The sequence below is a fragment of the Manduca sexta genome, chromosome 5 (assembly GCF_014839805.1).
Source record: "Manduca sexta isolate Smith_Timp_Sample1 chromosome 5, JHU_Msex_v1.0, whole genome shotgun sequence".
Taxonomy (NCBI): Eukaryota; Metazoa; Arthropoda; class Insecta; order Lepidoptera; family Sphingidae; genus Manduca; species Manduca sexta.
The window spans coordinates 2,614,329-2,902,686 of record NC_051119.1 but is presented as its reverse complement, the minus strand read 5'-3'; the positions used below and the strand labels follow the sequence as shown (position 1 = coordinate 2,902,686).

At 36.4% G+C, this 288,358-nt stretch overlaps 1 non-coding gene across 1 annotated transcript; it reads right to left on the bottom strand.

Annotated features, from left to right (window-relative positions):
• Nucleotides 1-54,705: 54,705 nt before the first annotated feature.
• Nucleotides 54,706-54,778, bottom strand: Trnar-acg. The gene has a single exon. It is a non-coding gene; the product is annotated as a tRNA-Arg (tRNA).
• Nucleotides 54,779-288,358: the final 233,580 nt, after the last annotated feature.

Genomic DNA, 288,358 nt, shown 5'->3' with positions numbered 1-288,358 from the left:
GACTACTATTATAGAAATAGTTATTTCTTTCATCATAACGTCAATAGTTATTAATCAATTTGTATATAGGGAGATAGTTTGGTGTGAAACGGACTACTGAGCCGAATCTCTGCAGGTTCAATACACAAGGACATACACCTATGACGTTTCTAAAAATTTTATGTGTATTGTTTGTGAATTATCGCTTGCTTTAATGGTGAAGGTAAACTTCGTGAGGAAACCTGTATACTTGATAAGTTGTCTACAGAAATTTTGAAGGTATGTGAAGTCTACCCGCACTAGGCCAGTGTGGTGGCCTAAGGTCTAATCCCTTTGAGTAGAGGAGGCCGGTAGTGGGACAGTATATTATACGGGGCTGATATTATTATTATTAGTATATTTCGCCACGGAACCCTAAAACCCTTGTGCATCGTGTTTGCATCGTTAATGAGCCGTTTTGCTTAAACACAGTTTCGCAATGTGTTACGTAATCATTTATAATACTTTACTTTTATTGAGGGCACTTACAGCTCTCTCGGTCTTATGGGCCATATTGATAAATTAATCTCAACTTTGAGTAGGATCTTAAGTAGACATTTACATGTTTTGCTCGCGGCTTCGCCCGCGTGAAGGAGTTATCCGAATTTTTTCTACTTACTTGATATTTATCGTTATATTATGACCAAATTACACAAAATCATTACAAATTGTCGTCTATGTGTTATTCTGATGTATAAACAATATTACTGTAAAGTTTCATCCAAATCCGTTCAGTAGCTTTTTCGTGAAAGAGGAACATAGATACATCCATTCTCACAAACATTCGCATTTATAATATCAGTAGGATTGTTGTACTAAATAACAAACTTAAGTTGCTATTTAAGAGCTTGTTCTCAGCTGAGGAATTATTAAATAAACAAAAATCAGCTGTTAAAATCAGTCGTATGCTGTGACTTAAGATATCATTTGAGATGTTGATGTCTGTTTATTGGGTAGCGACGATCTTAATATGCTGACTAATTAACAGCGTCTCAGCTGATATCGCACTTAAGAGCGACACTGAGTTGCATATCTTAATACGGCCCTATGATAGCTTAGTCTAGTTGAAGGTCGATTTCTAGCCGAAGCCGAAACCGAAGTTGAAGCCGAAGTTTCGGCCAGACACTATGTTTTGCATTGGTACGACTATCTCTTGTTATTAAAACACTGAGTCCGAGCTGTACGATATTTTTATCTGCCATAATTCAGACATATAATATAATATTATCATTCTTGTAGGCTGTATTACATACTGTCCCACTGCTGAGCACGGGCCTCCTCTATTAGGGATTAGACCTTAGTCCACCACACTGCCTAGTGCGGATTGGTAGACTTCACACACCCTCAAAATTCCTATAGAGAATTTCTCAGGTACGCAGGTTTTCTCATAATGTTATCCTTCACCGTTGAAGCAAGTGATAATTCACAAAAAATAAACATATAATTTTAAAGAAGTCAGAGCTGCGTGCCCTTGGGATTTGAACCTACGGACATTCATCTCGGCAGTCCGTTCCACTTCCAACTAGGCTATCGCCACTCGCCCACTGTACACAAGGTGTTAAAACCGGGCCCTAATAGCCCAAGCGTGTCGCGTTCCGGGATCAGCCTGTGTATATCCGGTATAAGAAGCCGATAGAATTGTGTTGACTGTCGAGGGACAATCGCTTGTCCGTCGACACTATCTACATCCTACTCCAATAATCTCCAACAATGGGGTTTCTTTACAAATAATCACATTAATGTTAGTAATAGCTAAGACCGGTAAGCCTACTGTGTTAGGCAACCTGACCTACATAGATAAAGTGATAGGTTTGTGTGAAATCCATCGAAGTGTGAACTTAACAATACTTTTCATTGCTATTTAAATGTATTGATAGATGAAAACTCGAGTGATAGTTTTGCATCGAGACGGTTCTGTATGATTTTTACTTTGGTGCATTTTTTTTTGTGTAATTGTAAAATGTATTTCGGATGACCTCGTGACCATGAAGGCTAGACTCCGATTACATATAGAAGAAATTATAATTAAAAAACAGATGATTCATAATAAGTAGATGTATTTTTTTTCTTAAGGAAGTTAGAACAGCGTAATTAATTCATTTCTTGGGTGCGGTACTTCAAAAGAAACCCTTACAGGATCAATTTTTGTTCATCTGTCTGTCAAGATTTTTTTTCTCGGGAATGCTTAGAGCTATTAAGTTGAAATTTATATTAAATACTGAGGACTATGGTTTCATAAAGCTGTGAAATAATTAAACTTGTAGGTCAACCCGATCAAAATATATGACCATTTATGTCGCATACTTTCGCATATTGTGCGATTTCACAATTAAATCAAAACCTACAGGATACATCCCGTTGACCTACCATTATGAAAGGCAAGAAGTAATATCTTACAGCTCTTGTAAAGGAAAAAACTTAAACCCGTAAATATGTTCTTTAATAACATAAAAGTTAAAGTGGCAATGGGCAGGGCACATAGCTCGCAGAGCTCATGGCCGTTGCGACAAGAAGGTTCTGGAGTGGAGGCCACGAACTGGCAAGCGCAACGTCGGACATCCACCCGCGAGGTGGAGAGATGACCTCATAAAAGTAGCAGGAGGTCGCTGGATCCGGGCCGCTTCCAATAGGTCGATATGGAAATCTTTGGTGGAGGCTCATGTTAAGCAGTGGACATTCTGCAGCTGATGATGATGATGAATAAAAAAAGACTGCAGTCTACAGCAGTGTTCCGCAAAGTGTATACCACGGCACATTGATGTACCGTGGCCATTAGTTGATGTGCCTCGGAAATATAAGCGTTATCTTATAAACTTATTTTTAGTAAGTAGGCAAGGGAAAAATAAATATTACATACAAAGCTACATAAGTTACGATTTTACGTATTGCGAAGACGAATCATGTCTTACCCCAAAATATATTGTTTGCGGAGAAACTTTGGGTAATAATTCGATGGTACCCAGTAAACTAATGCGACGTTTAACCACTTTAATTGGTGGTGTATCTCCAAAATTTTTTTTTTTGTCCTAGATGTACCTTGAGTGAAAGTTTGCGGAACACTGGTCAACAACCCATATGCGCTATCAACAATTTGAATTCAATATTGATCACGGATCCCTAAATATTGTGCAAGTTACAAGTAATTTAACATCACGTGAATTTATAAAACATTGTTACGGAATCGGAGAAATATGCTGCAACATTACATTTCATTGAATGTCTAATAAGTTTTTGTAGATCAATTTCTGAGAATAGAAAAGAGAATGTCTGAGAAGGTGAAAAATCTAAGTCTCATAGCTGTGCCAATGTGACCTTGCACCTGATGATAAGTGGAGTGGGGTCCAATAGAATGTCGACTGACGAGAGATGATTAACCATCGTCAGTCGACACAATTATGCCGGCCTGTCGGGATATACACAGGCTGATCCCGTAACGCGACACACTTACGTGGGTTTCTCCGGCGGGTTTTAACACCTTGGATACGGTGGTTGTTATCCAGGCAGATATAAAATATAGTGTACCTGACCTAACGGCTGTCGCTTGCTTTAACGGTGAAGCAAAACATCGTGAAGAAACCTGCATAGCTGAGAGGTGCTCCATAAGAAATGAGGTAAGTGAAGCTGTTCGTACTAGGCCAGCATGGAAGGCTAAGGTATAATTCCTCTCAGTAGTAGAGGAAGGCCGTGCAGCAGTGGATAGTATAATACATGGCTTATATTATTAAATCTCATAACCTAGTAAATACAGCTACAATACCTTCCAAATTAGACCACAAAAGTATTTGCAGCTGCTTAGCAAAGAAAATCCAGTTCAAACGTAGTAAACCATACAAATGATATACACCTCTCCGAATTTCAAAACACGTTTTCCAGCTCTAAAATAACTTGGACTCAAGAACTCTAGAAAACTAAATTTACCAGCTTTTAGCGCTACAGACGTCCTCACCTGAGCGTTAATAGATTTATTTGCGAAGAATAATCCCACAAAGCAAGAGATAAAGTGTTTTACAGCCGGCCCCGGTACGGTTAGCAGACAAGTAAAAATGTTATGTGGGAAACTTTTATTGCCAGGGCATGCTTGTTATGACCGTAGGTTTAGATGCTTTTGCTATAATTTGTAAGTTAAAATAAAGTACTTTATCATGTAAGCGAACAAAGTTGCACTTATACGACAAAACAATGTATAAGAATAATAATTATTAAAATCACTTATACAACAATATATATTTTAAATTAGGGATAAAATTTATAAGGAATTCAAGGCAGTAGTCAGCTAGGGCTGGCAGCTAGGGGGAAATAGAAAGATAACGTTTCGCGATCCTTACTGGCGAGGACATGAGCCCTATCCTAGTTAACCTATCATCCTTTAACTAGCTACCTAAGTGATGAGTTTGTGAAGATCATGACGCGGTGGCGTAGTTTTACTGCGTGTGTGGTACGACTACGATATTGGGGTATGTAGGTCGAATCTCAGGTCATGCATTGAGTTTTTCTGGTCAGTAAAGTTTGGAAATGCCCGATATGACGGTGGCTCGCTCCCCATCACATCATGGGACGGACCGCTCATCGCGAAACCTGAGTATCGTGGTTACACCTTTGCCTATCCCTTCGAAGATGATGGCGTGATGATTGTTTTTGCTATTACCTTCATTCGTATCAAAATTTAATTAGCAATGGTATTGTCCATATGAAAATGTAAATCAATTAATTATAATTACGATGTTTAAATTTAATTATTTATATCGAATTTTCAAGCAATTACTACGAAGTTAAACTTCATTAACTCCTAATTTAACTGTTAAATTAAAGAGACGGTTTAAATAGGGGTTGGCGTGACGCTCCGTAATAGAAGGCTTATAAGTTAAGTATAAAGTTTCATAGCGGGATTTTATTAAATTTGATTCCTTTCTAACTGAATTTCGACTACGGCGGCCAATCTCAACGGAAGTCAGCCAAGTACTCAGGAAATATTATAGTGCACCATTGGGTGTGCAATACACAGGTGCACTCTCTGTTCCTTGACTCTCATAGACCAGTGAGACGGCAATCCGACATGAGCGGGGAGAGATCAGGTGCAGGAGCAACTACTTTATATGCTTTCCCAGGCACGGCCCACGGGGTATAAAACCACAATTATCCTTACTCAAAGCCGGGGCTTACTCATTTTTAAAATGGAAAAAACTAGTCACAATTAAGGTCCGACCTTGATTCGAACCCAGGACTTCATCGCGGTAGTCGTACTCTTGTAAATAGCACTACATAGTCATATGACGAAGTAATAAAAATTAGATGCTTTTGTAATCTTACTTCTTACCAATAAAAAATGAGACTGTGCAAAGGTTTGGGTCTTTGTATGTTTGTTGCCAGTAAACGCAAAAAAAACTGAACGGATTTGATGAAATTTGGCGCACGAGTAGACCATGTCCTGGATTAACACTTACCCCTTAGTAATAGACGTTATTTATCTAAGGACGGAGCATTGCTGTGATAACAAGTTTGTTTAAATGATTGGCGTTTAGATAAAAAATCAAATGTCCAATACGTGAACAATATTACGAATATAAAAATATATGAATACACAACTTCTTTGAAGTTTATGTTGCGTGTAGATATTGAATATCTGATGGTTTAGATTTATATCGTTTGAATGCAGTTTTGTTGCTACTCTGTAAGGGTTTATGGCTTTAGTAATGTAAATATTGATAGTCTTATCTTTGTATGGAGGCACATTGTCTGTGGTTTTATGTTGACTGCTATGCAAGCACTGATGATTCTTATGCGAGCATGGCAATGTGATCTTACTGCACCTGATGGTAAGTGACGATCCATTAGAATGTCGACTGACGGGAGATGATTACCCCTCAGTCGAAAACATGCTGGCCTGTTAGAACTGGATATATACATAGGCCACTAGGTTTTAATATCTTGTGTACGGTGGTCGCCATCTCGGCGGATATAAAATATGGATACATTATTCTAAGCGGCGATAGCCTAGTTGGGTGTGGAACGGACTGCCGAGACGAATGTCCGCAGGTTCAAATCCCAAGGGCACACACCTCTGACTTTTCTAAAAAATCATGTGTGTATTCTTTGTGAATTTATCGTTCGCTTTAACGGTGAAGGAAAACATCGTGAGAAAACCTGCACATCTGAGTTCTCTGTAGGAATTTCGAAGGTGTATGAAGTCTACCAATCCGCACTAGGCCAGCGTGGTGGACTAAAGCCTAATCCCTCTCAGTAGTAGAGGAGGCCCGTGCTCAGCAGTGGACAAGTATATAATACAGGGCTGATATTTATTATACATTATTCTACCACTAGCATACCTGCATGGTCCTAGAGCTCGCTGACCATCTTTAAACATTAGATGTCAATAACTCCGAGCGTATATAAAATAGATTCTACCATTAACAGAAGCTTCTAGTATGGCTTGCTATATCTTCTATATAAAAAACTAGCTGAGCCGACAGACGTCCCGTCTTAACTATGAATTTGCAGCGCGCATTCTGTCAATCGCTGACAGTTATTTCAAATAATAATATTTTCGTTAAATTTTCTAATTTTCCGAGCAATTTTTTGAATTTTTTCTTTCATAAGAACCTTCTCCTGACAATAACAAACACAAAAAAAAATAGTGAAATAGGTCTAGCCGTACACACGCGATAGCGTGACCAAGGGAAATAGTGATCCATTTTTTACATATATAGATATAGCTTTTTAGTTAAAATTATTGTGTCTGGTACAAAATTTGACATCTGTAAGACTCTTTAACTTACCAAAATATTCAACATATTTTATACCATTCATTCATTCAAGCACATGATGTCCTCTCCTAACATCGTGACGACATAGAATTTTAAAAAGTCCAGACTTTATTTAATTTCTTTGAGGTCACGTCTACTCCAAAGACTGCAAGAGTCCAGCCCGTAATAGGGTTTCAAAGTATTTATATTCAACGAATTCTTTTCAGGTGAAGAGACGTTTTTTGAATTCTTAATACTTATGATATTTAGTGGCTTTGAAATTAGTGTCTTACGCGAAGTTATAATGTCTTTTTGCTAAAATATTGTGTAATTTTTTTTAATTGGCAGTGCTAAGTAACTCTACTATGTCTTTCTGCTAAAATACTGCCTATTTTTTTTTTTAATATTGTCATGGCAATGTGACCCTACAGCACTTAAAGTTGTTGGAAGATGTTTTCTACTGTTTATGGGCGGTCGTATCGCTGACCATAGGGCGAATGGTAATCTCGTCTCGTCATTCAAAGCAATAAAAAAAACTTGGTATTATGGAGTGCAGTCCAAAGTGTATTCTGAATAGTTTTGTTATGATTAAAGCGAATTGGATTGTCTATAAAATGAATGGTTAATGTTTTTTGCAGTACCTTACCTTAAAAGTACTCAAACCTCTAATGGTCTCATAAAGTCTTTTGATCATTTTAAGCAACAGGATTGATTGACATCAAAAAAAGTTTTGTATATATTGTTTTTTTCTAACTGTACATATTTTTCGAAATCTTTGAATGCCGATCTTAATATCTTATAATACAGGACGGTCTCTGAAGAAAGTTTTCTTGTAGCTACAGCGATTATGGTAGCTACCCTTGCTGCCTCATCTCTTAAACCCTGTAGATACGTTACTGCAAGTAAATTGTTTTATTTATTTGACTAACATACGATTGTTAAAACCAATACAATTTAAAAACGGGAACAATCAATATAACTTATAAGTGCAACAATTTGTTACAGACTAAGTTCTTCATGCTGGTTGTAGAATATATTTTATTAGGTTAATAATACATTAAAATCACTACATAGTATAAAGCAAAGTCGCTTTCTCTGTCCCTATGTGTGCTTAAATCTTTAAAACTACGCAACGGATTTTGATGCGTTTTTTTAATAGATAGAGTGATTCAAGACGAAGGTTTATATGTATAATAATAACATCCATTAAATAGTCAGTATTGCACCCGTGCGAAGCCGGGGCGGGTCGCTAGTAAATTATATAATTAACAACAATAGAATAACTATCACATATTAACAATAAAATATATCAGCCCTGTAATATATACTGTCCCACTGCTGGTCATGGTCCTCCTCTACTATTTAGAGGAATGAAGCTTTAGTCCACCACGCTGGCCTAGTGCGGATTGGTAGACTTCACACGCTGTAAAATTCCTATAGACAACTTCTCATGTATGCAGGTTTCATTACGATGTTTTCCTTCACCGTTAAAGCAAGCAATAATTCATAAAGAATACACACATAATTTCAGAAAAGTAAAGGTGTGTACCCTTGGGATTTGAACCTGGATTCGTCTCGGCAGTCCGTTCCATAACCAACTAGGCTATCACATATAACTAGGCTAACACTATCACATATTAAGACCGACTAAATTATAATATCAGATTTATATAAACAAGAAAACTTATATATTTCAAATTAAAGATAAACTACGCTCATAAAGTTCCAGAGGGTGGTGAAGATTCTAGTTGAAAACCAGCGCCAGGCACACCTTGCCCGGCATTTAGTGCTGAACTGGAACTTATTCGACAGTAACATGGGATGCACGTTGCCTGAACCCACTATGTAATTTTTTTTTGTAGTTTGTTATAAACGTATTGTGCGAAGAAATTTTTCTTTTCATAAAATTCCAAATATACGCAAAGCTTCTAAATTTAATAATTGTTTAGAGAAATGCTCATTTTTTCATAAAATATTGAGCGTTTAAAATATTAAAGGAGTGGCCCAAACAGTACAGAATATTGAAGTCTCACGTAAATGCAAGTGGACAATAATTAAACAGAGTGGACCCGCGGTACAATTGCGCAGAAAAGTGGCATTGCACAAGTCATTTTAGTGTAAACTGCGTCAGGTCCACTGGGGGCGACGTTTTGTGATACTAGTTGTTCTCGAATGGAACTCGAAATATTGCGACTAAGAAACTAAATATATATATAACTCAAAGGTGACTGTCTGACTGACATAGTGACCTATCAACGCACAGCCCAAACCACTGGACGGATCGGACTCAAATTTGGCATGCAGGTAGATGTTATGACGTAGGCATCCGCTAAGAAAGGATTTTGATTAATTCTACCCCTAAGGGGATAAAATAGGGGATGAAAGTTTTTTATGAAACTTTGTCAATTTTAAACCGATCAGGTTAAGACTTTGCATGCATAAAGCTACTATGACTTAGGCATCCCCTAAGAAAGGATTTTGATAAATTCCACCCCTAAGGCGATAAAATAGGGGATGAAAGTTTGTATAAATCTTCTTAGATTTTCGACTGATTGAAGTGAAATTAAAGATTGGAGCTACTATGATGAAGACGTTCGCTTAAATAGGATTTTGATAAATTCAACTGCCATGGGGATAAAATTAGTTTGAACCTATCAGTACCGGGAAAATATGTAGTAAGACTTTTATCATACAGTGGACTTTTATCCCGGAAAATTTCTTCACGCGGGCGAAGCCGCGAGCAAAAGCTAGTATATCTTTAAAACTTACGCGAGACATATTAAATTAGTAGAAAGCAAGCCGGTTTTACTCCATGTCTACGTAGTTGATATTGCCGACCAGTTTTGACGTATTCAGTAAGTCATCCTCACCACGTAAACATGTGAGTAAAACCGGGTTGCTTTCGACTAATTCGACTTAAAATATATCGCTGCTTGCTACTGGGACGATAAGACTGCAGTGCTGAGGTCTCGGGTTCGATCTACAGGTCAAGCGACGTGATATTAGGTTTTTATACTCTGTATCAGTTCGAATTCTAGAATTTGTGCTCGATATGGCGACAGGCTCGCCCCTTCACATCACGGGACGGAATACACACGGCGAAAAGCGGGTGCACCAGTTGCGTCTCAGTCTCCCCCCTTTGGGAATAAAAGGCGTAAGGAGGAGGGGGTGTATAAAATAATATAAGCTCGGTTGAAGGACTTATTTATATATACTTACATGCAATATATGTCTACATATAAAATCACTCGCACATACCAATCAAATTCGAACATTTCCTGACAGCAAAACAACAATAGAATTTGCTTTTGCGTTTTATTCAGTGACTTCGACTCCGACTGTCTCGGTGGCGTAGTTGTATTGCATGTCCGGTACAATAGCGCTCTGAGGTCCTGGGTTCGAATCCCGGGTTCAAATACCTCCTTCCTTTTGTGAGATCGATAAAAATTAATTAAATCGTTTGTGAAATGTTTGTAAGTGTTTTATAAATTTGAAACACTATAATTCTACCTGTACGCCACTATAAATATCATTTAAATTTAAATTTGACTTTAAACCTCACAATGGAGTACAATAAAGACACATATAGTGTGGCCAGGAAAATACAATACCTCGTCATTTTGTGCTATAATATTTATTAAATTTTAAGAAAACAGACAGTGTATAAACGAAAGAGTTTAGTTAAAGAACTAACTTCACACTAATTACATGTTTTCCAAGATGGAATATGGAACTAATTTTTTATACTAAGAACGTAAGACTGCCTCGGTGGCGTAGTTTTACTGCATCCGCAATACATCTGCGCTCTGAGGTCCTCGTTTCGAATCTCGGGTCAGGCAAAGTGATATTTGGGTTTTTCTGCTCAGTATCAAACTCGGCGTTAGTGTCCGATACAATAGGCTCGCTATCACATCATGTGACGGAACACACTTGGCGAAAAGTAGGTGCCCTGGTTGCGTCTCTGCATACCCCTTCAGGGATAAATGCGTGTGTTAGTTTAAGAACGTTTACTTTATAAAAAAATAAATAAAATACTTTATTTATCACGTAGGCGAACAAAGTTGCACTTATGATACGTCAAAACAATGTATAAGAATAATAATTATTATTTCTAAACAAATATTAAAATTACTTATATAACTATGAACATTTTAAATTAGGGATAAAATTTATAATGAAAACATGGTACAAACCGAAGTTATCAGCTCGGACTGGCAAGTAGGGGGAAATAGAAGGGTAACGCGTCGCGATCCTCACCGGCGAGGACATGAGCCCTAACCTAGCTAACCTACCAGCCTTTCACTAGCTACTTATGATGACTACACGAAGATGAAAGGCAGAAAGAATATTAAAATGAAAACGCTGAAGTGGTGCAACCAAGAAGATTTTTATTTTTCTGGTAAAAAGTAACAAATAGTAGGGGCCCACTGCGGCACCACAAAACCACTTTGTATTTCTCGTATGTAAAATACACTTGGAATACAAAAAGAATATTATGAAAGGGAATTAAATGCAGCGGTAATGTCACTGTCGCGTTTAACTTTAGCGGGACGTTTTATATTGTTTTGCATTACTATTTTATGTTTATTTGTACACTAGCTTTTGCTCGCGGCTTCATATATTCAGTATAAAAGATCCGTTATCTATTTTCCCGGGATGTAAACTAACCTATGTCCTTCCCAGTATCTCAAACTATCTCCATACCAAATTTCATCGAAATCTGTTGGGTAGTTTTTTAATTTATCGCGTTCAAACAGTCAGACAGATGGAGCGGGGACCTTGTTTTTAAATATTATATATTTTTTTAAAAGGAACAATGCCGGTATACATGATTGTTGCGTAACTTTAACCGAAGTGCTCGCAACGGAAGCTCTCAAAAGGAATGAATTTTCCCCGTTGTGGTAATATTTTTTATTGATGCTCCCCTCTTATAGGTTACAGCGTGATGTCATATAGCCTATAGCCTCCCTCGATACATGGGCTATCCAACACTTAAAGATTTTTTCAATTCGAACTAGTTTATGAGATTAGCGTGTTCAAATAGCAAACTCTTCAGCTTTATATAGATTGTAATCGATAGTAGACGTATATTCTCGTAATTATGAATTGTTAGCTTAAATGAAATGAAATGATTAATTTCAATCCATAAAATGTTATAAATTATTTAGATTCCGTCAATATTAACACTACCACCAGTTCGGAAAGCAGTTCTCACCAGAGAAGAACGATCAAGAAACTCTGATGTTGCTCTTTGCAAAACCAGTTTTAGGTAAAGACTACAGTACATGATAAAGAGAGAAGAAAATAAAATACAAATGGTTTTTTATTGTTGTTTAGAGCAGTTCATTTATATGCTCGTAAATTAAATTCAACACTTCCTCTCGGCTGCTTCGGTAACGTAGTTTTATTACGTACTTCCTTCAATTACTGCTCCGAGGTGTCGCTTTTGAATCCCGTGTCAGGCAAAGTAATATTAATTTTTTCTGCTCTGTATTAGCCCGAAGCCTAAAATTTGTGCCCGATATGGAGATAGGTTCACCTCTATCATATCATGGGTCATAACAAATATGGCGAAAAGTGAATACTCTATTTGTACCTCTGCTTACTCTTTAGGCGTGCGTGTACATAATTATCGGATGGTACAATAATACGTATCGTGTTTTTTCAAAAACGAGTGAGTTAGAATTCTAGGAAAATTTATTTTCCAAGAATCTAATGATGCCGTTTGAGTTTTATTAAAATCGTCAACGGGATTCCTTTGCAGTATTTCGTTTTTTCGTTTACCTAGTTTCGGTTGAGTCTTCCATGCAAAATTAAAAATATTATCATTCGTTTTTGATTTTAACTTAGCCCGCGTGAAGAAGTCTTTTAGAATAAAATGTTTTATATTTTCACTGGATAAAATGGAGCCTATATTTTAAATTAGACTTCTAGCAATACATCGGTGAAAACTGAATTCAATTCAGAGCAATAGTTATTGCGTGATGCGTGTACAAATATAGTCACAGAAATTCTAAAAACCGTTGATTTGGCTTTCGTTGCTCTAATAAAGACTAATATACTGTAGGTGTTATCTTTTTTTTACTGCTTTGAATGACGAGACGAGCTTGCTATTCACCTGGTGGTAAGCGACACGATCGCCCATAAACAATAGAAACACTGTGCAATACCTTGAATTACAAAGTATTGTTTGATATTCCACTGCGCTCGCCATCCTGAGACTTGAGATGTTAAGTCTTATGTCCAGTAGTTACACTGGCTACAATGTCCTTCAAACCGGGACACAACTACACACTTGGCGGCAGAAAGAGGCATTGCGGTGGTAACCACCCAGGCTGACTCTCACATATGAGAGACCTACCACCAAATAATCTAATTGTATCACTAATAAAACAAAATAAAGGAATAAAGCGATCAAATTCGGCGCGCTTCGTTTCTCCTCCAGTCGACGACAGCCTTTATCGCGCGTCAACCAGTAATGCCTTTCCGTTTCTCATTTCTCAACAGAAAAAACTTAAATAACATGTCGCATTGTAACGTGGGACACATTGTTTGCTGCGGTGTTTTTTTAATATCGCAAACTATTCACGAATATTGTATGCGTACGCTGGGGTATAACGGATTAATATTTTTAATTTACAAGAATAATGAGACGTACATTGCTCGCTTGTATTTTTGCACATCAAAAACTCAACAATAAAAGGAAAAGGCATGGATTTAGGTAAAATAATATAATAATATCAGCCCTGTATAATATACTGTACCACTGCTGAGCACGGGCCTCCTCTACTACTGAGAGGGATTAGGTCTTAGTCCACCACGCTGACCTAGTGAGGATAGGTAGAATTCACGCACCCTCGAAAATTCCAAATAGAGAATTTCTTGGGTATTCAGGTTTCCTCACGATGTTTTCCTTCACCGTTAAAGCAAGCGATAATTCACAAAGAATACATACATAACTTGCTGATACTGAGTAGACAGACTCAAGATTACTGCCAACCCGGGATCGAATCCGAGACTTCAGCATTAGTGTCATATAGTAACACAACTATACCACCGAGGCAATCTATGACTATATTTGTTACAATCATCAGAATTTTTTGCTCGTTTAGTCATTCGGAGATAAAATTTCGGCGAAATATACTTCTAGCTCTGCCCACCCTGCAGGGATAAGAGCGTGAGTCCTCTAGTGATTTGGAGATCAATACTCGGCGAAATATACTTCTAGCTCTGTCTACCTTGCGGGGTAAAAGCGTGAGCATAATGTTTTCAAAACATTTTCAAAAGAAAAGCCATAAGCGGTTTTACCATGCGCTTCGTTTTTCTGGATCATTTGTTCGCGTTATGCGTGAAAACCGCAACGGATGTCAGTTGTTCCTTGAAACTTGAGCTTACTGGGAACGGATTCAGGAAGATTGGGGGCTTGACCCCCTGTTGATTTATCTCGAAAAATATTTATATGCTCAAAATTATTTAAATAGCAAATAATTATAAAAATATTTAAGTTAAATCAAATTTATTTTTGTATATATTTTATTTATTTATTTATTTATTAACACTTTGTACACATGGTATACAGGCGTAATGCCATGGGCATTCTCTCCCAGTCAACCTTGGGGTGGTGTAGAGAGGACGGAGGTAGGTGTATAATAAAAGAAGTGAAAAACAAATAAGAAGAGAAATAGTAAACAAATGTTATTAAAACATACTCGCATATATAAATATATAGATATATATATATACAAAAAAATACATATATATATACATATATAAAAAATAAATAAATATATAAATACACTAATAAGTCAATTAGAGGAATCTGCTACTTCTGCCAGCAACAATCGACGAACTCTCATTTTAAAAGCCAGCCGTGTTGAGGACGACCTGATTTCGAGCGGGAGTGCGTTCCAAAGAAGGATAGATTGGATAGCGAAGGAAGAGTGAACAAAATCAGAACTGTGCGAAGGACACTTCAGGAGAAGATTGGTAGACGAACGCAAATTCCTATCATGCCCATCGCAAAGGTAACTAAAATTGGAAGATAGATAAGTAGGAGGTATAGGAGACCTAAGGAGAGAATAGAGAGTAGTAAGCGCGCGTAACGAGCGGCGCTGGCGGATGGGGAGCCAATTTAACTGCGAACGGAAAGAAGAAATGTGATCGTACTTGCGGAGATTAAAAACGAATCGAATGCAGTTATTAAGAAGGCGGTCGAGTTTATTGAGCAGGTCTGCATTCAGATCAAAATAGCATACATCGCCATAGTCGATTATTGGGAGGATTAAGGTTTGCACAAGCATAGTCTTGGTCTTGGATGGCAAGAGATTCTTCAGACGATAAAGAGAACGAAGTGTGCCGATAACTCTCTGACTAACAGAGGTAACGTGGGACCGCCAGCTCAGGGTGGCATCAATGTGTAGTCCGAGGTCCTTCACACTGGAGCACCAAGGAATGATGGTACCATCAAATTTAATAGCAGGAATATGCGAGAAGTCTAATCTCCCGATCATTCTAGGGCTGCCTATTATTATAGCCTGACATTTCGTAGGATTCACAGAAAGACCGAAACTATCTGACCAACTTTTGATAAATGCCAGGTCCTCGTTCACCCTCATTATAGCAGCAGACACACAATCAACGCCAGCCTGCGAATATAACTGCAAGTCATCAGCATACAGATGATACGAACAATGAAGGTTTTGAGTTAAGAGATTAATGAATATAGAAAATAGCAATGGGGAAAGTATACCGCCTTGAGGGACTCCAGCGTCGATGTTGCACCAATTTGACGAGGAGTCATTTAAACGCACCGACTGCTGGCGTCCCTGAAGATAGGATGAGATCCAATCCAGTGCACCGGGAGAGAACAGAAGATGGGAGAGAATTGCTAGGAGGATATCGTAACTAACGGTATTGAAGGCATTAGAAAAATCAACCAAAGCCAGTACAGTGACTTTGCCGTTCTCCATGCCCGCTCTAATATCGCCAGTCACTTTGAGGAGCGCGGTAACGGTGCTGTGGCCAGGCCTAAAGCCAGATTGAAGTGGGCACAGCAAGTTATTTAAGTGCACAAATCTAGTTAATTGCTTGTGCGCACAAGCCTCTAGCACCTTGGAGAGGAAAGGGAGAATTGATATAGGACGGAAGTGATTCACGAGGGAGGGATTAGGGATTTTGGGAAGAGGAATAACAATTGCTTTCCGCCATAGGGACGGGAAGACACCAGTACTAAGGTATATTTTGTCTCATGTTAAATTATGTTAATAAATTTCTTAATACTGATGATCAGACAATATAATCTAAGTGTGTAATTAAGTACATGAGTTCCGTATATTTTAATATAGATGGAAACTAAGAATGGACTTTTGAAAATTCATCCCCAAAAATGTTTTATAAGTCGTAACCTATAGCTTATTATATTAAGTACTTAGTTATCTATACTTCTATACTATTATATAAAGCTGAAGAGTTTGTTTGTTTGTTTGTTTGTTTGAACGCGCTAATCTCAGGAACTACCGGTCCAAACTGAAAAATTATTTTTGCGTTGGATAGCCCTTTGTTCGTGGAGTGCTATAGGCTATATATCATCACGCTATACCCAATAGGAGCGGAGCAGTAATGGCTAATCTCAGAAACTAGGAGTTTGAACTGAATAATTCTTTTTGTGTTGGATAGCCCTTTGTTCCTGGAGTGCTATAGGTTATATATCGTCACGCTATACCCAATAGGAGCGGAGCAGTAATGGCTAATCTCAGGAATTACCAGTTCAAACTGAAAAAATATTTTTGTGTTGGATAGCCCTTTGTTCGTGGAGTGCTATAGGCTATATATCATCACGCTATACCCAATAGGAGCGGAGCAGTAATGGCTAATCTCAGGAACTACCGGTCCAAACTGAAAAATATTTTTGCGTTGGATAGCCCTTTGTTCGTGGAGTGCTATAGGCTATATATCATCACGCTATATTCAATAGGAGCGGAGCAGTAATGGCTAATCTCAGGAATTACCGATTCGAACTGAATAATTCTTTTTGTCTTGAATAGTCCTTTGTTTGTGGAGTGCTCAAAGTCATATATCATCACACTATGACTAATAGGAGTGGAGCAGTAATGGCTAATCTCAGGAACTACCGTTTTCAACTGAAAAATTCGTTTTGTGTTGGATAGCCCTTTATTTGTGGAGTGCTATAGGCTATATATCATCACGCTATGACCAATAGGAGTGGAGCAGTAATGAAACATGTTGCAAAAACGGGGACAATTTATTAGTTTTGAGAGCTTCCGTTGCGTGCGCTGCGTAAACGGTTAAAGTTATGCAACAACGATGTATGACGGGATTGTTCCTCTTAAAAAGTTCTAAAAAATATATTATAAAACAAAGTCCCCCGCTGCATCTGTCTGCCTGAATGTGTTAAACTCAAGAACTACCTAACGTATTAAGATGAAATTTGGTATGGAGTCAGTTTGAGACACTGGGAAGAACATAGGCTCTCGGGAAACCACTACTTTTATATCGGAAAACTTTAGCCTGAAAAACTTTATAACGCGGGCGGAGCCGCGGGCAAAAGCTAGTTTATTTATATACTTGTTACAATACAATATAGATTATAAAAACCCAGTTTGAAACTTCTGTCGGATATCCGTAAATAATTATCAAAGCAAATAATAAACATTTAACAGACTACTTCGAAGTGTAATTTACTTATATTTTTCAGTAATTTCTAAGTTGTATTAGGCCCTACCAAAATCCTTCAATACCTCCCTATTACATACAAAAGACTGTTGTAAACGTGAAATTTCTATTGCATACGGATATTCTGAATTTATTGCAGGCTCAAATAACTTTTTGTTTGGGAAATATTATATCCATTTTTACATACATGGCATTTTTTGTGTTACTTTGAATGACGAGACGAGACATGAGATGTTAAGTCTTATTATGTCCAGTAGTTACACTGGCTACAATGTCCTACAAACCGGAACCCAACAGTGACTACACACTGCTGCGGCAGAAATAGACATTGCGGTGGTACCTACCCAGGCGGACTCTCACATATGAGAGACTTACCACCAGTAACTACTCAATGCAACTACGCCACCGATACATACACGGCATCACGCCTTTTTGTCTTTTCAAGTGTAGGCAATAATACACGCACTGTCTATGTATGCCAAAAACTATTGTGTTTGCGTTTAAAGTACAGCAAAGCCAACGACTGTCCGTTTTTAAGTACTTTAGTGAAATCGAAAGTATTTTGTGTCGTGTTTAAACAGGATTTAGAGTCGTCGTATATATGGCGTAGTGTAGTATCAATTATAACAATAAATTGCATTACATTATTGTTAATTGATTTTGAATATTATCTCAATGAAGACAATGTCGGTAATAGTTTGACAGTAAAAAATTTTCTGCGCTGCGTTCCGCCATATATAGACCGGCTCTAACACGGCGCCTTAATATCTCGAAACTCCAATTCCATGCATAAATTTTATTAGCTATGAACTAAAAGTATAAAAAACGCAAATTTAATGTTCTTCGCTATAAAACCTGGTTTCGGAGTACAAAAATGACTTGTTAATCCAAAACCTAATAGAATTACTGGCAAACGCACTCAAGCCTTCTAAAAACGCGAACACACTCAGGTACAAACACTGGGACATAAACATGATAAATGCTCGCACATTACCCGACCGGCAGATGTGACCGCGTTGTTCTGGATTTTATGCGAATGATGTTCAAAAATATAGATGTGGCCAAAAAATCGAATGAAAAAAGTGTGCACACACACATACACATTTTTGACTTCGATACATATTACAAAACAAAGTCCCCATTTCTGTCTGTATGTTATCGATTTTCTCCAAATCTACTGAACGGATTTATATGAAATTTGGTATGGATATAGTTTAAGACCATATAAAGGTTATAAACTACTTTGTATCCCGGGAAAATATATAGTGGGACTTTTATCCCAGAAAACTCCTTCATGTAGGCGATGTCACGAACAAAACCTAGTTGACACGTAAAAGAGATAAAGTATTTAAATCAGAACGAGCGAAAAAACAGCAAGTATTTGTTATTTACGCGTGCAAACTACAATGCAAATGTCCCTGACAATTTCGGATCGTCAGTCTGTCTGGTATTGGCAAGTCTATGTTTTTTAAATATCATTGTTTAAACCTGTATTCGGATTCAATTAACCGCCATTTTCATTTACCAATCCTAACCGCTTTTTCGATCTGTTTCAAATAGACCAATCAGAACAAAGTATTTTTGACGTTTACAAATGAGTTGTTTTGATTGGTTCATTTTCGGAATCGGATTGAAGATTGGGATCGTTTAGTTAAAACGGTTGTAAGTCTACTATTTGAACGTATTTATTGGAAATCTTACTTATATTATTAATGAGAAATTATGTTTGTATGTATAGAAGTAAACGCAGAAACAACTGAATGGATTTGGATGAAATTTGGCACTCAGCGTCATCTTAAGTTGCAATGTAATAGAGTAAGTACATGGCAGGGCACGACACAGTGATTCTACTGCACCTGATGGTAATAAAAGTGGGGTCCAATAGTATCTCGACTGACCAGAGATGATTACCCCACTGTCGACACAATTATGCCGGTCTGTTGGGGTGGATATACACAGGCAGATCCCGGGACGCAACACACGTGTGCCATTATGGCGGGTTTTAACATCTTGTATATGGCAGATATAAAATATATCCTACCACCAGCAAATCATCATCATGAATAACTTCCTTTTTACTTGTTTTAGAAATGTTCTTACAAAAGTTCTAAAAAACGAATACAAATTAAAACAACAATAATCTTTTATTCGAAGAAGTTTTTCACCCTTAATTATTTCATTCATTGTAGTCTTTAAACAAACCTTTTATAGGGTAGTATAAGATTATTTTGCCAACTTTTAAGTAATCAAATTATATTACTGTTTTGAAGAAAGAAATGAGTTTACTTTGAAATAGATTATTCGCTGTTTCATATTTAGTTAGTTGGTAAAGCAAAGGATCTCTAAATATACATGCGATTTTTGGAGGTCCAAAAACCCCTGGCTTCTTATTTTCTATATTGTTAAGAATATCTTATTTATATTTATGCTAATTTATTGCGGTGATAGCTTAGTTGCTTGTGGGACGGACTACCAAGACGAATGTCCGCAGGTTCAGAACCCAAGGGCACCTCTCACTTTTCTTAAGTTATGTGTGTATACTTTGTGAATTATCGCTAGCTTTAACGATGAAGGAAAACATCGTGAGGAAACCTGCATACCTAAAAAGCAATTTTGAGGGTGTGTGATGTCCAATCCGCTCTAGGCCAGCGTGGTGGACTAAGGCCTAATCAATCTCAGTAGTTGAGGAGGCCCGTGCTCAGCATTAGGACAGTATAATATATAATAGAGAGTTGATATTATTATCTACTTAAGACTCTTGTTTTATTAATACAACTTTTGAAAAACTCCAAAAAATCCAATTCGCAATAATTTCCTGTCCCTTAATCAGTCCTAATCCGACAACAGCTATGAATATTCAACTCACAAATCAGTGTAAACGATCACCAGCGTGAATACACAATATGCATTATTGACTGATTGTAGAGCTTTGAACGCGCTGCCCAATGCAGTTTCAAATCAAAAGGTATATGAGGAGACACGCTCGAATTACTAATGTACTGATAATAAAGTGGTAACCGATATCTGGCATGTCATTTAGCTTACTCAGGTGAGTATTTTGAAAGGATTTTTAAATTGATTGCCAAAAAATTAAGCTATCACATAACCGATAACCTGGCCTGGCCGGTGACACAGAGAGAGATAGAGAAAGAGAGACAGAGAGTGACAGAGGGATAGACAGAGACCGAAAACACACACACAATGCCTTTATCTCTGAAGATGTAGGCCCAGGTGCAAATAGGGCACCCAAGTTCGCCTGTGTTACGTCTCATGATGTCCAGAGTGCGAACCTATTGCCATATCAAGCATAAATTTCAGATTTTGGGCTGATATTGAGTAGAAAATCTAATATCATTACGCCTGACCTCGGATTTGGATCCGATCACACAGCGGTGTCGTTATGCGCACGCAATAGAATACAACCAAGTGTAATAAAATTATAAACAAATTTAATCAAACATGTCTACATATACGTAAGCTTTTTATCCCCAAAGGGGTAGACAGAGGCGCAACTAGAGCACCCATTTTTCAACGTGCTTGTTGTGACAATTTGATAGTGGCTAAGCATTTGCCATTACTGCCTACCAGTCACAATTTCATACTCCGGGCTGATACTGAGTAGAAAGAGGCAATCACTATTCGGCCCGGGAATCGAACCCGAAACTACACGGCAGTCGTAAAAATAAAACTACGCCATCAAGGCCGTTTATAAAAAATCGAAAAATATTTGCGGGCGATTTCGTTTGTACTATCCACTTCTTCGGATGTACAGATAGCAAGTGAATCCCAAGCTGTTTCCGAGTGACTGGTCAGTGAATATGGAACGCGTCATCTGCTAACCGTACGGGCCGACACTTCGATTAGCTAAGTTAGGCGCATCTCATGCATAACCATGAATGTGTTTTGGCATTTTGGACTTTATTGACGACGTGTGATTGGAATCTTTCATTAAAACCGAAGTTGGTGAGTTAATTTATTTGTTTATTTCAATTTAGTTTTTTGCCAAGGTGCATGCTTGAATAAATATTTACCTGGTATTAAAACATATTGAGAAGAAATAAATACATGAAGTTTGTTAATTGAAGTTCGTTCTGCTGATATTTTATGTTCGCCCGGCCCGCCATACGGCCCACGTAAGTGTTCACGGATCAGCCTGTGTGTATCCAGTTCCATAAAGATCTTCTCAGATATGCTTATGTCATCATGACGTTTATTTTTTATTGCTTTGAATGATGAAACAAGCTTGCCGTTCGCCTGAGGATATAAAGACCTTGAATTAAAAAGTATTATTTGGTATTCCATTGCGCTCGCCGTCCTGAGACATGAGATGTTAAGTCTTATTACGTCCAGTAGTTACACTAGCTACTACAACAAATGTTTTCCTACACTAAATCAAGCGATAATTCAGAAAGAGTTCATACATCATTTTAGAAAAGTCACAGCTGTATGCCTTGGAATTTGAACCTGACATTCGTCTCGGCAGTCCGTTCCACACTTAGGCTATCGCCGCTTAAATCGATATTAGCCGACCCTAATGTTTTTAGAAGGTAAGTAATCGTGTGTCTTTTCACCGATCAATTTGCGTACCATGTAACGTAGCGAAATTGAATCTAAACATCACCTCACCCACGTACACGGACGGAGTTGGAAACAAAAGAGGGCACTGTTTAAATATTAGCTTTTTTTTACTGTTAGGACAAAGTGACCCAAGCAGCTGATGGTAAGTGGAGTGGCGTTCAACAGATTCTCGACTGAGGAGAGATGATTACTCCTCGTCAGTTGACAGAATTTTGCAGGCCTGTTGGAATTGTTGGTTCAATAGGTTGTCGACTGAGGAGAAATGATTACAGACTCGTCGCAATTATGCCGGTTGCATGTACACAAGCTGATCCCGGAACGTGATTCACGTGGGCTACTATGGCGGGTTTTAACACCTTGTGAACGGTGGTCGCTATCAGGGCGGGTATCAAATATGTCGTACCATCATTATTTTTGTTCATTACTAGGTGTTTCTCACGGCTTACATTGTGCGCTTTTGCACATTCGGGTGACCCCCGTGATGGACGGCAGCGCGGAAGGTAGGCCTCATGCTGCCGACAGCATCCTTCGGTGCGCGGGGGCTTCTGAGCCTCCCCCCAGGAGATGGGACGCATAGGGCGGCACCGCGCAGGGACGGCTGTGGATGAAGACTTAGACGCTTCCGTCGAAGGAAGCTCGCAGCCGTTCCGAATGCGCCAAAGAGGGCCACCGCGGAGTTTTAGGAGTTTCTCACGGCTAGGTTCGAGTGAATAAGTGTTTCTGGATAAAGTCCCGCTTTGTAGTTGAGATATCTATCAATACATCGGTGAAAACTACATTCAATTCCATGCAGTAGTTATTGCGTGATGCGTATATAAACGTACGGACAAAAAACAAAAAAATCTAATAACTGTTGCTTTGGTTTCTTATGCTCGAATATTAGATTTTATTCAATATCTATAATGTAAATACAGCGGCTTGCTACTATTTTATTATATTTAAAGATGTGAAAGGATGTGTGGGCTAGAATATTTGTTACCATAATTAAACGCAGAAACTGTTGAACGAATATTGATTAAATTTTGCATAGAAGAATCACGTTCTTTATACAAAAATAGCTTTAAATGCAAAGAAAGTACTAAACGATTTTTGTTTTTACAAGAATTGCGCAGGCGTACTAGCAAGTAACATTTAGTTATAAAAACATAATTCATTACCCAGCAATTTACACAAAATTAACAAACAATAATGCTCTATAATAAGGCCCTCTTAAACGTCTGAGTACGCACCCTCGAAAGGTTTCAAGATAAACAATTTTGTAGTCACGTAGGCGCCGGATTATTAAAATAAAATCATTTTTGATGTAATATCATTAAGGGCTCCTGAGGTACGCAATAAAAATAATAGTTTATAAGAAATAAATACAGATCTCGTCTCTATCTCCGAGGGGGTAGGAGAAGTAATTAGGCAAACCACTTTTCACCAAATGTGTGTTTTTTTTCTTTGAATGACTAGACGAGCTTGCCGTTTGCTTGATGGTAAGCGATACGAACGCCCATAAACAGCAGAAACACTACAGTATTCCAATGCGCTCACCATCCTGAGACATGAGATGTTAAGTTTTATGTCCAGTAGTTACACTGGCTACTATATCCTTCAAGCCGGAACACAACAGTGGCTACACACTGCTGCTCTGCGACAGATATAGACATTGCGGTGGTACCTATCCAGGCGGACTCTCACATATGAGAAACCATCAATGAAACCTTGTCGGACTCCGTAGTCAACACTGGGGGAAAACTACGAATGGAATACTGGAATTCCTAGGCCTAGCGACTGCAGGGCCCTGGAGGAAAGTTGGAAGAGGATATATGTGGAAGGGAAGCGACGGGGGAAGGAAATGAAACTCTTTTAGTACCCCTCCGAGGCTTCCTTGTGCGCTCGGTCTTCGCACCGAATGCACGCCCATGCACGCGGGGACATTTGTCGCGGCCCAAGGCACACAGTTAAGTATACCTCATGGTTGCAATTTCACATTGGGGTCTAAGAGGGACTCGTGATCATTTCCTCTCCATTTCACTCCGCCCATCCTCATACTTCCTACTTCCCCTATTTCTCCTCTTCCTCTCTTCCTCCAGGGCCCCGCGGTCGGTAAGCCGGGGGGGAACTGGTATACCGTTCGCAGGTTACCCTCGGTTTTGACTGCGGGGTCTGTACTTAAAAAAAACCCTTTTAGTATGAGCAGAGGGAAGAAGGTCAGGAAATGATCGCGAGCCCTCATAGACCTCTATATGTAGCTACAACTATGAGTTTTACAGAATCGAATGTGTGCCTAAGGTCGCGTCAAATGTCCAGGATCAGCCCGGAGACTGGAATTTGTGGCTAATGGATACTCCTCTATCACATCATAGGACGGAACATACTCGGCGAAAAATGGGTGCCATGGTTGCACCTCTGCCGACCTTTAAGGATAAAGGCGATGTGATTTGTGGTTATGTTTGTAATAACTCAGTCATATGGCTCCGAGATGAATAAATTGATTTACTAGAAACCTTTCACAGGATCAAACGTACCTGTAATCCTTTATTACTGGATTTTTTTATTGAAATATGTATATCTAGATACTAGATGGAAACACAATCAAGGGATTAGGATTTTAAATAAATAATTCCAATTTGTTACGTGAAATTCAGCTCAAATTATATTTCTTTGAATATCAAGTACAAAGCTCAAGGGCCTTGTATTAGATGCCTTGTCTCTTACGTAAGGATAGAGGCGTGACGTGTTTGTTTTTGAATTTGAAATAGTTGAACTGATTATCGTATCATGCTATTAACAACAAAATTACAAAACTCTACTGAGAAGGTTTACTGTAGGTGTGCTGAGGAAACTTTAAACGTTTCCGCAGCGCACGCAATGAAATCTCTCAAATGAAATAAATTTTCTCCGTTTTTATAATATTGATGCTCTGAAATTAAACTATTTTTCGGATTTTCGCGGTTTCAATTATTTAAGTTTTCTCCCGAAGTTTCGAAGACTTTGCAGTCTTCATGGTCACGTCGGAAAAAACTAAAATAATTAAAACCGCGATAAAATCCGAAAAATGGTTTAATTTCAATGTCTAACATTCGCGTAAGCATAAGAAATCATTATTGAGGCTCTGGTTCAATTGGTTATAGCGTAATGTTATAGCCTTAATAGATTAATGGGCTATCCAACACTAAAAAAATTTTGCAGTTTGATCCAGTAGATCCTGAGATTAGGGTGTTTAAACAAGCAAACTCTTCAACTTTATATAATAGCATACATTATCCTCCAAATACAACTTATAAAAAGTAAATCATAATATTTCAATTAATTTTACAATTTGCCTGTTTTACAATCTCTATAAAAGAAGATTTAATAATCTTTCTCCATTTGGATGTTTTAATAAAATAAATTAGTTTTTCAATACACATATAACTTCAACGTGCAATTTGAAACCTTATATTAGAAGCAATTGTTGTTTAAAAACGATCTTTTTAAATGTTTCACGCGATAAAATTAAATTGCTTTTGAAATAGAATTTGATCAGGTTATTTTAAGCATTAAATTATATTTGAATGCTATAATATATTTTTTTAAAATAAGCTGTAGTTGTGGAATCTAAATGGAAACAGATAGAGGTCCAACTTTAAAGCGTTTCTTTGATTACTATGGTCTCATACAGAACTAACAACTTATATGAAAATCAATAAGATCACCAGAGGTCGAAACTTTTACAACTAGATGAAATTTTCTCAATTAATGAGGTATTATGATTTCAAAGAATTGGCTTGAACATTTGTCGCGGACTTAGGTACAGAGTTAAGTATGTATACTTCATGGTTGCAAACTTACATTCAGGCCAATGAGGGCTCGCGAACACTTCCTAGCCTTCTCCCTTCCTCCGATCCTAAAAGGGTTCCGTCACCGTCCCCAACTCTTCCTGCCTCATATATCCCCTCGCAACTTTCCTCCAGGTCCCAGCAGTCGGTAAGCCGAGGGATTCCAGTATCCCCTTCACAAGTTTCGCCGGTGATGACTGTGGGATCCGATACAAAAGCTAGGCTATCGACGCTAATTGTACTAGTCCCAACAAACAATAACTTCAACTTTACAATAGAAACTATGCTAGTAATAAAGTTTTATTATGATTAGTAGTTTTGACAAAAGATCCACTCCAAGCTTATCAGGCTAATTATTTTCGTTGACGTCACTCGAGCACGCTCAATGTTCTCATAAAACAATGCATTCAGTGATTAATTATCATTTTTTCTGGACCGTATGAACAATACAGTCGGTTCAATGCAAACTTGTTATTTCCTGCACAATGCCGTGCATTCGACTAATGGATGCGAAACCGGACTATATGTGTGGGTCAGGGGGGAGGAAGCTGCGGAAAGCGGAAAAGAACTAGTTGATTGTGTAGTATAACTAAAGGTTTATGTACACGGCAGTGACCCTGCACCTGATGGTAAGTGGCATGGGAGCCAATAGAATGTCGACGACGAGAGATGATTACCTCATCATTCGACACAATTACGTCGGCCTGTTGGATATACACAGGCTGATCCCGGAGCGCGACACTTACGTGGCCACTATGGTGGGTTTTAACACCTTGTGTACGGTGATCGCTATCCGGGTGGATAAGATAGTTGCTGATTGCAGTCGTTTGTTTACCATTTGGGAGCTTGACTTTTTTGATAATCTCTCGTCAATCGATATTCTAGTGGACTCCAATATACTTACCATCAAGTACAGTAGCGTCACTTTCCCGTGTCCGTATAAACATTATAAAACCAGACCTAATTTTATGAAGATTATTTCTTCAATAAAGATTTGTTCAATGTACTAACTTAAAAAAACCTCGATCAAATACTCGCGCCCGCCCCTCCCTTGCGAAGTACTATAACGTATGCTCACCACCTGCACTACGCTTTGAGCAGTAATTGAAGTTCCCTACTGGTTGTTATTCAACTACCCACACTCATTTAGATATGGTGTCCACTCTTGTACGGAATTGGGTAACTGGACCTATTAAATGCCGTGATATTCGAATCACGAAATTAGCCTATAGTATACCGAATCTGATATGTAACTTGACTGATCAAAACAGTTTGGACTGATGAATATGTTTGGCTTGATTCAAGGTTATTTGAACTGAAGCCAGAGTTATGAATCATGGTGCGTATTAACGTATAATGGCATCAAATTAAATTGATTTGATTTATGGCTGATTGATTATGGATTAACGATTGATGAAGCAGAAAGTGTTTAAAAAATTTAAGATTATTTAAATAATAGACTGAACGTAAAACTTCAAATTAATGAAAGATGGTTTATTGCATCAACACGTCTGTCGTGTACTATGCACCAAGCTTTAAGCATATTCTTATAATCTATTACTGTATGTCCATGAACGTAGCTAGAGAGGGAAGTGAGACCGGTCCCACGCTAGAAACGTCGCGTAGAAGCCCTGCCCTTATCCTTATAAGAGGCCCCTGCCTCTTGCCATGTCCTTATTGGGGCTTTTTGATCCCACCAGCTGACTACCCCCATCCGCCTAGAGAATATTCGTTGCTACATACGATGTTTTAAACTATGAATATATGTGTCTTTATTTAGTTCGGTATTTTTATCCATAAATGATCTATCTGCCAACTCGATAGTACCTTATAACCTGGTCACTGCATACAATATTTTAAACTATAAACACAACAAAAAAGCCCTAGAAGAAATGAACCCTGATAATAGCAACTGGATAATTTATTATTAGACTTAGTTTTCTGGCAACAATTGATTTTTGTTTTGATAAGATATTTTGGAATTGACATATGTCTTCTATATTTAACTCTTCCAGCAGCAACCCTCTCATTTTTGGTCCGTTCATACGCCAAATAATTTATTTTTCTATCAGGATTTTAGTTTTTCACGTGTCGTGGCTGCACTCGAATCTGGAATCTGATACCTTCTGCCCTTTATCTCCACACAACTTTGATCATATTTGACTTATTTTTAGTGTGATATCTTTTTATTCGTTGTCGGAAAAGAAACCTTAAAAATACATTATTAAAGACCATTTAAATATTAATTCGAAAGTATACCCAAATCTTTATACATTACCGAACCTCAGATCTCATTTCCCAGGGTCACGTGACCTTTCCCCTATTAACAAAAGATAAAATCGAAACAGCCGTGTATTGAGCACGTACCAAGGGTAATCTGAGACAATCCTGTATTCTATATAGAAACAGGGCTGGCGCGGCTTTGATTATATTGATTTTCATCCAAACATAATTTAATTTAATAATTGATAACATTCAGACGGTTTGAAAATACTTTGGGGAGAGGATATCCAGCAGAACACGTCTTGAAATTAAAAATGTTGGTGGTGAAGGGAATTTAAGGGGAAATAGGAAAAGAAATAATATAATTCGAAGCAAAGAAATAGGAGCTTATTTACGATAAGGACATTCTACATTATAAGGAAAATTTGTGTTAGATAATCTACAATGTCTATAAACAAATACAATATTAGAAATCGTACACTGGTGTTAAAGGAATAGGGGTTAAAAAATATGGTGGTTTGAATTTTAACTAACTCAACCTGTGCCACGTAAATAATACTGTCTACACATTTATGATGTATAGTATATTTTCCTAGTCGAAGATTCATGCTATAGACAACGTCTACAGATCTATGTCGATATTTGGGAACTTCTTACTAACAGCCTTCCTTCCAGAACAGTAAACGTAAAAGCATAATCAAGAGCCATAAGAGTTGCTACAAAATATTCATTACTTTGGTAAAAGTAACAATAACTACTATTAGTATCAATGAAGAAACTGTAAAAATTTGGCTGTAGATTAAGGGACAAAGTCATAATTGATTGACAATCATATTCTGCTCAAGAACAGCTCGAAATCTGGTCAATAGGCACGTACCCTATCACACCATTGGATGACGGACGGACACATGACGTAGGTAGCCTATTTACACCTCTGCTGAAGATATATGTATGAAGGTATAAAACATAATGCCAGCCCTGATTCGATGCATTGATTCGTGCTGATCCCTTGTGTAAGGATATCTTGAACATTGCACTCTTTATATTTGCTCTGAGCTGTAAGATTTAAAGTGTATTCACTGAGCTTGTGAACAAACATATGTGCATATATAAATAGCAGAACTTGGTGTCTGTATGTTGAAAGAAAAGTAATAAAATGGAGTGATTAAATAGCCAATAGTTGGAGAGTTTTAGAATTGTTTTCTGTTTTGTAAGCGCATATAGCCGAAATTACTGAATGGATTTTCATTTAGTTTTTACACGCAGACGAAGTTTAATTTGCAAAATATAGGCTTCGTATCACTATTATCTGATATCGGAAAAGATTTTGTTGTTTTATGGTATTTCCATTTTTTAATTTATTTTTTTCATTGGGGCTTGGAAAAGTAACTTAACTGCACTTGATGTAAAGCGAAGTTATTTTTAAACTTTGTTTTGCTGAGCATTTCGACAACATATAATACAAAGCTGATATTATTATTGTATGTCGTATATTTATGGTATTACAGTTATACAAAAAAACAGCTGGCATTTTGTGTTATAGTACAACAGAAGATTCTGCGCGGTGGCTCAACACACTTGCCCTGAGCTATCGCTCCTAATAAATTTTTATAGCATATTAAAATCTATTGTTTGTTCCTGTTCCTGTTTGAACAGTGAGATTTGCATTGCAGTATTGCGCCGGATAAAGCCAAGCCGATGGCCTTCTAACAAATAGATGCAAATGCTTCCAATACTCATGGATTTGCTGTTTGTTTACCTCTTAGTAGGAAGTATTTTTTGCATGAAACGAGCAAGCCGTTCGTCTGTTAAATTGCGATACCAACTGATTGAACACAAACCGGGAGACGCAGCGTAGGCCCCCGACGAGATGGACCGACCTGGTGAGGGTCGCTGGAGTCCGATGGATGATGGCGGCCCAGACCCGGTCCCTGTGGCGCTCAATGGGGGAGGCCTATGTTCAGCAGTGGACGATTCCCGGCTGAAATGATGATGATGACCAATTGATTCAATATACGGCCTTAGCAGTGGCGTCCTTGTATCTGATGGTAAGTGGATACAGTCCAGATAGTGTCTACTGACGACAGATGTTTACCGCTCGCCAGTTGCCATAATTATGCCGGTTTGTTTAAAACCGGATATATACAGGGTAATCCCGGAACGTGGCTTACGTGTGCTATTAGGGCGGATTTTACACCTCGTGGACGGTGATCGATATCAAAATTTATATTTTTTCCCAATGTTCACATACACACACATGTATTATATCCCCGAACGCGTAGGAAGGCGTGCAACTGGTGCATTTTTCTCTTTGATTCGTGCAAATCTATCGCCATATCGGATACAAAATCCAGATTTCGGACTGATACTGAGCAGACAAACCCAAATATCATTTTGACCGACCTGGGATTCGAACCCAGGACCTCAGAACGCTGTCGTACCGCGCATACAGTACAGCTACCACCAAGGAGAGTTTAGATTTCATATTTGATTTAATTTGTTTTTTAATGTAGATCATAGTTAATTTATAATCCGAGGTATCAAATGCGTAGTGGTTGTTAAAATAGCATGTCGAACCCTTACAAATAAAAATTACAGTTGTAATTAGTGAAACTGATGTTTCGCGTAACCGTTCGGTTCGTTAGTGACCGCAGCGAAATAATTAGTATTGACTGAATAATTGCGGAGATCAAAATTAATTTTACGGATTTACGGTCCAAAATAATCTAGCTTTTCTCGCGGATTTGCCCCTGTGAAAATTTTGTACCTATATAGATTGTTAGATTGTTAAATTTACAGTTAGATTATGTTGTTAGATGTAAGTGTTTTGACCAAGTGCTGTAAACTTTCATTCAATTTATAAATAAATAAATAGATAGATCGCTTAATAAACATTCCTTTATCCCCAAAAGGGTAGGCAGAGGCAATAGTGGACCCACTTTTTATGTGTATTCCCCATATTGTATTGTTGATATTATGGTAGGGAATATCATATTTTTTAATAAATAAAGCCTAAATTACATTCTTATTATTATTTTTACTGATAGTAGGTCTCTCATATGTGAGAGTCCGCCTGGGTAGGTACCACCGCAATGTCTATTTCTGCCGAAAAGCAGCAGTGTGTAGTCACTATTGTGTTCCGGTTTGAAGGACATTGTAGCCAGTATAACTACTTGACATAATAAGACTTAACATTTCATATCTCAGGATGGCGAGCGCAGTGGAATACCAAACAATAATTGTAATTCAAGGTGTTGTGTGGTGTTTCTAATGTTTATGGGCGGTCGTATCGCTTACCAGACGAACGGCAAGCTCGTCTCGTCATTCAAAGCAATAAAAAGAAAAGCCAGCGTGTTGGATAATTCAATACTCTTAGTAGTACAAAGGTATAAGTAATAAAGGGTAAATATGAAATTGATTACAGGGTCCGTAATTAAAATGATTTCTATAATCGTTGACGTTGCGTATGAGAATGAGTGCTAGAAAGACTTCTTGAAAGGATATGTTCCATACATTTTTTCTGTATTTATAACGATTGGAAAGCATTTGGTTACGGTCTCTGATTTATATCCCTTTAATAAATATAGAAATATTATCTTTTACACAACATTAGTAGTGTAATATTTATTTCTAGCCTTTATAAGGATCTAGGATTATTTATACTGACTTTCATGGTTGCCTTCTATCATGCAAGCCATTTTTTAAAAATACAGATCACGAAATAGTATGAAAAACAAAACTTCGAGGCATTTATTAAGTTTGTTTTCAAAAACTGTAATTTTAGGTGCAGATTTTTTTTTGTTAACTGTTTGGGTATTGGGCACTGTAAAGTGACCTTACTGCACCTGATGGTAAATGGACTAGGATACAATAGAATGTCGACTGACGAGAGACGATTAACCCTCGGCGGTCGACACAGTTATGCCGGCCTGTTGGAACCGGATATACACAGGCTGAACCCGGAACGCGTGAGCCACTATGGCGGGTTTTAACATCTTGTGTGTGGTGGTCACTATCCGTGCGGATATAAAGTATATCCTACCACCAGCAAATCTTATATAAAGTACTAAATGTTTTTGTAGTTGACTGTACAATACGCGATAAAGGAAAATATTTCATAGACCTACTACGTAACATTGGCTAACGATGTAAAAGTTACAATAAAGGTCAAATATAATAGTTATGGCACAATCAAACCATTAAATCAATTATCGTGGATTTGATTTACATACCAACCTTGGGGCAAGGTTTCAGTTATTTGAAAAACGTTAATTGTTATACAAGTGAGACGAGGAAGTTGCTCGTCTTGGTGACGGATATGTCTGTCTATAAATAATACCAACATCACCTAGACCTTGGATGCAGATTGGCAGCAGAAATAGACATCACTACATAGTATAAAACAAAGTCGCTTTCTCTGTCCCTATGTGTGCATAAATCTTTAAAACTACGCAACGGATTTTGATGCGGTTTTTTTAATAGATAGAGTGATTCAAGAGGAAGGTTTATATGTATAATAATAACATCCATTAAATAGTGGAGAAGTAGTGTTATTTTGTTATGTTATACCCGTGCGAAGCCAGAGCGGGCCGCTATGTTTTTATATACAACGTTCACAGTTTTTCTGTAGTGTATTTAGTATCAGCATTGCAACCGTGCGAAGCCGGGGCGGGTCGCTAGTTGGATATAAATTATAAAACAACGCGCGTCACAAATTATAAATTTTAATAGATAGCTTCTAAAATACGGTTTGTCCGCCATTATGCCAGGCGCACCGCCTTAGTATTAATTATTAAAATTAATTACACGTGTAATATTTCAATGCGTGACAAATCAGCATTTATTTCCGGTATAATTTACTGTTAAATGGTTTATATTTCTTCTCTAACTTGAACGATGAAATAACGGTTTAAATCTAAAAATGTATGTTTTTTTTTTAAACAAGTTATTGAACGAACTGAGATCAATTTTGGCCAATAAACCAATTGCAAGACTAATTTATCGGTGTAAATACTCTGCCTAGAAAAGGGATAAATGCGTGATGGTATGACAGAATATGATATGAAACACGACCACGAAGGCATATTGTGAAACACATCAATAATGGTGCAGCGTGCGCCTGATGCGAGAACAATTACCCACGCGATCGCGCCCTGACTGATGCAGAATTAATGTAGGATATTAAAAAACCTATCATAACACGATAGCGCTTATTACCACAGCCTAAAGTTTATGTTGCTGTAACAAGAAAATTATTTTTTTGAAATTGGTCTGTAATGCGAATGAATAGCGGCGATAGCCTAGTTGGGTGTGGAACGGACTGCCGAGACGAATGTCCGCAGGTTCAAATCCCAAAGGCACACACCTCTGACTTTTCTAAAAAATCATGTGTGTATTCTTTGTGAATTTATCGTTCGCTTTAACGGTGAAGGAAAACATCGTGAGGAAACCTGCACATCTGAGAAGTTCTCTATAGGAATTTCGAAAGTGTGTGAAGTCTACCAACCCGCACTAGACCAGCGTGGTGGACTAAGGCCTAATTCCTCTCAATAGTAGAGGAGGCCCGTGCTCAGCAGTGGGCAAGTATATAATACAGGGCTGATATTATATATGCGAATGAATATTGTCTTGAGTATTTGTTTGATTTACAAATAATCATTTACTTGCTATAACGGTGGAAGAAACCTGCATACCTGAGAAGAATTTAGAAGGTATGTGAAGTCTGCCTGCACTAGCCCAGAGTGGTTAATCTAATCCCTCTCAGTAGCAGAGTAGGCCCGCGCCCAGCAGTGGGACAGTACATAATACAGAGCTATAATTATCTATATATAAATGAATCCCTATTTTCCTTGGTCACACCATCACGCGTGAACGGCTGGACCGATTTCACTATATTTTTCGTTGTATTTGTTATTGTTAGGAGAAGGTTCTTATGAAAGAAAAAATTAAAAACATTGCGCGGAAAATTATAAAAGTTAAGAAAACTTAACGACAATATTAATTTTACATAACTGTCAGTGGTTTGAAATAACTGTCAGCGATCGACAGAATGCGCGCGTGCATACATAGTTAAGATAGGACAACGTCTGTCGGGTCAGCTAGTTATTATATATTTGTCTCATTGCTTTCGGCGCCAGTATGACGTCATGTTCTTAGTTGATTATTGGAGCTTATTTAACTTCAAAGGTGAAAAACTGCCTCGGTGGCGTTATTGTATGACGTGCGCGGTACGATACCTGAGGTCCAGGATTCGAATCTTAGGTCGGGCAAAGTGAAACCAACATTACCGCTCCACTCAACCAGTTTATGTCTCTGCCAAAAAAGTATTACTACTGGTCATTAAGAGACTTAACATCTTGTCTCAGAGTGACAAGCGCAGTGGAATGCCACGTGGTTTGTTATTCAAAGTTACTGTGGTGTTACTGTTTATGGATGGTCGTATCGCTTACCATCAGGCGAGCAGCATTCTCATCTCCCCATTCAATAGTAAAAACAAAAAAGTTGCGATATTTTTTTATTTTTATTTCTATGTATGATGAGACGAGCTTGCCGTTCGCCTGATGGTAAGCGATACGACCGCCCATAAACAGTAGAAACACCACCCAACACCATGAATTACAAAGTATTGTTTGGTATGCCACTGCGATCGCCATCGTGAGACATGCGATGTTAAATCTTATTATGTCCAGTAGTAACACTAGCTACAATGTCCTTCAAACCAGAACGTAACAGTGACTACACACTGCTGCTTGGCGGCAGTAAAAGACATTGTGGTGGTACCTACCCAGGCGGCCTCTCACATATGAGAGACCTACCACCAAGAACATTTATTAAAAAGGTTATTGTGACATTTCTAGGTGTTCCATTATCATAATTGCTGTAGGCTATTTCGAACGAACTTTGCGCAGGCGCAGCCGCGAGCAGTAACTATGTCATAATTATAAAGTATCAACAATTTATATTTCCTATGCAATTTACAAACAATAAAACAGCGTAATGTTCAGTGAATTGATTTCTCATGACCCGGATTGTGTGGAAACTGTGAGATAAAAAGTTGTTTGTGGGAAAAATATAGATACACGCCTTGATACTTGTGGGGTAGGCAGAACGTAATTAGCATATAGTTTGCGTTATTCGCATTATAAAGCGAGGTTATCATCTATGGCTTAATTACATTTTTATTCTTAAGTTGAGATATTCTCTATTTGCCTTTCTTATAGTATTTTTTTTGTCAAAATAGATAGTTAAATGAGTTTGTCTTTAATTTTACTATCAAAAATTATTATTCTAGAATTAACCGTTTCCAGTTGTTAAGTAATAGACAAAACATATTTCATAAATAATTATAATATCAACCCTATTTTACATACTGGTCCACTGCTGGGGACAGGCTTTCTCTATTCCTTAGAGGGATTAGGCCGTTCTCCACCACGATGGCCTAGTGCGGATTGGTAAATTTTACTCTCAAAATTCGTATAGAGAACTTTTCAGGTAGCAGGTTTCATCATGATGGTTTCCTTAACCGTTAAAGCAAGCAATGCCTGAAAATAATTTAATGGTGGTAGGTCTCTCATATTATGTGAGAGTCCGCCTAGGTAGGTATCACCACAATGGCTATTTCTGTAACCAAGCAGCAGTGTGTAGTAACTGTTGCATTCCGGTTTGAAGAACATTGTAGCTAGTGTAACTACTAGACATAATAAGACTTAACATCACATTGTCTCAGGATAGCGAACGCAATGGAATGCCAAACAATACCTAATTTGTAATTCACGGTGTTGAATGGTGTTTCTACTATTTATGGGCAGTCGAATCGCTTACCATCGCGAACGGCAAGCTCGCTTCATCATCCATAGTAATAAAAAAATAAGTCAAAATTGATCAGACGCTAAAATCTACATCAAATTTCTGCCTCAACTGCCTCCCTACACAGAAATATAGTTCATATGTCTTGTGAGACGCATAGCTTATTTTCCCGTACGCCAAACACGTAGTACGATTAAAAAGAAATGTTTGCACGAAATAGCACGGCATCGGCCCGTGAAATCCAAAGTGCAGTTATTAAGTCAATTCGCTCTTCATAGCGCGCTACGATTGCGGTAGAAGTGGGAGTGACAGAGAGGGTGCAAGGTGTGAGAGAGAGCGTGAAGTGAGATTAATATGCCCTGAATAAAATGTTTTTCTTAATGCTACTTGTTCTGACTTCCTATCTATGTGTATACAAATGAATCTCTATTTCCCTTAGTCATCGCATCACGCGTGAACGGATGGAACAATTTTGCTGATTATTATTTTGTTGTGTTAATTATTGTTAGGAGATTTTTATGAAAGAAAAAACCTTTTAATAATAAATTATAACGCTTTCAAAAACCAGTAAAAACCAAAAAATGATTTAACATTACCTATAAATGTTACCAATTTTGAGTCAAAATGTTTTTCAGCAGGCAAGCAACTTTATCTTAGCATATTATTGGGGTTTATGAGAATAAGAGCCTGTTTCACAAGTTACAAGTAAATATTCGACAGTTATGGTATTAAATAGCTAATGTAGATATTATTCATTTATTGCTGTTTATTTAGGAGCATAAATTACAGTGTGACTTTTGTATATGGTCGGATATACATTTATATTATGAGTAATATTTATTCAGAAGTTGTTGAATATGCCTTTACCATCTAAAATAGGAGTTTTAAATATGCTGATGCTACTAGTTTTTGGTGGTGGGATACATTTTATATTCGCCCGATAGCAACCACTATACCATAGTGGCCTACGTAAGTGTGTCGCGTTCCGGGATCAGACTGTATATATCCGGTTCAACAGGCCGGCATAATTGTATTGACTGTCGAAGAGTAATCATCTCTCATCAGTCGACCTTCTATTACACCCCAATACACTTACCATCAGCAGTCGAGTCACTTTGCCATGTCTGTATGGAAAGAAGGGAAGTTGTTAAAATCATTAACTTTATAAGCAGCCAAATTAATATCCAACCCGCTATCTCCCACATCTTGTCGCCCGCGTCGCCCCGTCCTAGTTCACTTATTCGATTCGTCCTACGAGTTGTGTAATCGATGCACTCTCGATTGCGTTTTGTTCGCTCCTCGTGTTGTTTACTAGCTCTTTCAATCGTAATTAACCTGCGTTGGGAAATAGGTCAGTTTTTTATTCGTTATGATTAGGGTTTAAGTTTAAGTTGTTTATGTTTAGAGTATGTGGTGTAATATTATATTGTTAATGGATATTTACAAGCCTACAAGGTGGACGGACGACCTGGCTAAGGTCGCAGGAAGTCGCTGGATGCAGGCCGCTTCCAACAGGTCGACGTGGAGATCCTTGGGGGAGGCCTATGTTCAGCAGTGGACTTCCTGTGGCTGAGATGATGATGCATATTTAGTTTGAGTATTGTTTGGAGAGATGATTATTCCTCGCCAATTTATTGTTATGCCGGCCTGTTGGTAAGATATAAACTTTGGAGCAGTGGTGAAGCGACCATACAACTATTGTTACCGGCTTCACTTTTAGTTTTATTGACGTTTGTTTTCATTTTTATTTTCTGTTAAATTGCCCAAGATATGTTTACTATGGTATTTATTTTGCCTCGGGTTACCTTTTAAAAAAATCACCATTGCTTTGGACATAATTTGGCACACACAAACACCTTTTATCCCCGAATAGGTAGGCAGAGGCGAAGGTGTTGCTCCCAAATTTTGCCGTGTGTATTCCGTCCCATCATGTGATAACCCCTGGACTGATTTTGATAAAATTTTAGACAAACAAACCGATAGCGCGAGCAACATCTATTAAATTAAAGAAAAGGGTCTCGACTTGAGGTTTTTTGGATATTTATCCCCAATGTTAACAAAGGATCATTATCTTCAAACGCTAAAGATGGGCCTCCCCCAAATATACCTCAGTGTCTGAAGAATAGTTTTCAATCAATATGTGTTACCGAATCAGAAATGAGGAAATCCGTAGAAGAACGATAATCACCGACATAGCCAATCGGATTAGCAAGCTGAAGTGGCAGTAGGCAGGGAACATAGCTCGCAGAACTGATGGCCGATGGAGCAAGAAGGTTCTGGAGTGGAGGCCACGAACTGGCAAGCACAGCGTCGGACGTCCACCCACGAGGTGGACAGATGACCTCATAAAAATTGCAGGAGGTCGTTGAATGCGGGCTGCTGACAATAGGTCGATCTCAAAATCTTTGGGAAAGGCCCATGTAACAAAAGATACATTAAGGAAATTTGATTGGGCCTTGCGTAATGTGATGGTTGATACGCATCTCTGGGTACAATGGATGCATTGCTAAACAAAGGAATGGTAACGTTTTCCTATTAAGTGTATTGTTCTAAAAATATTCACCAATATATTAGAAAAATCTTCCTTCAAAGGTATGTGAAGTTTGCCAATCTATACTAGGACAGCGTGATGAATAGTTAAATACTATTATTAGTAGAAAGGTAAGGCAGTATAAATATAATACTGAAGTTGTACCTATTGAGTTAAGCGAGAAAGAATTAAAGCGAATCTCTGAAGTACACGTTGGCCTAAAGTTATAGTCGCAGAATTTAAAAAAAGCGAATAAATACACACATCACACCCCCATTCTCTAAAGGAGTAGGCAGAGGTTTAACCAAGGCACTCGCTTGGCAACGTGTGTTCCGTCCCAAAAACCAGGACACGCATTTTTCGCAGTTTGTTCCATCCCATGATGTGATGAGAGAACCAGACTCCGGGCTAATATAGGGTAAGAAAGTACAATATCACATTGCTCGACCAGGGATTCGAACCGAGACCTCAAAGCGATGTGGCATCCAAATAAACGCACTACCGAGGTATTTTTTTTTTTACAAATAAAATATTTTAATATGTTAATTCTGCCCTAATGAATAAGACAAGTAACTCTATGATAACTGAGAATGAATGTCGCGTCAAGTAAGTGGTCACGAAACTACAAGTTATAGAATATAATAATAAACTTAATAAATGATTAAATATACATTACTGGAATGCATTTTAATGTCGCGGATTCTATTACCGGCTTTAAGTACAAACAGAATTGAGTTGAAAATCCAATCAAATAGTTTTCGTGTAAACGAAAATAATTTTCAATTTTCCACTGCAGTACGCTGTTTCGCTGTTTTCTGTAGCGTTCAAGAAATGTTATTTAAAACTTTGACGATATCAATATGTTAAAGTCCCCAAAACACTGTACGAAGCAAAACATCTATTTAGGAATCAGATTTAAAAAAAATATATCTAAAGTTCCTAAAATACTATAACCGTCAAAACGCCATCCATTCAAAAATTGATTAAAATTCCTTTAGCAAATAAGCGGGATAAAAAATAGTCTATGTGTTTATTCAGGATATTGTCTGCTTGCGTGCCAAATTACATCCAAATCCGTTCAGTCGTTTTTCTGTTTCTAATTATTAAACACAGACATCTTAACATTATTTTAAACTAGCTAACCCGACAGACGTTGTCCTGTCTTAACTATGTATGCACGCGCGCATTCTGTCGATCGCCGACAGTTATTTCAAACCACTGCCAGTTATGTAAAATTAATATTGTCGTTAAGTTTTCTTAAATTTTCTAATTTTCCGCGCAATTTTTTGACTTTTTTCTTTCATAAGAACCTCTTCCTGACAATAACAAATACAACAAAAAAAGAAAATAGTGAAATCGGTCCAGCCGTTCACGCGTGATGGCGTGACCAAGGGAAATAGGGATTTATTTTTATATATACCTAGTCTTGCCATAAATATTGTAATAAAGAAAAAAGAAAATTGTTAACTGCAAATAACATTTATTACTTTTACAGTGTGTCAGTTTAATACATAAATATAAAACAATTAAAAATATAAAAAGCTTATTCGAAGTGGTCTCCATTGGCTGCAATACAGTCCTTTAAACGATGAGGCCAGTTATCAATAGAAGCACGCACTCTTTCCATGGGAAAATTCTTCACCGCCAATCGTATAGATTGTTTTAGGGACTCAAATTATCATGGCGTTTAGAGCAAGCTGTACTCTCTAAAACTGACCACAAATCATAATCCAGCGGATTAAGATCGGGACTAGACGACGGCCAGTCTTCAGCTCTGATGAAGTCCGAAACGTTCGATTCCAACCAAGACTGCGTGGACCGAGCTTTATGACCCGGCGCCGAGTCTTGCTGGAAGGACCATACTTGGTTATTGAACATGGTGATGTTAAGGGGCTTAACTACCTTCTCAAGAATGGTATCTTGATACACTTGTGCCGATGTTTTGATACCTTTTCACAAAAATATGGCTCAGTCACTCCTTCATAGCTAACACCCCACCAAACCATCACTGAAGTCGGATAATGTCCACGTTGCACTCTGTCGACTAATTGGGAAGCTTCCTTAGAGCTTTGAGCATAAATACGGTCATTTTGTTTGTTAAAATGTTGCTCAATTGTAAAAATTTTCTCATCCGTAAACAAAATTTTTCTGTGACCTCCCTTTGCGTACCGCTTCAGTAGTTGTTTCGATTTTACCACCCTATTCTTCTTTAAATTATCAGTTAAGAAATGGCCAGTGCGTCTCTTATAGGCTGCAAGTCCTAAGTCATCTTTTAAAATACGCGACATGGTTCTAGGTGCTATCTTCATTTCCCGAGATAAAATCTTTTGCTTTCGGACAGGATTTCTTCGAATTCTTTCCCTTACTGCTTTGACCACCTTTTTCGTACGAACACTACGTGGACGGCCAGATCTTTTCTGTCACAAACAGAGGAGGTCTCATTGTACCTATTAATAGCCCGGTACACAAACATTTTACTAATACCAAGTGTATGGAGAGTTTTAAAAATTGCATTTGGCTCCATACCTACTTTGTGTAATGCTATCACAGCGATTCGGTTCTCTTTATCACCCCACACCATTTTAATATCGCAAAATATTTTACAATGTATTGGCGCCAAAATGAGAAAACACAATGAACAATCGTATAAAAATGACAGATTCGAAATTCAAATGTAATATTTTTTTATAATTAAGTGTAACAGTATTTATGGCCAGACTAAGTATAGATCTTCTTATTTATAACTTTAGTCTATCAATCCGCACTAGGCCAGCGTGGTGGACTAAGGCCTAATCCCTCTTAGTAGTAGAGGAGGTCCATGCCCAACAGTGGGATAGTTTTATGTATAATACAGGGCTGATATTATATTATTATATATATAAATAATATAGTAAGATAGGATTTAAAAAAGCGGTTACAGATTCCTAACCTACTTAATACAATAAAATCCCAAAATGCATTACACCAGAAATCCACAATTACCAGCTTAAACTTACCTAGAGAAGTTACACCCAATACTTGTTCCGTTCGTGCGATTTTACACCCTATTACTACAATTAGATGTGTTATTTTCGAATGTGTTTTAAGATCGGATAAGGAACTGCGTGGAGTTTATCCGAAGGCTATAAATTACGGGTGCACAATACGTAGCTTGGAGTTAGGAAAATTTAGACTTGGGTTTAATTTAATTAGTTGTTAATTATTTGATTGCTTAGTGGGGTAGTTGTATTGCGTGTTAACACTACCGCTCTTAGGTCACAGGATCGAATCCCTGGTTTAATGGTATTGTGTTTTTTCAGTATCAGCCTAAAGTTTCAAATTTGTGCCCGATTTATCAAAGCCCCCATCCCATCATGCGACGGAACACATATGACGAAAATTGAGGGCACTGGTAGCACCTCTGCCTACTCCATTGTGGATAAAATAAGTGTGTGTGTGTCCGTGTATGTAGTTATTTTTTATGTTAAAACATCGGTAAAAGTAACATATAAAGGAACTTTGTAGACGTGTTTATTTTAACATGAATAGCCGGCTCGACCGGGGAAGTGCCAATGTCTTACCCTTGACCTTCCCTAATACCTATTAATTTTGGTCAAAGCAAAAAAATCGCCTTTATGATATAGTGATCATTCGTCGCGTGAAAAATTATACAAAGCATCAAGAAAGAAACGTCAAAAAGAAAGAAAGAATAATTTAAAAAGTTTGTGATGTAATCGTATACTATGTAAGATCGCCTCGGTGGCGTAGTTGTAATGCATGCGCGATACGGTAACGCTCTGAAGTACTGGGTTCGAATCCCCGGTCAGGCAAAGTGATATTTGGGTTGTTCTGCTCAGTACCAGCCTGGAGTCTGGAATTTGTGCCCGATATGACAATAGGCTCGCCCCCTATCACATCATGGGACGGAACACTCTTGGCGAAAAGTGGGTGCCCTGATTGCGCCTCTGCATACCCCTTCGGGGATAAATGCGTGATGTGTGTGTATACTATATTTGACGCTTAAGTACAAGTAGTTTTATTTCAATTGATATACTTTTAAGTAAAATAAATTAAAAACCCAATTCTATCAACACCTAACTCGGAATTAAGTCGTTTAAGAACCGAGCCCCTCCCAAATATATCGAAAGTTCTGGAAACTCATTCGCACGCCGATTTATTGTGTTTCGCATCCGGTGGAACTTCCACTTAGCAAATTCAATTTTCATATTGAATTTCAAAGCGCTTGTCCAATGCTGCCGGGACGGGATAAATTTCGGACAGTTTTAGGACTCCGACTTTGTCTTACCCAAAGTTTTTATTCGGCAAAGTGACACCTTCGTGCCTAATGATAAGAGTCTAGAATCTATGTAGAGTATATATATTCATGATAGATTAGCATACGTTAGTCGATGGTACCGGCCTGTTTGAAATTGAATGACTGGTTGATTCCGAAACGTGATTCATGTAGGCTACTGCGACTGGTTTTGGATCTTGCGTATGGCGATCGTCATCCGGATAGATTCAAATATCACTACCAAAGCTGTGAGTACGTCGACAATATCAATAGGTCCAAGATATTTCTTACGCTCAATAGCAGCGCTTTTTGTTTTGTCTCGGTAAACTGGCTTCGCTGCATTTAAAGTTAAGTGAAATGCCGCCCAAAAAAATGACCAGATAGAGTTAAATACGTATAATACAAAATAGTTTTATTTCAATGTTTTACATTTGTGTAAACATAAGAGACTATCGTGTTGTCATGTCGTCTTGAAATCGTTGCGACAATATGTTCGACAATGTCGGCGACAGTGGACAAACGCCGAAGCCTTATAATTATTTTTGCCAACTTTAACTATTGGAGTTAAGGTCCTGTTTTGTTCTTAGTATTTATGATTTTAGTTCACTCTGTTCTTTGTGTACTAGTTCATTCTCTATTAGTCTATATCTTGGTGATAGCAATTGCTTGCGAGAACACACTAGTGATCCCGAAATAATGATCTAAAAACAAACAAAACTGTTTGTTTTACCTTCATCCTTGTTTTTAGTTTCAAGGATTTTTGACATATAAAGATATATAATAATCTAACAATAACCCTCAGGTAAATATGTCATACTTAGATATAGTATATTATATAGAAATTAATGTAAATTGTATATGTACTTCGCATTACCTTAACCGTCAATAAAATAATATAGATATAAATAGCATGATAGGCTAATTATAGAGATAATTAAACAATAACAATCAGTTTGATTACCTCGATGGCATAGTTGTCATGCGTACGCGGCAAGAGTATATAGCACGCTGAGGTCCTGGGTTCGAATTCCGGGTTGGACCTAAAATAATTGTGACTGGGTTTTTCCATCTTGAAAATTACTCAGTCCCAGCTCGGAGTCAGGAAGTTGGCGGTGTAATACCCCCGTGCCTCGGAAAGCACGTAAAGCCGTTGGTCCTGCGCCTGATCTCTCTCCGGTCATGTCGGATTGCTGTTTCACCGGACTATGAGAGTGAAGGAACAGAGAGTGTTTGTGTATTGCGCACACACTGGTACACTATAATATCTCCTACGTACCTGGCTGATCTCTGTTGAGAGTGACCGCCATGGCCGAAATTCGGCTAGGATTGATTCATTTAAAGAATAATAATCATAAAAATAACTTAAACAAAAATATGTAACTACCTACCGTTATTGTACGTACGTATATATTGTGGCATACCTTACTCACCCCTAGCGGTGAAACAAGCTACACATGTGTATATATAACATCACAATTTATACCATATTATAGCGAAATAAATTGATTTTGATTTTGGATTTTAAGACATGGACGCAAGATCTAGATTCAAACTAACAAAATTTGTCCTTATACGTTCGTTTCCTTTGAGCAATAGTTTCGCTCTAAATTTCGACACTCTCTTTAATCTAATTCCCAATTCAAAGTATGTGGTGTTGTATGGAGGTTTAGGTTTACGGAATAAATACTTCAATTCTACGGAAAGGAAAAGGCTAATTTATTATTAAATATCAGAGGCAAGGACTTTCACATTTCATTTATTTACTCAAATATGGGACACTATGGCGGGTTTTAACACCTTGTGTAAGGTGGTCGCTATCTGGGCGAATATAAAATATATCCTACCACCAGCTATGACGAAAAGTGGGCTCATGATACAGATGAGCCTATCGCCATATCGAGCAGAGATTCCAGGCTGATACTGAGAAGAAAAATCCAATATCACTTTACCCTACCCATGAATAGAACTTGAGACCTCAGCACGAGCAAAACACACACCAGTTCTAGTTGTAACTACTGGACAATAAGACTTAACATTTCATGTCTCAGGATGGCGAGCGCAGTGGAATACCAAACAATACTTTGTAATTCAAGGTATTGGATAATGTTTCTACTGTTTAAGGACGGTCGTATTGTTTACCATCAGATAAACGGCAAGCTCGTCTCGTCATACAAAGCAATAAAAAAAATGAAGTTCTAGTTATAGTTGTAAATTTTAAGATATGCGTTATATTGTTAAACTCTACATAGGCGTGAGGATTTCCAACACTTACCTGGCATTTGTTTGACATTTATAAATGACATTTTTTTATTCCCTGTTCAATGATGCGTGGCACATCATTCCTCAGGACATTTTATTTCCTTTATAATAACAATGTGTAACATAATTTTCTTTATTTTTTTTTCTTGTATTTGGCATGATATAAAGGCCGATTGGAACTTGTAAATACAGTATAGGGTCAAAATACCACTAGTACATTAGGTAATATTTTAACCCGTTATGGGTTACCAGTCATGGCGAATCGTTTTAAAAATATATACACGGTTTTACCCTATTTGAACATCGAACCCCAAACCTTTCGGTTCTCTGTTAATCGACCACTAGCCGAAAGAAAATTTTTACACTATACCAAAAGAATTACAATTTATTTCACTCACAAAATCCTTTACCTATTCCCTTAGGAGTTAAATTTACGCAAAAATATCAAAACACGAGTACATAAAACGGACAAAAATTCCGGCCAAATCTGACCGCAATGCGACGAACAAAACGTTGTAAAACGCTTAGGACGGTATGCGGATGGGCCGTATTCGGCCGGAGTTAGTGGGGGCCGACCCCTTCAAGGAGGAATTCGAGGGGACAAGGTTATGATTCGTCATTTGCTATGTGGAATTTATGTCTGGAATTTATCCATAAATACGAGATCGACTTGATTTCCGAAACGGATCAACATAATTTTGGTGAAGAGATATTTCAAAGTTCCGTATAGGCATTCTGTTTATGCCACATTTTTTTCATTACTCATCAACCCCAAATAGATAACTAGTATATAGGTCATGTTAAATTATTTTTTGGTTTTTAGTGGTTTTTGATAGCGGTTAATTGTCAAAAAGGTTTTATTTTTTGCTTTTTTAAGTTAATAAGAAATATATTGCTTTGATGGCTTAGTTGTGTTGCGCACGCGGTACGGCTATCGCGCGGAGGTGTTACACGTCTACCTACCCCTGAGAAGGATAAAAGATGTGATGCTATATATATTATAATATATAACAAGTAGACTCAACTAAAGCTAACATAAAATCGTAGCCAAAAAAGTCAGAGACGCAAAATTTGCAATTTCGTTTACTTGGACGACATGCTTATTGCAGTTTAGTATTTTTAACCTATTTAAAAAAAAATCTATCGCACCAATCAGCAAGCATGTTCTTTCACATTTCATTAATAACGTCAGCATTAATTTGTTGTATCGAATATATATATTCCTTTTATGTTATTTTTTGTCAGTTCGAATAATAGCGTCCCTATTTTTGCTTTGTTTCTAAGAAAATTAAATATATGCACTCAAGCCTTTAATCCGCGAAAGGGTAGGCAGTGGCGCAATTGCTGCACCCACTTTCCACCGTTATGTGAAATTATTTTAAATTAACCCCAATCGTTCTCACTAAATCCAACCCTGACTTATTATCGCTAAATATTTTATGATTCGCGTAGATTTAGAGAGATTGTGACGGACTGGGGTTAACGTTTTTTGTTGAGGAAATGAACACTAGCTTTGTAACGTAGGCCCATGTGGCATTAAATATTCTATTTTGAACTCTTATAGCATGAAATATAGGTTTTATTTGCTTTGGACTAATGAGTTTATTAAAACATTAGACGTGTTTTAATAGATTTGAAATAATAATGAGGTTGAATATCAGAATAATTTGAAAATTTTTACAGGTAATAAAATTTGTTAGCGATGTTCATTATTAACGTAAATTAATTTATTTAAAATCTCGTAATATCTGGATAACAGTATATCATAAAATGCAATAGAAATCTCATTTGAGGAACATCAATTAAGGCTTCTTTTTTATAATCGAATTATGAAACATTTTAATCGCTCAATGGTCAACCTAATCGCTCATTAATAGTAGAAAAACGAAACAAAACTTCAATTTTAAACATTAGCACTGCACTCATTGGGTTATTACATAATAATAAACAATAATAAATTATACTGATTGTCGTTTCTAACCATGGGTTGATATTACAGAGCCTAGACCGGCATCTCCAGAAGCTCTCAAATGGTTACTATTGAGAGGGTTTAGGCCGTAGGTCCACCATGTTGGCATAACGCGAGTTGACAGAGAACATACCTTCGAAATTGTTATGGAGAATTCTCAGGTATAAAGGTTTCCTCACGATGATTTCCTTCACCGTTAAAGTAAACATTATCATCATCATCAGCCTATATCTTTGTCCACTGCTGACCATAGGCTTTCTCCAATATGCGCCATTTTAACCTGTCTTCTGACTGTCGCATCCAGTTCTTGCCAGCGACCTTCTGCAGATCATCACTCTACCTAGCTGGAGGGCGTCCTACACTACGTTTGCCAAGACGAGTTTTAAAGTAAACGATAATTAATAAACAAAACACATAACTTCGAAAATTTAGATAGATATTTTGGGTTTCAAGTCTGCTGACCTTTCCTAGCTATGCATTTACTTCGTGCAGACATTAAGTCGAATATACAGCAATTAGCTAAAATATCAAACCGATTAACAATTCCTGTACTGTACAATGCTGCCCGCAAAAGAATATACTCTCAAATAGTTTCATATAAAACTGCAATGCACAGCCAAATTTCCATTTGTTAACTTGATTATCGTTCCATTTTTGACACATACATAATGCATGATAGCAATAACCGCTGCATTGGCGACGCATTCATTCAAATTACAATAACTTGATAAACGAAACGTAGATTCAATCAAATACAATAGTATACTAGTGTTTTCTCGTGACTGCCTGTGTGAAATTCATTGAAATAACAAACTAAGTATAGTAGAAATAAGGATACAAATAGCTAAGATGTATTTACTCCCATTGGAGATAATTTATCAATAATGCTTTTTAATGACAACTTATACAGAAAACTTATGTAGATTTCATATTACTACGAGGGTTTAGGTCGTGAGTTATCAGTCACTGTTAAAAATTTAATTAAAACAATATGTTGAAGTCTTGCTTATAAGTATGATTGTCAATAATATATTGCTGAAGAAACATCTACGAATTTGTTTTTGGCACCAGTCTGTTGTTCGAACCAGTCAGAATTTGTTGCGGTAACGAATGTTCGCAGGTTCGAACCCCAAATAAACCTCTGACTTTTAGAAGTTTTGTGTGTATTATTTATCAAATATTGGTTGATTTAACCGTAAAGGTAAACTTGAGGAAGAAACTTATATATTAATATATCCGTGAATTCTCAAAACAAGAATTTCGGATGTATGTGAAGTCTACCCGCACTGGGGTAGCGTGGTGGACTAAGGCCTAAACCCTCAGTAGTGAAGTGTTTGTGCCCAATTTTGAGCAGCATAATACAAGGCTGGTATTATTGTTTATTCTGAGACATTAGAAATTATATCTCATGATGCCTCTGCTTACACTGCATGGCAAACATAACATGCTTGTCCACTGGTGATTGGCGACAGAATTAGACATTGAGTTGATATCTACCCAGACAGATTCTCTAACACGAGAACCAAGCTTCCAGTGTATTGTATGTATGCTTGCTTGCTGGTGTAGGATATATTTGGTACTAGATAGCAATCGCTGTATACAGGCTGTTAAAATCCGCCATAGTGACACACGTAAGTGTCGCGTTCCAGGAGTAGCCTGTGTGTATCCAGTTCAAACAGGCTGGCATAAATGCACGCCCATGCTCGGGGACAGTGCATACCTCTTGGTTGGATAATATTTTGAGGCCTATGAGGGATTAGCGAACATATCCTCTCCCACTTCACTCCGCCCATCCTAATATCTTCCTCTTCCTTCTCCTTCACTTCTCCCCTATTTCTCCTCATCCTCTCTTCCTCCAGGACCCTGCAGTCGTTAAGCCGGGGGGAACCAGTACACCGTTCGCAGGTTTCCCTCGGTTTTGACTGCTGTCTGTACTGTAAAAAAAAAACAGGCCGGCATAGTGTCGACTAGCCAGGTGTATTACCCATTGTCAGTCGACGTTCTTTTTGGACCCGACTCCACTTACCATCAGGTGCAGTGGGAGTAGTCAGCTGTGCACGTATAAAAATGTATTTTCATTAAAAATCGAATTATTTCTCGTCACTCGCCTTAATTCGCCAAACCAATACGTCAACTTAATTTATTCATTTAAATCCGTAATATAATTCTGTCCGCGTTAATTCGCTTATATTAACACGAAAGAGACGTCAATCATTCGATTTAAACTCGTTCGTCCGGTAATCGATTGTCGTTGGTGCTTGTTCAGCCGATTATTCGAATGAATATTTTTTAAATTCGATTTCTTGATTTATTAATGTTCATTGATTCGATATGTTTCGGTTATGTTGATATTAAAGATCATTTCGGATATTGTTTTATTCGATTGTGTTTTATGTGATTGTTCAGAAAAAACGTTATATTTTTAATTACTAGATTGTGTTTTATTTTTTAGATTATTCTTTTGTTTTATACGGGCGCGGTAAAGTACCCCCACTGCCCCTGATGGGAAGTAGAGTCTAGATAGAGTTTCTACTAACAAGAGCTGACTATCCCTCGCTAGTCCATTCTATGCGTAATAGCCAATAATGGGAGAAAGAGATCTCTTTATAAATCTCGCTATCCTCTTTCTTACGCCCGTACCGCATGCGATGACGCAACAATTTAGTTATTGCATTTCTTATCTTATTTGATGTAATTTTGTTACTCGATTTTAGCGGATTTTCTTTATTCAAAATTGTTTATGATCTTTTTTTAGTTAGCTGCTTCGGTGGCGTTGTTCTATTACAGTACGACTGCCGTACTGAGGTCTCAGGTTCAATTCCCAAGTCGGGTTTTTCTATTCAGTATCAGTCTGGAGTCTGGAATTTGTGCCCGATATGGCGATAGATTCGTTTCCTTACATTATGGGACGGAATCCAGACGGCGGAAAGTGAGTGAATAAGTTGTGTCCCTGCCTACTTCTTCGAGGACAAAATATGTATGTGTGATTTTAAAAACCTTCACATTTATATTAGTAAGATAACACGAATATCTCTGTTACATGCATATTTGTTGTCAAGAGATATTGCTATTACTGGCTTGCAAGCTTCATACTCTGTATTTTATTTTCTTTGACTGTGAACTCAGTTTATTGCATTCTGAGGTTTCAGAAAATCCTAATATAGCCCGTCTCAGGGACAATGCCTAAAGCGCAGCGCAGATGTCTAACTTGTCTGCTTATTAAAGTTCGTATACAAAGAAAATGATACTTTTGTTTTAAAAATTTGATTTATCACTTCGAATTTCGAAGAATTTTGAAAGGTGTGCGTTGTCTGCCAATTTGTACTAAATCATCGTGCCCAGCAGTGGGACAGTAAAGGACAGCGCTGTCATTAATTATATGTAAATTAAATAGTTAATGAGATGACAATTATGTAACTAAATTTATGAATGTTTGGTACTAAGTTAATATATAAAGAAGTTGAATAATTCTGTCTCATGATGTGATAGGGGGCGAGTCTATTGCTATATCAGGCACAAATTCCAGATCGTGACTGATAGAGTAGAAAAACAGAATATCACTGCCTGACCCGGGGATCGAACCCGTAACCTGTAATTATACCGTAATACAACTACGATACCAAGACAATCTTTGAAGGTGTTTGTTAAAAAACGCAGAAACTGGTTGAAGGATTACCGGCCGTTTTCAATAAACGACAACAAATTTAATTTTCGAATTGACTCCGAGATTGAACCAATCAAAGTAACTCATTTGTAAGCGTCAAAAAAACTTTGTTCTGATTGGTCCATTTTTATGATAGATCGAAAAAACTATTATAGAACTTTGTATTTAGTCGTTTATAGAAGTTTATAGATTATAGAACTTTGTATTCAGTGGGTAACATTTGACACTGCCTCTGCGGCGTAGTTGTAATATAAAACGTGTTATGACTACCATGCTGAGGTCTCACGTTCGATACCCAGATGGGGAGTTATATTAGACTTTTTGGATCGGTCTGAAGTCTGGAATTGTGTTCCTACAATAGTAATAGGCTTGCCCCCTATTTCATACGACCGAAGAAATCTACCGAAACGTATGTTACGCTTCTTCCTACCTCTGATTCAACAACATACTCACGTGTTAATTCTAATTATCGCCAAAGAAGTAGACAAATGTGCAACTAGACATAGCTACTTTTTGCCCTGTGTATTCCATCCTAAATATTAGGTAGCGAGACATCCAGTCAGCCACAAATTTCCAGACTGAATCCGCCTGGGTAGCTACCAGCGCAATGTCTATTACTGCCGCAAAGCATTACTGTGTAGTCACAGTTGTGTTCCAGTTTGAAGAACATCGCCAGTGTAATTACTGGACACAATATGACTTGACATCTCATGTCTCAGGATGGCGAGCGCAGTGAAATACCAAACAATACTTAGTAACTCTAGGTGTTGGATGGTGTTTCTACTGTTTATGAGCGGTCGTATCGCTTACCATCAGACGAAAGGCTAGCTCGCGTCGTCATATAAAAGACTCTGATCTGATATGGAGTAGAAAAACTGAATATCACTAACAAACCGGAATTTAAATTCATAACCAGAACACTTTAGTACTAAAACTGTATTGATTTTCTTTCCTGAAGTCATGTAATTGAAAATTCGTACAAATACATTCAAAACATGAAAACACGTGCATTACGCTGATTAAAGAAGGCTGGTGCTGGTGATCTGTTTTCTAGTCACGTGTTCAGGAACGGGGGCAGCTGCAGTGCCGTGAGTTAAGTGAATTAGAGACCAGGTAGAGGCCGAATTCAACACCGCATTAGGACATTTGGAGTTAAGTAGGTGGAATATTGGTATTTGATTATTTTACTAATATGCTTCGTAAACGGGGAGGTTATCAATTCGACGTGTTTTTTATGTTTGTTACCTCGGTCGAACTCGGTCATTTTTAAAAGAATATACTTCCAGATTGGTTCTATAGAAGTTTTTTCAAAATCGCTTCAGTAGTTTGGTTTTAAAACTAAAATAAATAGAATAATTATGTCGTTCAAGTAAATGAAATTGAGAATTTTGCTCTTTTGTGATATTATGTATATAGATTAATGTAGATACAATAATTATACAAAAATATAAATATTTTATATTAAATTTCCACCAACTTCGCCCTCTTAGAATATTCTAACCAAAGTTTATTATTTAACTAGCTTCCGCCCGCAGTTTCGCCCGCGTGAATTTCAGACTTCAAAAATGGAGGAGGTGCTCAATTTGTCGGGATGTTTTTTTAATGTATGGTGGTATGCAGGTGGTCCGATTGTCCGGTCAGAGTCTGATGATGGGATCCAGGTGAAATCGAAGGAACTTTTACCATTAAGGTTGCACACGCGACTCAAGCTTAAAAAATGGAGTAACTTCTCCCGTTTTCCCAACATTTCCCTTCACTGCTCTGCTCCTATTAATTGTAGCGTGATGAAAAGTATACTATAACCAGCACAGGAGTATGACAAATAATTGTGCCAAGTTTCGTTAAAATATGTCGAGTAGTTTTTGTTTCTATAACGGTTATACAGACAGACAGACAGACGGACAAAAATTTTACTAATTGCATTTTTGGCATCAGTATCGATCCCTAATCATAAATAAAAATAAAAATAAAATACTTTATTTATCACGTAGGCGAACAAAGTTGCACTTATGATACGTCAAAACAAAGAATAAGAATAATTATTATTTCTATACAACTATTAAAATTACTTATATAACTATGGAGATTTTAAATTAGGGATAAAGTTTATACAAAAGACAAGGTACAAACCGAAGTAACCAGCTCGGGCTGGCAAGTAGGGGGAAATAGAAGGGTAACGCGTCGCGATCCTCACCGGCGAGGACATGAGCCCTAACCTAGCTAACCTACCAGCCTTTCACTAGCTACCTAAGTGATGACTACCCGAAGAAGAAAGGCAGAAAGAAACTCCGGGCTTTCTTTTTTGTCATCAATTGTTCAGTACTTCTTTGTATTTTTTTCCAAGTCTTTCTTGTACATAGTCACAATAGTTATATAAGCTAATGCACGCACATCACCGTTAACATGGGATAAGATGAAATCCAATCGACTAAACCTGGAGCGGCATAAAATAAAATTAGCGATAGCAAATAAAAGAGAACATAGATTCATACTTAAATAATGGCGTACAGCGTGCATTCGCCTACATTTACAATCATAGTTTTCAATCATGAAAAAAGAAAAAAAAATAGTAATATTAAACAGGCAAACACAACATGATCGGGTGGTCGTCTTTCAAAAATTACATTTCATTAAGATATGATATGATTATGTCAAATTAGAACTATAGAAATGTCATTATTATAAAAAAGCATGTGAGACATGTAACAAAGACATTTTAGGCAGTTAATTAATTACTAATGTGTGCTAACATGGTGGGTCATTGTGTGCAGGACAAACTTTCCAAACCGTCTTATCATTAAGGTAATCAGATACAGTATAGTATCCTTTACACATTAATTCACGCTTAACATAACACTTGAACTTTTGTTCGGTCAAATTGGTAATTTCGAAGGGAAGTTTATTATAGAACTTAATGCTATTAACTAAGAAAGATTTATTGGTTTTACAGAGCCTATGATTAGGGATCACCCCCTGATAGTTATTTTGGAAATATATTTCATGTACAGAATTGACCTCTCTATAGATTTATTATAAGTATAGATAGATTGTAAATATATGAAATGACGATCACTTTTCAGATAGTCGAATTTAAGAAAATAAAGCTTATATTCTCCAAGTTATAATCTGTTGTTTGGTATAAACTACATGAAAATCCGTTTAGTATTTTCGACGATATGCGCTAACAAACAAACAGAAAAACTGCCGGAAAGTAATGCTAACAATAGCAGATTTGTGTTCTATTACTCTTCTTTAGCAGTGACGAATGGGGAAAATTTTCCATAAGGGAACCCGACAAATATATCATGCATAAATGCGGTCTGTAAATCGTTCTTATGATAATTAGATTCTACATAAAGGTAAGCCAGCAGGAATCGAGTTATATTAATCCTTCGCCACTGTTCTTTAATCACCTCTTTCATTTCTTTACTAGCTGATCCGCCACACGTCCCGTCTTAACTCACTGACTTAACTGAATTTGCAGCGCGCATTCTGTCAATCGCTGAAATTAACTTTTCTTAATTTTTCTAATGTTCCGCTCAACTTCCTTAATTCTTTTCTTTCATAAGATCCTTCTCCTGACAATAATAAACACAACAAAAAAAAAAAAATTGAATTCGTTCCAGCCGATGTGTGATGGCGTGATCAAGGGAAATAGGGATTCATTTTTATATATATAAATTACCTTTTTTTAAATGCAAAGATACAGAACTGTTTTATTATTATATTGATATGTATGCACGTGGAAAAATAAAACACTCGAGCGTCCAGTATTTAAGCCGTTTATTCGCAAACTGAACTCAGCATTATCTTATAATTAGTGGGGCGGTACATTATGAATCTACCCGCATTGTCACAATAATTAAATTATCAATCTACATTAAAAATATCTATAGATATGTATAATTATTTAATAGGAGTAAGTATTCATCTATTTTAGTAATATTTCTTACATATCTTATAGTTCCGCCAGTCGAATTGGGTGTAACCTGTAATGGCTGTGTGTTGATGTAAATAAATAAATAAATAAATAAATAAATAAATAAATAAATAAATAAATATTAAACTCACGGGTATATCTCTGAAGAGGTGCAAATGCATATGTTTAATCTGTTAAATAATAAAAAAAAAATCAAAACGATTTCACCGACCCTGCCAGGATTCGAACCTGGAATCTTCTGATCCGTAGTCAGACGCGTTATCCATTGCGCCACAGGGCCCATACAGTTTCTATCAAAATAACTGGTACCTTATCGATTAGATACTACTATATAAATAAAATTTGAGAGCATTGGAAAGAAAAATACAAGTAAAAAACAATGTTACCACGGTATTATTACGTCTAGGGTTGACCCCACGTTGCTATCTTACTTCTTACTTAAATATTATAAATGCGAAAGTTTGAACATGTTTGTTCGGAAGTAAATGCATTTGGATTTTGAAACTTAAAAGGATTTGGATGAAATTTTACAAACGTTGTCTTGAATAACCATATCAGTGGCGAAGAGCCCATACAATTATGAGTTTTACCGGCTTCCCTTTAAGGTTTGTTTACATTTGTCTTAGTTTTTTATTTATATCAAATTGGCTGCGATTTTATTTAGAGAATTTTGCATCAGGTTACCTTAAGAAAAAATCATTTCGCTACCGCACCATATAGAGACCAGACAAGTAAAAAATTTACAGCTCCAAATAAAATACTAATTGCATTTGTTTGTATTGTGAACTGTACTAATACTGATTGAAAATATCAACACTATAGTTTCTCGTCCGTTCTTTTCTGGTGGAAATTAGTTCTGAACTGGTCGTAGAGTTACCATTGAACAAGTCTAAATAATATTCAACATTTTACGGGTTGGAATAAATGATTTTATTACATATTTATCACTTATTTTCCGGAAAAAATGCACAGATATTCATGGAAAGGTCTCATGCGTGCGAAACGCGAATAACACCTAATCTATACTAATATATAAAGCTGAAGAGTTTGTTTGTTTGTTTCAACGCGATAATCTCAAGAAATTAATAATAATAATAATAAGAGCCTCGACCAACATCTTCGGAAGCTCTCAATTGGCCGTTGGGTCGGAGGCCAGATGCAGAAGGCAGTATTGCTGGACACGGCGCGCATTGTGAGGCGATTCCTCACTTTGAATCCCTAACCGCCGGTGGCCTGGGTCTTGCGCTTCGCCATCGGAGGGTCATACATTTTTTATATTTTTATATGCATGTTTTTTTTTTAAATGTATATGTAAAAATGTAAAAAAAAAATACCTTTAAAATAAAGAGAATTGACCATAATAATTAAATCGATAATCACTAAGCCTTTATTTTCACTAATACGAAAGTATATTACTCCTAAGTGCTATAGGTTTTTATCCCAGAAAAAAATCAAGCGGGCAGAATCGTAGGCAAAATCAGGTAATAAAACCATAACCAATTTTCTTCGTACTCACGTACAAATACAATGTTTTGTAAAATAAGTAAAATTCCCGCCAATCGTTCTCTTGGGAGCAATTGTAGGCACGCTTACAACGTTAAATGAAATCACTGGGTAATTTGAGATTAAATATTTCTTTGCGGAATATTTACTGCGCTCGTATTAGTGGCAAAACAAATTGGTCACGTGATATCATCTCTTGGCTGTATGTTAATAATAATAATAATATCAGCCCTGTATTATATACTGTCCCACTATTGGGCACGGGCCTCTTCTACTACTGAGAGGGATTAGGCCTTAGTCCACCACGCTGGCCTAGTGCGGATTGGTAAACTTCATACACCCTCAAGATTCCTATAGAGAACTGCTCAGGTATGTAGGTTTCCTCACGATATCTTCCTTCACCGTTAAAGTAAGCGATAATTAATAAAATCCCTCTCAGTAGTAGAGGAGGCCTTTGCCCAGCCGTAGGGCAGTATATAATACAGAGCTGATATTATCATTTATGCATTAGCTCAGAAATAGAACGTCAAAAACCCCAGTACTCATAACACCGCTAGACCAAAAACTAGACTATCAGTCCACTGAAACATTGCAGAAGTTTGCGGACAAAAAGCCTTTAATACCCCAACGTATCTGAAGCGATCGCTCATTAAAGTTTCAAGTTCCAAACAGCACTCGCATCGCACAGTTCGCTCGCAAGGAGTTCTGATCCATCTATTTATTATGCAAAACGTATAGGACACTGGAGACTTGAGTTACCTTGTGAACTGATGTAACTAATACGAACAATTATGTGTTGGGGTAAGTTCGCATTGAAGACCGTAGATACAAAATTACCGCTAAGTAATTAGCATCGTGTTGTGCATGATCTGTGTAGAACATTTGGGAATGGAAGGGTCTGACGAAACGAATTTCTGCTAGTTTAAATGACGCACACAAATCAGACTTTTCGAAGCTATGTTCGCTTTAACGGTGAAGTAAAACATCGCAATGAAATCTACATTTGAGAATTCTGCATAAGAATTTCGAAGATATAATTATGCTAACCTGCCATGAGCCAGCGTGGAAGATTCATGCCTAAACCTTCATAGTAAAGGTGGCCGGTACTCAGCAGTGGACATATTATAGGTATTATAATGCTGAGATTGAAGACTGTAGCTTCAAAATTACCAATATTGTGCTCCGTTCTGGGATCAGCCTACATATACCCGAACTGCAAGATACCGGTATAGTTGTGTGGAATGGCGAGGGAAAATTATCTTACTGGCCTGTTTTTTTTATTCCTTTTAATAAACATATAACCTTATGGTAAGCGATACGACTGCCAATGAACAGTAGAAACGCCATTCAACATCTTGAATTGCAAAGTTTCGTTTGGTATTCCACTGCGCTTGCCATCCTGAGACATCATATGTAGGCTTATTATGTCCAGTAGTTACACTGGCTACAATATCCTACAAACCGGACCACAACAGTGTATTCACACTGCTGCTTGGCGGCAGATATAGAAATTGCGATGGTACCTAGGCAGACTACCACATATGAGAGAACTACTTCTACAGTATTTTACCCGGGAATCAAACCAAATACCTTACGGTAGTATCACAACTGCGCCACCGAAGTACTAGACTATCGATATTTTTTAAATAGTAAAATAACATCTGTTTTCGACGTTCCAGAACATTATAAAGTTACTAAGAGCAATTCAAACAACTCATAAAAACGTTTTTATTGAACGTTAAACACTTCTTACGCGCTTCTGAAAGCAACCATTTACTTTAATACGACGCGTGTCTGCCTATCACACGGGATGTCATAATTTTCCAAAGGATTTTTCAATTGTCAGATAAGTTATTTAAAATAAATTGTAATCTGGCTGAATACAAAAGTAACACAATTATTATTCAGTTTTAACGTTACAACTATCATATTATTTTTTTAATTTGTCTTATAATTGAAAAATGCGCCCTTATTTACCAATTGCCATTCCCTTCGTTGGTAGTACAATCAAATTTACTGTTACTTTGTCTAAATTATGATTTTATATTGCGGTAACTCTTATATCTTTCACTTTACCTGTTACTATAGTTCATTATATTTTATTAATATTTCCTATATGATAGGTTTTTATTTAGTTTACAGTTTTATTTATAAACTAGTTTTTGCCCGCGGCTCCGCTCGCGTTATAAAGTTTTTCAGGCTAAAGTTTACCGTTATAAAAGCAGTAGTTTCCCGGGAGCCTATGTTCTTCCCAGGGTCCCAAACTGTCTCCATACCAAATTTCCTCTTAATACGTTGGGTAGTTTCTGATTTTAACACGTTCAGGCAGACAGATGCAGCGGGGGACTTTGTTTTATAATATTTTTTTTAGAACTTTTTAAGAGGAACAATCCCGTCATACATTATTGTTGCATAACTTTAACCGTTTACGCAGCGCACGCAACGGAATCTCTCATAACTAATAAATTGTCCCCGTTTTTGCAACATGTTTCATTACTGCTCCGCTCGTATTTGTCATAGCGTGTTGATATATAGCCTATATCACTACACAAATAAAGGGCTATCCAACACAAAACAATTTTTTTCAGTTCAAACTGGAAGTTCCTGAGATTAGCCATTACTGCTCCGCTCCTATTGGTCATAGCGTGATGATATATAACTTAGAGCACTCCACAAACAAAGGGCTATTCAACACAAAAAGATTTTTTCAGTTCGAATCGGTAGTTCCTGAGATTAGCCATTACTGTTCCGCTCCTATTAGTCATAGCGTGATGATAATATATAACTTAGAGCACTCCACAAACAAAGGGCTATTCAACACAAAAAGATTTTTTCAGTTCGAATCGGTAGTTCCTGAGATTAGCCATTACTGCTCCGCTCCTATTGAGTATAGTGTGATGATATATAGCCTATAGCACTCCACGAACAAAGGGCTATCCAACGCAAAAAGAATTTTTTCAGTTTGGACCGGTAGTTCCTGAGATTAGCCATTACTGCTCCGCTCCTCTTGGGTATAGCGTGATGATATATAGCCTATAGCACTCCACGAATAAAGGGCTATCCAACGCAAAAATAATTTTTCAGTTTGGACCGATAGTTCCTGAGATTAGCGCGTTCAAACAAACAAACAAACAAACAAACTCTTCAGCTTTATATAATAGTATAGATATTGTTCCGATATAAAACGACTAGTAGTCGTCCGGTGATCGAAATTCGACAGTCAAATTTAATATATTTGTAAGACTATGTCCAAATTATTTTTTTTGCACTTTATATGATCTTTAAAAGACGAATCTCACGTAAGAAGATTTTAAAAAGGGGTACAAAGTATCTTTTTCCCGTTGAATACGATTTTACAAATTTTGTCGTCATCATTATTATCATCACTTCAGCCGGGAATCGTCGTCTGCAGGACATAGGCCTCCCCCATTGAGCGCCACAGAGACCGGTTCTGGGCCGCCCTCATCCATCGGACTCCGGCGACCCTTACCAGATCGTCGGTCCATTTTGTCGTGGTTTTTTATATTATAATTTTCGTCCGACGTTGCGAAGCCTTCAATGTCACGGGGAGACTGATTGACGACTTCTTTTATAGATTATCAAACTTTGCTTACACTACGGTGTAACAATCGTCCACTCTGATTGAACAAAGCAACTCGTTAGATGCCCAAATATCAAGCGTAAAGAGAGTAATGCAATAAGAATAAGTGTCGAAGTCTGGAGGTCGTGATCTCTCGTGTCACATCAAGTTTTGAGTGTACAGGTGTCTAATTATATTTGCTTAAGAACCCGCACGTCGATGTATTCTAAGATTTATATTTAGATAAAGGGTTTTAACAATGCATGGCTTCTAAACAAATTATTGCCGTTGATAATCATAGTCGAACGTCATATGGCGAAAGTGTTGAATGCATCTACGCTTACCCCTTCGGTGATAAAAGCGTGATAGTTTTTGGTATAGTGGCAGTGTACTCGATCTGTGGGGTTCAAGTTAAAACAATAAAAAGTCTGATTCGAAAGAAATATCTAATGTGGCTGGAATTTGTGTTCATGCCCGATATTATAGTCGAACATAAATTTGGCTAAATATACCGTCACCAAACTGAGCTTGTGTATTGGCAGACTTCGCATACCTTCGAAATTATAGAATATCTTCACATGTAATTTCCCCCACGATGTTTCCATCATCCTTAGCGAGCGGTAATGAACAAAAACTCGAATTAAAAAAGTCAAGGATATCAACATCTATTTCTGATCACAAATATATCTACACCATCTTAAAGTCTTCAGAATCGCATTATCACTCACTCGCCAGACCGATCTCAATTCTCTTTATAATTTATCACCAAAGCATTAGGTGTGACGAAGGTCCTCTACCCCATTCAATTTGCCGGCATTTCAAATCGCGTAAACTAGAAATGTCTCAGAGAATTAGGTTTAGGTATTAGATTTCTTGTAGAGATTTTGAGCTAAGTCCTATTGAGATTATAATTAAAAAGATTACTATTTTATTTAAAAATTATGGTAAAAAATTAGTTGTAACAAATAACGGCGATGGGGTAAAAAGTAACTAAAATTTTTGACATAATGTAATCACTTAGTTTGTTTAATTCTAAGTCATATTCTTGAATAAATAGCACCAATGAGGTAAAAGGTAAAAATAAATATTAATGATTCAACACTACAGACTTCATGGGGTAAAAAGAAATTGTATTTTTGGCATAATGTAATAAATTAGTTTGTTTAATTATAAGTCATATTCTTGAATAAATAGCGCCAATGGGGTAAAAGGTAAAAAAAATGTAAATGATTAAACACTACAGTCGTCATGGGGTATAAAGCAATTACAATTTTTTACCATAATGTAATCACTTAGATTGTTTACTTCTCAGTCATATTCTTAAGAAAATAGCGAAAACAGGGTAAAAGGTAAAAAAATATTAATGATTAAATACTACAGTCGTCATGGGGTAAAAAGTGACTGTAATTTGTTGGCATGATGTAATCACTTAGTGTCTTTACTTGTAAGTCATGCTTACAATAATTTTAGGGCTAGCAGCATCGAATGTACCACTTTAGACTGACCTCAAGTCAATATATTTATTCATACTCTCATTGAAATCAAATCAGTCGTCATGGGGTAAAAAGCAACTACAATATTTGGTATAATGTAATCACTTAGTGTCTTTACTTGTAAGTCATGCTTAAATTAATTTTAGGGGCGCCGTATGTATGTATGTACCACTTTAGTCTGCACTTAAGTCAATAGATTAATTCGTACTCTCATTGAAATCAAATTTATTCTGTGTGCTTAAGGTGGTAGCTCAAGGTCCATTTTCATACATTTTGTTTCGGCTTTAATCTGGGTAACTAAACAAGTATTGGCAAGTAAAGAATTTAAATTCACGTCTAGTTAGTGATTAGTTCTCGCAGTTGAAAGAAAAACGTAAAATAATTAATAATCATGGATATTTCGGCCTTTAAAATTTAATATGACGAAATTTTAAAGGCAGAAATATCCATGATTATTAATTATTTTTACATTTTTCTTCAACTGCGAGAACTAATCACTAACTAGACGTGAATTTAAATTCTTTACTTGCCAATACTTGTTTAGTTACCCAGATTAAAGCCGAAACAAAATGTATGAAAATGGACCTTGAGCTACCACCTTAAAGTATTTGATTTTTACTTGAGTACGGTCAGTGACCAAAAATCTAATGTGAGTTCGTTCTTTTAGCGACACTAAAACTATAGTAAGGAATTTGTTATTATAAAAGTATCAATTGTAGTGTGGTGCAGTTAGAGGTGGTTAGATTCTTGTGTAAAATTATTCTTTATTGGTTAAATCAAATACTAGGTGTTTCGGCGAAGTCGCAAGCAAAAGTAACTAGAATTATATGAAATTATATTAAGAGACTAGATTGAGCCTATCTATTCCGCCTCAAATGTATATGCATATAAAAGATCAAATATACGAATTACAAATATGAAATATCTGTGTGTTAATATATTTGGGGACGACTAAAATTTCGTGGAATTCCATCTCGTAGAAGCTATGTCGAGTACTGCTCTGCTGGAATGTTAATGTCGCTAATTGCAACACACCAATAGATCAGATCGTATCACAGTAAATTTAGGCGAATGACATCATCTTAGCTGGGATTTGCAAGCGTTAATGACAAATCAGCGTTATAGTTCGGTTAAAAATAGTATATGCAATCAATTTCATCATAAGAAAAATGTATTACAGAATTATACAGCCTTCAAAAAACACTAAAAACCAAAAACTGTTTAACATTACCAATATACTGGTAACCGGATTCGGTGTCTAATAACAATCAAACATTATTTTCGAATAATTGTTCCTGTATTTATCTAGCTTAACTAGCAATTTTAATGACGAATGATTATTTTTTATTAGACGACTCCAAAATTGGTAACCAGTATATAGGTAATGTTATTTTTTGGTTTTTAGTGGTTTATGAAGGCGGTATAATTTTTTGTAAAACACGTTTTTATTTCTTGCTTTTTTGTGTTAATAAAAATCAGTATAAGTTGAGGTCATCACAGTTGACGATATTAAGTATTTTCTTATGTATCTCTAAAGTCAAGGGACTAATAACAATGAAATTTATGGGACCACACGGGAAACACCAGCTATTTAATAAAAAAAGAATCATCAAAATCTATTCACCCGGTTAAAAGTTCTGAGGTAACAATAAAAAAAAATATAGTGGAATTAAGAAAAAAAGCGGCGATAGCCTAGTTGGTTGTGGAACGGACTGCCGAGACGAATGTCCGCAGGTTCAAAACCCAAGGGCACACATCTCTGAAAATTATGTGTGTATTCTTTGTGAATTATCACTTGCTTTAATGGTGAAGGAAAACATCGTGAGGAAACCTGCACACCTGAGAAGATCTCTATATGAATTTCGAAGTCGTGTGAAGTCTACCAATCCTCACTAGGCCAGCGTGGTGGACTAAGGCCTAATCCCTCTCAGTAGTAGAGGAGGCTCGTGCCCAACAGTGGGACAGTATATAATACAGGGCTGATATTATTATTATTATATTATAAGAACCTCCTCCTTTTTGTAAGTCGGTTAGAAATGTAAAGGGGGTAATTTATGTTTTTAATATTGTACTTTTGCGAAGTCATACATTTTGCATGCAGACATCAATATGTTCATATATTATGATGTAACACCGTATATTCGTGAAACACTGCATTCTGTATCAAATAACAGCTCCCATGGGGTAATAATTAAAGCAAACTTGCGAACAACAAAAATATGTTCTAAAATTATTTTCCAACAGCCGTTATTATTCCCGGCGTCTGATTACATGCGTCCCTTGGGGACCTTTATTTTTTCCCGGAAACTATTCTATAACCTAACTTTATTTTTAACATGATTCATCGCTTGCAGGGGTAAATATTGGGGTAATCTACATATTTGCTTTTTAAATGAAAAATAAACACGAATTGAATTTAAAGGTGCTAAAAAAAGAATTTTAATATTTTTATTTTTATATATTGGAGGTGTAAACATTTTTGTTTATAGATATAATATCAACTACTAATAAAGTTACTGTCCCTCTTTTAGGCAGAAGCCTCTACTGCTGTGAGGGTTCAAATTAACCACATTAGCTTAGTGCGCATTAGCAGATTTCGTAATTCAAAATTCTCTTGAAGGCTTCTTAAATGTGTACATTTTGTCCTCGTAATGTTTTCCTTCACGGTTAATGAGCGCTTTTAAATAAATAATTATTATACGCATAACTACGAACAGTCATAGACGTCTTGGGTACGAAACTACAACCTTTATGCTGGTGGTCCGTTCTACTCTTACTAAGTTTAGGCTATAACTAACTGCTTACAGTATATTATATTGCAGTATCTATATAATATAATTAATATATTATGTTTATATCTTCACTCCTTAAGCTAAACATGATTTTATTAGCAAAGAGACTGTCGACAAAAGTGGCTTGGCTTCGCCTCCGTGGCGACCGTGCGCTTGGTCTCCACACCGAATGCACGCCCATACGAGGGGACATTTGTGGCGGCCCTAGACACTCAGTTAAGCGTGTATTGTTTTTTATTGCTCCGAATGACGAGACGAGCTTGCCGTCCGCCTGATGGTAAGCAATGCGACCGTCCATAAATAGTAGAAACCCCATCCAACACCTTGAATTATAAAGTATTGTTTGGTATTCGCACTCGCATCCTGAGACATGAGATCTTAAGTCTCATTATGTCCAGTAGTTACACTGCCTACAATGTCCTTCAAACTGGAACACAACAGTGACTACGCACTGCTGTTTGGCAGCTGAAATAGACATTGCGGTGGTTCCTAACCAAGCGGACTCCCACATATGAGAGACCTACCAGCAGAAGATAATAGAAGTTTTTACTTCATATTTGCCAATTAACATTGAGGTCTATGAGGTCACGCGAACATTGCCTGGCCTTTCTCTCTCCTCCCATCCTAAGAAGGTTCCTTTTCCTTCCGCACCCTTCCCTTTTCCGAGACACCCTCTCCCAACTTTCCTCCAGGGCCCTGCAGTCGCTGCGTCAGAGGATTCCAGTTTTCCCTCGTTGTTGATCAGGTTCGATAAAAAAAGTGGCTTGGCCAATGATTATCTTTACTACCGTCTATTAGTATAAAAACAATCAAATCTGAGCAAACAAGGCACTTTTCGAACGGGAGGAACCGCGGGTCGCGCTAGTTATATTGTTTTTTATATTATAATGCGTGGAAAATTTATATTAAATTGTGTTCGCGGCTTCACCCTCGTAATTTTTTCCCGAAGTAAAAGTCCCGGTGGGACCGTGAATTTTCCGGTAAGTAGTTTATGTGAATATCCGGGATGCGGTTGGTCTAACCAAATTATTTTTTTTTATTTTGGCTTGGTAAGGTGGCTTTACTGCACCTCATGCTTACTGAAGCGCTAAGAAAATGTCGAAATATTTACACGTGACTGAAAAACTAACATTCCAACATCAACAATTATCTTCTTTTTAACCGACTTAAAAATAGGAGGAGGTTATCAATTCGACGTGAATGTTTTTTTTATGTTTGTTACCTCACAACTCGCTCATTTATAAACCGATTTGTAAAAATCTTTTTTTATTCGAAAGAATATACCCGATTGGTCTATATTACTATTACTATTGGTCTCAATGGTTTTTGAAGGCGGTTTAATTTTTTGTTAAAATTATTTTTATATACTAACGCATTATCTCACACATCCACGCTATTCCCCTGTCCTTGTTGTCTGTTCCTTGTGCCTGAAAGGGTAGACAATAGCGCAACGGTAGCATCCATTTTCCGCCATGTATATTCCGTCCGATGATGTGAGAGGACTTGACTATCGCCATGACTCCATACTGATAGGAAAATCCCGATATCACTTTGCCCGACTCGGGATCGAACCCTAGACCTTAGCACTACAGTAATAACCACGCCAACTAGGCAGTCTACGTATTATATAACTAAAAATATATTTCATTGTACACCATAATCTCTGGAGCTGCTCATCTGATTTTGATTTTTTTAGTAATACAAAGCAAAACTATCTCTATGTGATACGTTTTATGGATTTAGTTGCAATGCTAGTTCATAAGAAGGATAATGTCTACCTTTTACCATGATATCTACCGATTTATATTTCCATTTGCACGAAATAAATCCCTCCAAAATTGAAAGTATTTAAATAATTTATTTCGTGAATAAATTACCTCAAGCTTTTGTAATCGAATCCAAGCAAGCGGATGCGGTTACATACTTTATTATTCTTCTACGTATTTATTTTAAAATCTCGCAATTTCAATTTAATTTTATAATATAAAATTGTGGTTTAAAATTATTATTTGCAAAAAACAGAGGTTTTTTTACTATAAAAAGCCTATTTTTACGTGTGGTCTGCAAAGATTAAACCCCTTATTCATAGACGTTATTTATCTAAGGACGCAGCATTGTTATGATAACAAGTCTGTTTCTCAGCTTTATCTGACAGCTTGCTGTTTGTGCAGCTTTGTTTATTTGACAGCCAATTAGATTCAAGTTGTATCTCAATATTAGCCAATCACAATGGCCCAATGTCGCCTAACGCACTGCGAAGGCTGCCATGCCGTCAGCACTGAGAAACAGACTTGTTATCACAGCAATGCTCCGTCCTCAGATAAATAACGTCTATAAATAAGGGGTTTAATCTTATATATTAATCTTAAGTATAGTACAATGTAAACTTACAAAATGTTGACTTTACTTTAGAATATATTGTATAGTAATGATAAGATATGTAACATTTAAGTTGTTTTAAATTTTCCGATAATTAAGCCATATATGTACTAAAGTGCATAAATGCGGTGTGCAAATTGATCTAATGACAATTAGATTCTACATAAAGAAAAGCCGATAGTCATGGAGTTATATAGTCTCTTCACCAGTTTGGCAAATATTCAGTTACCGAAATCCGTTACAAACTAGAAATATGTTCGAGCAAATAAAACGGCATTTCAAAGGGTGCCACTAATTGTTGTTACATCTTTATTCGATAAAGTGCCCCCGCCGGCGCCACTTTCAAGTTTTAACGTTTCTAATTTAAATAATTGAAACTCGGCGTTGTTTTGCGCCGACGCCCCGGGAACTCCTTTCGTCTATTTTCATAATAATCCTTTGGTAAATTAATTTGAGCGTACAGTTGCCACTTGATTATGGTGGGAATATTTTGTATTTTGTAAATTTTTGCTTTGCAAATATTCAATGTTTGAGCTCGTAAAATCTAGTTTTTAGAGAGCAAAGGTAGGTTAGATTAGCTACAAACCTTGCAGAACTGGACGTCCACATCGGGTTTTTGTTTATTCATTTATAAATTGAATAAAAGTTTACAGCACTTGGCCAAAACACTTACATCTAACAATACAATCTAACTCCAAGATTAAGACAACAATAACAATAAAATAATATTCAAACTAATAATTAAAATTATTTCCAATACTTAACTTGCTAAGGAACATTTTAAAGCGATTCTAAAAATAACTTAATACTATTGTAAATATGTCAATGATTACAGCAAGCTGATTTCTGCAAAATTACTTGCGGCGAGCATGCGTATGGAACTATTGAAATATTACCGCTAGCAAATAAATTTGGAAGTTCTTGCGTAAAATATTGCTGCTAGAACTTGCTGGTCCTGACCTAGCTCAAGTATACAACAAAAACAATATTAATGTACTAACAATATTGACAGATCGAATTCTCTGACAAGCAAACCTATATCCAATAAACAATAGCAATCAATCGAGAAATGGAAAACCCAAACAAACTACGAAAATAAACAAACAGAAAAAATACATCTTCCCCCAAGCCGACTGGTCCTCGTGGGGGACAAAGACCATAACCCTCCAACAACACATAGAAATTACAAAGAAACAAATATTTACGTCGCAGCCCTTAACGTGCGCACGCTGAGAAATGAAGAAAATCTTATAGAACTAAAAAATGCGTTAAAACAAATTAAATGGGATATCCTGGGCCTCAGCGAAGTAAGACGAATGGGAGAAAAAATTACCTCTGAACCAGACTTCTTAATGTATCATATAGGAACGACGCCAGGCCTTCATGGCGTTGGTTTTATCGTGAAAAAATATCTTGAAAAATCAATTGAAGGATTTATCGGAATCTCGGAACGCATAGCAATGATGAACCTAAAACTACCGGGGTATAAAGATCCTTGGTCTATTTTACAAATATATTCACCAACAGAAAAATCGGACTTAGACACCATAGAGAAATTCTACCTTGACCTAAATAACACTATCCAAGAACAGGCCCACAAAAACTTGATCATCATGGGTGACTTCAATGGCCAAATTGGAACTAGACGCCCAGGAGAGGAAACAGCATTAGGACCATTCATATACAGAAATAAAACTAGAAGCAGAAATGGAGAAAAGCTTATAAACTTCACGCTAGAAAATAAATTAACCATTTTAAACTCAGTGTACAAGAAAAACAAAAAGAAGATTTGGACATGGATTTCACCAGAGGGGAAAACAAAAAATCAAATAGATTTCATAATTACCAATAGAAACAACTGTTTTACAAATTTTGATGTCATCAACAAGTTTAACTTCAATACCAACCACAGACTAATTAGAGCTGAACTAAAATCAGTACAACCAAAAAAACCTAGACCGAGACAGGAACTAACAACTAGTAAGCTCAGCAAGCAACAAAAGGAGCAACTCGCACTCACCCTAGAAGAGAAATTTAAAGACCTAGGAGATTACACAAAGACCGTGGGAACTCAGGAAAAATACAACTGGATAGAGACTACTATTAAAGTTCAACTACAACACATAAGTAAGATAAAATCTGATCCGAGGAACGTGTTTACCACTGGTACTATAAAATTGCTAGAACAAAGAAACCAGCTAATCAACACAAAAGATATAAACGACAGAAGAAAGCACATAGCGAAAATCAGTAAAGACATTAACGAGAGCATAAGAAAAGACAGCAAAAAAAGAAGAATGGAAATTATTGAAAAACATGTAATCAAAACAGGAGGTGTTAAAAAAGCTAACAAGGAATTAACAAACTCAAAAGATTGGATCGCAAGAATTAAAAACGACAGCGGAGAATACATCCACCACAGAAAAAACATCTTAGGAATTGCCACATCTTATTACAGAAAGATATACGAACGCAACACTGCCCAAGACGAAGACGACTTAGAGGAAACCTCAAATGTCCCTAAAATTCTTCAGAGCGAAGTAATGAACGCTATAGATAGTCAAAAGAGAGACAAGGCACCAGGACCCGATGGTATAAACAATGAAATCCTAAAAGAAAGTAAAGAAGTTATAGCACCGGTCCTTACCGACATATTCAACGAGATACTGATCACTGAAATTATCCCACAGCAATGGACAGAATCAAACATTATTCTTCTATATAAGAAAGGAGACAAATATGAAATCGGGAACTACCGCCCCATTAGCCTAATGTCCAATTTATATAAAGTATTTGCTAAGATCATACTAAATCGGATGGAGAAAATACTAGACGAACACCAACCCATTGAGCAGGCGGGTTTTCGCAAAGACTACTCAGTGCTCGACCACATTCACGTAGTACGCCAAGTCATGGAGAAGTACAAAGAATACCAATGTACCTACTACATAGCATTCATCGACTACAGTAAGGCATTCGATTCTTTATTTCACGCAAAGATATGGGAGTCATTAAAAGAACAAGGAATTGACCACAAGTATATCCGCTTAATAAAAAACGTTTACAGTAAGAGTACAGCAAGAATACAACTGGAAAAGAAAGGCGAACGTTTCAAAATCGGCAAAGGTGTACGACAAGGAGATCCTCTGTCACCAAAATTATTCTCGGCGGTACTTGAGTCAATATTCAGAGGTCTTCATTGGGAAAATCTCGGTATTAACGTAGATGGTCTCTCACTAACTCATTTGAGATTTGCAGATGACATTGTGCTATTTGCAAAAACTCCAGAAGATCTAACAAAAATGATAAACGATTTGGCTACGGAAAGCGAGAAGGCGGGGTTACAACTGAACCCAGAAAAAACTAGGGTGATGACTAACGGAGAGAGAACAGCTATAAACTTAGGGAGTAATCCAATCGAGTATACAGAAGAATATATTTATCTGGGACAAGTAATAACACATGATAACCCAATGCGCAAAGAAGTTGAAAGAAGAATAACCAATGGCTGGAAAAGGTACTGGGCTTTAAAAGAGATTATGAAGGATAAAAACCTGCATATTAATATAAAAAGCAAACTTTTTAACACCTGCATATTACCAGTTCTGATGTACGGCAGTCAAACATGGACCTTGTCACAAAACATGACTAACAAACTTGCAACATGTCAATACGCAATGGAAAGAAGCATGATGAATGTGAAAAAATCAGACCGACTGAGAAACTGTGTAATAAGAAGCAAAACAAAGGTTACAGATATAACATACAAAATTAGAAGATTGAAGTGGCGATGGGCGGGGCACATGATAAGAGGAAGAGATAAATGGAGCAAAAATGTGACGCAATGGTATCCAAGAGAAGGAAAAAGGAAAAGAGGAAGACCACAAAAAAGGTGGGACGATGACATCAGGCAAGTGGCAGGCGTCACTTGGAACAGAGTGGCCCAAGAAAGACGCGAGTGGAAAAGGTTGGAGGAGGCCTTTGCCGACTGGCAAACAGATCTGCAAAAAATAAGAAAACTCCAAATAAAAGACTAGATTAAGGATAGCACTAATATTTAAGTTTTTTTCATGTATTTCTCTTTTATGTAATTGTAGGATCTGAATAAAAGGCTATATTATTATTATTATTATTATTATAACAATATTGACAATATCTCATTCATTTCGAAACAGGCGTCATATCTATACTTAATATAAAACAAACTCTCTTTTCTGTCTGTTTGTATGTTATCGATTTTCTCAAAGTCTACTGAACGGATTTTTGTGAAATTTGGTATGGAGATAGTTTAAGACCCTGGAAAGGTTATAGGCTACTTTCTATCCCGGGAAAATATATGGCGGGACTTTTATCCTTTTATATCACGCGGGCGAAGCGGCGAGCAGAAGCTAGTAAATTGATAAACTAAGTAATCGACTTCACTATCATTAACTCATGTCGAGATATCCGCCCTTGTTAAGACAGTTTTTTCTATTTGAAAAAACTCCTGCAATCTCAAGTCTTAAAGGAAAATGTTTAGTAAAAATCACGCTATTTCATTTTATATCGCTAAGTGTTAAAGCGATTTAACGGAGGAGCGTTAAAGTATATTTTAACGGTAGACGCAGACGGTTGTAAATTATCGTAATACAATTTTGCTGATGGTACAATATTATATAATTCATAATTTTATCTTGTACTTCACAGAATTTTAAAGTATTATGGCAGGGTATGTTTCTCACTATAAGATATACTTTTTTAATTACCACTGCGGTTTTCATCTGAGGTACCCTGAGAACGGGATTTTATGCCCAATATAATTGATTTGCATATTTTTTCAACGGTTCACGACAAATCCTGGGTTCGAATCCCGGGTCGGGAAGTGATATTTGGGTTTCTCTGCTCAGTATCAGCCCGGAGTCTGAAATTAGAGCCCGATATAGCGATAGGCTCGCCTCATATCACATCATGGGACGGAACACACTTGGCAAAAAGTGGGTGCCCTGGTTGCGCTTCTGCATACCCCTTCGGGGATTAATGCGTGATTATGTGTGTGTGTATGTGTAAAATTAAAAACAAAAACAAAAACAACGTCAATAAAACATGAAATACCATTCAACGTAAGACTACGCAAAAAAGTCTCACCGTTATAAATCGGTTCCGACAAAAATCGTACGTCTGCGTTCCTCATAATGACAAAAGCTAATTACATTCCCCGTAAACTGCGCTTGCTTTACGACCTCAAATGTTTTGATACAAATTTAATTAAAACGTTTATTTTTCAGGAAATGCTGAGAAAAGTTTTGAAATCTAAAAATATATTTTTGTTAACGTCGAGTATTTTTATGGTAGAATCTGTAGTAAATTATATATGACGTATGGATCGACTTATGTTCTACGGCCTTTTCCTTTCACGGCAAAGACATTTATACTTGATGGTTTGTCTCGTGCAAAAATCTCGAGTATCAAGAGACATTGTTTATTATTGCTAGCTTTAACGGTGAAGGAAAAACATTGTGAGGAAACCTGCATACCTTAGAAGTTTTGAGCTTCGGTATTTTATATTGTCCCACTGGGCACGGGCCTCATCTACTACTGAGAGGGACCACCACACTGGCGTAATGCGGATTGGTAGACTTCACACACCCTCCAATTCCTATACAGAATTTCTCAGGTACGCAGGTTTCCTCACGATGTTTCCTTCACCATTAAAGCAACCGATAATTCACAAAGAATACACACATAATTTTATAAAAGTCAGAGGTGTGTGTCCTTGAGATTTGAACCTGCAGACATTCGTTTCGGCAGTCCGTTCCACGCCCAACTAGGCTATTGCCACTTTTACTGCGAAATAAAATCCAACGAAATTAATCTAGGAAAATATTAAGAACTTTCATACTAGATTTCCACGGAAATTGTGGTTTGAATTTAATATTTAACCCCTGACCGAGCCGGTAATACGTTTAAAGAGCATTGCTACGGTGGAAACAAATTATTGCTTTCCTTCTCTAGTTGTTAATTTGAATCCTTTTTTTTATTTTTACTCTTAAAATATTCTTTTATGATTTTTTTATTGCTTTGAATGACGAGATGAAATTGCCGTTCGCCTAATGGTAAGCGATACGACCGCCCATAAATAGTAAAAACACCATCCAACACTTTGAATTACAAAGTATTGTTTGGTATTCCCCCGCGCTCGCCATCCTGAGACTTGAGATGTTAAGTCTCATTATGTGCAGTTGTTACACTGGCTGCAATGTCTTTCAAACCGAAACAAAACACTGACTAAAAACTGTTACTTGACGGCAGAAATAGACATTGCGGTGGTACCTACCCAGGCGGACTGTCACATATGAGAGACCTACCAACAGCATGTATAGATTCCAAGATTTACATTTTTGTCACTTTATTATCCAATAAGTATGAGGTGGTTGGAATTTTGTTCGTCATAAATAATTAGCGCCCATACAAAACGGATATGCCCTTTTATCGCACATAGAACTATCTAGATTTTAATGAATAGTTTACAATAGATATGGAAAAACATACTGGTGGTAGGCCTCTCATATGTGAGAGTCCGCCTGGGTAGGTACCACCGCAATGTCTATTTCTGCCGTCAAGCAACATTGTGTAGTCATTGTTTTGTTCCGGTTTGAAGGACATTGTAGCCAGTATAACTACTGGACATAATGAGACTTAACATCTCATGTCTCAGAATGGCGAGCGCAGTGGAATACCAAACAATACTTTGTTATTAAAGTGTTGAATGGTGTTTCTACTGTTTATGGGCGGTCGTATCGCTTACCATCAGGCAAACGGCAAGCTCGTCTCGTCATTCACAGCAATAATAAAAAGAAAAAAACATATGGAAAAACGTTGTTTCCTAGTAAAAGTGTTGGTATAAAAGGAGATGCCAAAACCTGTTGCCTCCCTGCCTACACTATTTAAAACATTATATCATTTTTCATAGAAGAAAAAACCGGAATATAAATCCTATGTATTAATCCAGGTCTATCCGTGTGCCAAATTCCATCCAAATCCGTTCCATTGTTACAAGATATTTTACTTCTAACCGTTGACGTATATTCTATAGACACAAACGTCCATATAAACTATTTTTTCAAAATCTGAAATAAAATGGCAACCAAAACGTCACTGTTATAACTTAATTATTCGCTTGAACAAAAAATAATTTGAATTATTTGACTAATATTTTTTATTCAAATCCAGGTTTACATTTAGACTCGAGTTCTTATATCATGAGCGCCACTCCGTACGCAACCACAAGCTGTCTATATTGACCATACTAAAGCCAGTTTGAATGGATTGCAGTTCAATTCAGTTGAACACAGTAAATGTTCGGAACGCCAAATCTAGTACGTAGTATATATATCGATGCTTCTAACAAACAACTAAACATTTTCACAAACTTTCGCATATCCAATGTTTGAAGATAGATAGATTACAGGATATTAGTAGGAATCCAGGATTATACTCTAAACACTAGGTTTACGTTACGTACCTGGAACAGTTTGTGGCTAACCCGGCTTAGAGCGTTGTTTAAACTTGGGAATTTAAACTACGTTTAGGATGAAAGCTGTGCAGTGAAAGTTATGGCTAACTTAGACTTGTATAAGCGGTAGTAGATCTCTCGTATAAGGGGTCGTCCATTAATCACGTGAAGCTCGAAAGGGGGGGGAGAGGTTCGGAAATAAAATCACGAAATATTTTATTTAATTTTCAAATGAAGGGGGAAGGGGAGGGAGTAATGAGGTATTTATTTTTCTTTGATCACGCGATTTAAATTAAAAACTTCAATATACTTAATAACAGGCTGTGGAATGGTTTGCCAGCACACGTGTTCCTTCCTTCCTATAACCTGGGGTCCTTCAAACGGAGCGCGAAGAAGCAATTATGCAGGCCGGCATGACTGTGCCGACCGTCCTGAGCTGCTTGTATCTTTGCTCGGTCGGCAATTTAGGCTTCACTTCGCTTAACATCAGGTGCAGTGAAGCCACTTTGCCGAGCTTCTATAAAAAAAAAGAAAAAAATACTTTGTACCAAAAATAATTACACGTAAGGAGGGATAGTGTAAAACCTACACAAATATCACCAGGGGAGGAGGGGTTAAAAATTCAATAAACAACATCACGTGATTAACGGACGACCCCTAAGATCGCCCGTCTGAATACTTAGGAACGAACTCTCTGTATCGATGTTCCCTAAATGCTATGACTTGTCTCTTTTAAATGTGGCTTAAAAAGTGCTCACCTCCTGGTAGGTAACGGCTTGGCTGTTCTCTGGTATTGTAAAGTACATGGGCGAAGGATGCTGCTTACCATCAGGCGGATCGCTTCGTCGTTTGCTTACTAAGGCAATACGAAATATTACTGCAGAGTCTATTTCTGCCGTCAAGCAGTTGGCAGGCATTTTGTTGGTAAGATATTTCGCTGGCTCACTATTACGAGGTTCTATAAATAAATAAAATGCTTTATTCATCACGTAAGCGAATATAGTTGCACTTATGATAAGTCAAGGTATATAAGAATATAATTATTACTTAAATAAAGTCGCTTATATAAACTAAAGACAATTTATTGAACATAAAAACTATGTAATTTTTTTTTAACAAATTGAATTATTTCTTCCTTTTTCATTAGTAACAATCTAATAATGCTGATAGATAAATAAAAGAAGAATCATGAATTATTGTCTTCAATATTACATGATTCATTTTGTATCTTTATACTTCTTTTTGCGTATATTTTTGTTAGTTTCATGCAACCATGAACTGCTGTATTTAAATAGATAGATATTGTAACATTTCGGTCACATTTTTGCATTGTAAAACAGTTTTAATACGAGTTTCACATGTGGTTTTCTATCGTACATTACAGGTAAATGTATAAATTAAGTGTTTCTGCGAAACTTCTGGTATTTTTAATTAATTCGCTGAAATTTAAAACGTAAAACATAACGGTAAAACGTTTCGAACTGTTGCAAATTGAACTATTCGTGTGTGTTTCAATTGTTAGTAACGGTGATGGCCTAGTTGGAAGTTGAACGAACTACCGAGACGAATGTCCGCAGGTTCAAAACCCATAAAGCACACACGCTTTTCTAAAGTTTTGTGTGTATTAAATTTAAAAATTATGAAACCAGCATACCAGTACCATTTTTCTGCTCAGTACTATCGGAGTCCCTATCACTAGTAGAGGAGGCCTGTGCCCAACAGTGGGACAGTATTAAGTTACAAAAACAATACAGGGTTGATATTATATTATATTATATATTATCGGATTCTGGAATTATCCTAGATGTATGGTCACCCACTAATATATCATAGAATGGTATACATATGTCGAAGATTGGTATATTAGTTGTCCCTCTGCCTACCCCTACAAGGCTTAAGGCGTGTTGTATGTGGTAAAATATTGTGTTAATATATTGCTACATAAAAACTACAATAATCCTATTCTCAAAGAACAATGTTATTTATTTTTCAATACACATCAACATGAGATCAAAAATGCAAGTGATTTTGTATAAAGCCTTAGGGAATGTAATACAAAATACTTTCACGATTCGAAATATCAATTCGTTTAAAGTTAGCAGAACAATTCAATTATTTTTTTTAAACTCTTTTCTAAATAATATATTATTTTGATTTATTTGATGGGTTGACAAAGGCTACTAAAATATTGAAGTCGAATGCTCACAGCAGTGTTAGAAAATAGATTTTTTTATACGGGACAGTCTTAGGGTGATAAATGCAGTGCATTGTCACGCAGTGCTTTGTTATTTAAAGTTCGGATGTGTTTTTTATAGTTACATAGCGAAGTGAACCTACTGCACCTGATGGTAAGTGAAGTTGGGTCCAGCATAGTGTCGACTGGCAAGAGATGATTACCCCTCAACAGTCGACACAAGTATGCCGGCCTGTTGGAACCGGATATACACAGGCTGATCCCGGAACGCAACACACTTAGGTGGGCCAATATGGCGTGTTGTAACTTGTGTGCACCGGATATAACTATATTATTTATGATTTTACTATCACCGCCTCGTCTTCGCAACGAGAGTCGAAATAATATTCTAATATCAAAGAAGCCACAAGCAAAAAATACCGTTTATTTATTATTATTAATCAAGTAACATAGACTCATTTGGGCTTCGTAAAACAATACTATATTAGTAAGATAATTATGAGGCGATAAATAACAATGCGTCCACTATTGCTCTCCTCATATCGGAGCATGCATCCTGCAGCAATGGTTCAAGTAGGCACAGTCTAGCCTATTTAAAAAACTAGTAATATTTTCAAAATTCCTAATTTTACTTCCGACTGTAACATGTCAACGCGTAGCCGGGTTCTGCAGTTCGTCTGGGCGTAGGGAAATTTCCTTTTGTCACGTTTTTGTTATCGGCTCGCTGGATTGTGAAGGGGAGATGGCGTGGGCTGGATTTTCGGCTAAAAAATTACACTGTATTTCCAAAAAAGAACTATTAAAAAGTTGAAAGCTTTTCAATAGGTTTTCCAAATATAGAGTAAATGTTTAGTCTATCACTAACTATTGGAATGTAACATTTTCAAAGGAGCCGAGGGATGGGGGAACGTCTCTTGGTTGTTATCGTCAATTAAGTGCTACCATAGCGGCGATAGCCTAGTTGGGTGTAGAACGGACTGCCGAGACGAATGTCCGCAGGTTCAAATCCCAAGGGCACACACCTCTGACTTTTCTAAAAAATCATGTGTGTATTTTATGTGAATTTATCGTAAATACCAATCCGCACTAGGTCAGCGTGGTGGACTAAGGCCTAATCCCTCTCAGTAGTAGAGGAGGCCCGTGCTCAGCAGTGGGCAAGTATATAATACAGGGCTGATATTATTATTATTATTAAGTGCTACCACAGTGTCTATTTTTGCTACCAACCAGCATAATATTTCGATTGAATAAAAAATGTAGCCAGTGTATTTACTAGGCATTGTAAGACTAAACATACATCACGCCTTTTTCACTGTAGGGTTGAAGTGCAACAAGATTATATATATTTTTCGCCAAGTATGTTCCGTCCCATGATGTGATAGGGGGCGAGCTTATCGAAACAAAAATCGAATATCACTTTGTCCGATCAGGGATTCGAACCCATGACGTCACAGCGTTGTTTCACCGCGCATGCAAAACAAATACGCTACCGATATGATCATAAAGAATAGAAACACCATCCAACACCTGAATCACAAAGTATTGTTTGGTATTCCACTGCGCTCGCCATACTTAGATATGAGATGTTAAGTCTCATTATATCCAGTAGTTACACTGGCTACAATGTCCTTCACACCGGAACACGACAGTGATTACACACAGCTGCGGCAGAAGTAGACATTGCGGTGGTACCTACCCAGGCGAATTCTACATGAGAGAGCATTTGGCCGAACATTTAGCCTTTTGGCTAAAATCAAAGTATAGTATCAAAGTATATAGAATAATATGATATACAATACAATGTGTGAAAATAATATATCATAGAACCTTGTAATAGTGAGCCAGCGGTATCTACAGCGTCTTTCAAAAATAGTTTTAACACAGAAAATTAAAGGAAGATATTCATTTCTATGATTCACGCTCGCCAGCGCTAAGCGGAAATTCTTAGCTCTGCACGGCACGTATCATAATGGCTCTCATTTCTTGTGGGATATCTTGTTTTAGTTGTTCTGAAGACGGGATTCTCGGGAAACTGTAGAATTAAAATCACCGAATCATTGCGAGGTAGAAATGTGCTATGAAAATGTTTTGATGCATGTTTCCGACTGTATTTCGATGAGAAATATTTAATATATATTTTTTTAATATTTATTTATTAAATATAATCTTACAGGATACACCCAATGCGATTATATTTACATTGTCATATTATAGCCAAGTAAGATACAGATAGTTATGCATAGTTATTTCATATAGTCGATACATTATTAGTTAGAGATTTTATAGTTATCCTTATGAATTCCGCTAGTTTACTGATAGGCATACCTAATATAGAAGGATATTAGGTATGCTAAAGTGTCTTTGCTGCTACAAAGGTTCCTAAAACATTTGATTCATAGTACCGCGTCTACGACATCAGCGCCATCTATTTACATATCTGGTTATAAAAATACCGATTATTTCCTACATGAGTAAGTAACCGGCATAGTCGGCATAGTTCGGGTAGTCATCACTTAGGTAGCTAGTGAAAGGCTGGTAGGTTAGCTAGGTTAGGGCTCATGTCCTCGCCGGTGAGGATCGCGACGCGTTACCCTTCTATTTCCCCCTACTTGCCAGCCCGAGCTGGTTACTTCGGTTTGTACCTTGTCTTTACTATAAATTTTATCCCTAATTTAAAATGTCCCTAGTTATATAAGTAATTTGAATAGTTGTTTAGAAATAATAATTATTATTCTTATGCTTTGTTTTGATGTATCATAAGTGCAACTTTGTTCGCCTACGTGATAAATAAAGTATTTTTTTTTATTATTTTTTATTTATAGAACGTAGCCTGTGTTAATCCAGGACAAAGAATATTTGCATTTAGGAACCAATTTATAAAAATACTAGCTGAACCGACAGACGTTGTCCCGTTTTAACTATGTATGCACGCGCGCATTCTGTCGATCGCTGCTGACAGTTATGTAAAATGAATATTGTCGTTAAGTTTTCTCAAATTTTATAATTTTCCGCGCAATTTCTTGATTTTTTTCTTTCATAAGAACCTTCTCCTGACAATAACAAACACAACAAACAAAAAAATAGTGAGATCGGTCCAGCCGTTCACGCGTGATGGTGTGACCAAGGGAAATAGGGATGCATTTTTATATATATAGATATCGACATTTGAAGGGTAACTAAATGAGCAACATATTTTCGTGTTTTCTCAATCTATAAATGTTTTTAGAAAAAAAAGTCACTTAATTAACCCTTTATTATTAATTAGATTCTGTAAGTAAGCCTCTACTTAATATACAAAATCTAAATACCATCTTCAAATATACCAAATGACCTACTTTTTAAAACATGAAAGACCTAAGTTTACACTCTGTTGAATAACGCATGAATTCAAACTTTAGTGCCATTTTGCATTCAAGTCTGGGAAATCCTAACATGAGACGAAAATTTACAAGCCATTGTTAAGCAGTTGTACTTTAATTGCCATCCAATTTATCCTCAATTATTCGAGCATATTCCGTTTTAAACATTGCAAGTAAAAGAAAACTTTAGTTTTGATAAGTACAGGAAACAAGCTGCAAGTATCACGTACTCACAATAAATTATAATTAATCACATTCACCACCACATGTTATAACATAAGATGTTATGTTTTGTCACTTTTTATTACGTTTTATCCTTTTTAGTCAGTTTTATTTATTTATTTATTTTAGGAAGATTTACAGACAAATTACATCAGTAGAGGTTAAACTCAGTATATGGTCATATGCTAATTACAAATCTTTGCCAGTAATTTACCAAGTAGTACTTAAGGGCTTATAATGTTACATTGAATATATTTTGTCGTTGTTAATTAGCTTTGATTTAATTATCATAATTGTTTATAACAAAGTGAAAAATGTGAAAAAAAAAGTTATATTATTAAGTTAAAGTTTGAGTTTCTACTTATATATCTAAATAATATTAATAACAAATATTATTATTTTTGCCGCTGTACCAATATATTTTGCATGCCGTGGTCTCCTATAATCGAAGAGGCACGTCACATTGCTAATTGTAAAAATGCTACGACATTGTTTTATTATATGCCGTGTATCCTTCGTTGGAGGTCCTTAAATAAATAAATATATGACTTTGATACGTGCATGGTAAAATGACCCCAATGTACCTAATATTAAACTTTCATAAAGGTACTTCAACGCGGACAAAAACGCAAACCAAAGCTAGTTGATATTCGTAATCATTAAAACTAAATCTCAGCTTCCCGAGTAACAGTGATCGGTCCTAAATTTAACGTAAGCGATCGCTTTACCAATTATTTTGGGGGTTATATTCAATCTAACAGATCGGGCTTGTGTTTCAGACTGAACGATTTATTAAAATTTTATCTAACCTATAAATTTTAAGTTGGGAGGCTTTGAATGAGACAAGCGAGTAGACGGTAGAAGGATATTCCGCTCGAATAGTGACCACCGTACACGAAGTATATATGCCCTGCTATACTGCCGTGCTAAGCGGTATCTCCAAAAAAATCTAAATCTTGATTTGTATGTCGTCAGATAGCTTAAAGAAATACCCATCCAATGAACTTACTCAAATAACGGTACCTTAGAACTTGTTAAAAAACAAATAGTTTCTCTATCTCAGTTTTACATACAAAACTATATTTACAAAATTTCGATTATATCGAAAGTAATGAATCCCTCCTAGCCGAATTTCGGTCACGGCGGTCAATCTCAACGGAAATCAGCCAGGTACGCAGGAGATATTATAGTGCACAAGTGTGTGTGCAATATACGAGTGCACTCTCTGTTCCTTCACTCTCATAGTTCGGTGAGACGGCACGACATGACCAGAGAGAGATCAGGCGCAGGACCAACGGCTTTACGTGCTAAATAAGGTCTCCCTGACATACCGCTTTTGCGCTTACCACGGCAGTATAGAGGTCTACATAAGTGCCGCGTTCCGGGAACAGCCTGAGTATATCTTCTCTAGTATATGGACGGTTAAAAGGCTAATTGAGTTAAGGGGCATCTTTTTCTAAGCGGCGATAGCCTAGTTGGGTGTGGAACGGACTGCCAAGACGAATGTCCGCAGGTTCAAATCCCAAGGGCACACACCTATGACTTTTCTAAAATCATGTGTGTATTCTTTGTGAATTTATCGTTCGCTTTAACGATGAAGGAAAACATCGTGAGGAAACCTGCACATCTGAGAAGTTCTCTATAGGAATTTCGAAGGTGTGTAAAGTCTACCAATCCGCACTAGGCTGGGTGGTAGACTAAGGCCTAATCCCTCTCAATAGTAGAGGAGGCCGGTGCTCAGCAGTGGGGAGGTATTTTTTTCTTTAGTAGAGATCACTTCGCACGTTTAATAAAACAACGAAATAACTCAACATTTCTATTTTTCGAAATAATTTGACATTAGGTTACCTACTTAATCTTTCGTAATTTCTACTATAAAAAACTCAATCATTATTATTTCATCACTTCTAAAGTTCATAAATCATTCAATGTTATTAAAGTTTTTTATAACCGATAAAGTCAAAATCAGATCGGATAAAGTCGAGTGAGCATCTGATTTCTTTTAGATAATCCAAACCAATTAGGGATTGGAACAGATGCCTACATTTACGTAATGAATTGAAATAACGTTGTAACACCTGCGCCCTTTTATTAAAGTTATATTTGTCACTTAGGCATGGTTATAAACTTCTTTGGCACCTAAATGTTAGTTGAGATTAGTGTTTTTTAAGCAAAGCAATCGAAACCAAAGAATTTGATTTTATTGTAAAGATTTACAGCCGTTTTTAATAAACGATCCCAATCTCAATCTTCAATCCGATTCCGATAATTAACCAATCATAATAACTCATTTGTAAACATCAAAAATACTTTGTTCTGACTGGTCCATTTTTGTGATAGATCAAAAAAACTGATTGGGATTGTTTATTGAAAATGTTGGTTAGATACAGGCCTAACTCACAAAGTATACTTTTTTGTTTTATTTTTAATATATTTTTTAATTAAATATACCATTAGATAACATATACAGTACATTTTTAATTCAAGGATATTCAGTATAAGAGCATTATTTACCTTTTGAAGGGATCTAAAAACTTATTTTCGTATAATAGATATATCGAAATAAAATGTTATAGTGTGAAATTTATTTTCATCTGAATAGCATGTTATACGGCACATTTATTCCCAGTATGAGATATGCAAAGTCTATTTATATGAATACTTTTCTTATATTTCGACTAGGTCTATTAGACAAAACAGTGTATTTGCAAGAATAGGGGACCGGACAAATTTCCAGAAGGTGTTTTAAATTGATCATTGTGGATATAAATAGCCAAGAAAAATAGTATTTTGCACAAATAAAGCTTAAAAAGTACATAAAACCATGCCTAAATGTTAAATAGCTATAATTCCCGCGCAAACGCTACATTATGTCATTTCGTCTCGTGTGACGTCATACGTGGATAAAGCAACTTGACAAGTCTTGTCATTTGAACAGTGATTCAATAATGCCAGATTAGGGTTATTTACCCTAGATTTAGGGTAAAACTGAATCAGCAGGGTATTTTTTATGGTAATTTTTGGGGTAATTCTACGAGTTAAGGTATTAAAGCTATTGTTTCACGGTATTGTAATAAATATTGAGCTTAGAGAAAGATGTTCCCTACAAAAATTGTAGGCCATGAAACAATTATAATTTTTTATACAATAAAATTTTCGTGTACAGATAGTTGTTCCTAATAAAATGAGATAATTCAATTAATAATTATTGTAGTGGAAGTGAAGAAAGAAGTGGCGTCTGCATAGATAAGGATATAGAAAAAAAAGTACCGAATTATTTATGATTGGTTTAAGGGTAAAATTTTAAATTCCATATAATCCTGGGGTAAAGAGAAATCATGATCTGGCAACACTGCATAGACCGTGTTAATCTCAGGTTACTGTGTAACAACCAGAATTCTATATAAATAAATATTCTATTCCATAACATGTGGCAGCTAAAACATAAATAAATACATCTCATAACCATAACCTCCCTGGGTGTACAAATGATTTAATTAATTGAAATATTCATCGATTTATTTTAAACCGAAACACTATTTTTTATTTACTTATATCAAAGTGATCCTCACAGAACTAAATCGGTGAGTCTGCAGACATTCCGTCGTAGGTTCGTCTTGCTAACTGCAACCACTTTATTCGTATATCTGCTTTTCGTGGTACATCAATAAATAATTTGTTTGGTAAAGATATAGAAGTATTATTACATTCAGGTACGACGCACCAACGATATTTTTTGCGGTCCATTATGATTAACGATTAATCAATCTGTAAACGTTAAGCTGGAAGATAGTAACAACGTCCCGTATAAATTAATATTAATTATTAGAGCAGTTCTGTGTCAAAAAACACCTTTAAAGCATTAAAATAACACAACGCGGTATGACATCCAGATGACGTCTGTTTGTTTACATTTTACCCACGTGTGACGTCATGCGCCGTGATTGGTGTTTCATTTGCCGTAAAGAATAGACTAAAAATATTATAATTATTGTATTTTATTTATTGATTTAAAAATACAAATCACAACTCTTTTACAAAACCAAATATGAGATAATATTTTTAATATTACAAACTTTACTTTAAACTGAATTTCAGATTTTTTGGTAATACCCGTCCGGTCCCCTATTATGTCCGTATTACAATAACTTGAATTTACAATAAAAAGTAAGTCACTTTTAGATACAACACATGTTTAGTTTTCCTAACTTGGCCTTACATTATAGCTATATAATAATTATTGTGATAGTAGTGTTAAGTCTGCTGGAAAATCTAATAAATAAACAAACAAATTAAAGGCTTTTTGAGACGCTTAAGTGCCAACTATTAACACCTTAATTTGCTGATGGTAGGGTATATTTCATATAGTTAAAACCCGACATAATAGCCCACGTAAGTCGCGTCGCGGCATCAGACTGTGTATACCTGGTTCTAACAGGCCGGCATAATTGTATCGACTGCTAGGGGTAATCATGTTTTGTCGACATTCTATTAGACTCCACCTACAATCAGGTGCAGTAGTCACATTGTCGTGCACGCAAAAAAATAATAAAATTACCGTTTCTGCCATAGAATATAAGTCCTATACACCAATAGGCATTGACTAATATGTAAGTTCATACATACATAAATGGTACAGCACAATTACGCATGATTGAGGGCCCAAGGCGTAAACTTGATGGAAACCAAGTTGCGTGTGTAATTGCATTATACGAGTCAAATTAATTGATTTAGTAATCAATTAAATTGTAATTGAAGTTAGGATGGGATTTGATTTAGTAGTTCTGTAAGGATGTTGGTAGCTACTTTTTGCTTGCGGCTTCGCCTGTATTTCAAGTATTAGGGTATTTTTTGGGACAGAGTCTATGTTGATCATTGTTTCTTTTATTAGGAAAAGGAAAAATACCCCACTGCACTTGATGGTAAGTTGAGTCGGTATAATAGAATGTCGACTGGCGAGAGATGATTACCTCTCAACAGTCGACACAATTATGCCGGCCTGTTGGAACTGGATATATACAGGCTGATCTCGGATCGCGACACTTACGTGGGCGACTAAGGCGGGTTTTAACACCTTGTGTACGGTGGTCGATAAATGTATGTAAACTATTATACAAAATTATACACCTCAAATAGGATTATGTTACAATAGCCGCCTAATTACCTACCAATAGTTAGTTAATAGCGGCTTCAATGAAATTCATTAGTTATAAACTGGCGATGCGAGAAAATTATGATCCAATAGTATTATGATAGCTCATAAACAGAGGTAGAGGTAAGGTAAAGATACCTTTCAGAATTTTGAAATATAAAGCACTGGATTGAGCTGGTTTCAGATCAAGAACTATCGACTATTAATAAGCAATTAATTTGAAGCTGGTGTTGTGGTAACTCTTATTGCTTCTAGTTAAGTGATGTTTATGTTGTGGTAACTCTTATTGCTTCTAGTTAAGTGATGTTTATGTTGTGGCAACTCTTATGGTTTTTACTTTTGGGATGTTTTTATTGTGGCAACTTTTCTGGCTTTTACTTTAGAGACGTTAGTGGTGTGGCAACTCTTAAAGCGTTTAATTTAGATGCGTTTGTGTTGTGACAACTTTTATGGCTTTTACTTTAGAGACGTTTGTGTTGTGGCAACATCTATTATTGTTACATTAGCTATTACTTTACAGTTGACATAGAAACTGGCTTAAAGTATACTATTATTTTAAATCTGAGTCACACGATTAAACCAAATCCTTAATTATTTCGAAGTATATGCCAATGGTCTACGAAACTTTATAAAGTTAAGATCTCAACCCCCTCAATATTCTAAACTCGTCTACAACTGATTTCAATAACTCGGTTCGGAATTAGGGTGTGTAATAAAATACGCAGGGGTCTATCAGTTATGATTTATACTTAAAATTATGGTGTGTTCCCTTTATTTTTTTTAAGTAGTAGATTTATACTGTAAATCTACATATTTTATAAAACAAAGTCCCTTTTTCTGTCTGTCTGTATGTTATCCATTTCTCAAAATCTACTGAACAGATTTTTATAAAATTTGGTATGGAGATAGTTTAATACCCTGAGAAGGTTATAGGCTACTTTATATCCCGGGAAAATATATAGTGAGGCTTTTACCCCGAAAAACTCATTTACGCGGGCAAAGCCGCGATCAAAAGCTAGTTTGTTTATAAAATGAACTACTTATTTCGGGGTAACACCACTCTCTTATAGAAAAAATGGCGTGGAATAGCTTATTTACAGGACCAGATACTTTGATCTTTATTTTGTATTCTTAACGAGCTGACCCGACAGACGTTGTCCTGTCTTAACTATGTATGCACGCGCGCATTCTGTCGATCGCTGACAGTTATTTCAAACCACTGACAGTTATGAAAAATTAATATTGTCGTTAAGTTTTCTTAAATTTTCTAATTTTCCGCTCAATTTTTGGAATTTATTCTTACATAAAAGCCTTTTCCTGACAATAACAAACACAACAAAAAAAAAAATGTGAAATTGGTCCAGCCGTTCACGCGTGATGGCGTGACCAAGGGAAATAGGGATTCAATTATATATATATACATATATATATATATATATATATAGATGCCAATGCTTGAACTATGATTCTGGTGTCATAGAGGTTTAAACACGTTGGTTTTATAGAACATCAGTTAAATAACTCGATTTCTACAAATGCTTTAAAAAATCAGTTATTCAATCACAAAATATCCTTTACCATCAAAACTGGAAACCTGGAACACTCCTGAAACAATTCCTGAAAACTCATGAGCTTTTACAAAAAACTGTTTAGATAAAGATACTTAGCCACGTTTCAAAGCTCAACGTTAACCTTTCGAGTCAGACAAACATGGCATTAAAAATTCTGTAGGGATATTGTGCCTTATGGCTTTGAGTTAAGGACGTTTGAGATGCATAGAGGAGGTATTCAGTCGCCTCCTTTATGGCAGGAGAGCTATTCAGCTCTCGCGTTTTTAACCTGCAGCGGCAATTATAGTTAGCGTGCCTCAGGATGGTTATATTTTAGAGTTCCGTTTCTGTGAGGTGAAGCCTCTGAAGATTTGTAGGAGGGCTAAATCTTCTTACGTAGATGGAGAAGTTTGGGAATTTGGATGTTATTTGATACGTATATAGAGTATGTTTTATAATAATATAATAATAATATCAGCCCTGTATTATATACTTGCCCACTGCTGAGCACGGGCCTCCTCTACTTCTGAGAGGGATTAGGCCTTAGTCCACCACGCTGGCCTAGTGCGGGTTGGTAGACTTCACACACTTTCGAAATTCCTATAGAGAACTTCTCGGATGTGCAGGTTTCCTCACGATGTTTTTCCTTCACCGTTAAAGCGAACGATAAATTCACAAAGAATACACACATGATTTTTAGAAAAGTCAGAGGTGTGTGCCCTTGGGATTTGAACCTGCGGACATTCGTCTCGGCAGTCCGTTCCACACCCAACTAGGCTATCGCCGCTTATTAGAGTATGTTTTGGATTAGCATAATTATAATAAATCTTATTTCTTAGTATTTTACTAACATTATAAATGCGAAACTATGTTTGGATGTTTGTTAGAAGTAAACGCAGAAATAGCTAAACGGATTTGGATGAAATTTGGCACATGGATAGGCCAAGTTCTGGATTAACATACAGGCTACATTTATGCCGGTAATTTGCACCTTTGGAAAAAAATATATTTTTAAATTTATTTTTTAAGTAGGTGGCACTGGCATCGTATGGCGGTGCTATAAATCTCTAGGGTTTTAGGGACTTCCGTAGCAGAAAATGAAACCCACGTGGACGAAGTCGCGAGCAACGCCTAGTCTTCTTATCTCGGAATGTTATTAGGAGTTTATTTCGTAAAATGGTAAAATAGTAAATGGGTTGTATTAACAAGCAAAATTTAATCTATATGATATTTGCACAAAGTATCACATTTCGCAACCTTAGAACTAGTGGTCTATTTCAAAATATATAAATTCTTGTTTTGGTGTAAACAGAAAAAGAAACCGAAGACCTAAGATATTTTTGTTTTTGTATATCACATGAAGTTTTATGGAATACTTATATCTACCATTAATGAACTAGTGAACATAGGCTTCCCAAAAATGTTCCTTTCCGAGTTTGAATTCCTATAAATAATATTATTGAGTTAAGTCCTTTCTCTAAGGGTAAGATGTATTCCACGTGTATTGATGGATATCACAATACCTCGTGGAATCCAAATTGTCTCACCGCCTGAGAGCCAGGCTTATAAAATATTCATACGGAATCTAGCGGCCGCGCTACCCGTCCAAAGCCGGGCTTTAAGATTTTTGTTGACAAAATACCTTTTTCAACCCAAGTGAGAAATTCCTTGTAATTGTTCCATTTTGCAGATACCTTTTTACTGAAGGTTGTATAAATAGCACAAAGTATTTCGTTTTAAGTAGAATTATTTTGAGTTAGATTTTAATTTATAGTCTGATAAAATATTTACAAACGCACGTCACGCGTTTACCCTTAAATGTGTAGGTAGAAGTGTACCAAGGCACCCACTTCTCGCCACGTTTGATCCGTCCCATGATGTGATAACAAGCCATGATGTAATGCCAAATAAGGCTCAAATTCCAAACTCCTGGTAGATACTGAGCCGAAACACTCTTTATGACTTGGCTTGACGTGGCATAGAAAATTTAATTGCAATTGTTATTTGCGATCAAAAGTTAAGCTATATTTTATTTATCTTTAATCTAAATATATTTTGATAGAATTTCTCTTAAGCAGAATCACCTTAAAATATATATAGTTGTATTTATTTTAGTAAAGGTTAAATTCTAGCCAAGCTCTCGCATATTGGAGAGTTGGTATTGACAAAATCTTTGCTTCTAGGCATTTAGTGTACATTGAATTTTCATCAAAAAACGATGTAACTTCATAATTTGAAAGAATACCTTGAGACAGTGGCGAAAGATGAAATTTTTGAAAAGGTAGCCCAATGCAAAAAATAAACCAAGTTAACATATCGCGCCCATAAAATTAAACTATTTTTCGGATTTTATCGTGATTTCAATATTTTAGTTTTCTCCCAACGTTTCGAAGACTTTGCAGCCTTCGTTGTCGCAGGGGGTCTGAGGTGTTGGTCATCCGCAAAATCAACTATATATCGCGACCAATTTAATATTAACCAAAAACTAAGACAAACGTAAATAAAGTCATAGATGCGTGAAATAAAAGATAATTCTAACAAAGACATGACAAGATGAGTAAGTATAGCGTAACAAAACGTGACTACAAAGGATTTCCCATTACTTCAAACCCGCGACCTCGAGTCTTGTAACTTCAGCGCCATAACGTCCAAAAGTCACACACGGCGCTGAAATAACTTGTCTAACTCAAAACTTCAGTCGTTTCATTATACCTAATGTGGAGACATTCGACTCAAAGTAAACTGTGTTCTTTGACATATTACCCTAGATATGTTACTTTGTAATTTTAGGGTGACGTCCTAGTAATTGACAGTAGCTATGCTAAGCGTTATTTTATACAATTAATGAATGTTTCGGGTCCGTGTTGTCCACCGTATGAAAGTCGTTTTTTCTTTTGATAACATAAAACGTAGAACTGGCCATGTGTTTACGTTTTTAATGGAACTGAATTATTGACAAAAAAAGGAAAATAGCTGCTATTACATTTTAGTTTTTATAATCAGCCGCAAGGTGGCCCTTAACAATAATTTATTATATCTATGTATATGTTTAAAGAATTTTATATATCGCTGTAACAATCAGACAAGTTATTGCTTGCCTGGCGTAAAGCTAACTCTAAATAATTGCAATACCATCCTCAATTTTTATTTATAAAATGCATAAAATGATACAAGGCTCTCATCCCTGGAGGGGTAAGCAGAGGCGTAACTGGTGCACCCGTTTTCCGCTGCATGTATTCCGTCTCATTATGTGATAGGGAGCCTATCATCATATCTGCTACAAATTCCAGAGTCCAGGCTGTCAGAAAAACCACCACAAGGTACCCCCGCTATGTCTATTTCTGTCGTCAAGCAGCAGTGTGTAGCACTGTTGTATTCCAGTTTGAAGGACATTGTAGCAGTATAACTACTGGACATAATAAGACTTAACATCTCATGTGTCAGGATGGCGAGCGCAGTGGATTACCAAACAAGAATATAACCATAAGGCGAACGGCAAGCTCGTCTCGTCATTCAAAGCAACGAAAAAATAATTCTATAGCACATCGCTTTTTCTACGACATCGCCCGAATAAAAGGGGGAAAATAAGTATATTTGCAGACAAATCGATGTAATACGATGTAAAGAGGCTTATTTTGGGGGCTTTCTATTCGAATCAGAGTGAGAAGCGTACGTTTTCGACATCGTAGTCATCTATTATTCAATATTTTATGTTGGGTTTAAAAGATAATATATTTGTTTGAATGCGTTATGCTAAAATAATGTTTTGTCTAAATATTTCTGTCACGAAACGTTTTTTCTAATTTTATTTTGTATATTATTTATAATTGTAACAAAAAAAAACAAAAATAATTTTATTAAATTAGATTTCATATTTGTTACTAAATCAATTATGAGGCTATCACGATATCTCTTTCTTACGCATGTGGCGTTATGGCTGGTTGCGATCGGTGACGTCATAATTCTGTAAAGCAATTCTTTTTATTATTAAAATTTTATAACTACCTCTTCCTTCAAAATTTAAAATCTTTATAATTTACTAGTTTTGCCCGCGGTTTCGTCCGCATGAAAATCAGTGTGTCAGAAACTTTTTCGTAAATCCCGACCCACGAGAATTTTTACAACCACACGACCTCTTCAATAGTAATCGTTATATTTCAGTCAATTTACATAAAACCGTAATGTGCTATAAACCTTAACCTTCTTTAAGAATTGCACTATCTTTTAGTAAAAAACCGTACAAAAATCCGTTCTGTAGATTCTAAGAAAATCGATTACATACAGACAGACAACTTTTGGGGAGTTTGTTTTATAATATCTATGAATTTGTGGACGTTCAGTGGTTGAAATTCGAGTGCAATTACATTTTTATATTTGAACGTTGTTATGGTTCTTCCGCACTCCTTCTCTATATGAACTTTAATTATGCCAAATCTCACGCTGCGACAATCACGCGGCTGCAGTGCAACTAATTTAAAGGCGTCCTATAGAAGCGGCAATGTGCTATTTTAATTATTCATTTTATGTAGAGAAACATTGGTCTTTTGAAAATCAAAAAATGTTATGGTAACTCTGGACGTTCATGCACGGGGAACCCTATATAAATTTATAGTTAAAATGTCCATAGTTGTATAAGTAATTTTAATTGTTGTTTAGAAATAATAATAATTATTATTATGAATAGGGTACCGGACTCATTTTTGTTCTTTACTATTAACAAATATTTACATAATATGAATTATAACACAAAAGGAATTATTGAAATCCGATAAAAAATCAACAAGTTATAAGTCGTTGAATTTCGGTGGAAGGGGTAATTAACAAGAAACAGAAAAGAGACGAAATACCCACATGTGACGTCATCGGGAATTACGACGCGTGCAAAAGAAAGAGATGAAGCGATATTCACACATCGCGCCCACTTCTGCACGTCACAATATTTTAAATATGAATTACTCGCTCATTTTTAACCAATATTTATGCAGTTTTCGCAGGAGTGCTTCTTTTTCGTATTGTTAACCATTACATATAGAATAATGTACAAAATCAAGCATAGGCCGGTCCCCTATTGTTTTGATGTATCATAAGTGCAACTTTGTTCGCCTACGTGATAAAGAAAGTATTTTATTTTATTTATTTACTAACCGCTCAGTCGTCCCCTAAGAGGGTTGGACGGTAGTAATAATACGATTAAAATAAAAACACTCAGCACGCATTTATCACCGAAGGGGTATGCAGAAGCGCAATCAGGGCACACACTTTTCGCCAAGTGCGTTCCGTCCCATGATGTGATAGAGGGTGAGCCTATCGCCATATCGGGCACAAATTTCAGACTCCAGGCTGATTCTGAGCAAAAAAACCTAAATATCGCTTTACGTTCCACCCGGGATTCGAACCCCGGACCTCAGAGCGCTGCCGTACCACGCATGCAGTACAACTACGCCACCGAGGCAGTCCGAGAATAAGGCACTTTCTCTGCAAAATAAGAACTCTGGATGTATTTAAAATGATTGCATGTTTAAGGTAATAAACAAATAGCGCACTGTCATCTACCCATTCCCTTTTGAGATCTAACAATCACGAAGTCTTAAATCGTGTAGTAAGTAGAATTATAAAATGTAAAACTTCTGGAAGTAAAAGATTATTCGAACGAACCTTTAAAATAAATTAGAAATAATTTTTAAACCAGATATTACTTAATGTTGTGTCACGGGATGCGAGTTAGTGAGCAGTTACTAGCATCGAGTAGGTGAGTTATTTAAATATATTGATAGTTACTTCCCAAAGTGACTGCACTTGCAGGTTCGTATTGTATTGTACTTTTCAATAAAATGTTCGTAGGTGAGTTATTTAAATATTTTGATAGTTACAAGGTGACTGCACTTGCAAGTTCGTACTGTACTTTTCTATAAAATGTTCGGATAGCGACCACCGTACACAAGATGCTAAAAACTCGTCATTATTGTCCCCGTACATAATTGTGTCGACTGTCGAGGGGTAATCATCTCTCGTCAGTCGACATTCTATTGGACCCCACTCCACTTACTATCAGGTGCAGTTGGGACATTTTGCAGTGCCCGTATGTTATAAAAATCTATAATTTTGTTATTCACACTCCGTTTCTATATAAAATGGTTACTACTGTACAATTCTTGATAGTTTTTATAATAACTATACATATTTTATACACGCTATTTCAAAATAAATAAAAGTCATCGTAGTAATAGGCTCAATGCAACTTAAGATAGCAACTTCTACTTTAGTCAATATATCTATTAGATAGATATATGGATTCAAGTAAGTAGAAGTTATTTTATAAGTTTGCATACTCTGATATCTATTTATATCCATATATGTAAATAACTATACCATGTTGAGACACGTGAGGAATATTTAATGGAACGTAAAACAGTTTAAATATTTGTGTCTATTTGTTTGTTCGTTCATAATGGGTGCTCGTAAACGTCGATTATTAGATTCAAAATGTAATTAAAATATGAAACTTTATTTGAGTAGCATTAAGAGTTAATTTTATCTAACCCGACTGATCAAATCAAAAGATATTCAATTATAATTAAATTTAGTTAGAAATCTCACAGAACCAACTTGCACACGAACTCGCCCGGTGAGACTTAGTCATAATTAATAGGGGTGAAGTCGGAATAGCCGAAAAACGGCATAAAACTTGCGTCATTACTTTGATGACGTCATTTATTTTAACTTGGAAATGAGAAGTATCGCCGTTTAAAAAAACCCGCGAAGAAATATTTCATTCAGATATGAATTTCGATGGAAATATTGTTTTCAGGGTCTTGGATATTATGAAAATAAAAATTATCTGTATAAAAAATTAATAAAATTAATACAGCACGGAGCTCCTCTACTACTGAGAAAACCTTAGTCCATCACACTGGCTTAATGCGGGCCAACTTCACATAACTTCGAAATTCATTTTTGGAATATGAGAATTTAGTCATACGAGATCTGAGGTCAAAGGTCACAGTTCCTAATATACGAGTACATGTCACAGTATCTGAGGTTAAATAACGGATATCTGAATTGACAGATATTAATACTGTACATTCATACAATATTTATAAGAGATAATAAATTTAAGACTAATTGCTATTTGTAGCTTAAAAAATACAGAAAATTCGTCCTAATCCGTAAGTAATTCAGTATAGCACCTTTTTCCCACGCCGCTTATATCTTTGTCTTATTGAAACTAAAGAGCTCCCTGGGGCACGGCAAGGATGAAAAATTGCGCCTTCTCACCCGTTAGATGCGTTATCCTATAATGAGGAGATGGTGCCCGGGAGGAAGGCAACGTGTGGAAATATGATATTGGAATATCCATCCCAAAATAGAGTGGTGGTAGAGTTTTTTGAACAGATGATTACACATTTTTTTTTATATATTTAACAAGATCTAAAGTCAAATTGGGTAAAGGAGGGGACGAGGTTCCACTATTTAATACGTAATTCGCCAGGAGAGCTACCGCTGTACACACACGTGGTGTAAAACTTGCTATTATGTCTCATGTAAGTGTGCCACTATTATATAATCCACTCCACGTCTTGAAACATCGCTTCTTTGGGTTATCGGAATAGCCACCCGATTTCTAAAGACTTAAATATTTTCAGTAAAGAATTCACTATCTTTGTAATTTATGTTGGTGAGGTAGGATATTTCATATTTTGTTCATAGAGTATAAAATATACCGGATATATTTTGATGTCGTCTACACGGTGAATTCTTAGTAGATTTCCAGTACTAGGGCAGCGTGGTGAACTGAAGCCTAAACCTTCTTAGTAGTAGAGGCTTATGTCCAACACAGGGACAGTATAAATATGATATAGGGTTAGTATTCATTCATACTTTAGACATCTATGATTTGACCTCAGACTTATGATCTTTAACCTGTAGTCTCCAATTTCAAAATTATAATTGGAATCGGATATCAGGTATGCGATGTCTCACCTCACATTCTACATTTATAATCTGACTTCTGTCATTTAACCTTTGAATTTATATTTCAGAAATTTTATATTGAGCATCGGGCAGACATGCGATGTCATTTACTTTCATAAAAACTCATAATAAATGAATAGAAATGGAATTAAAAGGGAGATCTACTTAATCATTGGCAAACATTTGCTCGGTTAGACAAAGTACTGAGTTAACTAGTCAATCGTTGTTAGATTTTTATACGCACGGCAAAATGACCCTACAGTACCTGATAAGTGTTGTAGGATCTAGATAGTGTAGACTGACGAGAGGTTAGTATCCTCGCCAGTCGATACAATGCCGTATTGTTCCAAACCTGGTATACAGGGTCATTTTGACACAGCGTTACTAAATGAAACCACCTACTTATCTACTTGGAAATAACAGATAACAATAAGTTACTTGAGCCGTAGATGTAAAACGAAAAAGTATAGGTTTTAAACAAAATAAATATTAATAAAAGTAATTTTAATTTTACACGTGTTAGGGCCACTTCTAATACTTTAGGAGAATTTGTTGCAGCGACATTATACTTTCAGTCAGAAATACACTCACACACACGCCATATTTCTATTAAGCAACAAAAAGATAAAAAGATAGCCCTGCCACGTTCCAAAGTCCACATGGATGTGGTATTTTCCAGTAGTTACTATATTTGCCTGAAGTGTCACGGTTTTGTTTTGAGTGTCAAATGTTTTCGCTTTCGGTCCAGTGGAGTGCCATTTACTCGAAAGTTTGAGAGTGTTCAGTATGGAAGCGTGTTTTATCGTATTTCACAGTTCTACTACTATTCAGAAATTGTTTATCTGTGTGAGTCTTTTTAAGGGATATCATAATATCGATACGTAAAAAGCTATTTGTTTTAAGGGACATTTAGGGAGATATCAATTTATATACATATTCTGAATCTAAGATTTTTTGGCTTTGGATGAAATCGGGTTTCGTTTAGATTAAAATATCCCTATAACGTTGATGACAATTTTATGAGTTAATTATAAAGTCAATGTACTAACCGACATAACACTTTTTTTTTTACAAAAATGAAGACGTAGGCTATGGTTCCTTTTCTATGTTTAAGAATGATATGCCGTGTATCCTTGGAGGTCCTTAAATAAATAAAAATAAAATAAAATAAAAGATTTTTAACTTTGCAGCATTTTTTTTTTCTAGATCATATGTTAAATAAAGCTGCCATACTGTCCTACTATACCATCGGTCAGGAATAAATGTGTCTATGTTAGTTCCATGAGGGGTAAATAAAATGTGGACTCGCCAGTGAGACGCTTGTTCCGCTCGATTACACCGATCCGCTCCGAGCTTAGGTATTAATTCCGAACGTCTTGTGTTTTGTTAGGTAGTTGAGTGTTTAAGTAGTGCCATTTTAGTTTACTTCGTCAGTTCGTTTTAACGGTGAAGGAATATGTGAGAAATACTATATTATATCTATGATTTATGTAACATCCGCCCGGATTGCGACCATCGTACACAATGTGTTAAAATCCGTCATAGTACTAGCTCGCATAACTGCGTCGCGTTCAGTTTAGTCTGTATATATATCCTGTTCCAACGGGTCGGCATAATTGTGTTGACTGCCGAGTGTTAATCATCTCTCGTTATTTGACATTATATTGGACCTCCCTCCACTTACCATCAGGTATGGTGGGGTTACTTTACCGTACGCGTATAAAAAAAGAGTTTTATGTAAAGTCTGCTTGCATATGCTAGCGTGATTAAGGCCTAAAGCTGTCAGTAGTACTGTAAGCTATTATTTGGTACATACCACACCTACAATATGTGGTATGACGTACCTTTGGCTACCTTTAAAAAGAGCAAAAACTGATAGTTTATATTTATTTTTGTAAACTTCAGCTTCACTTTTAAAAACGTATCTTTTCCCTAAACAGATTGATAACGAGCTTCTTACCCGTACATCCAAATTAGAATTAAAGTTTAGAAACAAATTCTTGTTTACTGTGAAAAATGCACACTATACGTTACCACAAGCAGTTAGTTGGATTACGTAACCGAGTTCTGTTCAAGAGCACGAGACATTTGTCCGCTAGAGTCTCTAATGCGGTGGCGTGCGCTTTGTGGAGCAGGAAGCATAGCTAACTACCCAACCATAAGTACTTATCCTCAAATTGGATGAAGATAAAATAAACAACGCTCCTTTCGAAGGGGTAGGCAGAGGAGCACCCACTTTTAGCCCAAAATTTTGTTTTATATGACATAGGTTTACAGTAGTAGTAGTTTCAGTTAAAATAAGTTTGCAAAGACGGAATTAGCCCATGACATGAATTAGCACTATTTTTTTTTTGCGTACTGAATGACGAAACGAGCTTGCCGATCACTTGATCGCAATCGATACAACAGCCCATAAACAATAAAACACCATCCAACACCTTGTATTACAAAGTATTGTTTAATATTCCACTGCGCTCGCCATCCTGAGACGTGAGATGTTAAATCTCATTATGTCCAGTAGTTATACTGGCTACAATGTCCTTCACACCGGAACACGACAGTGATTACACACAGCTGCATGGCGGCAGAAATAGACCTTGCGGTGGTACCTAACCAGGCGTACTCTCACATACGAGAGACCTATCACAGTGAAAATACATTTTCTTTTTACATTATCCCTTCTAATATTGCACTCTAAATTCTATGTAGAAACCAATGCAGACCTTCATAAGCTAAATCTAAAAGAAACATAAATTACATTCATTAAATCCGAATGAAACTAGAAAATATAGCTCAAAAACCAAAACGGGCTTTCCACAATACCGCCACAAAGAGTGTGGCGTAAATCATATCGCATAATATGCGGTACGATTCTTCGGAACGCAATTTCATGGCTGGTATAAAATGATATAGGCTATTGTTGCACTGTACTGAGTCGTACAAGCTGGGTATTGTGTTTTGGAGTTGACCGTTTTTCGTATTCTGTGTAATTATGGGAATGTGTGTAGAACTATTGTATTACTGCTAGTGTCATCTGCAAGTTCCTGCGCAATATACCTTTGTAAGAACTTAGTAATATAAATATGGCATTAGATAATAATAATAATAATAATATCAGCCCTGTATTATATACTTGCCCACTGCTGAGCACGGGCCTCCTCTACTACTGAGAGGGATTAGGCCTTAGTCCACCACGCTGGCCTAGTGCGGATTGGTAGACTTCACACACCTTCGAAATTCCTATAGAGAACTTCTCGGATGTGCAGGTTTCCTCACGATGTTTTCCTTCACCGTTAAAGCGAACGATAAATTCACAAAGAATACACACGTGATTTTTTAGAAAAGACAGAGGTGTGTGCCCTTGGGATTTGAACCTGCGGACATTCGTCTTGGCAGACCGTTCCACATCCAACTAGGCTATCGCCGCTTAGATTATGAAAAGATAAATATTATAAAAAAATGAAAACAAATGAAATAAAAAACATTCAACAATACCATAATTTGAATAAACAAAGCATCATCATCAGCCGCCAAGTCTACTCCCGACCATAGGCCTCTCCTAAAGATTTCTAAACGGACCTGTCGAAAACGGCCTGCTTCCAACGTGTTCCTGCGACCATTGTTTTTTACTTATTTTTTTTACCATTATATAGGTATCAGATTTTATTCGTTACATGTGCATTCTTGCCGAATTTAATGACTCTAGGTCATCGGAAAGTTATAGGTTTTGATTCCTTTGCGAAATCACAAAATATAAGATATAAACCGTGATTTTGATGGCGTTATCTTAAGTTTGGTTTTCTCACAGCTAAAAGAGAATATAGACTCGAGTATTTATTATTAATTTTAACTTTATACCTCAACGAGTACTTAAGAAAAAGGGTCTTGACAGACGGGCAGATGGACATCAAAGTGATCCTATAAGGGCTCCTATAGAGCATTGATTCCCAAAGTAGTTCAGGTGGACCCTCAGGGATCCACGGGAGTCTTGACGGGGGTCTACGTTGGCGTGAAAAATAGGGGTTCACAATTCGTAATCAGGGCCAACGAAATTTTATCTGGTTTGATAGTAAAGTACTAAAATATTGACTTGACTTCACCTCAATGCAGATAATATTCATGGTCACGATGATTAGGCACGGTGATCCCAACATAACTGTCCAGACGCTCCCCCCCACCCCGAAGGCTGAAAGGTACTGGTGATACACTTTCTCCGCGAAACCAAAAAAGGTCCACCAGGAACAGCAAAAAGTAAATGGTCAAAGAGAAAAATATCGAAACACCCCCTGCAATGTCTGGTAGGTACTGATAATGCACTTTTTCCGCGAAACTACAAAGGGTCTATAAGGACCAACAAATTATTGCAAATGGTCAAAGAGAAAAATGTCCAGACACTCCCCGCAAACTCTGGAAGGTACTGGTCATAAACTTTCTCCGTGAAACCAAACAAGGTTCACCAGGAACAGCAAAATTTTGTGAGTGGTCAAAGAAAAATAAATTTAGAAACCTCCGCTTTAGAGGTACGATACTTTTAAAACCCATAACTTATAATGTACCCTATAATAGGAACCTATCCCCTCAATAATTCAACAGACAGCTCACCCTAAAAGTACCCCAATGCGATTGCATTCCCGACTGCAATCTTTCAAACAACATATTATAAATCAAAGCCGGAAACATTCCCGGAATCCATTTAATATTTACCGGGAATATTGGCGCCGTGGTATTCAATTTAGGATAAAAATTTGTAAGGAATGGAATTTTTGATATTTCGTTCTTGTTATTTTATGGGAAGGAAGAAGTAAATGAATAAATAGCTATACCATACAGTCACTAATATAATTCCATAAGTTTTTAGTATAATGTTATTTATTTTTTATCTTGAGTTATTCGGGGAGCTTACGGCGTACTTTACAAAATACCTTAGTAATTAAATGATTACAAGCTTCTACACGTAGAAAAGAAATTAAAATACCTAAAACTGGTGGTAGGTCTCTCATATGTGAGAGTCCGCCTGGATAGGTTCCACCGCAATGTCTATTTCTGCCGCCAAGCTGCAGTGTGTAGTCACTTGTGTTCCGGTGTGAAGAACACTGTAGCCAGTGTAATTACTAAATATAATGAGACTTAACATGTCAAGTCTCAGAATGGCGAGCGCAATTGAATACTAAATAATACTTTGTAATTCTAGGTGTTGGATGGTTTTGTCAAACATTCAGTTATTCAGATCCATAGGGAACACCTTAAACTTATAATGCCTCTTTTTTTGAGAAGTTAAAAAATCAGCGGAACTATACTACTGCCGTGATAAGCTCAAAAGCGGTATCTCCAAAAAAAAAATATATTTTTATGAAGTCAGATAGCTTAAAAAAATACCCATACAATGAACTCATCTAAATAACGGTATCTTGTTTAGAACTTGTTCAAAAAGAACCTTATAAAAGTTTCTATATCTCATTTTTACATATAAAACTATATTTACAAAACTGCGATTAGGTATCTCGAAATATGGTTTCCCTGACATAAAGCTTTTACGCTTAGCACGGCCGCATATTTGTTACAGTGTAATTTTATTATTATTTTTTTATTCTCGCACGGCAGTGTCCCCGCTACATCTGGTGGTAAGTGAAGTAGGGTGCAATAGAATGTCGACTGACCAACTTTATTATTTATAAATATTATAAAACAAAGTCCCCCTTTCTGTCTGTATGTGATCGATTTTCTCAAAATCTACTGAACGGATTTTTATGAAATTTGGTAAAAAGATAGTTTAAGACATAGGAATAGTTATAGGTTACTTTCTATCCGGAGATAATATATAGCGAGATTTTTATCATGGAAAACTACGTCACGCGGGTGACGTAGTTTTGTGGTGACGTATATATATATATATATATATATATATATATATATATATATATATATATATATATATATATATATATATATATATATATATATATATATGTTGTGTACTACATCTGGCGTTCCGTACACTCATTGTGGTCGACTCAACTATACTGCAATCTGTACACCTGACTTTACTATGATTTCAACGTTGACAGCGGGTTATGTACGGAGTGACGCTCATAATATAAGAACTCGAGTAAACTTGGATGTGAATCTCTAATATTGACATGACTATCAAATAAGTAAAATTACATGTTCAAGTGAATAAATAGATTATAACAGTGACGTTTTGGTTGCCATTTAGTTCAAATTTTGAACAAATAGTTTATATGGCCGTTCGTATCTATATATACGTCAATGGTTGTTGAACGAACCTGAGGAACGAACTGATAAGATAAAGATATATTTAATCTGCAAATATAGGTAAATAACTATGACCCAACATGAGATTCTTCAGAGCAACCATATTTAACCAAAAGATGGAATGCAAAATTACAATTTCTTTAAGAGTATAATATAAGAATTTCAAAGCATTTATGTCACAAGCATACACTATAAAAATATCATTGTCAAATCCTAAGTGAGTATTATACAGGGACATTTTGACATCGCGTTACTATATGACACCACATACTTATGTACTTGGAAATACCACTTAACACTAAGTTACTTGAGCCGTAGATGTAAAATAAAAAAAGTTTAAGTTTCGAATAAAATAAATATTAATAAAAAGTAATTTTAATATTACGCGCCCTAAAGCCACTACTACGTTCTACGAGAATTCGTTGCAGTGGCAACATCATACTTTCAGTCAGAAATACATCCACGCACACGCTATATTCGTATTAACCTACAAAATAATAAAAAAGATCAGAAAACTAAAATCAGGATTTTTGCGAAAATATTCCTTATTAATATATGATTTTTGGCACAATGGCAGCAAAGGTGAAAAACGCAATGTCAAAATGACCCTGTATAATAAAATTAGGAAAAAATAAATAATTAAAACATGTCAGTAGCTACTGTCGAGACGAATGTCAAACACAACCAGCATAAAATGGTCCACCATTACCACTGCACCGACAAAAACAAACAAAGATATAAACTCTCCCGTTAAGACGATCCGTCGGAAAAATCCATCTCAGGTAAATCAGTTTTCACGAAAACAAACTATCGGGATTCGGTTAGCATTCAGACAAATAGTCCCGCGCCACGCCGCAGGTTCTATTATTGAGACAAATCATTCCCGAGGGAACTGGCGCAGCGAACTGGAATCACATGTATTTATATAAATGTTTGTTTACTGGCAGGTCTCTCATACGAGTCTGCCTGGGTAGGTATCGTAAAGTCTATTTCTACCGCCAAGCAGCAGTGTTAGTCGCTGTTGTGTTCCGGTTGGGATATTGTAGCCACTGTAACTACTGGACAGAATAAGACTTAACATAACATAAGAGAACTTTTCAGGTAGCACGTTTCATCATAATGGTTTCCTCAACCGTTAAAGCAAGCGATGCTTGAAAATAATTAAATGGCGGTAGGTCTCTCACATGTGAAAGTCCGCCTAGGTAGGTACCACCGCAATATTTATTGCTGCCGACAAGCAGCAGTGTGTAGTCACTGTTGCATTCCGGTTTGAAGAACATTTCAGCCAGTGTAACTACTGGACATAATACTTAACATCTCATGTCTCAGGATGGCGAGCGCAGTGAAATACCAAACAACACTTTGTATTTCAAGGTGTTGGATGGTGTTTCTACTGTTTATGGGCGGTCGTGTCGCTTACCATCAGACGAACAGCAAGCTCATCTCGGCATTCAAGGGAATAAAAGAAACAGCTCGACGTGTAGGACAGGCAACCTTTGATGTAATATTTATGGTTTCGTGTCGCTAATTAATAAGGCTCCGTTGAAGCGAAAATCCTTACTGAGAACGAAAGTTCAATTATTGGATTAAATTTATTTTTGGATTTTTTTTGCTAATAGATTTTATTTATGATTTAGTTATAAAAATACATCTAATTGCACCAAATATAAAAAGAACAATTCAAATCCTACTTGATTTTGAGTAGTTCCTTTCTGCGTCTTAGAAATTCAAGGTTAAACAACCGTATTTTGACTATATTAAAGTTATAATAAACCCAATACATATAGAAATATGAAAATCCTATTTGATTTTGAGGAGTTCTTATATACATCTTCGAAATTCAAGGTCCTATACCAATGAAATTAAAGTGGAACTCTTCCGAAGGTCGAATCTAAAACACAGTCATTTAAATCAGACGACGAGGAAAAATTATCGCTGAACAAACATAAATGACGACGAATAAATAAACCTTCCTCCTTTGGACTCCGGTGGCGGATATTTTTTGAAAGAGAATTTTATACAACTTATAGGTTCTAATAATACGGATAAATAAGGTCTGCAAATCGTTCTAATAATAAGGATTTAAGTAAATTAAGAAAGGGACGTCGGCAGGAATCGGGTTATATAGAACCTTTGCTACTTTTGGATACGGTTTAAAAAGTATCGGAGCAAAAATTCCAGATTTAATGACACTGAGAAAAACCCTATTTCAGCCCGACCTGGGTATCGAACCCAAGACCTCGGCACTGAATTCGTACCCTAACATAACTACACCGAGGCAGTCATGAGTTAAGTACAAATAAAGTTACAATGCAACTGAACACTGCAGTTCGAAATTCAAATATTTGTACCAGCCTTAAGAATGATATACTGCCTCAAAGCTGGTAAGTTTGAATTTTTGAATCTACATTCCTGTTTGGGTATGTTAAGAGACTTATATAAATGAAAATACTACTATTTATTGGATTTTATTGCTTTATTATATTTTCTCTGACTTTTCTGAAATGATCTGTATATTATTTCAGAATTATTGCTTGTTTTAACGGTGAAGGAGGACATCGTGAGGAAACTGCATACCTGAGAAGTTAACTGTTATAATTTTGAGGTGTGCCATTCCGTACTCGGCCATCGTGGGGCGGTTAAGGCCTAATCCTTGTCAGTATAAGAGATCTATGCCCAGCAGTGGGACAGTATATAACACAAGGCCGATATTATTATAATGCCAAAAAGTAAAACTGATATTTCGCGAAAGGACAGCACGAAATCCAGTTTCAACCCAAAGTCCAACTAAGAATGTCAGATTTAATTTTCAAAATATTGGACATTTCAGTAAGCCGATGGCAAGAAATTGAAAGCCGTTCTACGGGATGGCAACCGCTCGTGTTTCATAAACCATTATTCATTTGAGGAAAATTCGAGCTGTGGCTATTCGTTCGCAATACTGCTGAGCGTTTATTACTTTAAACGAAAATTAGTGTTGATTCAAATTATTTGTCGAGTACTTCAAATTATTAAATTTTTAACTGCCTCGGTGGCGTAGTTGTAATTGTTCTCGGTAGGAGTATGAGGTTCTGGGTTCGAATCCCGGGTCGCGGCAGAATAATTGTGACTGAGTTTTTCCATTTAAAAAAATACTCAGTCGCAGCTTTGAGTCAGGAAGTTGGCAGTGTCTAGTAGTATTGCATCTACTTTTCACCATGTGTATTCTGTCCCATGATGTGATAGGGAGCGAACTCAACGCCATCCGATTCCTGGTTAATATAAAGCAGAAAAATCCAATATCACTGCTCGACCCGGGATTCGAATCCAAGACTTCTAAATGCGTTGTACCGTGCAGACAATGTAACCGACACAGTTATTCTGATTATAAAATACCGAGTCATTAGAAATTCCACAAAAATTGTCCCACCTGGAAATCGAATCGCAACTCGACCCGCAGTCCCAACAATATTAGACAGGCCAACACACATAAGCATCTTTACTAATCGAAGTTTATTGCTAATCGGAGCTAAATCGTAAACACTTTTAATACTTGGTAAATATTTGGAGTAAACAAAAACAAAACTAATACAAGCAATGAAGTAGATAAAAATTAATTAAATCTGTTTAGGATCAAATTTTCTTGTAAACTGAGAATTATTTATGTAAATATTTGGTCGATTATGCTGTTATTTCGTTACTATTTTTAGTAACGAAATAACAGCATAATATTTAAATTATGTATTTCATAGTATTTGTTTTTACTGAATTCATGTCTTGTAGCTGCGCGGGAGCAGTTTGCTAGCGGTATTTAGTTGCTTCCTTTCCGGCTATGACGGCTAATTTCAACGGAGATCAATCAGGTACGCAGGAGATATTATAGTGCACAAGTGTGTGCGCAGTACGCAAGCACTCTCTGTTCCTTCACTCTCATAGTCCGGTGAGACAGCAATCCGATATGACAGGAGAGAGATCAGGCGCAGGACCAACGGCTTTACGTGCTTTCCGAGGCACGGGGGCATCACACCGCCAACTTCCTGACACCGAGCTGTGACTGAGTAATTTTTATAGTGAAAACCAAATCACTATTAGTTTGGCTCGACCCGGGATTCGAACCCAAGATCTTAGCGCGATAGTCGCACTTATACCTTGTACAATTACAATTACGAAACCAAGGCAGTCAATCATTATAAGGGATCGAGGAGTATTATTAAGAATATTCAGAACTCAATTAACATTCATGTCATGTTAGCCCTGTATTATATACCGGCCCACTGCTGGGCACGGGCCTTCTCTATAACAGATTGGGATTAAGCCTTAATCCACCACCCTGGCCTAGTGCGGATTGGTAGACTTCACACACCTTCAAAATTTCTATAGAGAACTTCTCAGGTATGCAGGTTTACTCACGATGTTTTCCTTCGCCGTTAAAGTAAGCGATATTTCACAAAGAATACACATTCACTTGGCATTTGAAGTTGCGGATGTTCACCTCGGCAGTCCGTTCCACACCCAACTACGCTATCGCCTTTAGAACTCAACTGTCTGTAAATAATTAAACCTACCCGTGCGAAGCCGCGGCAATTCGCTAGTTAAATAAAAAAAGACTAAGAAGTGCCTCAGCTTATTTCATTAAAGATTTTTATTTCCCGCCTTATCTTTCTATTTGATAAATTTCGTCGCGGATTAGCGACTTAACTCGGTCTCGTTGAGATTTAAGGCTCGGTCGTCGATGCCCGAAGCCCGTTTTACCGAGAAATCGCCTTAAGGAGCCTGGCTATGTGCTATTCATGGCACCGAGGTACCTAGAATTAATTAGTACCTTCCTACTAGTACCTTTTTCAAACTGCGTTACATTGCATAAAAAATGCAGTGATATCCTCAGTGGTAACTGTTTGACAGTTTTTTTATTGCTTTGAATGACGAGATGAGCTTGCCCTTTGGATTGTAAGCGATACTACCGCCTATAAACAGTAGAAACACCATCAACACCTTGAATTACAAAGTATTGTTTAGTATTCCATTGTGCTCGCCATCCTGAGACATGAGATGTTAATTCTTATTATGTCCAGTAGTTACAATTTCCTTCAAATCGGAACATAGCAGTGACTACACACTGCTTCTTGGCAGCTAAAATAGACATTGCGGTGGTACTTCCCCAGGCGGACTTTCACATATGAGAGACCTACCACCAGTAAATTCTCTATTATCCACCAGTCTGTAATCTACTCGGCTAAGGATAGTACCCCTTGACACATAAAAAATACAAATCTCTTTCAAGCAATTAAATCACAATGTATTTAATTTGATTTAATCTCGTGCCATCTCTTTATTGCGAATTGGAAAAATGTGTGAAGGATGACCGACGGCGGCGTCTTGAATTTAATTCTCCTAAGTACCTCAAAGATAAGGTCAAATATACTTTAGGGAATAAAAGCATTACACACATTTATTTGAAACTAGATTTCGCTCAAGGCTCCGTTCGCGTGAAAACGTTTTTCCTTCGTAAAAGTCCTGCTTTATATTTTCCCCGGATAAAATAGAGCCTATATTTTAAGTTAGATCTCTAGCAATACTTCTGTGAAACAGCATTAAATTTCATGTTGTAGTTTATGTGTGATGCGTGTATAAATATACAGACAAAACAAAACTTCCTAAAATACTATTGTCTCCCGGAGCTACATATACGACTCTAGCATCATCTATATAAAAATCAGATTAAATATCCTATTATTCCCAAAGAGAGCAGATTACTGGAATAAAAAACCTATGTGATAATCTGGAAGATGGTCTATTCGTTTACCAAATTTCGTCCAAATCGATTCAACTGTTTCTGCATTTACTTCTAACAAATATACTAACGTTTTACGAATCATATTAACATTAGTTGTTAGGGCTTCGCCTTATTCTCTCACGACAATTAGGTGGATATTGTTACATCTAAGTTGGTATTTTCCTATGAAATTCGTACAAATACGAACTCTAATTGGAAGCCATTATAACTAATGCCAATATTAAATTTAGGGCTCTGTTACGTAAGTTTCAAGTAAAGCCATTATGCGTGTTTATGTTTGGATATCAATAATTATAATTAATTCTCCATTTTTACCGTTTTCCCCGTAATATGCACAATGGTACTCTGTTTTCACAAAGCAAACAAGTTGAGAGAAAAGCTAATATTTCATATGATCCCATTATATTTTATTATCGCTCTTTTTACGCTAATTTGTCCCCGTAATATGTATAATGGTACTTTGTTTGCAGAAAGCAAGCGAAGTTGAAAGATAAACTAGTATTTCATATGATGCCGATTTTCGAGTTCCTAGAATTATACAATCTGCTATGTAGGATGTTGGTAAATGGCTTCAAAGAAACCCATCACTATGAATATATTAAACTAATTGGAGGTTATGACTTGAATAAAGGATCATTAGGCTCCGCGCAGACGATTACAACTATCAGACATATGACACAAAATATGTCGTTAATAAAGGTTGACAGTTCATTCACCTAAACTGCAAAATAGGCCGACATAATTTTGTCAATTGGCGTGGTAATCTTACCATCAGGTGTAGTGGGGTCACTTTTCCTTGTATAAAAATAAATCAAGCCACCGTTGTTTAGTCTAGTAAATTTTGTGATATCGTCGAATAATTGATCATTCTAATATCACCATGATCAGCCTTATGGAGCCTAAAGCTGAACATAGGCTTCCCCTAAACATTTGCTGACTAAATTCATGGAAAATTTGCGATTAAATAACAGCAGCTTTTGCTGGTGGTAGGATATATTTTATATCTCGGATAGCGACCACCGTACACAAGGTGTTGAAACCCGCCATAGTGGCCCTCGTTCTGTGTTGCATTGGATCAGCCTGTGTATATCCGGTTCCAACAGGCCGGTGTATCGACTGCCGAGGGGTAATCGTCTCTCGACAGTCGACATTCTATTAAACCCCACTCCTCTGGTCCAGAGCAACGCAGTGGAGCCACTTTTCCGTGCTCCAATAAAAAATCTAAATAATTAGATAAATTCTTTGACTAGAGTAGTTTCTTAGTCTATTCAAGTGCGGATAATAGATTTATTTTCCTCACAGTGAATGCTCTCTCGTCATAATTCTTTTACAATTACCCTTTCTTTGAGTAGTGATGTTGCTATGTCGAGGATGTCGACTTTATTTATAATTGATGGATGTCAAATAATCACTTTTAGATTTAGGCAAAGTGTCGCCATTGTACCTGATAATGAGTCGAATTAGGTCTAGACAGTCTACTGATAAGGTTTAGCCATCAGTCGACACTATGCCGACCTGACCGAAATTGGATGTACACAGACAGATCCTCGAACGCGACACTTACGTGGGCCACTATTGCGGGTTTTACTCCTTGGCTATCTTATGGACATATAGCGGCGATAGCCTAGTTGGGTGTGGAACGGACTGTCAAAACGAATGTCCGAGGGTTCAAATCCAAAGGGCATACACCTCTGACTTTTCTAAAATCATGTGTGTATTCTTTGTGAATTTATCGTATGCTTTAACGGTGAAGGAAAACATCGTGAGGAAACCTGCACATCTAAGAAGTTCTCTATAGGAATTTCGAAGGTGTGTGAAGTCTACCAATCCGCACTAGGCCAGCGTAGTGGACTAAGGCCTAATCCCTCTCAGTAGTAGAGGAGGCCCGTGCTCAACAGTGGGCAAGTATATAATACAGGACTGATATTATTATACTATGCTGGCCTGACTGAAATTGGATGTACACAAGCAGATTCTCGAACGCGACACGTACGTGGCCACTATTGCGGATTTTACTCCTTGGCTATCTTATTGAACAGAAGGCAAGCCAGAATAGTAACTAATAATATTTTTTAAATTAATTCCTCCACCCCAACTCCGCTGCCAGCACTATTGAATCCGCGCACAATATTCACGATTTATTGCATTCTGCCTTCAGCATCAATGACTCGTGGACGATATTGAGTAATCTTTTGTTTATTTATTACAAAGGAATTGCTTTGAGGACCGCTATTATGAGGGTTTCTTTGAGAGCCGTGAGACCTTTGAGCTGTTTAAGCTGATAATGTAAGCTATAAAATTCTTTAGACAATTTACTTATCTAATAACTTACTACGTGCAAAAGTTACACATATGCTCTTTGAATTCATTACATATTACAGTTCAAGATATAAAGAAAGAAGAAGGGTTAATGATTATATATTAGAGTGATTTAACCTTTTGAGACAATATTCTTAGTTAGTTAGTACATCTATAACAGTATAAGTAGCATTTCAACAAAAACTGTTGTAAACTAGTTGATACAATTTTAATAATAACTAAATGTGCGATAAGAAGTTCCGATAGCCTAGTTGGGTGTGAACGGACTGCCGAGAAGAATCTCAGCAGGTTCAAATCCCAAGGGCACACACACCTGACTTTTCTAAAGTTATGTGTGTATTCTTTGTTAATTATCGGTCGCTTTAACGGTAAAGGAAAACATCGTGAGCAAACCTGCATACCTGAGAAATTCTCTATAGGAATTTTGAGGGTGTGTGAAGTCTGCCAATCCGCACTAAACCAGCGTGGTGGACTTCGGCCAAATCCCTCTCAGTAGAGGACGCCCGTGCCCAGCAGTCGGACAGTATGTATGTATAATACAGGGCTGATATTATTAAATAAGCCATATGAAGTCTATTGCTAAACATATGTCACCCCTAAAGATTTATATGTAGGTAACCCTAAAAGCAAAATCAAAGACATTCGATGAGATCGCTTTGGGGCAACCTTTTGGAAGATAAATCGTGGACAATCGGAAGGAGGTGACGGTTTTAAAGCCGTTTCACCTGAAGCCGCGTCGATAAGCCGTGATTTCTACCTGTATTAACTTTAATGGATCTTATGGGATAGTTATCTGGTCCCTTACTGTGTGTTCTATTAACTGTTTAGGATATGTTGGAGCAAGCAAGCAAGGTATCTGGGAATACTCCTTCACGCGGGCGCAACCACGAGCAAAAGCTATATTGCTTAGTATCATTCCAGAATTTGAAATTTGTGTCCGATAAAGCTATAACTTCGCTGTCTATCATATGGAACGGAACCCACCTTCGAAATTCTTAAAAACTTCTCAGTTATGCAGATGTCTTCACGATGTTTTTCATTACATATAAAGCACGCGATAATTCTCAAAAAATACATAAGTTTAGGAAAGACAGAGGTGAGTGCCCTTGGGTTTTGAACCTGTGGACATTCGTCTCGCATCCATTCCCGACTAAGTTACCGCCGCCTTTTTTTCAGTCACATATTAATAATTTTGTGTTTTGCTGTTCTTGTTACAATGTTATTCATATAAACATTTTGTACCTTCACTGTAAACTTAAATTCGATTTTAAATAAATAAAAATGTTGCCCTTTTATCCATCTACATCGTAACAAACACTTGTAAAGCAATAGTCTGTAGACTTCAATACAAACTTTAAATATTAAAAGAAATTCAACCAGCAAATTGAATTTGAATTTATTTGAAACGTACACCTCAGAGGGCGAATTAAGTATTCGCCTCGGGCGAGGTCCGAGCGGTATTGTGGCACTCAAATATGTTCAGCCTATAAAATATTTTCGGTATCTTAAGATTGAAGTGAAATTGTGAACTGAATGGTGAAACGAGCATGCTCGCTTCATAGTAAGCGATAGCGCCTCGTATAACTAATTAAATTATATAGAAATTTATCTAATAGTAGGTTCCAATGATAATATGCGACTAGACAGGCCAAATCCTTTTCAAAGAACACCGATTCCTGCCCAGGACAATTCGCGAGGCTATTGAAATTAAAAAACATCAGAATTTAAATAGAGAAGATGGTTGAAATCTAGGAGCCTCGGATCCAGTTCTACATTTAATTAAATTGGAACCCGAAAGACCGGCTGCTAGACTTCAAGACACTGTGAGCTCATTCTACGTAGATCGGATCGTCAACAGCTGAATAATTTATAAATTTTGTATTATAGTTAAAATGTAGGTATACAATTTCCCCCGTGACCAGAAGGCAGCAAAGTCTTCTAAATGTTTGAATAAAATTATAATATAAAAACTCTAGATGAAATTCGTAAAATAGTTTTACTTCAAGGTCTAGAATTCGCATAAAATCATTATAATAATATAGAAATAAGATTTCTAAATAAATGCTGCTTTAAGAATTAGTGCATGTTCTGATAGATTTTTATTTGTATTAGAATAAGGTTTTTAATTTAGCATACAACTCTTTTCATTTTATAGTTTCGTCATTGGTTAAAAGAGTTATAAAATATGTACACCTCTAACTGTCCCTCTTTTATTGCAACACGGCAAGGATACTCCACCACACCTGACGTAAAATGAAGCCCAAATATTCTGTACAATTCGCATCATTTCGTTCTTTACTCACGAGTAGAAACGCGCTCGCAAATCGTTCATTTATCTAGTATGAGCTGATTGTGAGGCATGCGGTGGTTCCAATTAGACCTCTCCAATCGCTTTGACAAAACGTGTGGCTTCGGTTTATTTGTGAATGTTTGAAATGAAACTACAGTTAGTAAAAGTGGGGGTTGCAAACGATACTCCTCTTACGTTCAGCGTTGACATATAATCATGGCACCGTGCGGATGGTTTCAAGTTGTTGACAAAATATACACTACTACTAAGCTGATGGTTGATTCTAATGATTATCAATTTAATAGAATGGTCTTGGAAAACGGTGTACTACACGAAGACTTTTATTAATAATTTATATAAGATTTTCCTGGATTGAACAACTTAGGAGTAATGTAGCTAGTTATTAGTGAAAGCATTTTCAAAATTGGTTCATTAGTTCCAAAGCTTAGCCTCTACAAACAAACAAACAGACAAAGGGACAAACATTTCCTCTTTATCATATTGGTATAGGTAAGAATTAAGTGACTTTTTTTTGATGTTGGAAGTAAACGCAAAAACTGCTGCATGGGTGTTGGATGAAATTCTCTAGACTTAATATATAATCCAGAAGCATACATTCGTACTTTTCTAACTAGAGGTCATACTTAGGCGGAGTTACGAGCAACATTCATTATAAATAAGGGATTAATATTCTAAAGATATAATAGGGTTTCTGTTCAATATCAGCAAAAAGTGCAAAAGCACTTGGCGTAAAGTGGGTGGTTCTGGTTGCACATCTGCCTACCCCATCATGGATAAAGGCGTAATGTACATGTGTGTATTTTTTTTCATTATTGCTGTAATTGACGAGAAGAGCTTGCCGACCGTGTGATGGTAAGCGATGCGACCGCCCATAAACAGTAGAAACACCAACACCTTGAATTACAAAGTATTGTTTGACTACACACTGCTGCTTGGCGGCAGAAATAGACATTGCGGTAGTACCTACCCAAGCGGACTCTCACATATGAGAGACCTACCACCAGTATTTGTGTTAATATTTCCAAAATGTACACTCAATGACTTTATATCAACGAGAAATGTGGCGCCAACCTTTTTTACTCTAGAATTGAATTAATCTCCGCGAAAGTAGGTGATCTAAAATGGGACGAACTTTGCCCTTTCAAAGGATATTCGAGACAGACATTTAGAGATATAAGCATATTTTTATCTTGTAAATGATTTCCCTGTTCAGTTATAATCTCTTTTGTATTGTGTTATTGACAATGAGAATAATAGATGTAGAAGGTGTTCTTTATTTATATTTTTTCTGTTTATGTTCTAAGTTGGATTTCTGCTCAAACCTTCGCCCAAGTAGAATAAGTCTCACCAAAGTTTTAAAGTAAATTGCAAATATCTTAAAATTGCAATGACTTTTTTAATAATACCTGGTTATATTGAAACAAAATCTATATTCTGCTCCCAATTATGCTCTCTCCACCTGTGAAAATTACATGAATCCGCTCAGTAGTCTTGGATGTATACGCTAACAAATAGAGAAAGAGATATCTCTCTTCCTTCCTCTCTTCCTTAGTCACCCACCTTTTTTCTATTACAGTATTTTCGATTTATACACATTTCGGATTCTGCTTTTTTATTGAATAATTTATATATGAAATTAAAGAATTTATTTGAACCTGTAAATGTAGTACATTGTTTAGATTCCATATTAAATGCTGTTCGGAAAGCAGTTATCTTCAGAGAAGAACGGGCAAGAAACTCTAGTGTTGCTTTTCACAAATAAGTTTAATTTATAAACTACAGTGTATAAAACAGTGAAACATCAGTATAGGGTATAAACGATAGTGCATAATAGACAGAGAAAAAAATACAATTAGTTTATTATTTTTTAGATCAGTTCTATACTCGCGAAATAGGTAATAAAAATATTTTGATATCATAATGATTTCTTATGTTTACGCGAATGTTAGACATTGAAATTAAACTAATTTTCGGATTCTATCGCGGTGCTGGTATTTTATTTTCTATTTGGGAGAAAATAAAATACCAGCACCGCGATAGAATCCGAAAATTAGTTTAATTTCAATATTTTGATATCCCCATACCAGTGCACAACCCTCGAGATAGATAGTAATCTACGGTAGTGAAGTAGTCCAAACAAAAACATCCTTTCATTCAGTACTATAAAAACCATCACTTTCTGCAAAAGACTAAAAGAAATCTATTACAAAATAATTTACTTTAAAGCGGACCCTACGAAACTAATATCTGCAAATCCTCATCATATATCTTAGTCCAATCTATTCTGAACCTTAGTAATAGAGATGTAGAATTCATTTTAACAGTAACGGAGTTTGTACCAGCGAAATGAGTGCTGCAGTGTAGCACTTTTTATAACATCTTGCAGAAAAAGTAAACAGTCTGATGTAATTTTAATCAAAAAATGTTAACGAGTCGTGTACAGTGCTTGGCAGTAAATATTTACTTGCCGATTCTACTTCTCGTTAAGAATCGGAAGTTACCGACAAAAACTCAGATAAATGTAAGTGGCGGACGGATGGCCCGATATCGGGTAAATGATGCTCAAGGCTTGCCTGCTGCCTCGGTCTCATTCCTTGGATGGTGAGAGGTTCTGCCCAAGAGTGGAATCCTGTGAGGGTTGCGGTTGCACTTGCGCACCCTATGACCTTCGATATTAGGGAGAGAGTTAAATGGCGGGGTTTTAGTCAGTAGGATGGTTTATACCGACGAGTCCCCGTGTTAAAAAAAAGATAAGTGTAAAAAAGACAAATGCCTGACATCGTTCTGCTTGTGATATATTTTATATCCGCTCGGATGGCGACCACCGTACACAATGAGTTAAAACCCGCTACAATGGCTCACGTAAATGTCGCGTTCCGGGATCAGTCTGTGTATATCCAGTTATAACAGGCCGGCATAATTGTGTCGACTGCCAGGGGATAATCACCTCTCATCAGTCGACATTCTATTGGAAGCCATTCCACTTACCATCAGGTGTAGTGGGGTCACTTTGTGTGCACGTATAAAAATCAATCCCCTTTGGATGATCTAATCTTGGGGCTTAATTCTATTTGCTACACTTTATTAGGAAGGAGTATACGTATTGTGTCGCGTGGTTTAAACAACAGAAATTGGCATACAGAATATCATTCTACTAATTTCACGAAGATAATGTAACACGACCATATTACGAGTTTCTACTGTCAGACAATAAGGCCCTTTGAGCTAATCGTGGTACAAACCCCACCGAGAATGTTACGTTATGTTGCCTGAAATATAAGTAAATGCAGGAAAACTAAGGCCGCAGTCCCAAAACTCAAAACTTCTTCCGCCAGGCGCTTCTCAATGTTTTTATCCCTATATATTTATAATAAAATACAAAAGAAATACTGTTTTACATGATTATAACGTGGATCAAAGAACAAATTTAAAAGTCTGATAATGAATTTCAAGTAAGAAGACACAGAGAGATTCTTAAAATACACACATACGCACATACACGCACTCACACACACATAGAGAGAGAGAGAGAGAAAGAGAGAAACTATAAAAACATTATATGCTAACAGAGATTATTTTTATTTAAAGTATATTGAAATATGAGAAATTCAATGTCTGCCATACATTTATAAGCTAGTATAAGCATCATAGTTAAACACAATTTCATTATGTAGTTAGCTGAAATTTTGTTTAATAAATATTATATTACTGTCTAGATAGGCTAATGGCATTACCTATATGGATTCTAACATACGAAGTATTATCTTTATCTCACTATTACTTAGTACCTATCTAGTTTATTTACATCGTCTGCAAACTCCATTGAAATTGACTGTAGAAGACCGCACGCTGCGAGGCAAATAGCTTTCCCGAGTTACATTAGCACCGTGTGTCGGTACGAGCGTTGGTAATGACATTTAGATGCTTGTATGTTTTTAAATGAGATAGGATTTTGTGTGGAATGTAGTATTTAGCGTTCCAGATGTTTCATGAGGCTGGATATCAGGTAAAAAACTTGATACTTAAGTGAATACTTTTAGGATTCGGAAGTGTATCTATAGTGGGTTATTTTAACATTATTTAATAACCACGTGCTCGTCTTCGCGTCGGATTGTGCCAAAAATCATTCACGAATGATATTTTTACAAAAAATCCCAGTTTTAATTTTCTGATTTTATAGTTTAAAGCGAATATGGCGTGTGCGTGAGTGTATATCTGACTGAAAGTGTGTTGTGGCTGTGACGAATTCTCTTAGAGTAGTAGTAATAGTGGCATTAGGGCGCGTAAAATTTTAATTAATTTTTATTGATATTTATTTTGTTCGAAACTTACACTTTTTGATTTTACATCTACGGTTCCAGTAAGTTACTGCAGTGTTATTTTCAAGAAGATAAGTACGTGGTTTCATTTAGTATAGCAATGTCAAAATGACCCTGTATAAATTAAAAAAATGTTGCCACATGTATGTAAGAGCATCACTTAAAACCATCTCAACCGGATTGACTGATTGTTTTTTCCCTCTGTTCCTAATTATCTCAACAAGCTTTGTCTCAAAGAATAATTTTGAAAAGTGAACGGGAGAAGTCTGCAATTACGGTGATATTTGTGTATTTTTTGTACACTCTCATCTTTAAATCACCTCATCTCATCTCATCAGCCTACAACTGTCCACTGCTGAACATAGGCCTCCCCTAGAGCGCGCCACGTTGCTCGGTTCTCCGCTCTCCTCATCCAGCATCCACCAGCGATCCTGCGAATGTCGTCAGACCAGCGGGTCGGAGGTCGTCCTACGCTACGCTTGTTGAGACGCGGTCTTCACTAAATTCACCTAACCGAATTCAATGAAAATGAATCATTAGATAATGGACCTGATAGGAAGCGCTATTTTCGAGGCTTCAAAAATGAAAGGCAGTTTACATATTATAATACGGGCTGTGGCGGACGTCAGCCGGGTCTCCCAGATATTGTAATAAAAAAAAAAGCACAAGAAACCTCGTTTAAAAGGAACATATTATACAAAGTCAATAAAATAAAAATGAGACCAGTGATACAATAATTTAAAACGAATAACGATGTAAAAATTATAACTGAAGAAAGTATTGTAAGAGAGCATGTTTCTGTCAAGACTTCTTTACTTAACATCTCATGTCTCAGGATGACGAGCGCAGTGGAATACCAAACAATACTTTGTAATTCACGGTGTCGGATGGTGTTTCTACTGTTTATGGGCGGTCGTATAGCTTACCATCAGGTGAAGAGTAAGCTCGTCTAGTCATTCAAAGAAAAAACAAATAAGAATAGATTCTGTGATATGACCACCGGATTTTTGTCTTTTATTATTTTGATGATAGGAAAACACAAGCCTTTCTTCGTCTTATTACATTTTATTTAGCATCAGGTGCAATCCTTTCTCGCAAAATAATCTTGCCCCAAATCTCATCAGATATTTTGTTTTATGATGCAGGGTCAACAAAATAGGCAACAAAAAGTATATACAGGTAGCAACGGCCCCAGAAGATTTATGTTACTATGACATGACCTTATGAAGGAGTTAAGCACTAGGGAGGGGACAGTATCGATAATTGAAGTTGTAGTTTTTGCCGGCAAAATTATATATTTAATGTGCAGGTTATTTCTGAAATTATTGCTCTGATTTAGAATATTCATTCACATTATAGCATCGATAATTGAAGTTATATTTTTGTCGACAAAATTTTATATTTAATGTTATTTCTGAAATGATTGCCCTGAATCAGAATATTCATTAGCTTTATCTAAAGAAGAGAGTTTAATACGGAAGTACTTGTAAGCGAATAGTTATATATAATAATTTTTGATTGAATGTTGAATTGATAATATGTATTAGGTGTAAACTGTGAGGTGTTAACTGTGTGTAACTTTTTTAGATCATCAGTGTTTTTTTATAATATTGCTAGGTCTTGAGAAATTATGCGAAAGTATCGCTGCAAAATGCTTTAATCTTCTTAAGTTTCTCGTAGAATCATACTACCTCGATACGCATTACATTTTAAACACGAGTTCTTGGTATTGAAACAAGACTTTTATAAACATTCCTTTAAACTATTTTATTTTCATTTATTGCACTTTATACAAAGACCTAATATCAAATTATCTGCCAGTCATTTGTCAACCATAAATAATTTTAAATTTAGAATTATTATTGACATTCTCTCATACCTACCTTATTAACAACAAATTATACTATAAAACATTTAAATTTCGTTTGTTTTTTGCTGTTATATTTATTTATTGCACTTCATACATATCATGTAAAATGCCAGAAGCATTCTCTACCAGTCAACCTGAGGTGGTGCAGAGATAAAACATAGTTGGTGCCCGTCAAAAACACAGTACGTTCAAGATAGTACTTATATATTACTTTTATCGATATTGCAGCATTACCTCTCTAGTGACATATGTTAAATTTGCCCTAAGGTGGCCCTTAAGGGTTTACGAGGCCCCATAATCCGGGCAACATGTAGGTACAATATAAATGATATTGCATTTTTTGGTCCACACATGCTGAGCTTTGTATTTGAGACTGGATTTTGTTCCTGACCAGACAGCGATATAAATACCAAAGAATCATATGTCGCGTCGGTTTCATTAGTACACACACTCAGGGGTAGGCAGAGATGTAAGTGCACCTATTTTTCGATAGGAGGAGAGTCTATCGCCATATCGCTGCTACTGATGGTAGGATATATATTATATCCGCCCGGATAGGAATCGCCGTACACAAGATGTTAAAACAAACAATAGTGGCGCACAAGTATGTTGCCCGTACACAAGACATTAGAACCCGCCATAGTGGCGCACTAATGTGTCGCATTCCGGGATCAGCCTGTGTATATCCGGTTCTAACAGGCCGGCATAATTGTGTCAACTGCTGGGGGATGATCTCTCGTCACTAGTCAATCTATTAGACCTCACTCCACTTACAATCAGGTGCGGTATATAAAAATGTCGGGTGCAAATTCTAGGCTATGGGTTCACTCACAAAAGTCTATTACTTACCCGCCCTGGGTCAAACTTAAGACATCACGACAGTCGTATTGCATACTACGCCACGGCGACAGTGGAGTCAAACTTCTTCATCTAATTTCGACCTTAGTACCATGTCCATTACTCATATAGTTCATTCGATCACATTAATCAAAATGAAACCAGGTATTTGGGATGAAAGCGCAATAATTCGTGGAACAATAAGATATAACCCAAATGTATCGCGTATTATCACAAGATGATTTATTGCCCGAACCGGGAAATAATAAAGGCTGCCCACACAAGGTGGGGTGGCCGTGATGTATTCCGTGAAGGGATTTTACGCTGATTCTGCTATTTAACCTTCGCTAAGTTTTGGAACGACGGTCCTTAATATGTCTTGCGGTGCGTGTGATTCAGAAAATGTAACGTCATGTAATATTATATTTACAGATTCCGGTAATAGTGTTTGTTATCTATTATGCTGAATACATAGCAGCGGATTATAATGTATTAATTTTTTAGTTTATTTAGGTAGAATAACGGCGGCGATAGCCTAGTTAGTTGTGGAACGGACTGCCGAGCCAAATGTCCGTATGTTCAAATCCCAAGGGCACAAACCTCTGATTTTCTAAAAAAATATGTGTGTATTCCTTTGAATTATCGCTTGCTTTAACGGTGAAGGAAAACATCGTGAGGAAACCTGCATACCTGAGAAGTTCTCTATAGGAATTTCGAGGGTGTGTGAAGTCTATCAATCCGCACTAGGCCAGCGTGGTGGATTAAGGCCTAATCCCTCTCAGTAGTAAAGGAGGCCCGTGCCCAATAGTGGGACAGTATTATAATACAGGGCTGGTATTATTATTATTATTTTATAATGAAATATCAAGAAAATATGGAATATTCAGATATAGAAAAGTTATTGAAATTGTATAATTGGCAGGATTCCTCTCTTAGGCCGTCCTAACTTGAAGACCATAGTCAATAAAGGCTTTAATTGTAAAAGTATTTTATGATCATGATCTTTAATAACAATTAGCACTGAATTGAATGTTGGTGGTAACACCCGACACCCCCGATCTCCTCCCTCCCCCCAAGGAAATTCTTTATACGCTAGGTCTTCACACCCAATTCACCCATGCTCGAAGGGACATTTTATGTCCACACATTGAACTGTGTGCCTAGAGCCATGGCAAATGTCCTTCTGTCCATGGGGCATTCGGTGTGGAGACCGAAGGCTCAAGAACTGCCTTTGAGATGTGCGTAGTTTTGTGTCGGTCAGAAATACATAATACTCCATTGTATTCCTATTGTTTATAACCAAACGTGTAAGTTACTCTCATTTGTACATAAAAAAAAATGAAAACAAATAACATTTCATTCATAAATTTCCAACCCAATTCTTCAAATAAAAACTAAATTAAAACAAAATAAGCTTTATTGTCATTGGTGTAAGATAAAATAGTTTTCGATAAAAGTTTTGATGAAATTCATTGCGTAGAGCTTCGAATGGTTATTTCAAACAAATTGGAACAAAACAATGCCTAAAATGGAATTCAATTACTACGAATAACGTTTCATTAGCGTACTAGAATTTGATTATTTTTACCCTGGAATTTTATGATGGCTTTTTAAAGTCAGTCCAAATACTTTGTCAATAAGGTTGGAAATAATTTAAATTTTAGTAAGGAATTATATGTCTTGAGTACTATAGGTTTTTTTTGGGAACTGCCGCGGTTACCACCGGGGGTACCCTACTAACGGTGTACAAGAGATCCCCGGCTTAGCAACCACGGCAGTCCCAATGAAGATTTGGTGGGCCCTACCGCTATCACTGAGGGTGCCAGCGGACGGTACGCTGACAACCCGCAGCTATTCGGTCACGGGGCCCGGGAGGGAAGGGATATGGGGAAGGAAGAGAAAAGGAAGGAGAAGGAGCTTTCTTAGGATGGTTGGAAGGGACAGAGAGGGGAAATGTTCGCGAATATTATAGGTCTCAATATGTATTTAGCAACCATGAGGTATACACACTGAACTGTGTGTCTAGAGCAAGACAAATGTGATCTCATGCATGGACGTGCATTTGGTGTGGAGACCAAGCGCACAAGAATTTCCTGTGGGGGGTGGGGGAGATCGACCTATTGGAAAGGGCCGGAACTAGCGACCTCTTGCGACTTTTATAAGGTCGTGACGTCATATTTGACTTCACCCACGTAAAGTGAAGCAAACACAATAACTTCTGTAGGGATTGGATGGAATTTAGCACATATAGACCATGTCCCTGATAAACATATGAGTTACTTATCAAAAATATCTGCATTTTATTTACGAGCTTTCGCCCGCAGCTTCGCCCGCGTGGATTTCGGACTTCAAAAATGGAGGAGGTGCTCAATTTGTCGGGATGTTTTTTTAATGTATGGTGGTATGCAGGTAGTCCGATTGTCCGGTCAGGGTCTGATGATGGTATCCTGGTGAAATCGAGGGAAGCATATAGCATGATTCAGTATTCACGCGTGATGGCTTATTATTAGCGTATTTCATGAATGACTTTGGTGTTTCTATACCGATTTCTATGTTTCTTTTTTATGGAATATTTAATAATGTTAACTTTTTTAATTAGGGATGACTGAGAGTATTATAAACGTAAGAGTAGACAAATATAATGAGAAAGCTTCGAACTGCTAAGCTATCGGGAGTTACACGTGTTATTGTGAGTCAACCATAAAAGATAGACATATGTTGTCGTGGGATATTTATTATATAATTTTAAGGTTATAGCTTAAGGTCCATTTTCATACATTTTGTTTCACCTTTAATCTGGGTAACTAAACAAGTATTGGCAAGTAAAGTGCATGGATATTTCGGCCTTTAAAATTTAATACGACGAAATATCCATGCATATTAATTATTTTTACGTTTTTCTTTCAACTGCGAGAACTAATCACTAACTAGACGTGAATTTAAATTCTTTACTTGTCAATACTTGTTTAGTTACCCAGATTAAAGGTGAAACAAAATGTATGAAAATGGACCTTAAGCTATAACCTCAAGGAGAACATTTCCGTCATACATGATTTCTGTGTAGCTTTAACCATTAAGGTTGCACACGCGACGGAAGTTTAAAAAATGGAGTAAATTTTCCCGTTTTCCCAACATTTCCCTTCACTGCTCTGCTCCTATTAATTGTAGCGTGATAACCAGCTCAGGAGTATGAAAAATAATTGTACCAAGTTTCGTTAAAATCCGTCGAGTAGTTTTTGTTTCTATAACGGTTATACAGACAGACAGACAGACAGACAAAAATTTTACTAATTGCATTTTTGGCATCAGTATCGATCCCTAATCACCCCCTGATAGTTATTTTGGAAATATATTTCATGTACAGAATTGACCTCTCTACAGATTTATTATAAGTATAAATATATAGATAGATTTATTTATTTAAGGATCCCTATCGAAGGATACCCGACTTACAATGAAAACAATGTTGTAGCATTTTTATAATTAACAGCGCGACGTGCTTTTTCAGTTATAGGAGACCACAGCATGCAAATTTATATATTAGTACAGCAGTAAAAAATTATATTAACTTTTATTAATATTATTTAATAACAAATATTAATTTTAAGTAGATGGCGATAACGTCGTGCAAATGGGGCTAAGGAAAAGGATTTAAACACAGCTGAAGCCGCGGGTAACACCTAGTAGTTCACACATACAGACAGATCTCACGAGCTTATCAAGCAATTTGGAATGAAATGAAAAATCTGTGCAACTGGGCATCGCGTCTGAGGCCGGTGGAATGAGCGTCCAATCTCTTATCGATTGGAGAGTTCACTTTCTATTTTGAAGGGGCAGTGCTGGGTGGGTATGTTGTTTACGCGAATGTTAGATATTTAAATTAAACTATTTTTCGGATTTTATCGCGGTTTTAATATTTTATATTTCTCCCGATGTTTCGAAGACTGCAGCATTCATGGTCACGGGGGGGACTGAAGGCCCCCTGACTGACAGAAGGAATTAAAATATTAAAATCGCTATGAAATCCGAAAAACAGTTTAATTTAAATGTGTATGTTGTTATATATAGAGTAAAACAGTAAGTTATCACTCTTCGTTTTTCATTATTTATAATATTTTCAACTCCTACCTTTCTATTTGATTAATTCCGTTGCGGGATAATGACAAATTAGTGTTCCCTGAGACTCGCCGAGCTTCACCGCTCGGTGTCATGCGTGCCACTGCTGATCCTGGCTTACAGGAGTTGTAGTGGTGGGTGTGAGGGCGGGAAAGTCTCTTCATTTTTCATACTGGCATGGCAAGGTCCTACTGTAATGGTAAATGGAGTAAGGTCCAGATAATGTTGACTGAGGAGATGTCTATTTGTCAGTCGATTTAATTATGCCGGCCAGGTTGAAGGATTCGTACAGACTTTTCCCGGAACGCGACAGACTCTCCTGGACTACAAGGCGGGTTTTATATAATTGTTCGGGAATCGCTATTCAACCGAATATGAATATATCAGCAGCTTTTAACGATTTTGTAGCTACAGCAGATAAGGTGGTTGTCCACCGTTGCCCCATCTCAAAATCTATCTTGTATAAAAAGGAACTGTTCAATTAACGCATAGCCCACACCAGAGATGGCAATGGGAAGCGACAAAATAATTTGAGCATACCAATAATATTAAGAACACACACATACGGCCATTATACCCAGAGGAATAGGCAGACATACAACCATTGCACTCAGTTTCTGCTGTATTTATCTCTATAATGTGGTACGAAGCCAGTCTATCGCCATATACTATGGTATATATGGCAGCTGGATTGTAACGATACTGAGCTGAAAAAACTGTGCCCGTCCAAAGATTAGAACCCGGGATGTTAGAGCGAGGTTCATACTTCGCAAGCAATACTACACGGCCAAGGCTGTAGGCCGATGAGGCGGTACAAGTAAATTCTATACCTATTATAAAACAAAATCCCCTTTTCCGTCTGTCTGTAAATTATCGCTTTTCTCAAAATTTACTGATGATTTTTTATCCCGGAAAACTCTTACACGCAGGCGTAGTCGCGAGCAAAAGCTAGTTCTTCATATATATCAGAATCTGTCTGTTTTGTTTGTTTTCCATTACTGTTCCGTACCATGGATTTAATTTGAAACGTGACCATGATTTGTTTTTTTTATTTGTAAGCGGAGGTAGTCTAGTTGTTTGTGAACACGCTGCCGAAACGAATGACCGCAAGTTCAAATCTCAAGGACACACACCTTTGACTTTTCTAAAATCATGTGTGTATTCTTTGTAAATAAAATAAAAGTTCTTAATAAGAATTTTGAGGGTGAGTGAAGTCTATCAACCGGCATTACGCCAGCGTGGCGGACTAAGGCCTGATGCCTTTCTGCTGAGGCCTCGGGTCTCGTGCTGAGATTTCAGGTTCGATCCTCGGGTCGGGCATTGATATTGGGTTTTTCTACCCAGCTGACCATAGTCTCGCCCCCTGTCACATCATGGGATGAAATACACACCCCTTCGGAGGTTGAAGATTTGAGTGTATACAATAATTTTTTTTTCGGGAAAATTACAGTAATTTTTTTCCAGAAAAACTCGAACACAACCGCGAGTAAATATAGTATTAAAGTGCTTGTAAATCGATATTAGAACGCGAAGGATCGTTAGAACATAAATCTATCGCTAATGAGCTTACAGCTATAAATCTTACGGCACTCATTAGTTGTCACCGTGGATTTACACCCAATATCGTAAGGGCCCTGTTTAAGTGTAAGCGATGTTTGGTTTATAGCAAGAGACTGGCAAGCGATAGGTATGTACACAAAAAAAGGAAAATTGTGGATGAATTGAAATTAAACTACTTTTCGGATTCTTTCGCGGTTTTTAGAGGCCTCCCGTGACCATGAAGGCTGTCAAAGTCTTCGAAACGTCGGGAGAAAACTAATATATAAAAAACCGCGATAGAATCCGAAAAGTAGTTTAATTTAAATGTCTAACATTCGCGTAAACATAAAAAAATCATTTGTAGATGAATCTTGCTGCAATCATCTTACAAGAAACTCTTAAACTGACTACACCATGGGGAACTTGTGAATATGATACTGGAATGTCCTTCCTTAGCGACTTCAGGGCCCTGGAGGAAAGGTGGGTGGGAAGGAATTGCACAGGAAAGTTAACGGTTGGGAGGAGGCGAAAAGGCCAGGAAATGTTCACGAGTCTTTATAGATCTCAATGTCAATTTGCATCCATGACGTATACACACTTAACTGTGTGCACGTGTGGCGATACGACCGCCCATAATATAATATAGTAATATCAGCGCTGTATAATATATTGTCCCACTGCTGGGTATGGGCCTTCTATACTACTGAGAGAGATTGGGCTTTAGTCCACCACGCTGCGCTGGCCTAGTGCGGGTTGGTAGACTTCACGCACATTCGAATTTCTATAGAGAACTTCCAGATTTGTAGGTTTCCTCACGATGTTTTCCTTTGCCGTTAAAGCGAACGATAATTCACAAAGAATATACACATGATTTTAGAAAAGACATTCGTCTTGGAGTCCTTTCCACACCCAACTAGGCTATCGCCGCTTTTCGACCGCCAATAAACAGTAGAAACACCACCCAACACCTTGAATTACGAAGTATTGATTAGTATTCCACTGTGCTTGCCATAGCTGAGACATGAGAAGCCTTATTATGTCAAGTAGTTACTCTAACCGATTTCAAAACAGATTTCATGCAGGTAAAGCCGCGGGTAACACCTAGTACTTTATATAATTAGTGGATGTTGTACACGGCTTTGTACAGTAAGAATGAACTAGATCAACTCAGTACCGTTGTCTACAAGAGACCAATTAGTGGATTCGTTCTCGGTTGCCGTTATTAGGTAGCGAAGGTCTGGTTGGGAGTGGAACGGACTGGGGATGTCCGCAGGTTCAAAACCCAAAGGCAAAAAACTTCTGACTTTAATAAAGTTATGTTTGTAGTCTTTGTGAATTATGGCTTGCTTTAATGGTGAAGAAAAACATCGTGAGGAAACCTGCATACTTGAGAATTTTTTTATAAGAATTTTGAGGATATGTGAAGACGGCCCGCACTAGGCCAACGTGGTAGACTAAGGCCTCTAAGTAGTAGAAGAGGCCGTGCCCAGCAGTGGGATAGTTATTAGATAACATTGTAAAACAAACATGGACAAACATCCTTTTCGTAATTTAATTGGAGTCAAAAATGATCGCGGGACATAAAAATATACAAATGCGCGCGGTGCGATATGTCGATATTTATATCTGTGTATTTGGACGTTCGACTTTGCTTCGACTCTACGTCGACTTGGCACTTAATGACCTGCCTAAAGACTCGATTTGAATGCCAACTATTCAAACTGTAATGGTTGTAATTATAACACTTAATGGACATCAAAATTATTGGCAATAGCGCCTTTCAATTTGCAAGGACTTATAAAACTTTGGGCAATTATGTTGGGAAATTTAAACATTACTTTGGTAATTGTGTTGTGTTTTATTAATTTCGTCTCTCCGGAATATGAAAGTGAAGGAACTGAGTGCACCTGTGTATGGCGCATACACTTGTGCACTATATTTTCTGCGTGGCTGATCTCCGTTGAGATTGGCCTCCGTAGCCGAAATTCGTCTAAGAATATAATCTTTATAAATAAAAATGATTCACCGAAATGTTTTTATGCGCATAACTTCCAAATATCTTAAAAAATTGCGTTACATATTACTTGAACGGCTCCTCACCAATTTTCGCCATCTTGAGACCTTGATTGATGTTTGAAATTCAACACTCGACACGCACCAAATATATTAATAATTAGGAAAACAGATTTCAGTACAAAAGCTTCTCATAAATCTAACCCGTATTGGCAAAACATGCTACTATATACACTAAACCTATACAAACTTACTACTACATATTGACACACGATTATCGTCTCTATTGCTATGACAATAAGGTCTACATTGAATGTAAATGATAGTCTGTCATCCCACACGTCCAATATCGAGTAACCCGTAGCGTGCGAACGGATCAAATGGACCATGCGTTATATTAATTATGCGTCGGACTTAATAGCAGTTTAGCCGACGATAGAATTCTGTTATGGCGGCCATATTTTATTTATGAAGCTCTAATTAATATAGGTGACCTATAGTTATTTTTCTTTGAATATGTAGAAATTATGTTTTTAACTGCCTCGGTGGCGTAGTTGTACTGCATGCGCGGTACGACACCGCTCTGAGGTCCTGGTTTCGAATCCCGGATCGGGCAAAGTGATATTTGGGTTTTTCTGCTCAGTATCAGCCCGGAGTCTGGAATTTGTGCCCGATATGGTGATAGGATCGCCGCTATCACATCATGGGACGAAACACACTAGACGAAAAGTGGGTACACTGGTTTTGCCTCTGCATACCCCTTCGGGGATAAATGCGTGATGTTGTGTGCGTATGTGATTTTTTTTTATATAGTGGCATAGTGTTCCCTCTGCACCTGATGGTAAGTGGACTGGGGTCCAATAAAATGTTCACTGACGAGTGATGATTGTCCCTCGGCAGTCGACACAATTATGCCGGGTTGTTGTAACCAACCTTTATCATGTACTGTATTCTATACCTTAAACTGATTTTGAAAAGAGCAACAGAAGAGTTTCTTGCCCGTTCTTTTCTGGTGAGAACTTCCGAATTGATGGTAGAGTTAATATTGACGGAATCTAAATAATGTATAACATTTTACGGGTTTAAATAAATAATTTAATTTAAAGACTATAAAAACACAATGGGTACGAATCGAACCCGCTACCACCGACCGGTTAACCTAATTCGTAGTTACAGCCGCAAGCGCGTTGAATCGGCTTGGATTCTTGTAGACTAAACCGTTTGAACAGAAAGCTAATAGCCCTGTAGTGTCTATTGCAGACAAATTGGTATAACACTTGATTATGGAATTTAAACGTAATGGAAAAAGGTTTGTTTAGTATTGTACGGGGCTAGTTTAACATTATTACATATTGAGGTATATGGTGGAAGGTGATTTTTTTTTTGGTTTCGCGAAGAAAGTGTCTTATGACTACCGCCCTGCCTTCGTGGGGGGCGACTGAGCGGTTATGCTGGGGTAACCGTGCCTTACGGCCCAGCGTTGAGCCGCCCGGATTTGATGACGACCTTGGGGTGACCGCCGGGCCGAGTCCCTAGCCTATATAAACGCACGGCATTCCAACTAAAACTCCACGGTGGCCGTCTTCGGCGCATTAGGGACGACTGCGGGCTATCTCTGACGGAAATGTCTAAGTCTACATCCACAGCCGCCCCTGAAGGTGGAAGATGACCTGCGCCAACTTCAAGCTGGTAACTGGCAAGAGCTGGCGCAGGACAGAGACAGCTGGAGTACTCTCGTTTTGGATGCCAAGACTCATTTTGGGTCGCTGAGCCAACGGAGTACGTAAGTATTTTGACATTGCGTTACTGAATGAAACCTATACTAAATTTGTAAAAAGTCGATATCTGTACGTATATTGGAGAAAAACGAATATGAGTCTTTATTAGAGCAACAGAAGGCAAAAAAACATTTTTTTATTTTTTTTCTGTTTGACTGTCTGTATGTTTGTACACGCATCACGCAAAAGCTACTGCATGGAATTGAATGCAGTTATCAATTTGTATTGCTAGATGTCTAATTTAAAATATAGGCTAAATTTTATCCCGAGAGAATATTAATGTAGTTTTTTACACACACACAATATCACGCATTTATCCCCGAAGGAGTATGCAGAGGCGTAGCCAGGGCATCCACCTTTCGCCAAGTATGTTCCGTCCCATGATGTGATATCGAGCTTATCGCAATATCAGGTACAAATTTCAGACTCCGGGCTGATACAAAGCAGAAGAACCCTAAAATCACTTTGCACGACCCAGGATTCGAACCCAGGACCCCAGAGCGCTGTCGTACCGCGCACGCAGTATAACTACGCCATAGAGGCAGTTTTTTATCTTGGAGAAATTCTCGCGGCAGTTACTGCGAGCAAAATATTATATAATCTCAGTTATGCATGTATTATTTTCCAGCCATGCGAGCTAATCTAAACTAACTTAACTCAGTTTGTGGTCTGTGATCCGCTAAACACTCCAGAAATATTATACAAGGTACTGAAAAGCTAATTTAATTCATATTTCTACATATTGAATTTCAGTTAAAATGTACATGGGAACTAATATTGAATATAAAGTTTCAATGACTGTTATAAGGAAACTAAATGTACTGGATAGGATAGTCTTAGGGTTATAAATGCAATGCAGTATCACGTAGTGTTTTGTTATTTCAAGTTTGGATTTATTTATACGAGCACCGAAAAGTGACCCCTATGAATGTCGACTAACGAGAGTCGATTACCCCTCGGCAGTCGACATAATTACGCCGGCCTGTTGGCACCCTATATATACAGTCTGATCCCGGAACGCGCAAAACTTACGTGGGTTACTATGCCGGCACTTAACACTTAGTGTGCGGTGGTCGCTATCCGGATATAAAATATATCCTACCACCAGAAAGCAGTTGTTGCTATTTTTAATATAACATATAGCAAAGTTATCGCCATTCCGAGCATAAATTCCAGACTCCGGACTGATACTCAGTAGAAAACCCTAATATCACTTTGCCCGCCCCGGGATTTGAAACCGAGACTTCAGCTCGATAGTCGTCCCATACAATATAACTACGCCAGTGAGGCAGCTAAACTACTGAATAAAAAAATAGGTATATTTTTCTACCTTTACCAATAATATACACATCTATTTGACTTATTTATAGATACTCTCTTTCCGCACCATTGAGTTTTTCAATCAAGATGACATACATTAACTAATCCATTAAAATAAAACTGTTTTTCGGATTTAATCGCTGTTTTTAGATTACAATTTCCTCTCAACGTATCGAAGACTTATGTAGAAGTAAAAAAATATACATAAATAAATTGGTTAATTGTAAAATGTATTGTAATTTTGACTTTTCGGATGACCAACACCTCAGTCCACCTGTGAAGGCTGTAAAGCCTTCGAAACGTCAGGAAAACATTACAGTTTAAAAAACCGTGGTTAAATTTATTTCAATATCTAATATTCGCGTAAACAATCACCATTAACTTGTCCGGTAAATCTACGATCTATACAACGAAGTTAGAACAAATGAAAACCCGTTAACACTCGAGTTTAGAATTAATTTCGCATCGTTTACGGTTGAAGTTGTAATGTTGTTTAGTAGTGAGGTGGAAAGTAATGAATATTATATGTACTTAAACAATATTACTAGTTATTGCTCGCGGATCCGCCTGCGTGAGGGCCTTTTACTGAAATAAAAAAAAATAAGCATGGTATGTATTTTTTATGGCTTTGAATGACGAGACGAGCTTGCCATTCGCCTGATTGTAAGCAATACGACCGCCCATAAACAGTAGAAACACCAACACCTTGAATTACAAAGTATTGTTTGGTATTTTGCGCTCGCTATCCTGAGACATGAGATGTTAAGTCTCATTATGTCCAGTAGTTACACTGGCTACAATGTCCTTCAAACCGGAATATAACAATAACTATACACTACTGCTTGGCGGCAGAAATAGACATAGCTGTGGTACCTACCTAGGTGGACTCTCACATATGAGAGACCTACCACCAGTAAAGTAATGTTAATCAAGTAAATAGTCGAATACCATTCGGCGGTTTCTGCCTTTCCTTCTAACAAATATCCAAAAAAATTTTGATTACTTCAAAATCTGTCTACAAATATCCAAATTTTATACAAAATTTCTCATTTATAGTCTCATAAATCTTATAAGGAAAGCCCGTGTAGTGTCTGTCCTGGGAATCTAACCCAGGACTTATTACGATACCAAGAATAAAATACACAATCAATAGCATCTACCTTTCTTCTGAAATTGGTCGACGGTATTACTATTTTTACAAAAAGCCTATTCAAAGGGCAATGTCGGCCAATAAACCAACATTGGCTCAAACGGTTTCACAAACATATGTGTTATCTAAAGAGGCATGGCTTAAGGGAAGATAAATATTTTCATTGTCTGTATGAGACATTTTTTTTTGGCAAATTGGGGTGCGTACATGTAAACACAAAAGTCTTTTTGTGAAATATTTAATACACGTTTTTCGTTTAATAAGCGCGTATGGATTCCTAAGTTCGAACTCTAGGGCGGGTAATATTTTGTACGTTTTTCTTACATGATTTTTCTGGAAGTGACTTGAGTGACTGGTGGTAGACATGTGAGAGTCCACCTGGGTAGGTACCACTGCAATGTCTATTCCTGCTGCCAAGTAACAGTGTGTAGTCACTGTTGTGTTCCGGTTTGAAGGACATTGTAGCTAATGTATCTACTGGACATAAGCAAACATCTCATGTCTCAGGATGGCGAGCGCAGTGAAATACCAAACAATACTTTGTTATTCAAGCTTGTCTCGTCATTCAAAGCATTAAAAAGAGAAAGTGAATTTCTCTGATATCAGACGTCATGTAGATGCTAGAAAAACTAAGTCAAATTTGCAGTGTTAAAAATGTGGTGCGCCGGCCCCAACCCACCGATTTAAAACTTAGAAGAAGATAAAATTTAGTAATGATGTATACAGTCGATGAAGTTTATAATAAACAATAAAGAACAAGCAAACACTGGAAAAGCAATTAAAATCGGCTTATAAACCGAACAATATTTACTTTTCTATTTAGTTGAGGGAAAAATCCGTTGTTTAATTGTTTATGTAACACTAGTTCTTGTCTGTAGCTTTACATACATACATAGCATCATGCCTCTATCCCATAGGAGTAGGCAGCGACTATGGATTGCCACTTTGCACGATTCTGGCATACTTTTCTCGCTTCCTGCACCTTCAATCTTTTCATGCATTCCTGCCGGTTCAGGATACTTTTGACCTGGCCTTTACTAAGAATGTTAGATATCTGACATTCGAAGGTTCGGTGCGGTCGACCCGTATCAGCTCTTCCATCCACATTCACCTTAAAAACTCCCTTTGTCAGTCTCTTATCATCCATCCTCTTCAAATGTCCAAACCATTTTAGCATTCCGCAAATTTGTTCCTGACAAAATCCTTTTTCGGTATAAAAAGCATTCTATGGTTAATTTAAAGCTTAATATAATGTGCTCCAATTATTAAAATGTATTTTAATAAACACCCAATTAATCTTCATTTATTTTATTATCAATAACAGGCATTTGCTCGCGACTCTGTCCGTGTCAATTTTTCTCCGTGATAAAAGTCCCGTTTTATACTGTCCCGGGATAAAATGGAGTCTATATTTAAATTAGGCCTCTAGACATATATAGGTGAAAACTGCATTCAATTCCATGCAGAAGTTTTTGTGCGATGCGTGTACCAATATATAAACAAAAATTAAAAATTGTTTTGACTGTTGTTACTTTATAATTTTACTGCGATAATGCGGAAGCGCGCGACATCAATGATGCGCAGAGTTTGCGCTCAACAGTATTGTAGCCCTTGTAAGTAATTACTGTACGAGCGATTTTGTGAGACGCTGGTTTGACCTGCATAAATCTGTTGCTCAGCTGGTGGGTCGGTGAATCGCCTGCTGTAATGTTTTGTCATGATATTTGAGTTCTGTTTATGTGTAACTGTATGTAGGTACTAACAATTAATATAAGTATTGTAATTTACTAACTCTATGGGTGTATACTATCTTGAAATAAATGTATTATTATTATTATTTATAAAACCCCTCATATTAGTTTTTCTTCAATATCTACAATGTGTAGACCATCGGCTTGTTCCATTTTAAATATATTGTTGTCGATTGTACTAATCTGCTTTTGACAGTATTCTGAAAATAAAACTTCAGATAGCTGATGTCTGAATTAATAACGCTTTGGCACGTCGAGTCTATTCATGTTTAAAAACACAGAATAGGAGGCGTGACTGGATCATAAACTACGTATTATACTCCTTTTTGTCCATAAATAGGTCTATAGTGAGTATATACATACAATACAATGCGATAGCCTAGTTGGGTGTGGAACGGACTGCCGAGACGAATGTCCGCAGGTTCAAAACCCAAGGGCACACACCTCTGACTTTTCTAAAATTATGTGTGTATTCTTTGTGAATTATGGAAAGTTAGTGTGCTTAAACCTAAACACAAACCATATAATTTTAGATATTATATTAATTCCATTTTGTTTTTAATTGCTTTGAATGACGAGATGAGCTTGCCGTTCGCCTGATGGTAAGCGATACGACCGCCCATAAACAGTAGAAACACAATCCAACACTTTGAATTATAAAGTATTGTTTGGTATTCCACAACGCTCGCCATCCTAAGACATGAGATGTTAAGTTTTATTATGTCCAGTAGTTAAACTGGCTACAATGTATGTTCTCTTCTTTCATCTAGCATTGTATCTAATGAAACGATAGATTAGTGTTTACATATCTTTCACTATTTCATAGCTTAGACAAAATTAACTCAATTACCATTACCGTGGCCTTTAAATAATATTTTTCTAATGACATAATTTCCTATATAAACATTTTGATTACTTAAAGGCAAATATAAAAAGTTCAAAATTTACAATTTAACATTAAAAACAAATATAATTCGTTATTTAAAATTATTACCACATGAAGAACAAGATAGTCATCACCCATATAATTTACTGTTATAAACAAAAAAGTCAAATCGGCGCCCAAATATACTACCTCAGTCGTGTGTTGGTCCAAACCGTTGAAACTTTGTAATCCCCCGAGAGGATTTGTTTATTCAGTCACTAATACTCGGAGATTAATTGATTACAGTGTCACCTACAAAAAAGGAACAAAATCTCTTAAAGTTTAGATTAGTTTGAAACTTATAGATCGACTTCCATAAGAAATGTTTACCGAGTAAACAATCTGGGACCTTATTCTCTATCCCGCACGTTATTTTGATAGTGTGTAACAAGCACGTAACACAACGCATCATGTCTAGGACTATAGAAATTCGGCTTACAGAATACCATTCCACACACATTTCTCGAAGATAACATGACACGGCCGCGTTACGCGTTTACACTATCATACAGAATAAGGGCCCAGGGCAAGCTGACTTCTGCAAACGTTATCTTTACGAGAACTGTGGTAAGTCGGCATGTAAGTATATAGAAAACCGCTAGTGTATTTTTTAGATTTTTCGGCGTTTTTACTAAACATCATCTTACAAATTTTTCAATTATTAGTACTTATTATGATTTTTCATCATTAGCATCAGCTTTTGTAACTTTAAAGCTGATTTTCAGATCCGTTAGAGGCATCCTGCATCCAGCAAAAAGATTTTTAAACAAATATTATTATTATGAGGAAAACAAATTCGCTAAGGAACTAACCGCATTTCATGTCAAGAAATTTAAGTATTCATATTGTGTTTTATGCTGTTAATGCGGGCCGGGGTAAAATAACCCGTATTGCCGTAAACCTCACTATTTCATAAGACGTAGCGCCTTATAAACGTTTGAAATGAAATGAAATAGTTCCAATAACCATTTATTTTTGTGCTTTTGAATCAACGTCACTTTTTAACCGATATAAAAACGTAAAGGAACTCAATACGTCTTATTTTTTTAGATACGAGCAAGCCTGTAAGTTTTTTTTATTGCCATTGAATGACGAGACGAGCATGCCGCTCGTCTGATGATAAGCGATTCGACCGCTCATAAACACCATACCGAACTTTGAATTAGAAACTGGTTGATTCTCCACAGCGTTCGTCAACCTGAAATATAAGATGTTAAAGTCTCCTGTTGTTGAGTAATTTCGCTGGATACTATGTCCTTTAAACCGGAATACAACAGTGTATACCCACTGATGCTAAGCGGCAGAAATAGACATTGCTGTAGAACCTATCCAGACGGCCACCTTCGAGAAACTTACCATCAGTATTTAGAAATCAGCTGAACCTTGAATTTCAAATTATTGCGACGCCGCCTTGTACTCATTAGCATAAGATGCCAGTTGTTTTGTCTCTTCGACGGTCTTCAGCATTATGCTAGTTATATAAGATGTACTGTCTATTTTTTTCTATACAGGCAGGGAAAGCAACCTCACTGTAGCCGGTAATAAGTGAATGAGGTTCCAGAGTCGGAGACAAGACGACTTTCTACAACTGTTAAAAATATATGAGAATGATCGATTGATAAGTTTGGAATGGACTCCCGGCAGCGGTGTTCCCCGAGTGCTATGCCTTGTCCTTCTTTAAACGAGGCTTAAAGAGTGCTCACCTCCTGGTAGCCAACGACTTCCTTTATCTTTGGCATTGCAAATTCCATGAGTGGAGGATGCTGTTTACTATATTGTGCGTATTCCTTATGCATTATCGCTTGCTTTAACACTGTAGGAAAACATCGTGAGGAAACCTGCACATCTGAGAAGTTCTCTATAGGAATTTCGAAGATGTGTGAAGTCTACTAATCCGCTGTAGGCCAGCGTGGTGGACTAAGGCCTAATCCCATTAGTAAGAGGCCCTTGCCCAGCAGTGGGACAGCATATAATACAGGAGTGATATTATTACATAGATTATATATTTTAAAGGCATACATATTTTTTATATACTAAAAAGTTTATAGGACTTAATGCCAGAGGCAATATTGCCACCATTCCCAATTTTTCCGATAAAAACGCACCTATATGCCAAGGTTGGGTATCAAAATATAATCACCGCAAACCTTTGATGTCGCGAGGCAAGACTTAAGCCGTTTGGAGGGCGCAATTATCAGGCCCTTTGGGATTCCGTCTGTCTATGTGAAGGGGCTACTTAAAGATCTTGTTACTTTGAGGTGTGATCGTTTTATAACAAGGAAAGGGAACTGGGTGATCAATAATATGATAAGTGGTTAGTGGAAGGTAGAGTTGACACGATACCAGACTAGTATTATATACTGCACACTGCTGAGGCCTCCTCTATTATTGAGAGTGTTTAGGGTTTTTTCACCACGCTGGTCTACTGCGGGTAGACTTCACATACCTTCGAAATTCCTATAGAAAATCTTCAGATATGTAGGTCCTAACGGTGTTTCCGTCACCATGAAGGTGAGCGATAACTCATAATCAATACACACGTATTTTTGAAATGCCAAAGATGCCCTGGGTTTTTAAATTGCGGTCTTTCGTATCAGAAGTCAATTTTTAACTAGACTATCACTGCTTGATGAATATACTGAAATGTAGGCTCTAGAACTTAGATCAAAGGCTATAGTTTAGGCCCCTTAACAAGTTATTAGAGCCTTGCGTAGTTTGAGTACCCAACTTAGTTCTATTCCGAAAAAAAAATTGCTGAATAACCTACACGAAGTCAAGTTGGGAATCAAACCCTCGCACCATAGACGTATCAGAGAGCGTACCCCCCTTCCCCCGCCACTGACAAACCGAGTACTTAAACACAATTAGCGACACTGTCTCCCACCCCAAAACATCCTCTCTCAGTGGCCGTCCTGAGCCGAGGCCGTGATCCTCTAGAGGGTCGCCCTCAGCATGGTCACTTAAGGGCTCGCAGTGCCTAAAGCACTCACCCGCAAGACCGGTGTGTTTGTATAAGCCGGCCCTGCCAGGCTAACAAACGTAAGTCAGGAACAAAAAAAAAAAAAACTGTCTCCCAATTACTCGAAAAATAAATAATCCATTTTATCGAACCATTTGGAGAAAAAGAAATTACACTCGCACCACTCGGCCAAAGTCGATATCCATCTTATCTACATAAAAATACGTATTACCATTGTAAAGAGCGCGAAATTTGTTCAGACGATAACATATTATAGCGAAATGTTGGTATAAAGCAAATAAAAACGCTACAAAGCGTATGAAAAGGCAACCTTCGCCCTATTTCCGTGGTAATGAAGTATTCATGGCTTGCCGTTGGCGTTCATGTTTGGTCCAATTCACAAATATTTGACGTAATATCTTAATAATATTAAAATTCGAAAGTTGGTGAAGTGGTTTGTTAGAATTAATAGTACAAAATTTCTAAAGATGTTTGGCACACGGTTAGACAAAGTCTTCGATTAATGGAATGGAATGGAAAAGTGTATAATGCCTAGTAGGGCTTCTATTGCAGAAATGGTGTTTGACACGAACGAAGCTGCGACCAAAATTGTTGAAGACATATAATTTTTATTTATCAAATCGATCAGGCTTTAAGTTGGCTATTTATTATATCACAGAATTTATACAATCTTTTCCAACTGTGGTTGCATCCATTCCACTTCTAGCGAATTATTCTGAGAGAAAAGCGTGAAATATACATTTGTATTACATATTGTTGTTCAGTTTTAGTCTCTGGAAATGCTGATTTTATTCAAAAATTATATCTCTAATAGGAAATTACCTTATCTCGATTTATATCTTTCGGTGTCAGACCAAAAGTAAAGCTAATGTAGCTTTGTCTCCATAGCTGTGGAAATAATATATCTCTTAGTTTGCATAGTTTACGGTCTGCACATAAATATGAAAAAATATCTCAGCATGCGAGCTAGTACCAATTTAGCTTAGTTTTCGATCTGCAACTCGCGTTAGAGAATTTATACTAAGGATCGTATTAATAGGTGCAACTCAGTTTTGCTCTGAAGTGCGACATCAGCTGAGACGCTGTCAAATTACAAAGATCATCTTAAAGTCGTCGCTATTTAATAAACAGATATCAACATCTCAAATGATATTTTAAGCCACAGCATACGATGGTTTTTCACAGCTGAGTTTTGTTAATTAAACGACCGACTGAGTTGAAAAAATGCTCTTAAATGATCACTTAAGTTTGATGTATTAAATACTCTAATACATTAACAGTCTTACTTTTAAAATTTCGCAACGCTATGCTTGGTTAAAACAGAAATTTACTCATTCAGCTGTAAGTCAAAACCCGCCATCTTGCCCCTTAATAAGGTTTATACTAGGAATCCGGTGAAGTTTTTGACAGCTATTTAAGCAATGCTCAATCACATTTTAACGCTAAAACTAGTTTATATGTAAGACTGTAAATGTCTACTTGAGATCCTTCTCAAAACTGAGATTGATCTATTTATACTGCCCGTAGAAAACTTAACGAGCCCAACTAAAATAAAAACAAAATATTATATACGCCTCAGCGCCAGCATTGCACCACTAGATTTGGAAGCATTTTGAGACACTAATGAATCGCTATTCGTTGCTTTTGATAGGCTCTAATTAAACCACCGACACTTCTGTTCTACGAATGTGAACTGTAGTTAAACCTTTTTTAAATGGAGCTAATTTGTAAAAAGTTTATGATTTTTCCAGTCGCGTGACCATTTTATAGTGTTCTAGATATATAGTCTAGCGCGTGGGGAATAGGGGTGCTGTTGTTCGTCCTAAATACAACAATACTTTTGTATGATATGGGTTAAATTATTGGGATTACGTACTTATATAAAAATTTCGCTTTGGTTTGAAAAAAAAACTTGAATTTGTACCTCTCTGAAATGAAAGCTGGCTGAGGCCTTGCAGTAAAAACTTTTTGCTATTTTATATGTGTATATTATACTACGTACCTATGGTTATGTATTTATACTGTTGCAAAATTGATATTTCTGTGTAATAATTTGAAAAAAAATTGGGCATACCAATTCTAGGTGCCAGTGGAAGAATAGTCATATACATGTTTACGAATATGTAACTCGAATGTGTACAACTGTGTCATGAAATCAAAATAGAGCGTGCGTTTTGTATGGTGAATGACATTCTCTAATCTCCGTCCATTAGGGTTGAAGTTAATCCACGATTCCTTTGATACTATGTGTTTGAAGATGGTTAGTTAATATCAAGCAACCCACGTTTTACTGGTATGTGTGAAAGCGTCTGGGTAGCTACGACCACGATGTCTATTTCTACCGCCAAGCAGCAGTGTGGGTATATTGTTGTGTTCGGGCTTGATCGATATTATAACCAGGCTAATTATTGGGAATTATGAGACTTAACATCTTATGTCTCAGGATGACGAGCGCAGTGGAGTACCACGCAGTTTGTAATTCAAAGTTATGTACGGTGTTGCTACTGTTTATGGGCGGTCGTATCGCTAAACATCAATGAGTGCCTTTCATTCAACTGCAATGAAAAAACTACTAGCTCGTTTACCGACTGCCGCTCATTTACTTGTACTGACTCACATTTCGTTGTCAAAGCCAATAAGTCAGTAAGATCCTGGCGACTATCGTGGGTCATTAGCAATTTATTTAAAGCAGCTGTTAACTAATTAACTACTGATTACTTTAGCAATAAAGCAACTGTCAATTGTATATAAATTAAAACGAACAAGAGAGCTCTTTGCCGTTTTGTAGCATGTCTTAGTTGCAACAGTTCACAGCGTTTTGTTAGTGCTTTCGATTTTATTACTATACTATCATTCCAAAACACTATGTTTTTAACAAATAATGTACCTAGATACAAATAATATTGAAATTCAATGGCTTTCGATCAAAGCGATTTTTAAATTCAAACAACTTTAACGGTACAAAGTAAATAACAAAACTACAATGAATCAACTTCTAAAGTGAAATGTACTTTGCCCGTGTTTGCGTGGCTTAAGAGTTGGAACTCTGGATTGTCCTCTCGAAGAAAATGAGGTTTTTAAATTGTTTTCTTCTATGAACGTCGTATCCAGTGTTCAGATCAAACATTTTGATAGAAAGTAAAAAATAATAATTTTAATAGCTTAAAATGACATTTTTATAGCATGATATAACCACATCACCATAGTTATTTGGGCTCTAAAAATATATCTTGTAAAATTAATTTCAGTTTATTCTCTTAGTTGAAAATTTTCAGTTTTATTTCCGTTTAATAGCTTCAGTAAAATTTTAAAACGTAATTTTCACTATGGCAACGTAAAATTCTTTTGTACGAATTAAAATCCCATTATGCTTTTTATGGATTTAAAATCAATTTATGAATAATTTAACAATTCATATAATTATTTGAGCAAAATTTAGATATATATTTTATTGCTTTGAATGACGAGACGAGCTTGCCGTTCGCCTGATAGTAAGCGATACGCCCATAAACAGTAGAAACACCATCCAACACCTTGAACTACAAAGTATTGTTTGGTATTCCACTGCATCATCCTGAGACATGAGATGATAAGTCTTATTAATTCCATTAGTTACACTATTATTCGTGATTTGAAAGCATCCAAATATTTTCATTATTAATAAGTTAATAAAACCTAAACCTCTGTCTGTGCCCACCAGTGGGACAATGAAAGTGCTGGATATTGATCTGAACACAATAGATTCCCAGATTCCCAGCCTTAACACGTCTCACCTCGCTATTAGCTAAATACGTCGGGACGCAGGGTTGCCGCGCAATCAATACCCATTCGATGTCGGAACACCGACAAGATTAATGTGCGAAGTTTTCAACAAAGATCTTTATCGACAACCCTATACAGTATAGATAATTAAACAAGTTGTTTATAGATGGATTTTTGTGGAACTTCGCCAATACTATAGTCTCACAATCACTTCTTTCTTGAGGGGATAGGTAGAAACTATTGAACTCATTTTTCCCTGTGTATTGTCATGACGTGATAGGAGCAAACCTATCTTCATGTCGAATGAAGTTGAGACTCCAAGTTGGTACTAAGAAGAAAACCCAATATCACCCAACCCGGGATTTGAACCAGAGATCTCAGAGCGGTAGCCGTACCGCGCACGCAATAAATCTATGCCACCGAGCTATTATGTAATAAGCAAATACCTCGCCTGATATTAAATAATACCTTCCTAGTCATAAAGGAATAGTAATTATGAAGACGTAACAACGAAACCTAACCGAAAGAAGCGGTGATAGCCTAGCTGGGAGTGAAATGGTCTACTGAAACAAATGTCTGCAGGTTTAAAACCCAAGGGCATTCTCCCTATGATATTTTTAAAGAAAAACATCGTGAGAAAACCTGCATATCTGAGAAATTCTCTATAAGAATTGTTAGGGTATGTGAAGTTTGTCAATCTGCACTAGGCATGGATGGACTAAGGCCTAAACGCTCTAACTAGGAGAAGAGACCCGTGCCCAGTAGTGGGACAGGATATAATACAGTGTATTATTATATTATTAACTACGACACCCCACAATAAATTATCACTTTATGGTAAAAATAAACAAATAATTGTTGAATTAATTATAAGTAATGTTCGCAAGAATGGAAAAACAATATTTTGTTTGTTATAACCAATGTGGGAATGCTCAGTGATTCCTGCGGGATTCCTATCAGCCCGACAATTGCCAGCATAAATGATGCGAGGCATTGTCAATAGATAGTAGTTTTGAATACATACCATCACGTATTTCTTTTTCAGGGGTAGGCAGCAGTCATATCCACATTTGGCTATTTAGTACAGTTAGCTATATTTGTTTATCCTTAGCAGTAGTATTTACAGATTAAAATGCAGGTTAGCTTCTTCATAGAACATCGTTTTAATCACGAATTTGTTGGCATTGTGTCAGTTTTTCCGATTATCTTTCTAAAGCTTCTATGTTAGGTCTTACGAAGGGGACAAGGCTCCAGACTCTGGCTGTTGCTTAGAAGAAGAACTATATATAACTTTACTGGTGGTAGAATTAGTAGGCGCCCAGATAGCAGTAGCCGCCCGGATAATGGCTACCGTTTACAAGCTATACTGTCATAGTGGCCCACGTAAGTGTGTCGCGTTTCGGGATCAATGTGTGTCTTCAAACAGGCTTACTAATTATGTCAATTAGCAAGGAGTAATCAGCTCTCACTATTCAACACTCTTTCTTAATTCTACTTCACTTACCATCAGGTGCAGTCAAGATCGTAAAACATTGACCAGGGATTCAAAGACTGAGTTAGGAAAGGAAATAGGATTACTGCCTTTTACAGGCTCATTCCCTATCACATCATTGGACGGATAAGATCTCCAAAGGGTGTGTCTTAGTGTGTTTGTATAACACTATAAAAGAAATATAATAGATAAGTGTATTGAAAATTTCCTCGATACAGGCTTGCCTAGTGAGGAAATAGAAAGAAATAGTTCGCAGTTACATTGTGATCAGCAAAAACATTCTTCTACTGTATAGTTAAAGTACTTCATAATTTCAACAGATTTAATTTAAGCAATCAAGATAATGGAGTAAACAAGAAGAATTAAATTTAAAATTTCCAACAATATCCATAAGTTTTAATTTGAGGGTACAATTAACAGTCAAGTGGTAAACATAAAGAATCCAATAAATGCTTTCCTCAGAATATTTTGAACCGGAAACATTACCAAAGGCTTCCCTTTCCGTTGTCTGTAAGCGTCACGTAATTAAATTCTCAATGGCTTTATTTTCCTGTTGAAGGATTTCATATATCTTGCATGTTTTGATGACATAGTTGTAATGCGTTATGACCGCCGGTATAAGGTCCCGGGTTCGTATTGAACACACCGTAGAAAAATCTGATTGTATTGACATATTTAAAGACTCGCTTCCTATCTTCAAAAAGAAAATATTGAATTCGCTTGTTGAAACCTAAATCTAGTTTTATATTCAATCTTATATTTAGAATATACTGCATTTATGGTGCAGCCAATTGTTTATTGTTATGTATTATATGTTCATGCTGTGACAGTCTGTAATTAAAATAGCAATGTAGCAATTACTTACTGAACTGTTAAAAAAACTAAGTAAGATATATGTTTTGTTGGCTGCTCAAATAAATAAATAAATGATTAATCCAAATGTGATACTTTAATTATCAAAACACTTCTATTTACATCTGACACAGAAAAATATACGAAAACCAATCCAGACATTTTTTTATACATACATATAAAAATACAACTGTAGTAACAATCCATCTCTAATAAAAATTTACAAATATTTATAACTATTATTATAACGTGGTCCATTTATACTAAGCGGAATAAATAAACAAGTCATTTAACAGGGCATTATCCTTCGACCTTTCTACTGGTTCAAACTCAAAATCTTGAATTACGGAAACAAGTTACACCTTTAAATAATTTCGGGGCTCAAAGTTTGAGATAACAGTTCAAAATTATCAGTAACGAAACTCCTGAGCTATATTTTAGTTCAATTATCAGAGTTGGCATGAACTTTTCTATAAACAAAACAAAGGAAATTCTCTTTGTGTTCATTGTAATGAGTTACCTTGGTTAAATTTGGTTAAGAGGTGATGAAATGCTTCGGTGGGAAAGCTGTATACGTGGTTTAGAAAAGTCTGGAATAATTGTAAAAACTGGCAAGAGATAATCAACAATTGATGGTCTTTCCGACGTTATTCCACTTACAATAAGGTGTAAATTACTTTGCCGTCTCCATATAAAAAAACCTTTTCAATCATTCTTTGGTTAGTTCTCTTTGAATCTCCACCACTGCTTGGATTAGGGTTCCATTCTCATCTCTGAGACGTTGGTTTGGTTTCATACCCAAGTGTTTTTTTATGTACATTGATAAGTGGAGTCGAGTCTAATAGAATGTCGACTGACGAGAGATGATTACCCATCGACAGTGGACACAATTATGCCGGTGTGTTCGAATCGCATATACATAGGCTGATGCCGGAATACGACACACTGACGCGAGCTACTATGGTTTTAACATCTCGTGTACCGTGGTGGTTATCCGGGCGGATATAAAATATATCCTACCACTAGCAGTTTTTTCCTGCTAAATATCAACTCAGAATATGGAACTATACTCGGTGAATAGCAATTGGCTTGTAATCTTTCACAAGACTTATTTAAGCTGACGAAATGTAGATGATGTACACCTTTATCTAAAACTGAAAAGGCATTGCCGTGTATCTTGGTGTAGAGACACGGTCCAAGGTTCGAAATAAAAGAAGACACGTCAAGACACGTTATTAGTGTCACAAGAGAATAAAATATCAAAATTACGCAAATACATACAAAAGCTGACAATTACACACTATACTTACACACTACAGCATAATGCGAGAACATACCGGGCATTAATTACTCAAAATCAAATACTCAAATGATCAAATACTCAAATGCATATCCAGAATATGCATTTCATATAACTCTGTTAATAAAATCAACCCTAATATAGACATATTTCATGATTCACAAACCATTTACAAGAAAAAAATATTAGAACATCTCAAACAAAACTTAAACTAATCCCACTATCATTGCGTACCCTCAATAATCGAAACATAATAAATCAGCAGTAAGTACAAATTTATAAAAGGATCTATATCCTAGTTATGTTTACTTTGTGATTTTTAGTTGGTAGATTTTAGTATTAATTTGTCTTTTTGTAAAATATCAACATTGCGTACTAATTTGTGAGTGTTGTGTACTCCTATAACTGGTACACACATCAGAATGTGACCTTACTACTTTTATGTTATTAACAAGAAATGTGTGTACTGTTGGAGAACCTTATTTAAATAAATAAATAAATAAAATCTTAACAGAATATGTTCAAAGACACACATCTTCTTTATTCCCGAAAGTATGAGCAGAGGTGGTATAGAGCACCCATTTCCATGTGTATTCCATTCCAAGACGTGGTAGGGATAAGTCTATCACCATATCGGGCAAAAGTTCCAGACGCCGTGCTAATACTGAGCAGAAAAATCCAATATCAATTTGCCCGATTCCATTTTTAAAATACAGGATACTCTAATACTGTTAATTATTAATTTAAAACCTCTATTACAAGCAACAAAGAATGTAAGTGTGAATTTTTCTAACATATCCCTACTTTTTCTTAGCACTTTGTTCCACAATGTTGCGTTAATTCCGAGCAAATTAACCGTACCTTCAGGTCACTGTAAGATATTAATATTTCACGATGTTTTACACTTTTATTAAAGAAGCTTCACTCAAACCAGTTTGCAGGTTGGACTCGTTTTTTTTTCTCCTGATTTAAGAAGTTCTATCGAATGCTTATGACTATGTCTTATCGTCCGCTTTGATTGATGGCTTCTCTTATCTTCTCATACTATTAAAGCATAAAAAAAAACACTAGCCCTCTTTAATGTAGGAATCTACCCACTATTTCCGATTATTTTAGCCAACAAATGAGTAGGCAGGTGTAATAATGTTAAGTGTATGTCTAAACATTTTGGCTTTAATCTTGTCAGTAGTAGAGGAGTTTAGTACTCCGTAGTGGGCAGTATATAATACATGGCTAGTATTATATATAAACAATAATATCAAAAGAATCCGCAGACTTATCTTTAAAGAAACGAATGGGAATGGGAAGAAGGGAAGGTGTGCTTCAAAAATCTCGATTTCGGTTTAAATCTGACTGCCCCGGTGGCGTAGTGGTATTGTGTGCGCAGAACGACAAGGCTCTGAGGTCCTGGGTCCGAATCCCGGGTCAGCAAACTGGTATCGGGTTGTTTAGCTCAGCATCAGCCCGGAGTCTGGAATTTGTCCCCAGCAAACTGGTATCGGGTTGTTTAGTCTGGAATTTGTCCCCAGTAAACTGGTATCGGGTTGTTTAGTCTGGAATTTGTCCCCAGCAAACTGGTATCGGGTTGTTTAGTCTGGAATTTGTCCCCAGCAAACTGGTATCGGGTTGTTTAGTCTGGAATTTGTCCCCAGCAAACTGGTATCGGGTTGTTTAGTTTGGAATTTGTCCCCATCATGGTGATAGAGACCATTCACATGGGATGGACTTAATACACTTGGCTTAAACTACCCTGGTTGCACACCTGCCTACCCTTTCAAGGCTTAAGGGGTGGTTTTTTGTTTGTTTTATTCTATTTAAAACGCAAGACTATCTGTCACTTACATTGGTTTTCAGTGAGCATCCACAAATCTCAGCTATTGCCAATTTTATACTACAATGTTTGACAGCGTGGCAGAAACTTGACAGCGAATGGTGCATCATCTTAATTTTTCTTCGCTATATTCAAATACTTTCTGTAATAATGTAGACATCTTAGCGTCATTTTTATTTCTCTTCACTGTATTCAAATACTTTGTAATGATGTAGACATCTTAAAACCTATAAATTACTCATCCCAATACTTTAATTCAAAACAAGTAGCTCTACCAAGTTGTTTACCTTCACAAAACCATATACCGAAAACGGCTTTCTAAAACAAATATTCTTTTGAAGTTCCGTAATTCCATGTTCATATATAAATAATTTTAACATAAATCTGGCGTGCGAGCGACGTCTGCTCGCGACACACTGATCCTACCATTTAAATTGGTTTCCAGAAATTTTATACATACAGAATAACTCAGGGCACTTTTAAATATGAGGGTTCGTCCACACGTTTCTTTATGTTCGAACAATGTGACTCGTACCTAAATAGGAATTTTCCTTGGCTTTATTATCGTTTATAAAAGTTGTAACACAGAATTAGCTAATAAACCAATTATAAAATCCTATTATGCTATACGTGCAGCAATTCCGACTAACAGGCATCTGCTACTAAGAGGATTTAGGCTTAGTCAACCACGCTAGCCACTAGGGCCGCACTAGCGGCAGACTTCGAATACCTTCGAAATTCTTGAAATTTGTAGGTATGTAGGTATTTTCGTGTATAGCCACTTAGGTAGGTTTCTTTAAGTTTTTAATCATCATTAAATATTGATTAAAATATATATTTTCGAAGATATAATTTTCTTAGATTTTGAACCTACTTTTTGCCATGGCTCTATTAATTCGATTCCCGCGATGCCTTCCTTCACAATTAGAAAGACAGACTTTAAAAAGTGTGCTTGGATATAAAACCTTATTTTCGTTTCAGTCCCCTTCATTCTTAACTAGACTATGCTATCCATACACTCAGAAGCACCTCGAGTTGCTACTAGCTTTTCTTCTTACCATTTCACTCCCAAGTAGTCCTCGCTCAAATCTAATATCAAAAATCGTGATGTGGAAATACCATCACGTCTCCCGGTATCCGATGCATAATAATCGGTATGCGATCATAGGGATTCTTTGGGCTGCGGACCTTTTTTCAGCCGTGCCTCGCATCTTGGAGTAGGTTAATTGATTTCTTACTTAGTAGAATGCTAGGTCTGACTCTTCTGGATACTTATATTATGTTACATGTGTCTTACTATCTATCCTTCTGTTTCTTGTGCTCTATTGTAATAAACTCTCTTATTGTGATCGTTCTCCTTTATTTTACGATATCCGATACGCGTGCACTAATAATTTGTTTATTTCTGCAGGTGTCTTTAGGAGAATTCCAGAAGTATTTTAATAAATAAGGCTCCCACTGCGTAATTGAAAAATATATTTTTTTAGAGGACCCATTGTAATGAACGTTTTAATGGTAAATTAGTTACAACACATATAAAAATATTTAAAAAACCAAAAATAATTTTGATAATATAAGCCAATTTCCTTTTGCATACTTATTATATGCGGTAGTGCAATAATCGTGTTTAAGGACCAAAGTTAAATTTATCAAGTTTCAACATTTAGATACTTTACCTACAAATTCGTAGGGAACCTACGGGCCCACTCGCATTTGTCCAGTTTTTCTGTCAATGAAACTCCTGTAACATAACACATCAAAAATATTATAAGGCATTCTAGCTACAGATACGTTATCTACGAATCACGGACTACCGGTCAATAGGGCAGTGACCTCTACTGTGAGTCCCTTGGGAATCGGATCTTACCGGGATTTCGCAAGAATTCTTTTCTCATTATTTGAGTGTAGAGTTGCGAAAAGACAGTCTGTGTTCGTTTTCTGTACCGATGGTTTTTTTTATTATATTGCTTTGGATGTCGCGAAGAGCTTGCCTTTCGACTGATAGTAAGCAATACGACAGCCCATAAACAGTAGAAACACCACCCAATACCTTGAATTACAAAGTATTGTTTGATATCCACTGCACTCGCCATCCTAAGATATGAGATGTTATCTTATGTTCAGTAGTTACACTGGCTATAATATCCTTCAATTCGGAACACAACAGTGACTACATACTGCTGCTATTTCACAGACATAACGGTAGACATTACGGTGGTACATACCTTGGCGGAATCTCACATGAGAGACCAGTAATTTTTTTTAAATTATTTCTGAGCATTTTGAAAGCATTTAACGCGGGCAAAGCCAGGAGAAAAACCGATTTTAAGTTAAAACGAATACTAATTCCATCACAATACTTGACGTAAAACGTCAGCTGATAACTTCCTGTTTTTGATTAAACTCATAAAAGGCAAACAAAACGCGGTGAAGGGAAGATTGGCAAATTATATTCGGCAAAAATATATCTTGCGTATTCCACGTCTTGTTTTTGAGGAAACATTTTAATATTCGCTTGCGAACGGGACAGATCACGTTAGGAGTGGGTTTTTGTAAACAGTTTTTGACTCTCGGTGAGAGCTTAGGTAGTGTTTTTTGTTTCTGTCAAGCAATCGTGGCTTAGTTATAAAAGCGGTATAGAGTACGCCTTTTACAATTACTATGCAGAAGTGTGAAGCTCAAGTGGGTATGTTTTTTTGGGCATTTGGCTTCGATAGTATCATAAAAATAAAATAAATAAAATGCTTTATTCATCACGTAGGCGAACGTAGTTGCACTTATGACAAGGTACATGAGAATATTTAATAATTATTATTCCAATTAAATCGCTTATGTAACAAGTTTTTTTTTTTTTTATATACATATAAAGTATAATATAGCCGGAAATCTGGAATAATGCCTATTAGTTCTGCGACTAAGAGCCATCATAATTGTTGTTACTCAATTACGCTCTTAAGTGCGATATCAGACTGTCAAATAAGGGTCTTAAGATAGTCGCCACTTAATAATCTATATATAAAAAATGAATCCCTATTTCACTTGGTCACGCCATCACGCGTGAACGGCTGGACCGATTTCACTAATATTTTTTTGTTGTGTTTGTTATTGTCAGGAGAAGGTTCTTATGAAAGAAAAAAATCAAAAAATTGCGCAGAAAATTAGAATATTTAAGAAAACTTAACGAAAATATTAATTTTATATAACTGTCAGTTGTTTGAAATAACTGTCAGCGCTTGAAAGAATACATCGATACATTGAATGTCTACTTGAGATCCTTGTCAAAGTTGAAATTGATTTATTAATACACAAAAAAACATCAAGACTTTATCCAAGGATAGGCAGAGAAGCAAGGCACCCATTTTTCACTGTATGTGTCGTCCTATGATATGATGAGAGCGAGCCTATCGCCATATCGAGCACACATTCCAGACTCCAGACTGATGTATATTTAATACGGCGCATATAAAATAAAGCTACCAAAAACACCCGGTTCCCGGAACCAACAATAAACCGATCCGGATCGTCTATCATTTTTAACAACCAATACGTGATTTCATAATATTCGGTCAGTACGTATTGAAGTTCGAGCGGCTTTTCCGCGATACGGTATATTTTTCCCACCGCGAGCGACATAAAAGGTGCTAAAAATGTGTGAAAAATCCCGCAGAAACCTTTTACTGGACCGATGTTTGAATAATTTGCTCTTTCGCGATTGTGCGGTAGTTTTTGTTTATTACTTTTTTACTTTTAAATGGACTCCAGATTATGTTTGTATCTGTGAACTTAGAAGTGTTATACGTTTTTTATTTTTTTTTATTGAGGAAAAACAAACAGTTGTACATTAAGGTGGTAGCTCAAGGTCCATTTTCATACATTTTGTTTCGGCTTTAATCTTCGTAACTAAACAAGTATTGGCAAGTAAAGAATTTAAATTCACGTCTAGTTAGTGATTAGTTCTCGCAGTTGAAAGAAAAATGTAAAAATAATTAATAATCATGGATATTTCGGCCTTTAAAATTTCGTCATATTAAATTTTAAAGGCCGAAATATCCATGATTATTAATTATTTTTACGTTTTTCTTCAACTGCGAGAACTAATCACTAACTAGACGTGAATTTAAATTCTTTACTTGCCAATACTTGTTTAGTTACCCAGATTAAAGCCGAAACAAAATGTATGAAAATGGACCTTGAGCTACCACCTTAAATATGATTAAATAAGAACATACATATTTTTTTTTTTATAAACATACAACCTATAACATTCTTCATAGAATATGAACTGAGTATAATTTTCAGGTACGAGCGATTAATTTACAATAAAGAAATAAAATTAATAAACGAAAAGCAAAAAAAAATAATTAATAACTAAGAAAGGGATAGGGGACAAATACGTTGATAGGTAAAAGGTTTATTGACTTACCGCCATTTTCAATCAACTATCCAAACTGATTTTTTCGTATCGCAAAAATAGACCAATAATATTATTTTTTTACATGTTTATGAATGTTATTTTGATTGGTTGATTTTTGAAATCGCTTTGAAGATTGAAAGCGGCGATAGCCTAGTTGGGTGTGGAACGGACTGCCGACACGAATGTCCACAGGTTCAAATCCCAAGGGCACACACCTCTGAGTTTTCCAAAAATATATGTGTGTATTCTTTGTGAATTATCGTTTGCTTTAACGGTGAAGGAAAACATCGTGAGGAAACCTGCATACTTGAGAAATTCTCTATTAGGAATTTTCGAGGGTGTGTGAACTCTACCAACCCGTATTAGTCCAGCGTGGTGGACTAAGGCCTATTTATTCCCTCTCAGTAGCAGAGGAGGCCCGTGCCCTAAGTGGGACAGTATATAATACAGGGTTTATATTATTATATTGAAGATTGAGATTGGGATCGTCTATTGAAAGCGGCTGTTAAGCGACATTTTAGCGAGAGACCTACCAACCTTTACTGACCTTTGAGGAAGATATGATTGCTGGTGGTAGGATATATTATATATCTGCTTGGATAGCGATCACCGTACACACGGTGTTAAACCCGCCACAGTGGACCACGTTAGTGTAGTTCGGAATCAGCCTGTGTATACCTTGTTCCCACAGGCCGGGAATTGTGTCGACTGCTGAGGGGTTCGGTTTAGGTTTAAGAATATTTTATTTCTCATAAGATTATAAATAAATCACTTACTGAGAAAACTACTTAACATAGTTATTTTATACAGGCGAGCATTTTATAAAGATTGCATACTATTACAATGACAAGTAACAATTAACAATGATAGCAAAATTTACCATCTCTCTCTCTCTCTCTCTCTCTCTCTCTGGGTTATCATCTCTCGTTCAACATTCTATTGAACTATCTATAAACCAGAGTTACTTGCCCGTTCTTCTCTGGTGATAACTGCTTTCCGAACTGGTGGTAGAGTTAATATTGACGGAATCTAAATAATGTATAACATTTTACGGATTCAAATAAATCATTTCATTTCATATTGGACCCCATTCCACTTACCATCAGGTGCCGTCCTTGTATAAAAATGAAGGTTAAGGTGATTAAACCCGAACAAGACCTTATGATTCAAGATATATTTATTGTTCTTTCGTCTAGAAATAGATCTAATGAAACGATAATATTAGTGTTTTCATATTCTGTAGTTTAACATTGCACCGATAGCGCTCGTCGTGGGCGAATAACTTGACATGTTATTTTACAATCGCTGAGACGAGTAAGTTGCTCTGTTGGTTGTAAGAATAGAAATACAGTGGAAGCGCCGGAATTCATAAACGTATAGTTAGTTTTACATAAACATCTTGTCTTAAGGTGACGAGCGTAAATTGTATTCCTAAATGTCATCATCATCAACCCTGTACTACATACTGTCCCACTGCTGGACACGAATCTCCTCTACTACTGAGAGAGATTTAGGTCTTAGTCCACCACGCTGGCCTAGTGCGGATTGGTAGACTTCATACACCCTCGAAATTCCTATAGACAATTTCCTCACGATGTTTTTCTTCACCGTTAAAGCAAGTGATAATTCACAAAGAATACACACATACTTTTTTTTGAAAACTCAGAGGTGTCTCCCCTTGGGTTTTGAACCTGCGGACATGTGTCTCGGTAGTCCGTTCCACACTCAACTAGGCCATCGCCGCTTTTTCTCCTAAATGTATTAAAAAAAAAACATCCAAATATCTGAGACAAAATCACTTTTAATCAATTCAATATTAGTTCTTTTGACAGCTCACTTTTCTTTACTTTTTTGCCATGGTATGTTACCCGTATCGCAAAATTAAAGCAACCGTCCTATCGCCGCTATTTTCACTGTTTTATATTATTTTTCATTACAAGATTTGCAATTTTTTTGATAGAAAAATGAGTTATAGTAGCGCGCAGTAGAGTGCGTAGTTTGTAATTTAAAGTTCTGTGTGTTACTACTTTTTTTCAAGCATGACACTACGTTTGTTACCTTGGCAAGGGCCGGATTACACAAATACACCGGACTTTTAGGTGAGCGCTTTTGGCGTTCGCAACCCTTGGAAATTTAGTGACCATGCTGAGGGCAACCCATTAACGGGTTACGAACCTCGGCTCAGGAGGGCAGAGGCGGCCTTTGGGGGAGGCGAACCGGGCAACAGCCCGGGGCTTCGCGTTTACTGAGGCCTCGCGCGGTGCCTCGCAGGACCTTTTTTTACGTTCTTACCGACGAAACTGTTAAAACAGGGGAACGTTTTTTACTCTGCGCGGGGCCTCGCGTCTGTTTCTTTTTGCTTTCGCCTGTGGCCTCGCGTCGTTTAGAGCCACCACTGCAGGACGGTTACTGGTGGGTGAGACATCAACGATTATGGATGCGCGTAGTCGTAGCGAACTAACACTCACCATTACCGTATTCGTCGGCACGCGGGCTAGAACTATTAGAAGGGTGCGGGGGGACGGGGAACGTGGCGAGAACTGAACAGTCTTGTGGATTACAAGAGTTTTAAGAACTAGTTTTGTAGATGAATAGCCAGAGTGATATCCTCTGGACCTGTAAGGGCTGAACGCGGCTGTCTCCATTTACCGCCGATTGGGATGTTGATACTGTTTATAGGTGGTCGTATGGCTTACCATATGGCAAACGGCATATTCGGCTCGTCTATCAATTGCAATAAAAAAAAAACTATTTGGAGACCGCATCGATGTCATGTCATCAAAACCTTGGGTTGGGTTATTTTTGGAAAACTTCACCTTTCGCCACTGGTGTAGAAGAGGTACTGTAGTGTAAAAGGAGGAAATTCTCAATTGGACTGTATGTTCGACTCCAAAATTGGTAACCAGTATATAGGTAATGTTAAATTATTTTTTGGTTTTTAGTGGTTTTTGAAGGCGGTTAAATTTTATGTTAAAAGGTTTTTAATGAATTTTTATATGTGTAGAGATTTTAGTGGCTGACTGTACCTACATACCTCATAAACCTTTGACACTCCACAATCGCTTTGCTTTCGACAAGTTCCTACTTAAGTAATTGCGCTCAACTACGTAATTAAAAATGAGGTCACTTCATTAACTCAAGATCATTATTATTAATTTGCAGTTGGGGATATTAATTAAAAGAAATGCAGTCGACTTTGCGTTTAGCAATAGACGCAAGGTAAAATCTAACTAAAGATTAGGGTCGAGTGGGCGTTTGATTTGATGAATTAAATATTAAAACTAGGGTATTAAAGTAGGTTTTAGAATTTTGTGTTATAAATGTTGAAATTTTAATTTTAAAGCATTAAAGTTGTGGACTTCCAAAGACTTAAGAAGAACAAAAAAGAAAGTTGAATGTGTTGACTGGTGGTAGGTCTCTCATATGTGAGAGTCCACCTGGATAGGTACTACCGCAATGACTATTTCTGCCGCCAAGCAGCAGTGTGTAGTCACTGTTGTGTTCCGGTTTGAAGAACATTGTAGCCAGTTTAACTACTGGACATAGTAAGACTTAACATCTCACGTCTCAAGATGGCGAGCGTAGTGGAATACCAAACTATACTTTGTAATTCAAGGTGTTGAATGGCATTTCTACTGTTTATGGGTCGTATCGCTCACCATCAGGCGAATGGAAAGCTCGTATCGACATTCTAAGCAATAAAAAAATAATAAGCGCTGAAGTATTACGCTGTGACGCAGTAAAGAGCTAAATGAAGGCCATTAGCATAATTCTGATCAGTATTCTAATTCTATAGCTGCAACAACACAAAGCTATACAATTCAAATTTCTGATGTCGCTGTTCGTGGAAAGCCATGGAGTAACCACCACACCGCTCCATCTCGCCGTTCAGTTACATAAAAATAAAATCAAATTCGAAACCAACGAAGCATTCATACCCTGTATTTTTTTGAGCCAAATGGTTTGAGTTTTTATTTCAATACGCTGTGGTATAGTGTAACAATTTTTTTTTAAAACAAAATATAGTTTTCTAAAAATATATTGTAAAAGTTGTGTGCGAATATTGTTTTTGCTTCGTTAATTTTAAATTCTAGTAATGGCTTAGTGGAGTGCTGAAACCGATTATCGAAGAGTTCTCGGGTATAATTCCTAGGATGAAATGTTTATCTATACTGCCTTAGTGGCGCACATGCTAAAACCATTGCGCTGAGGTCTCGGGTACAAATTCGAATCGGGTAAAGTAACATTGTTTATTTTCCGCTCATTATCAGCTCGAAATCAAGTAAATGGAAACAAGTTTACTCGCCTTAACAAAGAACTTATTATAGCTACAGGAATTTGAAGGTGATACTCCTTTGACTAACCTTCCAAATTCTTTGCTCATTTCTGCAAAAGGAGAAAAGCGGAATTATATAAATGTATATTGCAATAAAGTAAAATAACGAAACAAACAAACTGTTTATCTGATGGTTACCGTCACTAACCCTCATAAACAGTAGCAACAATAAGTGAATTTTGGATTACAAAGTATTAAGAGCCTTCGCATAGCGCTTATCATCCTAAACATAAGTGTCATTATACTCAATCACTACGCTTTTAAAGTTTACTTCTTATTCTTGCACCTTCTTTTTCCTACAAATAAGGTTTTACACTACACAGTTTGTTAAGTGCTGAAATACTTTTACTAGTCTTATTATGGCATCTGCCTTTTTCCCCTTCGAATATAAGATCGATATTATACAAAAATTGCCGAAATATTTTTCCTTAATTTTTGACGTCAATCTCTTCTTGGTAAACTAGACCCGAGCATATATTAGTAGAAAACAAAGTGTTCCTCAATAATATAAGTTTCGACGATACATACTTTCCGGCCAACACCATTTCAACTTATAAATGTGTCAGAACTAAAATGCAACGAATATCTTCACCATCTTTGTCTTTTGTAAAGTGAGTAACAATAATTAGTTCTTTACAAATCTAGATATTTCAAAAGGTTCTGCCCACAAAAGACGCTGGTGTTCATTGTTACGGCTGTCATTGGTGGAACACACGAAAGCTTTTGTGGTATTTTAGTTTGATGTAGTACGAGCTGGTGAGTTCGGACGTGGCTTAGTTCTTATAGATTTGAGACAATGGTGCTTGAGGAATTAAGGTTGATTAGCATTTTTGCTGTAGGCTTTCTGATAATTTCACTGGATTCAGTCCCATTTCTTTTAGCTGGATTTTATCGACACTTCGTTCTATGATGAGTTTTTGCTGAACAAAGGCTGCTAATGCATCTCCATGCCCATTGGTATTGCAGATGTTCATGGGCGGTGATCAATTACCATTTGATGAACTGTATGCTTGTTTGCCCCCGATAACATAAAAAAAATTACAGCATTGTAATCCAGCACTTCTTCTGTCCGTATATGTGCATACTTGTTTAGAAGCTTATGCATCAACAATTATACAATGTATACCCCCCCCGTGATCATGAAGGCTGCAAAGTTTTCGAAACGTCGGGAGAAAAGTAAAATATTAAAACCGCGAAAAAATCCGTAAAATAGTTTAATTTAAATGTATATTTGTTGATGCATAAACTTCATATTTTCAAATATTGGTATTGTAGGATTGTCAGTCATATTGCGGAACAAATTCAAGTGTCAAATCGTCTTAAAATATTGTGTTCATAGTAACAACTGAGAAATTGTTAACTTTGATTTGTATCTCCGTTTTCGCAAACCATCTATATGCTGGTACGGAAGCAATTAACAAGCGAAGTTAGTATACGAGCTACGCCTCTGCTTACCCCTTCAGGCGTAAAAGGCGTGAGTATACGTAAGTAGCCCGCCACAGTTCCATTAAACCAAATTCCTGTGATTTCTATTTACCTACCCGAAATTTCCAACTAAATCACTGTCAAATGATTAGTGGAAATGGAGGTTCGTTCGCATAGCATCGAGCCGACGGAACGACGTTCCGGCCACTTACCGGATACGTCTGCATCGCTTCCGGTCCCACGATTGCTATCGAATTTCAAATTTCAGATGGTCGGGGAGCTAGATAACTTGTTGGAGACCGTATCGTTAAAATATTTAACTCTTTATGAAAAGTTGGTGCTGGTGGCACATCTGCCTACTTCCACTTGTAAGTATAAAAGGCGTGTGTGGGTATTTGACTGTAGGGGATAGGATATACATATCGGCCAAAGCGACCGTCTTACACATGGTGTAAAAACTGCCAAAGGGACCCATATAAGTGCATCACGTTTAAAGGCGTATATAAAGAGAGTTCACGTGGTCCTCACAGAATTGCGTGGTGCCCTTCAAAGAAGTTTGAAGAAGCCTAGTGGCGTAAGGTGATTTTCCGAAAGTGCACCCGACTCAATATAGGTACTAGAGTGCATAAAGGCTAGGTGGTCCGTGGCCCTCATAGAATTGCGTGGTGCCCTTCCATGAGAGTTTGAGGCAGCCTACCAGTGGCGTAAGGCGACATTTTCCGAAAGTACACTCGACTCAATATAAGGTACTAAAGTGCATAAATATGGTTTGCAAATCATTATAATGATAATTAGATTCTACATAAAGGTGAACCAGCAGGAATTGGGTTATATAGACCCTTCACCATTATAGTCTACTTCTACTGTAAATGATTAAAACAACCAAATATGTCTGTAAGGACACAGAAGTAATTTTTTGTCTAGGACGCTGGCCCCCCTTTGAAAATATTTTAGCTTCGAATATGGTCACGTTTTAGTATCAGGCTATACATGGTGCGAAGAGAATAATAATAATATAATAATAATATCAGCCCTGTATTATATACTTGCCCACTGCTGAGCACGGTCCTCCTCTACTACTGAGAGGGATTAGGCCTTAGTCCACCACGCTGGCCTAGTGCGGATTGGTAGACTTCACACACCTTCGAAATTCCTATAGAGAACTTCTCGGATGTGCAGGTTTCCTCACGATGTTTTCCTTCACCGTTAAAGTGAACGATGAATTCACAAAGAATACACACATGATTTTTTAGAAAAGTCAGAGGTGTGTGCCCTTGGGATTTGAACCTGCGGACATTCGTCTTGGCAGACCGTTCCACACCCAACTAGGCTATCGCCGCTTGCGAAGAGAATATTATAACTTAATAACTAACATTTCCCCAGTAAATAGATAATCTAAATAGAACTTCAGACTTCCAACTATGGGTTAACCTTATTAGTGCTTGGATTCTGTACTTTAAGATACTTGGTTCGATTAACAGGATGTATAAATGTGCAAATTCTTTAATTATAAAATCAAGTTATTGAAATAATCAAGGATTTGCAATGGTACTAGCATTGAAACAAGGAATGGAAGTACGTTTGGATATTCATTAACTTACAAAATATTCCTGCCCAAGTTATTCATGTTTATATGCAATATTGTGAACATAATAACTTAAAAATAATTCGCTTGCCGCTTCATCCGAGTGAAAATCTTTCTTAATATAAAATCTCTAAAACACTGTACGACGTCAGATTTCAAAATATTATTTCCCATGGAAGCTAATTACCAGGATTAAAGATAGCCTGTATGTTAATCCACAACATTGTCTACTCGTGTGCTAAATTTCATCAAAAAGCGTTCAGTAATTTTTGCGTTTACTTCTAACAAACATCCAAATATTTCCCAAACATTCCCATTTATAATATTAGTCACAAGTAAGATTATCTTATGAAATAATAAAACGAGATGCTGAAGAGACTTGTAATGACTAGCTCTTGTATATCGCAACCCTGCTTCCGGCTTTAGAGCGAATTATCTGTATTAATAGAACAACACGTGTAATAACTTCCCATTTACGAGATTAGATTAATATGGATTCTATGAAAATTAAATTTCGCATTGTAATTATGCTAATCGTCATTATGGTTCAAAATATCGCGCCCTTAGAAATAAAGTGACCTAATTCAAAAGTTATATCGCACTTAATAAAATAATGAGCTATTTCAAAATTGTTAATTCGTGGCAGTCGTCAGAAAACTTATTTTTGTTAGCTACCTTTTTTTAAGTTGCTATAAAATTGAGCTTATAAAGATAGGTAAAAAAAGAAACCTATAGCATGGGATAAAAAGGGAAAAACTAAAAGGTCGCAAACAGAAATTGGTTGTTTGACGATTTCCACAAATTGGCAATTTTGGAATGGGTCATTATTTTATTAAGAGTGCGTTATATTTCCTGATTGTTTAAAAAACGACCTGCATGCTCTATAACCATATGACGAGAAAAAGACAAAATTATAGAATAGAAATAGATTTTCCCTTTCGATGCGATCGCCCAATTCATTGCCTGTTAATATTGATAAAACCTAACTCATATTATTGCAACATAATGTGGCCTATCTGTACCATATTTCGTCCCAATCATTTCACTCTCTGTGTTTATTTCTATTCAAAAATCTTCATTAAAATTCGCATTTATAGTCCCAGAAAGGTATGAATTGCAGTTAAAACATATTTTTCACCTACAGAGATAGGGAGTATGAAGCAATTTGCAACTGTCGGTCTAACTGCGGCGGTGTTTCGCGACGAAACCGCATTGCCGACGAGTCGAATGCTTCCAACTTTCATTCCGATTTGTTTTGTCCTATTTGTATCTTTGGAAATTGATTACCAATAACAGTGTTTTTAAACGAGACGTCTAAACTGGTATTGACTGGTAATTCTAGCTGACAGGATATTTTTACTCGGATAGCGACTATACTCAGAGTGTAAAACCCGCCATAGTAGCCCACGTACGTCGCGTTCCAATATCAGTGTTTATCCGGTTCAAACAGGCCGGCATAGTTGTTTCTACTGGCGAGGGATAATCATCTGTTGTAGGTCAATACTTCAGTGGACTCCCACTCCACTCTCCGTTAGGTGTAGAGGGGTCACTTTGGCGTGCTCGTGTAACGAAAATTGTTAACTTTTTTAGTCTCGTTCCATTGTACTAGTGACAATATACCAGCATTGCATACTGTCCAGTCAGGTTGTTGATGTGTTATGAATTCTATTCTCAGTAGCCAAAGTCGTTTTTCCTTCGAAATGACATACCACTTGTCCAAAATTGTAATATGTGTTTGAAATGGGAAATCTTGCACTACCACATAATTTTATGTCGTTCCACTGTAGGATTATCACAATCCACTTCATTAAGTATGTCACAGAAAGGATTTGATTCGTCTTACGACAGGTCGTCTAATGTCTACCCCTTTGTTAGATCCAGTCTCAGTGTAAAACAGTTAGTTTCCCATCGAACCTCGAACCCAGGGTCTTCCATTCCTTAGTTCATATATGGCGCCATTAGAGTAAACCAAGACGGTAGATTTTTGTTCTATAATAATTATCAAGTAGCAAAATAATGGGTACAGTGTCACTAGCTTAATTAAATTAATAATAATAATACCAGCTCTATACTATCCGACTGCTGGGAACGGGCCACGTACACTATACTGAGTGGGTTTAGATCTTAATCCACCACGCTGTTCTATTGCGGATTGGCAGACTTCACATACCTTCAAAATTCCTAAGATTTCTCATGAAGTTTTCCTTCGACGTCAAATCTGATCATTGATGAAGAATTCACAAGTAACTTTAAAACTTCCAATATATATTTATAATTTGAACCTGTTTACATTCGCGCCGACCTTTCAATTCACAAATAACCTGACGCCTACATTTGAGCTAGCTAATATTATCTCCTTAAAGTCCAGAACAACAAATATAAGATTTTAATAAAGTTTTATTTGGGCCAAAGAGTGTTCGCTTAGCGTTCGTTATTGCCACAATTTCGGTCCGAAGCCTTCGATATTTGATTTGCTGCTCCGAATTCAGTTATTAACGTCAGAAAGCGAATTGACTTTGGTAAATGAAGTGGATTTGGTGAAAAGAAATAATATTGGTTTAGTATTATGATAACATACACATAATTTCAGTGTGGGCTAAGAGGTTTCAATTGTAATGATCAGGTCGGGCAGCTATGTGTGACGGTAGTGAGTGTAATAAACACACATTACACCTTTAACTCTAAAGGGGTAAGCACGGGTGTAGCCAGGGCACCAACGTTTCACCAAGTGTCTTCTATGATGTAGGGGGAAGCTTATTACCATATCGGGCACAAATTCTAGATGTCAGGCTAATACGGAGCAGAAAATCCCAATATAAATAAGTGAATTTTGATAAAAATACTCCGAGTAGGTGTAGGATAAAAAAATACACACGAGGCTAATTGAGAACTCATCTTTTTGGACATGTGACTCCACGAGTACTTGAGAATTACATTTAGAACCACATAGCTCGAAGCAACTGTAGTTTATAATTGAAACTGATTTTAAAAAGAGCAATACCAGAGATTCTTGCCCGTTCTTCTCAGGTGAGAACTTCTGAACTGGTGGTAAAGTTAATATTGACGTAATCTAAATAATGTATAACATTTTCCGGGTTTAAAATAAATCATTTTATTTCATACAAAGCACCAAGGCAGTGGTTAATAGTCTTTATTAATATAACATTATTTATTTAGTCAATCCCAACTATCTGTAAGGCCGACATTTCAAATTTCGTTTGCCTAATTGAGCAGTTTAACTTAATTTACCCGTCCTGTCTGTCGGTCAACACGAATTTCTTCGTCCAATTCCAGTTTGATCTAATTTCATTTCATTTGATTACAATTATGGCTGGTCCAATTTTTGAGGACCAAGAGATCCCAATTGTTTATTTATTTTATGGTCATTTTGAGGCTTAACACTATGTAGTTGTAAAGATCGTATAACTATTTTTAACTGACTTCAAAAAAGAGGAGGTTCGAGTGTAAGTTTATTTTTGTTTGTTACGCGATTACTTCGCCATTTGTGGACCAATTTTCAAAATTATTTTTTTGTTCGAAAGCATATACTTCTGAAGTAGTCTCATAGTCATCAAGTCAGGATCTGATGATTGAATCCTGGAGAAATCGAGGGCAACCCTCAAATTTTATAGGCTTAGACATCGTTTTTGATTCTTATTAGGTACCGGCTCCAAAATTGGTAACTATTATATAGGTAATGTTAAATATTTTTTTGGTTTTTAGTGGCTTTTGAAGGCGGTTTTATTTTTTGTTAAAAAGTTCTATGTGGAAACTGGACTGTCTCTTTTACCAACAAGCTGTAATATCCAAGAAAAATAAAGATAAAATGCAACCATCTCACTTAAATATAAATATATTTTATTTAATAAGCAATATCTCGTGCATGATGGAGCATCCATCATTTAATTTATACCGAAGTTCTGTGTACTCAACTCATTTAGTTTCATAAACTGTATCTTTGAGTTTTGAAACAATATAAACGAAAAACAATAACTTCATATCGAAATAAGAATCTTCATAATCCCCACATGTAAGTGTTAGCAGACGTTTATCAGTGTCTGCCAGTCGGGTTAGACAATACGCATGTTCCATTGTCGTCTCCAAATGGGCTTTGTTTTTGAAATTAACGCTGTACTAGCCTGTCTCGCTCGCTCCTCGTGTGTGGGAAAGGTATGAATGGTTAAAAATGTCCTCGCTTTGTTCTATCGAATATGGAGTTCATTAGGCTTTTGTTTCGACTTTTTGGTATAGTGTAGCTGGGTGTATAATTGGAACTTCAACATCATCATCAGCCACATGAAATCTACAGCTGAACATAGGCCTCTCTAAGGATTTCCAGGTGGATCTGTTGAAAGCGGCCTGCATCCAGCATGATCAAGGGACCTATATTAAGTGGACCTTATACTGAGATATTAGATTAGCTGACGCCTTCATCTTAAAAGGGTTAGGCAGAGACTAAATTTTAGACACGATAAATAAATACACATCTTTCCCATTATAAGGGGGCGATCAATTATGAAGCAAAACAAAAAATATACACGATTTTCTGTCAAGAGACCCGGGAATCAAAGGCAAAACTCTTCGTACAATACACGCTACTGAACCAAGTAAACAATAAAAAGTTATGGAAAGTGTACTCCAAATAAAACTCATATTGAGATCAGGTCCTTCCGTGACCATAGAAGCTGTAGTCTTCCTTATATCAACAGCACAAACTTAGTAAATTTATCACGAAAACATCCTAAAAGTAATTTTGCTGTAATGTCATATTAAGATTCCACATTATGTGCAGTCGTACGTCTCAAAAGAACCGCAGACGTATATAGACGTCACATTTCAAAATACAAACGTGATTGTACGTTATGGTTGTTTCTAAAGAAAACGGCCATCCGCAGCACAATAGTCTAAGCTCTATCACCCACAATGCGGACGTTGTTATCCGTCCAAGACACCTGTCATAATGGTTTTCAATTTGTCACGTTTTATAACGTTTAAAGAATTTCTACAAAGAAATGTGGGTCCGTTTAAACGAAAAATATTCTCGTGAAATCGGTGAGATGTTATCGTGAGACTTATTTCCACGTTTGACGATTCCTATTAAAAAAAATACATGAGGATACTGGTAGGAATGTTATTTTTTTTCTTGGCAAATGATTCGACTAAGGGGACATTTTAGTATCGATTTTTATTGGAAGGTTATTAGCATGTTTTAAAAATAGAACTGCAATATATACAAGTCTATTTCTGGATCTCCTCTACTATTCAGAAGGTTTAGGCATCAGTCAACCACGCTGGCCTAATACGGGCAGGCTTCACATACCTTCGAATTTATGTATTTATTACCTATCACTGGTTGTGGATGTATTTTATATCCGCCCTGATAGCGACTACCGTAAACAAGGTTAAAACCCGCTATAGTGGCCCATATAAGTGTGTCACGTTTCGAGATCAGCCTGTGTATATCCGGCGCCAATAGGCCGGCATGATTATGTCGACTATCTAGGTGTAATCATTTCTCGTCAACCCAACTCCACTTACCATGTGGTACAGTGGAGTCACTTTGCTCGTATAAAAATGTAGAATTCCCATGTGGGTTTCCTCACGATGTTTTCCTTCACTTTTAAAAAAGCGTAATGCAAATTCTAAAACTTTGTAAAATACTATTTTCATGGTTGAAAGAATCTAAAAGGGAATTGCGGGGTTCACAACTTAAAACTAATTACATTTAAGATTCAATATAGCTTTCAGTTAGGTTTAATTAGGAGTAGTGTAAGACGTTTACAATCTTTGAAGCAGAATACATATTTTTTCATAAATAAATGTAGACCCGAGGTCATTCACTCTTGATATAATGCGATATAAATATAACCATTGTCATATTTCTTTACGCTGATATTACGGAGTGCAAAAATATTTGTAGAAAATAAATTTTTGATCGCAGCTTCGAGCTATTTTTGGGACATATAATTTATGAGTAATTTTGAAGCTCAAGGGCACGGGCTTCTTTTTTTTTAATAAAAGAGAAGCCCATATCCATTGCTCGAGGTTCAAAATTACTTATTAAATTTGAATAAAATTGGTTTGCTGCCAATTGTAGATTATAACAAAAAAATATATCAAAATCAGTAGAGATATGTTTGGGAGCTTCGATGCCACAGGGATGCACAGATACGTCAATATACACCTTAAATTTATCTATAATACCCTTCTTATTCCTTTGGGTGTTAATAAGGTGGTAGATATGATATTAAAACGTGAATTATGAAGATTCAAAATTGTTCCTATTGAGCCAATTTCAGAAACTACTCGTAAATCACAAATATTATCTGTTTTTTGTTTGTACTGGTTTAAACCTCAACTCTTTCACACGACACGTTATTAAAATACTAGTTGTCTTTATGTGTGTACTGGTAAAAACGTCAATTCTTTCACATGGCGTAATTGAGAATGTGTATGTGTGCGTGCGGAATACTTTTTCATTTAATTTGTTAGAGTATGGCGTGTTTATAATTTTAGATCAATTTGCTGAATTATCATGATTTTGATAAAGGAATAAAGTCGTCATTCAAAAAAAGAGATACAACTTTTTATATTTTACAAACTGAATTCCACGCAGACGAAGCCGCGAGCAAAAGGTAACAAAATATATTATTTATGTTTACGCAAGTTTTAGATGTTAAACTAAAACTATTTTGCGGATATTATCGCGCTTTTTTATATTATAATTTACTCCCGACGTTTCGAAGACTGCAGCCTTCTTTCTTATCTTGTCCGCCCCGTGACCATGAAGGCAGCACCTTAAGTCGGGAGACAATTATAATATAAAAAACCGCGATAAAATATATAAAATAGTTTTGTTTTAATATATTATCTAGTCATAATGCAAACACGTACGTGGGACCAGTGTGTCTTTACCGTATGCAGTATACTTATGCATGATAAACACACCGAAACTGTTTGTGTAAAAAATTAAGATTGTTTGTGAGTTTGAATGTTTTCCTTCACATTTATATGTTACTGAGTTTCGCATGCCGGTCCACTCGTCTGAGTTTTCTAGTAATAGATTCAACAATGAAAGCATGCATTCCTAAAATTCAAATTCAAAACAATATATTTTTTTAAATATTCTATTAAATAAGGCACATACTTCAAATATAAAGTTCATAAACTTGTAAAAAAAAAATGTTTTGTAGTGCTTTGAAGTAGGTTTTATTTTTTGTTAAAAAGTTTATATTAGAATAATGTATTACTCCAGTTGACTGACTTAGAACATCAACCGTTCACGAGTATGACGCATGTGCCAGCCACTGTCACCACCATAAATTATTTCTACGAAAAATGACATATTTCAAACCCTGGAATTTACAAATTGGTAGCATTTCAAATCGTTTTAATCCATAGCATTTTTAAGTACATAATATAATAAAATAGCAATAAAATGGTGTCATTAAACTGAAAAGAAATAAGAATGGAAGTTAGTGACTAAAGCTTATGAGTGTATTTATTTATTTATGTATATTTGTATTAATTATTTGTTATGTTTACGCGAATATTAGACATTAAGATAAAAGTATTTTCCGGATTTTATCGGTTTTAATAATTTTAGTTTTCTACCAACGTTTCGATGACTGCAGCCTTCATGGTCACGCGGGGGGGGGACTGAGGTGTTAAATAAATAAATAAAAAAGATTAATAGAACACAAATGAGCGTGTTTTAAAATTATCTTCCGTCTGTTTGAATGTTAGCGCAAAACTCCGAAACTATAAAACGGATTTTCATATGGTTTTACAGGTAGACAGCGTGTAATTAGCGACAGAATATAGGCTTTGTTTCATTAAAATCGCATATTAGAAAAAGTTATCCATGCACGCGAAGCCGCATGCATGGATAACTTTAAAATATGTGGATAAAGCTTTTCAGTCCACAACATGTCAAATAATTCAATCCGTCATGAAGAAACAAACACACTTCTCCATTTATATTAGTAAGGATTTTTGGTCGGTTTCCTTTGCCGGTTTAATTTAAAAGTTGGATTGATGTGCTCGCGGCACCGCTTTGCGACAATGCTCTGAATTACTTCTTTGCTTACATCAGCAAATAAGTTTTGTTTTCGCTTCCGAGGAGAGAAATATACAATGTTAAAATACGGTAATAGTTGTTTAAATCATCCTTTTTTATTAGTCTTGGTACTGCTATGTATACCCAACAAACCAAGAATAATTTTAACACCTTATTTATATACTCATGTCTTTTTTAAACGCGTGCGGCAAAGTTATCCCAGTGCACCTGATGGTAAGTGGGGTTCAATAGAATGTCGACTGACGAGCGACGATTCCCTCGACAGTCGATACAATTATGCCGGCCTGTTAAATTTATTATATTTAAGTATATCTATACTATTATATAAAGCTGAAGAGTTTGTTTGTTTGAACGCGCTAATCTCAGGAACTACCGGTCCAATCCGAAAAATTCTTTTTGCGTTGGATAGCCCTTTGTTCGTGGAGTGCTATAGGCTATATATCATCACGCTATACCCAATAGGAGCGGAGCAGTAATGGCTAATCTCAGGAACTACCGGTCCAAACTGAAAAATTCTTTTTGCGTTGAATAGCCCTTTGTTCGTGAAGTGCTATAGGCTATATATCATCACGCTATACCCAATAGGAGCGGAGTAGTAATGGCTAATCTCAGGAAGTACCAGTCCAAACTGAAAAATTCTTTTTGCGTTGGATAGTACTTGGTTTGTGGAGTGCTATAGGCTATATATCATCACGCTATACCCAATAGGAGCGGAGCAGTAATGGCTAATCTCAGGAACTACCGGTCCAAACTGAAAAATTCTTTTTGCGTTGAATAGCCCTTTGTTCGTGAAGTGCTATAGGCTATATATCATCACACTATACCCAATAGGAGCGGAGCAGTAATGGCTAATCTCAGGAACTACCGATTCGAACTGAAAAATTATTTTTGTGTTGAATAGTCCTTTGTTTGTGGAGTGCTCAAAGTTATATATCATCACGCTATGACCAATAGGAGCGGAGCAGTAATGAAACATGTTGCAAAAACGGGGAAAATTATTAGTTTTGAGAGCTTCCGTTGCCTGCGCTACGTAAACGGTTAATTTTATGCAACAATGATGAATGAATGATGTATGACGGGATTTTTCCACTTAAAAAGTTCTAAAAAATATATTATAAAACAAAGTCCCCCGCTGCATTTGTCTGCCTGAACGTGTTAAACTCAAAAACTACCCAACGTATTAAGATGCAATTTGGTATGGAGACAGTTTGAGACCCTGGGAAAAACATAGGCTCCCGGGAAACTACTACTTTTATAACGGAAAACTTAAGCCTGAAAAACTTTATAACGCGGGCGGAGCCGCGGGAAAAAGCTAGTATTATATAACAACCAGCCTAAATAAGAACTGTTCTCATTTAGGCTGGTTGATTCTCCTGCGTGCATGCTCTACACCTGGTTACGAAGTTGAGCAATTTGCTCATCGCGTACTTTGGGAGTGTGGTCTCTGGCATGAAGAGCGCAACATCATGTTAAACAGTATGCAAATAACATCTGGGGTTGTATACTACACGGACCTTGTTGAGACGAGACGGAATTTCCGTGCTTTCCGGCGTTTTTGCCATGCCTATTGTAATCAAATCTAACAGCTCATGTGATAGGACACTTTCATTTAATTTTATTCGTGGTGCTTTATAACTAGCTTATCTAGTTGTAGATGTCCCTATCGTTGAGGTTATAATGCCTCCTTAGATCATGATTTTGTCACCCGCACTGCTATGGAGGGAAGTGGACAATTAATATTTCCAACTCCTCCCTATCTTCTATTTGATTAATTTCGTTGCGGGATAATGACAAATTAGTGTTCCCTGAGACTCGCCGAGTTTCACTGCTCGGTGTCATAAAATGCGTGCCACTGCTGATCCTGGCTTACAGGAGTTGTAGTGGTGGATGTGATGCGGGAAAGTCTCTATCTATTATATATTTCATTCTAGCGTCGCTCCAAGTTGATGCCGATATTGGTAAATGATATGTCCATCAAGCGTAATGGTTATGGGCTATATATTAATTTATTTTTATTACAATTTTGTGCTAAATGTTATTCGCATTTGCAAGAGGCAAAGACAGTAAACAGTATAGTTGGCTATAGATCGGATATCAGGCCCATATTTATGCTCCAAAAGTATTTACCAATTGGTAATAAGTCGTTGTCTTATTTCACATCGCCGTGTAACAAGATGTCACAGTGTTCTTAGATATTTATTTATTTATTTATTTATTCAAGATCTTCAAAAAAGATCACACATAATATATAAATGGTTCATTGGGTACAAGTAACATAAATAAACAAACCTTGTGTATCTTTAATTCTAAGGAGATACAGTATGCATTAGTCTAATTAAAAATTGTCCTACAAAGATATTAATACAATAAAACATATTTACAGAATATTTGCAATATTTGTATTTATTAAAAACGTGAAGCGGCGATAGCGTAGTTGGTTGTGGAACGGACTGCCGAGACGAATGTCCGCAGGTTCAAATCCCAAGGGCACACACCTATGATTTTTCTAATAAATGATGTGTGTATTCTTTGTGAATTATCGCTTGCTTTAACGGTGAAGGAAAACATCGTACGGAAACCTGCATACCTGAGAAGTTCTCTATAGGAATTTCGAGGGTGTGTGAAGTCTACCAATCCGCACTAGGCCAGCGTGGTGGACTAAGGCCTAATCCCTCTCAGAAGTAGAGGAGGCCCGTGCTCAGCAGTGGGCAAGTATATAATACAGGGCTGATATTATTATTATAAAAACGTGCAAATCATGATATGGTAAAAAATATGAAGTATTTTACATTTGTGTTTTACTATTTCACGGTAGATTGTGTAACCATCGCATGAGCGCAATATTTTGTATGACAATCTTCCCAATGTCCACTCTATATAATCTTAGAAGTCTTTAGTAAGAAGTATGATAGCATGATATGTATGATAACACAGTACTATCTTTGTTTTATATATTATAGCGACCCGCCCCGGCTTCGCACGGGTGCAATGCTGACTATTTAATGGATGTTATTATACATATAAACCTTCCTCTTGAATCACTCTATCTATTAAAAAAAACCGCATCAATAGCCGTTGTGTAGTTCTGTAGATTTAAGCACACATAGGGACAGAGAAAGCGACTTTGTTTTATACTATGTAGTGATCACAAAACGAATATTATGTCATATGATAAATGTGCTGTCACTGCCAAGAAACACAAACAAATCATTAAATCGATCGAAAACCCAACAAAATTTGTATAACTCAAATCGACGAACATAAAAAACTCAGATCTGAGATATGCTAATGTCGGATCGTATATTATGCACCCATCTCAGTAGCCGAAGGGACGCGTCAGAGACGACAGTCCTTGATTACTTCCCGTCTAGCCGCTCCGGGATCGGCAACCGACAATTTTGATATCGGCTTCTGAATTCGAAAATGGAACTCAGTTTTAATTCAGAATGTTTTGAAAATGGAACATTATTTTTTTAATTTACGTCAATTTTTTTATAAGTTCTTTATTCGTAGGATATAGTGCAACTAAAAGTAATTAAAAATGATAATATATATTTTTAATGGATAAAATTTATCTGATTATTGAAAAATCAACCCTAGGGACACTGGTATAAAAAAATTGCAATTTTATATTGTGTTCCGATTTCGAAAAAAAATTATCTTAGTTTCAATTAGGTTGTCTTAGTTGTAGTAATGTAAATATGTAGGTGTTGATTGCAAGTGTATTTATATGCCATTAGAGTGTACCCATATTATATCATTAGATGAGAATGAATTCAGCAAACCCACGCTACATTAATTGCTCTTTCTAGGTGTTAAGTAATATATTCGTAATAATATTTTTCTATTGTTATAGATTGGAACATGTGCCTAGAATAACTAAATATATATATATTATATAAACAGATATTTATTATAAGAAATAAAACATTTCGGTTCCTTTTTTTATTGAAGACTACCTACACGTTGTGATATATTAAGCCAAATAAATCTTAGATGAGTTTTTAATTATAATTCCATTCTATTGCTTATTTATGTTATATTTCGTTAAATATTGTTTTTAGTTCTAATTAACAGTAACTTTTTTTTTATAAAAAACATCTTTATAAAAAATGCACAGCAAAGAGTTTATGCTTTTTTGCATAGAATTTCAAAACCTTTGATAACAACTGGCCGCAAACCTACACTAAAAAAGAAAATCATAAATGTAAAACATTTTATATTTAGAATACACTAGTTTGTTTGTTTTATTTTTGTTATATTGTACGAATGCAGTTTGAAAGTAATTGTAGAGGTTCACTATAAACATTTTCTAACGATATAGTTGACTTTCGAACTATAGAAAGTTGTAGGGCCATCCTGATCTTTGCCATCTAGTATTTTATGTTTTTAATTGACGAAAAAAATTGAGGAGTGTCTAAATTTGACACGCATATATTTTATTATGTTAAACCAACCCTAACTTTTTATAAAGTGGACCAATTTTGATAATTCTTTTTTTAATAGATATCTATCCCTACACTTTTAAAATTCTATCCCGTAGGGTAGCAAAATACCCCTATTTTTCTATTGATTGCGTATTCACTGGTATTTAGTTATAAATTAATTTAGTTTATAAAATTAGTTATGAAGATTAATAACAAAGGATCTTTTTTGCGTGTCAGTATTTTCGTCGGTAAAATTGTTATAAGAGTAAGGCATAGTTACTCTACTGTACTATATCGTAGGTGGGTTTTCACTGGATAGGTCTAATATCTACCAGAAAACTAACGTGGAGTGAGAGATTGACATTGTGTGTTGTATGGCGAGTAAAATTTATATTGCCTCTAGTACAATTGCTGTTTCTCTTCCTTAAAAAACGGCAGGATTCGTAACTCTTCTAGTATTCAAAATGTTAGAGTATAACAGAGATTATTTGCTATCCAATACTACATACAATACTACTATTAATATAATTTTACATTTGTACTTTTTTCTCTTATTTCGTATATAATAATAATAATATCAGCCCTGTATTATATACTTGCCCACTGCTGAGCACGGGCCTCCTCTACTGCTGAAAGGGATTAGGCCTTAGTCCACCACGCTGGCCTAGTGCGGATTGGTAGACTTCACACACCTTCGAAATTCCTATAGAGAACTTCTCAGATGTACAGGTTTCCTCACGATGTTTTCCTTCACCGTTAATTATTTATTTAGTACTATTATTTTTGTCTCTGGTTTACAATAAAGTATAAAATATTTGTTCCTGAAAAAAACATGTCCTAAAAACACGCCAAAGTACGTATGCGTACACTTCACGGTTTTTAATAACAAAGCCCGGATTTAGCTAATCTCGATCTGTCAGCCGGTCCTAAACTGACCGGTCGTTTAATCTCACACAGGCCTTAAATAGATAATTATGAGGATGTTTACCAACGATGGCATTTCCTTTGACTCAATTGGAGAGGTTATTAATTTGATTTTGACGTTTGATGTCTTTTGAACCTTGCTCTTTGTGAGTGTATTTTAAATAATTAATAAGTATTTTGTACTTTAATTGATTTTGATGCCTTGAATGGTGCTGATAGTTGTGTGTATTCACCTAGATAATGACAGTTCACAAGGTGTGAATCCCGCCATCGTAGCACACATAAGTGTGGCTGTGATATCAGACTGGGTATATCCGGATGCAAATAAGCCGGCATAATTAATTGCGTCGACTGACGATAAGTGGTCATATTACGATATCGGCACAAATTCCATACTTATAAACAGAAAAACTCGATATTTTGTGTCGTTATTTTGTTTTATAAATTGAATGTGTCATGGTGTTGTGCGAATAAATGTTTTTGTATTTGTATATTAATTTGCCTATCCCCAGATTCGAATCGACGTCAGAGTGTAGTACCCGTCGCAATACAACTACGCCACCAATACAATCGTATACGCAGGCATATTAAAATTGATCGAGAATTTTTTGACAACTTAAAGTAATCGAAGATATAAATCTTCTTCCAATCAACGTGGCGGTGTAATGAAACGGTCCCACAATGGTCCGACTCGTGAAGCGAATGGGAAAAGTCCACGCAGCAGTTTTACTCTGAACGGATTTCAGGAACTAAAATAGGGGACGGTTTGTACTATTCTGGGATGAAAAACCTTTGATGCGAAAAGCTTTTGTTGGGTAAGAGCGGTATACTGGTGGTAGGTCTCTCATGTGACCGTCCGCCTGGGTAGGTATCACCGCAATGTCTCTTTCAACCGCCAAGCAGAAGAAGACAAAAAGAATATTGTAGCCTGTGGTAACTACTGGACATAATAAGACTTAACATCTCAAGTCTCAGGATGGCGAGCGTTGTGGAATACCAAACAATAGTTTGTTAGTCAAGGTGTTGGATGATGTTTCTACTGTTTATGACCGGTCGTATTGCTCACTATTAGGCGAACAACAAGCTCGTCTCGTCATACAAACAATAAAAGCATTTTCTACACAATAAAGTGGTGCAGTTAGTAAATCATCCGAAAGACATAAATTTAAAACAGGTTCTGCACTTTTTATTAACCCTCAAGGAGGAAAGGACTACGGAGAACGAAAAACTAAATCGACAAATAAATAATTATTAAAGGGTTAACATATAAAAATAAAGAATGTACAGAACCATACATTTAACGTAACGCTCGCGGCCGTTTTTAATTTCAATTCAATTTTCTTATTGTTCCCCCTTTCATTTCTTTGAAAGGGTTCGATACTAATGCAGAGGGCACATTAATTCTACCGTTTATTTGGAAAATTTGAGACGTTCCCTTTCTTTTCTGTCAATAAACCAAAGATTATGTCAATATTTCCAAATTGTCTGGAACATTTTAAATGGATTACGCTGATTTTTATTGTAATAATGTTTATATAATTTTGTAATTCGGGATAATTTGTTTGATTTGTGGGAAATACTTCCTTCTCGGAGCTTAAGTGAGGTGGAGCATCGTTCCATTCGAAAATTAAAATGGTTAAAAGTATGACAAATTTACTTTTTTATTATACTGGCCATTACATATGAAATAAACCTGCACAGTGTGAGATTCTGCTGACAATTTCAATTTCAAACTTTAAATAAAACATTCTAAATTCAAACGTTTCGACATTTGATTGTTCGATTTCCAAAATATATTTTTTCATGTAGAATTCGGAGTAATTTAGGCGAAGTTTTTGAAGTTAACATGAATTTAAAAATATGATCTAAACGTATCTTAGAGAGTTTACATTTAACAGAGAACTGATTTTAAAGGTTAATTTTAAAGACTTTTATACAAACCATCCGAAATATATTTAAATATTCTCAGCGTGAAATGTTATCAGGAAATATGAACAAACTTGCAAATTCCAAACCATTTTCACGAAGATATATCTGTATAAAATATATGTGCCATATATTCATTGTTATTTATTCGGTACAGTAAACGAAAGTATCACATCCGGGAAGAAATAAAATATGGCGAGGGATGGTAGAATGTTGGTAAGAAATATATTTATTCATGTTATTGCTCGGTGGAGATTTTGGTAATGGAATGAGTGAAAATAATGATTTTTGTTGATCCACGCAATATATGATATGCTAGCTTGTGCACGCGAATCCGTCTGCTAATGTCCGTTTTCGCGATTAAAAGTAATCTTTAATACTAAGATATGACGTAGCTTCCTATTCGTGGAAGAATTTTGAGCGATAGTTCGTGGGCCACTATAGGATTACAAGATAATGTGTTCTATCAACAGAAGCTATGGTCTGGATTGCAGAAATAATGTGGAAGCTGCTTACCGAATTTAGATAAAATTTTCCAGACGAATAAATCATGTCCCAGTTAACTTTTTATCCTAGTAATTAGCTCCCGTAGAAAATATTATTTTAATCCGGTTTTCTTATTTGTCGCTGGCGCCGTAAAGATGGCGCAATGGTCGATATTTGGGACTTTTGTAGCCAAAAAAGGTTTTTACGAAGGCAAAGCTGCGAGCAACAGCTAGTTAATAATATTTTACGGCGTTATATAGCATCAACAGCGTCTCCAACAATAACTAAATGCCTATTCCGCTTATTTACAACTTACAAAGTTATAAATCAAGCGCTCGGGTTTTAATTTCGCCATTTTGAAATTTGTTTTCGAGTACAGAATTTTAATTAATGTTTCTTATTAAACTTTGTACGTTTGGACTATGACAATGTTGTCATTAATTTTGGTACGCGTTTGTTCCACCTTAATTAGTTTTAGGTGACATATTGAGTTAGTACTTTTTGTTTTGTTACCTTAATCTTTATTAGTTTGTCACTTTATATAAATAAGTACTTAAGTAGGGTTTCCTCCTTTCTATATCTTGGGATCCTTCAAGCGAGGCGTGATGAAACAATTATGCAGGCCGGTATAACTTATTTATTTATTTACTCGCCACTACAATAAAAGAGATAAAACATAAATATTCAAAGCTAATTCTTAAGGCTTAATCAAATATGTTGAGCTGTCTCTTAAACTAAGCAAAATCTTGTATCTTGAGTGACAGATAGAATTTTAAACTTATTCAGGTCACAGCCCGTGTAGAATCGATTAATTAAATTCTAAGTATACAATACATATTAAAATAACAATAAGATACATTTTGTATAAGATTTACATTTACAAAAAAGTATAAGTTTGTGTGTGTGCGTGCGTGGATGTAACTGTGTGATGCTTGTATCTTTTGCAAGTTGACAATTTCTTTGGGTTTCACTTTGCTTAACAACAGGTGCAGTGAACACACTGCCGAGCTACGATAAAAAAAAAACAAGTAGAATTGGATGTCGGTAATATTAGTGTCTTCACGTATAAAAGTAAAAGTAACAGCTAAAGTAAAAAACCCATATGCCTTATTTCAGAAGGGCTAGGTAGAGGTGAAACCAGAACACCGCTTTTTTGATATGTATGCCGTCCTATGTGGGAAGAGGCTATCGCCATATCGGTCTTATCAACACAAAAGTAACCAGTGTAACTACTGGACATAATGAGACTTAACATTTCATGTCTCCGTATGTCGAGCGCACTGGAATACCAAACAATACTTTGTAATTCAACGTGTTGGATGGTGTATCTACTGTTTATGGGCGCTCGTATCGCTTGCCATCAGGCGAATGGCAAGCTATCATTCAAAGTATTACAAAATACCTTTTACTAAACAAAAATATGTTTAAATGTTTTCCAAATAAACATTTCACACAAGAATGTATTTGAAACGTACATGCGACAAATTATAAATGGAAGTTAATGAAGCAATAACAACCATACATATTCTCATGAGATCCCAAAGGATCACGAATAAGGACCTTGCGTCAGAAGTTATTCAATAAATCGAATCAGTTAATTGAGGTGTTAAATTAATGGATGCTGGGACCCCAGACGCTTTCGTAAATCCCTTTTTGTTTTGAAACATACGAGCATGCGCGATGTGTGTATTTACTGATAAGAGGTATACAATCATATTATTAGTTATTAATATTGAAATGCGAAAACGGTAAATGGTGCTAGGATATATTTTATATCTGCTTGGCTAGCGACGTACACAAGATGTTAAAACCCGCCATAGTGGGACACAGTTTTGCCGGCCTGTTGGAAACGGATATACACAGGTTGGTCCCGGAACGCGACATACTATGGCGGATTTTAACATCTTGTGTACGGTGGTCGATATCCGGGCGGATAAAAAATATATGCTACCACAATAGCTTTGTAATTTTTATATAGAATTCTCTGATATGTAGGTCCCATGGTCCCAGGTCAGGATGTTTTTCTTCACCGTTAAAACTTATCATATTTGCCTAAAATACACACGCAAATTCATATAGTATGCAATGTATGCCTTGAGTTTTGAACCTGTCTGTCTCGGCAGTCCTTTTCATTCCCATTATCCAACTAGGATAATGTCGCCCCAATATATTATTATGATACCGTAGAATTACCTTTTTAAATATATTAATATCATATCTTTTTTAACTCCCAATAAGAACAATCTTCCTTATTTTTTAACCATACTTTTCGAATTATACAAAAATAATATCTATTTATAGCATTCGGAACTTATTGCAAAATTCATAAATAAAGGCCACATATATGTGACGTAACTATAGAATGGCATGATGTGCAAAGTGCCACGGGCCTTCTGCTTCACACTGTCCCAAAATCTTGTGAAATTAACAGTGTTTGAGTCACAATTAAGAAAAGGTCGCCGGACAAAAACAATATAATGTAAATATAGATTTTTCACGTTTGGAAGAGCCCTATTAAATCAATTCACCTCGAGTCCCTTTAAGATGCGCCACTGTACAATCTCATACAATGATACTTCTGACATTCCAGGTGTATGTTGGACGAGATCACTCCATCAGGCAACCCACTAGCTTGTTTACTCCACATTTTCCAAGCCCGTGTGTCCGGTCAATCCCAGAATTTTCGTATAATTTTCACAATCGATTCCGAACAAATAATCAAACTCGTATTAAATACGGCCATTAAAAGTTGCCCCGATCGCGGATCGAAGCGATCTGGGTTTATTTTTGTCTTTCGTAGGAAGCGATGGGTACCCGTGTGGAATGGAATTATGTAGGTTGAGAGACGAGTTTTGTATTTAGTATTAGTAAATAATGCTGTCCGTCGAATTTAATATATATGTGACCTATTTATATGTATAAAAATGAATCCCTATTTCCCTTGGTCACATCACGTGTGAACGGCTGGACCGACTTCACTATTTTTTTTGTTGTGTTTTTGTTATTGTCAGGAGAAGGTTCTTATGAAAGAAAACATTAAAAAAATGCGCGGAAATTTAGAAAATTAAGAAAACTTAAAGTTAACGACAATATTAATTTTACGTAACTGTCAGTGCTTTGAAATAACTGTCAGCGATTGATATAATGTGGGCAGCGAATTTATAATTAATACAGGACAAGGTCTGTCGGGTCAACTAGTATCTATATAAATATAAATACAAATCAGTTGCCAAATGTGGAATAATCCTCTAGAATCTAAACAAATTCTGATTTCTTTCACATTTCTTATGTTAACGCGAATGTTAGACATTATTACAAAACTAATTTACGGATTTTATCAGGGATTTTATGTTAACATTTTCTCCCGACGTTTCGAAGACTTTGTAGGTAGATATTGCAACTTTGACTTTGTGGTTGACCAACACCTCAGCCCAATATAAAAAACCGTGATAAAATCCGTAAAATAGTTTTATTTTAACGTACGCTATGGATGATTTAATTATATTTTTATAAAAAAGGAAGAAGCACAGCCAACCTTTTACTAATGTTATTAGTTGTTGATAATATACGAAGTTGCGAGAGTGTGCCTAGCTATAGGTGTATTTATTGTACCGCGTATATATGTGTATATATGTTCCGTGTCACATAAGTATAAGTATGTAAGTATGCGCTGGCGCTGCATCGATCGTGTCCGAGACCATTTAGTATGTGGCTAATTGTTATACGTAATAAATGTACGTCCTTGTGCTCCGTAAATCTGCAGTTTTTGTTTGTCCCTGAGGCTACTGGCCACCATTAGTAACAATAAAATTAAAGTTTGGATATTTGTTAGCCCCGCTTTACGTCCGAATTTGGCATATGATTAAGAAATGTACTGATTTAACAGTTAAAGTAAATTTTCATCTAACAAGTTTCCAAATGGCACATTTGTTTTGTGCCATTTGTCCTTTTTTCCCTTTTCTTGTTCTATGATTTTTTTCTCTGGTGCTCAATAAAGTGTAATTAAATAAAATAAGTCGACGATGTCCTTTACCTATTTCTAAGAATTGCGTTCCAATATTATCATTTTAGTTTTCATTTACTATATATGATTGTATTTAAGTTATTATAAAATTGAATTGCTCATGTTTTACAAATATTGTGACCGCCTTAAACTAATGTTACTTTAATTATTTTATTAGTATTTGCTTTATGTACAAAAAGTATTCTAATGATTGGTGACTGTTTTATAATGAACTAGATTTTTCCGCGGTATGCCCGCGAGGAAATCATTGTGTCATAAAGTTATTATTTACAACCACGCAACCTCTTCAACAGTAATTGTTATATTTCAATCAATTTACATAAAACCGTAATGTACCAATACCTCAAGAATTGCACTATCTTTTAGTAAAAACGATACAAAGATCCGTTCTGTAGATTTTGAGAAAATCGGTCACTTACAAACAGACAGCTTTTGGGGACTTTGGTTTATAATATATATAGAGATAGATAAATAAAATATAAATATTTTGACATAAATCTTAGGCTGCTTTTGATCTCAGGCACATAAACAGTAGTACTGTAATGCTCTTTGATATAAACTATCCACCGTTGTCAATAAACGATTCCAAGTCTTTTTATCTACCACGAAAATGAACCAATCAAAACAAAGTTTTTGACATGCGAACAAATGACTTGTTTTGATTGGTTTATTCCTAGAATCGGATTGAAAATTAAATTTGGAATCCTTTTTGGAATTGGCAGTTAGGCATGTGGGTATATATTCCAGTTAAAAACTCCACTGGGAACTTCCAAGAACCTGTTCACATACTTGGGCGTGTAACACAATATTTACTGAGAACAATTCTGAAACTTTACTCACACCTGTGTTTAATGTAAACACAATGCATTGTTTTAGGACCTTTCGTGTTTTGATACAAAACGCAACCCACATTGTCTTAAGGCAAATATGTAAACAATTATTTAGCATAAAATTATCAATACTTAGTGCGCTTAGTAGATAGCTTAGTTGGTTGTGGAACGGACTGCCGAGACGAAAGTCCGCAGGTTCAAATCCCAAGGGCACACAGCTCTGACTTTTCTAAAAAAATATGTGTGTATTCTTTGTGAATTATCGCTTGCTTCAACGGTGAAGGAAAACATCGTGAGGAAACTTGCATACCTGAGAAAGTCTCTATTAGGAATTTTCGAGGGTATGTGAAGTCTACCAATCCGCACTAGGCCAGCGTGGTGGACTAATCCCTCTCAGTAGTGGAGGAGGCCCGTGCCCAACAGTGGGACAGTATATAATACGGGGCTGATATTATTATCAATACTTTGTAGCAATGGCCAGAAATATTATTGAACATGGTGTTTTTACTGGTGGTAGCTTTCTCGTATGCAACTGGCTGTTTGAGTGGATATGCTATGTCGATTTCTACCGCCAAGCAGTAGTGTGCATAACCTGTGTGTTCCTGTTTAAAGGATATTAGACCAGTTTTGCCCAGAACGACTCCTATTGTTATAGCCCAGCCTTTTTGGGGGGTGACTGAGCGGTTACGTTGGGGTAACCGTTGCCATCCGGCCCAGCGAGGAGCCGCCCCGGCTTGATGGAGACCTTCGGGCGACCGAAAGGATCTTAGCCTGGGTAATTACTGGGCATTATGAGACTTAACAACTTGTCTTAGGATGACAAACGCAGTGCAGTGTCATGCAATTCTTTGTAGTTCAAGGTTTTATATGGATTTTGCTATTGTTTTAGTATTTCAAAATTATGATTATAAAATGGAGGTAGATATTGGAACTTTAATTTTGTGGATGACCAACACCTCAGTCCGCTCCGAGACCATGAAGGCCGCAGTCTTCGAAACATCGAGTGAAAATTATATAAAAAATCGCGATAAAGTCCAACGCCTAGTTTTATTTCGATGTTTAACATTTTTCTAAACATAAGAAATCATAATTATATAAATATATTGAACTAGCTTTTGCTTGTTGCTTTGCACACATAAATATATTGTTGCTTCGCCCGCGTGAATGTTTTTCCGGGATAAAAGTCCCGTAATATATTTTTCCAAGTAGCCTATATCCTTCAAGGTCTCACGATATTTTAATATCAAATTGCATTGATATCCATTAAGTAGTTTTTGAGTTTACCGCTCAAAGACAGACGTGGGGAGACTTTAATTTAGAATATGTAAATTCCACAGTAATTTTTTCTAGGTAGCCTATATCCATTAGGGTCTCACAATATCTTACTATGAAATTTCATTAATATCCATTAAGTAGTTTTTGAGTTTACCTCCCAAAAACAGACGTGGCGAGACTTTAATTTAGAATATGTAAATCTTGCAGTATTTTTTTCCAGGTAGCCTATGTCCTTAAGGAACACAATATTTTCATATTAAATTTTATTGAAAACTGTTGCATAGTTTTTGAGTTTACCGCATTCAAACAGACGCGATAGTTGACTTTGTAATATGAATAGATTAATAAACGACATTTTAATTGGAAAAATAGAGTGAAACGTATTCCGTGAAATTGTAGTAGACAGAACCACGAGCAAATGCTAGTACTCCTTGAATAATTTAATATTTGATAAGATAAAAATTATAATTTACTTTGCAGTACAAATATTACTTCGCTTTTCCTACACACACATTTCTTTGAAATTATACCGAGTAATTGAGAAGCCAATTTTGGTTGATTTAAATATGCATAACTTTTTTGTTATGAATGATAAAACGAGCAAGTTGCTCGTCTGGTGGTAAGCGACACCGCCCATCATTATCAACCACCAGGCCTTTGAAGTATAATGCACTGCGTGGCACTCCACTGAGCTCGTGATCTTGAGAATCTATTTATTTATTTAAACTTTATGAGATTGCCTCAGAAGCGTAGTACTGCATGCGCGGTACGACAGCGCTCTGAAGTCCTGAGTTCGAATCCCGGGTCAGGCAAAGTAATATTTGGGTTTTTCTGCTCAGTATCAGCCCGGAGTCTTGATTTTGCGCCCGATATGGCGACAGGCTCGCCCCCTATAACATCATGGGACGGAACACATTTGGCGAAAAGTGGGTGCCCTGGTTGCGCCTCTGCATACCCCTGCGGGGATAAATGCGTGATGATGTGTGTGTATAACTTTATATACAGTAGATGTTTATAGGTTGACTTAATGCCTGAGGCATTTTCTAACAGTCAACCTTTGCATAGATGAGACAGTGTGGGTGTAAGTATAAAAACATGAGTAAGACAATACATATATAAAACATACATTCTACATAAATACAGATATACTTATAGTATAAAATATGTCATCATTTCAGCCGGGAATCGTTCATTGCTGGACATAGGCCTCCCGCATTGAGCGTCACAGGGACCGGTTGTGGCCGCCCTCATCCATCGGACTCCGGCGACCCTCACCAGGTCGGTCCATCTCGTGGGAGGCCTACGCTGCGTCTCCCGGTTCGTGGTAGCCACTCCAGAACTTTTCCGTCCCAACGGCCATCAGTTCTACGAGCAATGTGTCCTGCCCACTGCCACTTAAGTTTCGCAATTCTAAGGGCATAAAATATATACTTAATATAAAATATAATAATCTCCAGAGACTTTTATTTTAGAATTTTAATGTTAACATAATGCCCAGGAATTATAGTAACTAAAATGCCGTTCAAACCCTAAAATAGCATTTGCAGACTGCTGCGTGACGGCTAATAGTCAATGAGTAAATAAACAGAGTGACCCATGCGAGAGACATACTAACTTACTGTTTACCCACTTTTTAAATGATTTCCTTAAAGCTTAGTAAATATAATCAATCAAAAGTTCAAGTTGTCGTTATGCAGAAGTGAGCTAACCTCAATGATATTTAAAAAATAAATAAATTATTAGCTAACCTTAAATCTAGTCAGAGATAAAATATTGATGCCAATCAATTGAAAATAACGGGTATTCACGCAATAGAGACAATTTAATTCTTATTACTTTTTGTTCTAAGAACGCATTCGATTTTTAGGGTTCCGTACTTCGAAAGGAACCCAAAGAAACAAGGAACTCAATGAATCGAATCATTTTGTTGTACACCTGTCCATCAATGCCCTTTTTGCAGTTATTCCGGGATAGTCTATTGCAATAAAACAATTTAAAAAATTGGTAAAGTTGTTCTTGATATTAGCGAAAATTAAGATTGGGATAGTCTATTGAAAACGATCGATAGTCAATATTTTGACCAGTTGGATCACTCCTGCAGAACACGGTCCAAGTATACACGAAGTCTTCGGAAGTTTGCCTAGCAAGCACATTGTTTCAAACGCTTGGCTCTGCGCCAAGTCGACCGCTTCTGACTTTTGGTTATCTTGAATAGGGTATTTTAAATAAATATGATTATTTAGTTTGAATACTAGTTTTCGCTTACAACTTTACTTGTATTTTAACATACTGTCATTTTCAAATAAAAAAAATCCAGTTTATTGTGTCTATGTGGTAGATTTGATACAAATTCCAGATTCCTGTTTTTTTATACGTGCACTCAAAAATGACCCTACGGCAACTGATGGTAAGTGGAGTGGGGTTCAATATAATGTCGTTTGACGAGAGATGATTACCCCTCAGCAGTCGACACAATTATGCCGGCCTAACCGGATATATACTAGCTGTTCCAGAACGTGACACATTAACGTGGGCCAGTATGGCGCGTTTAACACCTGTGCAGTTGTCGCTATTCGAGCGGATAAAAGCTCGGCGAAGGGTGAGTGTGCTCCTGCCTACCTTTCGTGGATGTAGCGCGAACTTATGTATAACATACCTACATATAGGTATGTAGTTAATACCGTATTCGCTTAAAATTGTTTTCATCACATTCTATTAGTAAAGACATACCATATCTAGGAAAATGTTCGATACCTCTGCCTACCCTTCAAATAAAATGGCGCGTTACTAAGTCCTGAACCTAGGACCACACGAGCGCTAGACAACAGTCGATTTATTCAATTGCATGTAATTGAGCCGCAATTGGTATCGTCTGCGGCTGGCAAATGCAGCGGTCTGGGGTCTGTTGTTTATTTCTGTCTGCTCCCTAACCGACAGGGAAATGATATTTTGATTGAAACGGCATAGTGTTATGAAGGGTTATTTTGTCTTGCGTTAAGAAATAAAACCATATAGTTTTATTTACCCCTGCTAACATTCTAGGTCGAACAAGTAACGCGTCGTAACGTTTTCCTGTACGCCATCAAAAAGTTATGTAGCTCTAAAATTACAATTTTTGTCGCAAAGTACCGGAAAATCGCTAAAATACCTTTGTAATATTTTTAAATAAAAAATCCAATGTTACGTAACGCATTGTACGAACCCTCCTGCGCCTGTAACGTATCATAGCGTTTTGCAAGACCCCTCCCTACCCCCCAAATTGCGTTATGTAATACTTGAACGGCCCCTAACATATTTCTATCAAAAGTGTTAGTTTTAATTTTCAGATTTTTTTATCAATTTGTAGTTTAGTATAAGGGGTTCGTGCTTGTATTACTGACTAGACGTATGATTATATCATAGTGACAAATATTTTTAGTACAGTAGTAGTGGAATTAGAGCTTGTAAATTTTAATTATTTTTCATTCATATTTTTTGTTCCTCACTTACACTTTTTGACTTTATATGTACGGTCCGAATAACTTATTTTCAAGAAGATAAGTATGTGTTTTCATTAGTTAGGCTATGCAAATTTGACTTCGTTTACCGTTTTTCAAATGGGTGGTATTGGTAGAGGATCAATAAATTTTAAAGAAGAATAGCAACAGCTTGCTATTAAGTGACGTTATTCTCCAATCTAATAATCTATATTTATCAAAAAGGAAACAATTTTAACCATAGTAGTATTATGGACGTTACGATATACGTTACGAATAGCGACCACCATACACAAGGTGGTAAAACCATAGTAGCCCACGCAAATGTGTCGCGTTCCGGAATCAGCCTGAGTATATCCGGCTCCAACAGGGGTAATCATCTCTCGTCAGTCGACATTTTACTGGACCCCACTCCACTTACCATCAGGTTCAATGGGATTACTTTATCGTCCCCATATAAAAAAAAATGCATCCGATATTCATCGTATTCCGATTTTTATCGGACCGATATTCGTCTACCTGATTTGAAGGTTACATACAATATTTATCACGCAATCCGATATCACTCCTAATATTGAATCGGATCTCATTTATACGGGTTTTCCTTATTCACAGTTAATGGATGATCCAGAATTTCTTATGAACTGTAATTCGTTTAACTTAACTTTTTTTTCCTGGTCCCTGCAATCAACTCTAGGAGAAATTTAGAGGCTTTGCGACTGCAGGATCCCAGTGGAGAGAGGGGAACAAATTAGGGGAAAAAATTAATGGGGGATGGACATGAACTTCTTAGGAAAAGCGGGGGGAAATGATCGCGGTCCCTTTTAGGTCAATGTGAGTGCAACCAAGAGAAATGGACTTTGAACTGTGTGCCTAGGCCAGCATGAAGGCCTGGGGAAGGTAAGTGGTACTGAGACGGTACTGAGGTCAAGAGTGCTAACCAAGGGTCAGAGACTTTCCCGCCCTCACACCTACCACTACAACTCCTGTAAGGCAAGATCGGCAGTGGCATTTTATGACATGGAGCAGTGAAGCTCGACGAGTCTCAGGGAAAACCAATGTCATTATCATTAACCAAGGGTCAAAGTGATATTGGGTTTTTCGACTCAGTATTAGCCCTATGTATTGAAATGTGCTAGGTATTCACCACCTTGGCATTCGCCAATAGACCCGCCCCCTATTAGGCGAGACCTGATTGACGAAATGTGTGGTCACCTCCGCTAACCCCTGAAATGAGAAAGGCCTGAATGTATGCAAGTAGATCATTTTGGCATTGCCTTACTAAATGGAAGGGCATACTTATCTTCCTGAAAGTAACACTTTACAATAGGTTATTGAAAACTAAGATGTAAAATAAAAAAGTGTACGTTTCTAACAAAATAAAAATTCATAAAAGTAGTTTTCATTTTACGCGCCCTAACGCCACTACTACTGCTCTAAGAGAGAATTCGTCGCAGCGGCAACATCACGCTTTCAGAAATACACTCACGCACACCCTATATTCGCACTTAACTACAAAATAAAAAAAGAAATAAGAAAAATAAATCCTGGATTTTTGGTGAAAATTTTCATGCATAATTTTTGGCATAATGGTCACAGATGGAAGACATGTGGTTTCATTTATTAACGTAATATCAAAAAATTCCATACATCTATGAATCAAATCCTTAAGAACTTAAATTAAACTACTTTTTGGTTTCTATCGCGGTTTTTTACATTTTAGTTTTCTCTCGACGTTTCGAAGACTTTGCAGCCTTCATGGTCACGGGGGGGACTGAGGTGTTGTTCATCCGCAAAGTCAAAGTTACAATATCTACCTACATTTTACAATTATACAACTTTTTAAAATTTTAGCTGTTGGTGGTCCGATCTACGCAGCATCAGGTCACAGTGTCTTGAAGACTGGCAGCCGGTCTTCAAGTGTCCCCCCCCGTGACCATGAAGGCTTCAAAGTCTTCGAAACGTCGGGAGAAAACTAAAATATAAAAAACCGCGATAGAATCCGAAAAGCAGTTTAATTTAAATGTCTAACATTCGCGTAAACATAAGAAATCGTTATCTTTAAGAACTTAATTCCGATGTTTGCTCCTTTAGTTTCTATTGTGCGGCGCTCATTTATAACTTCTTGATAGATGTCCAAGACTGTGTCGCGATTGAATAGAACGTCTCAGGGCTATCAATTACTGTTCTTTTAGTTGAGATATAGTATCTGTGTTGTTAATAATACGGTATATATTTGATTTTAGATTTATCTGGATTTTCCTTAAAGAGTAGGAACTCGACCATAGAGATTTGAAGTATAAAAAATGCGTAATGCTGAAATATAACATATAGTTAGGAACTGAACTGAATTGATTAAAATAAAAAGATCTAGTAAGTGTCGCGTTCCGGGATCAGCCTGTGTATATTAGATTCCAAAAGGCCGGCACTGACAAGCGGTAATCATCTTTCATAAGTCGATTATTTATTAGAACCCTTCGCTTACTATCAGGTGTGGTTACCTTGCCGTGAAAATATTAAAAAAATATATTATATCTCATAATGCTAATTATATTCACAACAATACTCTTTATGTTAAAATACGAAACTTCGTATAGCAATTGCTTAACAGTCTTATCGCTGCGCTTATAGGCTTTAGAAGTAAATACTCGTCATAGCCAATATTCCTAACTAATAGTTTGTAACATAAAATTTATTTTCCATAAAAACGTAATCTCTGCAAAATACGTAACACAAGTACATGCTTTAATAACTTGATGTGGGCGCGTAAGGGTGTGGTCTGTTTGCTAGCGTGTAGATTTTTTTCAAATGAATGGAGATTTTATATTTATTTTTTCGACTAGGGGTAGAAATAGCGTCTCACCTAAGGTGCGGGGGGAAGGTTCCGCTATTTGATACGTAATTCGTCCCCAAACAGCGTGTAGATATTAAAGTTACAGTGTATTAACGGACTAAGCAGGTCGGTATATAATATCAGTTCTGTATTATATACTGTCCCACTGTTGGGCACGGACTTCCTCTATTGAAGAGGATTAGACCCTAGTCCATCATGCTGGCCTAGTGAGGATTGGTAGACTTCACACAATCTCAATAGGTCGATAGATGAACTCAATATGCATCGAATCACACCCATGGAAATTTTCCATATAATTCATTGTTTATCTTATTAATATTATAATTGCGAAAGTTAGTGGAACTGTTTGGATGTTTGTTAGAAGTAAATGCAGACCCCACTAAACGGATTTGCATAAAATTTGGCACACAGATAGGTTATATCATAGATTAACAAATATGCTACTTTGTATCCCGATAATTTGCTCCTATGAAAAATAATAGACATTTTTATTTTGTTTAAATAGATGGCGTTGGAGTCGTACTGCGTTTTAGGGACTTTAGTAGCGAGAAAGATTTTTCACACGGGCGATAACGCGAAAAATTTTAACTAACTTTCATGTTAGCGGCAGGGCCGTCTGACTTCTGACACCTATCATTTCAAATTTGATATCTGATATATAGCGACAAATAACTAACACCTCAATACTGACAACCTAGCTTTAATACCTTATTACTACTATCCCCTTAACTTGCAGCTGTGCGTGCCGAGCGACCGCGTCAACACTCGGCGCCACCTACCACTGTTCCGCCTTTAAACACCACGAACAAATGTACTGAGGTTTGCGCCTGCGTCACGGGCCATACGATTGCTTAATATTATATCCCAGAGCTTAGATATATTTATATGCCTGCGGGAATTCACAGAAATAGCTCATAGATGTATTGAAACTAATTATTAAGATTAAGTCTGTATAACATCGCATTAATGTTAACTGTTACGGTGTTATAATATATAATAATAATAATATCAGCCCTGTATTATATAATTGCCCATTGCTAAGCACGGGCCTCCTCTACTACTGAGAGGGATTAGGCCTTAGTCCACCACGCTGGTCTAGTGCGGATTGGTAGACTTCACACACCTTCGAAATTCCTATAGAGAACTTCTCAGGTGTACAGGTTTCCTCACGATGTTTTCCTTCACCGTTAAAGCGAACGATAAATTCACAAAGAATACACACATGATTTTAGAAATGTCAGAGGTGTGTAATATATGTTAATAAATAAAAAAAAAAACTATATAGAAGAATTCATATTCCAAATAATCATACAAATCTTCTTTGAAACGTACTAAATCTGCATTTGTCGCTCCCAGTCGAATCATTTCAAACCGAGCCGCCTCGCCGACCACGGCAGCCAGCCACCCCTCATAAACCTTACGTATATTATAAGCCACGTGCGTGTACGGGACATTAAATTATAGTAATGGGATTCTCAAGTTTCTTAAAATGGTGTATTTAAGGGCTATTGTTGCCTAGCAATACTATGAATTGCAATATGAGTGATGCGTTTGTCACTTAGGGCTATATTAATAGATATAAATTGGTTTCGCTCTGTTATTATAGGGGCACAACAAGTGACCAAACTACACCTGATGGTAAGTGGAGTGTGGTCTGATGTCGACTGATGAGAGATGATTAACCCTGGACAGTCAATAAAATTATGCCGGCCTGTTGGAACTGTTTTATTCTATAACGAATTAAAGGTTTTTTAATAAAGAGCATATTCCTATATCAAAGCTAAGAAAGAATTACTAGATCAAATAACCTCCCAATATACTACTTGCAAATTTTCCGCCAATATCAATATCAAAATATCGTTAAGGCCTCGCAAAATGTTTTCCTAAATACATTAAAGATAAGCGATACTCGAGCGAAAAATAATTAAAATAACCAATATTTTAATACATCGGAAGTTATTTCAAACGCGTCCTTACTAAGCTGTGTAAAAACAAAAGTTAACGAAATTTCACAAAGCACTGACCGCGTCAAAATAACTCTTAAAGCTTTGGAATAGGGTTTAACGATTGGCGAAAATTGGGAGAACCCTAATACTGATATGTTGGTACAGCAAAGTGGTCTATAAACTTTGGTGGGGTTTATCCGTGGAGCACAAAAGTTGTTACAAAATCTAGAATGTTTATAATCTGTAAACTAGAGTAGTGGCACTCCTCTCTATTTGCATACCAAAAAGTGCACTGAATTTTGTACTAGGCCAGTTCGTAGACTAAGGCTTAAACTCTCTCAGTAGACTTTAGCAGTGGGCAGTATATAATACAGGGCTGTATTATTATTATTTGGCAACTGATAAAGTAAGTGCTATTTTAATGGCTAGGTTTGAGACACCTAGTAATTTTAATTACATCTGCCCCATAATACATCGTAATTGAGACATTCGATTTTAAATCTAATGACCAATAATTAGATTTTAATGTCCTTTAATCTGAATACATAGAGAGAAAAAGGAACAAAGTTGAACCTTCAACTTTCGCATACGTATTATATATCACTTATAATGTCATCAAATAAGTTATTGAAGGGTAATAAACAAATATATATCTAATAATAAATTATAGTAATTATATTTAAAGAATCTCATAATTAGTTGGTTGTTGAACAGACTGCCGAGATGAATGTCCGCAGCTTCAAATCGAAAGAACTCCATCCAACTATCTTATTTTTTGTGAGTTATCGCTTGCTTTAACCCTGAAGGAAAACATCGCGAGGAAACCTGCATACCTGAGAAGTTCTCTATAGGAATTTTGAGAGTATGTGAAGTCTACCAATCCGCCTTAGGCCAGCGTGGTGAACTAAGGCCTAGTGCCTCTCAGTAGTAAAGAATGCCCGTGCCCAGTAGTGGGACCGTATATAATACAGGGCTGATGTAATATAATGAATTATTATAATTTCTTAACTGCATTAAATTCTAACGTTTAATACCGTAAATGATTATTTTTGTAACAAGATAGAATAAAATAGTCTTTAAATGATTTCTTTATTTCATATAAATATTAGACACATTTCTAGAACTTTCTAATATTATTCTGCAAACAAAACTACAGCGTCTGTAATGATAATCTCAAACTTAAAATTGTAACATCTAATTCTAACGTAATCGACCGAATGGCTATTAGATCAACCGCACAATTTAAACGTCTCGGTCTATATGCGACTATGGTGGTTTTCCACTGCCGCTGAATGTGTCGGACCGAAATTAGGGGCGTTTTTCTCTTTGACAGTGAAACGCGGCCGTATTATATTATCTTCTAGAAATTAGTGTGGGATGCAGTGGCGAAGGAGACATTTTCGGAAAGAAAACCCAACACAAAATATCGTTACTACTAATGTGCATAAATGTGGTTTACAAATCTTTCCAATGATAATTAGATTTTACATAATTTAAAAAAAGGGAAGCTGGGATTTGGGTCATATCGATCCTTCGCCACTAGGGGTATGGTATTATGTACGCCAATTTCAATTCTCATAAAATCAATGTGTGTAACGTGCTTGTTATGAACTGTTAAAATAATGTGTGGCGGAGAATCTTGTCTCAATATGTTTAGAATGTGATTAAAAAGGCACGACTCCGTGTTGTTTTATTGGGATTGGCCGAAAGACCATCACATGACTGACGCATTGGTTTTTAGATCAAACACAAGCATTATATGACATCCACTAAGAGTCTAGTCTTTTAAGACATTATAAGCGAGTTGAATGACGAGACGACGATTCCGTATACAATTGGATAAATGATGATTTAACTGCTTTAAAATAGTGTGAGCTATAGATTGTTTAAGAAAATAATGACTTAACAACCATCCCTTTCAGCTCTTAATGGTACCAAACCAATTGAACTTTGAATTGCCACTTTAATTGAAATTGCAGTGCGTTTGTCACCTTGAGTCAGTAGATGATAAGTTCAATAATGGTCAGTAATTACACTGGTTATCCTTCAGAACAACATAGTGTTTCTACAATGTCATAACAGAAATAGACATTGTCGTATCTACACAGCCGGAGCCTCGCGTACGAGAGATCTACGTACTAAAACCTAAGAGACCTTAGACACGTTGAAAAAGTTTCTTTAGTCTACCTAAATTTATTTCCTATGTATTCGTTCTTTTTGACCACGTAAATTACCGCTAGGATATTTCTTTTGCATACTTTTTTTTGTTTTCCATTAGCTTCAAAGATTGTAGTACATAGGCAACGTCTCATTTTTCGAGTCGGCATCATTGGAAAAACGCCCTTACAGCGTCGCGACAGAAGCTCTGACCACTGTAATTCCCTTAACCATTTAACCATGCGTACTGTTTAATGCCTTTCAATTATCCCCAGCGCATTCTGATCGTGTTTTACTTGTGTTTGTAAAAGGAGAACTCGCAACGTATATTAGCTATCTACTGTGTAAGAATGGGCTTTTATTTGTATCACAATATTCTTTGAAGTATCAATCTGGAATGTTATGAAGACTGAGACATATTGTTTGTTTGATGGTATAAGGTAGTCATTATTTGTTTTGCTGTCAATGACAAGACGAGATTCCTATTCACCTGATGGCAAGCGATACGACCGCCCATGAACAGTAGAAAGACCATCGAAAATCTTGTATTACAGAGTATTGTTTGGTATTCCACTGCGCTCGCCGTTCTAAGACATGAGATGTTAAGTCTTATTATATCCAGTAGTTACACTGGCTACAATGTACAATGTAATTCTTCAAACTGGAACACAACAATGATCGCAGTCTACTGCTTGGCGGCAGAAATAGACACTGCGATGGTACATACCCAGGCGGCCTCCAACATATGAGTAAACCGTTTTATTGAAATGTTCTTTTTTAATTACTAGCTTCCGCCCGCAGCCTCGCCCGCGTGGATATCGGACTTCAAAAATGGAGGAGGTGCTCAATTTGTCGGGATGTTTTTTTAATGTATGGTGGTATGCAGGTGGTCCAATTGTCCGGTCAGGGTCTGATGATGGAATCCTGGTGAAATCGAAGGAAGCATATAGCATGATTCAGTATTCACGCGTGATGGCTTATTATTAGCGTATTTCATGTATAACTTTAGTGTTTCTATACCGATTTCTATGATTCTTTTTTATGGAATATTTAATAATGTTAACTTTTTTAATTAGGGATGACTGAGAGTGTTATAAATGTAAGAGTAGACAAATATAATGAGAAAGCTTCGAACTGCTAAACTATCGGGAGTTACACGTGTTATTGTGAGTCAACCATAAAAGATAGACATATGCTGTCGTGGGATATTTTTTACATAATTTTAAGGAGAACATTTCCGTCATACATGATTTGAAGCTTAAAAAATTGAGTAACTTCTCCCGTTTTCCCAACATTTCCCTTCACTGCTCTGCTCCTATTAATTATAGCGTGATGAAAAGTATACTATAACCAGCTCAGGAGTATGAAAAATAATTGTACCAAGTTTCGTTAAAATCCGTCGAGTAGTTTTTGTTTCTATAACGGTTATACAGACAGACAGACAGACAGACAAAAATTTTACTAATTGCATTTTTGGCATCAGTATCGATACCTAATCACCCCCTGATAGTTATTTTGGAAATATATTTCATGTACAGAATTGACCTCTCTACAGATTTATTATAAGTATAGATAATCAATCTACACTCTTTAGAATAGAGGTTATGTTAATGCATTTTGTTTTACGAAACACTACTTCGAGCGAAAGGAAGGGTAATATACCTCTATAACAAACCAATTTTCCAGAACTCTGTGGCAACAATTGCCGAACATAAATATACATTAAACAGTAGCCTATATTAATCCAGGACATGATGTATCCGTGTGCCAAATTTCATCCAAATTTGTTCAGCAGTTATTGAGTTTACTACGTACAAACATCCAAACATTGCATTTATAATTTTAATATTCGTTAGATACCATAAAGTCCTTCAACTCATATTGATGGGGTAAGTAGCGGGCAAAAGGATAACCGAAATACTCGACATCCGCGAGTGGAAGGGGATTACAAGCGCTGTAGAAGTATTTCGCCTTGCAAATGACAAAGGAAGGTATGAGCTGAGCTGACTGCCAATCTTCACTAGTGGGCTCTCCCACTAGGCACTAGAAGACGATATTACAAATGCAGAAGCTTATGAAAAAGTGTCAAAGTGTTAAAAATAAACACAGAAACCTCAGAACAGATTTGAATGAAATTTAGCCAATGGCTAGACAAAGCTATAGATTAAAACTATAACCTGGATAAATGCTCAGTAAGACAATATTCTAGAAATGGCCCATCAAGCGAGCACTGTTACAAGTATACCTACTCATACATAGACACTCACGCCCTTATTCTATAGGGGTAGGCAGACAGTATTGAGTGCCACATTTTTTTTATGTAGGGACGGTAAAATGACCCCCACTATACCTGATGGTAAGTGGAGTCCAATGTCGACTGACGAGAGATGATTACCCACCCCTCCACAGTCGAGACAATTATGCAGGCTTGTTGGAACCGGATATACACTGATCCCAGAACGCGACTTACTTACGTGATTCACTATGGTGGGTTTTAACACCTTGTATACGGTGGTTGCTATCCGGGCAGATATATAATATATCCTACCATCAGCAAAAGCGTTCATGCTACATTTTTGAAACTCCTCTTTCGTCTCTTCTACATTCATACTTTTCTTGGATAGCCCTTTTTGGAGATGATTAATTTGATCAAGTACACTCACTTCATTTATATCTTCTCGAACCTGCTCAATTTCAATATTCGAGATGAAGATACATAGACTGAACGGCTCAGGTTGTGCGAATATTCTATTATGAACTAACTTCGCGTTGCGTTCAATCGTTCGGAAATTTTATATTTGGTTCATAGTTTTTCTTAGAACGACTGGAGAGGTTTAATCTGCTTTTGAAAGGTTTAGATAACTATTATAATCTATTTAATTAATATCTTAGCTATGAAATTATTGGAAAAGTATATGTCTATTTTGCTAAGGCTGTAGTAGACTGACTAGACTGTTTACTTGTGGTAGATCCCTCATATTCGACTCCGCCTGGGTAGGTACCAGCGCAATGTCTATTTCTGCCGCCAAGCAGTAGTGTGTACTTACTCTTGTGTTCTGGTTTGAAGGACATTGTAGCTAATGTAACTACTGGACATAATGAGACTGAACATCTCATGTCTCAGGATGGCGAGCGCAGTGGGATATCAAACATTTCGAACGCATGTTAAGTCTGCCTACGCTAGACCAGCATGGTAGACTAAGGTCTTAACCCTCTCAATACTAGAAGAGAATCGTATTCAGCAGTAGGATTGTTAATACAAGCCTTGTATAGTTAATAGTACAAAGCAGAAGGATTTCTCATCAATATTTATATAAACTTTCTCTTCCCAGACGAAATTCTGATGGTTCTTAGAATAAATATTATTATTCATATAACTTACTATGATATTGATTATAACAGATATGATCAAAGAATGGTTTAACTTATTATATTTAAGGCTAGGTGTTGTTTGCGGATATGCCGTATTTTTCAAGGATAAAAAATATATTAAAAATATCGGCCCTGTGTTACATAACGATACAAAGTCGTTTGTATTTGTTGTGATCTGTCCCGGGTCGAACCAAAATAAAAGTGACTGGGTTTTTCCATCTTAAAAATTACTCAGTCGCAGCTCGGAGTCAGGAAGTTGGTGGTGTGATACCCCCGTGCCTCGGAAAGCACGTAAAGCCGTTGGTCCTGCGCCTGATCTCTCTCCAGTCATGTCGAATTGTCGTCTCACCGAACTATGAAAGAGAAGGAACAGAGTGCACCTGTGTATTTGCGTTGTCTTCTAGCGAACATCCAAAACGTTCTTAACAGAATTCGACTTTATTTCAGTAATATTAAAAAGCCTATATCCGATGAACGGAAAGGCTACATAAGTAAAATTACAGATTCAATTTTTTTCATTACCAAGGTGGGAGTTGAGGTTACTGCTATAAAAGGCTTAAATTATCTCACCGTGTTCCCAATCTAGTAATCGAATGTCCAGATTACTAACCGGGAAACAAATTCAAGACCGACTAAACAGAGCCAGTAAATCGACCAGCCAATCTCGAAATTCAATCTTCTACGCCCAAAAATTGGATTTGTCGTTCAATCAGAATCTGTTTCACAGATGTGCCCGAATAAAAAGTTAATCAAGCATTCGCATTTGAGTTTCAAAAGTTCACATATTTCCCGGACAGCTTCCGTGCGATGAATCGGCCGTGAAATGATTGGTAGCGGGTTCAAATCCCCAAAAAAATGTGTTTTGTTTTATTTGCAGATATTTTTGGATATAAATTTTTATGGAGTACAGGAGAAAATTAAATCCTACTTTTGCTCGCAGCTCCGTCCGTGGTATATAGTTTTTCGAGGATAAAAGTTCCGTCATACATTCTTCCGAGATAAAAAGAAGCCTATGCACTATTCCAATCTATCTCCAAGTCAAATTTAATTCAGATAAGTTCAGCCGTTCTGGAATGATTAAGTAACAACCATCAAAATCATCGCATCTATAGTACTAGTACAAATCTATACGTGTACATTCTGCGACTTCCTACGACCTTTGTCAGTTGGTCTGCCTTGCTGTCTATCAATTATACCCATATCATTAATTAACCTAATAAGATATAACAAAGTTGAATATCTCAATCATATCAAGCGGCGATAATCTAGTTGGGTTTGGAACAGACTGTCGAGACGATTGTCCGCAGGTTCAAAGCCCAAGGGCACACAACTCTGGCTTTTCTAAAAAAAATATGATTGTATTCTTTGTGAATTATCGTTTGCTTTAACGGTGAAGGAAAACATTGTGAAGAAACCTGCATACCTGAGAAATTCTCTATAGGAAATTTGAGGGTGTGTGAAGTCTACCAATCCGCGTTAGGCCTGGTGGATTACAAGACCTAATCCCTCTCAGCAGTAGAGGTCTGTGCCCAGCGGTGGGACAGTATATAATACAGGGCTGATATTAATATTATAAAGTTAAATATATATCATATGCCATCAGGCTGTGGAATGGTTTGCCAGCATACGTGTTCCCTACTTCCTATAACTTGAGGTCCTTCAAATGGAACATGAAAAAGCAATTATGCTGCCACGCCTATGTCGACCGTCCAGAGATGCTTGTATCTTTGGCCGGTCGGCACTTTCTTTGAGCTTCACTTCGCTTAACATCAGGTGCAGTGAAGCAACCTTGCCGAGCCACAACAAAGAAAAAATAATTTTACCACATCCATATATTTTTAAGTCATTTATAATAGGTGTCGTCTATCAAGCCTTTTGCCTTTGACTAGGCTCAAATTCAGACGATCAAATGCAGAAGAATGCAATATCACTTACCCAGACAACAATCGAATTTGAAACCTAAACCTAGTGGTTTAACGCACTATCTACACTGCAGCGTCAGACTAAAGGCCTAGGTTAAATAATACCCTCATTACATCCAATAAAATTAAAATCCCAAATTAATTTCGTCGCGTTCACGCTAGGGAATAAAATCCAGTCAAAACTATGTATCCCGGTTTATTAGTCGGGGCTTTTGTTATAATTATGTTATATAACAAGTTGTTATCACGCACCTACAATATCCGTATGAATGAGTTATATTTGGATGCGGCATTTTATTTCTGGTAGATTTAATCCATATGTATTATAAAACAAAGACCCTGTCGCGTCTGTCTATAATATAATAATAATCACAGCCCTGTATTATATACTGTACCACTGTTGGGCACGGGCCTCTTCTCCTACTGAGAGGGATTAGGCCTTAGCCCACCACGCTGGCCTAGTGCGCATGGGTAGACTTCACACACCTTCGAAATTCCGATAGAGAACTTCTCAGGTATGCAGGTTTTCTGATGATGTTTTCGTTCAATGTTGAAGCAAGCGATAATTTACAAAGAACGAACTGAACGCGATAAATTCGAAAACTACTGAACGGATTTCGATGAAAGTTGGTATGTATATATTTTGAAACTCTAGGACACAAGCTACTTTTTATCCTGGGCAAATATTGTAGGATATTTTCTCGGAATAACTCATCCATGTGGGTGAAGCCGCGAGATAAAACTAGTTATACACTAAAACTAGATATATTTTATTAATTCAGAACCCAAATGACACGCGAATTTAGAAAACTGTGCCCGAATTTAGAACTCTATGCATAAATTGGACCGTAAAAATGATACAATTGTAAAATGTAGGTAGATATTGTAACTTTGACTTTGCGGATGACTAACATCTTAGTCTGCCCCGTAACTATGTAGGCTGCAAACTCCTCGAAACGTCGGGAAAAAAAATACAAAAATCCGAAAACTAGTTTTATTACGATATCTAACATTCGTATAACATAATTAATCATTAGAGAACACATTCCATTGTGGCCTTAGTAAATACTAAATAATAATCTATAACATCATTGTTTTGTCATGTAACCACGAGATTTTGTTCTAGCGAATAAAGTTTTGAAGTAATTGTACGTACAACAAATAGAATTACTTAAACGTTTACATTTTCGTTTAATAGCATGTATTTAAAATATTTATTTATAATTAATATGACAATGTTTCCCAAAGTAGCGGCAGAAATATCGCAAACTGTTTCTCAAAATTTTAATATTCAACAATAAATTTCCGGAATTCTCATTAACCGTGAATATTTTCGATACCAATTCCCGGTATCCCGGGGGCAGGTAAAGTGTCCCTTATTGGACATAAACTTGACATTTTACGCGATTTATTAAAGGTTTAATGAGTGTAATAGCGCATTGATTTGTAATTCACTGATACTAGGCAAAGGTAAAGGAACCTATAATTTGTAAGGAAAAGACTTGCATGGAGCATCACGCTATATTCTCAGAGGTAAGCAGAAGTGTCACACCTATGTGAAATGGGGCTATTGATGTTAATCAAACATAATTTCAGACTTCAAGCTTCCACTTAATATCATATTGGATTGATCCCAGAAAGCAAAACAGTTGTATAAACAATATGACTATGCCATGATGGGATTTATTTATTTTTACATTATTATACTTAAAATCTACTTAGGGCCTGCATCACAACTTCTGGATAAATATTACTTGTCACATAAATGTATATCCGACCCAATTAAGATGTCACACTCTAATCTATGCTCCCAAATAAAAGGTAATAAAAAGAGTACTATCTACATTAACTGTTTAATACTTGTGAACTAATTTATTTGGTTAAGGCGATACCTCAAGGTCCATTTTCATACATTTTGTTTCACCTTTAATCTGGGTAACTAAACAAGTATTGGCAAGTAAAGAATTTAAATTCACGTCTAGTTAGTGATTAGTTCTCGCAGTTGAAAGAAAAAACGTAAAAATAATTAATAATCATGGATATTTCTGCCTTTAAAATTTCGTCATATTAAATTTTAAAGGCCAGAAGTTACCCAGATTAAAGGTGAAACAAAATGTATGAAAATGGACCTTGAGGTATCGCCTTAACAAAACTCAATGCCTACTTCTGGGCCTATCAATATTACCAATATAATATGTACTACAAACTAGATTTGGCGTTCCGAACATTCACTGTGTTCAACTGAATTGAACTGCAATCCATTTAAACTGACTTTAGTATGGTCAATATTGACAGCTTGTAGTTGTGAATGGGGTGGCGCTCATGATATAAGAATTCGAGTCTAAATGTAAACCTGGGTTTGAATAAAAAATATTACTCAAATAATTAAAATTATTTGCTGTTCAAGAGAATAAATAGGTTATAAACAGTGAGGTGTTGTTGCCGTTTCGGTTCAGATTTTAAATAAATAGTTTATATGGACGTTCGTGTCTATAAAATATACTTCAATGATCAATATCTTGTTTCTTACTTAAAAATACCACATCCTATATTCGTAGCTCTCTGCCGACTCCCCGGGGCCGAGCCGCATTCCGAATAGAAATGTGTTGATTATTTACAAATAGCGCTATTTTGTGATTCGTTGTCGGCTATTGTCCGGTGGGTCCGAGCCTACCTTTTCGTTGTAATGAACTTTTTGAAGCAATATTTCCATTGGAATAGGGAATATTTTTATATGTGGAGCTATTCAAATCGTAATGCGACTAGCGGTCTGCTCGTTAATGGTAAGCGAAATATAACCACACCTTCATCACCAAATGGGTAGGTAGAGGAACAATCAGAGCAGCGTCCAATGTTCCATCATATGGTGTGTTAGAAAGCGAGCCTATCGCCATATCCAAAAGTTCCTGACTCCGGGCCAATACTGAGAAAAAAACTCAGTGTCACATACCTGACCAGGGATTTGAACCGGAGGCCTCTGAATGGTGTCCCACGCAATACAAATACGTCACCAAGGCAGCCATGAACGTAAGACAACTGGTCGTAAACAGTAACACCATTTGAACTTTGAATTACAAAACATTATAATATGATATTGGGCTCATCTTCATGAAATGCTAAATGTAAAGTCTCATCACCATCATCAAGTTATATATTATCTTATTGTTGGACATGGGTCTCTTCCAATACGCGCCATAACAGCTAGGGTAATCGAGTTATTGAGTGGACACCATAAGTCAGCAAATGTAGTGGTAGGTAGTCTTCCAGGTAGGTGGTGTGATGATACGCGAAAGATCTCCGATAGAAACTGGATTGATCGAAGTTCGGATGACAAGTCTGATATTGCCTAGAAATACCACTGGCTTGACCTTCAAACTTGAACACTGTTCTCATAATGCTCGAAAGTAGACATTGCGGTGGTATATATACATCTTATTACTTATGAACTGCTCTAAACAACAATAAAAAAAACATTTCTTTTACTCTGTATCATGCACTGTATTACTTTAAACTAGGAAAGAGCAAGCCGAATTTCTTACCCGTTATTTTTTTTTATTTCTTTGAATAACCATACGAGCTTTCCCCGTGAGAACTGCTTTCCGAACTGTTGGTAGGGTTAATGTTAACGGAATTTAATTAATGTATATAATTTTACAGGTTCAAATGAATTATTTAATTTCAGCCGGACTAGCAAACGACAGACTACCTCAATTTAACATATCCCGGAAAAATAGGTATTCCAAACATTTCCGTATTCCTCACAGACCCGTGTGAAATACTAAATATTCATTCACTAAAAGATCTTGTAAATAAATAATATAATTGCCTTTAGCAACACCATAAAACATTATTAGTGCTTGAAATAATAAAATTATCATTCGGAACGTAAATTACTGTATAAATATTCAAAAAGGGAAAAACCCGCATCATGAGGCTCTTAGAGTTTTATAATTATATTTTTTTATACGAGTGCCAAGTGACTCCACTGCACCTGATAAGCTGAGTGGGATCCAGTAGTGACTGACGAGAGATGATTATCCCTCGCTACTCGCCACAATAATGCCGGCCTGTTAGAACAGGACATACACAGACTGATCCCTGAACGCGACGCACTTACGTGGGCCACTATGGTGAGTTTTAATATGTGAATTGGCTATAACATGCCGGCCTGTTGAAACTGGATATTCACAGTTTGATCTCGGAACACGACGCTATTTTTTTTTAACTTGACGCTATGTTTTTTCCTTGGCAAGGGCCGGCTTATACAAATACACCGGAGTTTTCGGTGAGCGCTTTAGGTACGAACACGCCGCACATATGTGGGACTCTAAGGCGGATTTTACGCCTTGTGTAAAGTTGACTGCCTGGGTGGCGGAGTTGTAATTGTATAGAGACGAATACGACTACAGCGCTGAGGTCCTAGGTTTGAATCCCGGGTCGGGCCAAAATAAATGTGAGTGGGTTTTTCCATCTTAAAAACATTATTCAGTCGCAGCTCGGAGTCAGAAAGTTGACAGTGTGATACCTTCGTGCCTCGGAAAGCACGTAAAACCGTTGGTCCTGCCTCTGATCTCTCTGAGGTAATGTGGGATTGCCGTCTCACCGGACTATTAGAGTGAACGAACTGAGAGTGCACCTGGATATTGCACACACTTATGCACTATAATATCTCCTGCGTATCTGGCTGACCTTTGCTGTGATTCGTTGCTGTGGCCAAAAATTCAGCTAGGAGGATTCATTCATAGTCAATAATATTCATACCATTGTTGCATTGCATTGATAGCAGTCTCGCTAAGGTCGCGGATTCGATCGTCACGTCGGGTAATAGTAAAAGTGGGTATACTAGCAACTTTGCCTTTGAATATAAATTATATGCGGGTGTGTGCGCGTATACTACGAGCAGTTAAGCGACAATATTTCGGCTGTAAGTCGCGTGGTTGGATAATAATTAGTCTAATGGATTGTATCTATTTCTACCCGCATCCTAAATGTAATTGCTAAGACAAATCATCTTTTAAAGCAATTAAATTGTAGATATAACAGAGGAAGGTCGATAAACTTTTTCTCCCAAATCTTTTTGTATGATCGTTAAATATAGGTAGATATTATAATGTTTACTTTTCGCATGACCAACACCTCAGTCCCCCGTGACCATGAAGGCTGCAAAGTCTTCGAAACGTCGCGAGTAAATTATTATACTATAAACAACCGCAATGAAATCCGAAAAAAATACTTCAATTTCTAATATTCGCACAAACATAAGAAATAATGCTCAATAATCATATCAAGACAATTTTACAACTGATACTGTCAATACAATAGGCTATACTATTATTTAAGTTATTGAAATAAGCGATTAGTTGGTAAGTAAAGTAGAAATGTAATGTAATTGTAAACATATTATTGAAACATTATAAATTAGTAATAAAAAAAAAACAGAATGAAAACCAATGTAAAGTAGGAAATCTGTAACTTGTAGGAAATAAAAGGCTTTTTATTTTATTATTTATTACTGTGGACAATTAACATTTCCAACTCCTCTATCTTTCTATTTGATTAATTTCGTTGCAGGATAATGACTAGTGTCCCCTGAGACTCGGCGAGCTTCACCGCTCGGTGTCAAATGCCACTGCTGATCCTTACAGGAGTTGTAGTGGTGGGTGTGAGGGCGGGAAAGTCTCATTGATACGGTCAATCAGACAAGCAAATGTCAAAGTAAGTAAAAGTAAAAGTGCCGGAAACGGCAAAGTCACTGCACCTGATGGTAAGTGGAGTGGAGTCCAATAGAATGTCAACTCACGAGAGACGATTACCCCGCGGCAGTCGACACAATTATGTCGGCCTAACTGTAACTATTTCAAAGTTACTGTTGTCTCTATCCACCCCATTTAACAGAACCCTATTTTAATTATTCTAATAGTATAATACTTAAAAATTGTATTTAAGTAATACTGGAGTTATTTAACGCGCCATTTTATGAGTAATGGGGAATTCCGGTGGTATTTCCGGTTTTGTAATTTAGTTTATAGTTTATTTACGTTAATGTATAGAAGACCAATTACAAACCGGAAATAAGTTGTGAAGGTAGTTCTAATTGAAACACAAGTATACATTATTAATATTATTTTCATGTTTAACTATAATAAAAGCTTTACGATGTTTAAATAAAAACTATTTTTCGGTTTTTATAAAGGATTATTATTTATATAAACTGTAGAGAGACATTGTAACTTTGGGTTTTTAACCGACTTCAAAAGAAGAGGAGGTTCTCAATTCGACTATAATTGTTTTTTGGAAGATCAATACCTCAGTCTCCCCCCCTTCAAGAGAAGAGAAGAGATGAAGGCTGCGAAGTCTTCGACCGTCAAAAAACCGAGATAACATCGATTAAATTATTTTATTACATTGTCTAACATTAGATTAACGATAATTGTTTTAGTATTTAGTAACTAAAACTCCCGTATAAAATGTAAACACACATTACACCTATATTCTCGAAGGGGTAGGCAGATATGCAACCGGAGCACCAACTTTTCGCCTGTGTTCTATCCTTGATGTAATGCGAGCCTATCGTCATATCGAGCTCAAATTCTCGCTTCAGGCTGATAGAGCAAACCAATAACACTTTGCCTGACCTGAGATTCGAACCCGAAACCTCAGAGTATTATTCTACCGCACACGCAATACAACTATGCCATCAAGACAATCTATAGTTTTTGAGAATTGACCATCTTTAATATTACAATTGATTTATCAATAAGTTTATCAGAATAATAAAATTTCAAGAAATTTTATAACTTTAAAGAGCTTTTTTTTGATGGCTGAAGGATTTTAGTAGCCGCCCCGTCACCATGTAAAACCTGCCATAGAGAGACATAAGTATGTCGTATTCTGGCATCAGCCTGTCTATATTAGCTTTCAAAAACGGCGGCATAATGTGTTGTCTGGTGGTGGATTCATCAGGGGACGCTCTATCTGGCTACCACTTCGCTTACCATTAGGTACAGTAGGACTATTTTGCTGTAACCATATATCTATATATACATATTATGAAACAACCCCCAAAAAGCTGTCTGTATGTGATCGATTTCTCAAAATCTATCCCGGGAAAATATCTCGGAAAACTCATTCACGCGGGCAAAGCCGTGAGCAAAAGCTAGTAAGAAATAAAACCAAATATATTATGCGTATCGCCACCAGTCAAAACAAAAAGTTTCATCATAAGAGTGAAGAAGAAGATCCAGTGATTGTAACGCAAGCGGACCCGCAAGCAAACCTAGTCTTATATAATTTCCGATATTAGACGATATCAAAGACCACTCCAGATTCAGATCTCCTTAGCTCGTGATATTCCGAGTGTTTTTAAAGTCTTAACTGCGTGTCGATGAACAATGGGTATCGGAGATTCAAGCGGCCCTTGTGATGGGTGGATTGGCGTTATAAAGTGGTGTTGGTGTTAAGAGTTAGCGATTATGTGTGGTAACAATAATAGCATCGGGCCTGTATCATATACTGTCACACTGCTGGACTCGGGCCTCTTCTGTTACTGAGAGGGATTAGGTTTTAGTCCACCATGCTGGCCCAGTGAGTATTGGTAAACCTCACATACCCTCAATATTCTTGTAGTGAAATTCTTATGCAAATTATCGCGTGCTTTAATGGTGAAAAATATTTTATTTCACCATTAAAGCAAGCGATAATTCACAAAGAATACACGTATCACTTTAGCAAAAAAAGAAATACATGACCTTGGATTTGAATCTACGCACATCGTCTTGGCAATTCGTTCCTCTCCAACTAGAACAACGTGTGATTACAAACTACATGTATGTAGAATCGGGAAACAGTATAGGATGCGAATTGAATTTATGTTGTGTTTTATGTTTCTCTTAACGATTTGAAGAATTTACAGCCGTGAAGGTGACATACCTATGAACTGCAGTCTTCGAAACATCAGGAAAAAAACGTGATAAAATCTGAAAAGTGGTTTTATTTCAAAGGTTAGTCACGGCTTACTATGTTTAAAGGAATAACTGCCTTTAATTGTTGATAAGAATAATATATTTTTGGTTTGCAAACCCCGAATCACCTTTACCTTGGCCCATACACACTCAAAAGTTTCGAGTGGATTTTGTCTCCGAATATTCCTTGAGGTTTGGAGGCAGATCGGCCTGCTTCTCAAGAAGATAATATTCTACATCAAACTATGTCAGGGATTAGAAAATTTGTTGCCTAAGCTGAAGCCCATGTTCAACAGTGGACCTCCTGCGGCTGATGATAATGAAGTTGTCTACGTTTCCACTATATAAAGGCTGATGGGTTATGAAAGAAATAACACAGGATTGGAATACTATCAGTAGATTTATTGAGAACAGTATTTACTTATTTGAATTACGAAGTATTGTTTGTATTCCACTGCGGTCGCCATCCCTAGACATGAGATGATAAGTCTTATTATATCCAATACACACACTGGCTACAATGTCCTTCAAACCGGAACGCAACAGTAACTACAAACTGCTTCTGGGCAGAAATAGACATTACGGTGGTACCTACCCAGGCGTACTCTCACATATGAGAGACCTGCCACCAGCATATCACTTTGCATCTTTTATTTTTTTTATTTAATTATATCTTGTCTACTTTATATCAGATAATCTTCTACATTTATCAAAAAACTGCAGCTATTTTATACGTTTTTTAGTAAAGCCCAAAGACTAACAAAAATATTGTCTCTGTGTTTAAAATTTTAGTAATTGGGTTAAGTATGAATGCCGAGTAATAACCAGACGATGCAACGTTAATAACAAATTATCCCGGGATACCGGCGCGGTAATGTTAGCTCCCCGGGGCACTTTCCATCTCTCCCGGATTCAAACTAACCTTGATACTCCATCATGCAAACTATGAATCAGAAACTTGTGGTGCTTTACTTCTATGCCTTTATACTGACAGTGACTAGACTGTATTCTCTGTTCTGACAGTGCTTATACTAGTGAGTAAAATGCAGAGAAAATATAACGCCCAAGACATTTTTTTTAAATACCGACTATTTAATCGGGCCAAAAAGTTAATCAGAAACTTGTGGTGTGTTTCTATTCTCTGTTCAGATAGTGACTCGACTGGAGAATAAAATGCAGAGGAAATATGATGTGAAAAATGTATATTTTTTTAAAATGTTGATTATTTTTTAATCGGGCCAAAAAACTAGAACTTCACGTTTCATCTAAGTAAACTAATACTAGAGTAATAAAGTGGTGTAGTCATTAAAAATAAAGTGATAATAGTTAATTAGGAGCCGAGAAATATATGCCGTTCGCTTAGTTAGCGCTACAGTTTTCCTTAAACAGTTGCAACACAAACCGGCTGGAATATACCACAACGAACACGACACGAAGGCGCGTGTCGTCTGATTATTTTGTCTATCATTGGTCGAGACATAAGGCGTGAGTCACGTGATCTTGTCTCGACCAATCAAAGAAACGGACTCTCGTGTCGCTTTTTTATGACATTCTATCGGGCTGAGATTTAAATTTTAAACAACTATTTGTCACTGATATGAACTGTGCTTTCACTCTACGGTGTAAGATATTAAGTCTCATAATGCACTAACATTAGTGCATGTGTTGTAACAATAAATCTTTCAAACGCTTTTATATTTGCAGTTCTACCGTCTCCACAATCTTAATAATAAGTAGTTTGTATAAACTTTTGTTCGCGGATACGCCTGTGTGAAGGAGTTTTCCGGGATAAAAGTCCCACTATATATTTTTCTAGGATAGAAAGTAGCCTATAAACTTCACAGGGTCTTAAACTATCTCAATACCAAATGTCATAAAAATCCTTTCAGTAGATTTTGAGAAAATCGATAACATACAGTCAGATAAAATATTAGTTTTGTTTGTCCATCGCTCATTTTAAAGGTAAAGAAATGAGCAACTATATAAATCCAAGAAATCTACTTAAGAATTTCGAAGGTATGTAAAGTCTGCCAACCCGCGCCTAGCCAGCGTTGTAGGTTGAATCCTGAACTTTGTTAGTAGAGGACGTTCGTGCCCAACATAATTTAGAATATTGTATACAGTCAGTATTTTATTAATTTCATTTAGAAAAGAGAAAATCATCACCATGTAAGAAATACACACAAGTCCGAACATGCATTTCATTACCTTAAGCGTTACTTATCTGTGCTTCAGCTCAAAAATGTATTCATTTTCGTGTACCGCGCATGCGTGATTTTCCCCGGTTGTACACGCACACACCCAAACCGAGCACCACATGCATTTACCGAACAAATCTGACAGGAGTTACACAGCGCACACACACATTTCATATTCGGAAAGGCTTCACGTACACTGCCACTCACACACACAAACACGAGCCCTGGAGTTTGTACAAGTACGTTAGTTGCAAGAAAGGTGTCGCTTGGGACGCACGTATTTCGTGTCGCCGTGACGTTTACGAACGTATTGGAGTGTGAAGAATAAATTCTTTAAGATACTCGTGTGGTTTTGACAAAAAAATTAAGGTAGATTGTGAACTTGTTACTTAGTGTGAAAGTGTTGTGAGTGTTGTGTGGGAACAGGAAGGCTATTTTAATGTGTTTGTGAAATTTGTGCTGTGTATTTGGAAGGTAATGTATTAAAAATAATTTATAGTTTTGTAATTAATTATGAAAATATATAGGGAGGCTGGTTTACGAAGATTAAATTGAATAATTTGAATCAATTTATACAATAAATTATAATTAAAAATTATCATGAGATAATAATAATAAATTATTGAAACGTTGTTTTTAGTGAATGTGAAAAATTATTTTATTATGAATATATATTATTTTGTCAATGTAAATATTATATTTTAATCTTTAATTTAAAATTTATAAATGTCACAATATAATCATTAATTAGGTGTTTAATTATAAAAGAAAATATATACATGCACATTAATTGCATGCCATTGACATCATTAATTTGAATTTTTAAAATTTAAACTCCTTCATTAAATTTATTAAATTTATCGATGAAATAAATTGACGATTTTACATTCAAATTTACCTGCGGTTTTGTGCCTTTACATGATTCCTACTGTGTTTGGTAATTCGAAATGCCTACGTAATCATAAACTTTTTTAATGAAAAATGTGTCTCATTACAACAGTATTAGAAAAGAATTTACAGTGCTATAAAATCAATACTATTTTTATTTGTTACTTATTAACCAAAATATTTTTAATAAAATCAATTAACAAAAAAAATAATAATTTAAATAGTTTACTAAGTTAATAAGTCCAGTCAATAAATATTAAAAAAGGTTTAAAATTATCAAAAAAAATATCCTGCCAACTTGAGCTTTTAAGCTCGGAAAAATCTATTTTCTTTACGCCTTCACATTTTGCTTTTATCTCTTCCCCTATTATCCACCTTTTTGTTAGTTCTCCGCTGAGAATCATTATAATAAGAGGTTCACTTATTTTAATTTCGTATTTCCTTTATTTGCTTATTTCTTGTGTTGAATTCGATTAAACGTCTCTTTTGGATGCGGTTTTGTGGATAAAAAATATTTATTAATAAGATAATATATTTTTTTTGTAACATAAAAGTATTATAATCAAATCAATATTTATAATTAACAGACGAATTATGGAAATCCTTAAATAACATGAAACTACGATATTTCTCTAAATTGGTAGTTTTGAAAAATCCCTAAATATAGGAAAATGAAACTACAATATTTCTCCAAATTGGTAGTTTTAATTATCTTAAATTAAACTCTAATAGAATGAGAACAAGATAGGAATTCTAGCAGCTTAATTATAATTAAAACGTGTTTGGATGTGTTAATTAAAAGCTCTATGTTGTGAATTTTCAGCTTATGCTTTCATGCTTTTACACGGGTCATGATTGCACCGGTGTAAAACATAACACAAGAAAATAAGACTAATGTAATTAAATGTAAATAGAAATTATTTATTGCAGAATGTAGGCACAATATACAGGTGGTTTTTAAATATATAAATGTTCCAATAGATTCTATTGGGATGGATATCGGCTGCAATACTCCTACATAGTGCTACTACTTTTACATAGTTCTTTTCTTATATATACCTATGTAGTTCATAGTCATTTTCTTATAAATTGACTTAAACTTTTAATCAATTTTATTACTCACGTTATTATGATAGATAACATATTATTATGCATTACATATAACAGTAAAACATTTTTTTTATTAGGTGCGACGCGTAGCCCCTTCTTATCGCATATAATCTCTTACGGATAGCCAGCACTAATTGTATCAGTGTCAAACTCATAATTAATTATAAGTATTAAAGACGAAAGGATGTATATTATCTATTTATGGATAATTATTTTAGAGACATTGTTTTCAGTATTGTAGAGTTTGCTGGTAGTAGGATATATTTTATATCCGCCCGGATAGCAACCACCGTGCACACGGTGTTACAACCTGCCATAGTGTCCTACGTGTGCCACGTCTTGGAATCAGCCAGTGTATATTTGTTTTCATCAGGCCGGCTTAATTGTATCAACTGTCGAGGGGTAATCATCTCTCGTCAGTCGACATTACTGCCCCATCTCCACTTACCATCAGGTGCGGTGGGGTCATTTTCCCAAAATAAATCAAAAGAGACAAGCAATGTCCAGCCAGAGCACCTAATGATAGATCAATACGTCGGGCATTATAGTAAAGGATTTTTGGTTGCCAAGGTCTTAAGAGTAAAGTCAACTTAAAAGAATATTAGGCGAACAATATAATAGTCTGTATGAAACACAACTCCCATTTTATATGTTGTATTGTATTACAAGGTATTGTCAGGACATACTTGAAATATAACCGTGTAGGACATGACCTTTTACAATTTACTTGCTAACAATAATATATTTTAGTAGTGTTCGTATTATGATAGATAATAATAAAAAAGAACTAATTGTATTATCTGTTTTTTGTATTATGTACTATAGTTTATATCTCAAACTGATTTTGAAAACAGTAAATCTACAGTTTAGGTGTTTCTTGCCCGTTCTTCTCTGGTGAGAACTGCTTTCCAAACTAGTGGTAGAGTTAATATTGACGATTATAATGTATAACATATTTACAGTTTTTAATAAATTATGTCCTGTCATAAAGATAAAACAATCAAAGTAAGATTAATAACTTAATTATTGGTGCGATATCGCATTTATGTTGAACCTGATTATGTAGAGATCCTTCGATTGCATTGTCTTTGATGTTTCGTCTAACAAGATTCGTACAAATATCCACGAGACAGAGAGTATAGATCAATATACGATATATCTTATTGTCTAGACTTAATTCCACTATATTATACATTACATTAATTTTATTGCACTTCATACAAATAATGTAAAGGCGGACTTAATGCCAGAGGCATTCTCTACCAGTCAAACTGCGTTGGTGCAGATATACATTATGTTGTAAGTTGTTAAGATTGCAATTACTAGGTCTTTTAGGACTGTATTGGTTATTAAATTGACTGGCTGAATGGCGTAGTTGTGGTTGTACGAACACAACTACCGCGCTGAGTTCCTGGGTTCGAATTCCGGGTCGGGCCTAAATAATATTGACTGGGTTTTTCCATCTTAAAAACTACACAGTCGTAACGCGGATTCAGAAAGTTAGAGGTGTGATACTCCCGTGCCTAGGCAAGCACGTAAAGCCGTTGTTCCTGAACAGATCTCTCTCCAGTCATGTCGGATTACCGTCTTACCGGACTATGAGAGTAAAGGAACAGAGTACACCTGTGTATAGCGCACACATTTGTACACTATAATATCTCCTGCGTACTTGGCTGGTCTCCGTTGCGATTGGTCGACGTGGCCGAAATCCGGTTAGGAAGGAATCAATTAATTATTAGTTATTGGAAATCCGTTTCGCTCTGAATTCCAATATAAGCTATAAAATTATTAAATCAAAGTCAGTATCTTAAGATTGTCGATATTTCATAAACACACTAACAACATCTCAAATGATATCTTAAGTCGCAGAATATGGTGGATTTTGACAACTATCTTTGGTTTATTGAACAACACCGACTTAGTTGAGATCAAGCTCTTAAATTACAGCTTAAGCTTGGTTTCAATTGTTCAATACATTAAATGATTACTTAAGATCCTTCTCAAGAGATTGATTTATTAATACGACCGTTAGATGCCCAAGGCTAAGTAGGCAATGTCTATATCTGCCACCAAGTAACATCGCGTCCGAATTGTTGTATTCATGTTTTAAGGACTTTTCTGTCTTCTGTGAATTATGAGATTTTTAACTTGTAGTCTGTAAACCCAATTAATTTAATATCTTAGTTGAGCAAAGTGCGAAGTAATGCAGTGCTTTTTAATTCAAAACTCTGGATGTTGTTTCCAATTTTGTCGGTATGGCTATGTTGACAGCTTAGATGGCATAGACATATTGGGTGCGCGGTACGACTCTCCTCTGATGTCCTGGGTTCGAATCTCGGGTCAGGCAGTGGATTTTTCTGCTCACTATCAGCATCGGGTCTGGAATTTGTGCCTGATATGGCGATAGTCTTTTCCCCTATCACATCATGGGACGGAACACGCTAGCGTAAAGTGCGTATGTTTTTGCTGTCTGACTACCCCTTAGGAGTTATATGATGAGTGTTAACTCATGCGGTAAAGCGCTTTATCATCTAATCATTCGTTGCATTAAAATAACTATAATGTATTTTCTAGTCTACAATAGTCATTTTGGCGTGGCAAGATAAAAATAAACGTACATTGTAGTTTTGCATGCTTCTTGTACAAGAAATACAATAACCTTTTATTCAGTTTGCAGCGTCTTCATGTATGACGTCACTCACTCTATATGCGAGCTCTATTCTATACTTGGTTGGAAACATTTGATATGTGAATTAGATTTTGCGTTGACAATGTAGACTTTAGTTTCAGCCGATAGTATAAAGAGTCATGTTTTTACATATATATTGCATCCAGGCTTTTTCTTTTTCAGGGGTAGGCAGAGATTTAACAACATTGCTACGTTAGGTTATGTAATATAAAAACCCAATATTACGCGAACCGTGTCTTAACCCGCGATATTATTTATGCTGTTTACTATTATAATAATACTTGTATTGAACTGATTTTGAAAATTCTTTCACGAATAGGCAGCAAAATTATTCCTGAGTACTACAGGCTACTTTTTAGTCCAGGAAAAGGTAAAGCTTTTATCCTGGGTTTGTATTTCGGATTAAAGCTAGCATACTAAAATATATAGACAAACCTATAGTCTGTAATATTTAGTGCATAAAGTTTATATTTTCATAATCACGTGACCTTGGTGGCGTAAAAATTGGGACGTTTATAAATATTATAAAAGAATCAGATGGCACAAGTGCCAGGACTCAGCGGGTACATCGGAACTATGGAGTACTGTTCGATAATCAATGATTTTGCGCAAATTATGTCGAAAGTCGAAATTATGGTAGTGTGTTCGAAGAAAATCCGGTTCCTAAAAATATCTCACCGGATGTATTTGGTATACTTTTGTAGTGTAGTGCAAACTTCGTCAAGTTTTCGTCAGATATTTTATTATTAAATCTATTTATTATATTATATGTAATTAAGTGGCGAATTCAAAAGATATTCTTTATATTTTTCATGAAACGATTTTAAAAAGATTTTTATATAAAGGTGTATCATTAAAATTAAACTATTTTTCGGATTTTATCGCTGTTTTAATATTTTTGTTTTAGTTTGAAACGTCGGGAGAAAACTAAAATATTAAAACCTCGATAAAATCAGAAAAATAGTTTAATTTTAATATCTAACATTCGCGTATAATATGAAATCATTAATTAGGTGTATCGCCAATAATTCAGATACCTTAATAAAGTATTTGTCTAAATTTCTAGATCTATTTTAAGTATCTATGCCAAGATTTTTATCGTTCTCGTAATTTAAGCGGCCTTAGTACAGGTAGGAATAAGTAAACACTTTAATCAGATAAACCTTCTCCAAGACCTTAATTCAATCAACAAGATTTCGAGTTAGACCAAATGTTAAAATGGAATGGGTCTTGGTTAATCAATAATATATTACTTTAGTATACTTCAAAGTAAAACTGACTAATCCAATAGGTGAGTCAAAATGGTTAAGAAATTTTTAATATTTTGACTACTCTGTAATATGAGTCGATCTGATTTACTTATCATAAGTGCTATTAAATTGCGTAAGTGATAAAACCAGACACACGCATCACGACTTTGTCTCTGAAGGGGTAGGCACAAGTGCAACCAGGGGACCCACTTTCCGCCAAATATGTCCCGTCCCACGATAGGAGTCAATCGCTTTAATCGGCACAAATACCCGACACCGAGCTGACAGGGAGCAAAAGAATCCAAACATAACTTTGCCTAATCCAGAATTGGATTCCGAGACTTCAGAGATATAGTCTTATAGCCCATGCAATACAACTACGCCACCAAGTAAGTAATAATATCAACTACATATATTTTTTATTTCCAAAAATCTTTAAAATAATCGACACTGACATTTACTGGTGGTAGGTTTCTCATATGTGAGAGTTCGCCTGGGTAGGTGTCACCGCAATGTCTATTTCTGCCGTCAAGCAACAGTGTGTAGTCACTGTTATGTTCCAGTTTGAAGGACATTGTAGCTAGTGTAACTGCTGGACATAATAAGACTTAACATCTCATTTCTCAGGATGGCGAGCGCAGTGTAATATCAAACAATACTTTGTAATTCAAAGTGTTGGATGGTGTTTCTACTGTTTATGTGCGCTCGTATCGCTTACCATCCAGCGAATGTCAAGGTCGTCTCATCATTTAATTTCGAATTGAGAACCAACTTCAAAAAAAGTCGGTTAAAAAGGCTACATTTCTAATGAGGAATATAACCTTTATTTTACTAATACTAAGGAGTATCAAAGCTTTTATCCCCAGACAAGTAACACAAGCCAGCCCGCAACAAAAACCAGTATAGCTAGCTATTTTAGTATCACAGCTTTGAGTCAAATAAAATATTTCACGTCTAAATTATTCTGTCTTTTTAGTATGACTACAGACGTTATGAGGCTTGTCTGCGGCAAATATTTGAAATGGATACTGAAAACTTTCATTTTAATGTTTGAATAAAATGAAAGTTATTTTATATTTGTATGAAAATGTTTTGAGTTTGTATAATTTCAGTTTAATTCGATTTTAGTCAGAAATTAATGGTTTTGTATGGAGTATAGGTACATATTTTGTCTTTTTTTTTCATTCTCTGTAAGCTGGAATGATTGATAGATTTCGCAATAAAAAGTAGATATTGACATATAATATATAATTTAGCATCTCTAACACCATTGATTGAGCGGCGATAACCTAGTTGGATATAAAACGGACTGTCGAGACGAGTGTCCGCTGGTTCAAATCCCAAGGGTACACACCTCTGACTTTTCTAGAATTATGTGTGTATTCTTTGTAATTTATCATTTGCTTTAACAGATTTTATCACGGTCTTTTATATTATATTTTTATGCCGACGTTTCGAAGACTTTTCAGCATTCATAGCATTCTTTGAAGCCATCCTAAGAATACCAGCATCTGTCTTCGTTTTTGTAGTGTTTCCTTCACACCCTGCATATCACGTAGAATTAAAATGTAGCTACAGTTCCCGTTAAAATGGATAAATTAAAAACTTACTCAGTTAAAGGTTTTACAAAGAAAATATGTAATTATTTACAAAATACCTGGAATGAAGTATTATGGGTGTAATCGTACATTCCTAGTATTGTGTGAATAATTTAAGTTCTATTGTGGAGGAACGTTGCACGGAATTCCTAGAAAGGAGGTTTCATATTGATTGTGTTAGGAATAGTTTACGATGCGTTTAATAAAAGATTTATAGATCCTTTTCTAAATCAAAAGTTCTGCTATGTAGGTACTTTTTGCGAATAAAGTAGCTTAAAATATATATAGTGGCGATAGTTAGTTGATAGCGGAAAGATTGCCGATACGAATATCCGCAGGTTCAAATCCTAAGGTACACACCTCTGACTTTTTTAATTGTGTATTCTTTGTGAATTATCGCTTGCTTTAACGGTGAAGGAAAACATCGTGAGGAATGCATATCATACTGGAAAGTTCTCTATAAGAATTTCTAAGCTATCTAAAGTCTGCTTAATTGCTCTAGTCTACCGTGGTGGACTAAGGCCTAATCCCTCTGAATAATAGAGGACCCAGTAGTGGGAAGAAAGTGTATAATACAGGGCTGATATTACAAATATCAGTTATTATCCTAAGCTTCAAAAATTACTGTCCCGCTCCTGACATTTTAAGAAGCTTCGCATATATCAAAGTAACGTATTAGTATCAGTCAAGCTGATTGATACGGGTAAATCCGTAAATAAAATCTAATATAAGTAATTTTTTTGTAAGAGAGTATTCTAGGAAGCCTTTGTGAATTTATTTAACCTCTCAATATTGGAGTAGCGAGCGCATTTAATGTGTGCGGCAAATAAATATGATTTTACATGCTAGTAAAGATATAAGCCATGCATTACCTAGAGTTTTAAAAGGGCGGTTCGACTGGAGCAGTTCACGTACGTCGCGTGATAACACTGTCACACAATGCCTCCAACATAATAATAATGTACGCCTTTATTAAGACAATACGTCTACTTATAAAAGCGGCGATAGACTAGTTGGGTGTGGAACGGAATGCCAAGACGAATGTCCGCAGGTTCAAATCCCAAGGGCACACACCTCTGATTTTTCTAAAATCATGTGTGTATTCTTTGTGAATTTATCGTTCGCTTTAACGGTGAAGGAAAACATCGTGAGGAAACCTGCACATCTGAGAAGTTCTCTATAGGAATTTCGAAGGTGTGTGAAGTCTACCAATCCGCACTAGGCCAGCGTGGTGGACTAAGGCCTAATCCCTCTCAGTAGTAGAGGAGGCCCGTGCTGAGCAGTGGGCAAGTATATAATACAGGGCTGTTATTATTATTATTATATATTTTATATCCGCCCGGATAGCGACCACCGTATACTAGGTATTAAAACCCGCTATAATAGCCTACTTGAGTATCGCGTCCCGGGATCAGCCTGTGCATATTTGGTCAACAGTCCGGCGTTATTGTGTCGACTGTTGAGGAGTAACCATCTATTAGTAGTTGACATTCTATTGGACTCCCCTCCACTTACCATCAGGTGCAGAAGAAGTCACTGTGATGTGCCTTCATAAAAAAAATACTACTATCTGTAGTGTTACATACACTAAGCCGAATATTATTGTGAATATCGGCGGTACAGTGTAAGTATGTCATTGTGTTACGTAAATTTGGAATAAACAGGGGCCTTATTCTCTATCCCGCACGTTATTTTGACAGTGTGTAACAAGCACGTAACACAACCCATCATGTTTAGTACTATAGAAATTTGGCTTACAGAATACCATTCCACACACATTTCTCGAAGATAACATGACACGGCCGCGTTACGCGTTTACACTATCATACAGAATAAGGGCCCAGTATTATTAACTACGTCCTTTGTCTCATTACGCTCATAATGACACTATACGTTCTCAACTACATATTACGTACTTGTGAAGCTTCGAATACTATTGTCATGTTTAGAGTTTAATGTAAATCAAGAATCCTGAATCTAGAGTTCTGAATCAAGTAACAAGCTACATTAGTAAACATAATCGAATTTTAAGTGAATATTAAAGTTACTTGATTCGGCAGTTTCACGTCTTGTAGTAAGCAGCGATAACTAATTTGGGTGTGGAACGGACTGACGAGAATGTCCTCAGGTTTTAAACCCAAAAGCACACACCTCTGATTTTTTTAAAAATCATTTGTGTATTCTTTGTGAATTATTGCTTTAACGGTGAAGGAAAACATTGTGAGAAAACCTGCGTACCTGAGAAAATCTCTATAGGAATTTTGAGGGTTTGTGCAGTCTACCAATCAGTAGGTTAGCGTCATGGACTAAGGTCTAATCCCTTTCAGTAGTAGAGGCCCGGGCCCAACAGTGCAACAGTGCAACATATTATTATATAAGCTTTATCTACCAGTAAATGTAAAATTAAACGCAATAACCATCTACAATGGGTTTTTAATTGTGCTTTGGGCGCTATCGCTTTGCCCGCAAGAGGCAAAGTGAATCTAACTGCAAAGACAATTTCGGTTACATTATTTGCAAATTGCTGAGGCGTTTTGCTTACATTACTTTTGTCAATGATAATATACATGATAATGTCGATTCTTCGGATGGAATTTGTGATGGTTTTTCACGATTGGATTTAGAAAGAATTGTTGTAAATTTTTATGATTTACCCGGGAGTAGGTTGACGTAAGTTTTAAAATCTATGTTGAATTGAATTGAAACTATTTTACGAATTTTATCACGATTTTTTATATTATAACTTTTTTTCAACGAGCCTTTATGGTCACGGGGGGAATGTTTTTTTTACTTCAATGTCTAACATTCGCATAAATTGAAGTTGATTTGTTGCAACATGCGCGAAAGTGTGTTTGGACCCCATCATAGTTCGATAAAGACAGTAGATGGTTGATAAGACATATGATAATACTAGCTTTTGCCCGCGGCTCCGCCCGCGTTATAAAGTTTTTCAGGCTAAAGTTTTCCGTTATAAAAGTAGTAGTTTCCCGGGAGCCTATGTTCTTCCCAGGGTCTCAAACTGTCTCCATACCAAATTTCATCTTAATACGTTGGGTAGTTTTTGAGTTTAACACGTTCAGATAGACAGATGCAGCGGGGGACTGTTTTATAATATATTTTTTAGAACTTTTTAAGTGGAACAATCCCGTCATACATCATTGTTGCATAACTTTAACCGTTTACGCAGCGCAGGCAACGGAAACTCTCAAAACTAATAATTTTCCCCGTTTTTGCAACATGTTTCATTACTGCTCCGCTCCTATTGGTCATAGCGTGATGATATATAGCCTATAGCACTCCAGGAACAAAGGGCTATCCAACACAAAAAGATTTTTTCAGTTCAAACCGGTAGTTCCTGAGATTAGCCATTACTGCTCCGCTCCTATTGGTCATAGCGTGATGACATGTAGCTTATAGCGGTCCACAAATAAAGGGCTATCCAACACAAAGCGAATTTTTCAGTTGAAACCGGTAGTTCCTGAGATTAGCCATTACTGTTCCGCTCCTATTGGTCATAGCGTGATGATATATGACTTTGAGCACTCCACACACAAAGGACTATTCAACACAAAAAGATTTTTTCAGTTTAAACCGGTAGTTCCTGAGATTAGCCATTACTGCTCCGCTCCTATTGGGTATAGCGTGATGATATATAGCCTATAGCACTCCACGAACAAAGGGCTATCCAACACAAAAAGATTTTTTCAGTTCAAACCGGTAGTTCCTGAGATTAGCCATTATTGCTCCGCTCCTATTGGGTATAGCGTGATGATATAAAGCCTATAGCACTCCACGAACAAAGAGCTATCCAACGCAAAAAGATTTTTTCAGTTTGGACCGGTAGTTCCTGAGATTAGCGCGTTCAAACAAACAAACAAATAAACTAACTCTTCAGCTTTATATAATAGTATAGATTTCATACATATACTCACACCATTTATCTCCAAAGGGGTAGGCAGAGGCGTAACTGGTGCATTCACCTTCCGCCGTATGCACTCCGTCCCATAACGTGATAGGACATGACCTTATCACCATATCTGGCACAAATTCAAGACTACGGGCTGATACTGACTAAAAAAACCCGATATGACTTTACTTGAACCGGGGATCGAACCCAAGACCTCAGCATTCGTACTGCACTATAACTATGCCGCCGTATTTCAATAATATTCGATGACTTATCACTCCGCATTTCATAATATATTTGGGTAGAAGCAAAGATTGATTAAACAGTATAGATATGCAAAACAAAATCAAATAAAAAAGTATTCACACGCACACATACACATTCTTGACATTGAGGTGTCACGTGAAGGAGATGACATATTAAAACTAGTAGAAGAAAAAGATGGCTTATATTAATTTGTAACAGACTTTCTTTGAGAAGAGAAGACGGCTTATATTTGTAACAGATTTTCTTTGCGCGTCCACCCGCGTAAAAAAATCCGGGATACATATTTGTTCGGGATAAAAAGTAGTGTATAGTAATCAGGAGTAATGTAGCTTCCTATTAGTAACAAAATCAAAATCGGTTTAGTAATTCCAGAGATAAGCGCATTCAAACAAACAAAACAAACTATTTACCTTATATTAGTATGGATTTTCGCGTTGTTTTAAATTTTTCCAATTATGACAATTTCGATGCATCAGATGGCAAGTTCTAATGGCATATTTACCTTTTATATCATTGGACATATGACATTTCAATAAAAAATTATGATCAATTTTATTCCATGCTATAAATTTTTTAAACGTATTTAATAAAACGAAGACACTGAAATAAAAAAGTTGCTTTAATATATTTCACAGTCTGATTTTAGTTGCCCAACTTTTATTCGCTTTCCTACTACTTTAGGTACAAACTCAGCTATCTAGATCATGTTTTCGGCAAGTTTAATGAACCGTCTTTGAAGACTGATTCAAATATTACATTATAGATGGAGTGGATTTTGGAAGGCGCGATTTTGATTTAAAATTTAACAAGATTTAGTTATTCATCAGAGTGTTGGGCTATGTTAATTACGTCATAAATTATGATCATGCTTGTAAATTTAAAAGGGTGGGTAGAGGTGTGAAAGTGTAAGAGCTGTAGAGCGTGATTGAGCTAACTCAAGGATAGAAGAGCTTCGAGGATATATTTATTATGACCTTACTCGGGAATCGAAATCAGAACCAGTCAATATACGTCACCACTGAACCAAAAATGCGTCCTAAAATTCAAGTCATAAGATACACTTAAAATAGACCGAGGTGTAAATATGTCACCAGCATTAAAGCCTATAAAATATTATTTGAATATATTCAATCATTTTCAGGATTATTCCCCGCAATAATGGGATTTGAGGTGCATTAATGCGAGCTTATCGAAGCCATATTGAAATCAGTCGACACGAAAAGACAATATTTCTGTCTGTTATTTTAAAGTAAATATATTCTCAAACGAGTTTTTTACAAACGACGATAGCCTAATTGGGTGTGGAACGGACTGCCGAGACGAATGTCCGAAGGTTCAAAACCTAAACGTACATATCTCTGAGTTTTCTAAAATTATGTTTGTAATTTGTGATTTATCGCTTGCTTTAACGGTGAAGGAAGACATCGTGAGGAAACCTGCATACCTGAGAAGTTCTCTAAAATAATTTTGAAGGTGTGTGAAGTCCACCAACCCGCACTAGGGCCTGATTCCTCTCAGTAGTAAAGGAGGCCCGTGCTCAACAGTGGGACTATATATAATACAGGGCTAATATTATTATATAAAGATTTTCCATAGCCTTATTTTTATTTGCACCAAAAACCCAATTTGGTCTGTCTCTTTGTCCAGGCCGGTATCCAAAACACTGGACGGATGATTGTAATTAAATTTTCAGATAAAGACTATATTCAGACGATATATTATTTATTGCCTTAGTAGGCAAATGAGCAAGCGATCCGTCTGATAGTAAGCAGCATCGGCCGTCCATGGACTTTGCAATGTCAGAGGCACAGTCAAGTCGTTGCCTACCGGGAGGTAAGCACTCTTTAAACCTCGTTTTTAGTGGAACAGATTCACAAATATAAAAGTCTCTGGGAATGATTATATTTTACTAGCTGACCCGACAGACATTGTTCTGTCTTAACTATGTATGCACGCGCGCATTCTGTCAATCGCTGAAATTAACTTTTCTTTAATTTTCTAACGTTCTGCTCAACTTTTTTATTTTTTTCTTTCATAAGAACCTTCTCCTGACAATAACAAACACAACAACAAAAAAAAAAAAATGTGAAATCGGTCCACCCGTTCACGCGTGATGGCGTGACCAAGGGAAATAGGGATTCATTTTTAAATATATAGATATTAAGTATATATTATATAGTATAAGTGTATCTGTATTCATGTAGACTGTTTTATTTAATACATGTATTGTCTTATTTATTTTTTATATACTTACACCCAAAGGTTGACTGTCTGAAAATGCCTCACGAATTAAGTCCACCTGCATAGATTTATTGTATATAAAGTTTAAATAGATAAATAAAGAAGGACAATTCATAGTACTCGGAGAACACCAGTGCAGGGAAATCATTCTATAAATGTAGTTCCTTTTTATGCCAACGTATTTTCGGAAAAAAATACAATTAAAAATACCATTATTAGTACATTAATATTCATAGAAAGACGAAATTCATCCCTAAACCAATTAGAAAATTGCTTCTCCACATTTCACTCAAAAACCGAATATTTTAAGGGACCACGTGGCTCCTAATTCAATTTAAACCCCAAGCCAAGTAAATGACCCTATAACGAACCCAGCGATACATTTCAGACCCCCATTAATTGCACTTGGCTTCGTCCCAACCGCAAAAAGAGCAGAAATATGATATTTTTCTTAAGGTAAAGTGACCACACGTTTGTAGGGAGTAGGACTTCCCTGTTTTTAATCTTAAAAATACACAAATTTCTAATTTCATTTTTGGCCATTATATTCTGGGAAATATATGTCAAATCTTGTGATTATGAGTGTCATGCTGTGATATGCAATTATTTGTGATTATGGGTTCTAATATTAAAGCCATTCATTGACAGATTCAGTTCGTCAGGCAAGCGGCTTGCTCTTCTCTTTACTCATTTGAACAAAAAAAATGTTTCATGCTATGTTATCGCCTTATTTACATCACCTACACAGGAGAGCTCAAATCCTTTGCAATTTAAAAAAAAACTTTTTATTACGAATAGTAAAAATCCCACAACCCTCCCAAACCCTGGTCACCTGACAAATGATCCATAATAGCAATAGTCCTAAGGATTAACGCAATAAATTGGTAGCTGTATCGGAACACTCCATCCATCTTACGATGATAGAGAGGATGACAAAATACTGCTCAAGTCTATATTTTTTTCACGTTTTTTGTTTCTTTACTAAGTAAAGTTTAGGTGTCGCGCAGACGGACTACTTTAACACGACATAAAAATCTGTAGCAAGATGTCAATTTTTATATAGTGGAGTATCCGTCAGTTACTGGAAAGATAATTTGAACTGTAAATTTCAAAGGAAAAATATTTATTCTTCATTAACATTTTTTCAATAATTATCTATATATATAAAATGAATCCTTATTTCCCTTGGTCACGTCATCACGTGTGAACGGCTGGACCGATTTCACTATTTTTTTTGTTGTGTTTGTTATTGTCAGGAGAAGGTTCTTATGAAAGAAAAAATCAAAAAATTGCGCGGAAAATAATTGAAAACTTAACGAAAATATAAATTTTACATAACTGTCAATTGTTTGAAATAACTGTCAGCGGTTGACAGAAATCGCGTGCATACATAGTTAAGACAGGACAACGTCGGGTCAGCTAGTTAATAATAAAAATGACGCCAAATTCACGAAGCCTCTCCATACTTATGGAATACAACCTAAACACACTCACTCCTACATCGATTAGACAAATCCCGAGATCCCTCGAAATATGCATACTAACAGGGTGGGTATCCCCCTACCCATGGGGGACGTAAAAGGGTGACTAAGGGATTTTGGAAAAGTATCAGCTCTGAAAGGGTGAACTCGATTGCGTAATAGTGGGTCGGATTTCGGGGAATCGTTTAGCAGTAACTTGTACTTATTTGTATGGTTTCACTCATATTAGTATGTTTATTAACCGACTTAAAAAAGGAGGTTATTAATTCGACGGTATTTTTTATGATTTTTACCTCGGTACTCTTGATTGGGTGAAGCGATTTAATGGTTCTTTTTTTAATAGTAAATCGGATTTACCTGAGTACTCTTGACTGGGCAAAGCGATATGTAGTTATTTTATTTTTTTAATAGTAAATAAGATATAAGTTCAGTTTCTCTTGATGTGTATGATACAAAAAACGTCTAACATCATACCAAATAACATCGAAATCAATTCAGCAGTTTACACGTGGCTTGTTATTCAACATTAGTTTTCATAAACTTTTAAACACTGGTGGCAAGTCTCTCGTATGTAAGAGTCGCCTGGGTAGGTACCACCACAACGTTTATTTCTGCCGCCAAGCAGCAGTGTGTAGTCACTGTTGTGTGTCGGTTTGAAGGAAATTATAGCCAGTGTATCTACTTAACATGATAAAACTTAACATCTCACGTCTCAGGATGGCGAGCACTGTGGAATACCGAACAATACTTTGTAATTCAAGTTGTTTCTACTGTTTATGGGCGATCGTATCTGTTATCATCAGAGGAATGGCAAGCTCGTCTCATCATTCAGAGCAATAAAAAAAAACCGGGCCAAATTTTGTCTCCTTAGGGAAGGAGATTTTTATGTAATATTCAGGAAATCTTACAAAATAATAACAAATTAATAAAGTAAATTTCGTCAATAGGTTAAAATTAGATTGATAATTACAAAGTTTAATGAATTAATAGTACTAAAATTATGCATTCAATATGAGTATAATTACAAATTAATCCCCTTATTCATAGACGTTATTTGTCTAAGGACGGAGCATTGCTATGATAACAAGTCTGTTTCTTAGCTTCGTTTATCTGGCGGATTGCTGTTTGTTCATCTTTGTTTATCTGACAGCCAACTAGATTTAAGTTGTATCACAATATTAGCCAATCATAACGGCCCTATGTCTATGCACTGTCAAAGCTGCTATGCTGTCAGCACTGAGAAAAAGACTTGTTATCACAACAATGCTCAGTCCTTAGATAAATTACGTCTGTGAATAAGGGAGTACGAATATACACAAATCTAACGATAATAATGGTGCCACTTATATACCACACTAATATTGAAATACCATACTGACTATGAAATAATATACCTTGCTAAGGTAGGAGCAGCAAAACAAATTATTTTATTTTATTTTCTACTCCACTTAAATGTGTGCACTATACTGTAATCATATTATACGTGTCATGCGTGCCTATGATATCTATCAATAAATTGATTTTTTATTTAAATTTCACATTGTAAACCGCTTCTAATGCAATTTAGGCTCTTGACTTGCTAAATAAATAAAAAAAATACCATAGCTGGCGAAATATAGCTGTTTGACCTCTACCTAATCGCAATAGAGAAAAAACGTGACGCTTATTTCATGTTAAGCTATTGCAAATATTTTTGCATAGAGATACGCAGACACTATACAAATGAAAACCCACTAAAAGTATAAAATAAATCCTACTATTTATCTTATAGATCTTGATTATACAGCATCGAATAGCAACATATAAAACACTATTACTCCAAACACTCAACTCTTAAGATGAAAAGGTTTATAGGGACGTAAAAAAGCTCTAAAATAGCTTTTCATAAAACTATTTTTCAGATCTTGAATATGTACTTCTAATGAAAACATTTTTATGAATATTATAAATGTAAAAATCAGATGTTAAATGTAAAAGCAGACTGCTGGACGTATTACAATGGAATTTGGCACCATATTAATAAATTAATCTCATATATGAGTAAAATCTCAAGTAGACATATATTTAATGTATTGAACTATTTAATAAACCAAGCTTAAGTTATTATTTAAAAGCTTGTTCTTGGTTAAAATCTGTCACTTATTGTGGCTTAAAATGTCATTTGAGGTATTGTTCATATGGGTTTATTTAATAGCAATATCTTAAGATGCCAACCTTCGTTTAACAGCGTCTCAGTTGATATCGCGCTTGAGAGCGGAAATAAGTTGTATTTATTAATAAGGCCTAGGTAGAGCAAGTCATGAATTGATATATAGGCTACGTATTATTTCTATTTTATTTTGGATCAATAATTCCTCGAGCCACAAACAAAAAAGTATAAAATAGTTTTTTCCGCATTTATGCCTACGTCCCATAATATGATGATGATGATGATGATGATATAAATTCCTTAGTTCGGGTTAATACTGAGCAGAAAATTCCCGTACCCCTCTGCCCGACCCGGGATTCGAGCTCAGGACCTCCGAGCAATCCATAGTCATACTGCACATGCAATACAACTACGTCACCAAAATAATCGAGCAAGGCAATAACATATCGTTATTCAAAATTTCGTTACATCAAAAACCATTTAGCAGTTAACATATAAACTTGTCTTGTATTTTTGACATTTACCTACCTAATAAGATATTGTAGCAATAAAAACAATTCAACTCGGTGTCTATATAAATTCAAAGAAATCCGAAATGATTTAACTGTAAGATAAATTGAATGTCATCTCCAACAGACAATGCGGTCGATGGTCGGTCGTAAAAAATATAAATGAGATCTTTGTATCCTAAGGGAATGGACCTTGCGTGGGGGTGTTGTAGGTGAAGTTGTGATACGGTATTTGGGCAAAAGTCTGTTCATTTTTATTAATATTTGTTCCTTTAGCGTGAATTAGAATCTAAGTTATTTCACATATCATACTAATGTACAAATATTAATGGAATTGATTTATCGTTTTAATTCTTGTCTAAAGGGTAAATTTGATAAATATTTGGTTAATCTGTGTAAAGTGCGGAAATTCAAGTAAGTGGTCTTTATTTATTTATTTGTCAACAAGTATCACAAAAGCTTACAGTGGAAATACACCAAGACACATTAGTGAAGAAAAAAAAACAAATAGACAAAATAAAACAAAACAAAAAAATAAAAATTATCTATATAAACAACAATTAGAAAATACAATTACTTACATTCTACATTACAGGAACTGCTTAATCAAATTATAAAATCTTCAACAGTCAATAAATTCTCTTATAAAATTTATTGACTGTTGAAAAATAATAAAACATTTTATATAATAGAAAATACCATGAGTAATATTTGAAATAGGAGAACATGCATACTCTTACTATTTAAATGACAAAGCAAGACATTATCTCATCCGATGCGACGACACGTGAATGGGGCTGTCCACGTCAATTTGAGACAGATGTCCCGAAACATCAGTTCCTAATTTATCTGGTATCAATTAGGCTTGATGTAATGTATTAAAAATTTTAAGAATTAGCAATTTTTTTTACCAACAAAAATTATTATCTTTTTGCTATTGTTTAGAATCTACCCGCAATTATAGCAAAAGTACAAATTGTTACTATAATATAAACAAATTACAAACAAAAAACATTACCATTTTGCTATAAAATGTTAGAACATTCAAACAAAATTATAGACAAAAATGTACATTGCAAATCTGCTACAAGATAGAAAAATTTTCCTTAGTAAGCGTTTCTGATATAAAATATGAAATTCACCTTCTAGACGTTTGACGTAATGTCGGAACGTTTGACTGCAACGTAGACACCGTTCAATTTTCCGATTGAAGCTCATCGCCTTAATAAATCACAAGGCTAACGTATTTTTCTTGCATCCAATATTTTTAGTAACGCAGATTTGTAAATTTAATCTTTATATTACAAGTCTTAATGTTGTTATTCGACCAACACGCGTATATCTCCGAAGGGATAGGCAGACGTGCAACTAACCTATTTATCGTCATGTGTGTTCCGACCCATGATGAGATGGCGGCAAACTTATCGCCATATCTATACATATTATAAAACAAAGTCATCTTTTTTGTCCGTATGTTATCGATTTTCTCAAAATCTACTGAACGGAATTTGATGAAAGGTATGGAGATAGTTTAAGACCCTAGGAAGGTTATAGAAAAAATATATAGCGGGACTTCAATCCCTGAAAACTCCTACACGCAGGCGAAGCCGCGTGCAAAAACTCCACACACTAGGTATATATTAAAAACGAAACCGAACAGAAATAAACAAGTCAGGAGTTTTACCTTATAAATGGCGATTGAACAAATCGGTTGTCATATTATATCTATGTATAAAAATGGATCCCTATTTCCCTTGGTCACGCCGTCACGCGTGAACGGCTGGACCGATTTCACATTTTTTTTTGTTGTGTTTGTTATTGTCAAGAGAAGGTTCATATGAAAGAAAAAAATCAAAAAATTGCACGGAAATTTAGAAAATTTAAGAAAACAACGTAAATATCAATTTTATATAACTGTCAATTATTTGAAATAGCTGTCAGTGATTGACAGAATGCGCGCTGCAAATTCATAGTTAAGACGGGACAACGTCTGTCGGGTCAGCTAGTTTTAAATATTTTATACACTTACACTTTAAACTTTTCCATGGTGTTGTTACTCTTACTGTTATAATTGTCGTTGGAAACCATTTTTTCCAAAATAAATAAAAGAAAACAGCCTACCCAATGACATGGGACCTTACCTAGCTTAATTTTGGCATTCCACCCCTACCTACCCCTGAAAAATGCGTAATACTATATCTAGATGACAAAAACTTTACCCATAGCAATTCAAAGTGAATCGTTGATAAACTCAAAGGGAATCAAGTAAGATATAAAACGCAGATACCGTCTGCGCGTTATCTTTGGCGGTTTACGAGCTCCATTCAGATTACCGAAATATCATGTACCTTAAACCAATACGTCTCTTTACCCGACTTTTTATATGGGCAGGTCAAAGTAGTCCTACTGCTCCTGATGATAAGAGTGGGGTCTAATAGAATGACGACTGACGATTGACCCTCGACAGTCAACACAATTATTCCGGCTCGGAATATCTTTTATAGATCTTAAACTAATCCGCTGCCAAAACTGCGGTCGTATCGGGCTAGAATCGGTCTGATAAGTCACCAGCGTAGGTGTATAGCGTACTTCGCATCTTTTACGAACGCTACTTAATCATCTTACGTAGATGTTAATTGCCAATGATGATGATGTTGATCTTGAACTAATACGTCTCTTTACCTTTTTTGTACGGACACAGCAGTGATCTTGCACCTGATGGTAAGTGGAGTGTCGACTTGGTCCAATAGAATGTCGACTGACGATGATTGACCCTCGGTAATCGACACAATTATGCCGGCTTGTTGGAACAAATATCCAAGCAATTAAAAATGTGTGCTTTATTTCTAATATCCAAAAAATGCAGAAACTTTTATTTATATTAATAGGGTACCTTTACATCTTTGTCTACCACAGGTAAAAGAGTGATTATAAATATTGTTAAGATAAAAAATGTTGTGCGGGTATTTGTAGACTTTATGCTATAAAAATACAGCGTTTGACAGACCGAGGTAGTAAGTAATTGACAAGTATAATTCAGTTGGTTGGTGAAATATTAGAGAAAGTATATCTGTAGTCAATGATAGTTATTTTTATTTTAATCAAAATCGTCCCAGATCTAACAATATTGTATTTCTTTCAAAATGCTTAGTGTAGCGAATTAGGAGAATATCACAAACATAAAAAGGGCCTGCTTCAATATCTAGATATACAAAACATTTCACCTTTAAATTCTGAAAGACGAATCTATTTATGTCATCTAGACTAGACTGAATATAATTATTATTCAAAAGTAATCTCACCTCGCCCGTCAAACTTATTTCAACTTAATTTCGAAAGCCATAAGTTCAAATTAGGTTTTTACACTCCTCATCTAAATGATCAAAGATAGGCAGGTAAATATTGCGAAATTCTTGAACATTATAATTTTTATTATAAGCAAAATATTCGTATCTACAAGAGGGTAGAATAAGTAAATATTGGTTTGTCAGAGTACTTAAGCTATGAATCATGAGGTACAACTTTTGATTCCCATTTCGCGAACAAAACTGAGCTTTACTCATCAATAAACGAAGTTTAAAATTATATTTTATGGCTTGTGTTATAGAGTTGCCTTTTATTCTCTTACATCGACCCTTATCTTACTCCAAAATGGGGTCGGCTAAACAGACTATTTTAAGCATGTAGTCTCGATTTGGATTACTTACGCTCGCTGTCTAGTGAATGATATATGAACAAATAATTACTATGAATTATACACAGGCAATTTCTTAATTTACTTTTACTTTTAAGTAAGAGTAACATGTAGAGTAAAATCCCAGAGCTACAACTCAAATGCCATATACAGCAAATGTAATAGGAGCCGACTGTTTTATTGCCAATAAAAAAAAACTTTTATTATACGCGCACACGCGATTCCACTGCACTTGATGGTAAGCGGAGTAAGTTATTCCTCGTCAAATGAAACAATTATGCCGGCCTGTTTGTAGCTGATATACTCAGGCTGATCCCGGAACGCGGTTACGTGAACCACTATAGCAGGTTTTACACTTCGCGTACGGTGTGCCCTACGAACACTGCACTATACCAGTTCTCAATCATTAATATTCACTGACTACCATCAAACCATTTGCTGGTGGTAGGATATATTTTATATCCGCCGGGATAGCGACCATCGTGACTACCATACACAAGGTGTTAAAACCCGCCATAGTAACACACATAAGTGTGTCGCGTTTCAAGATCAGCCTGTATATATGCGGTTCCAACAGGCCGGCATAATTGTGTCGAGTGTCGAGGGGTAATCATCTCTCATCAGTCGACATTCGATTGGACCCCACTCCTCTTACCATCAGGAATAGTGGAGTCACTTTGCTGTGCATATACGCATATATATAAAAAAAATCTAGATCACGAGTTGGCGTCACATATAAGCAATAGTATCTTTCTCTTGCTTAGAGATATAATAAATAACATTTTCAGCAAATACCCAAAACCCAGCATGTTCTTTCAGTGCCATTTATAGTACAAAAGATATTGTTATATAAAACCTTTTATTGCCTTTATTATTGGATCGACAGAAAGAGATTTCTTTATACGTGAGTTTCGTTAATATTTTTTCATTGTAGTTATTAAATAACATGTATTATGTATGTCGTATAGAGAAATTGTGTTCTATCAACTGTGCTGTGAAAAGAAGTCTTAGAACCTGTTTTATAAATGTTATCCGATCCGGCTCGAAGGACCATTACGATAATTCATCCAATTGAGAAGTGATTTAGGTAATTCTTCATCCAATTCAATTCCAGCTAATCATATTTTTTGAATAAAATTTGACTGGTGGTAGGTTTCTCATTTGTGAGAGTCTGCCTGGGTAGGTACCACCGCAACGTCTATTACTGCCGCCAAGCAGCAGTGTGTAGTTACTGTTGTGTTCCGGTTTGAAGAACATTGTAGCCAGTGTAATTACCGGACATAATAAGACTTAACATCTCATGTCTCAGGATGGCGAGGGCAGTGGAATACCAAACAATACTTTGTAATTCAAGGTGTTGAATAGTGTTTCTACTGTTTATGGGCGATCGATAGCTTACCATCAGGCGAACGGCAAGCACGTCTTGTCAATCAAAGTAATAAGAAAGAAAAGAAACTATCGAAATAGTCACGGCTAGTGCTAGCCATCCGAGGGGTCCGAACAGTCCAGAGATATTAGAAATAACCTTGCGTTTCGTGACCAGAGTTTCTAGTGGAGGAAGAAGTACTGTATACTGTAATTTGTCTGTTTTCTTATTCCACATTAAACCTTCTTGACATAATATATAGAATTTTTAATTCTGTGCCAATCTCCGGTACCGGTAATTTATAAAAACATAACTTTTCTATTCCCTGTTTGATTGCCTCGGTGGCGTATGTGGCGCTCTCAGGTTTGAATCCTGGATCGGAAAAAATGATGTTTGGGTTTTTCTGCTAAGCATCAGCCCGGAGTCTGAAATTTGTGTCCGATATGGCGATAGGCTTCTATAACATCATGGGACAGAACACACTTGTGCTATAATTGGGTGCCCTGATTCCGCCTCTGCATACCGCTTTGGATTGGTCGAAATCCGAAGTGCAAAATAGAGGGAATATATAATATACGTGAGTTTCTTAATAATTCTCTTGTATGCGAGGTTTTATCATGATAGGAATTACAGCTTTGTTTAAAATTGCTAAATAACCAACGTAAATGTATTCCATGGAGTCTGTGTCAAAGCGGTAGTCTTAGTGTTGAAGAGTGAGTGTTATATTTACGATAATATACTGAAGCTCCTTTGTTGATAAGGTTTTGTTTAGCATGTATTCTATTGAATTACATTTATTATAACAAACCATTTTTATCACTATTTTTATTGCTTTGAATGACGAGACGAGCTTGCCGTTCGCCTGATGGTAATTGATACGATCGCCCATAAACAGTAGAAACATCATCCAACACCTTGAATTACAAAGTATTGTTTGGTATTCCACTGCGCTCGCCATCCTGAGACATGAGATGTTAAGTCTTATTAAGTCCAGTAGTATTACTGGCTACCATGTTCTTCAAACCAGAACATAACAGTGACTACACACTGCTGCTTGACGGTAGAACTAGATATTGCAGTGATACCTACCCAGGCGGACTCTCACATATGAGAAACCTACCGCCAATTGTTAGTTAGTTTTGTTATAGAAAAGTATATTTAATTTTATCACAAATCCGCGTTTCAATTGATATATCAATAATCAGTTTAACACAATAGTTTTCTCTCAATTTATTGCTTTCCAGTTGCCGCCACTTTGTGTCGTGTGTTCGCTGCAACAAGTTGCGTGATCTAAGAATTTCAATTAACAAATAGTATTGATCGGAATCACATATTTACCGCCGTCAATAATTTATATTTGCTCTAATAAATTTACTTGATATTGGCCAAAAATTTATCGCCCAATAAACCTGTTATATATTTAATCTTGAGCCCTTTGATCGTCTGCGATTTGCAATAAAACGGATTAATGTATATCCAATACGTGTATTGGATTTTGAGCATCAATATTAATTTGTGAACGAGGTACCAGTTCAGTACGAGCGATAATTTTTTTTTAGAAATTCAATAATACCTGGTTTGCATTATGTACTGGAGCCTAGGGGGCGATAGCCAAGAGCACACATCTCTGAATTTTCTAAAATTATGTGTATTGTTTGTGAATTATCGCTTGCTTTAACGGTGAAGGAAAACATCGTGAGGAAACCTACATACGTGAGAAGTTCTCAGTAGGAATTTTGCAGATGTGTGCATTACCAAGGCCTAATCCCTCTCAGTATTAGAGGAGGCACGTCCCCAGCAATAACTGTAACCATCCCATAATGTGATATGGTTTGAGTCTATAGCCATATTGCGCAAATATTCCAGTCTCCTGTCAGATAGAGTAGAGAAATCCAAAATCATTTTGCCAAACCCAGGATCGAACCCGAGACTACAGCAGAGCAGTCATACAGTAATACAACTAAGCCACCGATGCGTGAAATAATTATAATTAAAATTGAAATGATATATACAGGGCTAGAGTTAGTAAATAAGGGAAACGTACTCATTACCAAACCCGAGAAACGAACCCAAAACCCCAAAACTGTTGCACGAAATTAGACAAATTGATCCATCCCAATATAAGGAAAAAGAAATCAATTTAATCATATTGCTCAATTAATCATCTTGGAAGTAGGTCGCGTCTCTACAAACTGTACAAGAGGGAAAATATTTGCGCAAGATTGGAGTAAACATGGTCTGTTGTTCTTTGATCAGTATTAATAATGTTGGGTCAAGCGTTGAAGAAATTGTTGGTTGGCATTTTGGAATTTGCAAATATTTGCAGACAGTTTTTTGTTTATAGTGTTAGGTGCTAGGGTTTGGGATAAACAATAAGACAACTTCGATTACTATCGCTCATATTATCGTACTATATTTGTATATATAAAAATGAATCCCTATTTCCCTTGGTCATGCCATCATGCGTGAACGGCTGGACCGAATTCACTTCTTTTTTGTTGTGTTTGTTATTGTCAGGAGAAGGTTATTATGAAAGAAAAAAATAGAGCGGAAAATTAGAAAATTTTATCAAACTTAGCCGAAATATTAGTTTTATATAACTGTCAATTGTCTGAAATAACTGTCAGCCATTGACAGAATGCGCGCTGCAATTTCATAGTTAAGACGGGACAACGTCTGTCGGGTCAGCTAGTCACTTATATTATCGCACCATATCACTAATCAAAAACACTATTACAAGATGGTAGTAGGTCTTTCATATGTGAGAGGACCTGAGTAGGTACCACCGCAATATTTCTGCTGCTAAGAAGCAGTCTGTAATCACTGTTGTGTTCTAGTTTGAAGAACATTGTAGCCAGTGTAACTACTGGACATAATAAGACTTAACATCTCATGTCTCAAGATGGCAAGCGCAGTGTAATACCAAACAATACTTTGCAATTCAAGGTGTTGGATGGTGTTTCTTCTATTTATGGGCATTCTCATCGCTTCCTATCAGGCGAACGGCAAGCTCGTCTCATGATTCAAAGCAATCAAAAAATAAACACGACAACACTCAAACATTCAACATACAGTTAATTACAATCACTATGCGGTCACTATATATCGCTCGTAGTTTGGTAATCGCTTTAAAGAGCGTTGTGGACAAGTCGGCTTTTATACCCAGCCGCCTGTACCATCGATGTTCGTGGAACATTCTAGAAACATCCAGAATGGTTGGGAAGTCTCTCATAAATTAAGGTCTGTTATCAAGTTTCCCAGACATTCTAGAAAGTTCGAGATCTTTCGAGAACGTTCCATCGCCAAACCTTCCATATTCGGGTAAGCGCTATTATTGGTGAGTACCAGTGGCTGTTAGCATACACTGAAGGGTTACAATCTGATATGTGATCTCCACGGCCTTTATATATGAGGTTCATGAATACGTTACCAGAATTTAGGAAGAGGTATAAAACATTTCGAAGACCTAAACAACAAAAAAAATCGATGGAGTAAGACTTTTGTAGTAGAGATTTGCTGGTGGTAGGATATATTTTATATCTTGGATAGCGACCACCGTACACAAGGTGTTAAATCTCGCCATAGTGGCCCACGCAAGTGTATCGCGTTCCGGGATCAGCCCGTGTATATCTGGTTCCAACAGACCGGCATAATTGTGTCGACTGCCGAGGCGTAATCATCGCTCGTCAGTCGGGATTCTATTGGACCCCACTCCACATAACATCAATACAGTGGGGTCACTTTATAGTGCCCGTAAAAAAAAGATTTTTGCGCAGTTACAATACAATGTATCAAGAAATAGAAGTAACAAGCATAAACTCAAACTATTATGAACCAAAACGGCAGTCATTTCAGTCACTATACGCTTTGTGATGCCATTGTATACAAATTATTATAAGCAAACTTAGGGCCTCGAGCTGAGTGGAAATTTGAAATTCAATGGCTACGAGTGAGATAACAAAGCGCTTGGATGGCAATCGATGGGCTGTAATAATGGGTTTGGATCGTTAAAATCTGTCTTTTTTTGGCCTGACGTGCGCCGATTAAAAATAAATGTTTATGAAATATTAAAGCAGTCAATTGTCTCTTGGCCTATTGTGTATACCGCTAACTATTGTTAATAATTTCAAAAATGGAGATTATCAATTCGATGAATATTTATGTTTTTAATTGTACAATATCCAATATGTTAGCCTATGTAGGCATTTTCTACGTATGTTTATGTTTTTATAACATTGACGTATATTCTATAGACAGGAAAGTCAATATAAACTATTTGTTCAAAATCTGGAATTAGAACTAAGGTTTGCTCCAGCTCTAAAATAGCAATTGTCGTCTGACCAAACTTTTACAACATGCAGTGCTAAAGCACTTTAGAATATAAATAAAATGGTAACCAATACCAGATTGCAGTACACTTCAGTTGAACACAGTGAGTATTCGGAACGCCAGATCTAGTACGTAGTACATTTATATCGATAATTCATAATAATAATAATAATACTGTTCATATTTTGTTATATTGGCCGAAAGAGTCCTAGGTTCAAATTCCAAATGCAAAATAATACATTCAAATATACGTAGACAAAACTATGAGGAAATAAAATCTTTTATAACTAGGATAAAACAAAAAATCCTGGTTTATCCTCTTGTAAAAGTCCTCATCTCATTAAGAGGGAACAAGAAATGATATTGATATCTTCACTGGTTCTGTAGCCTCAATAAGATCGAAACTCAATAAGTTAATTACTTAGGGATAAAAAAGAATAATTTATCCTTATTATACATTTTTTTTTCTTTAAAAGGAGAATGCCCATTTTTGTATGAAAGTTGGGCTACGCTTGCGTCTGTACAAAACCTTCACTAAACTATAGGGAAATATCCTAGTTTTTATAAAAATGTAAAACAATAGGATATTCGATGGGAGTTCGGAGTAATCAGAATTTTTATAACGCGGTTATTTTGAGGTTAAGTATGGACTGCAATAATGTACGGTAGAAAGTAGTTACGTGCCTAAGTAAGTTCAATATTGCAGTACCTAATTGTTATTGCAATAAACAATTATTAGACGTTCTTTTCACCTAGCTTTAATTGCCCTCAAAAGAAACTGATAGGTAGTAACATATCTGATAAAAGAGAATAAGATAGAATGACGGAATATTAGTTTTTCCACGGAGGATATGTTACCTGACCTTTTGTGTATATATTTTTCTGAATTACGACTTATTCTATTACATGGATTACCTTATCTTTTTTTCCACCTACCATTATCTCACTCCAATATGGTGTCAATACATTTTGTAGAATAGATTCAGCTTAGCTTTTATGACCGGCCGTATGCCTGACGCCAACCGTCTTTGGAGGATTCTGATCCCAGGCAACTCACTTCACAGCCTGATTAGGCTAATAGTTAATTATCATAGGGAAAGAAAAATAAAACGAGAAATACGAAATCCTATGTATATTTTTATATAGATGTATATTTTTAATAGAGGTATATATTCTTGGCATCCCAAAATGAAAACAAGAATTTGATATAGCTGCAGCAGGTTTATATATACTCTTGAACTGAGTGAATCACTTCTTGCAGCGCTGGTTGGGTCATGTCATATTGTCTGTGAACCTCTCTATTAGCTAATAGAGAGGTAGGTAGGTAGGTAATAGGAGGCTGCCTACTGGAGATCAGCTGATCTCCAGTAGGCAGCACAAACTCATTCCAGCATTGAAACCTAAAATATAATGTAGAAGTTGAGTAAACATGTTTCCATTATTATTATTGTTAAACTATTTTCTTTAACTTTGGCAAGATTTTTCTCACATTGTGGGTATGTTAATAATAATCTTCATAACTTACAAACTGGACAGCTCGTCCAAGAAATATACTTGTTGCTGTGGCACCGCAAAGGTGCAGTTAATACATCGCCAGGATAAGCCGTCTCGATTAACTGTCCTGGGTCTAGGCTCTGGACGACATTGTGTTGCTCACTAAAAGCCTTCCGTCTCAAAGTTCGAAACACACACTATATACGTTGTTTTTTAACAGACGATTTCTCGACTAAACATTAATATACATAAGAAAAACACTCCGATCTTGAGTAAGATAAAATATTAAAATATAATACAGCCTAGCGCAACAAGGAACAAAAAATCTTTTGTATGGAATTGACATGGCATTTAATGGCGGATACTGCTATCTCTCTCTCTCAGTACAGTTTCTCTTTCTATTCCTCACCGCCATTATTATTGTTTGTTTATTTCCTGACGTTTTTGAATACATTTGTGTTTATTGATTTATGTTTGTATTATTTGTTATTCAAACAAGTAAAAATATACGAAAAAGTGTTTTTGTTGGTGTAAGTGAATACGTTTTAAAGACATGCCACCAAAACAACGTTTCATTACGTATGAAATTTGTGGAGATCGAGCCAGTCGAATAAATCACAAAAGCAGAATGTATATAGCGAAATTTCCATTGGATGACGTCAGGTAAGCATTAATTAGATGTTTTTAGTCATCGCGCAAATAAAGTAGCTTAGAAATAATAAAAATTCTCATTTTCTAATTACCATTATGTTACTAGTGATGTTGTTATGATTATCGATATCGATACCTGTTTAAATTTATTAATCAATTTGCCCTCCGTAGTTTCACTCATTTAGGTCCAGATTCTGTGGGAACATAGTGATAAAAAGTAGTAATTCTAACTATCTACATACCAAGTTTAATCGCAATCATTTTAGATTTTTTGCGGGTACGAATAATAAACATACAAATGCATGCACACGCTTTACAATATTAGTAAGACGATGACTGATCATCAGGACAAAAAATACTAAAGTCGTGTATGTGTCGGTGTGTGTGTGTGTGTGTGTGTCTGGTGTGTGTGTGTACTTAAAAATGCGTTGAGCAATCAATGTGCCTGGTCACTGTTTATGATTTTAGGCTTAAATATAATTTAATAAGCAATTTATTTACAATTAAAAAATATTTCCAGATGCCGAAAGTGAGTTCAGATTGTGGGAAAAGAAGATTTGATATATGTTTCCATGGAAAAGCTGCATACTTTGAAATATGTGTGTGGTTCTCACTTTAATAACAAAGATTTTAATAAAAAGAACAATCGCCTTAGAAAGTCAGCTATACCATCGAAAAATTTGAAAGCTGATCCACTTCCTGATGAAATGTTGTTTGAATTTCCGTGCCATGTTTTTATAAACAATTATTGCACAAATGATAATATCTTTCAAGAGAAGTGCGACAAAGAAGTGTCACCATCCTTTGACTTTATAATTAAATATTCTCATTGTACCTTGACCTATCATAAGTGCAACTATATTCGCCTACATGGTGAATAAAGGATTTTATTTTAAAATACAATTATTATTCAACATGTGAAAGCTTTTCATTTTATTTCGAGTCCTCATTTTAGTCAAGCCTTGTAATTATAGTGCTAAAATGTTCACTGTATATTGTGAGTTGGATTGATAATATGGACTCGAAAATACATTATATGAATTTTATCAAAGTAGCATTAGCGTCGATTGCCACCCACTAGAATTTATCAATATCGAAAAAAAGTGCTCACTACTATGTATTTTGTTCAGTTGGTAGTATTGTTATTTGACGTTCCTGACGTATTCTTCCGTGATATTGGTATTGATACGCCATGTAAATTCGATTTTATTTCTTTGTATTAAGTCCTGTCTCTTAAAACGTAGTGATTATATTCTCTTTGATATAATATATTATAATGATTTAACATTCAAACAAATCTGAAGTGTCAAAATGTCACTATCACTTTCAGTGTCACTGTCACTTTCAGTTGCCAGTGTAATTATAATCTGTACCCATATTTTTATAATTAAAAATAAAGTCCAGACATGTTTTAGCTGACTTTAGTATTTCTGTCAATACAAGTACAAGTCGCCATTTGTTTGTTTTTGGAACAATTAATATTTTCTCTTTTTTACCAGCTATTTGGAGTTTGGTCATAATTATTAAGTAAAATGTATTATTTTATAACAATATATTTGAGATGAATAAATATATTGTTACAGAATAATATACATATATATTATAGATTCAAGTACAAGCACATTTTTTGTACATATTTACTTTTTTATTACATTTAAAATGGGAATTTGTTATAAATTGGTATCATTTCGCCATATTGGCAGTAAATTATCCGGTGTTTCATTTGCAACAATTAAACAACTTTTTTTTTCATATCTTTTAAACCCCTATTCGCTTAATACTGAAATAAATACAAATGAAGTAATAATTAAAATGATGATTTTCTGTGGATATTTGGTTAAGACGCATGACTGACGCAAAGATAGCCTGGTTTTGGGCATTGTCCTTTAGTAATTTGTATAATTTTACGATCTAATTGAAGTACTAACTTGATTAATATTATTTAAGTGTCTCACTAAGAATACCTAATGCATGTCGGATTCACATCTAGTAGATGTCAAATATTATTGTATTGTTTCATACCTTTTACTTATAGCATGTAATATGTTTGAACATCAGTTTTGTGAATTAAATAAAAAAAAAAAAAAAAAAAAAAAAAAAAAAAAAAAAAAGCTTTGAATGTTAGGTAACTAAGGCGCACATAGCCATGAGCTATGACATGTTTAAGTCTTCGCTAGTTACTTTAAAAGCCGTGAGCACAAGCTAGTTAATATTACAAATGGAAACCTTGTGAAGATTATTAGATTCGGATGAAACTACATTCGGATAGAATATATCTTAATGGATCGGCATAAAGTCTATTTTTAAATGGGCATGTCAAACTGACCCCACTGAGCCTGATGGTAAGTGAAGTGTGGTAAATTTTAGTCGATTGACGAGATTAACCCTCGACAGTCGATGCAATTATGCCGGCCTGTTGGAGCGGGATATACACAAGCTGACCCCGAAACGCGACACACTTGGACCACTTTTGCGGCTTTTAACGCCTTTTAAAAATACCTTTAACATCTCTAAAAGTACACAGTGTGATTTTTTACCCATTTTTTGATCTAGAAAACCACAGTGGACTTATGTTAAGGAAAAAGATTTTCACGCGAGCAATAGTAATATATAATATACTAGCTTCCGCCCGCAGCTTCGCCCGCGTGGATTTCGGGTTTCAAAAATGGAGAAGGTGCTCAATTTGTCGGGATGTTTTTTTAATTTATGGTGGTATGCAGGTGGTCCGATTGTCCGGTCAGGGTCTGATGATGGGATCCTGGTGAAATCGAAGGAACTTTTAACCATTAAGGTTGCACACGAAATGACGGAAGCTTAAAAAATGGAGTAACTTCTCCCGTTTTCCCAACATTTTCCATCACTGCTATGCTCCTATTAATTGTAGCGTAATGAAAAGTATACTATAACCAGCTCAGGAGTATGAAAAATAATTGTACCAAGTTAAGTTAAAATCCGTCGAGTAGTTTTTGTTTCTATAACGGTTATACAGACAGACAGACAAAAATTTTACTAATTGCATTTTTAGCATCAGTATCGATCCCTAATCACCCCCAGTTATTTTGGAAATATATTTCATGTACAGAATTGACCTCTACAGATTTATTATAAGTATAGATATGCAAAAGTAGCTCTAAAATTGTCCATAACGAAAACATGCATTTTAAAGTAAAACAAAATAAATAATATCGTGAAGCCAACCAAATAACTAAGGATATATTAAATTTTGTGACTGTTCAATTTAGTCGGGTCCGCGATATCACTTTTGTTGAGTTTCAGAACGCGACATTACATTATTATATTCTGTGCTCCAACGCACACTGCTTTGATGTTAGGAACACACCTACATTGCTTAGACAACAGTGAACTTTATACAATAGCAATAAAGCTCAAATTGACTCTACGTATTAGTTAGAAAACGTTTGTATGGGAAATAGAAAAATGCTGTTTTGAGGATTTTCCCGGCAATTATTCGAATTTTTCTCACCTTTTAAATCTTCCCTAGACCTCCACGAATAATTCAAGACCAAGATAAGATAAATCCGTTAAGCCGTTCTCGAGTTTTAGCGAGACTAACGAACAGCAATTGATTTTTATATATATAGATATAATATCAGCCCAGTATTATATACTGCCCCACTGCTGGGCACGGGCTTCCTCTACCACTGAGAGGGATTAAGCCTTAGCCCCCCACGCTCGCCTCGTGCGGATTGGTAGACTTCACACCTTCAAAATTAATATAGAGAATTTCTCAGGTATGCAGTTTTCCTCACGATGTTTTCCTTCACCGTTAAAGCAAGCGATAATTCGCAAAGAATTCACACATATTTTTTTTGAAAAATCAAAAGTGTGTGCCCTTGGGATTTGAACCTGCGGACATTCGTCTCGGCAGTCCATTCCACACCCAACTAGGCTATCGTCGCTTTTTAATAGTAATATATTGAAAATATTATATTCATCACAAAAAAAAAAATATAAAAAATCATCTCGTGTCCATACAGAAAGTAACTCTTAAAGACATAAACACTCCTTATTATCTTCTAAAACAAAAACTTCTCCGATCTCTACTACAATACCGAACTTTAAAGACAGGTAAACCCGAGATAACCGGTTGAAAGATTGTTAGACAAAAGTTAGACCGACTGGAAGTGATCTAGACTTGCTCGGGTAAAGGAATATTTGGAGTTTATTTCGGTCTTTTGAACTTTTGCTGGATATTTTGTATTTGGGCGTTCACATGAAAACTAGATATCGCAGTATTATTCTGCCTCGATGGCGTAGTTGGGAAACGTGGTGAGGTCTAGGGTTTTGACATCGGAATTTTCTCCACAGTATCAGATTGGAGTCTACTTTAAGCTGGACATGATGATATACTCACTCTCGTCATATCATGGTACACATTATATATATTTTACTTGATTTGCTTTGAATGACGAGACGAGCTTGCCGTTCGCCTGATAGTAAGCGATACGCCCATAAACAGTAGAAACACCATCCAACACCTTGAATTACAAAGTATTTTTTGGTATTCCACTACGCTCGCCATCCTGAGACATGAGATGTGAAGTCTCATTATGTCCAGTAGTTACATTGGCTATAATGTCCTTCAAACCGAAACACAACAGTGACTACACGCTGCTGCTTGGCAGCTGAAATAGACACTGCGGTGGTACCTACCCAGGATGATTCTGACATATGAGAGACCTACCACCAGTAATAATAATAACTCATTCTCATCGTATCATGGGACACAATATATACAGTGAAAAAATTGTGACGTATTAGCACTCCTATGCCTCCAGGAATAAAGACGTGAAATGCTTTTGTATGATCAGTCATTTTCATCTATGTATACCTACATAACACAGTCGTTAAATCAAACAGTCATATTCGAAATACCTCGCGCAATTACCGCAAATAAGACAATAGACGTTAAGATTTATTAGTCGCATAATCACCTAACTACCGAAAATTATTGCTCAGCCAATATCATATTTATTATAAAGCGTGGAATTGGGGTAATATTAGTTGCGGTTAGGCTTGCTTGCTTTTGGTATAGTGGAATGTGTATTAGGAGGTCTTGGGTTTGATTTCGAGGTCAGGAAATATATTTTGTATTTTTTTAAATGATTGTCTTGGACTTAATCGTTAAGAAGAGGTTGATATTAAATAGGAACTTGGAAGTAACACTATAATTTTTCATATAGTTTTAAAAACGGTGATAACCTTAGCAGTCTGCCTGCACTATGCCAGCGTGGTGAACTAAAGCCTAAACCCTCTCAGTAGAGAAGGTCCGTGCCCTACATTGGGCAATATTATTATTATTATTCCTGTGATTGTTTGAGTATTATTACTTAATTTATTTTTATTTATTTATTTTATTTTTGACAACAAAGAGTCACATACATCAACAAGTAGATTTGTTTATATTTTTACAACTCGCAGACTTTGAGTGCCAACACTTAATTTAAAAAGACACTTCTTTTATGACGCATTATCTTAGAATGGTGTCATTAGTTATAAAATTAAAAATTAAACTATTTAAGAACAAAACTTAAAAAATAAATTTTAAGTGTTTAGCGCAAGCATCATAATTACATGGAATGTATTATTTTTTATGTAGGATAAAGTATTTTTGTCTGAGTTTTCGAAAAGAATTTACAATGACCCATAAAGCTCAGTGAAAGCTTGAAAGGTACCTTCTTATTCGCAAATCAACGCCTAGCAGTAAGCCGTGGCTTGAAAAAATATTCATAATTTTCATATCCAAAGGATCTGGAAACGAAATTTTAATTTTCAGGAAGCAAAATGACGTCAACTATCAAAAGCAGAAATACTAGTTAATTAAAGTTCCTCCGATTAAAGTTGCTTATTTTATTACCACTTTCACCTAGTTTCTTATGATGTTTGGTGTGAGGGATGAGCGCGAATATCGAAAATTCACCTTATTTAAATACCATTAAAGTGCAATTCGGTTTTGACCATAGATCTTTCGTATGTTATAGTAAATTTAGCTTTTAAACGTTTAAATTTACCAAATCAAGAAAGTAAGTTTAAAAAACACTGTTAAACTATCTATAGAGTGTAGAGGACTGCCTCGGTGTCCTCGCTCTGAGGTCCTGGATTCGAATCCCGGGTCAGGCAAAGTGATATTTTGTTTTTTCTGCTCAATATCAGCCCGACGTCTGGAATTTGTGCCCGATATGGCGATAGGCTCGCCCCGTATCACATCATGGAACGGAACACACTTGGCGAAAAGTTGGGCCCTGGTTGCGCCTCTGCATACTCCTTCGGGGATAAATGCGTGATGTGTATGAGTTTAGAGGAATGAATAGATGATAATAGTAATTTCTCAAAGAAATAGCAACAACCAGAAGATGGTATGACTCACCGGTCACAACCAAAATCCACGTAAAATTTCAATAAAATATATCTCATACTGCCAAATACGTGCGCTTTTTATTTATTAGCTACTATATTATATTTATAGCTATTTATTTATTATGGCTTACCAACTAAATAACATACACGTCTTATTCATTAATAATTATAGGTAAATTCATTATTTAGACACAATCAAATATCAAAATTAAAACTTCTATTACTACATTAACATAATAAGTCGTAATTTTAACATTGTATATTATGTATTAACATTATATTACGTGATAATACAATTTTAACCTTATTGTATAATGTATAAGGGATATATTTGATTCTATAACAAGACCTTGTGTTCATTTGTATACACACAAGGTTTCAAGATCGCTTAATCCAACCGCTACCTCTTAACACTTAAACCACGCGTTAATCCAGCGAAAATGTAGCGAAATAATTTGGCAACAACCCAAATTCATGCTGTATTGTGAATTCCATGCTGTTACACGCTCCGAACATCTCTTTGGCTCATTATACCATCGTCTTGAGATGTTTTTAATCCTCAAAAATACATTTAGTTCCTAATGATGTGTGTACTCGTACAAGGTTACATAGCGATTATAATAGGTATTTGACTTTATTTTATGAATAGCTTTTATAAAATAGGTATCAATTCTAAAACAGAAGAAATCATTAAAATATGGAGATAAATTTACAAGTTATAAGTATTTGAAATTAGGTAATAGGGGTGAGTAAAAAACAAAAAAGGAAAGAAATACTTGCGTGTGACGTCAGCGGGCATTACGATGCGTGCGAAAGAAAGAGATGGAGCTATATCCCTACTCCACGCCTGCTCCTGCACGCAGCAATATTTTAAATTCCAATTACTGCCTCATTGTTTATTGAATTTTAATGCTATTTTCACAGAAGGATTTCTTTTTTGTACTAATTGCTGTTGTATATTAAAAACGCACAAAATCAAACATAGTCAAATACCCAATTGAGATAAATAGAAATTAGCAAGAAGCTGGATCATTAATAAAATAAATGTCATGTAAAACACCTTGGTGTATCTTTTATAGTCAAAATGACCCACGTCTTCCTGGTGGTAGGATATATATTCGCTTGTATAGCGACCACCACATACGAGGTGTTTAAACTGATGAGATGAACGCACTAGGCCAGCGTGGTGGACTAAGGCCTAATCCCTCTCAATAGTAGAGGAGGCCCGTGCTCAGCAGTGGACAAATATATTATACTGGGATGATATTATTATTATTATATATAAACTGATGAGGGATAATCATCTTTCGTCAGTCTATGTAATCTGGACCCCATTCCGCTTACCTGCAGTGAGATTTTTTTTTATTCAAGCAAGGCAAAATGACCTCGCTGCACGTGATTGTAAGTGGAGTGGGATCCAATAGAATGTCGACTGCCGGGAGAGCAGAGAATTACCCCTCAGAAGTGTATACAATTATGTCGGCCTGTTAGAACCGGATATACACAGGCTGATTCTGGAACGCGACACATATACAATTGTTAGTTCTGTTTAAAATTGTATCAGCAATAAATCTCTCTTTATTTCTTTATTGGTGGTAAGACATTTGGTCTGTTTAGATTTAGACCTCCGTCCCGCTGGTCTGATGACATTCACAGGATTGCCGGTGGACGCTGGATGAGGAGAGCGAAGGACCGAGCAACGTGGCGCGCTCTAGGGGAGGCCTGTGTTCAGCAATGGACATTCGTAGGCTGATGAGTAATGAGAGAGATAACCACCACCGTAGTCAAGGTGTAAAAGCCATGAATGAACCATATGAGTCGCGTTTCGGTATCTGTGTACGTCCTGATTCAAACATAATTGTGTCCACAGGCGAGAGACTATCGCCAGTCGACACCCTGTCTAAACCGTACGGTATGCCGTTTTCATATGAAAAATTCCACATGGAATCAGCACAACAAACTTTTAAAAATACAAAAAGTCTATAATTTCCAGAGCTGGCAATATGATAAAAAACATGTCCTTACTTTCAGATCCTTATGTAAATTTATTGCAGTTTCAATATTGTGAACAACAAAAACAAATTAATCGAACGGCCCCTGATGTGGGTAGAACGCCCGCCGCGCTCAATTTTCCGACCCCGAATTTTCTATCGAAACGTCGAGTTGAGACAAATTCGTTTCGTATTTTAGTTTATATGGGTAGATTGCTAGTTTTAAGATAGCACAGTATTAAATATTTCGTAGTTCGCAATGGTTGTCACTAGCGTCATTAACCATCATGAGACTTAGCTGCTTCCCCTGGATAACCCAAGGAGTTCGTTCCCCTGGTGGTAGCCTGGCTATTGTCAAAGTATTTCCAGAATTTTGAGCAAATTTTCTAGATACCAAGACACCCTCTCCTTTCCTTAGACCCTGTTCATAATCTTATAGGAGGCGTTTCTATGATTCTTATTATATTGCATGTGATTATGGGCCTCAATTACATTATGTGACCATCTTGCTCATTAACTGACTTAGATACTATGAAAACATAGACTTCACGCCTTTTTCATTGAACGTGTAGGCAGAGATGCAACACCCATTTATCGCCATGTCTGCTCCGTCTCATGTGATGGGGGCGAGACTATCACCATATCGAATACAGATTCCAAACGCCGGTGTGATTCGGAGTAGAAATCCAATATCAATCTCCAACCGGAGATTCACACCGATACCTAAAGGCGATAATCGTATAATCAGATAAATCCCTTGCTCATTAAGTAATTAACCTATGCTATTAAAAATATTAACTATAACACCCATTCGAGTAGGCCCAGACAAATAATGTACAGCTTTAAACCCGCCAACCCTGCCTGATATGGGTCCAATATTGTCTTATTAATTGCTATAATTTATACCCACGAGGGCGCCAAGTCGGTGGTGCCGCGGCCGGAGGGTTTTGCTTCCATGATTTGTTGCGACTTACCCAAATTTATGATTTGCTTTGCTGAATTAATACAGATTTCTTACAAGGATGATTCATGGTTTATTGGTTTTAAAATTTAAATTCGGTTTTGTCCCATCCTGTCAAGTTAGTTTTCTATCATAATATATTTTGATCCACTACTTTCATGATAGTCGCGAAAATAATGCAGGTCTGATTAATTCTATTGATTTGGGTATACCGCTGCAATTATTACCAGGTTTCTTGCTAATAGAATACTAATCAACCTTCACCTTTGCGAGTGTAGCGATCCTGGAATCAATAATCCTGATCAAGAATAGATAGAAGATTCCAAGAACGGGAGAAAATTATCAGTAAGCTCCTTTAGTACCCAATATATACATAGCTACTGAAATATCTACGAACATTGTGCGCCACAACTCGAAACTAATGTTCCCTCGAGCATAAATGTGCAACCGACAGATAAACAGAGAACACAGGGGAGTGCAGGGGAATTCGAGCACCCAGGGGAGAGATTTATTGCATATACAGGTACCTTTAGTATGGTGAAAGGATCACAACCAATTTCTTCATGAAAAGTGAAAGTATAAGTTAAAATAAAAGCCTTAAAAGTTGCCAAAACACAACAGTCGTATTTAAATTTGACTTTAACTGACTGTTACTTCAAGAAACTGAAGGTGAGTGTATTCCCACATATATCATTAAATGACTACTTCATTGATGTAGGTGTATTCCTTGCGTGGTACACAGGATGACTGCTCTGAGGCCCGGGTTCGAATCCCGGGTCGGGGATAATGGAATTTTCTGCTCAGTATCAGCCCGTAGTCTTAAGGCCTATATGGTCACAAGCTCGCCCTCTGTCCAACCATGGGGCGGAACACATGTCGAAAAGTTGGTACCTTGGTTGCACCTCTGCCTACCCCTTCGGGTATAAAAGAGTACTCTCTTTCCGGTTCATTTTATACGATCATTATTTAAAACACCATTTGAATTATTGCCAAAAATTCGCAACTCCGCTTATCCAGCCGAAGCCAAAAAATTACAGTAACTCATCTAGATGGTTTTTCATATAGTACAAATTGCATTCTTTAAATTGTTATTATTGCATCATTTTTTTATTTATGTAGTTACAACGGCCTTTATCAAAGACTTTGAGGTTAAACCAATCAAAATAAATAATTTGTAAGCATGTCAAAAAGTTTGTTGTGATTGGTCTATTTTACTTGGCGGGTTTTAACACCTTGTGTAAGGTGGTCGCTATCCGGGTGTATAAAAAGTATATCTAACCACCAATTGTACTAAGCGACTCAATATAATTAAAAAAAAAAAAAACTTTATTTATCACGTAGGCGAACAAAGTTGCACTTATGATACGTCAAAACAATGTATAACAATAATTATTATTTCTAAACAACTATTAAAATTACTTATATAACTATGGACATTTTAAAATATATTAAGATATACCATGACGTAATTACCTAACCACTCTTAAGATATAAACTAGTTGTTAGTTCATGGTCGCTTACTATCAGGCGACAGTTGCATAAACTCAAGTTAGGTGTCATAACGTCGACGCAATACGAGCCAGTAATGCACAAGTACCGCAAAACATGACAATAATAGTGCACGGTAAGTAAAGTTGAATATCGCGTACCGCCGCGACGTTTTATTACGTGCTGTGTTGCACACTGGAAATTTTATTCTCAGAATTGCTTTTATTGTGACGTCGGAGCGTGGAATTGAATTGATATGGAAGTAAACAGGAAAGGATATCATTTTTGAGTGGAAGTGGGGCGTGTAATGGTAGTTCTCGTGCAGTTTGAAGAGTTCAAAGAAAATTCAAAATTATTGTTTTAACCTCAAATGTTTTGTGTTTTGTATGCACCTGTTAGTGATATGTATTTCCCGGGATAAAAATTACACTTCATGCTTAGCAGGGCCTCAAAGAATTTCTATAAGACATTGCTAGCCGTTTCAACTGAGATTTTTTTTCTAGATAGAAATCTTGCTTTGTATTTTTCCAGGATAAATACTCAATATTCTTCCAAGGGCCTCAAACTATCTCCATATCAATTTTCATGAATTGCGTTGGGTAGTTTTTGAGTGTCTCCAATTCAGACAGACAGACGCGGCGGGAGATTTTGTCTTACAATATTATGTATGTAAAGACTTACCCCCTTATTCATAAACATTATTTATCTAAGAACGGAGCATTGCTGTGATAACAAGTCTGTTTTTCAGTGCTGACGGCATGGCAGCCTTCGCAGTGCGTAGACATGGGGTTGTGATTGGCTAATATTGAAATACAACTTGAATCTAGATCGCTGTCAGATAAACAAAGCTAAGAAACATACTTATTACCACAGCAATGCTCTGTCCTTAGATAAATAACGTCTATGAATAAGGGGGTAAGAATAATATGAAATTTTGAAAACCTTAGAATTAGCTTACAAACATACAAAATGAAAAAATCGCTAACATACACCACAAATAGATCAACTTACTTCAAAACCAACCTAATGAACAATACTAATATCAAAACGAAACAGGAAAAGATTACAGATAAAAGGGTAAAAAAGCCAGCCTAATATCAGCTGTCCTGAAACTTGGCTTCCGCCGCGGCCCAGTTGGCAACGCGCGACGACTCGTGTTCCGCTCTCATATTTATTGCAATCTAAAAGCTATCGCCTTGTGCTGGTATCGATTCATATACTAGGTGCTGTCCGCAGCTACACACGCGTTGAAGTCCGTCTAAGAAATTAACAAAGTTTAAAGGAAATTACAGTTATGTAATTACGATATTTTTTCTGATATCCGATTTAAATGAAGCAAATTCTATATTCTCTTTAGTCTGCTTTCGATTAGATTTATCCATTTGTAAAATTATATGAAAATCCGTTCAGTAGTTTCAGAGATGTGCCCAAACAAAAAAACAACAAAAAATAATTTATAAAATCGCTTATTTGTGTTCCATTACTCTTCTTTAATCACCGCCTTTTTTCTTATTACTTTCCTTTCAATAGACAAACTCCAAGTTCTGCTGTTTTATTATTAATAATGGCAAAAGGTCAATAAAACCCGATTCCTGTCGGTTACCCTTTCGTCATCATTTCAGCCGGGAATCGTCCACTGCTGGACATAGGCCTCCCCCATTGAGCGCCACAGGGACCTGTTCTGGGCCGCCCTTATCCATCGGACTCCGGCGATCCTCACCAGGTCGTCGGTCCATCTCATGGGGGGCCTAAGCTGCATCTCCTGGTTCGTGGTCGCCACTCCAGAACTTTTCCGCCCCAACCAAACCCTTTCGTAACTTATTTAAAACCTTATCATTGGAATAATTTGCAAACCGCATTTATGCATATCAGTAGTACCTATATGTCGTATCGGCTTCCCTTTTGGGAAATATCACTCTTCGCCACTGTTTATTACATATATTTATACGAGGCCAATTCGGTATACTGCCCACTGCTGGGCACCGCCTCTACTACTGAGAGAAGTGTGGATTTACAGACTTCACATATCATCAAAATCCGATTCTTGGGTATGTACTTTCCTTGCGATGTTTTTTACTGATTATTTATTGCCAAATCATTGTATTAATCTTTATTGTATAGATTAGCAAATGTGCAAGTCACATGATATTTATAATCTTCACTGGCCATAAACACCTTATCAAAGTATTTGCTTTGCAAAATAGTTATATCATAGCCAAAGTAGTCATAGTTGCGTGGCTGACTTACAATAAAGCAAGAATATATAAGGATTTGGATAAAGCAGCCTTTGGATCTTTACAAAAAATATAAAACGATTTTTGTCATACAAATATTTCAGGGAAATATTTATTCTACCCTCAAAAATTTAAACACACTCCATCACTTGAGAATAAAAACATTTCTAATTCTCTTTCACCTGAGTTTTCTTAAAATATTTCAAAGCTTACTTATGTTGGCCGTATTTTGCATTACTTAAAATGAAATTAAGCTATTAAAACATGAACCTCGCGCGAGTTTTTCATACGAGGCTCCGTTTTAAAGCTTTGGGGGAATTATATGAAATTAAATTTAGTTGGGACCTCCGTTACAGCCTAAACAAACTTACTAATGGAGTGTGGGCCAGGGTACGAGAGGACAGCGGGATGTTTCCGAAAATTAATTAACGGTTGAAAATTAATTTTAGAATTGGTGATGGTTAATTTGAGGTACTTATCTGGAAATAAAAAGGACACGTAAATTTTAAAGTGGAGTGTAAAATTTATACCGAGATGAGCATTGCTAAATGAGTAAGTGGGTTTTGATTAAATTATATCCTTTGAAAATACAATTCCAGAAGTATCGCAAATGCTTTGCCAGTCTTAATAAAGTTTTATAGGCTTAAAGAGGGACGGAGATATGTGTACCTCCGGAAATATCACTCACCACACGTGTGGTATACAAACACACACACACACACACACACGCCTATTATCCGCGAAGGGGTAGGCTGGAAGGGGTACTGAGTAGAAAAACTCAATATAATTTTGCCTTACTCGGGGATCGAACCGGAAACCACAGCACTGTAGTCGTACCGTAATACAACTAGGCTAGTATACGTGAGCTGTATCGAGTAAATTTTGTATGAGAAAATTATTTTACCAATTCATGATAGACATGTCAACATCTTTACTACTTCATATCTTTAAAATTCTTACAGAATATTCAGTTATATAAGATATATTTTTGGAAGGAATAAGAACAGCTGCCATAACTGTTGTAGCGGCAAGAAAACTTGTTTACGAGACTGTCAATCATTTTTGAAAATATTAAGATCTGCTTCCATAGATTTTGAAAAAAAAATATTAAGCTGCAGCAAGACAATGGGCAATATATGCAATCACTTTTATGATATGAAACGAAGCAATTTCGTATCTAAAAAGTGTTTGCATATATCAAAGAAAGCAAGGCAAAAAAAAGATACCAAACGATCTTGTTGTTTATAAGGATCAAAAAACTCTGAAACTATTAGAAGTTTGAGTGCTTTTAAGGTAAAATATTATAAAAGACTTTTCTATACATTTTGTAGGAAATGCCCTACCGATTTACTTTTACACATAACACAACTTTACATTCAAGGTGAATTAATTTCAGCCCTTTCACTGATATATTACTATGGCTTAACATAAAATATACATCCCATTTTACCCGGGAAAATATAAAAAAGAACTTCATCCCGGAAAACTTTTTCACGCAGTCAACCGCGAGCTAGTAAAAATAATCAGAAGAAATTCGTTCTAAGCAAATATTTTTATTCTTGCTAACCGCCAACCGTCCAAACTTGACCCAAGCGACAATCGCGTTTGTAACCGGACTTTATTAAATTACCCGCTCTTGGAAGTGTATAAATTCGACAATTTATCGCCCGGTCCGTCTGTATGTTGTGGCTGTTTGACGCACGTTTTAGTACGTGTTCCTTCTAGAAAAAATCTGATATGAGGGTAAAATGAAATGGCGCTTGAGCTATTTAATACAGTTACCGTTTTTTGATTTGGACCTGACCAATCAGACCTTTGGGGTTAGGCTGAGTGTAAGGTCAGTAAATATTCTTTGTTTAAATATAGCGTGACCAGGAATATAAAATACCTGTTTGGGAACGCTACTGTTACTTATTCGTTTTGAAGTTAACATTATCAGTACATGAAATTAGTAGCATACTTTACCACATGGCGAGGTTTTTTATTTTGTTGGTCAAACTATAACACTATTGCCATATACCTACATAGTTTTGACTAAGATAAGATTTTGTTGTGTTTCAATAACTATGAAAAGCTTTCAGTTATTCTAGACAGTAACTAATTGCAGGTCCTAAAAAAATTACAATATTTCTGGACGGCTCATCGTCATTCACGTAAAAAAAAAATCGTTCAGTCGTCTCTAACGTTGGGCGGTAATGAATATCGCTTTCTCGCGTATAATCGGTATATAGTACAAAACAAAGTTGCCTTTTCTGTCTGTCTGTATGTTATCGATTTTCCCAAAATCTACTGAACGGATTTTTATGAAATTGGGTATGGAGATAGTTTAAGACCCTGGGAAGGTTATAGACTACTTTTTATCCTGGGAAAATATATAGTGGAGCTTTTATCCCGGAAAACTTCTTCATGCGCGCGAAAATGCGAACAAAAGCATCACATAAATTATCATTTTGATATTACATTCGGTGCATTAGAAATTACGTGAGACATCATATACTATTTTTTTATATAATTCCCAAACCTCTATTTTTATCATTTCGCGTATCAGACACACGTCCTCCACCACTGGGCCAGAGTTCCAAACTAATCCATTAGACACTTTGCTGCGGCTTTCCATGCAACAAATGTCTAACTCGCAAACATTTGCCACGCGCCCAAGAAACACTAACTCGACCGCATTGTAAGCGATACTTTGAGCCAGAGGTTCTCAATCTTTTGGAAATATATAATTTATTTGTTTTTGACATTTTATTACATTTTTTGAAGTGTTGAAAAAATATAAAATATTATGAAATAGGTTGGTTAAGATGCAATAGGGATATAGAATTAATTAGTCAAATCTCACATTATTCTTATCTGATTTATAAAGAAATTTCCTTAAAATTCTGACAATATAATATGATGATTCCTAACCGAATTTTGGCTACGGCGGCCAATATCAACGGAGATCATCTAAGTGCGCAGAACATACATTATAGTGTCTCTGTTCCTTCACTCTCATAGTACAGTGAGACGACAATGTGACATGACCGGAGAGAGATCAGGCACAGGACTAATGGCTTTGCGTGCCTTCTGAGACACGGGGCTATCACACCGCCAACTTCCAGACTCCGAGCTGCGACTGGGTAATTTTTAAGATAGGAAAGCCCAGTCACAATTATTTTGGCCCGACCCAGGATTCGAACCCAGGACGTACTGTGAACAATTACAACTACTATCCGAGGCAGTCAATAATATAACTTTAAATGACAATAATTACCACTATGTAATAATTACAAAACAATCTAAACCCTATTGCATAGCTATTCAACCTATTTTGCAGTATATAGTATTATCGTCATATGCGAGATTCCATCTTGGCAGGCACGACACTAATTAAGTAGTATGCAAGCCCTATTCAAGTTTGAAGGTCATTTACTATTGGGAATTATGGATCTTAATACTCAAGGTCTCAGGAGAGCCTTGACTCAATGCTAACGTCCATACTTGTATGAGCAACTTTAAATTGTAATAATTATTATTTTCACTGCCTTGGTGGCGTAGTTGTACTGCATGCGCGGTACGACAGCGCTCTGAGGTCTTGGGTTCGAATCCCGGGTCGGGCAAAGTGATATTTGGGTTTTTCTGCTCAGTATCAGCCCGGAGTCTGGAATTTGTGCCCGATATGACGATAGGCTCGCCCCCCTATCACATCATGGGACGGAACACACTTGGCGAAAAGTGGGTGCCCTGGTTGCGCCTCTGCATACCCCTTCGCAGATAAATGCGTGATGTTGTGTGTGTGTGTGTGTGTGTGTGTATTATTTTCACGTCGCATTTTCACTTGTATTATATCTAATGATGTAAGTTTTATCGAAGTTTGAAATGCAATTTTACATGTAACATATTGTATTGTAATTTATTGTGCACGCCTTTTTTTAATCTGCCACGGGAAATTGACTTCACTGCACCTGATAGTAAGTAGGCTCAGGGTAGGGTTTTGAGTGACGAGAAATGATTATCTCTGATCAGTCGATGCAATTATGTCGGATTGTTTGAAACCGGACACAGGCTGATTTTAGAACGCGATACACTTGTGTTGGCCACTATTGTGGGTTCTACACCGTGCACTGTTGTCGATATCTAGGTATATCCTAATATCCATAAGCAGGGCTTATTTGTGGGGGCACGCGGTAGAACGCAGTGCTTCCAAAGAAAATTTCGAAAATATTGAAAAATTACCATTAAAAAGTACATGAAGGGAAAACAAAAAATTATGGAGATATAATTTTCAAAAATTAGCGTGCCTGCAAAAAAGGAATAACAAAAAAGGCCTGGATATAAGTACCCTCCAACAGTTAAAGATATTTCTCTAAAGTTGACATAGAAACTCTTTCACTGTTTTGGAAATTTTGACACAGACCAAATCATAATAATTTCCGTTACATTCTGCCAGATGGCGTGCAAAAATTAAGCTTTGTAAATTTATAACATAAATCAATTTATAAAATGAATGTATTATCCATAAAAACATATACTTTAATCCCCAATGGGTATAGATCGGCTCTTTTATATTCACGTGGAGACAAACAAATCCCTATTAATTCTATAAATATAAATTATGTCCACGAGCGAAATATTTGAGAACCACTAGCGAAGACCACAAGCCAAACCTGCACAACCAACAATGTTCGAAACAAAGCGATATAGTTCAAAACTTGAACAATTATTCAACTTGTTAAGATATATTCGCGAGCAGACAAAGTAATTAGTGACGTGCCGAGTTGTCTGAGAAATACTCGACGGGTTTGGATTCGAATTTCCATTCGAGTTTGTTTTTCGTTAATATTTCTGATTTTTGATAATTTCAACTTAGTGTTTATTTATTTATTTATAATTAGGACAACCAGTAGTTGTTACATTATAAATAGCTCCAATAAAACATAACAGTAATTATAGGTTTAAATGCACAACATTTTAAGGTGTCACAGCATGCATTGACAAGTGTTAGTATTATTTATATCCTTGGTATAATGATTTTTTATGTTTACGCGAATGTCAGATATTGAAATAAAACTATTTTACGAATTTTAGCGGTGTTTCTGTTTTGTATATTGTAATTTTCTCCCTAAAAATGAAAATATATAAAATTAAAACCGTGATAAAATTCGTAATATAGTTTACTTTCAATCGTTGGTATATAATGATGTCCCATTGCTGGGCACGGCTCACTTAACTATACAGAAGGTTTAGTTTACCACTCTGGCTTAGTGCGGTCAGACTTCATACACCTTTAAAATTAATATAGAGAACTTCTCAGGTATGCAGGTTTCCTCTCAATGCTTTCCTTCGCTGTTAAAGCAAGCGATAATTCACAAAGGATACACATGTATAGCTTAATAAAAGTCAGAAATGTGTGCCCTTGGGTTTTGAACCTGCGGACATTCGTCTCGGCAGTAGTTTTACTCCCAAGTAGGCTATCTCTGCTTATAATATACTAGCTTTTGCTAGCAGCTTCGCCCGCGTGAAGGAGTTTTCCGGGATATTTTTCCCACTTAATTCATATGTATCGTTATATTATAACCAAATTACACAAAATCACCTATGTGTTATTCTGAAGTATAATTAATATTTTTGTAAAGTTTCATCCAAATCCGTTTAGAAGTTTTTCGTGAAAGAGGAACAAACATATATACATTATACATCCATTCTCACAAACTTTCACATTTATAATATTAGTAGGATTATCTACATTTATTATACTATATTCAGTGGATACTGTTGAAATATTATGTAAGATTTGTTTCGTTGACCCTACATTCATGTGGAGCAATACCAGCAGGATGAATGGCCTGTAGCCATGAGAAATCAAAAATCACGTGAGCATGTAGGTTCGAATCTGCGATTAGGTAGATTTATTATTTTTTCTTTATTTGGGCAGTCAGTTTCCCCTTCACTAGATCTTCGTTGCTCCATTTGATTATAAACTGTATTTTTTTTAGTAGTAAGTAGAAAATACCTTATCCACAGTTGCGTTAGTTGAGGTATTTTAATTTAAAAAGTTCAGATTAAATTCATAATTGTGTTTCTTTAGTTTATTTATAAATATTCTTATAAATTATAAGCTTGATAAGTTCTTAAATAAGTCAATATATATAGGTCTTTCATTACTTCTTCAAACAATACCTCAGACCTAATTAAACAGGTCAGACGATTGATATTACCGCGAATAAATTTCAAATTGGAATTTACGATTTATTCGCAGGAATGAGGAATGAACTTCGAACCGCAAACTAATACAGATTACATTAACAAAACCATTGTTATTTAATCAAGAAGAATTCAAACATTACCCAGGAATTCCGGAAATATTCCGGGAATTTGCATAAATTCCGGTATGTGGAATCCTAACTACGTCACTAAGTGTATGAGGGACAATAATACTTCGATATTAATGGCGGGCAAGGGAGCAGATAACGTGGATCATTGTGCCCGCGGCGGGAAAGTTTGTTACTCGATAGGCGAATGTAAGCATAGCAGTGGTATTGAATATATTCAATACCACTGCTATGCTATACTGCTATAGGTACTATAGTACCTTAATAATATTATTGTAAAGTTGATTTTGGTTTCGGCTTCGATTGTGAGCATTTTCTCGATTGTGTGCAGATCTTTTTTGGTTGGAAAGTGTAATTTATGGAAATATCAAGAAACAAAATTGTATACAGTCGTATATAATGCGCTCGATTTGTAGTTTTTTTAATTAAAAGCATCAATTTTAATCAAATTGATACTTAATGAAGGAAAATTTCACAAGAACCCATTTTGTTTAGTATTAAATTTACATGTTTTTCCTAAAATTAAAAATATTGCCCGGATAGCGACCACCTTACGCGCCATAGTGGCACACGTAAGAGTGTCGCGTTCCGGAATCAGCCTGTATATCCGATTCCAACAGGCCGGTACAATTGTGTCGACTGCCGAGGGGTAATCATCTCTCGTCAGTCGGCATTCTATTGGACCCCACTCCACTTACCATCAGGTGCAGCGGGGTCACATTTCCAAGTTCGTATAGAAATCCTACCACAAATAATTAAACAAATTAGCAAGATAGTTGCCAGCAAGTTCGTCCTTAACAAATAAGCCTGTTTTTGCAACGCGTTAAAATTGTATAACATCGACCACAACAGATAAAAATAAAGTCACAGCTATGTCGCATCCAGTCCAAATACATCAGTGAAGGTTGAATTTACGATAGTTGTGAGTAATTTACATATACTAACCTATTTGACACGTCCCTGTCCGTTTATTACATCCGGGGTCTCCAGGGTATTATGTCATAATTTGACAAAGAGCTTTAATTACTTGACAATATGAAACTTGGTGTGAAAGCAACGCAATGCACAACGTTCACTTCGAAATTAAATAGAAGGAATTAATGAATTACTTATATATTAAATAAAATAATAAATAAATAATATATCAGCCCTGTATTATATACTGTCCCACTGTTGGGCACGGACCTCCTCTACTACTGAGAGGGTTTAGGCCTTAGTCCACCACGCTGGCCTAGTGCGGATTGGTAGACTTCACACACCCTCGAAACTTCCTATAGAGAATATCTCAGGTATGCAGGTTTCCTCACGATGTTTTCCTTTATCGTTAAAGCAAGCGACCACAAAGAATACACACATATTTTTTTAGAAAAGTTAGAGTTGTGTACCCTTGGGTTTTGAACCTGCCGACATTCGTTTCGGTAGTTCGTTCCACTCCCATCTAGGCTATTACTGCTTGTCCCTTGTTGTCCGCTTCCTAGTTAGGAGTGTAGTCTTTATATCTATTATCACAAGACTTATTTTTCGTCCCATAATATATTAGAAAGTGAAATCATCGCTATATCGACATATAGTTTCCTAATAATATGATTGTATTACTCTGACCTCAGCATATCAATAAAAAACAAATTGTCACTTATTTGTTTACCAAACGACATTGTTTTTGTTGTGTCGTGTCTCGCGTTAGTCGGCAATTTGGGCCCACAAATGATCTCTTAATAAAAAATACGAGCGAGTTAATACTGTCAGATGTGAATTTACTTCTTTTGCGGTTTTAGAGTTAGCGCACACTTATCGGCAAGAATGTCAATTCTTTCACATAATAATATTATTAAAGTAAATACAACTTAAGGCGATACCTCAAGGTGCATTTTCATACATTTTGTTTCACCTTTAATCTGGGTAACTAAACAAGTATTGGCAAGTAAAGAATTTAAATTCACGTCTAGTTAGTGATTAGTTCTCGCAGTTGAAAGAAAAACGTAAAAATAATTAATAATCATGGATATTTCTGCCTTTAAAATTTCGTCATATTAAATTTTAAAGGCCAGAAGTTACCCAGATTAAAGGTGAAACAAAATGTATGAAAATGGACCTTGAGGTATCGCCTTAATACTCACCCTCCTGGTATATTCCATTTTTAAAAGAGGTAGCAGTATGTATAGGTGGTGGTAAAATATTTTATTTCCGCCTGGATTGCGACCATACACAAGGTGTGAAAACCCACCATAGTAGCTCACGAAAGTGTGGCATTCGGTCGGAGCAGGTAATGCATATCCGGTTCCAACAGGCCGGCATAATTATATCGACTGCCGAGAGATAATCAGCTCTCGTTAATCGGCATTTTATTGGACCGCACTCCACTAACCATCAGGTGTAGTGGTATCTTTGCCGTGCCGTATAAAAGAAAATTGTCATTCGATTCAAAATTTGAATTTGAAACACACATTCTGATCACCTACTTTTAAAATAAAATACGTATTTTTAATGTTTCATTTTGAGGCGATGCCGATATCTAGGCGATAAATGTGCGATAACCCTAAGATTTTATTTACTACTTCGTGTGATGAAGATGTTTGTTTGCTTAAAGTTGGGATACATCTAAAGACATCGGACTTTATTTGTTCCTAGTTTTTATAAGTGTTTTTGAAAATGTTAACTCACATCAAATAAATTAGGAAGTTTTATTTATTGACTCTTTGGTTTCATACGGTCTGAAGAGTCGTAGTTCGGGGTTTGATTTCAGAGCATTTATAATAAGTTATCGATAGGATATAAGCGTGAGACTTCTGTAATTTATGGAAGACTAGCTTTTGCGTGCGGCTTCGCCCACGTGAAGGAGTTTTCCTTACTTAATTTGTATCGCTATATTATGTATGACCAAATTACACGAAATCATTATAAATTGTAGCTTATATGTTATTCTGATGTACAACCAATATTATTGTAAAGTTTCATCCAAGTCCGTTCAGTAGGTTTTTTGTAAAAGACGAACAAACATACATACATCCATCCTCACAAACTTACGCATTTATAATATTAGTAGAATATGATACTATCATCCTATTATTAGATGAAAAAAAACTCTAGAGAGCAGAATTCACCAGTTGTAGTACATCTACCTACTCTAGACTACTAACTTTGGGAATAAGTTCCTATTATGGGACAAAAATTGCAGCATTTAAATACACTATTAGAAGTCCATCTATCTTAGAATATATTTTCAAACAATAAGAAGGTTACATGAATAAACTATTTTCAGAAGAATTTTAAATCGTGAAAATATGAGAGCGTTTAAGGCTGCGAAGGAAAAACGAAGTGGTTACTTGAAAGCTGCAAAAAGCTCCGAAAGGAAAAATCCTGCAAGGATTTTATTACGATCTTAGTATAAAAGCTTGGTTATGTTGCAAATCTGGATGGTGTCTAAGTGAAGGTGTCTGGCTTTAACTAGTACAAGACCAGACAGGTTAGTTTGTGTGAATCAAGTCATTTAACTGGATAAACACAGCTTTTAAGCTCTAAAAAAACATAAACCGGTTATAAATATTTTTATTTAACTTTTTGGTCATATTCATAATAATCACAAACCTTGTTCAATACACCCACATCACGCATTTATCTCCGAAGGGGTATGCAGAGGCGCAACCAGGGCACCCACTTTTCGCGAAGTGTGTTCCGTTCCATGTTGTGATAGCGAGCCTATCGCCATATCGGCACAAATTCTAGTCTCCCGGTTGATACTGAGCCGAAAAACCCAAATATCACTTTGCCCCACCCAGGATTCGAATCCAAGACCTCAGAGCGCTGGTGTACCGTGCATGCAGTGCATTTACCCCACCGACGCAGTCTGTCAAATAGTCATAACCAAAATAGTATCAATTCAGAAAACACACTTAATTTCTGTTTTTTTAATTAATACTTTTATATCTGAATATTATTTATGTGTTCGGTCCGTTTGTAGATGTATATTAGTTTATGAATATTGAATGACCTGCTAATGATGTCGACTTTTTCGAGAAAAATGCGGAAGTGTAATAAGGAAGGAAGATGCTTGAAGTATCGAGGAGTTTGTCCGAAACTTGGTCTACGACAACCCAAGCATTCTTCTCCAGCACCACATTTCCAAAGCAGTTATCTTCTTCTTTCTAATCTGTTGCAGTACCCACGTTCTCTAGTAGAGGATCTGTTCTAACACACTTGCTTATTGACAGATATAGTCATGTTTGTGTCAGGTCGGCCTCCCGAATACAAGACTTACACCAAAAACATATAAATAAAATAGTATGTACTACTACTATGTATATTAGATGAAGCGGCGATAGCCTAGTTGGGTGTGGAACGGACTGCCAAGACGAATGTCCGCAGGTTCAAATCCCAAGGGCACACACCTCTGACTTTTCTAAAAAATCATGTGTGTATTCTTTGTGAATTTATCGTTCGATTTAACGGTGAAGGAAAACATCGTGAGGAAACCTGCACATCTGAGAAGTTCTCTATAGGAATTTCGAAGGTGTGTGAAGTCTACCAATCCGCACTAGGCCAGCGTGGTGGACTAAGGCCTAATCCCTCTCAGTAGTAGAGGAGGCCCGTGCTCAGCAGTGGGCAAGTATATAATACAGGGCTGATATTATTATTATTATTATATTATTATTAGAACAAATTCACAAGGATCTCTAATCTGGCAATCTTCGAGACGGACATAAACTTTACCCACACTGCGCAAACAAAACATTTTTTTTTCTTTACAAATGACACTTTCGCTCGCAATATTTTCGCCATTATTTAGAAATTCTTTCCCATTCTCCGAGAAGTTGTGAGATTGTATCTTTCTTGTTTTGAAGAAATTAATCTGTCTTGTGCTTTGGGTTTTGTCAGATATTTGTTTTGTTACCTTTGTACATTTAGTAGGTGAGAAGGTTTCTTAGGCAACGCATAGATGTTATCAATAGCTGAAGTATCGACTTAAGTGCTTGTTTCACAATGTTTTAGTATAAGGCGACCAAATATAAAAGTCTGGCCCCCAAATAAAAGGTAGATAAAAGAGTAACTATTTGCATTGACTATCTTATATGTTAGCTGGTCGCTAAATATTTAAATAGCGTAAAATAGACCCTTAGTACCACAATACTAGTTAGCTAGGTACGTATACTTACCTAGACTGTCCCTCTCATACAAAACACCTATCATCAGTATTTATGCGTCATTTTCTTCAACTAAATTGATTAAAAATGAAAACGAAATTGTTAACTAGTTAATGCTACTTTATGCTTTGTTTGCAGCAGTTAACAGCGTTTGTGCGGCGCCTTATAGAAACAAAATCCGCTTAGCAATGTTAGTAACCTTCAGAGCATCTAGGGCTTATGTTTATCTTTAAAATTATTAATTGGCCAACTAGTTGAAACACAATGTTTTGGGAAATAGTTGGAAAAGTTAAACCATTAATTATTCCTAAGGAAATGTTTCGAAATTTATGTCTCAAATCGTACGAAAACTTTGTGTATTAACAGGTAATTGCTAATTCAAGACTTTATCTACAGATAAGTGTCGATATAATCTCGCCTATATCCCTGTAGGGTTGGCAGAGACGTAGTTATAAATTTCGCCAATATAGACATGATTGGAGACGTGCCTATGGCCACATCGGGAATAAATTCTCATTTATTTCAATGGCAAAGGGTGACATTTTTCTAAAGGTAATTCCAGAAAAAAATCGGTTTATCCAACATATAGCGGCCAATTTAACAGAAAACAAAAACTTACACAAGCGTAAATAAACCTAAAAGAGAAGCCGATAGGAATCGGGTTTTATAGACGCTTGTACACTAATTCATCTCACTTTATACTATGATATATTAAATTCTAATTCATAGTTTCCAGAAACCGGAACTTGCTTCTTTATTTAGCTAATAGCATAGTTGGGCTTAATCCAGACGTGTGCATTCAAAAAACTTAGATATTATCTTTTTAAAAAGCAAAAGTAACCTCTAAAGCGAAAGTCATAAGAGTTAAGATTTTTTAATATAGGCACATGCGAAGTCCGCACTACCCTTATGGTAAGTGGAATAGAATTCAGACTGGAAACCATTCTACTTACCATCAGCACTTAATCGTGCCAATATAAAAAAGGGCTTCAACTGAAGAGAGATTGATAACCCCTAACTAATCGATACAATGCCGGCCTATTTGTACCAGACATATACAGGCTGATCACAGAACGAGACAAACGTGGGCTACAATGGCGGATATCACACACTGTATTTTATTTTATTTAACAGTATCTTAACTAATATTACTGACAATATACAATAATTATCTAAATACCATTTACATGTTTTCACATGTTACAATGAATACAATATACTTGCTTAATTATATCTACGTAAATGTAATAAATAAGAAATGTATAGAAATATTAGATTTTTCGTGCCAATATACAAAATATAGGACGTCAACTGACGAGAGATGATTAATCCTCCAATTGATATTATGCCGGCCTGTTTGTACCAGATATATACAGGGTGATCCCAAAATGCGACACACGTGGCCATTATGGCGGATAACACACCTTGTCTCCAGTGGTTCCTATCAGGTCGGATACCAACCAACCACGACAAACTTCACAAGTTTACATCAACTATTAATTATGGTAAGCGGATTGTTGTTGTCACACGACCCCTGTACACATAAACCAAATACGGGACCCTAAGGTCCTTTAGGACTTGTGTCAATATTAAATTACTAAGAATTGATTATACCGGCATTATGAGGGTACTTTGCAATCTGTTGTTGGTTTTGGATTAAGTTTTGAATTGTGTTTGAATGTTTTGCTGAGATGATCGCGTGTTCGATTCTGGAATAAAAAAATGATTCTATTATAAGCCCTCGATTGTATACTGCTGTCTTCTGGGTATGGGTCTCCTTTACTACTTAACGAGTTTAGGACTTAGTCCACAACGCTAACGAAGTATTGATTGGCAGACTTTTTTTTATTGCTTTGAATGACGAGACGAACTTGCCGTTCGCCTGATGTTAAGCGATACGACCGCCCATAAACAGTAGAAACACCATCCAACACCTCGCATTACAAAGTATTGTTTGGAATTCCACTGCGCTCGCCATCACGAGACATGAGATGTTAAGTTTCATTATGTCCAGTAGTTACACTGGCTACAATGTCCTTCAAACCGGAACACAGTGACTACACACTGCTGCTTGGCGCCCGAAATAGACATTGCGGTTGCACCTACCCAGGCAGACTCTCACATATGAGAGGCCTACTACCAGTTAAAGACTTCACATACCTTTGAATTTCTTTTGAACAATTCTCAAATACGTCGGTTCTCATAATATTTATTTTCACCATAAAAAGGAGCCATAATTGATTAAATACGTGTATATTTCATAAATGCCTAGGTTCTGAAGGCAACAGAAAAGCGGCGATAGCCTAGTTGGTTGTGGAGCGGACTGCCGTGACGAATGTCCGCAGGTTCAAATCCCAAGGACACACACCACTGACTTTTCTAAAAAATATGTGTGTATTCAATGTGAATTATCGCTTGCTTCAACGCCGAAGGAAAACATCGGGAGGAAACCTGCACATCTGAGAAATTCTCTTTTAGGAATTTTCGAGGATGTGTGAAGTCTACCAATCCGCACTACGCTAGCATGGTAGACTAAGGCCTAATCCCTCTTATTAGTAGAGGAGGTCCGTGCCCAACAGTGGGACAGTATATAATACAGGGCTGATATTATTAGGTTCTGAAGGTAATGACCTTCATCTTACCAGTCCGTTCCATTTCCAACTAGGCTTTACAAGGCTCGAATAGGTCAATTTAGTACACAACTGATATTATATCACGCCATACGACGTCACATACAAAGCCTTGATGCTAATGAAGTCTGTAGATTAGCAATTTGTCATCTTGTATTCAATTGCTCATATTGGGTGCTGCATTGGATATGCAAAATAGCAGCTCTTGGTACACTGAGTTCAATATTGTTAGTATTACTGGTTATATTACAAATGAAGATAAGATCTGTGAAGGAGAACATCAAGAAACTTACATATTCAATTATCCATAAAGAGTTGAAAGTAACTGCCCGTACTAGGCCAGCGTGGTGGACTAAAGCCTAAACCCTCTCAGTAGTAGAGGAAGCCCGTGTAGCAGTGGGCAGCACATAGTATATGGCTGGTAAAATTTACATACCTGAAAATTCTCCATAAAGGATTTCGAAGGTACGTGAAATCTGGGCTAAATAAGACAGCGTGGTGATCTAAACCCTCTTAGTAGTGGAGGAGGTCCGAGCACAGAAGTAACCAGTATATAATCATCATTATCAGCCTTATTGTAATAACTATTGTATTAGTAGGATGTCTACTGATGAACATGCTCTCCCCCCAATTTCCAGACCGACCTATATACATACAGACATATCCATACATGGCCGATATCAATATTAATGTAAAAGTTTGTGTTATTATATCACCATCCAGTGCCTAATAATACGCTGGCTATATTGTTCATTAAAACGACGGAGCTGGCACTAAATTTGGTGGTGGAAATAAACATTACAATGGTTTCTAACGCCCTAGTATATGATGAGATACCTTCCACCTATACATATAGACATGTCTTTGTAATATTGAGTCTTGTTAAATGGACTTTGCGTCTTATCTCCATGCAATTACGAGTTTAATTGGAGTATCGATTTGTTAGTCAAATATTGGATTAAATGCGTTATTGCACACAACACGGAAATTGGGTGATCCTGAGATGCAATAAAGCTGTTCAGGACCTAGATGTAGAATGTCGTATCTCAACATATCAGCTTCATTCAAAATCAATCTCAAATCGTGTGTATGTAAAGCTGAATTTCAAGAATCCATCCTCTAAAAATAGGAATGTCAAAAGATTTTTATACTTCAATCTTATTCAAACTCTAATTCCGCGATGTTAGAGTTGCATTTTGATGGGTTGGTGACTTTGCTCATCGTTTAGAGATCTCCAGTTCCAATCGAATTCAGTCTACAATTCGCTGTATTAAAGTTGAAATTGGAAAGAGCCGGCGGCCGTGCCCGGAACGAGATTGCAATGTACTTTTTTTTGCGTGAACCAAAAACCGTTTGATACCGCGACTTCGCGATATTTTTTTCACATATTACGCCATTCACATAGTGTTGAATTTGTATTCGTTTTTATTTTGTCCTTTATTTGAAATGTGGAGATATATTTGTGGAAACATTTTTTTTCAGACAAGAGATTATCCCTCCACAGTTGGGACAATTATGTCGGCCTGTTCAAAACTACAAAAACTACTATGTATGAGCAGTCATGACGCTTACCATTAGACGAGCGGTTTACTCGTCACCTCATTAATTAAATGAAAAAAGAACTAGATAAAGAAGAAATCTAAAGTCCATTACTCTGTTATCTGGAACGTTTGAGCCAAAATTAAATTTCACGTAACTTTTTAAGTCACACGCCTCGCGAAGCATTTTTCAAATTCAATGAATATTATTTGAAGTGTAAAAATTTCATTATAAGAGCATAATCTGTCATGACGCGATGTTAAAAATGAATTTAACAGAATTGCGAGACAGGTTTTGCTGATATGGCTGCAAATAGTGACAACTTTAAACTAGATGACTTGATTTTCTGAGACAGTTAGTATTAATTATTAATCATATCGGTATGGCAGCGCTCTGAGGTCCTGGGTTCGAATTGGGCAAAGTGATATTTAGGTTTTTCTGACCAGTATCAGCTCGGAGTTTGGAATTTGTGCCTGATATGGCGATAGGCTCGCCCCTATCACATCGGACGGAGTACAAGCAAAACTTGCACTAATTACGCCTCTGGTTACCCTGGGATGTAAGGCGTGACTATCTTAATTATTTAGTAAGTAAGATCTCATTCAAAATTACATTCAATATACATGAGCAACAGGGGCACGTCATAGTCAATTGAAATCAGGCGCGAGACGCAAATCTCAGGTACAATGTCAGAAGCATTTGCGGCTGATATTTCAGAAGCCCACCCGCGTCAAATATCTGTAGCTATCGAAGTGACGTTCCATTATAGGACTCATGATACAGGCCCGGATTGGGATAATCCTCGTGTGGGAAAATGGGAAGTTCGTTTGATCTTTTTCCTGTAAGTAAAATCAATATAATCAAACAGGAAACCCGAAGTATAGCCACAGGTATTGAAGGAAAAACAATAAGAAAGGAAGACTAAAGAAGAGTAATGGAACACAAATCTTTGGTTTTTATAATCATTTTCTGTTCGTCTGTTTCATTCTTAGCGGACGTTTCCTGGCTTGAGGTCTGATAGTATCATCATCATCATCATCTCAGCCACAGGAAGTCCACTGCTGAACATAGGCCTCCCCCAAGAATCTCCACGTCGACCTGTTGGAAGCGGCCTGCATCCAGCGACTTCCTGCGACCTTAGCCAGGTCGTCCGTCCACCTTGTAGGCCTGATAGTATAATATAATAATATCAGCCCTGTATTGTATGCCGTCCCACTAGACACGGGCCTCTTCTACTATTGAGAAGGATTAGGCCTTAGTCTGCCACGTAGGCCTAGTGCGGATTAATAGAATTTCTCTAGTGTGCAGGTTTCGCCACGATGTTTTCCTTCACCATTAAAGCGAACGATAATTCACAAAGCATTCACACATAATTTTAGAAAAGTTAGTGGTGTGTGCTATGTTGTATTCAATTTGCGGACATAATGGTCTGATCTTATGCAATTTTACTGGATATTCATATTGATTCCGGATCGCATTTCGTTAGGCCCTAATATCTAGAAAGATACCTAAAGTATGTCACTTTACAGCCAAACTTCGAAGCCGATTATAAAGGGAGAATAATTAATTAAATAAACCTTGTTTCCATGCTTAATTATACTAACACATTAAAAGTTAACGCAGCACCGAAAATTACGTTTAAGGGTCACATAAGTACTTCAATAAGTTTTTATATAAGTGGCTAACAGTCGGTTACTTCATTAGCAGTTAATTAATATTATTGTTATAAGTATAATTATGACTGCGGTGTTATAACTTTTATGGTTTTTATTTTAGAGACATTTTTGTTGTGACAATTCGTTTTACTTATTACTTTTGTAGATCATGATAAGACTAGCTATAAAAGAGCATTTTGCATGTGTGATATATACATACTATAAATAGTAGCAATGGTGACTAGTTCTCTAGAATTTAGCATAAAACGCACGATGCGAAAGTACGTGTCATTCGATTGTGATTGGCCGATAGATCTGTTGATCTATCGTGAGTCACGTGTCCGTGTCTCAACCAGTCATAAGGCGATACCGATGTTCGTGTCCTGTTTTATATAATAACTAGCTTTTGCCCGCAGCTCCGCCCGCGTTATAAAGTTTTTCAGGCTAAAGGTTTCCGTTATAAAAGTAGAAGTTTCCCGGGAGCCTATGTTCTTCCCAAACAAACTGTCTCCATATCAAATTTCATCTTAATACGTTGGATAGTTTTTGAGTTTAACACGTTCAGACAGACAGATGCAGCGGGGGACTTTGTTTTATAATATATTTTTTAGAACTTTTTAAGTGGAACAATCCCGTCATACATCATTGCTGCATAACTTTAACCGTTTACGCAGCGCAGGCAACGGAAGCTCTCAAAACTAATAATTTTCCCCGTTTTTGCAACATGTTTTATTACTGCTTCGCTCCTATTGGTCGTAGCGTGATGATATATGACCTATAGCACTCCAGGAACAAAGGGCTATCCAACACAAAAAGATTTTTTCAGTTCAAATCGGTAGTTCAGAGATTAGCCATTACTGCTCCGCTCCTATTGGTCATAGCGTGATGATATATAGCTTATAGCGGCCCACAAATAAAGGGCTATCCAACACAAAACGAATTTTTCAGTTGAAACCGGTAGTTCCTGAGATTAGCCATTACTGCTCCGCTCCTATTGGTCATAGCGTGATGATATATGACTTTGAGCACTCCACAAACAAAGGGCTATCCAACGCAAAAAGAATTTTTAGTTTGGACCGGTAGTTCCTGAGATTAGCCATTACTGCTCCGCTCCTATTGGGTATAGCGTGATGATATATAGCCTATAGCACTCCACGAACAAAGAGCTATCCAACGCAAAAAAAATATTTCAGTTTGAATCGGTAGTTCCTAAGATTAGCCATTACTGCTCCGCTCCTATTGGGTATAGCGTGATGATATATAACCTATAGCACTCCACGAACAAAGGGCTATCCAACGCAAAAAGAATTTTTCAGTTTGGACCGGTATTTCCTGAGATGAGCCATTACTGCTCCGCTCCTATTGGGTATAGCGTGATGATATATAACCTATAGCACTCCACGAACAAAGGGCTATCCAACGCAAAAAGAATTTTTCAGTTTGGACCGGTATTTCCTGAGATGAGCCATTACTGCTCCGCTCCTATTGGGTATAGCGTGATGATATATAGCCTATAGCACTCCACGAACAAAGGGCTATCCAACGCAAAAAGAATTTTTCGGTTTGGACCGGTAGTTCCTGAGATTAGCGCGTTCAAACAAACAAACAAACAAACAAACTCTTCAGCTTTATATAATAGTATAGAAGTATAGATACCAGCCCTGTATTATATACTGTCCCACTGCTGGGCACAGGTCTCGTCTAGTACTGAGACGGATTAGGCTTTAGTTCACTTCGCTGACGCAGACGGTCACGCACACTCTCGAAATTTCTATAGAGAACTTCTTAGGTATGCAGGTTTCCTCACGATGTCATCCTTCACCGTTAAAGCAAGCGATAATTCACAAAGAATACACACGTATATTAGAAAAGTCAGAGGTGCCCTTGGGTTTTGAACCTGCAGTCATTTATCTCGGCAGTCCGTTTCACATCCAACTAGACTATCGCCGCTTACATTATTTCCGCCTGTTTTATGCCATATTCTAAACTGGCCAAAAACTTTGAACTACAAAACATTAAATGACATGTTCATATCTAACAGATAATTCCCGATACCTTTATTTATTTCGTGTGGTAAATCCCCCAAACTCCGTAATCCCCCCCCAAAATATTGATCACGAACCGCGTGACCTTTTATTCTTTTTACTAGTGTCGATGACAATGTATTCAACGGGTCGTAACGAAAAGCTTATTGAGCTTTTAGAGAAATGTACAATAATATAGACAAGGGTTTTAATATTGACATTGAGTGATGCTAAATGTATTATTTTTATTAATTTAATTTGGGACGCAAGGTGTTAATATAAAGTTAAAACTGCTGACATCTAACACGTTATTAAAATGTTATACATATTTAACAGAAACTGTATGTTTCCACAAGTATGAAATATATTTTGTTTATTTGTTTTTTAACTGATAATACAGCTTCGGTGATTATTGCTAGTGAAGAAACTAGAAAATGATAAAAAAAAATATATTGAAAATGAATACTGGAATTTTAGATAAAAATATTCGTTATTGACCGACGATTCTTGGTACAATGTTAGCTGAGGAAATGATGTGTATACGGTTTCATTTACTAACGCAATTTCAAAATGATCTTGTGAATATTATTACGTGAAGAAAACACTTTCAGCCGGCAAATCTATATTCCGTGCTATTAATAAGTCACTTTTGGATTCAGTTATTTGTTTAGTCTACCTAATATTAAGTCTGATAGAAAACCTTATTAATAAATAAATTATATAAAGCTAAAGAGTTTCTATGAACGGAAAACTCGAAAACACGCGAGCAAAAGCTAGATAAATACTAATTATGTGACTTACTGTGCGATATTTCTCGCATCTTGTTATTATGTGGGACGCCATCACAAGCCTTCAGTGTATCAGAGACGCGTTGCCATTCTTTGGGGATATTAATGGCACGTTAGAGAAAGATTTATTGCGCATTTGGCAATCTCGCTGACCGCTGACCGCGCGATTCAAAACTGTTATTTTACCGAATGGTTCACATACGTGATATTTCAATAGCCTTTTCAATTAGATGTGGTTATTTGGTGGTAGGTCTCTCATATGTGAGAGTTCGCCTGGGTAGGTACCACCGCAATGTCTATTTCTGTCGCCAAGCAGCTGTGTAGTCACTATTCCGGTTTAAAGGACATTGTAGCCAGTGTAACAATTGGACATAATGAAACTTAACATCTCACGTCTCAGAATGGCGAGCGCAGTGGAATACCTAATAATACTTAGTAATTCAAGGTGTTGGATGGTGTTTCTACTGTTTATGGGCGGTCGTATCGCTTACCATCAGACGAACGACAAGGTCGTCTCGTCATTCAAAGCAACATAAAAATAATAATATTTGAATGCATTAAATTGAGCCATATTTGTAATAATTATTTTAATCTTAATTAAAATTACGCTATAATTTTCGTTACAAAGTATCAAGCGGTAAATATTTCCATAGCAGTAATTTAGTATACATTACGCAGAATTTGATCTTGTTTCCATAAAATAACTAATTTACAATATAATAATGTTCCATTAGTCGCAGTTAATTGGTATTTAAATTAATATATTTCACAGATCAATTAACAGCTTCTATTTTACAAAACATACATTAATAACTATGACATTTGTTTCTAAATTATTAGAAAAACATATTAATGGCTCCTGAGTAAACTATCGTATCTGAGAGAATTGTGATTTTTTTTATTGCTTTTAATGACGAGACGAGTTTGCCGTTCGCCTGATGGTAAACTATACGACCGCCCATAAACAGTAAAAACACCAACACTTTGAATTACAAAGTATTGTTTGGTATTCCACTGCGCTCGTCATCCTGAGACATGAGATGTTATGTCTCATTATGTCCAGTCAGTCAACAATATCTAAACCCACTCCCCTTATAGCCAGATGCAGTGGGGCCACATTGACCGAATAGATAATAACCGCGCCGCGCCTAATAGAATATGATTTATGGGTTTTATGTCTTACCCAATTCGATCCAATCTTGAGGTTATAGCTCCATCGTTGTTCGGTCGGTGATTTCGCCAACCGAAGTACGAAAAACCATGGTATATTTTATGACAGTAATTTTTATTACAATCCATTCCCTATGACAGCTTGTGGTAACAATATTATTGCGCATAAATTTGGATTAATTAATTCCCTTCTAGTTTCGTTTTAATATTATGTTATTAAATAAAATCATTTATCGTCTTGAAAATAACACTTAAAATAAGTTATTCGAAGCTTAGATGTAAAATAAAAAGTTTCGAACAAAATAAATATCAATAAAAATTACTTTTAATTTTACACATTTTATCGTCACTACTACTACTCTAAGAGAGTTCGTCGGAGCGTCAATAGTCACTTTCAGTCAGAAATACACTCACACGCATTCAGCACTAAACGACAAAATAATAAAAAATCAAAAGCTTAGTCGAGATTTTAATGACAATATTCTTTATGCATTAATGATTTTTGACACAATATTAGCAGAAATAAAGACGAGTATGTGGTTTCATTTATTAACGTAATGTCAAAAGGAGTCTCGATATATCAATATTTTGTACACAACCAACGCCTCAGAGGCTTCGCGTGGATAATACTAGTTATCTAAAGTCAGATGATGATCCCATTTCAAAGATTATTTAATACTTTCATTACTATGCCCTAGCCATTTTAGTTCATAAAGAACATATGTATATACATTAAATATAATATATATAGATGCCAGATTAAGGTACAATTTATTGAAATAGGTTAACTAAATTAAACTAGAAGTAAACGTACAAATTCTTAACCCATCCTTCGGGTAATAAGAATCTTCGAACGTATCCAATATCTCGCCTTTGTTTCAGTAAAGACTGAAAATCGTAGCGTCTATAATAAAAGGGGCTTAAGGCCAGCTCATCCGGCCTTGCCGAGCTGCCTTAGAATTCATTTTGTTAATCTTTCAGCAAAGAATTGTTACATTCTGATTAAGCCCTTTGTTTCACTTTGATGCTTTTAATTTGTATTTAAAATAGTTTATAAATGGAATATAAAACAAAGCAAAAGTAGGAACATTATACAAGAGCTTTCCAAAAACATAAACAAAACAGATGTACAGGACTGCAACTTACGCGATACCATAAACGGTATTTTGGCTATTCATTAGGTGACGGTTACCACTTACCAGCACGTCTGATACAGCCTTCGGCCATAACTAGAGCCGTAACTCTCACCACAATAAAATACTATTTCAAAATGCAAGTAAATTCCGTCGTAAAATACGCCTCGAGTGAAAATACAGCTCTAACTCTACGCTACAAAAACCGTAGCAGTTACGTAGCAAACCACATCCGTAGCAGGCTCGCTGTAGCAGATAGAAATTTTATTACGCTACGAATGTGCCACATTTTGTTACCTATTTAAAAACAGTTTAAGCTTTATGTTTTAAAAAGGAGCTTAAAATTTTTGTGTTTTTAAGGATAAAGATTTATGAAAGGTTGGCAATTAGATTTTTTCAGTAACTACGTAGAATTACATGGATATATAATAAATTTAAATACTGGATGTTGCTCGCGCTTTGTCTATAGACCTTTCCTGGCATTTATAATATTATTAATATAACAAAGAAGATAGTAATAATTAACAAAATCCGAAGTCCGATGGATGAGGGCGGCCCAGAACCGGTGCCTGCGGCGCTCAATAGGGGAGACCTATGTCCAGCAGTGGACCATTCTCGGCTGAAATGATGATGATGATGATGAATTAACAAAAAAATTCTACTGTTTATAGGCAGTCGTATCTTTTACCATCAAGTAAACGGCAAGCTTGTTTGTGTCAGATACCCTTTCGAAAATTTTCATCCTTCGCCAATGTTATACACCAAAACACGACACGTCAAATCACTATATCAGATTTTTCAAGTATACTCTCGATATATACAACACATACGATTTCTAACGCGATTTATCCGGCGTCAGATTTCCCGAGGGTCGACGTCACGTCAGATCGCAAAAACTAAGTCAAATCATATCTGCAAGCGTAATGTTGCGTCGACCCCATAGCGCAGTGGAATGCTGGAATGTATATTTGTATTGGAATGGGAAATACTTGAATGAAGGTACGTTTATAATGCCGGCATAATAGTTACATAACATAACATCACGCATTTATCCCCGAAGGGGTATGCAGAGGCGCAACTAGGGCACCCACTTTTCGCCAAGTATGTTCCGTCCCATGATGTGATAGAGGGCGAGCCTATCGCCATATCGGGCACAAATTCCAGACTCCGGGCTGATACTGAGCAGAAAAACTCAAATATCACTTTGCCCGACCCGGGATTCGAACCCAGGACCTCAGAGCGGTATTGTACCGGACATGCAATACAACTACGCCACCGAGGCATAATAGTTGACTGTTAATATTTCTCGTTTAGTTTATTTATAACTAGCGAGTAACATCGCGGCATTGTTCGTGTCAAAAGTATTTCTCATTACAAAAAAATTTAAATCCCTGTCGCGATCGCTAGCGACATATACATAAAAATCAGTTAAAAATTTCAAATGAGAGTAAATTACCGGAGTTAAATTATTCTACATATTAAAGCAAGATATGGTCTATGTCCCAAATTTCGTCTAAATCTGTCTTATTTTTGCGGTTTTAAACAAACATCCAAACAATCGTGTTTATAATTTTAATAATAAGATAAAAGCACGTTTCAAAATTTTCATCACCCCGCTGTCACGTTTCCAGAAAAATCCACACTAGTTCGTTGATCATCAAAGCAAATATTTACGCCAAACAAAAGTATAAACCCTTCTAGAACAAACGTATTGATTCGAGGAACACGCTCGAACATAAATCAATTTATGTTTAGCCTTGAACGATATTCGTTCCAGAATAGTTAACATTAAACCGCGATGGTATATTGTTAAGAGTGAGTGAGATAAAGCCGCACAAGGTCTCTGTTATAAAGTTCAAGCAAATTTCAGCAAGTTAACGTATAAGACAGCGAGATCCTTTATTTTTTACTAGCTTTTACTCATGGCTAGGCCTGCATGAAAGAGTTTTCTGGGCCAAAAGTCCCGCAGTATATTTCCCCGGGATATAAAGCCTATAACCTTCCCAGGGTCTTAAACTATCTCCATACGAAATTTAATAAAAATACGTCCAGTAGTATTTGAGAAAATCGATAACATACAGACAGACAGAAAAGGGGACTCTATAATATGTATAGACTAGTGACCCGCCCCGGCTTCGCACGGGTGCAATGCTGATACTAAATACACTACAGAAAAACTGTGACCGTTGTATATAAAAACATAGCGGCCCGCTCTGGCTTCGCACGGGTATAACATAACAAAATAACAGTATTTCTCCACTATTTAATGGATGTTATTATACATATAAACCTTCCTCTTGAATCACTGTATCTATTAAAGTACAGTTGCGTAGTTTTAGAGATTTAAGCATACAAAGGCACATAGGGACAGAGAGAGCGACTTTGTTTTATACGATGTAATGATGTGACGAGTGGAATTTACTTGAAAGTTGTGAAACAGTGCCTTAATGCAATATATTCTTGTTAACCGTTCACTTTTATATTTTATATTTAGGCCCTTTTTCACAACTTGTTAGTAATGCTACTCGTCACATAAATATATAATCCAACCAAATACAGAAGTCACACTCTACATCCGAATAACTGGCACCCTTCACATATATGTATTAGCCAATCAAATCCAACTCACACTCTAATCTATGCTTCCAAATAATTGGTAATCAAGAGTACTATCTACTGGTAATACTTTAACTATCCAATAACATTCTCTTGTTATGAATTAGGCCCTTAACGATTAGAGTTTAACCAGATAGTGTGAAACAGTCCCTTAATAAAGATGAGATTTGGATCAATTAGATATGAGGAAAATACATTTACCGCAACATTATACAGGATCGCATTAATCACGTTCAGCGATCGTGTTAATAATACAGGGTGTGCTAATAAAATAAAGATACGGTTTACGAAGTCTGCGGTTTGAGCAAGATTCAACCTTCCTCGGATTAAATAAGGTCGATTATCAGTTACATCTATTGAGAAACTATATACAGAGTGTTTTTAATCAAATAAATCATGCGGTTAACTATAGATGTTGTTAATAGATTACATTAATTACAACTATATACGAGGTAGAGAATTAATTGTTTTACCGTTATTTTTATTATTTTCTTATTTTATGTACTAATTACTTGCAATTATGGGGTTTGATTAATTGAATATGTATTCTTATTTTTACAGTAGGAAGAGAGTTACTGATCACATAGACCAACTCATATATTATAAACTCCCATGAAATTTACAGTAATTATACCGATATTAATATAAATGGGGGAAGGAGAGTAGTTTGTAAATATCAGTTATATCACAAAACATATAAAACGCAATTACTACATTAACGTATATTCTGTAGACATGAACGTCCATATAAACTATTTGTTCGTAATCTAAACTAAAATGGCAAGCAAAACGTTACTGTCATAATCTATTTATTCACTTAAATATCAAATAATTTTACTTATTTCACTAATGGTTTTTATTCAAATCCAAGTTTGCACTTAGACTAGCGTTTTTATATTAAGCTGTCAATATTGGCCATACTAAAATCAGTTTGAATGGATAACAGTTCAATTCAGTTGAACACAGTGAATATTCGGAACACCAAATCTAGTACGTAGTACATATACGTAGATGAACAACTAGTTATTTAAATACTTTTTGGAGCCCTTACATGTTCAAATGCCATATGCAATGATACCGCTGATATATCCTATTATAGTGAATATGAATTTATAGTCTTGGCCGGCATTTACTTGGATCATAAATCTACTCCCAGTTCTATACTGTAATTTGTTATTGTCTGTAAACTTATAATGATTATAAGTTATTGTTTAGTACTTAAGTAGCTTACATGCTTAGTTCACTGTCAATGAAAGTGAATTTATAAAATACTAGTTGATCAACAGACGTCGTCCCGTCTTAGCCATGATTTCCAGCGCGCATTCTGTCAATCGCGGACAGTTATTTTAAACAATTGACAGTTATATAAAATTAATATTTTCGTTAAGTTTTCTTAAATTTTCTAATTTGCGGCGCAATTTTTTGAATTTTTTCTTTCATTGTCCTTCTCCTGATATCAATTAACACAACAAAAAAAGAATTTGCGAAATTGATCAATCCGTTCATGCGTGATGCGATGGCTAAGGGAAATAGATATTCATTTTATATAGACATAAATATTAGTTTTTTTTTTTTCGCGGAAATAACTTGTCGTTGCTAGCACTGGAAGGTAAGGTGATGATTATGTTGGTTTCACCGGTCTTCGTCTTTTCGAAGACTTTGCAGCCTTCATGATCACAGAAGGGATTGAGGTGTTGGTCGTCTGAAGTCAAAGTTACATTATTTATCTATATTTTACAATTATATAAAATTTTATTTCAATCTGCCTCGGTGGCGTCGTTGTATTGCATGTCCGGTACAATAGCGCTCTGAGGTCCTGGGTTCGAATCCCGGGTCGGGCAAAGTGATATTTGAGTTTTTCTGCTCAGTATCAGCCCGGAGTCTGGAATTTGTGCCCGATATGGCGATAGGCTCACCCCCTATCACATCATGGGACGGAACATACTTGGTGAAAGGTGGGTGCCCTAGTTGCGCCTCTGCATACCCTTTCGGGGATAAAATGCGTGATGTTATGTATGTTATGTTTATTTCAATGTTTAACATTCGCGTAAACATACCTATTTGGAATTAGCCAGACTTTTTTGTGTCATTTGATATAGGTATTATATCTCTACAATTTATATATTACTAGACTTTATTTTTATAAAGTAAATAGTTTAATTGTTATGAATTTTCTTATTCAAATCGAAACTTCAAGTTGCTTGACTGAAAAGTTTACTGATTTTCACTTCGGTACAGTACTTTACAAGATTGCCTTATGTAATAAAATAATTTATTCGTATTTTTACTTAGCTTAGCTAGCACATCAAATAAGTTTTTTTTTCAAATTAATATTTAGGGTGCATAATATAAACATTAGAACCTGAATTGGAAAAAGAATTACATTACACGTATTAATATTTTTATTTATCCAAACTTAAAGACCAAATATTTTTTGGATTGTAGGTTCAGTAGTTTTTGAAGATGATTTTATTTTAAATATTTATACATTATCCTTTTTTAGTTATCAAACACACCAAATTGAACCCAATACAAAAATAATCATTTTCATACTATTTTATTTTGGGAATTTTTCTGATGCATCTTCGATGTTCAAGATCAGACAACAATATTTTTAATGTGCTATGTTTAAGTAATACAGAACCCATCACAAAGCAAATCAACAAAAATCTATTTGATTTTGAGAAGTTCTCCTCTGCATCTTCGAAGATCAAGTTCATATACCAATGAAATTGTAATGGGACCATTCCGAAGCTGTATGTAATCGAACGCTAAAATAATTATTTAAATCAGACCACGGAGTAAAAAAATATCGCTGTACATACATAAATAAATTCTGACGAATAAATAAACCTTCCTTCTTTGAAGTTGGTGTAAAAACAAATGTGAAAAATTAAATAACAACACACACACACATAAAGCATTTATCTCCGAAGGGGTATGCAGAGGCGCAACCAGGGCACCCGCTTTTCGCCAAGTGTATTCCATCCCTCGATGTCATAGTGGGCGAGCCTATCGCCATATCGGACACAAATTCCAGATTCCAGGCTGATACTGTGCAGAAAAATCCAGATATCACTTTGCCCGACCCGGGATTCGAACCCATGATCTCTGCGCGCTGCCGTACCGCGCATGCAATACAACTACGCCACCGAGGCAGTCAAAGTAAAAAATAATAATAATAATATAATATTGTTAAGTACAGATTCAAACTTACGACCTTTCGAGCCATTAAAATGTTATGTAACGACAAAATCTGCTGAAACCGTAACACAATTTTGTAATTCAACCGGCCTTAGGAAACATAACGCTGTAATTCAGGCGAAGTTGCGTGCAATTAACAAGGGCGTTAGCTTATAATTAAAGCCTTTGAGTGCGAGTGGACAAACTTTAATCAAAGCTACGCGACTTGAATTAAGCTCATTAAATTTTGAGCTTTTAGTAAATAATATAGTTGAAGGTTCCATGGTGAGAATGTAAAACTATGTTTTTAGAGACATGAAACGCAAAAGATTGTAAAGTTAAGCTTTTGCAAGCCAGCATAATAATTTTGATTCGTCCAAGCTTTCACTGATATAGCCTCTTGATATAGAAGAACTATGTGTGCTTGCAGAACTACAACTTCTTTGTCTTCTAGCTACCTCGGAAGAAGATTTTTTTTTTCTATTGTTACATTTCCACCACCGAACTGTTGAACTATATGCTGGTAGGTTCCTTTTAATACCATCGGTTCCTTTACTGGTCAAGTGAAACTATGAGTGGCGAAGCGTCCATACAAGCCGATTCCTATCGGGTTACCTTTTGCAAATTAGTTAAAAATAATAAATTAAAAACACAACAATATAACTAGAATAATAATTATAGAATATTCAAACAAATCATCTTATACTTATTCAATTAAATCAATATAAATTGGTTAATTTGTAACTCGCGCGCAGTGCTCGCGCCTTATAGTGTTCGAAGTGAACCCGGCGGCGCAGAGCTTCCCTCGCGATATTGTTGTCTCTTTCACACGCAGCGCGGTGTCTTTGTCTAATCTTTTGGAAGTGACGTAAAGATACATGTGTGCGTGCGTGTCTGTGTACTTCAGGGTAACCCGAGAATTTGCGGCTTCATATTGAGCTATTGGCGCGAAATATTTTTTATAATTTAGAATGTATAATTAGTGTTTGTGCGTTATTAATTCTTGTTGGACTCTTTTAGGTACCGTTATTCAAATTATGTGATTATTTTGTAAATTTAGAGACTAGACTTATACTTAATGTTTATGTTAGAAGGAAAATATTAAGTATTATATTTTACTGATTTTAATTTATTGCGAATAGCGGATTATGTGTTAACTGTAGGTAAAAATATTTCCTCGGGTTCCCTTTTGAAAATTTTCACCCTTCGCCACTGGAAGCTATTCAGAATTACTAACTTTCAGGAAATTTAAAGGCATAAGAATTATACGTGCAATCAGCCACATGATTAACAAATTCAAAACATCAAATCGAACACTTTCGTGTTCTTAACAATTATTTTTTATTTCTTCACAATAAAATAAATGAGATTTACTTTATTTTACACAAAGAAAAAATGTTTCATTTTGTTTATTTGTAGCTGACTCTACAGAAGTATGATTCAGTATGATGTCTAGTTTTCTTATAAAACTATGAAGTTATTATAAAACTTTTCCTTTCTCTCGATCCCAGTATAAGAATTTAAGACATGATTCTCAATTTTACTCCAGAATTGAGCAAATAAACTGCAACATTCGAAATTTCTGATACTATTCGTGTTTGCTTCGGATAATATAATAAAAGTGTCGGGAACCACGTAAATTGATGTTTGTTCGACAATTTTATTTTATAAGTAAACTTCATACTTATCATCGTTCATAATCGTATCTAACTAATATGATAAATGCAAGGCTAGTGAAAATGTTTGTATGTTTGTTAAAAGTAAACTTAAAAACTGCTGAACGGATTTGGATGCGATTTACCACGCAGACCATGTCTTAAATTAATATACATTTTTGCTAGTGGTAGGATATATTTTATATCCCCTGGATAGCGACCACCGTAGATAAGGTATTAACTGTTCAAACCCGCCAAGTAGCCAACGTAAGTATGTCGCGTTCCGAGATCAGCCTGTGTATATCCGGTTCCAATAGGCCGGCATAATTGTAACGACTGCAGAGGGATAATCTCTCGTCAGTTGACATTCTATTGGACATCACTCTTACCATCAACTGCAGTTAAGTAACAAAAACTTTGTAATAAAAACAAAGCTGCGGGTTACATCGTATTGTACTTGGATGGAACAAACATGTTTTCCTACCGTACAGAAAATTTATTGTCGGTACAAATTAAAGCAAATATAACGTAAATTACACAGAACTCAGATAGATGTGCTAATATTTGGACAAGCTACGTAGGTACCAATTACTTTCCTTTGTGTTGGATTCTTTGTTGACGACCTACAAAGATACAAAGCATGTCACGAAATTGTTTTTTTTTTTTTTGCTTATTTTTGGAGACTAGCAACTTCTGACGAGATATGTTACATATACCACGAGATAGTTAATAGTTGTTTCTCTTTCTAATATAATAATAATATCAACCCTGTATTATATACCATCCCACTGTTGGTCACGGGCCTCCTCTACTACTGAGAGGGATTAGGCTTTAGTCCACCACGCTGGTCTAGTGCGGATTGGTAGACTTCACACACCTTTGAAATTCTTATAGATAACTTCTCTGGTGTGCAGGTTTCCTCGCGATGTTTTCCTTCACCGTTAAAGCGAACGATTATAATTCACAAAGGATACACACATCATTTTAGAAAAGTCAGAGGTGTGTGCCCTTGATATTTGAACCTTCGCACATTCGTCTTGGCAGTCCGTTCCACACCCAATTAGGCTATCGCTGGTTTTTGTTTTTGTCTCTTCCTAACAATTTTTTAATTTTATTTTTTTCTGGCTTGCCCTCCATTACTTTTCTAGTATTGTAGCTGTTTACGAAAAGTGGAAGTCACGTAATCAGGAGCCCCGCTTTCTTATTCGTAGTCTTATAAGATAAGACTAATATTAGATCAAATATTTGGTTACTAACACTGGGTCGATGGGGTAGTCGTATTACGGTACAACTGCAGTGTTGAGATCTTGGGTTTGGTGCCTAGGCTGTGCGGTTATATTCGGTTTTTCGGGTCTATATCAGATCGAATTCTAGTATTTTTGCCTGAAGCTTGTCTACCTTATCATGGGACAGAATACACACGGTGGAAGTTGGGTGTATCAGTTATGCGTCAGTATTTTCCATCAGAGATAAAAGGCGTGAGTGTGTGCTCTCATCGTTAGTGTGATACGTTGCAAGAAGGAATCTAAACCCTCTGCATACCCCTATGGGATACAAACATGATATTTTATATGTATGTATGTACGAGTATACGTATGTTTTTTTATTGCTTTGAATGACGAGAGTAGCTTCCCGTTCGCCTGATGGTAAGCGATACGACCGCCCATAAACAGTAAAAACACCATCCAACACCTTGAACTATAAATTATTGTTTGGTATTTCACTGCGCTCGCCTTCCTGAGACATGAGATGTTAAGTCTTATTATTTATTTTGTCCAGTAGTTACACTGGCTGCAATGTCCTTCAAACCGGAACACAACAGTAACTACACACTGCTGCTAGACAGAAATAGACATTGCGATGGTACCTACCCAGGCGGACTCTCACATATGAGAGCCTTACCACCAGTTATATGTCACCAGCTATCCTTAGTGTCCTTAAAAACACTTTACTTCTATTAAAAATTTCGCGGGAACAAAGATTGTCTTGGGTCTTTATTTTCGACGTAAAATCATTCGGACAAAGAACTTACCGGCTCATTCAATTACGTGCAGCTTTTAAGGCTGTACGTGTCGACAGTTATTGCCTTTGAAGGGGAGGTCGGGGAAAGGTAGCCTCGAATATAGACATTTATAAATACTATGTAAAAATAGACTCGCCACCACGGGACGGAATAAACACGTTTAAAAGTGACTAACTCGGCGGCGTAGTTTTACTTCATTCACGGTATGGTATCGCTTTGAGGTTCTGGGTTCGAATCTCGGGTCGGGCAAAGTGATATTTGGATACAGTACTTGCACTATTAAACCAATCAGAATTCTTCGTCAATAAATTGTTTCTTTCTCTTCTTTCCTGTCCCGAGCTGGCTTCCTTGTTTACTTTGTGCTCTTTCATCTTTTTATGTCCAATATAAAATGTCTGTATTTATATAAACGAATTTCTTTAAGTAACATTGAACATTCTCATGTACCTTGACTTATCATAAGTGCAACTATATTCGCCTACGTGATGAATAAAATGTTTAATAATTATTTTTTTCAAACGTCTCCCTCACGTCTGTATAGCCAAAGGGGCCGGCAAACGTATAACTTGTGCACCTATTTTTTGCAATGCGTGTCCCGTCCCACGATGTAATACAAGTTCACCCTATCGCCACATCGGGCACAAATACCGACGTGATTTTGAGCATAAACATCTAATATCACTTTACTCCACCGGGGATTCGAGCCTAAGACCTCAGAGCAGTAGCTGTACCACGCACGCAATACAACAACGCCACCGAGGCAATCCGTTTAAAACACCAACAGAACAATTCAATAATTATCTTCGCAAACAATCACTCGGTTACTGAATTCATTCGTTCGTTCAATTTGTCCATTTCCATTCATCTGGTCTCATAAATGCTACTAATTGAATAGAAAGGCGTTTCATTTATTTCGTTCGGTCCCTTTTCGACCTTTTTATTTCGGATAAAATGACCTTCACCGATAAAGATCGGAGATGTCACATCACAATCGAGTACGCATCTTATTATTAACTGATTACAATCAGTTCTTTCAATTTGATTTGCTTTTTTATCCTTCCTAAGAAAGCCACAAAGTACATCCTCATCTTATTGTTTTTGGACGGTAAATTTGAGGTGAGAAGTCATCTATTAGGTAGCTAGTGAAAGGCTGGTAGGTACGTTAGAGCCTGTATCGTCATTGCCAGTGAGAATCGCGACACGTTCTTGTTATTATCTTATTAAAAATATAGATATAGATTTTCTCCTCTCATCTGCCAGTAAAGTAGGCTGCCACTGGCATTTTTTGGCATTGTATTTCGTTTTTTATTATACTTCTAACACTAACAGTCTTACTTATAAAAAATTTGCAAAGCTATGCTTAGTTAAAACACAAATTTACTCGATCAGATGTAAGTCAAAACCAGCCATCTTGCCTCTTAATAAGGTTTAAACTAGGAAACCGGTGATGTTTTGACAGCTATTTAAGCAATTCTTAACCACCACTTAACGCTAAAACAAGTTTATAAGTAAGACATAAGTTTATAAGTAAGACTGTATATGCTCGTAAATGTCCGTAGTTATAAAAATAACTTTTAATTATTATTATTGTAGTGGAACTATGTTCGCCTACGTGACTAATATTTTTTTTAAATATCTCTCTAGACATACAAAAAATCTATTATCTATTTTTATTGTTCCTGCTTAGCATTAACAAGGATAGCTGGCAAAACATGGCTGCCTCCTACATACAAACGTATATATTTTATTCCTTTCTACAATCAAAATTATTCAAAAAATACGATTTAAATTTCACGCAGCCATAACTTCGCTCTCGATCGTACAGAAGGTCGAATATTTAAATTCAGCGTTTATTTTAAAAAACCTTTTATGCCGGTTGATCTTTCACAACACGTTGTCAATGTTTATCGCCGTTGGTTGGGGTTAAAATTCGTGTAAAGGGGCGAATGAATGAGGTTAAATAGATATGGGGTTTTGCTATACGGTATGTTTACGAGATTGATTTTTACAAATTTTAATTTGTTTTGTTGTGCTGACCTGTCCGGTTTTGTACTTTACGGGAATAGAAATATTTTTACGCGATGAAAGGGATGTTGGCAATACGGTACGTAATCATTTCAGTTGTTTGTTTTATTTTATTTTTTGTAACAAAATTACGTTTTTAAATGATTTTTTTATACATTTTCAACAAATGAATGCCGATGTCGCAATTTTTTTTACCATAATATTGGTTATTTCTCACATCTGAAAAAATACCAATGGTATTTTGAATCATAAAAGAATTCACACACACACACACACACACACATCAGGCCTTTATCCCTGAAAGGGTAGTTAGAGACGCATACAGGGCTCCCACTTTTCTCTCAGTGTTCCGTCCCATGATGTGATAAGGAGCGAGTCTATCATATAAGCAAGGCCACACATACATGCATCAACACAGCACTACACCGACTTATATCACTCATTGAATCAGAAACACGCGAGAAAAAAATCATGTCAAATACACTACCACACTAAAAATAGTTTTACTAATATTACTACGTTATTCAAAGTAAAGACCAAATTGATAATCGGTTCCAAAACATCAAAAGAGTATTCTTATATAGAAAACCGAACCCAAAACTCAGCCTACACAACAAACATACACAGCCCTAACACGTAGACGTTGAAAAATTACAAAAGATGGATGATTGATGCGTCCGAAACGTTTAGGAGACGATTGGTGCTTAATTTCTCTGCCGTGACGTCGTGATGGATTGAGTGGGATGAAAATATACTCCAGCACCGAAACTCACTGTTGTCACTCAGTTATCTATTGCGGAAAGTGAAGATAGACTTAATGTGGTCATGAGCGGCGGCCTAGTTGGATGTGGAACGGGCCGAGATGAATGTCTGCAGGTTCTTATCTCAACACCTTTGATTTTTCTAGAATTATGGGTTTATTAAATTTGTGAATTATCGCTTGCTTTCGGTGAAGGAAAATATCGAGAGAAAACTTGCATACCTAAAAGTTCTCTATAGGAATTTTGAGGGTGTGTGAAGTCTACCAATCCGCACTAGGCCAGCGTGGTGGACTAAGGCCTGATCCCTCTCAGTAGTAGAGGAGGCCAGTGCCGAGCAGTGGGACAGTATATAATAAACGTTTGATATTGTATAAATGTGGTCACTTAGTTGATGAGACTTTTATATAGCAAGATCAAGCGAGTGAAACCGCAGGCACTACATATTAACATTGTATTATATACCAGAAACAGCAAAATAAATACAAATAATATGATTATTTGAAAATACGCGCGACACTAAACCATTTTATCGCTAAAAAGCAATCTCTTCCAGACAACCAGCTCTAATTTAATATAATCATTATTATCCCTTGCCACCCCTTCATCCCTAATGATCCCTTCCTCCCTATTTACTCCTTCATTCTTATACACTCCATTTAGGGCATATTTATCCACAGTCAAATAAGCAGCGATAGCCTAGTTGGTTGTGGAACGGACTGTCGAGACGAATGTCCGCAGGTTCAAAATCCAAGGGCATACATCTCTGATTTTTCTAAAAAATTATGTGTGTATTCTTTGTGAATTATCGCTCGCTTTGAAGGAAAACCTCGTGAGGAAACCTGCATACCTGCGAAATTCTCTATAGGAATTTTCGAAGGTGCGTGAAGTTTCCTAATCCGCACTAGGTCAGCGTGGTGGACTAAGGCCTAATCCCTCTCAGTAGTAGAGGAGGCCCGTGCTCAGCAGTGGGCAATTATATAGTACAGGACTGATATTATATTATGATATTATTCCACAGTCATATGAAAATTAAACGTCTAATAAATTATAACCTAACTAAATTTAAATGTGAGACGAATTGACAACTTTGTACATATGACTGCCATTTTTAATTCGTTTGTGTTATATCCAAAGACATAAAACTATATAGTTAGTTATAGACAGGACATCAGGGCCTAATTTTTCCTCCAAAAGTTATTACGAATTGATAATAAGTTGTTGTCTTATTTGAAATATCCGTGTGACAAGTCATAGAGTTCTTACATATTGATACAAAAATAACATATTTACAAAAATATCCTAATATTCGCATTAAAAACGTAAAAATCATGATATGGAGACAATAATATGGAGTATTTTACATTAGTGTTTTGTTATTTCACAGTAGATTGAATAACCGCCGCTTGTGCGCAAATTTTTTGTATGGCAAAATTGAAAAATCAATTCTTGAAGGTTTAAAGAATTTTACTAAAGATAATTTAAAACAGTAATGCTCTAATATTGATACTCTAAAGATACACTGGGGGAGACCGGGGATTCAATTAAGCACAAAAACAGTTCCCGAGGGACTTTTTACTTGTTTTCGGGAACGAGGCTATTATTGAATATGCATGGCTTCAACTTTGGATTTAATTTTTGGAAGGGTAACGAATTCTGAAGAATTGAAATCTGACTGGTTTCATGGTGGCGTTGTTAGATGGTCGGGAGATGGGCACGTGGTACATGATACCACAATTTAAAGTAACGTTATGACATCATTTAAACTTACGTGAGACATATTGAATTACCAGATAGAGAAACGGTTTCTCTGACTTTTTTTTCTTTGAATGACGAGACGAGCTTGCCTTTCACCTGATGGTAAGCGATACGACCATAAACAGCAGAAAAACCATCCAACATCTTGAACTACAAAGTATTGTTTGGTATTCCTCTGCGCTCGCCATCCTGAGACATGAGATGTTAAGTCTTATTATGTCCAGTAGTTACACTGGCTACATTGTTCTTCAAACCGGAACACAACAGTGACTACACACTGCTGCTTGACTGAAATAGACATTGCGGTGGTACCTACCCAAGCAGACTCACGTATTCTTAGTCGGAATCGGCGACTAGTTCGAGGGGCCAATATAGTATCAGGAGACATAGAGATACGTAACCAGCATTTTAGATGGTAATACGCTCTTTTAAAGGTCACCAGGTCGTATCGGACCGGTAATGCTGCTGGCAGCTATTGATTCCATAGTTTTATAGGACGCAAAAAATGACAGCAGAAACGTACTGTAGTATATTGCCAACAATAATAATAATAATAATTACAGCCCTGTATTATATACTGTCCCACTGTTGGGCACGGGCCACTTCTACTACTGAGAGGGATTAGGCCTTAGTCCACCACGCTGGTCTAGTGCGGGTTGGTAGACTTTACACATCCTCAAAAATTCCTATAGAGAATTTCTTAGGTATGCAGGTTTCCTCACGATGTTTTCCTTCACCGTTAAAGCAAGCGTTAATTAACAAAGAAAACACACATATTTTTTTAGAAAATTCAGAGGTGTGTGCCCTTGGGATTTGAACCCGCGGACATTCGTCTCGGCAGTCCGTTCCATAACCTATTAGGCTATCGCAGCTTTTGCCAACAGTAGACCCTTATTATTTGTGAAGCAGTGCTAACCAGATGGCTTATTGGTATGTTTACGCTTTTAAACTTATGTTACTAAATAGCCTTTACATGAATGGTTTTATTTCGGGCTTGGAAAAACTACGAAAACCAATTTGCGAAGTGTAACTTTAATATATCAAGATGGGAGAAAGTTTTGTGAACTGGAAGCCCCAGCTTATTGTATCAGTTATACTGTCTTTATGTGGAAAACACGCATTTACCCGAGAAGGTAGGCAGAAGTTTAACCAGTACAACAGTTTGTTCTATAATGTGTAGGAAGCGAAATTACGAATGAAATTAATCATTCACAAACATCACGTATATAATTTTGGTTGTTTTTTTATTTTATACGTGCACCTTTTGATAAGTGAAGTGGGGTCCACTAGAATGTCGACTGACGAGAGATGATTACCCCTCGACAGTCGACACAATTATTCCGGCCTTTTGGAACCGGATAAATACAGGCTAATCCCAGAACGCGACACTTTTTATTTTATATCTACGGCTCAAGAAACCTATTGTAAAGTGTTATTTCCAAGAAGATAAATATTTGGTTTCATTTAGTAATGCATTGTCAAAATGACCCTGCATAAGAGTATATGTATAAATATCATGGGACATTACACATGAGGCTATATAATATCCTTGTAAATTACGAAGTGGGAATTATCTCACAGGAAAAATTTTGCGCAGAGGCACCAGGCAAAACATGCTGGTCCATATATTTACCTTTTAAACCCGAAATTACGAGAAGCCCATCCCAAATCACGAAAAATAGTACCAAAGCGGAAAAAATGGGACCAAAGCGAAAATAAGGCGTAATATCAATATTTTCAGGCGCTTAAAATTCAGTCTCTAATGTATGCGAGTCGAATAAAGTCGCAACGAAGCCTATTTGGAGAGGCTCCAAATATGAATAATACCGCGAAATATGGTAAATAGGCTAGTTATCACCGACTAGACATGTTTGTGGAGAGGTGCGAATGTTTTTATTTTGAGCTGAGAGAATATTTTTTCATAATATGTTTTGTAAAGCACTTGTAATAATATTTATGTAAAAATGAATCCCTATTCCCCTTGGTCACGCCATCACGCGTGAACGGCTGGACCGATTTCACTAATATTTTTTTGATGTGTTTGTTATTGTCAGGAGAAGGTTCTTATGAAAGAAAAAAAAGAAAAAAAAATGCGCGGAAAATTAGAAAACTTAACGAAAATATTAATTTTATATAAGTGTAAATTATTTGAAATAACAGTTAGCGATTGACAGAATGCGCGCTGCAAATTCATAGTTAAGACGGGACAACGTCTGTCGAGTCAACTAGTCAATGTTATATTTAAAAGGCTCGGCAAAGTCGGCTAAGGACATCCATTGACAAGCGATGATTAACCCTCGCCAATCCATACAGTTATACAATCTACAGTAAAACCAAAGTAACCGTCATATACCTTAGAGTTGCGAAACTCAAGTGGGTGGGACACATAGCTCGTAGAACTGATGGCCGTTGGAGAGGAAAAGTTCTGGAGTGGCGACCATGAACTGGGAGACGCAGCGTAGGCCCCCCACGAGATGGACCGACGACCCCTGGTGAGGATCGCCGGAGTCCGATGGATGAGAGCGGCCCCAGAACTGGTCCTATGGCGCTCAATCGGGGAGGTCAAAGTCCAGCAGTGGACGATTCCCGGCTGAAATGATGTTATAGTCGGATATACACGTGCTCCGGAACGTAACACACTGACGTGAGCCACTATGATAGGTTTTATAACTGGGTTGTGGTCGCTATCCGGACGGATATACATATTCTACTATCAGCTAGCATTTTTGTGTTTCACTTAGATATGTCTAAAATTTAACCCCCTTATTCATAGACGTTTTTTATCTAATGACCGAGTAAAGCTGTGATAACAAGTCTGTTTCTTAATGCTGACGGCATGGCAGTCTTCTCAGTGCGTAGACCTAGGGCCGTTGTGATTGGCTAATATTGAGATACAACAATAATAGCCAATCACAACGGCCCGATGTCTGTTTCTCAGTGCTGTTGGGCACTGAGAAACAAGCGTGTTATCACAGCTTTACTTCGTCCTTAGATAAAAAAACGTTTATGAATAAGGGGTAAGACTTCACGGAGTCTTTAGAAAGGCACCTTTAGTACATTTATAAATATTTATATGGAAAACATGTTCGCATAAGAAGATCCTAGCGACATTATCGGAAAAGACTTACGTAATCTGTTTGGGTTGAATATATTCATGACATACAAAGATTTGGGAATATTTTTTGTGATGGACACCGGATAAAGGTTACGGCTGACGCAGACGACTGATTTTTATCGGTTACCGATTATTTATACAACTTTACATTGGCTAGCGGTATCAATGTTTGTTATTTTATTAGCTAATTTTAACATTCAGAGACATTTACATAAATGATAAAGATGTTATAATTCAAATTCTAAACACGATGATATATTATGTTAATTGTTATAATGCCAATAATTACTCCAATGTAAAATTTTACACACACTCACGCCTTTATTCCTATAGGAATAAGCAGAGGAGATTACGGGAGTTTTCATCGAGCGTATTCCTACGATTTGATTGGGAGCGATTTTTTTTCAAACAAATCAATATAATAAATGTGAAAATATGTGAAGTCACTTTGTATTTGAATATTTAGATAGCTAGATATTTAGATGATCCTTTTTGGAGTTAAACTTTTTTAGAGTCGTTGTTATTTGAAACAGGATAAAACAAAAATGCGTCACGATATTTGAAAATGGAACAGCGTTCAACCAGCTAGCATTTTATTTATTTCTATTTTATCTTACTTTTTAATTTATAATGATATTATAGTCAGGCTATATCGGTCGTGTGCGTCCGCCGTTAGAGTAAACTTATTGACGCCTTCGCATACACGTTCGCAGCTCTCATAAATATTTCACTGTGTTTCATTATGTATACGGTACTTTTATGATGATGTTAAGCGGAGGCTGTTTCAGTTTCAGTTATGCTTCAGTGAGCCGGTTCCACTTGGGTGACTTGGTCGGCTTAGGTGGGAAATGGGAAAGTTCAATGACTGATAATGGAGCAGGGATGCAGGTCTTACAGGGGAGGGATAGGAATTTTATGATTCCTGAGAGGGTGCACTCGTATGAGTACTTAAAATTAATTTATCACATATTTTGTGAGTTCATTTTGTAAAAAATGTTTTTTTCCTCTGTCATATAAGTACCGTAGTTTATAACTTAAATTGATTTTGAAAAGAGCAACACCAGAGTTTCTTGTCCGTTCTCTGGTGAGAACTGCTTTCCAAACTGGTGGTAGAGTTAATATTGACGGAATCTATATACTTTAACTTTAAACAGATCTAAATAAATTATTTCATTTCACTTTAATTAGGAAGAGATCTTAAACTATGTGCTTCCACTTTTAAGCATTTTTCCTTTTTTATTCGGGTAACGTGATGTGATCCTAGTGCACCTCATGGTAACCGAAATGGGGTCCAAATAGACTGACTGACAGGAGATGACAGACAGTTATGCCGGCCTGTTGAAACCGGATATACACAGTCTGATCCCGGAACGCAACGCACTTAGGCCGCTATGGCGAGTTTTACTCGTGAAAGACTTTTTCGGGATAAAAGTCCAGCTATATATTTTCCCAGGATAAAAAAAATCCAGGATTATATTTCCCACGATAAGAAATTTAACTTTACTGGAGAATTGTACTCGAGAACACAGAAGTCGACTTTTAATAAAATTCCTAAAGCAACTAAAATAAATTATCACTACATAGTATAAAACAAAGTCGCTTTCTCAGTCCCTATCTATGTATGCTTAAATCTTTAAAACTACGCAACGGATTTTGATGTGTTTTTTTTTAATAGATAGAGTGATTCAAGAGGAAGGTTTATATGTACAATAACATCCATGAAATAGTGGAAAAATATTGCACCCGTGCGAAGCCGGGGCGGGTCGCTAGTTATACATAACTTCAAATGTAAGTCCGTTGAATATCCAAAGAAAGTTATTTTTCAAGTAAAATTTCTACATA